The 288,358-nt window shown below is 38.0% G+C and overlaps 13 protein-coding genes and 2 long non-coding RNA genes across 26 annotated transcripts; 7 read left to right on the plus strand and 8 right to left on the minus strand.

The window, feature by feature from the left end:
- Positions 1–5,727: 5,727 nt before the first annotated feature.
- cyp27c1 (cytochrome P450, family 27, subfamily C, polypeptide 1) lies at positions 5,728–15,766 on the plus strand. Its single transcript, XM_079628012.1, has 9 exons — positions 5,728–6,136; positions 8,522–8,712; positions 9,889–10,088; positions 11,142–11,351; positions 11,463–11,626; positions 13,455–13,618; positions 13,767–13,845; positions 14,191–14,394; positions 14,579–15,766. Exons 1-9 carry the CDS (start codon positions 5,843–5,845, stop codon positions 14,693–14,695), a joined length of 1,623 nt encoding a protein of 540 aa, XP_079484138.1. The 5' UTR covers positions 5,728–5,842; the 3' UTR covers positions 14,696–15,766.
- Positions 15,767–16,224: 458 nt separating this feature from the next.
- Positions 16,225–34,604, plus strand: map3k2 (mitogen-activated protein kinase kinase kinase 2). Its single transcript, XM_079627277.1, has 17 exons — positions 16,225–16,791; positions 17,741–17,813; positions 18,166–18,281; positions 19,478–19,518; positions 20,524–20,623; positions 21,587–21,700; positions 21,816–21,912; positions 22,650–22,780; positions 22,891–22,970; positions 24,229–24,296; positions 24,394–24,486; positions 24,599–24,817; positions 25,976–26,124; positions 26,214–26,345; positions 26,752–26,881; positions 29,916–30,093; positions 30,401–34,604. Exons 2-17 carry the CDS (start codon positions 17,810–17,812, stop codon positions 30,618–30,620), a joined length of 1,872 nt encoding a protein of 623 aa, XP_079483403.1. The 5' UTR covers positions 16,225–16,791; positions 17,741–17,809; the 3' UTR covers positions 30,621–34,604.
- A 1,381-nt stretch (positions 34,605–35,985) lies between these two features.
- Positions 35,986–52,662, plus strand: cyp27a2 (cytochrome P450 family 27 subfamily A member 2). Its single transcript, XM_079627278.1, has 9 exons — positions 35,986–36,308; positions 39,825–40,015; positions 40,517–40,716; positions 40,815–41,012; positions 42,815–42,978; positions 45,173–45,339; positions 50,280–50,361; positions 50,478–50,684; positions 51,808–52,662. The coding sequence occupies exons 1-9, from the start codon at positions 36,009–36,011 to the stop codon at positions 51,922–51,924; spliced, it is 1,626 nt and encodes a 541-aa protein (XP_079483404.1). The 5' UTR covers positions 35,986–36,008; the 3' UTR covers positions 51,925–52,662.
- A 2,496-nt stretch (positions 52,663–55,158) lies between these two features.
- On the minus strand, positions 55,159–148,546 carry kalrnb (kalirin RhoGEF kinase b). 6 transcript variants are annotated; one of them, XM_079629275.1, is made up of 48 exons: positions 148,411–148,546; positions 129,019–129,111; positions 128,686–128,800; positions 127,730–127,922; positions 125,597–126,097; positions 124,216–124,338; positions 123,896–124,087; positions 121,787–121,918; positions 120,068–120,298; positions 118,517–118,639; positions 118,118–118,309; positions 116,761–116,933; positions 115,899–116,073; positions 114,484–114,679; positions 108,756–108,922; positions 107,063–107,182; positions 104,002–104,220; positions 102,619–102,768; positions 101,718–101,832; positions 101,486–101,601; positions 100,531–100,653; positions 100,216–100,398; positions 99,462–99,586; positions 99,143–99,209; positions 98,872–98,978; positions 97,385–97,454; positions 97,007–97,096; positions 94,260–94,352; positions 94,038–94,149; positions 93,616–93,806; positions 93,393–93,494; positions 92,629–92,771; positions 92,327–92,429; positions 86,973–87,219; positions 71,456–71,733; positions 71,046–71,159; positions 68,594–68,700; positions 67,091–67,157; positions 66,634–66,737; positions 65,599–65,668; positions 65,434–65,520; positions 65,260–65,352; positions 61,920–61,970; positions 61,725–61,802; positions 60,431–60,616; positions 59,766–59,937; positions 59,435–59,598; positions 55,159–56,520 (listed from the first exon to the last, which is right to left on the minus strand). In XM_079629275.1, the coding sequence occupies exons 1-48, from the start codon at positions 148,478–148,480 to the stop codon at positions 56,302–56,304; spliced, it is 6,942 nt and encodes a 2,313-aa protein (XP_079485401.1). In that variant the 5' UTR covers positions 148,481–148,546; the 3' UTR covers positions 55,159–56,301. The 6 variants fall into 6 exon arrangements, with proteins under 6 accessions (XP_079485401.1, XP_079485402.1, XP_079485403.1 ...); XM_079629276.1 differs by lacking the exon at positions 148,411–148,546 and adding an exon at positions 144,361–144,380; XM_079629277.1 differs by lacking the exons at positions 120,068–120,298; positions 121,787–121,918; positions 123,896–124,087; ... (4 more) ...; positions 129,019–129,111; positions 148,411–148,546 and adding an exon at positions 115,620–115,704.
- A 1,076-nt stretch (positions 148,547–149,622) lies between these two features.
- On the plus strand, positions 149,623–150,902 carry LOC307006569. Its single transcript, XR_013799492.1, has 3 exons — positions 149,623–149,866; positions 150,317–150,469; positions 150,566–150,902. It is a non-coding gene; the product is annotated as an uncharacterized lncRNA (long non-coding RNA).
- Positions 150,903–152,196: 1,294 nt separating this feature from the next.
- On the plus strand, positions 152,197–163,957 carry ccdc14 (coiled-coil domain containing 14). Of its 2 annotated transcripts, XM_079629032.1 has the most exons (14): positions 152,242–152,568; positions 152,671–152,726; positions 152,824–152,893; positions 152,988–153,060; positions 153,140–153,277; positions 153,824–154,042; positions 155,075–155,169; positions 156,194–156,318; positions 156,448–156,776; positions 158,887–159,025; positions 159,868–159,950; positions 160,144–160,320; positions 161,465–161,597; positions 162,332–163,665. In XM_079629032.1, exons 1-14 carry the CDS (start codon positions 152,539–152,541, stop codon positions 163,230–163,232), a joined length of 2,568 nt encoding a protein of 855 aa, XP_079485158.1. In that variant the 5' UTR covers positions 152,242–152,538; the 3' UTR covers positions 163,233–163,665. The 2 variants fall into 2 exon arrangements, with proteins under 2 accessions (XP_079485157.1, XP_079485158.1); XM_079629031.1 differs by having other exon boundaries at positions 152,197–152,568; positions 156,194–156,776; positions 162,332–163,957.
- Positions 163,958–164,485: 528 nt separating this feature from the next.
- On the minus strand, positions 164,486–165,208 carry LOC307007244 (cilia- and flagella-associated protein 144-like). Its single transcript, XM_079629033.1, has one exon. It carries the CDS (start codon positions 165,009–165,011, stop codon positions 164,607–164,609), a length of 405 nt encoding a protein of 134 aa, XP_079485159.1. The 5' UTR covers positions 165,012–165,208; the 3' UTR covers positions 164,486–164,606.
- A 1,533-nt stretch (positions 165,209–166,741) lies between these two features.
- iqcb1 (IQ motif containing B1) lies at positions 166,742–174,892 on the plus strand. Of its 2 annotated transcripts, XM_079629034.1 has the most exons (14): positions 166,742–166,847; positions 166,937–167,029; positions 167,336–167,501; positions 167,598–167,718; positions 168,354–168,447; positions 168,540–168,639; positions 168,728–168,900; positions 169,387–169,493; positions 170,226–170,347; positions 170,950–171,092; positions 171,787–171,935; positions 172,431–172,562; positions 172,664–172,820; positions 173,171–174,892. In XM_079629034.1, the coding sequence occupies exons 1-14, from the start codon at positions 166,811–166,813 to the stop codon at positions 173,389–173,391; spliced, it is 1,815 nt and encodes a 604-aa protein (XP_079485160.1). In that variant the 5' UTR covers positions 166,742–166,810; the 3' UTR covers positions 173,392–174,892. The 2 variants fall into 2 exon arrangements, with proteins under 2 accessions (XP_079485160.1, XP_079485161.1); XM_079629035.1 differs by lacking the exon at positions 166,742–166,847 and having other exon boundaries at positions 166,856–167,029.
- A 2,039-nt stretch (positions 174,893–176,931) lies between these two features.
- tbx19 (T-box transcription factor 19) lies at positions 176,932–190,396 on the minus strand. Its single transcript, XM_079629551.1, has 8 exons — positions 190,013–190,396; positions 188,034–188,298; positions 184,171–184,305; positions 182,530–182,591; positions 179,381–179,442; positions 179,060–179,254; positions 178,118–178,253; positions 176,932–177,995 (listed from the first exon to the last, which is right to left on the minus strand). The coding sequence occupies exons 1-8, from the start codon at positions 190,237–190,239 to the stop codon at positions 177,758–177,760; spliced, it is 1,320 nt and encodes a 439-aa protein (XP_079485677.1). The 5' UTR covers positions 190,240–190,396; the 3' UTR covers positions 176,932–177,757.
- A 641-nt stretch (positions 190,397–191,037) lies between these two features.
- sft2d2b (SFT2 domain containing 2b) lies at positions 191,038–197,027 on the minus strand. The gene is made up of 8 exons (XM_079629558.1): positions 196,755–197,027; positions 196,418–196,507; positions 196,241–196,326; positions 195,915–195,996; positions 195,757–195,792; positions 195,543–195,601; positions 193,630–193,659; positions 191,038–193,187 (listed from the first exon to the last, which is right to left on the minus strand). The coding sequence occupies exons 1-8, from the start codon at positions 196,815–196,817 to the stop codon at positions 193,148–193,150; spliced, it is 486 nt and encodes a 161-aa protein (XP_079485684.1). The 5' UTR covers positions 196,818–197,027; the 3' UTR covers positions 191,038–193,147.
- Positions 196,920–201,617, minus strand: LOC307007487 (uncharacterized protein). 3 transcript variants are annotated; one of them, XM_079629556.1, is made up of 4 exons: positions 199,958–200,281; positions 199,432–199,689; positions 198,608–198,706; positions 196,920–198,253 (listed from the first exon to the last, which is right to left on the minus strand). In XM_079629556.1, exons 1-4 carry the CDS (start codon positions 200,132–200,134, stop codon positions 198,146–198,148), a joined length of 642 nt encoding a protein of 213 aa, XP_079485682.1. In that variant the 5' UTR covers positions 200,135–200,281; the 3' UTR covers positions 196,920–198,145. The 3 variants fall into 3 exon arrangements, with proteins under 3 accessions (XP_079485682.1, XP_079485681.1, XP_079485683.1); XM_079629555.1 differs by lacking the exon at positions 199,958–200,281 and adding an exon at positions 201,242–201,617 and having other exon boundaries at positions 196,946–198,253; XM_079629557.1 differs by lacking the exon at positions 199,958–200,281 and adding an exon at positions 200,843–200,925 and having other exon boundaries at positions 197,156–198,253.
- A 5,050-nt stretch (positions 201,618–206,667) lies between these two features.
- On the plus strand, positions 206,668–209,942 carry LOC307007489. Its single transcript, XR_013799630.1, has 3 exons — positions 206,668–206,850; positions 206,973–207,065; positions 209,050–209,942. It is a non-coding gene; the product is annotated as an uncharacterized lncRNA (long non-coding RNA).
- LOC307007485 (PI-PLC X domain-containing protein 1) lies at positions 207,619–210,911 on the minus strand. 2 transcript variants are annotated; one of them, XM_079629552.1, is made up of 6 exons: positions 210,486–210,911; positions 210,222–210,358; positions 209,808–209,936; positions 209,572–209,727; positions 209,019–209,199; positions 207,619–208,902 (listed from the first exon to the last, which is right to left on the minus strand). In XM_079629552.1, the coding sequence occupies exons 1-6, from the start codon at positions 210,586–210,588 to the stop codon at positions 208,655–208,657; spliced, it is 954 nt and encodes a 317-aa protein (XP_079485678.1). In that variant the 5' UTR covers positions 210,589–210,911; the 3' UTR covers positions 207,619–208,654. The 2 variants fall into 2 exon arrangements, with proteins under 2 accessions (XP_079485678.1, XP_079485679.1); XM_079629553.1 differs by having other exon boundaries at positions 210,222–210,354; positions 210,486–210,715.
- A 1,926-nt stretch (positions 210,912–212,837) lies between these two features.
- On the minus strand, positions 212,838–221,463 carry rgn (regucalcin). 2 transcript variants are annotated; one of them, XR_013799629.1, is made up of 8 exons: positions 221,238–221,463; positions 220,013–220,178; positions 219,601–219,786; positions 218,493–218,699; positions 218,267–218,398; positions 216,486–216,640; positions 215,826–216,402; positions 212,838–213,708 (listed from the first exon to the last, which is right to left on the minus strand). XR_013799629.1 is itself a non-coding variant. In XM_079629554.1 (7 exons), exons 2-7 carry the CDS (start codon positions 220,173–220,175, stop codon positions 216,352–216,354), a joined length of 894 nt encoding a protein of 297 aa, XP_079485680.1. In that variant the 5' UTR covers positions 220,176–220,178; positions 221,238–221,413; the 3' UTR covers positions 214,877–216,351. The 2 variants fall into 2 exon arrangements, 1 of the variants encoding a protein (XP_079485680.1); XM_079629554.1 differs by lacking the exon at positions 212,838–213,708 and having other exon boundaries at positions 214,877–216,402; positions 221,238–221,413.
- Positions 221,464–221,898: 435 nt separating this feature from the next.
- Positions 221,899–233,825, minus strand: vps16 (VPS16 core subunit of CORVET and HOPS complexes). The gene is made up of 23 exons (XM_079628255.1): positions 233,589–233,825; positions 233,106–233,166; positions 232,119–232,207; positions 231,910–232,001; positions 231,352–231,480; positions 231,093–231,237; positions 230,878–230,993; positions 229,741–229,863; positions 229,469–229,524; positions 229,180–229,364; positions 228,633–228,709; positions 228,301–228,432; positions 228,022–228,185; positions 227,768–227,876; positions 226,663–226,797; positions 226,457–226,565; positions 226,242–226,339; positions 224,606–224,710; positions 224,276–224,353; positions 224,004–224,173; positions 223,350–223,446; positions 223,170–223,273; positions 221,899–222,698 (listed from the first exon to the last, which is right to left on the minus strand). The coding sequence occupies exons 1-23, from the start codon at positions 233,626–233,628 to the stop codon at positions 222,554–222,556; spliced, it is 2,559 nt and encodes an 852-aa protein (XP_079484381.1). The 5' UTR covers positions 233,629–233,825; the 3' UTR covers positions 221,899–222,553.
- Between the last annotated feature and the right edge of the window lie 54,533 nt (positions 233,826–288,358).

Genomic DNA, 288,358 nt, shown 5'->3' on the forward strand with positions numbered 1-288,358 from the left:
GTAAAATGGTCCACTTTTTGTTAAATGTGTAATTTAGATTCCTAGATGTCTATTTCTTTTCTTTCTTTTGTTAACTTTAAGGTCAAGCTATTTTACTTTGAATACACTTGATATAATGTGTTATTTTTTGCAAGGTAACATTTTGAGTTTTGTGCACTCCAGACATCTTTTCAGCCCAATTTATCAACAATTATCCTGTATCTTAATTACCACATATTATCAAACAAACATATTCAACAACATATTTAACAAAACCAAAAGGATATTGAGTAAAAATCAATCAATATGTGTGTAAAATTCAAAACAACTGAACATGTTGTGTTGACATTAAATTGAATGAAATCTGAATATCAGAATATTCAGAAATCAGAATATAGATGAAAACTCCACAACATATTGAAAATTGGACTATAACACATGCAACAACAAATAGACAAAAAATGTTTACAAAAGGAACATTTAAAAACCAATATTGTATTTTTTTTTTCTGTTTTCTGCTCTTTCTTTCCTTTGGTCCATTTCTAACTTCAATTTCCTAATGGCACACTTATTTCTGTTTTCTAAAAGAGTAGATTTTACATGTCAACTATAAAATGACCAGTGAATGTCAGTTTATTTAATGAATTTGAGGATAATTACTGAAGGTTAAAGATCGCCCACTTTATGAATTCTCCTTGTTTGCATTATTTTCACTGCAGCAGATGTGTCATTGGAAGATATTACGTTGGTTTTAAAATATAATAATAATAATTATAAAGTATTTGTGTAAAAAAATAGGTTCTTATCCCCAGGTGGCCCCAAACAACACAGTTGTTTCACTGTGCCTGGACTGACATGAACTCAAAAGCCAAAAAACACACAAGCTCTAATACCATCAAAGGAATGAGAGCTGGCCAAGGAATTATGATATGATGTTAAAATAACAAACACACATCTAATTAGAAAGGTTTATGAAATACAAAAGCTTATTTTACCATATTGCATACGTACGTCTCCAAGATGTCTTTTAAAGAGCACTTGATCTGGAAAACATCTGTTGTGTAAAAAACATTTTAAAAAGCAGTTTTGCATACATTCTAAATCATAAACATCTTAAAGATTTATTTTCATATATACATAGGCCTTTATATATAATTATTATATAACATCTGACAGAAAACGTCTTAGAGACATATTGCAGAGAAATCAAAACGGCCCAAGCATTCATATTGGTGAAACTCGAAAAATTTGAATCTCTTGCAAAAGTTCATTTATTTCAGTAATTCAACTTAAAAGGTGAAACTAATATATTATATAGACTCATTACATGCAAAGTGAGATATTTCAAGCCTTTATTTGTTATAATTTTGATGATTACAGCTTACAGCTATGAAAACCTTTTCACAATATTCTAATTTTGAATTTGGGATTAAGCTGTAAACCGTAATCATCAAAATTATAACAAATAAAGGCTTGAAATATCTCACTTTGCATGTAATGAGTCTATATAATATATTAGTTTCACCTTTTAAGTTGAATTACTGAAATAAATTAACTTTTGCACAATATTCTAATTCTTCGAGTTTCACTATATAATTTTGTATGCTATATGGTGTAAAATAAGCTTTTGTTTTTTATAAACCTTTGTACGTGTGTGTGTGTATCATGTTTAATACTCCTATTTATTTCACATGTGTGTGTGTGTGTTGGTTGTTTGGACATTGTATCATAATTTATGTGGGCCAAGTCTCCTTCTTCAGATGGTATTAGAACAAATGTTTGGTTTTTTTGGCTTTTGAGTGCATGTCAGTCCAGGCACAGTGAAACAACTCTGTTGTTTGGGGCCACCTGGGGATAAGAACATCTATTTTACACAAATACAAATCTCATTGGAACATTCCTCAGCTCTGGGTAGGACACTGTTGGCCACTTTCCCAAAGGCTTGCTTTTGAAATCCTTGAATAAAAGGGGGTTCATCCCCTTGGAACTGCTTTGGGTTGTACTGAGGAATACAACAGAATACCAAAGAATATTCCCCCTAAATGTTCCTTCTCTCACCCATCTATACACCGATCCCCATCCATCTATTCTAAGACATTTTACATAACCGTGTATTGTTCCTTTTCTGCATAATCTAAATACCCTACTACTTATAATTATTAAGTGTTCCCAACGTACATTAAAGTATGCAACTTAAAACTGCAAGAGAAGACTGTATGTTTAAGGCCTTTCATTCTAGACCCCCTGTTTGATCCTCTTTGAAAGAAAAGAGAGAATCAAGCACAAGTGCACAAAATGTTTATGCCAGATTCTCATCTTAAAAAGAATTAAACCTGAACCACCGATTCAAATTTTGTTTACTCTTTCAGAAAAGAACTTTTGCGTTGCATTACCTGCCTTCATTTAAATCTTTTTCATCCTTCATTTTAGACTATTGCGCCTACACACGCGAACACGCAGAAGGAAAGCCCGCTGCTAATATTTTCTAATAAATTCACATGGTTTCTGGGTGAAAACCGACGACTCTGAGCCAAGTGGATAGTCACTTATAAGGGAAAAGCCTCAAACAACACCATCTCAGCAGACTCAATTTTTGCCAACACAATAGTTCTCTGAAAGATTGTTTTGCCTCTGTGTTCTAATACCACCAGTGTTTGGCAACCATATGCATGAGGCTTCTGACCACACTTAACCATAATCATATTAATAATCATAATCCTTTAATCTCCCTTCATTGTTTTAACATGTAGCGTTTTCATTGTTAGGTGCGCGTGCATGGAGCGGAATTGGCTCAGGTGCAGCGTTTCAACAATCTGGCACAGGACACTAAACAGGGAAGGAAATGTGGAGGTAATGAAGTGGAGCAGGTAAGATTAATAACAAGATAATGAGGGGGCAGTGCCATGAGACCAACAGAACAGCACATGGCAAACGGCAACAAACAAAAGTGTTCCACGAACACAAGTCAAGAGAGCACATGGCACATGCAATCCATCATCATGTGCTCAAACTGAAAACACATGACAAGTAGGACCAGCAGAACCAAGAGAAGTGTACGCAGCTCGGATGTCAGGATCCCCATATTGACACTGAAGTGGCAATGTACGTTTGATATTGTATTTACAAAACGCACCACACAATTATATTTTAAAACCAACTTAATCTCAATGTCATAGCTGCTGCAGTGGAAATGTATATGTATTTAATATCAGTTCCCTCATGAGGGGAACAAGATAATTTGTGAATATGAGTTCACCAATTACAACACATTCCAGGCAACCAATCAGATTTGAGGGACAAGTTTATGGTTTAGTTTATTCTAAGTTTATAGGCTTAAAAACACCTAATTTGTGAACATGAGATCACCAAGTACAAAACTTTCCAAGCAACCAATCAGATTTGAGGGACAAGTTTAGTTTAGTTTATTGTAAGTTTAGTCTTAAAAACACCTAATTTGTCATTTGTGAACATGAGTTCACCAAGTACAACACATTCCAAGCAACCAATCGGATTTGAGGGACAAGTTTAGTTTAGTTTATTGTAAGTTTAGGCTTAAAACCACCTTGTAATTTGTGAACATGAGTTCACCAAGTACAAAACTTTCCAAGCAACCAATCGGATTTGAGGGACAAGTTTAGTTTAGTTTATTGTAAGTTTAGGCTTGAAACCACCTTGTCATTTGTGAACATGAGTTCACCAAGTACAACACTTTCCAAGCAACCAATCAGTTTTGAGGGACAAGTTTAGTTAGTTTATTGTAAGTTTAGGCTTAAAACCACCTAATTTGTGAACATGCAGTTCACCAAGTACAACACATTCCAAGCAACCAATCAGATTTGAGGGACAAGTTTAGTTAGTTTATATTGTAAGTTTAGGCTTAAAAACTCCTAATTTGTGAACATGAGTTCACCAAGTACAACACTTTCCAAGCAACCAATCAGATTTGAGGGACAAGTGTCAGTGTTGTTCACCTAGACTTTCTCTCTGGTTTTAGGGATAAGTTATGTTAGGGTTAGTTTAGGGGTATGGTTAGGACTAGATTTTCAGAATGCTGTTCCATGTCTTGGCAAAATCACGGCGACCAGCTATAATTGATTATCCTAATCAACCACTAACCCTATAGCCTATATAACTGGTAGCTTCTTTGACATATTTAACCTGATTTGTTTCAATATATGACATGAGCCCCTATATTCTGTTTTTAAACACATATTTCTTGGAAAGAAATACTCTATTTTTGAAAGCGGAAGTAAGCTATTTTCTGTGTGTGTGCCCGAGACTTCCGTTTCATTTGCCACGTTTCTCGTCTGGTGTGCAACCAACCAGTTTAACAAAGTGCAGTAAACGGTGAAACTGTTTGTGTTACAAATTATTACAACATTAACAAATATCAGTTTGTAACATAATGCAGCATGATGAACTGTTTTTGCACAGCTAAAATAACTGAAAGCAAGTGACTTTAAAATGGCCACGCCTGTCTTATGTTAAAAATAAGGTGGAAATATAATTGTAATTTTTTTTTACAAATAATTTCCATCCCAGTCAGATTTCTTTTTGACACAGATTTTGCCCAAATAAAAAGTTGAGCTGTGGCCCAGATTAGATTGTATTGGTTCAGTTCTGGCAAAGAAGAACAAAAGCAGTGCCATAACTCCACCAAGCATGAGCCAAATGATACAATTTTATGTGGCAATGTGAGCCTTGTATGCAATTTTAGTATGGTTGCAATTTGTTAAAATCTAAATCCATGTGGCCCACACACATATGCAATGACAGTAGAAGTCTTGGGTCTAGTCTTTGGACATGTTTGTTTCAGGTTTTGAATCAGGTCGTATCAGAATTTGCTAGGTGGTGGTGCATGGCGCTGTGGACTAATTGAAATAGTCCATTTGATATTTGCTAATATCTTATAATATTGTACAATCTTAATATCTGCTGAAATCCACACACCTCTCTGTTTGCTATATGAGAACAAAAATTTTAAGTTAGGCTACATTTTAACGGCACTCTGAAATGGCATATCAGATCAAAGAAAGCAGGTTTTACTGTTTACAGTGCATTCAAGTCATATCGGAAAGATCATATTTTACGAGTTGAATGCACCTATAAACAAAGTCGTAAATACGAGTGGGAAGCTCGGGATTTTCTTCAAGCCCTGAGTTTACGAACTTGGGGGCATGTCAGTGAGAATGCCATAAAGGAGTGACATTATTGTCAGCCTTTTTAATTTACAACAAAATAAGCTAATTGCCTGCACTAAATATTATATATTAGGCAACATAAATTAATTAAAAACATAAAAAGCAAAACACACCAGATGCACATTCTTTGTTCATTAGAAGGGCTACAGTTTAAAAACCGAACTTGCTGTATTTTTGTGTGGTTAAGTAACATAAACTAATATTCACTACATAACTGCCCCCCTTAAAGGCCTATATTTTAATAACGACTTCATTGCAAGTCTTAAAACTAACATTTGTAATAAGTGTCAATTGTAATACAATTTCTGACTAATTTCACTTTGGGTTTAAACAAGGCTAGTCTGGCTACTAATGCGGTCAGCTTAAGTGCTTCCAGCCACAATCGATTTATGTAATCCCCAATTTATTTTGCAACAATAGAAATTCCTTCACTTCAGCTTTTCATCGCACACGTCCAATGCCTCGTGGGGGATGCGTGAGGACCGCTGTTCATCCCAGTGCCAAAATCCAGTGTCCAATCCCCTTCTCTGATCCCGCAGATCTCCCGTGAACCCTTTAAAAGCCGCTGCGTCCCACTCATCATTGCGCACTCACTCCAGTCTGCGAGCACTTCCACACCTACAAGAACCTCCTGACTTCAACTTGTTGGCACATTCTTTGAGATGGCTCTTCAAAGCTCTATTCTACACTTGGCCCGCAAGAATCTGCTCCAGGAGTCATGCAAGCAGTTTCTCCTCCAAGCCCACGGGCTGCACAAGTCCACGGCGAGCGGCTCTCTGGAGATCGCGGCGCACAGTCAGGCGGACCTGAAGGAAGAGAACTTGGTGAGCCCGGCCGTGGAGGGGCTGAAGGAGACCACAGTGAAGACCCTCCAGGAGATGCCCGGACCCAGCACTTTCTCCAACCTCGTTGAGTTCTTCTACCGGGATGGATTCAGCCGCATCCACGAGATCCAGGTGAGTGGAGACGGTAGATGTCAGATGGGACACGTTGTAGTTGAAATGAGCATTTTGTGTATTTGCATTTACACCTTCAATACACGTTCAGTGGAACATACCCAGACGCAAGCATATGTTGTCATTTACTAACAGGCTATTTCATTCTCTTCGTGTGCTCTGTATTCACTGTAACTTTCCCTCCTGCAACGTTATATTTTACGAGCTGGCAGAAATAGCATGCAGTGTCAGCAATTTATGTTGTGGCGCCACCAGGGGGTGGCCAGGGGTGGCCGTGGCCACCCTTGGCCGACTCCTGGCCACCCCACTGGCCACCCCACTGGCCAGTATAAATTTTAGTAGCATCAGTAATGCATTTTATCCCTAATGCACAGCCAGGCAGGCAAGCCGCTCTAGACCTTCGATCGCACACAGTAGCCCGCCCTTCCGTACATGCCGCTGTTGCGCGCTCAGACAGCAACAGCTCAGCGCGTGCCCGTCGGTCAACAATTTTAAAAGAAGTTAAGAAAGAAGACGAAGACTACCAGTAAGTAAATAAGTAAAAAATATTCTTTAGTAAAAGAAGACGGGGAATATGTGTCGTGACGTGCTTTTTAAGTGCCAAATGGTTACAGTATACTGTTACAACAGCTTTTTGATGCGTCTTTGACACGTTTTGACAAGAGTTACCTAGCTAACGTCGTTAGCTGGTGCATGTATATGTGTAACGGAGTTTAAATAATGCTGTTAAATTCATGCATTAATTGGGAAAACTCGACATTGGCTGTTGCATCACTCGCAATTTGTGTGCGTGATATTGCGGGCGGAGCTACATCACCACCAGCAGATCTCTCGCTGCTGGGAAGTCGCATCAATAAGAGCTGCGTCATAAAAACAGAGTTTAGATTGTTTTCAAGTGCAAGGTTGGACTTTATAAACTACACACAAGTTTACTTCATGTGTCTGTTAGTTCCTAGTTCAGTCGAGTCATATGTGTTATTTGCAATGATGAAATGGAGTGTGTGTATGTATTAAACTGCTTGTGAACTCTGTTTATTTAATTTAAGAAATTCATGCAACGTGATGCACTGTCCGTTAAATATAACACAATAAACCAAAGTATATCAGTAGGAGTTTCCTTAAGTCTTTCTGATAGTTTTCTTCAGGCCCATTTACTACAACAGTAGAATAAAATTCTGAAATTATGGTTTATTGTTTTGGTGTGCCACCCCAAGTTTTTAAGTGGCCCCATCTGGCCACCCCTATGAAACATTTCTGGAGGCGCCACTAAGAATGATAAATAAACTTTGATTTGATTGGAACATAGCCAAAATTCGGCTACGTAACCTAATGTGCAGCGCGGACACGTGAGGTGTTGAATTACTTTTGGAGTTGCATAAAACGGCGAGTTGAGTCTCCACCCCACCATGAGGGACAGTTACAAAACTGATTTTATCCCAGACCCAGTCGCAGCATGCATGCAGGATCAAGTTTGAATTATTTAGCATGCACGTCCTCAAGTATGCAGCTATAAACACGGCCAGCTGTCCCGACACGGGTTTGCGCAATTCAGATTGAGTGCACAGAAAAATTAAATTACTGAATGTGAAATAAATAGGAGTATTAAACATGATACAGGACTGCATTTAAAGAAGTATAATTTAAAACACACACACACACACACACACACACACACACACACACACACACACACACACACACACACACACACACACACACACAATGAATGAAACAGAGCATATGCTGTTTAGTAAATTTAATGACTGGCATTAGTTTACATGTACATGAGGGATCAGCTATATTGTACTTCAAAGTCGTCTTTGGACAGTGAGAAAAATCAGATCGCTGAGGAGACACAGAGGTGCCTTTGTGCTGTCTCAGTAGGAATAACACAGGCGACTTGAGAAGGGGGATGAAATTGGGCAAGCTCACATTGAAGGCTGTATGCAAACAGCTTCAAGTATTTGCAAATGGGCCATCTATACCAGGAAATGTCTTCCCATGCATACTGAACAGTTGACCAATAGCCATATGGTCTTTGTTGAGATATTGTCAGTCAGGAAATGACTAATGTTTTATGTTGTATCACGGTCGTGTTGTTTCCCATAGCTGTTCTTATTTCACTAATGCATTTACAGTTAAAGGAAAGCCAGCATTACAGTACATAAAGTACATCAGTATACTACTGATCGAAACAAATGACCGTTAGGAACCAATTACAACTCTGTATATTTCTGAGGTTTATATGCATGATGACTCTAATGTAGATTAGCCTAAACTCAGCTTAAAAAAGTAATCCATTGAAAGTAAATATCATTTAAATGACAAGTGCAAGCTATAAATGACTCAGATCCATGTTAATCAAGTTTACAAATCTTCTTGTAGACGGAGCATTCGCAGAAGTATGGGAAGATCTTTAAATCTCGATTTGGACCTCAGCTGGTGGTGTCCATCGCTGACAGAGACTTGGTGGCACATGTTCTCAGGTCTGAAGGTGCGACTCCTCAGAGAGGCAACATGGAGTCCTGGAAGGAGTACAGAGATATGAGGGGAAGATCCACTGGACTCATCTCTGCGTAAGTACCGACTGCTTTCTCAACGCTCATTTCAATCTTTTGACAATTGTCACTCTGGATTAAAAGTACGAAAACGAACAAACGTTATTTCAGTAATATAAAAAAAAAAATTTGTTCAAAGTTATCTGGTCTTTAATAATGTCCTCAAAAAGGTATCACACAAAAAAAATTCACACTTTAGATTAGGGTCCAATTCTCACTATTAACTATGACTTTTGCCTCCTAATTACTGCTTATTAATAGTTCGTAAGGTAGTTGTTACATTTAGGTATTAGGATTAACTAAGGGATGTAGAATGTGCTCATGCAGAATAAGGCATTAATATGTGCTTTATAAATAAGAATAAACAACCAAGATCTAGTAATGAGAATTAACTAAGACCAAGACTAAAGTGTTACCCTAAGTGAACCGTGGTTATTCCAAGTTTAGGCTTACAACCACCTAATTTGTGAACATGAGTTCACCAAGTATACAACACATTCCAAGCAAACAATCAGATTTGAGGGACAAGTTTATAGTTTAGTTTATTCCAAGTTTAGGCTTAAAACCAGGGTTATAAATAGTCCATTTGATATTTGCTAATATCTTATATCTTAACATCTGCTGAAATTCACTACACACCTCACTGTTTGCAAGGAGAACAAAAAGTTTTAAGTTAGGCTACGTTTTAACAGCACTCTGATATAGCACACTGCTTCTTTTTCTTTTTTACATTGTACATGAATTGTTTTTACCTGAAACATTAGGTTGGGTGAATGTTTTTTAAATGTTACTAGTTTCTGAATGTTCAGAGAACACAACAAATGGAATGTTCCCTTAACGTTGGCATAACCAAGAATAAAAGTTTTTAAAATGTTTTAAAATAAATGGATATTTTAAAGAAATAACATTTATATAATTTAACGTTAGCAAAACATTCTTAGAAATATTTTTGTTAGCTGTGTAGATTTTAAATTACATTAAAATACAAAATAGTTATGTTAAATGGTGATAATATGTCACAATATCACTGTTTTTACTGTATTTTTAATCAAATAAATGCAGGAGATTTCTTTTAAAAACATGTATCATTCTTACAGACCCCAAACTTTTGAATGGTAGTATAGGTAAATGACTCAAATGTGTTTATTTTGATTCCTGTCTGTGCTAACAAACATCTGATGATTTCTCTCTCAGCGAGGGTGATGAGTGGCTGAAGATGCGCAGTGTTTTGCGACAGCTGATTATGCGGCCCAAAGATGTGTCCGCTTTCTCCCCTGACGTTAATGATGTGGTGGTCGACCTGGTGAAGAGGGTGAAGACACTGCGCAGCCAGCAGGACGATGGCCAGACTGTCCTTAACATCAATGATCTGTTCTTCAATTATGCCATGGAAGGTGAGCTTGAGGGCATTGTGTGTGTGTTTTGTGTGGAAAAATCTAGTTGTTATGTACTAAAGGTGCCCTGATCTGATTTATTGCGTTGTACACTCATGATTTGATTAGAGGACAGGATTTGGAATTCAGTCAACATGACGCAGGGTTTTCCTTTCATAGGGGTTTGATTTCCGCTACCCTTAACTTGGGGATTTTTTTTTTTAATCAAGAGGAGAGTCAGGTATCATAGTGGCCTTTCTAGAAAGGAATATAAATGAAATTAAATCCAGCTAGAGTCTTGGTGTTAATCCGATGTTCCACAGACAGAAGAGGTTTTTTTTCTATTTATAATTTATAATACTGTATTTTTTTTTGTCACATTTTCACATTTATTTAAATTATTACATTTAAATGATACAATAAACAGTGTAACATAACTGTCTGTGTTGCAAAGTTAATAAATCATGGAAAACTTGTATTTTAACAATAAAGTAGCTTTACAAAAGACAATAGTGTTATTGATCAGCTCAATTCAGTTCATTATTGATTCGGTTTAGTTCAATAATGGTGTCAATGTTGCAAAGTTCATCAAGAAATAACTCCGATTTCGTTATTGCAACATTGACACTATTAGTGAACAAAATGGAGTCACATTGAATCATTAAATGAATCAATGCTGCAAAGTTCATTAATGATGAAACAACTTCAATTTAAGAAGCTCTACAGAAGACAATAGTGTCATTAATGAGCTCAACTCAGATTTGTGTTCCCATCCGATTGTGTCTGTACAGTTAGATTAATAATATTTTCTGAATATTAATGGTCGTTTATTAGTCTTTTGTTGCTGTTAAAGAAAACCGCCAACTAAATTCTTACATAGCCCTCTGATCAGCCCTAGATTTCACCTTAATCTAAATAGAACAGTGGACTGAATATTCAGGTCGGATTCAGATTAATGAATGAAAACTTTGCTTTTAATTGTATAATTTTCAATAGGCAAAGTACATAAATGTGAAGCAATATAATACAAAAATCCCATAGTTAATAAATAATAAATGTTTAACTCTTTCCTAGGTGTTGCAACCATTTTGTACGAGACTCGCCTGGGCTGCTTGGAGAATGAAATTCCCAAGATGAGTCAAGAGTACATTGCTGCACTGCACCTCATGTTCAGCTCTTTTAAGACCACCATGTACGCCGGTGCCATTCCTAAATGGCTGCGTCCCATGATTCCCAAACCCTGGGAGGAATTCTGCAGCTCGTGGGATGGACTCTTTAAATTCAGTAAGAGCAGAGGGAACCGTGGTGGGGTTCAGTGTCACTGTGACAAAGTTGGTCTTCTACAACTCTGTTCGCTACATTTTTAAAAAACTTTTGTACAAATGTGTGTTTTAGGCCAGATCCACGTGGACAAGAAGCTTTCAGATATCAAAAAGAAGATGAATAAAGGCGAAGAGGTTAAAGGAGGGTTGCTGACTCACATGCTGGTCACCAGAGAGATGAATCTAGAGGAGATCTACGCAAACATGACTGAAATGCTTCTGGCTGGAGTGGACACGGTAAGAACCAGTCCCAGGGCTGCTGGGAAATGGATAAGACGTCAGCGCTTCTCAGCTTGTTGTTCATGACTCATATTTTGGAGCATGCGGCCGTAGTGTAGTTAATTTATAGTTTAACTTTTTACTTCTGGCTTTTTAAAATCAAAAACGTTTGTTAGCAACAGAGCTTTTTTTGTTGTTGTTGCAATAATCCAAAAGCCAGTGGCAAAAACCTATTGGGTTTTTGTTGAGGGAACAACAAAACACTTGGTAGACACTTACTGCCCATGTTGGCTAGCCAAATTAATCAAATTATACACTGTTTCTTATGCCTTCACTAAAGTGATGCTGCAATATCTCCAAGCAGTGAATGTGTGTGTGGTGATTCAAGAATCCAGAACACATTGTGGATTGAGACAGCTGGAAAAACGGTTGCATTTAATGGTGATGATAAACAAACCTTCGCATTGGCGCCTCTTCCTCTTCCCGTGAACTCTTTTCAAATGGTCAGATCGTAACGGGTGTCCAAGGTCTCCATGGAAACCTCACTGTTCACCTGACCTCACGCTGACCTCTCCTCATACGTCTGGCCCACAATAAACAAGACCCGCCAAGACTCTCCCGTTTCGCTGACGTGTCTGTTGGCGTCCTCTTCCCTTTCATCTTTCCCTCTCTTTTTCTTTCAGCCGTAGGATCACATTAGCAATCGTGAGCCAAATCCTGTCATGTAATCGTTCCCTTTATGCCAGTCTGTCTCTCTGTCTTGCTTTTCCCTTACCTCTATGAGGCAAGGTGCCTGTTTTGGGTTAATGCTTAAAAGGGAATCAGTCACCCAAAAAGAAAAGGGTGATCTTTGTGATCACTGGAGCCGAACACACATGCCAGCAGCATTTTTAAGCCCGGATTTATCTGAGTTAAAAGTAATGATGAATGGAGGGAAGCATGGCAGGTGTTTCATTACAGGATGAAGGAGCGAAGTGTGTGTGTGTGTGTGTGTGGAGCAGGGGGGTGTTTGGGGTGGTGTGGTATCAGTGGTTAATTTCCAGAGTCCTTTAAAAAAAACATTTTTAACAGTGTCACAATGTCTTATTATCGTAATTGAATGTTACCAATGAAATGAAACCAGCACCAAGAAATTCCATCTTTGCACTGCCAGATGTGAAGTGGCACAGAACCTGCATCTGAATTGGCATTTAGATGAATTTGTATGAATGCATTTTTCTCTCTCCAATTGCAATTTAATAATAAGTAATGTTATGAGGTTAGTGTATCAAATTGTGAATGAATAAATATGAAATTATGGGAAATAATTTATGGGGAAATAAAAACTAAAACTGCCCATAAATGGTGGCAAGTCACTGTCTTAAACATTGAGTCACTGAATCATTCATTCAACCAATTTGTTCAAATTGGCTGATTCATTCTATCAGGAACAATGCAAGTGTGAGACATTAAATCAGCCATTAAACTGATTTGGTGAAAAAAAGAAACAAAAAAAATCATAATAATAAGTTAATAAAGCAAAAACAGACAATATTGTGTCTAAAATGTGACTTCTTGTTTATTTAACTCGTGTATAAATCAATATCACATATGCATCGTGTTGATACTCAGGAAAAAGAACAAGCTTATCATTATAAATAAATCAATAACTAAATACAGGGGCATTTTCTCCATATCTTGAATTTTGGGGGCATTTTTATTCATTTTAATGGCATTTTGCACCAAGCCCCTGTTATTTTCCGACCCTGTAGTAGAGACATTCTTCAGCAGACAGAGGAATTACATATAGTTGATATTACTAATCTCTAATAAGTCTTGAATTATTGTACTCTCTTACCCTCTGCAGACCTCTTTCACACTGTCATGGAGCACATACCTTCTGGCAAGACATCCCACAATACAGCAGGAGATTTTCGAGGAAGTGGACAGAGTACTGGGTGGGCGCGCCCCAACCGGAGAGGATGTTGCTTATCTGCCCCTTATTAGAGGGCTTGTCAAAGAGACGCTCAGGTAAGATATGCCCACCGCTGTCAAAAAGGCCCATAAACAAAAAATCCTGGTTATTTACAATCAAGAAATAAACCCTATCAGACCAAGAGATCTGCAGAATGCATGGTGTTGTTACATAAACACTTCCCTCCGTCTCTCTAACACACAGGCTTTTCCCTGTTCTCCCTGGAAACGGACGCGTTACACAGGATGATCTGATCGTCGGAGGTTATTTCATCCCTAAAGGGGTAAGAGCATATATCATTTGACTGTATTGTGTATGCATATTTTTATATGCGTGTGCCATAAACATGTCAAAACTTTCCCCTGTAAAGTAGAGAATTGCTTCATGTCTTTCCTGCAGTTCTAGACTTATAAATTACCTTGACCTAGATAGGATGTGCCTAGAAAAAAACACACACTTGACTTGTATTTCACTGTGTTAATCATGTTAAAAAGATGACACGGTTGTTCTGCAATAACTGAATGACCTAAATCAGTGGGTGGGCCCTCAGTAAAATCATAAAAACACAAACTATCAATAGCCATTAAATCATTAAATAAAGATAACCAACAACTTCCTTTGTTTGCAGACTCAGCTGGCTCTGTGTCATTACTCCACCTCAATGGATGAGGAGAACTTTCTCCGTCCCGGAGAATTCCGTCCAGATCGCTGGATCCGCAAGGATGCCTCTGACCGCGTCGACAACTTCGGCTCCATCCCGTTTGGCTACGGCATCCGCAGCTGCATCGGGAGGAGAATAGCTGAGCTCGAGATGCATCTGGCTCTCACACAGGTGTGTGTTCGTATATATGTCTCAAAAGTCAGCATCAAGCAAGATCCTGCCCGCTTCCGTGATCCATGCTATTGTTTTTCAGATTGTTGCAAAATACACATTTGTTGTTAATTATTACTGCTGTCATATATGTGAATTAAAATTCTCTTGTGTAGTGTTGTACTGATGTTCTTCTCTATCACAGCTCCTGCAGAAGTTTCACATTGAGGTGTCTTCCCAGACCACTGATGTGCATGCTAAGACTCATGGCCTGCTCTGTCCAGGTGCGCCCATCAACCTTAGATTTGTGGACCGAAAGTAATCTGTCATTATACTATGTATTCATGTAAACCATCATCCACACTGTACTTCTTTAAGTCCAAAGATGGCATTGTGTATAATAGTGCCTCTTCTAGCTTTTATCTAACAAACAATGCTGTTTTTATTAGATTATTGTTAGGTTTCATGTTTGAATATTTATAGCCAATCAGCTGACCAAATATTTTTTAAATGTTTAAACAGGCACTATTTTATGCAGTCGGATCGATATGAATTACTTGGAAAATTGTGTTTGAAAATTCTCAATTTTTTCAAATGCATTTACATCATCCTAGCAGTGTAACTTTTTCTTGTAGTTTTTTTGTTTGTTTCACTCTGCCTTAAAAATCACTGTGAAATATGGTCAAAAAGACCTTGTATATAGATATTTTACTATTAAATTAGCTTTAGTGCTAAGCTCATTATTTATTTAACATTGTACGCTTATATACAGTCAAAGACTTCTAGCTTACAAGCAGGAAATTCCTAAAGCAAACACGAGTGAGTAAATCCTATTACAACTACAAAGCTACTTTAGAAGATCATGCTAATATCCTGTCCTGTGGACATTAATATTAAATATTGTTTAAAGAAAACACATCTAATCACTACAATGCCCATCTTTATTTCAGTGTGGCTATCTAATTTGATATTCAAGAGTGATGATTTTGTGTTGGTTCCACTTAAACTGTAATGGAAAAGATTTTAATGCGAAATGCAAAATTGTGCCTTTTTTGTGCACTAGCCTTATAGGAAACAGATGGATAATGGAATATGCTAAAAAATGAACTGCTTTTGGATAACATGAATGTTGGTTTTGAGGGTTGTGAAGTACTACATTGTGTGAAATTTGGAAGTTTTTGATATGTGGAAACAGGCTTTTGAATAAGTTTGGATTTTGTATGAATAAATTACACTTTGAATTCACTAATTCATATGCTGTTTCTGTTCAAAACACTAATTAAGAAAAAAATCATGATAGTTTGTCACAACTTACCTGAACTACACAAAGTGCCTCTCATAAAATGCTGTATGGAATTTTGAGTCAATAAAGATGATCTTTTTTTTACCTTCTAATTGAGAATGAATTTATTTACTTAAACTAGTGATATACTATTTGATATACTGGTGATGACACGTGACTCTTCAAAGTCAAACATAAAAAGTAAAAAAAAAATGTATCCATCTCTAAGTAATCCTCATATTTATCCACCAGATGGCGTAATGGTTTGATTTACATGAAAACGAATGAGAAGGTTAAATAATTTGCATTATATATATAGGCTTAAAGTCATTCAAAATGCGACGCTTGTCTTTTAGTATAGACTGAATTATTAATATTACAAATTATCAAATTAAATATATGTCAAAGGCTAGAGAGTAGGTGCACTCGCGCACGCAGCAAACATGTGCCTGACTGCAAATCAAATGGGAGTTAGTCTTTGAGCATTCATTATTCTGATTGGTCGAGAACAAGCGAACTACGTTCACTGATTGGCTAGGCTACAACTTGACACTGGCGAGTCTCTGGCCATGCGAAGCATTAGATGACAGTCGGTAGATGGCGCTGTTGAGACACATGAGTTGATTGAGTCAAAGGTCCGCGGTGCTGTTCCAAAGTAGTGTGTGTCTGCGTGTGCACTGTGTAGTGTTTTTAAGTGTACTTAAACATATTTAGCTGAATGTGTCGTCACGCTCTTTTGGATTAATTTTCTGAACAGACCTTCTCAATTTGTGCATTGTTATCGTCCTAGTTCGTGAATCTCAAAATTGTTATCGTCCTAGTTCGTGAATCTCAAAATTCTTCTCAGTCTAATTGACAACAGTTGATCTTAGTCAGGTCCAGCGCGTTGCACCCAATGTAAACAAACCCCGGTCCGCGGTCGAAGATTCGCTGTTTTTATACACAAATTCGCCTGGAGTCATCGTCAGCGGCTTTCACTAGTATTTAAAGTGTGTTGGAGTCCGCGCAAGATGATTTGGCCGCTTAGCCAGGCCTTGGACTGAAGTTAAAGCCATTTATTTGACTGTCAGAGTGTCAGATTCGTCTCGAGGCCTCATATCTGTGGATGAGGAAGTGAACGGACCGAGCTCACCCAGGTGATTAAATGCTCTTTATTTATAACGTTATCTGTTTTATTTGGTGACTGCATAACAAATACATTTTAATCAGATACGTCTGTAAGCTGTAACGCTAGCTGTTAAAGCACGAAGCGGTTCGTTAGCATCCTGGCGCAATGCTAATTTTGGCCTAGAGAGCTAAGCGGCTAACTGTGTGTTTATAAATATCATTTAAGGCTGTAGTTCTTGTTAACATTGTGTCGTGGTCCAGACAAGACTAAATCCAAAGTCTAAATGCTATTGTGATTTTAATTATTTATCAGTGTGTAATCGCATTTGGTTACTTTGACCTGTCATAGTTTTGACAGGTATGCTATGCTATCTAACGTTAGTTAGCTTGGTTATTAGCTTTTGCGTGCCGTTAGACTTTTACTGACATTTCCTTTTACTGTTTGTCATATTCTGCATATCATTTTTTTAGTGTTCGTATTATGTACCAAACTATCATACATGGTCATAAATGTTTTAAGACAAGACAGTGTCTTGACTTATGACATGCACTGATAAGCTATTTATCTAAGCTATTTATGTTTACTTGTACTTTAGATGTCTTGAATTTGGGAGTTTAATGTATATATTTATGTGTGTGTAAACAACTCAGTGTCAGACAAGCTGCCATCCTGCCCCATTCAGTTCAGATTTCGACAGCTGTCTGCTGAAGGACACTTGCTGGGTCTTTTAATGAGAGGTTTTGCATATTGCAAAACTGCACAAGTTTCCCCATTGTAATCTCTTGTCCAAGACTAGAACATTGGTTTCTAATGTGCTGCTATATAAATATTTTTTGTTGTTCTGTGGGAACAAAGAACAATGTAGTGCCAGTGGTTTCACAAGTCTTAATATATCGTCAATGTTTTAATGTCGCTTAGCACAAATATTGGATTTTTTTTTTTTTTAAATGTAATATAAGGATTGTTCTTTTGTACAGGAGAAAGGATCCCATTTCATGGGAGAATCCTCTTTCCTTTACTCCTGGGTGAACCGGTGATCTGTCAAAATGGGTATGTACTCCGTTTGTAAAAATGAGACAAAATACAGATTTTTTTTATTTGTTAGTAGTACAAATAATGTCTTTAATTACTATATACTTGCATCTAAAAAAAAAAAGTGTTAATGTTCATATTTGACTGCAAAACAGGTTATGGACATGTTTAAGGGTGGGTCAACAGTGTAATTAATTACAAGTAGGCATTTTTAAATATAAATGCAATGTAAAACATGTATGTACTCAAGTGCATTGCATCAAATGATTAATTTAAATATTAGTACAAAGTAGTTAAAGACACTTACTATAAAGTGGGACCATAAATAATAATTATAATGAGAATTTGTAATACTAATAATATTTTGCAGATGAACAGGAGGCCTTGAATTCCATCATGCAAGACCTGGTGGTGCTGCATCGGTCCAGTCGACCATCTGGTCTGTCTGACCTGAGCAAACCCAAGGCCTCTTCTCCAAAGAACCAGGTTTGCATTGCCTTTTTTGTAATTCACATCAGCACCAGCTGCTTACAGTGTTTTCCCCCCCAGAGAAATGAGTTAGAGCTAAACTTATACTAAATATTGCCTAATAAAGCATTACTACTCTCTTATCTGTCACTTGCACACATGCAAACAGAGCATGTACTGTAAATGTGACCACAGCTGAATAAGGGTGATGATGACATCAGTCAGTGTACACAGGCCAAGCACTTACACATACTATAGCATAGGGTAAAGCCTGGTTTATATACGTGCCACGTCCGCACAAGCGTATGGTGTGTACTGCAAAAATGTGTGTACTGCACTCTTACCTTTGGACAAGTACCTTTTACTCTACTCGCACTACATTTTTTAGAAGGTAATGGTACTTTTACTTGAGTATATTTTTTTCAGTACTCTTTCCAGCCCTGAATAGCCTTCACAACTAACTGCAAAGTGGCATTCAGATCCTCCTCCAGTTAGTTAGCAACAACTACGATACAATGATCCTGAAGTCCCACCCTACGTTTCTCTCATTCCAGAAGCTGAGATATTCCAGATACCTCACAATAGGGAAGAAAAGACTATCCCAATTTCCATTTCATGCTGGCTTTAAAATTGCTCAGTAACTTTCAGCTTTTTAAAAATATGCAATATTTTTCTCAACATTTATGTACTTTTTTTTCCATTATATTCAACATTATATATAGTAGTTTAATGTAGAGGGACATAAATCGATACATATCGTTGCATTTTTATATCGCAATATCTTGATATAACAATGTATCATTACACGCTACACGGCTATTCTGTTTCAATCATAATGTACAATATATATATTCACCAATATGAAGTGGTAAATTATCTGATTATTTTTTTCAAAAACATTTTAATATATATATTTTTTTACAAAAACAAACATTTTAATCAAATTAATATACCACATAGACAATTCGAACTGATTCGTGGAAGTTACCTACTTTAATCCCCTTTTTATACTGAGTTTCAATAAGAGGCGTCATTAAACCATCTTTGTATTTACAGAATTATGGAGTTAGTTGTGAAACTAATCTAATGTAGTCACAGGCAAATAAAAAGTGCACAAAAATCAATGCAGTGGGTTTCCCAGTTCTATTCAGACGGTTGTGAATCTGATATATGTGCATTGAGATGCGTGTAAAACTGTGTTTGCTTCTTCACAGAATGACGTGCGGGTGAAGTTTGAGTACAGAGGAGAGAAGAGGTAATAACCACAAGTTCTTCTTCTGCTCTCCACTTCCTATTTTTATCACTTCCCTCTTGAGGTTTCTCTTAATTAAACCTGTCCGACCATGCCCTGTAGTCACTGTGTAATGGATGTTGTTTTAGTTTGTCCAAACCTGCATTTTTATTCCCAGTCCTTGAGGATCACTTCACACAAGATGTTTTGCCTTAAAGGAACACTCCACTTTTTTTGGAAATAGGCTCATTTTCCAACTCCCCTAGAGTTAAACAGTCGAGTTTTACCGTTTCCAAAACCATTCAGCCGATCTCCGGCTGTTCCTTGATTATTACGCAGGAATGAGAGTATAGTTCCTAGTCATATTGGCCTAGAAAATCGCAACTTTTCATTTTCTGTCGGTCTTAGTAAACGATATAACTACAGAAGAGTCAAGTTTTAAATAGGAAAAATATCAAAAATGTTTGGTAATTTTTTTGAGAGAGATGCTAACGGTCTAATCAGATTCAATGATCTATGCTAAGCTATGCTAAAAGTGCTACCGCCAGATCCAGAGATCGGCTGAATGGATTCGAAAACAGTAAAACTCTAACTCTAGGGGAGTTGGAAAATGAGCCTATTTCCAAAAAAAGTGGAGTGTCCCTTTAAGCCAAATGAACTAAGGAAATTAGTGATGTAGTTTGAGTTGCCATGTGGTTGTGTGCATCTGGGTTGATGTATACAAAGGCTAAGAGCCAGAAAAGACTCCTATTGGGTCCCGAAAGCCAAAGCAGTGGTATCTGAGAATAATAAAAATAAAAAATAAACACTATTTCATCAATGAACACAAATCAGTCATTAGGTCTACGGAATATGAATTAATAATGTTCTTTTATATTTTATTTTATTTTCATGTAATCACTAACTTTAATGCAATGCTAATGGTGTAATTATTATAATTACAGAATGCATTTAAAGGAACGTTTTGATTGATTCTGTTAAAGTAGCATATGATGGTGTGATTTTATAATGTATTATCTATTACTTAAGGATCCTGCAGTTCCCTCGACCTGTCAGTCTGGAAGATCTGAGCGTCAAAGCTAAAGTAGCGTTTGGGCAGAGCATGGACCTGCATTACACCAATAATGAGGTAACAGAATCCACAGCTGTATCACATTTAAGATATGTTGTATTTGTTTGAATGTTTTGATATGTGGCTGCCAGGGATGGAAATTAAAAATTTTGTCCACCGGCCACTGTGGCTGGTGGATTTCAAAATCTACCAGCCACTCAATGTTTTTACCAGCCACTTTTTTGTTTTTAAATCGACAATGTGTAACTGCATGTGAAAATTGATACTAGAAGATCTACAATACTTAAGCAGTTTATTTAATCACAAGTTTCAATGAAACACTGACACTTTTTCTTTCTATCTTATACATACACAAACCAATATAGATTTTTTTTTTCGCGATTGTGTGGGCGTTTCTAAACAGTATTTTCATTTTATCCAGCTGGGCCGTCTTTAGGCTGGTAAGTGCCTTCATGGCAGCTGTATTCTCCAGTTCTGCTTTTCCTTGAGCTTTTTTTATTACATGGATGTGGCATTTTGACGATTCATGGTCTTTTATTGCTTCAAGTTTGAGATTTTTTTGTCCCAAAAATGAAACTATTAGTTTTGGCCTCTTCTGAAGCGTGACGACGACATAACGAGCAGTGCATTGTTAGATTGGTCTCGTCATAAACTAACCAATCGAGGGACTCTCCGTTGTCTGCTTTCCTCCATCGTTCTTTAAAAAAAAGTTTTTTTATTTTTGCCTCTTTGTCCACGGGCTCCTCCTGAGATGTTTTCTCTGCGGACCTCTTAACACCTGCGATGTAGCGCCACATTATTTTTGAAGGTGCGCCGCCTCTAAAGTGTCCGGATGACACAGTATGCTATTTTTATCTACCCGCCACGGTGGCCGGTAGGTGAAGCGAGTTTACCCGCCACAACACAAAATCACCCGCATTTGGCTGGTGGCGGGTGCTAATTTCCATCCCTGGTGGCTGCCCTAGTTCTTGTTTTCCTGCCGATTTACCTTTTTTTTTTTTTTTTTTTTTTTTTCTGTAGCTTGTGATTCCATTGCGTACTCAGGATGATCTGGATAAAGCTGTGGAGCTGTTGGATCGTTCAGTGCATATGAAGAGCCTAAAAATCTTGCTGGTGCTCCCCTCTTGCACTCAGGTCAGTGATCATCATTATAAACCATGCTCAGAGAGAAAGTGTTAGTCTGAGATGATCTAATATAAAAGCTAAATGCCTTAAATGTAATATAGATGTTTACTACTTGCGCTTTCAGAATTCCTTCTCCAGTAAGGACATGTTGCCTGCTCATGAGAACTTGGACAACACAGACTTCAGTGCTGCAGATAAAAAGAGCATGCTGGCACTCATAGGTGGGTTGCATTCACTGTTTCTGAATTACACACTTGTCATGAAGTCAACATAAAATCTAAAATTTCTTCCTTCATTTTATTTTCTTGCCTTTATTGTGCACAATTCACTGAAGGAAAAAATTCTCCTTCTCTCAGTCAACATAAAATCACAATTGACAATAAAAAAAGAAAGTCATGTGATCTCGTAATCGGTGATCAAAATAGTTTCCCGTCCCACTTGCAGCGACCTTCTCTTCTCTTCTCTTCTCTTCTCTTCTCTTCTCTTCTCTTCTCTTCTCTTCTCTTCTCTTCTCTTCTCTTCTCTTCTCTTCTCTTCTCTTCTCTTCTCTTCTCTTCTGACATGTTGTCTGGCTTGAGGGCGGGACAAGCTGTCACTCATTTGAGATTGCTGCGGTAGCAAACCACACCAATCCATGAATGATCCAATCATATCCTGATGGGCAAATCACGTACTACATTTTTTTTCTTGCTCGATAAGCGGTTTCACTTGTACATATGTCACAATAGGAAAGTAAAGACTACTGCAACATGCATTTAATGATGACTTAAAAAATCTTTAATCAAAATATAATGACTTGCTCTACCTTTCAAATGACTGGACTGATACTTTTTCAACCCCACTGGTCCAAATAACTGAAACTACTCTGTTCAGATTGTTAAAGTGCATATGTTTCTTCAAATAAAACCACAACATAAATTACATTTTAAACGGCTTTCTGTGTCCTCTCTCTCTTCAGGTTCTCAGTCAAACGATCGTAGTTCTCCTCCTCCAGGCTATATTCCTGATGCTCTGCAGCAGGTGGCCAGAAACGGCTCTTTCACCAGCATCAACAGTGAGGGCGAGTTCATACCAGAGAGCATGGACCAGGTACATGGTCTGATAACACGTCTGGTTTGGTTTGATGTGGGTGTACTAAAGCAAGAGCATGATCAGTGTCCTGATGGCTTGTTTATCGTTCTCTGTCTTTCTCTCTTTAGATGCTGGACCCTCTGTCTATGAGCAGTCCTGAGAATTCAGCATCAGGCAGCTGTCCTTCCCTGGATAGTCCACTTGATAGGTAAACAACTAACTGATATGTGTCTGCAACCATAATCAAATTGTTGCAGAAATCAGTAGTGATGGGAATAACGGCGTTACTTTTTTCAGTAACGAGTAATCTAATTGATTACTCTTCCCATCTTAATAACGCCGTTACCGTTACTGGCAAAAAATGTTGCGCGTTATTATAATTGAAGCTGTTGTTTTTATCAGACCAACTAGATTTCTGACGTCTGTTTCACACTGCACGCGTTAGCGTTTGTTCTATTTATGATCATGGAGGCAAAAATCGACTCTGCTCCTGCTACGTGCTGCCACGCCGCCTCTGAGGGGTGGAGGTGGGGTCACATTTGAGCATTAAAAAATGTACTTGAAATTAACGCAATAGTTACTTTCTGAAGTAACTAATTACTTTTATAATTTGTAACTGAGTAACTTATTTAGTTAATTTTTTCAAGAAGTAACTGTAATTACTTTTTAAACGTACCGTAACTTGCCCAACACTGGAAATCAGTGCCTTGTCTATAGGTTTCTTTTATAGATGCATTCCTGAAAATGCAATTCGTGCTTGTTTGATGAGTGATGGGAATGATGAGTTAATGTGTTTTCGGTGAAATTTGACAGCATTTCACAGATTTTGTTGGTAGATCTGAACTTGTATTAACAGCATTCTTTTAACCTGTGTCAGGATGCCACATGACATGACCAGGCATCCAGTGACAATCACAGAAACTTTTGATCTCACAGACATACCCTACCGTTCAAAAGTTTGTGGTCAGTAAGATTTTCTTTTAAAGAAATGTATGTTTTTATTCAGCATAGGTGCATTCAATTGTTCAAATGTGATAGTTCTACTTATAATGTTACAAAAGATTTCTTGCTGTTATTTTGAAATGTATCGTGGTTTCCAAAAAAAAAAAAAAAAAAGTTAGCTGCACAACGGATTTTAAAATTTGATAACAATAAGAAATGTTTCTTAAGCACCAAACCATCATATTAGAATGATTTCTGAAGGATCGTGTGACACTGCAGTAATGGCTGCTGAAAATTCAGCTTTGCCATTGCAAGAATATATAACATTTTGATATATATTAAAATAGAAAAGTTATTTTAAATAGTAATATTTCACAATACAACTGTTTTACTGTATTTTTAATTAAATTCAGCCCAAAATCTCACTGACCCCAAATTTTTGAACGGTATTGTGCAGTTCACGTTTGTACTTGGATTAATAATACTGAGAACACTGAGTGACTCTTTCACTGCATCTCTTACAGTGAAACCTATCCCAAATCTCGTATGCCTCGAGCCCTGAGCTACCCAGATAACCACCAAGAGTTTCCTGGTAAGCTCTTGCTGACCATTCTGCTTTGATGTCACATGAGAGCTTACGTTAGTTTAAATTTCTCAATCTATCATGTTTCTGCGCTGCTGTTTCACAGAGTACGATATACCAGTGTTTGAAAAAACAGGGAAGGGAGGAACCTATCCTAGGCGATATCACATCTCGTTTGGTTTGCAGGACTACAGCGATGGTGAGGTTATATTGCATAAATTGATGCTTTTGTCATTTTTCCAAAAAGCAAAACCATGCATCCTTGAACATGCATGGACTGTTTCTAAATTGGATCTTCTTTCTCCACTCAGGACGGAAGACCTTTCCAAGGGCGCGGCGGACGCAGGCTCATGGTTTCCGTTCTCCGGTGAGCTTCAGTCCTACAGAGCAGCAGAGCCCCAGCACTAGCAGTGGAAGCAGCATCTTCACTCCTGAGCTAGAGGAACCAGGGCGCAGACGGCGCGGCAGCGATATAGAGCCCAGCTCTAACCCTACTCTATCAGTCATGGACATCAGCCCTCCCAGCCGCTGTGAGTGGATTTAGTGCTGAAAGGATTTTGGGCAGTTTGCTTTGTACTAACATTGTTCCCATTGTGGGTGATCTTGATTTACATGCTTGAACTTGTCGGCCTGTGATCACAGAGTGATGGTTTTCTATGCATAAGCAGATTAAACTTATTCTAGTTCTGATTTGTCAAATGTGACATTACTAAATGTCCTTGAGTTTGAGAATAACACATTTTGCATTTATAATTTGCTCAGGTGCAAATTTATTTTGCTATCCAATAACCGAATAATTTAAAGGTCTTATTGTGCACAATGAATGTATACACTCCTATTGAAAAATTTGGGGTCAGTAAGATTTTTTTCCAAATATTTCTATTTCAAATTAATGCTGTTCTTTTGAGATTACTATGAATCGGAATCTTGGAAGAAAATATAATGTTAGAAAAATCGATCAAAGTATCATGGGTTTCCACAAATGTACAACTCTTTGAAATGTAGCAAAACAGTTATTTTAGATAATCAAACCATTGACCTTGGTGGTGTTAGAGCCACGCTGTAGCAGGAATGAACAGATTTGCTGGAGAGATTTTGTCTGCTGATAATACATCTCTGAAGTCCTATCGATAAGTACTGAGTTGCAGAAAAGATGAGCCACTAAGTTTTCAGTTCAATGGGCATATTGAGAACTCCCTCTTTAATTTATTTGAGGCCTTGTAGAAGTTGTTCATTTTATAACAACATGCGGAGTGGACAGTCATTGGACAGGGAAAAAAAAGAAAGAAAGAGATTATATCTAAAATGTTCCAGTGTTATAATAACACAATATTATGGGGGTTTTTTTTTGCTGTATTTTTATATCAAACAAACACAGCCTTGGTGAGCATAAGAGCGACTTCTTCCAAAAACATTAAATATATCTTACCAACCCCAAACGTTTTAAATGTAGTGCACATGTGCAACCAACCAGTAATATCTTAGCCTACTTTTTTTCCGTCCAATCAAAGTCCTGTCCTACAAAATGTCTTAACCTACTGTAGTCAGCTATAAATTGCTTTTTGAAAATGGATAGGCTTTTATAAATTACATATCCAGTAAGCATGAAGAGCTAGAAAAGTCATTTAAATTAGTTGGTAATATAGTGTGTTGTTCTTGGTTTAATCTTCTCTCTTCTCTGTGTTTAGCTCCTCGGGCTCCAACAAACTGGCGTCTAGGGAAGCTTTTGGGGCAAGGAGCGTTTGGGCGAGTGTTTCTATGCTACGATGCGGACACAGGCAGAGAACTGGCTGTTAAACAGGTTCAGTTTGACCCGGATAGTCCAGAAACCAGCAAGGTGAACAGTTTTTTTCAGGCTTTGTAAGGTAGACACCTTTTAATTTGGTGTCTAGTGAACTTTTGCACTTTGTTTATGTGTGTGTTCAGGAGGTGAGTGCTCTGGAGTGTGAGATTCAGCTGCTGAAAAATCTTTTCCATGAGCGCATTGTTCAGTACTATGGCTGCTTGCGGGACACGCATGAAAGAACGCTTTCTATCTTTATGGAGTACATGCCTGGGGTAAGTGCATGTTAATTCACAGACTTGGAACACACATTCTTGAGCGCTGATTGTTTCCCCTAGAGTTTTTGCCGTGTGGAAGCTCCTAAACGAAGTTAAATTTTTTAAATGAAAATATAATTTTGAATTGTTTATGTGTAACTATATTGTTGTGCCTAGTTACAATGTTGTTAATCTCAAAAACAGTAAATATACATAACACACTGACAGCTCTTGGTTCTTCACAAGTCGGACATGACTGAAAAGATCAGTCAATGATAAGTTAATTTAACTGCCTTAATAGTGCATTTAGTGAAGGATTTGTGCAGTCAGCCTGTCAAAAAATGTTTTTGTGAGAAAGTTTGACAAGTTACAGTCAGGATGCTAGTAGATACTTATTCATGGAATGTTGAATATTTGTCCGTAGGGCTCCATTAAAGACCAGCTGAAGTCGTACGGTGCTCTGACGGAGAATGTCACACGTAAATATACACGGCAGATACTAGAAGGCGTGTGCTACCTGCACAGTAACATGATTGTACATAGAGACATTAAAGGTGAGCCAACTGCATGCCCTGATGTTGTCAGGTATGACCAGCTGAATTGCATATTCTGCAATAATGAAAATGGTTTCTGCAATAATGAAAGTATAGCACTAACTAACTAAACTTTCTTTTAATGTCTCAATCTTCCAGTGCTTCTGCATTGTACATTAGCAGAATATTAAAAATTATTTTAAAGGAGACTTTATGCTAAATTCATTTTTATATTGTGTGTACACACTACCACCCTATTGTAAAAATCCATCCACTCAGTTTGTTATTTTCCCCATAAATCTGAAACAAAAATACGACGCTTAAAGTTCAAAGCAAAAGAGACATTTTCTTTTAAAGAATTGGCTTTTTAAGGACTAAAACAAACGGCTGGTATGGACTACAACGAGTTTCTTCACGAGTTAGGGACATCACTAACCCTAAAATGTACATAATCAATGACTAGAGGATAGTTAGCTCCTCATCAACTACATAAATTCATCAACTAACCATTCAGAAATGTCCTGTTGCATTCTACATGTTGTCACTTCTTGAGTGTCTCCAACATTGTCCGATTCCGGTTTGAATATAAAAGGCAAAAAGTTTCAGAAATTTTCAGTGCGTGTCTGTGTGAGGTAATCGGAGCTGCTAACACACAAGCTTTTGAAGCTCCGCCCTCTGTGTCGGGAGCAGCAGATCATTGGCATTTAAAGGGACGCACACAAAAACGGCACGTTTTTGCTCACCCTCAAAAAGTGGGTTTTTAACATGCTATAATTTTAACATGCTATAACTAATCTGCGGGGTATTTTGAGCTAAAACTTCAAATACACACTCTGGGGACATCAGAGACTTATTTTACATCTTGTAAAAAGGGGCATTGTAGAACCGTTTAAAACTACTTAAGTTATTCAATCAAGAGCAGTGAGTGATTTGATTTCCTGTTTTTCTTATGTTGTTTGAGTCATATTAACAGCACAGCTAGGGGTGGGCGATATGGCAAAAATATATCACGATTTTTTTCAGGAAAATCACGATTCACGATTTTATCACGATTCCTTTTCATGTTGGTTTTACTATTTTGCTAGTGACTGAGCATCACAGCCAAACTAATGTCCCTATTTTAAAAACAAAGCCTTAGGTAACAAAATATAAAATAAAAAAGAATGGCAGACATTTAGGCCAAAGTGGCGAAGATAAAAAATCTTTGTCATTTTCTTTGTTATTAAAAGTTAAGAACAAAGATACACATACACAACTTAATATACAAATTAAATAAACAGTGCTTTATTTTTTTAGCTACAGGTGTATTTAACAGCATTGAAGAAAGTAATTAAATGAACAAATATGAAAATAAAACACAACATAGACTTCACTGTATAAATTTTACATTGATTCTTATTAAAGCTACTATTAAAGTTCTCAGTCAAGAGTGAGTGAGATGCTCTTTGTATTTTGTTGTTTTATTAACAAGGATAGTTCTCCCAAAATTTTTAATTCTCTCAAGCCGTTTTAAACCCGAATAAGTCTCCCTCTTCTGTTGAAAATAAAAGTTATTTGGAGGAATGTGGGTAACCAAACAGTTGATGTACCCCAGTGACTTCCATAATAGTTTTTTTCTACTATAGTATTCAATGGGGACCAGCAACCGCCCGGTTAGCCACACTCCTCAAAATATCTTCTTTTGTGTTCAGCACAAGAAAGAAATTAATACAGGTTTGGAACAACATTAGAGAGAGTAAATAATGAGAGAAGTTTTATTTTTGGGTAACTGTCCCTTTAAGGACAAGCAGCAGCATGTTTACTATTAGGGCTACTGTCACTTTAAGATCTGCGCGCAACGAGTCTACACGCATTTGACAAGCAGATTTTTTTCTTAATTTTTTCTATTGTTCTTTCACTTTAGACATAACCAACTTTGTTTATGTAAACCTTGTGTGTATTTGACAGTATTAGCGCAATAAGACTCGAAAGATATAACCAGGCGCTGTTAGACAGGCGTTTAGTGCATGTGCGCGTCGGGGGTTTGCGCTCAGAAAAGCGCCCGTTAGAACAGCGCATCAGCAGTGAATGACATGTTTAACCGGGAAGGCTTTAAAGCACATGCAAATAATTTATTTTTATGAACTACAGTGTCCCGTTCCTCTGCATTTCATGTGGATATACGTTGCGCTATACAGTATGTTGAGACAGAGGCGCCAGAACTGCAAACTGATAAAATGCACGATCCTACGATATTTCTTCAAAAGCAGATCGTGGAGACATTTTAATCGTCCACGATCAAAAATCGTAATATCGCACACCCCTAAGCACAGCCTATATAGCAGTAGGTACTGTATATTCGACTGCTGCCACTTTAATACACAGATTTAATTTACACATGCAATTTATTTCCCTGCTGTTTACGTTCACATACATGACCAACTGTGTTTGTGAACTTTGTGTGTTTTTGACATAGCCTTGTGTGTATTTGACAATTTAAGCACAATAAGATGTAAAAGAGAAATGAGTTTAATACTCACGGGATACGCCTTCTGACAGCCAGCTTTCTGTGCGCTCAGAAAACCATATATCAGAAGTTTAAAATGAAATGGCTTTAAAACGCATAAACTTTCATGATGATGAAGAACTGCAAAGTCAAAGGCTGCCATAGAGATTGTAATCAAAACCAAACAGATGTTTTGTTACTATTTGGCAGAGTATCCAGGCACGATGTGTAAACGCACAGGGGGTGGAGCAGCAGCTCATTTGCATTTATAGATAAACGCTCGAAAACAGCATATTTTTGCTTTCACTGAAAAAGGTGCATTTTACAGCATGGTTTAATAAATGATCTGTGGGTTATTTTGAGCTGAAACTTCAGTCACATTCTGGGGACACCTGAGACTTAGCCCTATATTACATCTTGCAACGGTACTTTTGACATTCTTATAAATATTATATATATATACATCTTATATTTAATTTATTATCTTAAAAGGTTTTTTTTTTCAGGTCAAGATACCCCCACCCCCCATAATAAATTTTATTTAAAATCTCTGTTCTTTTATTCATGTAGGTGCCAATATCCTTCGGGACTCTGCAGGTAATGTGAAGCTGGGTGACTTTGGAGCGAGTCGGCGGCTTCAGACCATCTGCCTGTCCGGTACGGGCATCAAGTCAGTGACAGGTACACCGTACTGGATGAGCCCTGAGGTCATCAGTGGAGAGGGATATGGCAGGAAAGCTGATATCTGGTAAGCCCTTAAAGTGCATGAAAATTCCTCCACATTGTGTTTTCTTTTTTTATGTTATTGTAAACAATTCATCCATACACGTTTCATCTTTTGTGTGTCTTACGCAGAGGTGGAAAGTCCAGGGGTCAGAAAGTAAAAGTCCTGCCATATGTTTATTCCACCCATGAACTCAGTCAGGCTGAAAAACTGTGCTAATTTGCAAATCTAGGTGATTGGAACAAAATACTGAGGAGGACTTTTACTTTCTGAACCTGGACTTTCCACCTCTGGTCTTACGTTAATAATGGTAATTCCGCCCTGATTCCAGGAGCATCGGCTGCACCGTGGTGGAGATGTTGACTCAGCGGCCGCCCTGGGCGGAGTACGAAGCAATGGCAGCCATTTTTAAAATCGCCACACAGCCCACCAACCCCACTCTGCCGCCTCACGTGTCGGACCACTGCCGCGATTTCCTTAAACGGATTTTTGTGGAGTCTAAACAGCGTCCCGCTGCTGAGGACCTATTGCGGCACACTTTTGTCTACTAGCCACTCCACCTTCCATCTCTGAGCAATCAGAGACTTCCATATAAGTGTCTGTAGGACCCTTTTGAGACTCCTCTCAGCAGGCCTAAGAGCCCCCACTGGACCAGAACGCATAGCGAAGAGGGCAATGGCCTAATCTCACACCTCTGCTGGGGCAGGACGGTGATTTGGAGCAGCTTGATTCCGTACGAAAACATTGCACCTTAATTTCACTCTGGGGTAAGTACCCCTAAAGACTAATGGATATCGGTACCCCAACAGACTAAAGGATGTTGTCTTTTAAAGACTTTAATTTCTTTGTTTTTAATGTTTTAAAATCCCCCATGATTGTGAGCCTTGGCTCTGGGGAGTCCGGTTTGGGTTCTGGATGCACTGGGTTAATGCAGGAAGATCTCGGAATGTCAACCCCAGAACAGGTACGCCAATACGCTGCTAAAGGGTAAAAGAAAAAAAAAAAAAAAGGAAATGAAACAGAATAGATGACAGGATGTATGGGACTCTCCTGCTCAGCTGTCACGGCTCCTAAAAGTTCTCATTTTCTTGCACAGTCCTCCTAGAACACACACACACGTACATGAACTGATCGAAGATCTTACTGTAGAATATTTACTCACTATGCTGTAAAAACATTTACATTTGCTGAACTCTCTCACCTTCCGATCGCAACCACATATACCGGAGTGTATTCACTCTCTCCAGCTCTAGAATTCGTCAGGATCTCTTGTACCCGTTCCTTTCTACCTTCTGCTTCGTTTCTGTTTTTACTGTGTGCCTTTTTTACAAACATCCCCTTCCTCTTTTTTTATTTTTTATTCTGCTCTTAAGTGTCCAATAATTTGTCTAGAATTTTCTAGGTTTAATGCACAGCTACTCACAAGTCTTTCAGACTTTTGGTCCGTACAGGAATTATTTCGAACAGCTCGGCTCTTCATACTGTTTCTAGATCAGCATAAGCAGCTCCGCTCTGCCTTTTTCCCATTTTGGTCCCTCTGCTGGCAAACTGATCTCGGGTCAGATTCACCTGTGCATTCTTTTAACACAGTGCCGTACACTTCAATCTGATCAGGTAGGCAGGTTGAACACACACTCACTCACCAAAGCGAAACACCTGAACCACACAGGCAGGGTTTAGTGCCTGGACATTAGTTCACCAACATTTTACAGTATGAATCGCTCCGATTCCACTATAAATCTCAAGAAAATAGAGCGTTAGATTGGAATAGAGAAACGGACTGCTCTCAACAAGAAAGTTGAAACTGTAAGTGCACTTCCAGTCAACACAACACAACCTGGATCCTTTCTGCTGATATTTTCCATGCCAGAAGTCTGTTGTAATTCATCAGCAGTGTTGTTCTCTCACAGAATGTGCAGAATTTCACAGATCATAACAATCCTCAGCACTTGACAGTACTTAACAGTTTGCCTGTAAATGAACCTCGCTATCCCACGATGCCTTGGGACTTGTGAAGCACTTGGTTACACACTCTCTGCTAGTGCATTTAAGTGAGCAGTCACGTTGCTGTTCAAGATCTCTCCTTCACGTAGTGCTGTAGTGCCTGCCTTCATGTAGGTGAATACATGCATTTTTGGGGTTACTCCTGCTCCTCCCATAATCCATTGGGTTTGTTTTCTTTATTCCTCGTCACAAACTGCCGTTCATAATTCAAAGGTTATAGATTTCCTCTCTCTCATAAATATGAGAGTATGGTACTTGTAATTTAACATTAATTTAATAGTCGTATAATGGAAACGAACATTTAAAATCCAAGAAGTGATTGCTTGCTTGTAGTGACCCGAGTATAAGAATAAAAATAAGCTCCGTACTTACAGAACACGTTCAAACAGGACACGCTCTCGTGTGTAAATCATTGGTCAAATTTACACATTTGGTTCAATTACATACGCAATATATTACAATAGCACATACTGTGATGAGAATATTTTTAACTTCTGAATGAAAATGATTTTGATATATATTTTTTGGAGAATACTATCAAATATCAACTATCCTGATATCATAATGATGAAAAAAGCCACATTAAAATAAATGCTTCACTGCTTTTTTAAATATTTGAACGGTTGTTCAACAGCTAAATCAAAGTCGTGCGGAAATCAACGTGCCGAAAATAAGGAAAGGATATCATATAGAGGGCCTTTGCACAATCATGACTGCGTGCCAAGGTCAAGTCTCTTAAAATATGATAGCATTTATGACAATACCTATTTTTATGACCGGTTAGTTCAGGTAGTAAAATGTTTAATACAAGCTGAATACAAAAAATATTGAAATGTAATAAAAATCTTTTTTAACTTGAAAAGATTACTCAAATGTACACTCACATACTCAAGGAATGTTATTGGCTAGACTCTGTTTAGAGTCATTCAACTCTTAGACATATGAAACCAACAAAAAGTTAATTTTTAAGAATCATGGGATGCTATTATTTGCCATTGACCCATGTGTCCTTTTAAAACAATGGACCAATGAGCATGTCTTAAAACACATTCTGGTCGAATGGGATCTGTTGTGTTGTTTTAACACACGAGCGTGTCCTGTATGAACGCCAGGCCAAAAGATTGTGATGACATGAGAGAAACTGGCTTTGCTGTCTGTAGGTACAGTAGGTACAGCTATAGTAACGGGACTCAGATGGGATGATTACACTCCAAGCAAACGTTTACAGTTTTGTTTTCTGTTGGTGAGTAAGAGAGTCTACCTCCATTGTGTTGAGTTAATTTGAAATGATTTCATGCGACTGTTCTAGATCGGGATATCTGGGAACGAAAAACATGGAAGACCCGCTCGCACAATAGACCAGCTGTATTAGCAGTTTTCTATCCGAGTCCAAACTAGGCCTACAGCCATTTAAAAAGGGGCAGGCCCAATTTGTTAGCCCCGTGCAGCTCTCTCTCTTTCTTATGGTTTTCTTTTATGATGCCATGTGTTGCCAACCTTGGGTTGCTGTGGCAGTATTTGAAGGAATTTCTCCGCACCCAGTATAATGAGCAACATTTCTGCTCTGTATAGGTATAAAGTGCCAGTTCGTAGAACTAAATCCACATTTATTTTCCTTTAAGCATTACTATTTCAGATGGTGTACAGACATACTACAAGAAAAGTAGGCAGTGTATGTTTGTAATGTATGTACTGTTCATTTTCTTTTGATGCTGAAATGTTTGCACATTTTGAGACCATGATTTTTACACTGATTTTAATACTTTTGCCAGTGTTCGTCAGTCATTTTGCGTGTGTGTTTTTGAGCGGTCTTGTGTGAAGTCTGAATGCTTGTTTTCTGATCAAGAGAATCTGAGAAAACGGTTGCCCTGGTTACCAGCTTTGTTGGCTAAGTTGGTCACATGGTCACTCTCTGACGCTCGTGTTTGGCACTTGTCTGTAGCTATGCCATTACCAGTTCCTTGTGAAATGAACACACTGGTTCTTTTATGAATTCAGAATTAATTAATGAGAGCCAAATGTCTAAATGCTGACCAGTGCCAAAGAAACTGACTTAGACCAACATGACTGGTACCCTGGCTAGAGGATGGTTTAATGCAAATCGGGAATCTTCCTACTGGAATGTAATGTCAGATTTTTTCCACCACTAGGTGGCATCATATAACTATTTGCCTGTATATAAAATGTTGGAATTTTTTTTTTCTCTTCAAAATGTCTCGACTTAACAATAGAGTTCCGTAGCTGCAGAATGCATTCTGTTTAATTTATGATAATAAGTAATTACGGGAAGTTCTCCGTCAACTCAAACACGCCACTGCTGCCACTCCAGGGTCATGAATGCACTTTGTATTTGTTTGTGTGGGTGTTATATTGTCTGAGTGTGTCTGTGTGTGTTTGTCTGTGTTTCAAAGAGACTCCTTTTCTGTGTGCCGATTGAGTGAGATTATTGCCAGCGCACTCAATGCCTTGCGCCTTGTACAACTGATGACAGAAAAGTTATTAAAAAAAAGAAAAAAAAAGGAAATACAAAAGAAGATAAGAACTCTGAAATGTACGTTTTTGTAGACGGTACACTTATCTGGTACAGAACTTGTATCTGTTGTTTGTTCTCTTTGTCTATTGTATGAGAAAAGCCATGTTTATAATTCAATTTGGTTTGTGACCAATAAGCCTGTTTATATCAAATCTGTATATCAGTGGTACGCATATTTTTTTTATATATATATTTTTATTTTCTCTCTTTTTTTAACTCAAATTCTACGCATGATTGGCATCTCTGTGGTCTGCTGATGGCAGCACTGATCGGGCTATTTGCAGGATGACATTATGAGATTGTCTATGACGGCTGGCACTTTGTAAAGTGTTGCTAATGATGATGAAAATAAATAAAAGATATTTATTTCACATTTCATGGTGCTATAATTCATGTTGGTCTTAAGATTATACAGTGGACTGTCTCAATACAATTATTAGTTACGTTTAGTTCTCAATGAACGTTTACTTTTTCAGGGAAAAGGAAAGAAAAAGTCTTGGAAATTTGGTGCATGTTTCAGCTGTGAAGTATTTTTATTTTTACAGCTAGAATATCTATAAATTGTATTTTAACATCCTTATCGCATCATTTAAATATATATATAATTAACATGTATACGTGTGTGTGTGTGTTCAGAACAGAGATATATTTTAAATGTTTTTGAAAAGTCTGCTCACACAGGGTGCATTTATTTGATCAGAGATACAAAAACAGTAACATTGTCAAATATTACAATTTATATATTTTAAGATGTAATTATTTTTCTGTGATGCAAAGCTGAATTTTCAGCATCATTACTCTCAGATGTCAGATTAGTCACATGATTCTTCAGAAATCAATGTGCTGATTTGCGGTTCTGAGCCTGTACTGCATAATATATTTTTTTGTGGAAGCCTTGATGCATTCTTTCAGGATTCTTTGATGAATAGAAAAAAGTTTCAAAGAACAGCATTTGCTTGAAATGTATATATGTATTTTTGTAACACTATAAATGTCTTTCATCTAATTTTTGACCACATTAATACGTCATTGATTAAATAAATGTGTTAATTTCTTAAAAAAAAAAAAAAAACTTACTAGCCATAAGAAAATATACCTTAATAGGGTAAATGGTAAGCCGCTAAAACACTACCACTCAAAGTAGGCCTAATACACCTTCAAAAAGTTACGCCTCCAGGTTTTTCATTTATGACAGTTACTTACATTGTGTCAAACTCTGTGTTTAATCTGGGGCTGTATCAAAAACCCAGTGAAAAACAACTACCTAATGTTTCCTAGTCCTAGATAACGCGCCTATGATGCCCTGCCGCGTTTCAAGATGTTGACTAGGTAGGCAGCTCACTAGGTTTTGAGCCACAGCTGGAAAAAAATAATAATCCCGCCCAGTATTTTGACATGAACTATGTGCTGGTATGCGTTCGCCCACAGTTTCAGATCTACTTTGCGACACACGTCAAACATGTTGTCTTCTGCGCTAGTGAAAGCGGATCGTATCACAGCTCATGTTGGTAGAAAATATGCGCCATTTCAGGAATTGATCGGACGAACCCTAAAGTCTCAAACAGGAGATGTAGACTTGCAGAGCGCAACAGCTGTGACGGGAAAATACAAAACCATCGATGATCTACCGGGACCCAGTCTGGCCACAACCGCCTACTGGCTCTTCGTTAAAGGTTACGCTGATAAAAGTCATGCAATGCAGGTAAAACACTTTTTTTTGTGTGTGTGTGTAAAATTGTCATGCATTTGTTTTGAATTTGCAAGAAAGTTAACAGTTGAACAGATTTTTCTTTGGGGGGTGTTTTTAAGATTATTAGATGAACAGTTTTAAGATAAAATTTAAGAAAAACAGTTTTCGAATGTTCATTCAATTATAACCTATTAGCCTAAACTAGCCTATATCAAAATGTTGAGACATTGATAACCATTTGTGCAGGTAAGGAACTAATGATTAAAGGAATACATTTTTATTATGTTAACGAGTCATTAACAAGTCCTGGCAATTCTGTCCACATGCACGCAGCACGATCGATAAAAGCATTTCTTTCTTAATTCGTTTATTAATTATTTGGACGTGTATTGTTGTAGCCTATAGCCTATGAGACTCGGGAAATCCTGTCTGATGCTGACAGCTGATATCCGTGGAACAAGACGACATTATGGAAAGCCCCTTTAACATGTATTCCTTAAAACAAACTAATAGCCCCTAGTAAGCGCTTTATATTTTACCACTAAGTAATCTAAAAGTGATTAATTATTTTCCAGTTTCACTTACTTGTAATTATTTAGACAGTCCTGGTATTTAATCATGTCATGGGCTTCTGTACTTTAGATCACTTAAGATTGTTGGGTAGAAACGGATTAATCTGGATTACATAATCAGATTCCAAAAATAGGTGCTTGTAATAAGATTATATTACATTTTAAAATAGGCTACTCATAATCAGACTACAGTTACTTTTTATTCACCAAATGCCAAGTCAGAATTAATTGATTCTCTCCAATTCTTAATTTTTTATCTTTAAAATTTGTTTTTCTAAAAAAAGTCTGTACTATTTGAATAGTTACTGCATAAAGGCATAAACAAAGGTACTTGTATATCATATAATTAAATGAAATAGGCACTATTGAATTAGTGTCTAGTTGCAAAGAAATAAGTACCAGTGTAGTCTGGATTACTTGCTAGGAATTTAAAAGGTAGTAGTAATGTAAAATGAGTAGTTAGTTTTAAGGAATAAAGGTTAAAACAGCTTGCCATAAAGATTACAGTTCTATACGTCAGATGTTTTCAGGCTTGTTGTTTCAAAGGTTGATTAATCTCTGAATTACTATTGTGTCAAACTACAGAGCACTCAAAGTTTCTTTAACGGTTGTTTTTTGAATGCCACGAATAGAATGTCCCTTCTTCAGATAAAAATCACTGTACCAGAATTCCTGTGAAATGTCGCTTATCTCTGTGTGTCAGCCGCTGTAAACCGTAAAAATGGTCTCTGAGTGCGACCCACAGGATGTAGCCAATCAGAAAACTGTTCTGTCAAAACATTGCTTTCTTTGTGGCGCTCAACATGTTAACTTGTGGTTTGTTTAATGGTGTTCAGGGCAAATATGGTTAGTAATTTCAACATTCCCACTTGAAATCTTAGTAAAGACGATCAACAACTGGATGTTGGATGAAAAAAAATAGGAGAAACAGAAGTTACATAATATTAGTGAAACATATAAGGAAGAAAAAAAGGACAGGAAAGACATCTATTGTGGTAACAATACAATATGTTGCAAAATAATGTTAGCTATTACAGTAATACCCTGATGTCATTCTAAAGCCATAGTCCTGTTTAATATTCAAACCTGAGCAGTTTCTGTCCCTCCATTGAAAGTACAGGTAATACAAACTTAAAAGATCCAAAAATGCCATAAAGGCATCTTAAAATTAATTTTAAAGTAAATAAAAATCCATATTATTTGAGTGGTTTTGTCCAAGTCTCTTGAAGAGATATAATCGATTTTATATGAAGATGATCTAATTTATCACTTTTATTTACATCTAAACAATGATTGACATGCATGCATAAAAATAAAGATTCCAAATCAATGGAGGTTTCCACAGCGATGCCATAAAAGAAACCTTTTTGGTTCCCCAAAGAATATTATTATTTTGTCTTAAACCAAACATTAGAAGTAATTTTTAAGGGGTGGTTGATTATGATTTCACTTTTTTAACTTTAGTTAGTGTGTAATGTTGCTGTTTGAGCATTGTAACTTTGCAGATTTTGTTTATGCTCAAAGTTCAAAGCAAAGGGAGATATTTGCTTTTAAAGAAATCGTTTTTTAAGGACTACAACAAACGGCTGATAGGAACTACACGACATTCCTCCCGGGTTAGTGACATCACCAACCCTAAAATTTACATAAACTCTGCCCCCAGAACACAATTTATAAATTATCAAGACAGAATATGCTAATCAATGACTAGAAGATAACTACACGAGTGTGTATGTGAACTTGAAGTTTTAGCTCAAAATACCCCACAGATAATAAATCGTCACTTTTTGGGGCTCAGAAAAACTCACCGTTTTAGTGTGTCTCCTTTAAATGCTAATGAGCTGCTGGTTCACGGCTCAGGGGGCGGAGCCTAACCAGCTCGAGCTCAGTGAACAATCTCAACTCACGGAAAGATGATAATATCAAAACAGAAACTCCCAGTAACGGTGTTCATTTCGACTCGGACAATAATGGCTAGTCAGAGAATATATATGCTGTATGGAGTTGGAACAGGTATAGTTTAGTTTAATTACGGTTATAACCTATGTGTCATTGTAGCCACTATTAATACAAGCCTGCTGTAGGACCACGTCTGAATGATGACACAAAATATACTGATGAGTTTAATAAAGTTTATTGTACGTCTCAAAAGATGAAGCGTCAGTTTTACTCCAGAAAATCACTGTAGAGCGGAGTAAACACAGTATAAGAAGTGGCGGGTCTAAGTTAAAACGGCAGTGTCTATCAACACTCGTGGGCGGGGCCTGTGGCTGTAGTGACGTCACTAAAGCCGCGTTCCGAAAACAGGTCGTTGGGAGACACTGCTTATGATTTATGGGGATTTAAAAAAAAAAAAGGAGTGAGTGGATTTTTATCACTGTAGCACACTGCCAACGCACATTTATGTCCAAACACCTTACAAAAGTGAATTTTGCATAGGTCCCCTTTAAGAAATGTTCAGTGCATGTCTGTGTGAGTGTAAGCTTTTGAAGCTCCGCCCTCTGTGGCGAGAGCAGCAGCTCATTTGCATTTAAAGGGACAGACAAAACTGCGCGTTTTTTTTGCTCACCCTCAAAAAGTGACAATTTTAACATGCTATGTAAAAATTTCTGTGGGGTATTTTGAGCTAAAACTTCACATACACACTCTGGGGACATCAAATATGGGGACATCAAATAATTATTTTACCTCTTGTGAAAAGGGCTTTATACCACCTCTTTAAGTCATCTTGAAGCCCCCTTGGGCTTTTGCTGAGTTGGGAACCACTGCATTAAATGAAAATGGCTATTTAAAATTTTTACAGAATGACACACCTCATACAGTATTTAATCTTAGATTACTTCAGGGGGATTGTCCCTGTATTACTTGTAGCTAAATATATATGATAAACATTTGCTGGTATACATACACAATGACCACCCCCCCCCCCCCCCCCCCCATCACATCTATTATGCAGGTGGAGCATAAGTGCCTGTATGGTCCGATCTGGCGCTCACGCTTTGGGCCGTTTGATGTGGTTAATGTGGCGACGGCAGAGCTGCTTGCACAGGTGATCCGACAGGAGGGACGATACCCAGTGCGTACTGATCTGCCTCACTGGAAAGAATACAGAGACATGAGAGGACAAGCATATGGAATTCATGTAGAGTAAGCTCTTCTCCCCTTAACACATTGTCTTTCTCTAAACTTTCCCTCATGGAACACATAAGGAGAATGGAGCTTTCAAGCTAAAAATAAATAAATGCAAAAACACCATAAAGTGCCACATTAGCACCACATCTCCCAAGCGATGCAATACCTCTGTGTGCCAAATAGTACAACAAATGATTAATCACTGATGAGACCTGGATCAGTTCTATTCATGAACAAATCATTCAGTAGTGTTGTGAACCATCAGATGATTCATTGAAAAGATTTGACTCCAAACTGTTTCTGTCATGACTCATAAACTGGCTCTCAATAATAACAAAATACATGTTGGTTTGTTCCTTACACAAAGCTCTCTTATGACTTTAGAAGATTTTTGTCATTTTGGAGTTTGACAGCTTCAGTCTTCAAAAAGTTAAATTTTTGGGGTGAAGTACACTACCGTTCAAAAGTTTGGGGTGAGTAAAGGTTTATTTAAAATATATATTTTTTGTATTTCAGCACAGGCCCTGAATGGTATCGTATTCGTAGTGCCCTGAACCCTAAGATGCTTAAACTGAAGGAAGTAACGGCATACGCACCCATCATCCACGAGGTTGTGTCTGATCTCCTGGCGCGCGTGGAACTCCTGCGTCTGCGCAGTCAAGACCAGGCCACCGTCACTGACCTCGCCTCTGAGCTCTACAAATTTGGCTTTGAGGGTTTGTATGGATGTAGATGTGTTACAATATCCTGGAGCTGTTCACAGTGACACGTGAGCAAACAGTAGCATAGTGATTTTGTTTTTCTCACTATTCAGGAATCTCCTCTATCCTGTTCGAAACAAGGCTAGGCTGTTTACAGGAGGAAATTCCCAAAGAAACTCTGAAGTTCATATCTGCCGTTAATGACATGCTGGCACTCTCAGAGACGGTTCTTTTTTTCCCTCGCTGGACCCGTCACATCTTCCCGTTCTGGAAACGGTTTGTCCAGGCTTGGGATGACTTGTATGACGTAGGTATGCTAAAGTTCAATGTCTGCATTTGGGATGCACAATATACAGTGGATATGAAAAGTCTACGCACCCCTGTTAAAACTGCTGTTTTTTATGTAAAACATTGATAAATCATATAATAATTTTCAAAAACAAATCACAACCTTATTATATACCTTCTAATCAAAATGATTAAAACCCCTATTGCAAATCAGGTTTATTGGCAAAATGTACAGACTTTCAGCAATTGAAGTAATTGAAAGAGCTCAACACAACAAAGGTTTCAAATGGTTTCCCCAAATTCAACTTTGAATGACTTCTGCAGTCTCAAAATGATTCAGCCCCCTGAGTAGAATCTCTCACAAAAGCACAAATCTGCAAAACAGGTGTTGTCTCAAGCACTATTGATGCAACTAATCAAGGTCTTCATTAGTTGCACCAGGTGTGCTTGAGCTAGAAGACATGGTACATGTTCCTAGACACACTGTTGGAAACATAGTTTGCAAGTTCAAAGTTAAACGAACAGTGGTTACACTACCTTGGCGGGGCAGAAAAAGGAAGCTATCAACGGCTGAAACCAGATTTCTGAGAGGGCGGGTTCAGAAAAATCCTCGAGTGACTGTAAAAGTCCTGCAGCAAGACTTGGTGGCAACAGGCACTGATGTTTCAGCTGCACAGTAAGGCATGTACTTAACGCATACCAGAACTTCGATACGTACACCACTACTGAGCCAAAAGCACAAGAAAAGTCGGCTCCAATTTGCTCAAAATCATATAAATAAGCCACAGAAGTTTTGGGATTCTGTTTTGTGGAGCGATGAAACAAAACTGGAACTTTTCGGCTCTATGGATCAGTGGTATCTCTGGAGGAAGAAGAATAAAGCATATGCTGAAAAGAACACTCTGCCTATCATTTAAGCATGGTAGGGCTCTGTGATGCTCTGGGGCTGCTTTGCATCCTCTGGCACTGGAAATCTGCAGCATGTGGAAGGGGCTAGAGGGATTCATTTTTATATATCAGGAAATCCTAGGAGAAAATGTCATGCCGTCAAGCGAGGAAGCTGAAACTTGGGCATCATTGGACCTTCCAACAGGACAATGATCTCAAGCATACCTCAAATTCCACTGAGGCTTGTTTGCTGAAGAAGTTCTGGAAGGTTCTACAGTGGCCATCACGGTCACCTGACTTGAACCCCAAAGAAAATCTCTGGTGGAATTTGAAGAAGGCGGTTGCAGCACGCAAACCTAAGAGTATTACTAAGCTGGAAGCCATTGCTCATGAGGAATGGCCTCAGATTCCTCAGAAACGCTGCCAGAAGCTGGTGTCTGGTTATACATCTCGTTTGCAGCAGGTCATAACAGCAAAAGTGTATTCTACTAAGTACTAAAGATGCTTGCCATGAAGGGGTTGGACATTTTTAGACTGCAGAAGTCATTAAAAGATGCATTTTCCGTTGAATTTGTGGAAACCACTTGAAACATTTGTTGTGTTGAGCTATTTCAATAACTTTTGTTTGATTTTGTTCATTGCAAACAGCTGATAGTCAATAAAATGTTGCCAATAAAGCTGATTTGCAATGAGGGGTTGAATCATTTTAATTACAACTGTGTATACAAAATAAATAAATATATATATATACATACATACATGCATAGAATCGATTCATAATTTTATATATATGAATTATTATTACACATGTCGGTGCACCTGTAGTCTCTGTCTGACATATATCTGATATGGTGGAGTTTCTGGACATAAATAATTGTTTGAAACAACAGTGTAACTGATTGCCCTTTCTGTCTGTGTCTGTTGTATTTTTGTCCAGCCCGAAATCTGATTGATAAGAAGGTGAAGCAGATACATGATCAGGTTGAGCGTGGAGAGGAAGTGGAGGGCATGTATCTCACCTACCTGTTGTCCAGCGATAAACTCAGTTTAGGAGAGGTGTACATCAGCCTCACTGAACTTCTGCTGGGAGGCGTGGACACAGTAAGAATTTTTTTTTTTGGAACCTGTCAGACAGGAAGTAGATTAAACAATATGATTTGCTATTAGTCAAAAGTTTTATTCAGAAGAGGATTTATTATTCAGAAGTTAATTATGTTACAGAAACAATGTCCTGCACCACTGGTTCAGTTGTTGTGATAAGGGAGTGTTTTCTATATCTATCTGTCGAAAACAAGAGAGAAATTAAGTTCCTGGGAAATGAAGAAACAAGAGACAAAACACACAGGCACAAACTTATAAGCAAATATTAACCAACCAGACCAGCATTTTAATATTGGTGCATCCCTAGGTGATATTTCCCTAGTGAAAAAGTAGTACACTTTAGCATGCTTTTATCAGACACTTAAATTAAAATGTATTATAGTTTAAAATTTACTCCATTAAGTAGGACCTAAGTACATCTTTATGTCATTTCACAATTATTTCTGTTGTTTTTGAAATATGGTTAAAGTGCTAAATGTACTGACAAGCATTTATGGTAAACTTAAATATATTTGGTTACTTTATTTTAAGGTGATGTAGTTACATTGTACTTACTCAATTAATAGAGTTACGGTTAGGGTTTGGTTTAAGGTTAGTTACTTGTAATTATGCATAATTTACTATTATTACTATAGTGAGTACATGTAGTAATGCATAATAACTTAGTACATTTAAAATGTTAACTGTTGTAATATCAAATGAAGCATACAGTTAAAAAGATAATAAAGCACTTAACATGTGTTAGTATGTTAGTCAACACATCAAAACAAGTGTAATTTTTTTAAAGTCTGACAAAAGACTATTAAAACATAATCATTTAAAATGTACTTTAAAGCAAAACTTTTAATTTTACATTATTACAAAGTGCACTTTTTAAACCAGTCCAGGGTGCTCAAGGAGTTCAACATATGGAAGTTTTTTTGAAGGTGCTCTTTGGGGTTGGGAATTCAACAAAATGTAATAGAAGGAAATCCAAGGCACTCTTCTTTGGAAATATATAAAAAGCCTTTATTAGATTGGCTATTTCTTAGTAGAAAATTAAAAAAAACATGGGGAAAAAAACAACCCACGCGTAGCGGCACAATCAGCCTTCTTCAGCCTTCTGTACTTAAGCGTGTTGAGAAACATAGTCATGAAAGTGTAACCTCTTCAAGACCCTTAAGTGGCCTTTTATTTATTTCAAATTATATTGTCTGTAAGTACAGTTCTTCTAATCTTAACAGTATATTTTTAAGCACGCTAAAAGTGTACAATAAGGTGGTTTGTCTGAGTAACTAGTCGTTCTTAAGTAAGTCCTCCAGGCTCAGACCCAATTTCTTAGTGGCGTTCACGCATTTGGAAACGTGTACTTCGCTTTTGTGATTCGTCTTTGTAGTTACTTTTAATCAGTTGGGGTCAAGGTGAGTTCACACAGGTGTCCTTGCTGAGTAACCCCAGGTGTAATTCACATTAATCACATAAACTATGAACTTACAACAAGAACGTGTTGACCATCCTGCCCATCCCTAACTGATACAATATTGACCTTTAACATGCTGTGCTATGCTCCTAATCTCTGTGTAAATGTCTGTCAAGGTCGGTCAAGGCTACCGTTTATCGGATTTCCAGAGCTATCTGCTAAATTGTGTCCCACTTTTTGCAACAGACAGGGCTGATAACCTCTTAAGCAGCATTCTTTGCTGATGTCTTGACCTGTTTCAGCGACACATAGCCGAGGATTTAGGGTACATTTACACGGCAACGATTTACTAAAAAGTTTTTCACGTACAGACGACAATGTTGGTCAAAACGATCCCCGGTCACATGGATTCGCAAAAAGGATTGAGAATGCGGTATTATTCATGCCAGGCCAGTAGTTGGCGATGTAACTTTGTAAAGAAACACTATGCACCTATAGACAGAACTCGTGAGACGTTTGTTTTCATCGTTTTCACAAATTAGCATTTTTGTAGTTTACACGTAGACTATAACGGTATAATTGTCAAAAAAAAAAAAAAAATGCCGTTGTCGTGTAAATGACCGGCCAAAATGCATACGTTTTCTGTTTTTAAGAGAGCGCTCTAGCCCCGCCCCCTCACCCTCTGGACATAATTAACTTAGCTGATGTTATAATAGAGACACCTGATTGGCTGAGATCTATGACTGCATTATTGGATAAGATAGTCAATCTTTCTTTTTTCTTTGTCCTTGACAGACGTCTAACACACTATCATGGACCTTGTACCACCTTGCACATGATGCAGAGGCACAGAGCCGCCTCTATAACGAGATCGCATCTGTTTGTCCTAATAAAGAGCAGCCGAACGCTGAACACCTGACCAGGATGCCCTACATGAAGGCTGTCATCAAAGAAACGCTCAGGTACGGGAAATGCGCATTAGGCCAGCCCCAAACACTTTTTGTGGGGGAAACAGTACTAATTTATTGTTCATGAATCTTGAAAAGGGTGAAAGAGACCAGCTGTTTTCTCCATTATGCAGGAGTGGCCAAACATTATTCAGTGTCTGCTGAGCACAATAACCTTTGCACAGCCCTTATTTAAACAGTCCAACTCACATCAATAATCTCCTCCACAGTGATTAAACACAGAGACTCCTTCTAGAGAAACAATGAACTTGATACTCAGTCTTTTAGCTTTAGTTAACTCTTTCCCCGCCATTGATGGAAATTTCCTGTTTTCCGTGTTTTCACTATTATACGGTAAGGCCAGGGACAGATTTACCTCATATTGTGACATAGGCAAAAGCTCATTTTTGCTTTTTACCCCCCACACCCCAAACTGTATGACTTTTATAGGAAAGTCTGCTACTTTTAAAGGAAATAAAAACATTTTTTTTATAATTTAAAACCGTGATGTCAAATCTGATATTGTGGCTTTATACGTGATCATACACTTGCATGTGTCATTATATTATTAACACTTTACCTAAATTAATTTAGGAAGTTTTTGTCCAGGGAATGTCATGGTTTTCTTCATTAGAACGGCTACATCTCAGGGCAGTCGATCATCACATCTCGTTTTCATCATCTTAAAGGTTATGAAGATTATTGAAGCTATGTGGGCGCTCGTTTTTTTTTCTTTCTTTTCTGTCATTTGGCCAAAATCTCACATTATAATGAAGCGCTAAGCAAAGGTTGTTTTTGCTGGGACTCGTCGACAAATGCAAGACGCTCTTCACCACTCCTCAAATACTTTTATATATAAAGTGAATAAGTACAGCACTTTCTTTACTTAAGAAACAAAAGAACAGTTCTTTATTTACCCTGGCCTTGCATCGTAAATAAGCAGAGATGCTCTAAACTGCTTGTGGCACTTCATTCATGATAGAGATGTGGCGGAGTTATGAGATTTGACGGACCGTTTGAGGAGGCAATGGAGTTACAAGATTTGGTCACAAGCTCTTTTTAATACATCTCATTGGTTAAATATTACAGACAGATGTAAAGAGTGACCATAGTACCGGTAATGATTTATGTTAATATTACGATATTTTAAAATGCTATTAGGCATCTTCAAAAAGATTACTGAATCTCCTGTTCAAAACACAGGCGAAGAAGAAGCAGAAACAAGGGATATCATATGTAAACAGATGCATATATGTAAAATAACACGATCATTATCATTAAACGGCATTTCAATCAAAACCGCCTAATGTTACTGAATGAAATGTTGACTCAGGATGAGCTACATGACTGTGAAGCTTTGGGGGTGTTGATGGACTCGATCTCTGTGTTTTGATCATCGTTCTGAATGGTCTTTGAGTAAAAAGCTGAGGAAAACACGTTTTGTCAAAGTTGCTTTTTTATGAAACTCCCACATTCCAGTGTTGTTAAAGGGGTGGTTATGATTTCACTTTTCTAACTTTAGTTAGTGTGTAATGTTGCTGTTTGAGCATAAACAACATCTGCAAAGTTACAACGCTCAAAGTTCAAAGCAAAGGGAAATGTTTGCTTTTAAAGAAAAGTACTACAACAAACGGCTGGTAGGGACTACACGACATTCCTTCCGGGTTAGTGACATCACCAACCCTAAAATTTACATAAACCCCGCCCCCGGGAATGCGATTTATAGATTAGGCTTGTTTGAGATGAGCAAAATCTGCGCAGAACCGATCACCGGTGATCAGCGCGAGATGCATGCCGGTTTGAAAAGTGTCCGAGTGCGGTCCGCCTGGCTCTGATATCATGCTGACGTATGTCAAAAAAATCTCGCGATCGCAAGGCGCACGTGTCGGATTCTGCAGTTGCGCGCAGTTGCTCTCCACCGACTGTGCTGATCAAAAGCATGATGGGAAACGACTTGCTGACGACACAGCTTAATGCTCATTGGTTTAAACAACCATGATGTATTGTTCTCTTTTAAAATGTTTGAATTTAAAACTCTGATTTCGTGTTTTCATGTATAAATTATGTCTGAGTATTCCCAAACTCTCTGACAGTGCGATCTCTATGGATTATGTGGTTATGTAATTTTTATCAAAAATATATTTAAAAAAACATGTCTGTATTAAAGAAAAAAATGATTGATAAACACGTATTTGGAATTTGATTAAATAACAAGTGCTTTGGGTGTCTTGTTCATTATATTTATTTTCATATAAAAGCAACAGAACTTAAATTACATCCAGTTTATTAGCAACACCGTGCACGAGCGTGAATCCCGCGATATCCATCTTTGATCTCACAGGTGTCAGATCCACTACGAGAAGAGAGATCTGTCCGGCTTGTCTGCGCTTTTTTCACTCCTCCCCTCACTGCAGCCGCCTACTCTCGCATACAATTCAGGCGAGGCAAGGCGCATCTCAAACAAGCCTAACATCAAGACATATGATGCTAATCAATGACTAGAAGATAACTACACATAAGCTACATAAATTCACCAACTAACCATTCAGAAATGTCCTGTTGCTTCTACATGTTGTCACTTCTTCTTGAGTCTCTCCATCGGTGTCTGACATGGTTTGAACATAAAAGGCTAAAAGTTTAGAAATTTTCAGTGCATGTCTGTGTGCTTGTAAGCTGTTGAAGCTCCGCCCTCTGTGCTGAGAGCAGCAGCTCATTTGCATTTAAAGGGACAGACACAAAACTGTGCGTTTTTGCTCACCCTCAAAAAGTGACAACTTTAACATGCTATATAAAGACGAAAGAGTTAACAATCAGTCTACTAAATGCCAGCACTGAAAAACAGCCCTAAAGCAGAGTTGAAATGAGAACTGTTTTGACTGTGATACAGGGAACATTTATCTTGGAAAGATGCCTTACATTTCTAGAGGAATTCTGTTCTGGGTTCGTTTTGGTTTGTAGCTGCAGTTGTAAGCTTAGTATTGTAACAGCAGTCTGTCTTGGTAAAAATAGTGATCCATGTTATCACTGTACTTGAATCTATGATGAATGTAAAATATATGATATCACACTAGTTCATTTAAAAGATAATGAATAACATGTTGCAAAGTAAAGGCAGTGTTAACTAGTTCTCTGTGTTTCATTCCCTTGGCATAAAAATGACAAAGTATAACGTTATAGACTACATTACAGTGTGACAAAGATTTTTAGATGTAACATTTTTTTTTTGTAATGTAGTGTAGATCCAAAGCGAAACGCAAAGGGTGAAATCCAAAGAAACCTTTATTTGAATTCACCAACTGAAATACAGGAATTCGCATGAGAAAACTCCAGAGGTGGACAGTAACAAAGTACATTTACTTGAGTACTGTACTTAAGTACACTTTTTGAGTATCTGTACTTTACTTGAGTATAATTTTTTCTGGAAACTTTTACTTTAACTTCACTACATTTGAAAGACAAATATCGTACTTTTTACTCCACTACATTTCTGTCAAGGGCCTTGAGTAGACAGTAGTAACGTCAGGGATGATTTGGGTTGTAAATGAAAGGCTGGTTGACGTCAGAACTCGAATGATGTTGGTTTCTGACGTCAAACGATTTTCAACCACAATACAACGTCTGTCCAACGTTGGAGATTAACGTCAATCTGACATTGGATTCTGACATCGACATGATTTTAATTTTCAACGTTGGGTTTGGTCTTCTAAATGCGAATTTTGTCATTGTTTTGGAACACACTAGCTTATAGATAACAAGGCTAACATATACTTAAAGCCAAGAAACTGGGAACAGCCATTTGTGTGTCCGAAACCATTGTGGACGTTATTGAGTGACTTATTCAATCCCACGACTGGAACTGTGTTATAGAAATAAATGTGATATTGATATGAGGGTAGGCAGGCATAGATTCAGAGGCATACGGTACTGTAAATTGGTTATTACATGCAACAATGCAACAATAATAAAACAATGAATTGACATTTACTTTTATACTTAAGTACTTTTAAAAATGAGTACTTCTGTACTTTTACTCAAGTAAAAATCTGTCTTTACAACTTTTACTTGTAACGGAGTAATATTTGACCAGTAGTATCTGTACTTTTACTCAAGTAAGGAAGTTGTGTACTTTGTCCACCCCTGGAAAACTCCAACACAACAACTAAACGGCTTAAACGGGACTAAAACCGGACAAGGAGCTAACTGACACTGAGAGCTTATATACACAGAAAACAAAGATGCTAATTAACAAGACACCTGAACAGAATACTCAAATCATTCAGAAACCATGGTGATAAACAGGGAGGGAACAGATATGATATGACAGAACTAATAAACAACCTAGAAAGCTGATCTAGAAACCGACATGAACAGAACAGAAACACAGATTAAAGGCCATCTTGCAGGTTTTTTTTTTCTTCTTGTTTACTTTGACCGCTCTGCCTCATGTTACGTCACTTCCGGTTTGGCGGTTTTCAAACGCGGAAGTAAAATTTTCTCACAAAAACGACTCCAGAAGCCTAAATAGCGTTTTAGAAGTATATGTTCATATTTATATATAGTTCCTACATTATTTTTCTATACATTGGCTCACTGGGTACTCTAACCTGCAACATAGCCTTTAAAGACAAACTCAAAATGTGACGCGTTGCCAGATTTACAATGTTAATAACTGTGGAACCGCATCACTGTCTAATTTGAAAAAGGGTCCATTAAAAATGCCAAATATTGGTCTATATTTCGGTCGACCACTACTGAGCTGTGGGTTCCAGTCCAGTCCAGTTCTGTTGGTGCTGGCCTGTTTTTACATAAAAGTCCCGATTTAAAGTCTGCATCATGTGGTGGGTTTACAATGCAGTCTGCCTTGAAATGTGCCACTAAAACTTTTCAGGCTGGAATGTTCAGTGATGCTCAGTTACACATTTAATTTCTCACAATATGATGCATTTTAATCCTAGAATGTATCCTGTTGTCCCTGGTAATGGACGTCTGACTGTGGATTCGGAAGTAATTGTGGATAATTATTGGTTCCCTAAGAAGGTACACACACACACACACACAGCTCAAAATATTTAATCTCTCATTAAATATCTCCATTTAATTAAACATCTAATAGCCTAATTCCAGTCTTTGTGTGTTTTCTCTCTTCCTCACAGACACAGTTCCATCTCTGTCATTACGCTGTTAGTCACGATGAGAATAATTTCCCTGACCCGGAGCGTTTTGTTCCAGAGCGCTGGATGAGGGCCAGCCCGTCTCGCTCTCAGCACCACCCCTACAGTTCAATCCCGTTCGGGGTTGGAGTGCGAGCCTGTGTGGGGAAGAGGGTAGCAGAGCTGGAGATGTACTTTGCTCTGAGTAGAGTGAGTATGATGCTTTCACACCCATTAGTCAAAATAATATTCTGTTGGACCAAGAACACTTGCTTTATAGGGCTGGGTTGAAAATATCGATTAATCGATTTTAATCAATCTTCATTTTGATGAACTGATATTGATTCTTAACTGTTCTAAATTCTTACGTTTTTTTTTTATTTAAAAGCAGAGGTTCTGTTCTTTCATTTGATATATATATATATATATATATATATATATATATATATATATATATATATATATACATATACATCAACCCATCCTTTTAAAAAAATGATCATTTAGGTTTGTAATTCACATATTGGCACAATTTAGATTTGTCTCTAAAACGGATTTTAAGCATAAACCTATGGATTAAATCAAGGTTTTTAGTGGTTCTGTCAAAATGATTAATCACATCTAACATAAAAGTTTGTAAATGTGTATTATGTATACACGTGTGTAAATATATATATATATATATATATAAATTAACTTTATATATTAATATATATATAGGGCTGTGAAACGATTAATCGCATCCAAAATAAAAGTTTGTGTTTAAAAACATTAAAAATGAGTGTTGTCAAATCGATTAATTAATCGTGATTAATCGCATCCAAAATAAAAGTTAATTTTTACATAATAAATGTGCGTGTACTGTGTATAATTATTTTTTATATAAATACACACACATGCTTGTATATATTTAAGAAATATTTGCATGTATATACTGTATATAGATTTATATATAATTTATATTATATATAAATATTTTATATATAAATAAATAAAAAATCTTAAATATATTCATGCACGTGTGTGTATTTATATATACAAAATAATTATACACAGTACACACACATTTATGTAAAAATAAACTTTTATTTTGGATGCGATTAATCACGATGAATTAATCGATTTGACCACAAATTTTTTATGTTTTTATATAAATTGCCACGTGTCCCAACTTTTCACTTAATATCGAATTTGAAGTTGATGTTTAATCTTCAGCCTACATTTACATATAGTACTATACTATACTATATATACATTTATATATGTATACTACATTTAACGATCGCTATCACTCTTTCTCATTAATTTAACCCTTGACCCTTTTGCCCCACAGCTGATGCAGCATTATGAGGTCCGAACGGAGGAGGGGTCCCCATCGATACAGCCCAAAACCCGAACACTGCTCATTCCCTCCCAACCCATCAACCTACAGTTCATCCCTCGAGCCTGACACCAGCCATCTCCCGTCAATCTCTTTTTATAATCAAAATGAGGACTCCTAATTCAAATCGTTTTGCCTTAAATGCCCGAGGGCCCCTACCCACAAACCTGTTTCTGTGAAATACCGTGTGAGGTCATCTAGGGTATAAGGTGGAAGAGGGTCATCATTCCAGATAAATATCAACTGAGCTGAAATATTATAACAGATATTTACAGCTGAGATGTTTGCATCGTCTGGGTCGCACTGTTAAATAAGAACTATCTAAAAAGTCCAACAGAGCGCTATGTGCACTGGATCTCTGCTTTCCCTTCTAACTCTTAAAGAGCACCAGTATTTATGGCAGAGAGAGATGGAGAGAGAGATGGAAACAAAGATCCTCTGTTCATGAACTGGTGGTTGACTCATAACTCTGCTATTGTAATCCAGTGTCGCATCGAGCAGAAAGAGTGTCCTTTAAAAACATGTTTTCCGACGGTATTCATATTTTTTAATGTGCAACCTTCTGCTGTTTTTTTTTAAAAAAAAAATTAATTTAATGTTGATGTCAGGGCATTTGTCCAAACCTGGATCCAACATTTTTTTTGGGGGAAATCTACTCCATTTTTATATATTTGTTAATTAACAGATATAAATTGAGTGTATTTACATGGCCTTTTTGGGCCAGGCTGAAAGCAAATGACAGAATTAACCAGATATGCTAATTTATGTAAATAAACTTGTTGCCAAACCACTCACGTATTGACTTACATCAGTGTTCTTTCTTTCTTTGTTGAAAATCATAAATATTTTTACACTGTATATACCATTGTAATAGACCTGAAGTTATTATAGATAACTATAACCAAAAATAAAACTTAAAATAAAACAAAAGATAACTGACAGAAAGAAACATGTATTTCAGCTAGCAAGGCAATATTTCTCATTTGCATTTAGTTTACCTTGATGTACTAACTAAAACTGGGGAAAAAAGGAATAAAATCTATATAGAAATTTAAAAAACATAAAATTACAAAAAACACAGAAGAATTATTAAAACCTTAACTAAAATGAAAATGTAAAATAAAAACAAAAGCTATAATAGTTTGTCAATGATACTAATACAACACTACAGTAAATAACCAAGTGTAGATAAAGAGCAATTTTAGTGTGTCATTTTAGTGGCAGTGCACTATCTATTACAGCAGTAATTCTAGTCTAGCATGTGGTTCTGTTGCTCAACAGTTCATGTCCTCTTCTGAAGCCACTTGGATGAGTGCAAAAGTCTTGAGCAACAGTACTCTTGTCACGTAGTACATGTGGTACATTCAATTTCACATGTACAAACTTGTGTTGTAAAGGAAGTATTTCTATTGAAGTGTACTAGACTTTGATCTGACTTTTTCAAGGTCTGGCACTTTATTAATTATTTACATCATCATTATTATTGTTTTCAATGACAACTAAATTGACAGGCAGGAGGGAAGTAAAATGCTAAAACCATTGCTGAGTAAGGGATTGAGGGCTAGCTTACATGAGGATAACAACTCAGAGGTGTCTTTTTCACATATTAAAAAATAAAATCTTGATATTTTATTATTTATGTGTGTAATATTGTATCCAATAAACCCAGAAATATTACAACAAATAAAATAAAGCGATACATAATGTTTAGAGCATTTTTATATAATAATTTTACACTGCGTGCTAAAAAATGTGAAATAAATGCGGCTTCCGTTAAAACTTGCTTAATCTTGACTCTTTTTAGATATATTCTACATTCTTAAAGTCCCACTCCGATCATATTTTAGCCGGCATTTTAGCGTCTGCTACTGATTCACAGCCATTTGAATGTAGAAATACTCAGAAATAGAAAAATGCCACAAGAACATGTTAACACCTAGAAAAACATGATTTTCATCGGAGTGGGTCTTTAAGCATTAAAGTGTTGCTGCCCCCTCATGGTCATTTTATTTACTACAGATATAAGTTAGTTAAAGGTGAAGTATTTCTACTACGTCACCTTAAAATAAAGTAACCCATGGTAGCATTAGTAAATGGAGAGAGAGAGAGAGAGAGAGAGAGAGAGAGAGAGACATGGGTTATGCTTTATTTTAGGGTGCTCCTGCTACAGTGTGATTATATACAAATAATTCTTAGTAGGCTATTAATTAATAGTATTAGCATTAATTAACAGCATGTATTATTGGGGTTTAGGCTTTTGTTTGTGCATTAGTGGTTACCTGCTATAGTAAAATAAGATGTGTAACAGGGACAATTAGTGTTACTAATAAAATAAAGTGTTACAACATTTGTAACTTTCATCAATGTCCAATATCCTTAACGAGAGATCCTGTAGCAGATCCTGTGGATTTGATCATATCCACAGACATTACCTCAATGGATAGAAGTGGACACACATCTTTGTTCTCTGTTGAGGTAGGCTATCAGTAAATATTTCATAGTTTTGTCTTGTAGCCTATTTAACTTTATGCATGAATTATCCCAAAGGATAAAGAAATGCTGTTTCTTTTTACTTAAAATAAATAACCCCCAATTTTTATGTATTTTTGATATCATCATAAAGAACATGTGGCATGTTGTTCTATAATTGTATTATCGTGTATAGGTGCTGTATATGTAACAATCACGCCTGGTAGTTAGGACAGAGATTGTCTTATGATGATTATTAAAGCGACTTGGTTTGGATGAATGGCAGCCATCTTGGACTTAAACTGACACCTGGTTTGGATGCCGCATCACAAAAACGGGAAAGTGTGTGGCTGATATCAATCTTCATCTCATGTCAGTATTATTTCAAACACGTTTCTTAGCACAATCCCTTTCTCTACATGTAGCAGTTACTATTATAACTTTGGCCTACAATGCATAATGCAACTAACGCTAAATCAAACCCTAACCAGTCATTAAAATACTACCGTGATTGACAGCAGTAGCCCAATGTTTGTGTTGTTCATATTTCATATTGTTCCATTGTTCTGCTTTCAGACTGATTCTTCAGAAACACAGTTCAGTCAGTCATACTTCGTTATACTGTTCATGTGTAGCTACTCATAGTGCATGCAATTGCATCATTGGGAGAACTAACTGTACATACAATACTGTAAAATTGAAACGATTTGTATGCTATGTTGATGAAATATTGTTTTTAAATATTTATTTTTTATATTTACATTTTAAACACAATAGCCTACTGTTTAAAAATGACATATGCACAGATGAACAAATTATACAAAACACAGTATGTCCAAGATGAAAAATTGCCAGCTTTATTATGAACAACATTCCAGAGTTTAACAAGTGAAATACCTGCTAGAATTAGTTTTTTTTGTATGTTTATTTACACGTATTTCTGAGATCTGAACGCTGACAGCAGAAACTACTCATCAGAAATCAACAACATCCATTTTTAATTGACTAATTTGAGTAAACATCTGGTCTGATATGATTCAGATGATAACTTATTACATACTAAATCTGATGATGTCAAATGTAAAAATCAGAGGGTCAGGTTTTGGAGGCAGTGCTGACTACCAGGATTTTGTTTTTTAGTTGTTGTTTTTTAGCCTGACAGGAATAGAGGGACCGTTTTCCTCTGCTGTGTATCTATTATGGCAATGTCAAAAATATTATGTACAAATTTAAAATGATACAGAATAATACATTTAAATCTTTAGTTACAAGTACAGTTATGAGCATTGTTGACGATTGTGATATTGCACAACTTGCCGTCATTGCGATACTATTTGTTGGAAAAGTGCAGAATACTTTGTACAGAACACTGAACTGGTTGACAGAACTGAAAGAAAATAATAAATCTGCCACGCCTAACAGCTGTAAAAATAAGACACTTGGGGGAAAAAAACCTTTCCAAAAATAAAAATCTCAGTAAAAGAAAATATACACAGTGTGCAAATGACTTGGCATAGACAGACAGGGGAAACAGGGGGAGCCCCATTTGAAAACAGTCCGTTGTGCGTAATGGAGCGTGTTGATGAGAAAGGATGACGTTAAGATCCATACACATCCACACGTAATTCACTGACAAATTCACCTCAGTTTCCTCTCTATACAACACAATCTTTTTTTTTTAAATTATTAGCAATATAATATATTTTCTTGAACTTCCTTTTTTCTATTGTTTTCTTTTTTTTGTTGCCCATATCGACTATGGGAGGTGATGTCGCATCATTTTTCGTAGCGTGCATCTGTAGTCCTCGACTGTACGGCAGAAGGGAAAGGGGCGGGACTTCCTGTTCTGTCCAACCAACGGTAGCTTAACAGGAGGTTGAGTGACATGTATCGGCAAGCTTTCCCAGAGTAGGCTGGTGAAACTGAAGGGTGAATGCGAGTAGTGGTTTTATTCCGAGGCGTTGAGGGGGCGTGGCTTTACCGAGTCGAGGATAGCACGTGACCCGGTACCCAGCCCTCTGCAGCAGGTGATTGGCTGTTTGCAGGTCGGTAAACCAGGCACATGTTCTGCTGATTGGACGCCAGGATCTGCACCGTCTCACCAACCACCACGCAGATCTCGTCCTCCTTCACGGCATTGTAATCCTGCAGCACTAGCACCGAAGACAGGCCGTTACACTCCCCCTCGTCCAGCTCCTGGAGGACAAAACCACACGCACACAAATTAAACATTAGTCTAAACATTCTCATATACAACTGGTCAAAAGTTTGGAATATTTTTGGAATATTTTTGTCATGTTGGTGAAAAAAGTCTGCATTTATTTGGTTAAAAAATGTAGTACAAAACAGTATTGCTAAATATTAGTACAATTTAAAAGAACTGTTTTTTTTGTCTTCAATGTCACATGATCCTTCAGAAATCATACAATATGCTGATTTGCTGCTCAAGAAACATTTATTATTATTATTATCAATGTAAAAAAAATGTTGTGCTGATTAATATTTTTGTGGAAACCGTGATACACTACCATTCAAAAGTTTGGGTATAGTAAGATAAAACATAATAATAATAAAATAAAAGAATACTTTTATTCAGCAATGATGCATTAAATTGACCAAAAGTGACAATGTTATATAATGTAATTTCAATGTTTCACAAAAATATTAAGCTGTTTTCAAGAACCGTTATTAATAATTAAGTACCAATAACAATTGATAAGTACCAAATCAGCATATTACATCATTATATTTCTGAAGGATCATGTGACACTGAAGACCGCATCACATGAATACATTTTAATATATATTAAAAAGTTATTTTAAATTGTATTATTTAATATTTTACACTACTTTTAATCAAATAAATGCAGCTTTGGTGAACATTAGAAAAAAAACATTATACAATTTTGACTAATGTATGCAAATTAAATATGTGGACTTCAAACGCATGTTCTTTCTCCATACGGCCGAGCGCTTCAGGACAAATCAGAACAAAAGTCTGTTCCTCACTGTCTCTGCCAGTGCCAACCTTGACCTTCTACTGGCATGAGAAATAAATAGCTGGGTGAAAAGCTTAGCTTCGAGACACTTCAAAATAAAAAGTAGCAAGTGGCTCCTCCAGTCTGGTATTCAGTGACAGCGTGATTTATTAGGGACACAGAATGCAGGGTGTGCCAAGGCCAAGTTACAAGCTCACCAGAGAGAGAGAGACTGCGGCGAGAAGAAAAGACTGAAAGAGAGAAAGTAGAACGGAAGAAAGAGACCCTGCAGAGAGAAGAGAAACAGGTACGGAACACGGGCAGAGCTGGAAAACTAGGCCATTCTCCCCACTAAGAATAACTAGCAGGAACCTCTCCTCCCCTCGAAGACAATTAGACTGGAACTTCACAGCACTGCAGCACGGACACATTCAGTTCAGCGAGGAGACGCATACACACTGCAGAGACTAGTGTACTGTCATCTAATTATGTTTAATTACATCTATCTGGCCTAGATGAGACGCTAATTAAAAAGGTCTGGGAAACTAATTGAATTTGTTAGATAATAAACAATCCTATTTAAGCACAGAATGCAATTGAGATAATTGGTCTCCCTTCACACGGGCTGTTAGGGGTGCGTTCACACTAGAGCTTTTGGCGTGGAAGTCAGTTTGACGTCAGAGTCCAGAACGTTTGGTAGGTGTGAGAGTGGTGAGAACCCAGACAGCAACATAGCGTCGGCCCAGATCCGGCCCACATCCGGGCCGACGCTATGAAATTAATTGTCAAAAAAATGCTGTTCTTTTGAACTTCCTATTCATCAAAGAATCCTGGAAAAAAAATTATCACGTTTTTCACTCAAATATAAGGCAGCACAACTGTTTGCAACATTGATAATGATAAATGTTTCTTGAGCAGCAAATCAGCATATTAGAATGATTTCTGAAGGATCATGTGACACTGAATACTGGAGTAATGATGCTGAAAATTCAGCTTTGTATTACAGGAATAAATTAAGAGGCTTCTTTCAAAAACATAAAAAAATCTAATCGACCCTCAACCTTTTGAACAGCAGCGTACATATTTTTCAGAAATAAAAACCAATTAATACTTGGATTAAAAAAAAAATAAACATATGAAACAGGTGTCCAGGTGTTTACTGAGTTTGATAATATAATTTATTTATTTTAATACCAGTCTAATGCATTAAGCCATGTTAGCGTTTCAGAGCTTTTCTCTTCATCAAGCCAACGCACTGAAGACCAATCCTGTGTGTAGCAAACAATGTAAAACATAACATTAAAAATGAATGACATCTGAGTTGAAAGCCTTATGATGTATTTCTACATTTAAACTACATTAATATATCCTTTCAATACGTCTTTCAGAGTGTCGCCGAGGACACGGGTTTCGTGACATCATCGCGTACAATAGAAGTCCAATTTCATTGGCTAGACACCAACCAATAAAACGGCTCCTTTGAACACCCGCTCCCGCTCCCCCTTCTCTCTCGCCGCCACTGAGTTGCAAGTGAACAAGTCAGTTTTGCACCAAATATATCGCGAAAAGAGAAGCAAAAGTCAAGGTGCAAAATTTGAAGTTGCAATGACAGATTTGGGAAGTTGCAAGTGCCTAATTGAGGTTATACTGCGAATGTGAATGTAAGATCAAATGCAAATATATATTACAAGTTTGTGTCTGTCATTGTATTTCTGTGAATGGCATTTTACACATTTGTGACTATTGTCTGCAAGTGCAAATTTCAACATTCAACTTCAGATTTTTATTTTACAGGTTTTCACTTTGGAGCTGTGAGTGTTAATGTTCTCGTACAAGTACGAATATTTATTGTACAAGTTCTCAAATTTACATCTACGTGCTCTCGAGTTTTGCTCCTAATTTACCTTCATACTTATGTTTAATGATATGGACATAAAGCAATATAAAAATAACAATAAGCCTATCTAAAGCCACTTTTTGTCATCTGCCACAATAATATGTCTTTGAAAATCTTCATTTGGGTGCTTTTCTTCAGCAAACATTGATATGTTATCAATTTGATTAATTAATTGCCATATTAATTAAATAATTTGCTTTAAAACTATAAAAACTATAAAAAAAAACATGCTCACCTCTGCATGCTTATTGGGCTTGTGGGCGGGGCTTCCATTGGGGGCGGTGTTGGGTTTGAGGGGGGTGGAGGGGTGAGAGGAAGAGGAACGGCTGCTATTGGACAGCTGCCTGGTCAAAGATCCTCCAGTCTCTTTCTTGTGGTATTCCTGTGGGTTCTGAAGAGCTGATCAGAAAAACATAAGCAGCAGGTTATGAACGATCCCGGAAATAAAAAAAGAAATGAAAAAGGAAATAAACAGCACTGAGATCTGTTTGTTTTTTGGTCATAAACCAGCAACTACCAAAGATACCAAAATCCACCGCCCTGAACCCTTTTAATAATGTGCTCACCGGTGAGGAAATTGATCTGCATGTCCAATAGTTTTTGGATGCTTTGGACCCACTCTTTCTTGATGTCGACGTTAGCGGCCTGTAGCGCCAGTCGTTCAGATGAGCCACGAGATAACAGCACAAACTTACAGGGGTCGCTGTCCGCATTTTCCTCCAAGCTCAAGAAGTTCACCTGCAAAGGTCAACACACACACACACACACACACACACACACACACACACACACACACACACACACACACACACACACACACACACACACACACAGAAAAAAAAGACTTAAAACCAGTCAAGTCGCATGGGTCTATTTATGGGAATATTGTATGGGTCAAAATTATTGCTTTTTCTTTTATGTCAAAAATCATTAGGATATTAAGTAAAGGTCATGTTCCATGAAGATATTTTGTAGATTTCCTACCTTAAATATATATATATATATATATATAAAAAAAAAATTGTGAGTGGATGCAACACAATCGTGAACATAAATGGACAACTTTAAAGGTGATTTTCTCAGTGTTTCGATTTTTTGCACCCTCAGATTTCAGATTTTTAAATAGTTGTATCTCGGCCAAATATTGTCCTATCCTAACAAACCACACATCAATGGAAAGCTTATTTATTCAGCTTGTATAAATGATATATAAATCATGTGCTGAATGTACCTTGATGCTCTTTTTAAACTGGTACCCTGGTGTAGACGAGCCTTTCCGAAGCAGCTCGCTGAAGATGACGATCTGTTCGAAGAGGAACACTCTGCGCTCTTTACTGCGGGACAGAACGCCAGAGTCCTGCTCTGTCACAAAGAACGTGTCCTGCTGCAATAACTTTCCCTGAGCTGTCAACTTCCCCTGTGCAAAGAAACACAAGCAATCCTAAGCAATCATCCGAGCACGCACTTCTGTTGCTGTGATCTTCTAGATCAAGTCAAGGTACCTGCATTTTTTGGGAGCGCTTGTAGACTGCATTTAGCTGCCAGTGTGTACATGGGCTGTGTGTCTTTGTGACTTTATACTGTATGCCATCTTTAGGTAGCAGTTTACTCTTTTTGGATGCAATTTTTCAGAAAATTCCCCCTCGCTATAAAATAACAGCAGTTTTCTGCACCAATTATTTGGAACTTCATTCGTTTGTTAGTCTATTACATCATCATGTGCTGCACAGCGCAAAGTTCAAAACAGTTCAAAGTCAGTTTAGTTGACGGACGCCACATTTTATCATTGCTTTGTTTCTAAACATATGTATACACTTTTATCATTGCTTTGTTTCTAAACATATGTATACACTTTTGTAGCAATATTTACATGTGTAAAAGTATTTATTCTAAACTCACTAGAGTTTTGCTAATGGATTTCTGTTGTAAATAAAGTTTGCTAAAGGGATAGTTCACCCACAAATGAAAATTCTGTCATTTATTTCTTGTCATTTACATAATTTCTTTCTTCTATTGAACACAAAAGAAGATATTTTGAAGAATGTTGGTATAACCACACCGTTCATGGTAGCCATTGAAGCCATTCTTCAAAATATCTTCTTTCGTGTACAACAGAAGAAAGAAACTCATACATGTAAGGAACAACTAGCGAATTTTCATTTTAGCGTGAACTATCCCTTTAATGTTACCATTACTACCGTATGTGACTGAAGTCTAGCCTCAAAGCTTACAGCTGATTGGTCCGTTGTTAGTGAATATTCTAGGGTGACGTGGTGCTTTAGCGCTTCCAGTTTATATAGATTCAAGTTTTCACTATGCTTCCAATATAAACCTGATGTTCGCATTATAATAGTACTATATAATTATACTATTAGATGCATCATGCTGGTTTGCGAAATAATAACTGTCAGTGTAAAGTTGAAGCATTTATTACTTCCGCCAGTCAAGCAAATGTAATTCACCTTTGTAATTATAATAATTACAGTATAATAATTCAATTTTCATGAAGTGTTTCTGTGTTTTACCTCGTAGCCCTGCAATCGTCCAAGATTCATCATGTCGTTACATTGTTTGGGCACCAGGGACATCAGCTCAACTGCTTTCTTCAGGACAGAAGTTACAGACCAGCCATGTCAATACAACACTGGACACTTCCAACAGAAGTGTATGAGATGTGTAGGATTTATTTATGTTCATAAAGAATTGCTTAAGTCACCTACCTCTAACTCTTTACAGTCCAGACCTGCTTTAGTGCTGTACTTCAAAAAGTCCTTCAAGTCACAAATAAAGCAAAGACAAGAAACTTACAATAGGATAATCATTTGACCATACAGCAATGGCGTTATTGTTAACTAAAACTAAAAATATATTTAAAAAATACACATTAATTTAAATAAAATAAACGTTAACTCAAATAAAATATTAAAAACTATACTTCAGTTAGCAACATTCATAATTTCGGTTTAGCACCGAAATTACTCAAACTAAAACTGAAATAAAGACATAAAAAAACTAAAAACTAAATTAAAATGTTTATATTAATAGACAAAGTATTAATAAATGGTATATTAATGATACTAAAATGGTATATTATAATGGCATATTAATGATACAAAATAACGCTGCCACTATCAATAATAATAATAATACGAGTAGTAATACATGTATTAAAAAAAGTACTATTGTAGACATAATTTTGCTTGGGCATTGTGTGTGTCTGTTTTTGCTAAAATCTCTTTTGCTATCTCTCACACTCTTGAGAATGAAAGATTTTGATAGACAAAACTGACTTTTTTTTTTTTTCTCAAATCACCCATCAAAAATAGAAAACCAGGAACACAGTGCAAACTGTAATAGACTGAATTAGGACACAATTCAGAGTGAATTACGAATGCGTAATTGTTCCTTCAGGGCTTGCCGTAGAGAGTATGTTTATGCGCAACTTTAGTGAGAAAGGGATTTACATTCAATAAACACACACTGTTCTTACTCTGCCTCTTATTTTATTAGTCACTTAAGTGAATAAGAACCTGAAAAAATCCCTCGATAAACCATCTGCTAACGCCCACCCGCTGCGCTGAGAGACGTGTGTGTGGGTACAGTCTCCCTGATTCTACAACAATGTAAATGAGGCTTGAAAGTAAAAGTGTGATGCTGACATAAGGTTTTCTGGGAGTTTTTTAGTGTGCTGCTATGTTGTGGCTAGGCTAGGGTATTCTCTATTCTGCATTGTTGCTGAGTCAAATGTCTGTATTATTATGGTTCCTAAACACACAGGCATTTAAGTCTGAGGTCAGTAAGATTTTTTCCCCCCAAAGAAATTAATACTTTTATTTAGCAAAGACTCAATAAACTAATCAAAAGTGACAGACATTAAAATTGTTATCATTTTTTTCCTTTTTTTTCTGTGCACCAAAGAAATATTAGCATATTAGAACAATTTCTGAAGGATCAGACTGGAGTGAAGATGCTGAAAATTCAGCTTCGCCATCACGAAAATAAATTAAATTAAAAAAAATTATTAAAATAAAAAAGTTTATTATAAAAAACTAATTTCAAATTGTAATAATTTTACATACTATTAATGTTTTTACTGTATTTTTGATCAAATAAACGCAGCCTTGGTGAGCAGAAGAGACATTAACGCAACAACATAAAAAAAAAAAAACATACTGACCCCAGATTTTTGAACGGTAGTATATGGCTCAGTTTTAATGCAAGTCTAAGCTGTTTTGGAGAAAACTATAGCTTTTCACACTGAGTTTAAGCCCAGGTTATTGTCAAGGGGTCTGAACCTTTTTTGGCCGAAAAGCCAAAAAAAAAAATGTTCTGGTTAATGGATTTTTCCAAAAGAGCCACAGCAAACAAATAATATAATAGTATATATATATAAAGAAAAAACTAAACAACTAAAACTAAAACAACTAAAAACAAACAAATATGCAACAAACAATAAATAAGTTGCAATATGGAATTAATTGTGGAGGGCTTCCACTGTGAGGTTGAGTTACATAAATGAGGCTGAGTTTCAAAAAAAGTAGCATAAATCCTGTTCTTGTGTGAGTGAGTGAGTGAGTGAGTGAGTGAGTGAGTGAGTGAGTGAGTGAGTGAGTGAGTGAGTGAGTGAAGAACAATGCACAGTACTTACGTCGAATGTGTTTACATGAATACTCACCAAGGCAGGCATTTTGACATATTCTGTGGCTACTATGCTTGTCTGTGTTCCGCTCCCCAGACAGATGTGTGCCCAGATCCGGCCCACATCTGGGCCGTGTGGAATCCATGTGTACCAGATGTGGGCCGGATCTGAGCCGACACTCTGTTGCTGTCTGGGTCGGAGTGTGCGCACAGAAAGTAGCCTGTCAGTAGCAGATTCAGTTTTCTTTCATAGCTTTTTTATATTTCTTTTTAATATCAATCGTATCCCATTTACTATCTCATTCATCCATGTTTCGTTATTAATAACTTCAATTAATAACAGTATCGTCCACTGAAAGATGCGCAAATTATCATACATTCTATGTCACATTTATAGGACATAAAAGGTCTCTGCGGCAAAATGAATGTAACCGGTAAAATATTTCAAAATGTCTCTTGGGACAGCGTTAGCATAGTTTTTGCGCTGTTAACCCCGCATTGCGGTGCCACACTTGGTCGAACTGTGGTCTCCGGCATGGGATGCGCGCGCGCTAATAAGGACGCTAAAGACCGCAGTCTCTAGCATCAGTCACTAGCGCGCATCTTGAGACCAGTGTAAAGAGGTTTACACACACAGCTCTTACTGGCCTACGTCTGTTACACTCACGCCCCTAAACCTTAATCCCATGCGGGTCACGGCACCAAATGTAACCAGCCCTACTTGACCTGCTCCGAGCAGGATTTGAACCGGGGTCACTGGCGTGGGGGGCGGGCGCGCTAACAAGGACACCAAAGACCGCAGCCGCTAGCGTCAGTCACAAGCGTGCCTCTTGAGGCGAGTGGAGTGAGGTTTACACGCACAGCTCATACTGGCCTACGTCCAATACACTTAGCAACGTTCAACCAATAGCGTGCCTCATTCACATGTTTTGGACAGTCGTAAAAAAATGCACGTAGAATAAACAGTAGCTTCAGCGTTTGAGGGGAAAAATGTGAAACAGCGACAGAAAACCTGACAATTGGAGTGAAGAGGAGACTGTTTTATTCTTGCCTTTATAGTCCAAAAAGTCCATTCAGGACAAACTTGATAGTACAGATGTCAGTATATAATGAGGATGCGCAAAGTTAGAGCCTTTGTGTAAACATATTGTGTACAGCGTTTGTCCAATCAGTGACACTGACACCGCAAATATGCAAATAAGGACATTAACCTAAGGTTTATGAATGTACAGTGTGAAACGTCAGTTTATGAATACCAAGGATTAATTGTTAACCTCAGGTCAATTATGAGGATTTCGTTTACCCGGGGTTTAGAATGACCCAGGTCTAACTATTTCAAGTGTGAAAAGCCCTTATGTTTAGCATGGTATGTATTGTAAGGGTATAAGTCTCATCATGATTGCGTAATTCAGTGGCTAATACCTTGAGCAGGAGCTGGTATTTGGTGATCCTCTGGATGGGTTTGATCAGGTAATCACTGATGGACAGTCTGGAGTTTATCTCCTGCTGCACCTCCTGACAGAAACTCCAAGAACATCAGCAAACGAGCACTTTACTTCAGAGGAGACAGAACTGAGCTGCTCAAATCACACTCACCTCGAAGAATCCGTCATATTCAGCCACAACAAACTCTGAGCGGGGCTTGTTCTGACAGTAGATGACATACATGTGTAACCTTCTCTCCTGCATAGTAGAGGATGCCATTTAGAATGAAGTTTACTACAACACACAGACACACAGGGTTTATTCTGTCGAACTCACATGTTTGATAAACAGCTCGGCCAGTCTGTCGTGGTCCTGCAGACATTTCTCCAGTTCACCGAGGAAGAACCTTTAAAAATAAGAACAGAAAACATTTTGTGATGTGTACTGTATAAACTTCCCTCATTCAAACGGAATAAAATTCCCATCAGAAATTCAGTCCGTTTCCTTCTTCAGTGTGCGTTATTGTTGATATATCAACACGGAAATTTAATGCATACGTTTTGCATGCTGATTATTTTTATTATTTTTATCTAGAAAAAGACACCATATTATGAAAATAGTGTGAAAGACTGTGACAACATTGTAGAGTGAATACACATTACAGTTTAAAAGTTTGGGGTCGGTAAGATTTTTTTACTGAGCAAAAAAACTGTCTAACAGTAATATTGTGAAATAGTATTACAATTTAAAAGAACTGTATTCCATTTTTATATATTTTTAAAGAATGTAATTTATGCCTATGACGGTAAAGCTGAATTTTCAGCATCATTACTCCAGTCTTTAGTGTCACATGATCCTTCAGAAATTATTCTAATATGCTGATTTGCTGCTCAAGAAACATTTATTATTATCAATGTTGAAAACAGTTGCGCTGCTTAATAGTTGAGAAAGTTATGAATCTTTTCAGGGTTCTTTGATGAATAGAAAGATCAAAAGAACAGCATTTAATTAATTAATATTTTGTTACATTATAGATGAATTTATTTATATATAAAAAAAGTATTAATTTCTATCCTAAAAAAATCTACTGAAATCTTACCAACCTCAAACTTTTGAACGGTAGTATACCAAATATATCAAATTCTATATATTATATAAATCAACACTCCACAAAAAAAGCTTTTTTGGACTTTTTAGTTCTTATTTAATAAGGATATTATTATGTTCCCCCTGTTAGTTACTTTAAATAAAGTAAAAAACGTCACTGAGTATTTAAGTGCCTTTATTAAATTAAGTTATTCGTTTTTGACCAGCTGCAAAAAAAATCATTTCTAGCCTAGCATTAGGTTTTGTTAAATAGCTGTGGTTTACTCTTTATGCCAGTCAAAGATTTGATGAATGTTCCCGAATACGATCTTATCCTTCCCCGTCATGTCCTCCGGAATACCTTTTTCCCCAATCCTTTTCATAAAGTCCTGTGGATAATGAGAAAAGCAGACATTTGGAAACTCTACTTAATAATACATTTTCCTCTGTGGTTCAGTGCGGCACTTTAGGAAAAGTCTTATCAATAACCCCTTTGCACTGTATATGGCTCTCTGGAGAAAAAACTGTTCTTGATGTCACATTATACTCTATGTTTTTCAGATCACTGTACTCATTTTTGTCCTGCAACTAATATATAAGGTGACTAATGCAAATCAGCTGTTATGATTGTGAACAAAAGTATCACAGAGGTTTAACCAAATGTTGAAATGTGCTGTGTCATGACAGGACAGATAATATATGTGCACCTTTCTGAATGATTTTGTTGTTATCTGTCACATACCTCAACTATGACACCCAGATCCTTCACATAGTCTCTCTCTGTCTGCACCATTTCATTTAACACAAACCTGTAGATCGTAGATATGAAGAGATTACACCATAACATCAACAGGTTTTAACTAGTATACTAAGATGTGCATTTTTATTTGTTGTTTAAAGGGCCCCTATTATGTTTTTTTGAAAATGACCTTTCATGTAGTGTGTAACATAGCTCTAAGTGAATGAAAACATCCTGGAAATTTTTAAATCTAAAAGTGCACCGTATATAAAGTTATTGTCTTTAAAAAGTAAAAGTCGACTCTTGAGCCAATGAAATGAATCGTTTTTCAAACGAGTCATAAGCCGTTTCGTTGTGACGTCAGGGCGAAACATTAGCATATTGCCCGCCCACTTATTACGCGCGCAGACACCAGGGAAAACTTGAACCCCTAGGCAGCTGATTCCTGTGCATACTGGACAGCATCATGTCGAGAAGACGCTGTGCTCTACAATGTGAAGGTAAAGCCCGTTTTTTTTTCACTGCCCAAGGACGAGCGTGTGAAGAATCAGTGGTTAAAACAGCTTGCTCTTGAAAGATGGTGTTCAAAAATACTTAGTTTTGAGTTTTATATTGTGTAGGCCTCCTGCTAACTGGCTAACTCACATTATTACTGTCTAACTGAAATACGTCTTCTAATCAGTGGTGGGCCACTATTACCTAAAACTGTGTCTATTAATGCAGATTGTCGTTCTCACTACTTTGAGGAAAGATCAAGTATGGAGCAAGATTTGTTTTACCAACGTTTATGTTACATCAGTCATTCACACTAGAGCTCGGCTAATGTATGCACAGTTATTGATACAGTTTCCTCATGTTCACCGTAATAAATTAGAAAAATACTCGGTAGATAAATAAGTACAAGTGAAATAATCGGTTTGTTGATGGACATGCACTTGTTAATGCTGAGGCTGAGGCATTACAGTTGCAACATCTCATAATGCACCTCAAACTGAGTAGTGTATAACTGAGAAACGTCCTGCTCGAGTCGTCCTTGCGATGGAGGTTCGGGTTGAATAACTAGTCCTTCCAATGTTTCATCATCGGACTCGCCCTCGCATTGATATGGTAAAATCGGCGTCATTGTTCGTCACTGTGTTTAGTTTACGGTGAAGGAAGCCTCAGGACATGCAGAGCTGACGTTGTTATGGCAATGGGCATTTTTGTTTTCGACACGCGCGCTGTACGTTGTGAAACCAATCACAACAAACTGAGCTGTCTGGCCAATCAGAGCAGAGTAGCTCGCGGAAAGGAGGGATTTAGAGAGACTGATTCTTCTGACGAGTCGTTTGAGAATCATTGAAAATGTGGTTATGCGCAAATGTATATTATAAGAAAATTAAACCTCTGATGCATGTAAACCCGTTGTAGGAGACTCCAAAACAACGTTAGGAAACTTCAAAATAGCATAATAGGGGTACTTTAATTCATTTGTTCAGGCTCTGAGCAGGTCAGATAAGTACTTACATTCGCCCTCTCATGGCCTTGTTCTTCTGCTCTGTTTCTGGGTCTCTGGGCGTCTGATCAGACGGGGACACGCTACCCAACACTGGGAAAGAGCCAGGCTCTGGAGTCTGAAAGAGAGAAAGTGAAAAGTGGGTGAGAGAGATAAGAATCAAAACTGAAAAGGAACGCCCAAAAAAAGGAAAAGCTAAACATTTTGTTATTTGCAAACCCAAATGAATTCTTTCTTCTATGAACAAAATGTTCAAACTGGTTTGGTGAACTGAATTAAATTATTAATTTAAAAGATCTGAAAAAAGTCGTGGGTTGACTGAATAAAGTGAAGGAACATCAGATGGTTTGTGAATTTATGAAGAGCTAACAATGAATTAAATCATAAAAATGTTAAATTAAAATTAATAAATAATTTTTAAAGTGTTGATGATATAGTTATTGTTATAGCTATCTTTATATTTATAATTTTTGGTGTGAACAGGCTTTAACAGATGGGCTTCTTTTGTAATTTTGTCTGGCTCATATCCATAAAAATATCGATATCCATCGAAATAAAACATTTACGAAAAATAGGTCATTTTATTTGTTTACCTGCAAGTCATATGACTGTGAACATGTGAAAGTGTTGCTGAATTATTGAAATGGACCCTTTTCATAGACTGATGATGTGTTTTAACGGTCATCAGCATCGTAAATGCTGTATATAAGTTTTATATATGTGACCTGATCCAGCAAAATGAGTCACAGTGACCCAAATTTCAAAATTGAGGTTTTGATATCAATGGAAAGAGGAGATCATAAGCTTTCAAATGATATCCTAGTCAAAGTCATACCTTGAATGGTTTTAAAGATATACACATTTGAATTATGGTCGTCTGCCCTCTTTTTCCAACTGGAAACCTGAGAAAATAGCTTTTAAAGTTTTTTGCCCGTATTTTTGTAGATATCTTTCAAAATCCATTGCATTTAAAAGGGATAAACTATATTTTTTACAGCTTAATTTGACCAAAGATATTAATATATATAAATGCTATTACAGTAAACCAGGCTGAAGTTCAAATTATTGTAAAGTATTTATTTGAATAAATATTTTAAAAGGCACTTTTATAAAGATTTACAAAAATCAGAAAGATTGAACAGAAGTGCTACATTTTAGCTAGAGAGAGAAAGAGTGTGTGTGTGTGTGTGTGTGTGCGTGTGTGTGCGCGCGTGTGTGTGTGTGTGCGTTTGTGCGTGTGCGTGTGTGTGTGTGTGCGTGCGCGTGCGTGTGTGCGCGCGCGCGCGTGTGTGTGTGTGTGTGTGTGTGTGTGTGTGTGTGTGTGTGAGTGTGTGAGTGTGTGAGTGTGTGAGTGTGTGTGTGTGTGTGTGTGTGTGTAGGCTAGTTGACAATAACAGTGTAACAAAATAATAACGTAGATACCAACAGGTAAATATTGGGTTTACACAGAGCGCTGCGAGTCTGACAGGAGGATGGCTGGACCAATCGCGTGCCGCGGGGCTTCCCATTGACAAATGATCAGCGTTTGTGTACATTTCTAAACTTTTTGATTGGCTCAATACAACGTGTAACACCATTTGGAGAGCAGAGATAGTGACGTTTCAGGGGATACCCGGGAAATGCTCAGAGGTGACGAGAGGATTTGAGAAAAGCAATGTTCATTTCCAACGAATTTAGTAAAACTTTGTCAAGTTTAATAGTAATTTAAATACATTTGCTCAATTATCTGGACCACGAAACTTTGGAAGATTATTTTTGAATGTCTTTTCTTTGAAATTAGCAAAAAAAAATTGTTTTTATTTTTTTTATTTTTTTTTCACATTATCGGCCCGTATCTTAAAATGGAACGTTGCGACTTCCGACTCATTTCGCCAGATCGGGTCACATATATATATATATAATTTTTTATATTGTATATATATATGTGTATGTATAATTGCATCAAATGACAAAAAAACGAGTTAATGCTGTTGTGAGAGTGTTTCTAATACAGCGGCTGTGGGAGTGACTGTAAAGTTGACATCTCTTTCTTTTTAAATCGTTCTCTCTTCTGACTGCCGTTTTCAATCTCTCTCGATTTTCCCCTCTTTTTTAAGTTGTGAAAACACTATTGTGGAGTTTTTCTTTTGCTATTTAAGCCAATGGGAACACACAAAAATATATTTAATGTATTCTTTCATTTACTACTATATAAGTTTACCCAACTATGACGACTTCCGCTTCTGAGAAACCTGGAAATGTGAAAAGGGTCCATATTAACATAAATAATTTATGTTAAAGGGGTTTCGCTGAATTTTTTATTTATTTAGAACAAAATGAGGCTGAGTTAACAAAGTTTTCATTTTTGGGTGACCTGCTCCTTTATCAAAAAGGATGAAGGATGCAGAGTTAAAAAAAGAAAAGAAGAAAAAACAAGAAAAGGAAAAAACAACAATAAAAAATTAACGAAAGTCTGTGTTTCACCTTCTCCTCCTGAGCGGAGGAGTCCTTGATGATCTCCATGGGGGGAGGGAGGGGTGTGTGGGGCTCGTCTTCAGCCTCTTCTTCTCCTCCGCTGTTCACTCCTCGTCTTCCTCTCTTTGGAGAAAGAGTCATTTCCATTTAAATGGATAAAATAAAACCACCACCCTTGAGCCAACAGGAATCTATCATTCATGACTTCTAACAGCAGGCACGCTCCTCATAAAACATGCACCTATACAGGAAGCCCTTTGACATAGATTTGTAGATTACTACACTAAAATATGTTAGGTGTGGTACCAGATAAAAGCAGAATGCATTTCTACACTAATTGGTATTAGTACAATGCTGGAATGTTGAAACACTGCAGTCTAATGTAAGAACATTTTCTAAATAGTTAATGGTTGTCGTACCTCTTCTGTGCTGTCCTGGTGTGACGGCCCCAGTTCTACACTTTTGCGGCCGTCTCGTTTACGTTGCTTATTGTTGGGTTTTTTAGCGTTAGTGTTGTCGCCCTTGCCGTGGCTGAGACGCCGTACGGGGCTGGTGAGCCATTTTTTTAATGTGTTTCCAGTAGTTCCAGAGCGTTTGGGTCCCGGAGAACCGGTTGGCAAAGAGGTCACCGATGTCTGTGGCTGCAGTGATGCGGAGGACTCCGATTTGACCTCTGAACTTCCCACAGGATAGTTTTCTGTTGAATAAAAATGACAGAGAAATCGTAAAGTGATATTGACCATGCGGAAATCCTACAATGGAATTAATAGACAACCAATAAAAAGTAAGCAATTCTGACAAACACACTTCTGATTGGTGTCAGTAAAGATTTTTTAAAAATAAATTAATATTTTTATTCAGCAAGGATACATTAAGTTGATAAAAGTGGCATCAGTGTAATTTTAGTTTAATATATACTACAGGTTATTTATATATACTCTATTTCAAAGACTTTGGAACATTATCTTCATCAAAGAATCCTGAAAAAATTTATTACAGTTTCCACAGAAATATGAAACAAATATTTTAGCGGCTTTCGCCATGTAGCCTAATAGCCTATCAATTCTACAATGGATGTAACAGACAACCAATAAAGGCAATCACAATTTTGACATTATATATAACCTAAGAAATCGGCATGTAATATACAACCTCAGAACATTTAGAACATGCCATTTAACCCCTGAAAATTTTGCATAATATATAGAACATTAAAAAAAGTCCTTATACCAGCTTAGAGATGTTCACTGCAGCCGTAACATCAAAAACCCACAGAACCAAATCCAACAGCTGAGAGCCAAGAAACCTGAGCACAATGTTGGACATCAGCCTCTCTGAGGTGAAAGGAAAAGTAATTGTCTAGTCTATAGGCCACTAGGCTGACGAGTGTAGAGTGAAAAAACCAGCTTGACCTGATCTGAGCCTTCTGTGACTCCACATAGCACACATCACAACAATGGCAAACTGCACGTCCCAGTGGAAGGTACTGAGGACTTTACAGCACATGGAATTTAACACAGAAAAATTTACTTGTCCTTCAAATTGTAAAATCGAATATTATTAATTTGAACTATTAAACTAACATACTGAAGTGCATAACAGTTAAACATTTCGTGTTAGCATAAAACTGGTGTAACAGATCTGCTTATCAGACTTTCAGTCTGTGTAAATCCCCAATCTTTCAACTCATGTTCTGACTGGCAAAAGAAGTAAAGCCAGTTGCTTTCTTTCACAAAGGCACAGGAAGGGATGTTAGATTACTACTAGGTGTTTTATTCAGAAAGGACAGTTTAAATTGATCAAAACTGACAATAAAGAATTTTACATTGTTACAAAAAAAATCCTACTTGAAATCAATGCTGTTTTCAACATTTCAATAATAGTAAATGTTTCTTAAACACCAAATCAGCACTTGATTTCTGAAGGATCATGTGACACTGAAGACTGGAGTAATGATGCTGAAAATTCAGCTTAGCCATAACAGGAAAAAATTACATTTTTAATATATTAAAATTGCAGACAGTTCTTTTAAATTGCAATTATATTCCGTTTTTACTGTATTTGTAGGTTTTCAGGTTTGGTGAGCACAAGAGACTTCTTTCAAAAAATAAAAAAGAGGTAGTGTCAATTTTACAGCGTTGCGTGCTGCATCTTACAGATTAATGCTTGCAAAATGTGGTAAGAAAAAGCAATTGGATGTCATTTAAATATCCTGGCTATCCATACCATCCTCAAATTATCCTTTAACATTCTGAGCTCCAAAGCTGCTACAAACTGCCGAGTTGACTGCGGAGCTGCAAACTAAAACCAGGAATTACATCAGAAACACAAAACAGAACAGAAGTTTATCCTCCTGGACATCAATTCCCTCCTCATAGAGACAATGTAGACAACTTTACAGCTCAAAAAACATAACCCGCCGCCCTTGGAGGAATTCATGTAAGTGCTTTAACTAAATTATGAGCTTTATGTTTGTGCTGTTTTTTAAAACCAACCAGTACCACCGCTAGGCTTCCACTGTAAGTGTATTACTGTAAATGCATTTGATCTGTTTTTAGGATCTAAGGAATGAGTCAAAATGATTTTCTGTGCTAATTAACAGCGTCCATAGATATTTCTGTAAGTAGCAAATAACCAGGAATCCTTAGAGGATGGGCTGAGATAACCAACCTGATGCCTCATGCCCACTACTGTCTGCTTCAGTGCAGATCATTAACAGACACTGCAATGCACCGTAGACATTGCGTAAGTGACTTCCCATGGGGTGAGAATGGGACAAAGGTCACTTCCTTATTACGAGTTTCTTCAAAGAGCCATTAACCCCCATCCACCCCTTGAAACTTCCCCGCCAAAACCCCCTCCCAGGTATCGACCAATCAGATCTCGCCCTGCCAGCCTCAGGGAGGATCCACGCTGATCACGTGCGGGGATAATGCTCCTTTGTTAGAGTTATGCATAATTTCCTTAAGTTTCACTGCTGTCATTACAACAGGCGCCTGTTGGTTAAACATTCCAAAATTAGCAACAGACAAACTGAATCTTCATACTGCTACCTTTTTATCTAAATTTCTCTCTCAATATCAGATGAGACACCCACCTGAAATAACCAGTCACCCACACATTAATGCGCAGAAGTTGCTGATGTTACATTCTATCCAGAACAAAAACACAAAAAGAAGGACTTAAAGTCCTGTAGAAAATGCAGGAACAAATGTATTGTGTTCACACTATGTAGGGTGAGCAGCACTACTCCAATTATTGCTGAATCTCAAACTAAAAACAAAAACAGGAAAAAATGCATTTTATCCAAATGCAATATTAATCTATTAAAATGTTAACATCGACTAATGCTAAAGAATATTAATTAATGTGACACTGTACATAAATAATGACTATTTTAATATAGTAAGGTTACCTAACAGTGAACAATTCAGTTGTTACTGTATTGATAAATCTTGGTTAACATTTGTGAATTAAAATACAACTGTTCACTGTTAGTTCATGTTAGCTCAAGTCCATGAAATAATATTAACAGATACAACGTCGGGGTCCTGATCACCCTGTCGGGGTTTATTCTGCGATAACAACCAGTTGGATGTACATTATCCATTCCATATATCTATGCAATATCTATGCAATATGTAATTACATTAATATGGCATTATTCACATTATAACCCAGGCATAAAATCTGATACAAAAGTCAGTCAAGAAGTGTACAGTGCCATCAATCTGTCCACTAAGAGGTTCAGGTTCTTGTTTAAAAAAAGTTCGAAGACCCCTGATCCTAATTCACACAGCCAACTGATAAGAGCCAAAATGTGCAGAATCTTCAAAGAGCATGTTATTCTTCAAGAAAAAAAGGGTACGAAATGATCAAACAGAGCAGAGAACTTGATTTGAGCTTCAAAGCTGAGGGAACAGCAGACACATTGGTTTGTTGATGGAGAAATTAGGTTACAGGAAAACAGAGAAGCTTGAGGGGGCAGTATCGCTCTCTCTCTCTCTCTCTCTCTCTCACACACTCACGCACACACTCACACACAAAACACACACACACACACACACACACACACACACACACACACACACACACACACACACACACACACACACACACACACACACACACACACACACACACACACACACACACACACACACACACACACACACACACACACACACACACACACACACACACACACAGCTTTGCTATTTTTTTCCACTAATTATGGTTTCAAAAATAAAAAAAACACAGTAGACATGAAAGAGGGAAAAAAGAAAAAGGGATACAATTTCAATTATATATTTATGAATAACAAGTCACCCTATAACGTAAAAAATAGGTAACCGCTAAATTATCTATTTTTATTCATGTCAAAAATCCTATTTTCGATAATACAACTGCAAGCTGACTAAATGAGGTTAAACCAGGAGAAAGTCATTTCGAAGGGTAAGATGGGTAAAAAAAGCTCTTGAGGTGTTCTTGTAGCGCAATCCTTAATACATGGTACGATCAACACCAAGGACATGGGTTACATTTTTAGGCAAAACATGGACTTGTAAAATATATACACTAATTGCACTGTCAGTTGCTTCAGATTAAAGTATGTAACAACTGCACATTTTCACTTTTGACAATGTAAATGCTTGTCGATCTCCAAAAAGACACGATTGCTGAAAGAAAAATCATCAATGCTTTTGCATTTAACACGAAACCCTGTTATCTGTAAATAATTGTAAGTTGAATCACTCAACACCCTTGAGCTCGTCTGAGATCTCCAGGATTCAGATCAGTGAACCGTTACATTAAATACCAGAGTTCAGATGCACATACACCAACAACAAATTCCATTAAACACACAAAACTCAATCATAATCATTAACCCAGACACACAACACCCAACTCCCACAGAGCATGAACAGACACACTGCGAAAAGAAATTCAACTGAATGCATCTGCATACATTCCACAAGCAAACAGACTGTGTTGAGTTACGCACCTGCACCATCACAACAGCAAATCTTTCCCAAAATCCAACTGAGACAAACTCCACAAGAGCAACACGACCTCCCACTCCGCATGCTCACCGTCTCATATGTGCGTCCAGAGACAGGTGAGAGACAGAGAGGAGGAGAAAGGGAGAAGGGCTGTATGGGAGGTGGAGGACGCTTTGACTCAGTCCGCTTTAATACTGAAGCTAAGCTGGAAGTTCAGCGCTACTCTTTTTCACAATAAAGAGGAGGGGCCAGGGGGCGGGACCAGGGGCCACTGACACACACACACACACACACACACACACACATTCAAAGGGATACAGGAAGGTTCCACTGAATTCATTGAGGTCTGCAAAATCCAATATGCAAAAATAGTTTTTTTTTTCTCCTCAAACTAGACTGGAGGGAAAAAAAGCAGAAGTCACAGTGTTTCAGTTGCTCCATGGAAAGACAAAGTAGTATTGCAAGTGTAGTTCATCTGTGTGTCTGTGTGTGCGTGTGAATCCTTACATGAGCTACGTCTGCATGCTGCAGTGGCCCATTTTTGAAAGGGTGTGTCTATATCACAAGATCTCCATCCCCACTTCAGCAGTTTCAGGAACACAAACATACATATGACTAAATGGTCATATTATACACATAAATATCTTAAGCATCAAATAACAGACACATTTAAGACATGCAAACATTCACGATAATAACCTGCGTTTACACTCTTAAAGGTAGGGTAGGCAATTTGCTTTAAAAACACTTTATCTATCCTGATAGCAATCAATAATATAAGTGGTCTAAATATAAAAACATGTACATATATCTTCTGTGGAAGTCTCTGGAACAGAAAATGTTTGTCCGAATGCAATGATAGGATACCTGCCTGTCAACGTATGTATTTCCATACCTCTGTGCACCCTGCTCGCGTGATATATGTGTTTATTGTAATGTTATGTGCTGTGAGACATGAGGTAATTCAACACCGTCTCTTGTGATGCTTGGCAGACTCTGGCTGTGCGCGTTCATGTGTTTTGAAAGAGGTGTGGCTTTGGAGACGCTCTGAAGGGAGGGTGGGATCTTATGCTTTCAAAGCTAACTTGCTATTGCTAGCCTCTCCGCAATTTCATACCCTACCTTTAAAAATAAATGAGATGCCACTGAAGAACCATTTTTGTTGAGCTGTTCAGTGAGCAGTTCTTAAAATAAACGTTTTCTTCTTACGGTTAAGAACATTTTAATAATCTAAAGAACCTTCTTTTTCACTATAAAAAGCCTTTTGTGTAATGGAAAGGTTCCATGGTTCTTCATTGAACCATCAATGGCAATAAAGAATCTTTATTTTTAAGAAAATAGTAGAAAAAATATAACAATATAAAAATATAAATAAGAAAAAAATAAACTGAAGTACTTTTAATTTGCAAGGTTATTCAGTTGATGTTCGGAAAAATAGACATTACCTCATGGTTGTTTATTATATAAAAAAATTATGATTTTTTAAAAACTTTTTTTTCTTTTTAAATATTCATTGTTTGGTGTTTTTTTACCTCTATTTTTTTTCCTTAACTGTCTTTATTGTTTCAATAGCAACCGATGACTTTAACAATTAGCGATTGGCTCTTTTATACAGAAGGCGGGATTTATTTTGCCATAATTCACGGTGCACCTTCTCCCATTCATGAGTAATATGAGTGCACCTTCTTTATATATATGTAAAGTCTTTGTGAGGACACAAGCCAAAACTCAAACTCGGGGTACCTGGAGTGCAACCTTGTGTGTCATAGCATGATTTATGATTTATATACCGTTACAGTGATAATATAATATGTGAAATAAGAATTTGGTCATATACCGCCCACCATCTAAGAACCTCAAATATGATGCAAATGAACAATATTACCAAAACTCAAACGCTACACTGTAAATATATATTTTTGAATATTGGAGTAAAGTTTTTATAAGAAAATATTTTAGTCTTTCTTCTTAAAAATGTCACATTTAATTCAGTGTGTTACTTGCCATTTCTTTGTAATCTTACATTGTACATGTTAACGTCTCGGTTACGTATGTAACCCTCGTTCCCTGAGTACAGGGAACGGAGACGTACGTCGGGTTCCCCTGACGAATTGGGATCACGCTAGGGAGCCTATTACCTTCGAGAACTAAACAAAAAGCCAATGAACATTGGCATGCAACATTTGCATTCCGCGGACCCGCCCGTCAGCGCGGGTATAAAAGCCGGAAGTAAACATTGCATCATCGCTTTTCGCTGAGGAGCCGAAGTAACGGACCCCTGCGAAGGTGCAGCCACATGGCAAAGGGACGTACGTCTCCGTTCCCTGTACTCAGGGAACGAGGGTTACATACGTAACCGAGACGTTCCCTTTCGTCCAGGGAACTCCGACGTACGTCGGGTTCCCCTGACGAATTGGGATCCCTAATAAAACGCCATGGTGCTGGCCCCTTCCAGTGCCCAGCTAAGCCGCCCTACAGCAGTTTTTTCAATAAATTTCGGGGGCTGCTAGGAATCCACTGCTGTTCCGCAAGACCCACACAGAGGACATTGGATAACACTGGGAAGCGTGCCTCAACCCCCGGGGGGGGAGGCACACTACGGAAAACCAGGATGCCTGATCTGGCCTGGAATACTCATATGAATTCACATAGTGAACATATGGAGTCCCTGAGATGGTCCCAACCATTGGAATTGGGAGCGCATACAACAAGAACGACGGCGCGAGTCCGTCGGGGAAGACACGGCTGGACTGCACGTGGCAAAAACCGGTACACAAGACCACTGAACACCCAGTCTGCTACGACTCTAGCTAGAGGAGCAAACCTGGCGCCGGGCGGTCCGCTACGCCGGGCGCCGGGGGGGTGATGGAGGAGCTCAACGAGGTTACCACTTAGGGGCCAGCGGAGCGGAAGAGACGCACTTATCTGATTACAGAGTGGCGCAGCAAGCCGACACAACCTATTCCCTCGACCCACTGGACGAAGCCAGAACCCGGGAGGAAACCGGTTCCACACGGAGGTTATAGAACCTAGCAAACGTGTTAGGTGTCGCCCAGCCCCCAGCTCTACAAATGTCTGTCAGCGAGGCGCCTTGAGCCAACGCCCAGGAAGCGGCAACCCCTCTAGTTGAGTGAGCGCGCAACCTGGGGGGACAAGGCTCACCCTGAGCCTCATAGGCTCGGGTGATGGCATCCACTATCCAGTGGGCTAACCTCTGCTTGGAGACGGCCTTCCCCTTCTGCCGGCCTCCGTAACAGACAAGGAGCTGGTCTGAGGTCCTGAAGCTTTGCGTTCTGTCAACGTAACACCGCAAGGAGCGGACGGGACAGAGAAAAGCTAGGGCTGGGTCTGCCTCCTCCTGGGGCAGCGCTTGCAGGTTCACTACCTGATCTCTAAACGGAGTGGTAGGAACCTTGGGCACATATCCGGGGCGGGGTCTCAGTGTTACATGGGACAGGCCCGGCCCGAACTCTAGGCACGATTCGTCGACCGAAAATGCTTGCAGATCCCCGACCCTTTTAAAAGAAGCCAATGCTAACAGGAGCGCTGTCTTAATAGACAGGATATCAAGCTCTACTGTCAGCAAAGGCTCAAAGGGAGGACTCTGGAGAGCTCTCAGTACCAGAGTCAAGTCCCAAGGGGGTACAGAGTGTACAGGGCGAGGAGGGTTCAACCTCCTAGCACCCTTCAGGAATCTGATGACCAGGTCGTGCTTTCCCACCGACTTATCGTCAACTGCATCGTGATGCGCCGCAATGGCAGCGACATACACTTTGAGGGTTGAAGGGGACAGCCTACGCTCCAACCCATCTTGCAGGAAAGAAAGCACAACGCCGATCGGGCAAGTTCGGGGGTCCTCCTGACGGGAGGAGCACCAAGCGACGAACAGGTTCCACTTCAACGCATAGAGGCGCCTCGTAGAGGGGGCTCTAGCGGAAGCGATAGTGTCTACCACTGCCTGTGGCAGACCACTCAGAACCTCCGCGTCCCGTCCAGGGACCAGACATGGAGTTTCCAGAGGTCTGGACGCGGGTGCCGTAGAGTGCCCCGTCTCTGAGAAAGTAGATCCTTCCTCAGAGGAATCGGCCAAGGAGGGGCTGTCGAGAGGAGCATAAGTTCTGGGAACCAAGTCCTGGTGGGCCAGTACGGCGCCACTAGCAAGACCTGCTGCTCTTCCTCCCTGACCTTGCACAGTCTGCGCAAGAAGGCTCACTGGGGGGAACGCATATTTGCGTAGGCCCCGGGGCCAGCTGAGAGCCAGGGCGTCCGTGCCGAGGGTCCCCTCGGACAGGGAGTAAAACCACTGGCAATGGGTCGTGTCCGGAGAGGCGAACAGGTCGACCTGCGCCGCTCCGAAGACACTCCAAATCAGCTGGACCGCCTGGGGATGGAGTCGCCATTCTCCGGGCAGGGGGGTGAACCGTGAAAGCTCGTCGGCCACACGGTTGAGAGCCCCCGGCACGTAAGCGGCATGAAGCGACCTCAGATGCTTCTGACTCCATAGGAGGAGGTGGGAGGCGAGTCGCGACATACGACGGGAGCGTAGACCACCTTGACGGTTGATGTACGCAACGGTCGCAGTGTTGTCCGTACGGACCAGTACGTGCTTGTGTCTGAGAACCCCTACGAGGCGACACAAAGCTAGACGTACTGCTTGCAACTCCAGGCAGTTGATGTGCCAATGCAGCTGGGGCCCCGTCCACAGACCCGAGACTGCATGCCCTTTGTACGTGGCCCCCCACCCCGTGGCAGAGGCATCTGTGAAAACCACAGCATGCCTGGAAACCTGGATCAGGGGCACTCCAGCCCGAAGGAACGCAGGGTCCGACCACGGGGAGAAGGTTTGGCGGCAGTGCGGGGTCACTTGGACCCGGAACGTGCCACTCTGCCACGCCCACCTGGGGACTCGATCGTGAAGCCAGCGCTGTAGCGGTCTCATATGTAATAGGCCGAGCGGTGTAATCGCCGCTGCGGCCGCCATATGCCCCAGGAGCCTCTGAAATTGTTTCAGTGGAACCGCTGTCCTGCCTCGAAAAGACCTGAGGCAGGTGAGCACTGACTGGACGCGCTCCTCTGTGAGGCGCGCAGTCTGGGCGACCGAGTCCAGCTCCATACCGAGATAAGAGATCCTCTGCGTGGGGCAGAGTTTGCTCTTGTCCCAGTTGACCTGAAGACCCAACTGACTGAGATGCCGGAGCACCATGTCCCTGTGTTCGCACAGAACATCCCGAGAGTGAGCTATAATAAGCCAGTCGTCGAGGTAATTGAGGATGCGAACGCCTCGCTCTCTCATGGGAGCAATGGCCGCCTCCGCGACTTTCGTGAAGACACGGGGGGACAGGGCCAGCCCGAAGGGTAGGACTCTGTACTGATACGCTCGACCCTCGAACGCAAACCGCAGGAACGGTCTGTGTCGAGGAAGTATCGAGACGTGAAAGTAAGCGTCCTTCAGGTCGATTGCCGCAAACCAATCCCGGGGACGGATGCATTCGAAAATGCGCTTCTGCGTGAGCATCTTGAAGGGGAGTTTGTGCAGGGCCCGATTCAAGGAACGCAGGTCCAGGATCGGTCGTAACCCACCGCTTTTCTTGGGTACAATGAAGTAGGGGCTGTAAAACCCGGACCTCATCTCGGCAGGAGGGACCGGCTCGATCGCGTCCTTCGCCAGCAGGACATCGATCTCTTTCCGCAGGACAGGGGCATCCTCTGACCGCACACGGGTGAAGAAAATGCCCCTGTACCTGGGAGGCCGGCGAGCAAACTGAATTGCGTAGCCGAGCCGAATGGTGCGGAGGATCCACCGGGACGGAGCTGGAAGCGCTAGCCAGGCCTCCAGGAACCGAGCGAGTAGACCCACCCGAACCACCGGCGTACCCGCGGAGGGGCAGCAGGGCGGGGGACAGGGACCCGGCTCCAGCGACGACATGGCGACCGCGAGCGGGGTCTGGGCGCAGGTACTGACACCTACCTGTCCACACCGGGGGGCAGACGGCAGAGAGGGTTCTTCGTGTACCCTCTGCTGCGGGCCGCCCCGTGGCGAGGGGAGGGGGAGAGACGAGGAACGAGGCCCTGACTCCTCGTAACCCCGTCTCTGCGCCTCCGTGGCCAGCCGCAGGCCGGGGCGACGCGGAGGGTTCCGCGAGGCCGCTACCCGCAGGCTGGGGAGAGGGGAGCGGGGGCCGTGTCGCACTGAAACGACACGCGCCGCCGCTGCGACCCTCTCGCACGGGGGAGACTGCGTGCCCGACAGTCTCGGCCGTGGATGACCTGGAAAAGGATGTTTCGGAAACTGCTCTTTTATTGAGAAAGTGGGTACCACTGACTGTGTCAGTGGCGGAACAAAAACAAAACAAGGATTCTCCACCCGGCCCTCCCCCGGGGGAAGGAGGCGAATAGGGACCGCCTCCCGCAGAGCAGCAACATCCTGATCCAGGTCGCCCGCATCAGGAACGACGCCCACCTCTCTTCTTCCTGGAAGGTGCAGGTGGCGTCGGAGCGGGCTGGGCCGCCCTCTTACGGCCCGACCTCCGTCCCCCAGGCTGAGGCTGCTGGCCTGGAGGGGGAGCGGCCGCAGGAGGACGACCTCGGCGACGAGCGGCCGGAGGCTGTGCAGCAACAGGAGTCGGGCCAGCAGCGGCCTTCCTCCTGTGCAGGACATGCCGCATAGCTTCCGACTGCTTCTGGGCGGCGGAAAACTCTTGGGCCAAGTTATCCACCGCCTCGCCGAAGAGGCCCCCTTGGGACACGGGGAAGTCGAGAAGTTTGTTCCTCTCGGCTTCCCGCATATCCGCAAGGGTGAGCCATAGGTGGCGCTCCTGGACCACAAGTGTGGACATCGCCCGACCCAGCGAACGTGCGGTAACCTTCGTCGCCCGTAGAGCGAAGTTAGTCGCCGCACGCAGCTCCTGCAGCAAAGCTGGGTCGGGACCACCCCCCTGCAGGTCATGGAGTGCTTTGGCCTGGTGGACCTGAAGCAGAGCCATGGCATGCAGGGCGGAGGCGGCGTCTCCACACGCCTTATAGGCCTCCCCGGTTAGACCCGAGGAGAACCTACAGGCGCGGGAGGGGAGTGAAGGGGCACCCCGCCAGGTGGAAGCGGTCTTCGGACACAGTTGCATCGCGATAGACCGCTCCACTGGGGGGATTCCCTCGTACCCGTGCGCCGCCCCGCCGTCAAGGGTGGTGAAGAGGGAGGGGCGAGGAGGCCCCCGCCGGTACGCCAGAGGCGCCGACCAGGACTTCCTCAACTCCTCATGCACTTCAGGGAAGAAGGGCACTGGAGCGGTGCGCGGGGCATCCGCACGCACCGCAGCAGGCCAATCATCAAGCCGCGAATGCGAGGGCCCGGGCGGAGGGTTCCACTCGAGTCCCACATTCGCGGCCGCCCTTTCGAGCATGGCAACCACTTCGGGATCAGCGTCAGCCGCAGCCACCGCACCCGAAGGGGGTGGAGCCGCTGACTCCTCACCCGAAGATGATTGCGCCTCTTCCGATGCCGCGATAGACATCTGATCCTCCGGGGGCGCTCCAAAGGAAACAACCGGAACCGTGCGGGACGGCCCCGGAAGTTCCCCCGGAAGCGCCGCTGGCAGCGAGCTGCTAGAGGAGTGGGAAGCTCGCGAGGATGTTTCACCACACGAGACATTCCGCACTGTAACCCTCATACGCTCACCAACGGGAATGACCGAAGTAGCCGCCTGTCGAACTGAACCGACAGACGAACTAGATCGAGCATTCTCCGAAGGGACTCCCCCATATTTCAGGGATCTTAGTCTCGAGCGGAGCGTCGCGATGGCCATGCTCCCACAGAGAGAGCATGACTCATCCAACAACGCTGCCTCAGCATGCCTTAAGCCCAAACATGCGAGACAGTGTTGATGGCCATCATCCGGAGGGAGAAGTCTACCACATCCAGAAACGCACGGGTGAGTCGACATCCTGAAAAGGACGCGAAACACCCGCCAGCTCTTTTAGATAGAAAAAGAGAGAGAGAAAAACAAGAGAGAGAGAGAGAGAGAGAGAGAAAACGCCGAAGCGCCGAGGGACCACCGCAGCAGACAATCGGGGGAAAACTGCAACCCTTTGCTGCCGAGGGCGAAGATCGCTGCACCGCGCCGTCACACCAGCGATTCTGCTCTCCAGGTAATCGATCTGTTTGTTCTCCAGAAGGCTTAGCTTGAAGTCAGGAATACTGAGGCTCCGAAGCGAAAGGCGATGATGCAATGTTTACTTCCGGCTTTTATACCCGCGCTGACGGGCGGGTCCGCGGAATGCAAATGTTGCATGCCAATGTTCATTGGCTTTTTGTTTAGTTCTCGAAGGTAATAGGCTCCCTAGCGTGATCCCAATTCGTCAGGGGAACCCGACGTACGTCGGAGTTCCCTGGACGAAAGGGAACTATGTGACAACCGGCAGGGCAACAATTTGGAAACAAAGTTCCAAGAACATCAACATGACGGTCCAATAATAGGGCTGAAGTTCCAATAACAGAACTGAAAAAAGCCCAGTCAACAGAATGAGGTGTAACATAGCGGACAGTTAACTGTCTGAAAGGAATCCTTCATGCCTGACTAAAGATTTTCCATGTTTCTATGCATTACTTTCTGTTTACTATAACCCTGTTGCATCAGATATAGCACACACATACAGAGCACACACACACATACACACTCCACATACCCACATCAATGTCACCTACAAACAACAAACAGGCAGAAATGTGAACAGGCATCGATAAAATCCATTATATTCCATTAAATATTCCAGATTCAACTTTTTGACTGCACAGTTATCAAAATTTTCAAGGTGCATGATCTTCTGGTTATGTGTTACATATATTAATTCCTGTCGATGAAGTTTACACCATGTAAATATTCATATTCACAGGGCAGTGGACAATTTACAGTTGAGTTGTAGAAAGAGTTAAAAGTTCAAGACAAACACAGCTTGTCATAGTTCAGCAGTCATCTTGACCAGTCAGTTCTTCAGTTGATTTCTATTCATTTATTTTTCTTGAAACCTACCTGGAAAAGGTCAACTCCCCCTTTCCTCTGACTATTCTTAGATCCAGGCCTGAACAGTCATGAGGTCAGGGGGTTCTGGTTGGGATGTTTAGAAATGTGCTCTTCTAAACACAGGAAGTGCAGTGCAGGGAGACAACAGGAAGTAAAGGGACTATACAATACAGAGTGTTCCGCTTCAGACAGTATGGGGCCTTAAAGACACACTTTAACACCACCCTGACCCAAAAACCAAAGCTAGGTGCTTACTTGAAGTATATGGACCCTCTAAAGACCCCAATATACTCACGACAAAGTTCTTTTTAGGGGTAAAAAGAAATTCAAAATACCTTTGTAGCGGTATACTGCAAGCGAACATCCAGATGCCGCCCACACTGCTGGGATGCAGCAGAAAGCAAGCAGCTTTACAATATTAAAGTATAACTTTAATTTATACTATGAAGCAGCTCTCCGGTGTGTTCTTGTTTACTCGCCTCTGACCTCAACGGGCTGAACGGAAGAACTGAACCGGAGAACATTTCCACGTAAAAGAAGGCGGAGCCCTAGAGCCACAACTAACTATTAAAAGTAAAAAGAAACCTCTTATAGAGAGATGAAACATTCAAATGAGGACAACTGAAAGCTAAAATGGTTCTGCATGGTTTCAGTGTGGATCTATTGTGTGAAACATCTCAAGAGTCCCAGGATTGAAGCCCCACCAAACACATACACCAATCCCCTGAGTCGGATCAAAGCAGGACGCAAGCCTTTCGTATCATCACTAGTACCCTACTAATTTATGATCAAACCCTATTTGTTCCTCACCCACCGAGAGCAGGCTCCCCTGGAAGAAGCCAGAGCTCATGCTGTTCAGAGAGCCGTGGGCACGTGTACAACAGCTTAAAGGTACAGATCATCACAAAATATAAATTCTTATACTAATTATACTTTATTTGAAACTTGTATGGCGTTTTCCCTGCAGAACACAAAAGTAGCTATTGAACAGAATGTCCAAGTTCTTCTTTTGCATGCGAAGAAAGTACATAGTAACCGAGGCTGTCAAAACTACTGTAAATCATGTGGTTCTCAACCGTTTGACTCAAACTTCCCAACACAATTTTCGAAGGTCCCTATATAATATAATATTAACATTACTATAACAACAATATATTATTAACATAAACTGGGAGTGTTGATATAGATACAATTATTTTACGTTCCAAGAACTGCATGTTTTAAAAAAAAAAGTTACTGAAGAGGAAAAATCTGTCATTATTGTATATTTTTTATTACTGTAGGTTTTAATATTTTAATAATAGTAATTTAAATCATTTTTAGCCATCCTGCATCCCCCCCTCGTAAGCTTGCTGAGGAGAGCCTCTGGTTGAGAACCACTGCTATAAATGTAAGATGAATTTTCATTTTTGGATGAGCTATCCATTATTATTTCTGACAAAATCATTATTTTTGCATTTTTATGTTATAATAAATGTTTTGAGAAACATTAAGATTTTTTAGAAGGGATCTTATAAGCGTAAAATGTATTTTTGTAAATGTATCAAGCATTCCTATTTCTCAAATAGTAGAATATGGCACTAGCAACGCTGAAGTCATGGGTTCGAAACCCAGGGAATGCATGATCTGATGAAATTTATATCTTGAATGCAATGTAAGTCGCTTTGGATAAAAGCATGTCAAAGTTGGGCACAAATATACAGAAATTATCTTGTTACAAATTACAAATATTTGATCAACAAATGAATCAACATATTAATTTGTTAATAAATTGAAATTCCATATTACTTCACCAAGTGGTGCTTACTGTTGAACTAGTAGTGGCGGCTTTGGCTGTTTCTAAGCAGAATGTGGAATGTAAGGATAAGAAATATGACCTGTGTTTGTGGGCGGTGGATATTTATGTGTGTGTGACTCACCTTTCCCAGGTGGGAAAAAGCAATCCATGTCGACACTACTGCGGGAGTGAGACACAGACAGGGTACTGCTGGGAACCAGACCCTCCTGAGGGGGCGAGTGTTCGGTGGTCCGCACTAGACACCAGCCGGGCCGCTCTCCAGACCTCTCCAACAGCTCGACGGTCTGACCCGACTGAATGCTCAACTCACCCACTGAGCCCGCAACAAAGTCCTGCAGAACCACAGTCTGCTCACAGCCACCCGACAACTACAGAGAGAGAGAGAGAGAGAGAGAGAGAGAGAGAGAGAGAGAGAGAGAGAGATGCAGATTTTTAAAGAAGGCTCTACTATTAACTAGGAAGAAAGTACTTCAGTGTCACATGATCCTTCAGAATTAATTCTAATATGCTGATTTTCTGCTCAAGAAACATTTCATATTATTATTATTGTTTAAAACAGTTTTTGCTGCTACCATTTCAAAGTTTGGGAAAAGTAAGATTGAAAAAAAACCCTTTTATTCAGCAAGGACACATAAAATTGATCGAAAGCAAAAAGATTTTCTAAGTCATTCATGCAAAATTTCATACAGGAAAAGTTCTCATGAATTTCTCCAGAACTTTACGAAACCGTCCCAGATGAAAAGAAAAACAGGGCAGGCTGAGAGAAATGAAGGATGGTCAGCCTGCAGAGAGCAACCAGCTCACTGAACAAATACACACATCACCACCTGAGTCAAACGCACACACTACAGTGACAGATAATCAATCTCCTCACACACATTTACAGACACACAGAAACATGTTCTAATCTCCATCAAACACACCCACTGAAACAGAAACTCAGCTAGATTATGAGAAACAGGATGAATAAGAGAGGAAAAGGCAGGTCTAAACAGCTGTTCTCTCTCCATCCATGACCTCCTTCCTGACTGCATCAAACTTTTAGCCTGAGCTTTTGGGTGTCGACACAGGTTCTGTTCTGACCCAGCGTCCCACCCTAGACTGTGACGTTCCCTGAATGTAGTTATGTCTGAACTCCCCCTGTTCTGAGGGTCAAAACACACATTCATCTGAAAGATCAACTTAAACAAAACTCACAGTCTTCCATATTAAACACTGGTTCATGTCGGTTTTTGCTATCATAGAGCGTGAAACCTCAAAACAGAAAAAGTACAAAAAAAATTCTGTGAGGCTTTTTGGACATTTACTGTGGTACTATTAGGATTTCCTCAAAAAAACAATACCTTAGTACTGTACACTCTAAAAAATGCTGGGTTGTTTTAACACAATTTTGGGTCAAATATGGACAAACACAGCTATTGGGTTAATTTTTTTAATTGCATTTTTGATCCAACGTTTGGGTTTGTCCATATTTGACCCAAAATTGGGTTAAAACAACCCAGCATTTTTTAGAGTGTATACAATACATATGAGTACATCAAAGTTCAAAAATCAACATGTTAAATGAACAGATCTGTACATATAAAAACACCCAAATATATTTTTTAGGGTTAGTAATAATTATAATTATTTTAATGTATAAGCTACTGAAGCATCATGATATAAGAATCATTATCTATGTGCTTCCTTTACTGTCTAAATGGTTGTATGTTTATGCATGTACGCAATGTCTTGCAATTTTTTGTGTTAATTGATGCATCTGTGAGAGTTATTCTTCTGAGCCTGAGTGTGTATGCAATTGCAATTAATTCTGTTCTCAAAGCTACAATAGAAATATAATATAATATAATTCTACATGTCCAACTCTAGAGTCCCTGTAGAGCGAGGCAGAGATGGAGGAGTGTGTGATTGGGTGGAGGAGAGAGATACGCCCTCCTCAGGGGAAATGCAGGGTGTTTTCCCTCTCTGATTCTTTACAGCTGGCCAGGAATTCCCACCATATGGAACAGAGTATTCCATACTGACAGAATTCCCAGCCATGAGGAAAGCATAATCCCCCACAGAGAATGAGACAGGGTGTTACATGTGCCATGCTGACACTTTTCCTTTATTCACAACAGACGCCATACAGACTGGATTCCAGATGTACTAGTAACATATAAACGTGCAATTCTAGTAAAATTAATAACTTGTAGTAGATGACACACAGATATGTTGTAACTACTGATGAACTACTTTATCATATTTTGCACTAGTCACTATAACATAATAATAATAATAGGTATCAATTTGATAACTTTGACTATTATAAAGTAATTTAAAATCATGAATACATTATATAATCTGTAAATAAGTAATATCCATTCAAATAATTAGAAATATTAATTAACATTTTTACACGTTAATTGAGTATATTAACTGCTGGTTTATAAATATATTTAAAATTTTACTAAAAAAATAAAAATATTGTACACTATTATAATACATTTTCTAATTGTTTGGTTTTAAAAATCAGGAGTCTTTTTATTTCTGATACTAATTATAAGATATTAGGTAGATTTCAACTTTAAAAATCTGACACACACAAACACATGGAGTAAAATATGAACAGCCACTCCCTCCTGAGCAACCCAAAAAACACAGTCCAAATGTGAGCTCATGCTTATGGGACAGAAAACACACACACACACACAAACGCAGACAGATGTGTAAGTACACTCCTACATTTAAAGTGCAAACTTCAGCAGAGACACATGAAATCATTTGAGAATGATTATGGGGAAAACACAGAGTACTATCGCAGTTAAATCAAAAGGGCGATCTTAATAATATGGCTGAAACCTGGCTAGAGCCTGATTAAACAGCCACTGATGTCTAAAATAGCATTATTAAATATACTTTCTTATACTAAAGCAGTTTTTTTTTCAATTGCAAAACGAGAAGCAATTTAAATGGATCTTGGTACTAACACACTGTTCTGGTAACACACATATGAGAGTCAATATACAAACAAATTGCTTTATAAATCATAAAAAACATAAATAAACCGTTAAAATTATGCTTTAATCTCGAAGTATATACCAAGTCAAGTCACATTTATTTATATATGGTGCTTTTAACAATACAGATTGTTTCAAAGCAGCTTTATAGTGATAACAGGAAAATAATCTAACAAAGTTTGTTTCGGCAATTCCCAAACAATATAGAAAATGACATACTGTCAAATTTCCCTTTTAAAAATCCCCATTAAATCCATCAGAATCATGTGTACTCACAGGTCTGGTTCTCTTGGGTAGTCTGAAACTCCTCCACCTGGGCATGACTCTATCTGTACCGCCAATACAACCAACCAGAAGTTAGACTGCCAACCAAATTTGCCTTCTGATTGGCTGACACTCAGGTAGAAAATTGTCTAACCCAAGTGCTCGTTCCCAGAGCCTCGCATAGAGCTAGTGACTGCACTCATGCTCAACAATATTCTTAAGAGTACGGAGAATAGATATTGAGCTGTCATATAGATGTGCACAGCTGAGGAGTGTTTAGAGGGTTCTGCCCATATGGGAGAGACTGAGAGAAGGGGAGGAAAACAAGCAGAGACAGACAGAAGTGAGAGAGGAAAAAATGAAATGAAAGGTCGCAACACTCCAAACTAAGCAAGGAAAGAGTGAGGTGTGTGTGTGTTTGTGTGCACACGTTTGCGAGCTGAAGACAGAGAGCAAATAATACTACAACACACACACACACACGCACACACACACACACTGGGTTTTCATGTTTTATGGGGACATTCCATAGACTAAAGTTTAAGGCAACTCCTATTGTAACCTTTGAGAATGACGTCAAAATTGAGGTTTTGTCAGATTTAGCTAACTTCTGGGGACAAATGTCAACATGCCAAACCAGACTACACGGAGACACAAACAAGTCAAGAAATGTCAAGTCTGTAAAAAATAAGCAATATGAGAAGCCTATATATAGTTCTATATTTGAATGTCCATTGAGCCGCCCACACACGCACAGTCATACATGCACACAGACTAACAAACCTCAAACCACAATGACATAAGAAGGCCTAGCTGTACAATAACTCCAAAGAGAAAGAAAAGAGAGAGAAAAAAGACTAGACAGGCAGAGAAATGAAAACTGTATGTGTGTAATTATGACTAATCGCGTGATTTGCAAGTTGCTTTGTTAATTGACAGAAGCTTAATAGAATGTACAACTCTTTTGAATATACATACAATATAAATGTACAACTCTATTTTATGTATTGCCGCAAATTCTGACAAAAAAATATACAGAAAGACTGACATATAAAGTGACTGTGATCCGTCAGACTTACTTCTCAAGCACTTGTCTAAGCAATACATGCAGTTGTGCTAAAAATGTCATTTTTATTTATACAAAGTATCTCAAAACTTTTTTCTTTAAAAAAAGATGGATGCCATTAACGTCGCAAACTATTGTTACTATACAATTGTTGCAAATAAACCCACCCCTAAGCAACCAATCAGATTGGAGCTAGCAGTTACCGCCAACACTTGCCTTTCTGTGTGTAACATGCAGTGTCAGACAGTCAGTGAACGGTCAGGGTGTGCCATCTAAGATGGAGACAAGTCTGTGTCATGATGTAAACCACACAAACCACTGCAAAACAACCAATGGCAGGAGTGCATGCTTGAAAGAGTGTTTCTAGGGAACAAGCGCTGCTGTTGACTGAGCTTTTCTGTCTGTAATTAGATGGATGAATGTAACAAGAGCGGAGAGACTGGCCTGAGGTTAAGCGCAGGCGCAAGTAATCATAAAATTACAGAGAAATAACAGAGGGAGAGACGAAGAGCTGTGGTACAGTTTGTGCCACACTGGCATGGAAGGAATAACAGCGAATCAGAATCAAATTTAGTTGGACAGGGATAAAAATTATATAACAAAAACAAGTCAACAAGAAAGGCGGTAAAAGAAAGCGAGCAAATGAATCATCCTACAGACAAAAATAACTTGGGCAATATTGTAAGTTTCAGTAATGAACTCATACACACACAGACGAGAGACAAATTGAAGGAAGATCTAGGGGAGATTTTGGACCATTTTCCTGAAATTTTAGACAGTGCCCTGCACCATCATCATCAAAACACCAAGGCTGTATTAAATTAATCAAAAGTCACAAAGACATTTACAATGTGAAAAAAAAAAACTATTTCAAATAAATGCTGTCTTTTTGAACTTTTCTATTCAACAAAAAATCCTGAAAAAAATGTGTAACGCACACACACACACACGCTCTGCAGAGGAAGCTGCTGTCAGACGTACTGTATGTGTCCACGAGAGAACCAGATTTTCCATAGGGGAAGTCACTACCATGGGACAGAAATAATTTTTCACACAAACATATTTGAAACCTAATCCTCACACAAACTTGTTGACATGATTACATTTCAATTAAACTTGATTTGTGTTTTTGTAGTGTAGTTCTACCTTGTCACTGTCTACAGTGTTCTGGGAGGTGCGGGAGGCGATGGAGATTGTGTCCGGCTGACTGCTGGCATCACCCTGACTGTCCGCATCCTCAGTAGTTTCCCTGAAAGACAAAATAAATACTTTAAACATAATTTCCAGAGTAATACACTCTGTACTACAAGATAATACTACAAGACACCAAGCAGAAACGGGATTAGAGCTGTGCATTTTGGGAGTACAGATGTATTGATTCTCTTGACACAGATTAGAGAAGAATTTGAGCAGGGAATAAAAGAGAGCAGGTGGACGAGGTGAAATACCTCTTGCTGATGCTGCGCTGCCTGGCTGGAGTTTTAGGAGGGTGTATGGGCTCCTTTAGCGCCCCCTTCAGGTGGACCGTTCTCTCCTGAATCACCTCCCTGATGTTTCGGATCCACTCCTGTTTCACTTCTATACTGGAGGCCTTCAGGTGGATGAGATGATGTGTTAGAGGCAGAAGAGGAGACAGAGAAGAGAAAATGCATGATTTCAGAAGCGAGATTTGAACTTGCATCACCCAATGGCTCAAAGCATATTGCACCAGGGTCAGGAATAAGTGTGACAAAAAACTGCAGATATTTGCAATATGGGTGCAAAAAATGCTCAGGTTTTATTCTGAAATTTCTAAAACATTTGATAAATTCTAAACAGGGCTGGCAATTGATTCAAATATTTAATTGTGATTAATCTCAATTGTGAGTCTTTTTTTGCAGTACTCTCAGACGGTTCAGGATTGATGACTAAATAATAAGCCTTTGGGTAAATCACATAGGATGAAACAGTTTAGAAATATTATACTTAATTGAATTAACTGCATACATTAAGCATTCATTTTGACAGAGCTAATTATCATAATATCGTGTTTCAGGTGTCATGTCTATTTACGATACAGTGTTATACTAAAGTGTACTGAAAAAAAGTACACTCATAAAGGTAGAAATATTAATTTACTTAGTATGACGTGCACTAGCCACTAGGGTGTCGGTCTGACATCTTTGTAGGTTTATCTGACACTGATACACACAGACATACACATACATCTTACCTTAAGAACTGTTTTGTTGTCAGATGTGGGAGTCCGACCGCCCCATAGAGCAAACTTGCACGGATCACCTTCAATGTGTTCGGTGACTCCTAATTCTGATGTCTGTCAAAACACATTTAAATTCACACTACCACTAGCGACTTACTAATAAAGTGGGAAAAAGTCACTAAAGACCTAATTTTGCTGATGGTCTTTACACTTCTTGACAATGTGTCATCCTTACCAACAGCTTGTTCTTGTAAACATATTTGGTGCGTCCAGACGAGTCTTTCATCTCTTTACTGAAAACGAGGGAGATCTCAAAGAGGAAGAGATGTCGGTCCCGGCCCTTGCGGATCAGAGATTTGGGGTCCCACACCTGGAAGGTGTCCTGTAGGATCAGCTCACCCTGTACGGCCAGGTTCTCATCAAAACCTGAAACCACAACAACAATCACACAGATAAACAGATGCATAACTACATCGCAAAATGATTCTGCCACCGATCTGAAATTCAGATTCTGGCTTTTTGGTCATTCAAGCAAGAAAATATTTCAAATTTTTCAAATCGTATTTTCAAATCTCATTCTACAGTCTAATTGTACAAGAAAAAACCCTTCTGCACACAGTTGCGTTTTTCAGCACAGCTGCCGTACATATCGCTCACCCTCCAGCATGCTGACGTGCATGGCATCATTAGCGCGTTTAGGCACACTAAGCATCACCTCCAAACCCTCCTTTATTTCTCCTTTCCCTTCCTCACAACATGTCAGCAACTCCTGTTCACAAACACACCCATTTAGAGCTGCAAACTGATTCAAAATGTATTTAAAAGGACACAATTATTACATCACATGAAAAAGCCTGAACAAAAACACTGAGTCTCCACCTTCAGCAACAGCTGGTATTTGGTGATTCTCTGAACGGGCTTGATCAGGTACGATGAGATTGAATTGGCCAGCCCATGTCTCCGCTGTATTTCCTGTGAGAAACAGCATACAAATACAATAATCCTGTGGCTTTAAAACTGTGGTAATTAATTGCTAAACAAAGATGGTAAGATGGTAAGTCTAAGATGGTATGCAGCTGGTCTAGCTGGTCTTCCAGAACTCTACGCTGCATCATGATGACTACACTATGAAGAACGCCTCAGCTTGACTGCGTCTGAAGCATGTGAGCAACTATTCCCATTCACCCCGTGACACGTGACGGCGGACCGCGGAAGCTATAAAGGATACCCGGAACAAAGCAACATCAGCTTCTGTGTCTTCAGCAAGCGCTCTGTGTAACATTGTCTGTCTAATTTGGTGTGTGTTTGTCCTGCAGGAAAACAAAGTAGTTAGTATATTATACAATATAAGAATCGTGGTGCTCAGATCTTTATCTTTACCAGTAGATTACGGGTCCACAACGATATAATACTGGTGGAAACTTTGAGCAGACAGGAGTTCCCTGTCTCTCAGACTGGCAGCATGGCAATTTCTGCCAAATTTGTTTCTGTGGATTTTTGCAATTTAAAAAGGTCCTGACGTCAGGGTGTTCAGGCCTCTGAGGGTAAGCCACTCCATAGTGTATTCCTCCTCCCGAGAGGGACTTTGGGTTTTACAGCTGGTACTTTATAGGTCTTTATAGATCTTCTTCATCTAAACCATACTCTGAGGATGTACAGGGTCAAAATGCTAACAATTCAACTTATCGTGACTCAAATCAGGTCAAAAGACTGGTTTGTCATGGTAGATCTAAAGGATGCGCACTTCTATAAATCAATCCTTCCTAAACACAGGTAGTTCCTCAGGTTTGCTTTCCAAACCTATTGGAAGATTACCAATATCGGGTTCTTCCTTTGGCCTAGGGTAGTCCCATCCTAGGGTAGTCCCATCTTCTGTACATGAGGCCATTGCAGTGGAGGCTCAAGATCAAGGGGTTTTCCCAGAGGGGCAACCCATACTGCCTGATCAAGGTAACGTGCAGATGCCTTCGTACCTTGGTGATGTGGAAGAAACCTTGTTTTTTGTCCCAGGCTGGGGGCCTCTTGTCGTCGAAGGACACTTACGACAGATGCTTCCCTCACAGGCTAGGGTGCAGTCATGGACGGCCGCTCAACTAAGGATCTGTGGAGAGGCCATCATCTTTCTTGGCACATAAACTGCCTGGAGATGATGGCTGTACTTTTAACACTGAGGTACTTCTTCCCAGAACTCAGAGGCTGTCATGTTCTTGTCCGGTCAGACAACACAATGGTAGTGTCTCATACATAAGTCATCAGGGGGGTCTGTGGTTTACAGACTGGCAAACCAGATCCTCCTGTGTGCTCTCCCTGAAAGCAGTCTACATCCCTGGGTCTCTAAGGCAAGGAGCAGACAACCTGTCGAGGCAGGGGCTGAGGCCCTGGGAATTGAAAATGCACCCCGAAATAGTGGCGTTGATTTGAAAGAAGTTTGGGTGAGCAGAAGTGAACTTTTTCGCATTCAAGGAAACGGCAGACTGTCCGCTCGGTTTTTTCCTCACACATCCAGCTCCACTGGGGCTGGATTCCATGGTACAGACATGGCCAAGGCTTCGTCTGTACACCTTTCCCCTGATCGCTCTGCTCGTGGAAGTTCCAAAGAGGATTTGCCAGGATGGGATTCATCCTGGCCAGCACGAGTATGGTTCATGAACCTAATATATCTCCTGGACGGCTTTCCTTGTGAGATTCCCGTCAGAAGGGAGCTTATATCGCAGGCAGGGGGCACAATCTATCACCCACAGCCGGCGAAGTGGAAGTTGTAGATTTGGCCCCTGAGGGGGATCAACCCCTAAACTCTTGTCTCTCAGCCGAGGTTGTTGAGAGAGTTGACCCCATGAAGAAACTGTACAATTTAAAGTGGAGAGTCTTCACTTCATGGTGCAGAGGACACCAGTTGGACCCAGTTAACTGCCCGATGGCATAGTGCTGGAGTTCCTTCAGGATCGTTTTTCTATCCGCCTCAAGTCAAGTCATCTTTATTTATATTGTGCTTTTTTACCGATACATATTTTTTCAAAGCAGCTTTACAGTGATAACAGGAAAATAATGCAACAAAGTTTGTGGCTTCGGCCATATGCCCTCACACGCCACGTGGTGATGTTACGCCAAACAGAAGTGGAATAGTTGCAAACGGGCTACAGATGCAGTCCCGCTAAGGCGTTTCCCATACCGTCGGCATCATGACGCAGCGTCTTGTTCCACGGGCTACAGTCGTAACCCGAGACGTTTTTAAATGTCTTAAAAATGTGGATATGCAAACGTTAAGACATTACAACATTACATTTTTATCATTCTTCAAACCGTATGGGAACATTACTTTTGAATTTTCCATGAACATTCTGAACAAAATGTTTTTGTGCTAACATTTTGAGAACATTATTAAAGAACAGATAACTTTGAACGAACATTCTATTAACATTACAGGAAGAACGTTTGTTCATAAGAACCTTGCCAGAACATTAGCTAAAGTTCTGAAAGCATTCCCTGTGAGCTGGGAGAGAAGTCCGGGTGGGTGACAGCAGCTCTCTAGCACCCCCTGTCTGTTCTTTGAGTCATCTCTAGCTTCTCACCTCACATGCCACACAAACCTCCAAAATGAACTGAGAGAAAAAAGAGAGCCGACTCACATCGAAGAACCTTCCGGCCTGGCCCTGTATGAGCTGACTCGAGTCAGGCTTGTTTTTGCAGTAGGTGACGTACATGTGAAATTTATCAGCCTTCAGAACAAGGAAAAAAATAAACACATTCACTATTTATGTTGCAAACAACCTCACCGGATTTTGAAAGTACCAGAAACAACTGCTTATGAACATTAATACTTCACAGCTGAATTGATATTTTAGACCTTTCATGCTTTAAACAATGATCAACATTTTTACAGCATCTTAGCACACACTGGTTTTTAAATATTGAGTAAAATGATGACGACTTGGCCATACTGAAATCACAATATGTTCTCCTAACAAAGAAAATGTTGAGGAGACAATGATTCATCTGTATCTCACCCATGTGACAAAACAATGGCCCACATCTTCTGGAAGCTGCTCATAATTTTCCAGCTCTTTAAGAAAAATGCTGCAAAAACAAAAAATGATGGTAAAACACAACTCGTTTTTTACACTTTCTGAAAAAATATGAATGTGCGTGTCGTCGTAAAATAGTGTGTAGTAACTGGTTTCCATGCAGTTGATAGGGTGGTTGTTCCTATTGAATGACCAATATTTGGTCATTTTGAGAATATCAGCATTAGCCAATGAACAATACTGATGAACATGATCATGCCTTTAACCAGGCATTCATATAAATGTTTTAATCTTACAGTTAAATCCGGCCTCTAGTTCATAACCGCCAGAGGAGAACTGGCCCCCGACTGAGCCTGGGTTCTCCCAAGGTTTTTTTTTTCTCCATTAGGTCACCTGATGGAGTTTTAGGTCACCATTAGGTCACCTGATGGAGTTTTTCGTTTCCTTGCCACTGTTGCCTTTGGCTTGCTCAGTTGGGGATATTCAATTTAATGAATCAATCAATATTACTATTGATTAGCATTACCAAACATGGACGTTTTATTATTATTTTAATTTAATACTGTGAAGCTGCTTTGATACAATCTGTATTGTGAAAAGCGCTATACAAATATTCTTGACTTGACTTGACTTGACATTATGCCAGAGTTATTTTGAAAGGATGAAATATTAGATATTAATATTTATAGAAATTAAATATTAGATTAGAAATTAATATCTATTAAATATAGTTTGGCACTTTGCATCAGCTAACCTGCTCTTGAGAGTGTTATTATAGTAATATTATATACTATTAAAGATTGTATTCATATTTTGAATTATTATTTTGAATTTATTTTTATTTTTCAGTTTAATTTAAGAATATTGTTTTTCTAGTTTTGTTAAAATTTTTTAGCTTTACATTTTTTTAATTTAATTTCAGTTCAGTTTTACTAATTTTAGTGGTTTAACTTCAACTTATTTGTTAGTTGCCAAGGTACCACCACTTCCAATTTTCATTTATGTTTTTGAAGATTAAGTTTTTCATCTAATATTTATAATATTTAATATAATACTTTATATTAAATAACAAATATTTATTATATTTTATTAATATTATGTATTTTTTTTATTATATAATATTTTTTTTATTTCAGCATTGTATCAATTAACAAAAACAATTTTTACATGCTTTTGTTTGAGTTAAGAATAGCAATATTTTTAAGGTAAAAACTGAGTCTCATGTGCAAAGATGGTAGTAAGTAAGTGCCGTACTTTAGGGTGGAAATGCACCAGCTAAGCAACTGCCATTGAGAAGAATGGGATTGCTAGATCTCCGTGGCAAGCACTACTAATTACTCACATACTTACACAGACCATCAAAGTTACAGATTTACGAGCCATCATAATGACAGCTTTACTGCTAAGCTATAGCGCCTATGCAAATCAATGTACATAAACCTGGATGTAAAGCCTGTTTGAAAACATACTTGTTGTGGAATTCATAAATCTCCTGAATATTCCCAAAGATCACATGTTCCTTATTCGCAATTCCAGATGGGATCTCTGCACCGCTCGTCATTTCCCAGTGAAAAGTCTGCGCATAAAAGCACAAGGAAGGTTAGTTCATCCTTAGTTCACAATTCGTGTACAGTATATAACTATGCAGCCTTGGATTATTGTTGCAATGAAAAGCCATGGCTGTCTGAGATCACTGAGAAAACCTCTAAAGCTTCTCTTTGGCAGAAGAAACACTCTCACCTCCAAACATTCCTGTAGGTCTCGTACATAAGCTCTTTCTGTCTGGAGCAGTTCAGCCATAATATACCTACAGAGAGAGCAAAACGCCCCACTGAAAGCCCAGCAAATTACAGACATTCAAATGCAAAGAACGTCTGAGACAGCACTTCATAACACAAAGGTAATTCCTCAGGAAATGGTTTAGATTAAAAAGGATTTTGTGTGAAGAAGAAGCTATTGATGCTGTGATTTAGTTTGGGACTATCGGCTTAACCTGCGCACAGGAAGCTGGCACGTACCATAAGGATTCTGAGTCATATTTAAAATCTTCATCACTCACTCTTTCTTTCTGGCAGATTTCTTCTTTTCCTCATTAACTTCATGGTCAGGGTCGTTGAGGTTGACCTCTGGGTCAGGGTGGGTCAGGCTGGCTGGAATAATGTCCAGCTCCAGATCTTTATTGTCCTGTTGGGGAGGTCAGAGGGAATGACAAAGATGTTGATCCAGGAATACAGTTGACACTCGAAAAATTAGAACATCGTGCAAAAGTTCATTTATTTCAGTAATTCAACTTAAAAGGTGAAACTAATATATTATATATAGACTCAATACATGCAAAGTGAGATATTTCAAGCCTTTATTTGTTATAATTTTTATGATTATGGCTTACAGCTTATGAAAACCTTTTCACAATATTCTAATTTAGAATTTGGAGTTTTCATAAGCTGTAAGTCATAATCATTAAAATAATAACAAATAAAGGCTTGAAATATCTCACTTTGCATGTATTGAGTCTATATAATATATTAGTTTCACCTTTTAAGTTGAATTACTGAAATAAATGAACTTTTGCACAATATTCTTATTAGTATATTCTATAGTTTAACCTGTATGTTGCACTTGGTGAAATCACATTCTGTTACATAAACCAAAAATGTAAAAAAATATATTTTTATATGTTTATATGTATGTTTTTTATGTCATATTATATGTTTTTTAAGCTTTTTTTATCTGATCTAAACTTTTGATTCCTCATGATATAAAATTATGATTTATAAATAGGATGCATAAACTGGCTTTACTTGGCATCTCACCTCAGAACACACTCCCAGCGTTCGATCCAAGGTGCAGCGGTACTGACCCATCCGCATGGAGAAGTCTCGGTACCGTCTGTCCACCGTGGACACCCACCTCTTGAGCTCGGTCACATGGACATGCCCTTTCTCCACTAAACTACCAGCTAGCTGGATCAACAGCTTCACCTTCTCCTGCGTTTGCTGAAAGTGATGAAGGATATTCTTCATAAAAATTCTGATTTTGTGTTCCAAAAAAGCATTCAAGTTTGAAACAACATGACAGTAAATGCATTTTCAATAATCGTCATCATTGACTGTTGTCAATCTTTTTACCTTAGCGGACACACGGAAATCTTCGTACTCTTTTAGTAGTTCCTGAGCTTTTTCGCTGGTATCACCAGGCGATGTGTGTGTGGATAGAAAATATTCTCCTGACTCCTGTAACCAGTCAATGGCCTGCGTAGAGGACAGAGTTTTAAAACGTTAAAAGTCATTTCATGTGTTTATTCACAATCTCTCCTCTCATTGGACAAGCATAGGCTATTTCCATTTTGTACTAGATGTGCATTTGTACAGTACTTCAAGTACAGTATAATGATTTTTTAAAACTGTATTACATTTTTTTAATGAAATAAATGGCACTTAAGTGTACTTAAAAAGAATACACCTTTTTAATGACTAAGTTTCTTAACACACTTAAGTTCACTTAAAAAGTGCGCTTTGTAATAATGTCAAATTCAAATTTTATATTTATATATTTATACTTTAAAAACATTTGAAATCATTGTGTTTTAAATATCTTTTGTTGTGCTTTAAAGAACCACTTTTATGTGTTGACTAACAAACTAAAGCACATGTAAAGTACTTGATTATAATCAAGTAGTGGTTTATTCGAAATTACATTTACATTTAATACATTGTAAATGTGCCAAATTGCAACCATCATACAAATGTACAATTACCAATATATTTAAATTCATGACATACAAGTTTCAACATTAAATACTTTCCCATAAATTCTTGTCAGTACATTTGGCAGCACACTATAACCATATTACAAGGACAGTAAAAGTAATTATGAAATTACAAACTTAAGGGGGTTAAAAACACTACATTAAGTTTGCATTTAAGTATATTCTTTTATAGTCTTAAATATATTATTTCCGTAACAAATACTATTTTTAAAAGTATGCTAAAGTGTAATTATTTTTCTTCAAAGACAAAACCAAAACCACCAATGTTATCGAATGCTTCAAAACATTTGCCTGTATAAAACTCTCTCCCTCACCTGTTTAGCGTGTCGTTCAAACAGAACGTACTGTTGGCACTGGTCTAAACGTCTTTTTTTCATAGTCCAGAAATGAAGGACACGGTTTTCCCTCTGTAGCAGCTCACTCAGAATGGCTAAACATAAAAAAACACACAAGACAACATCAATGCACAATAACAAACATTCAGGCACAATCGCATACAGACCAACTGTATATTTTGCAGGTATAATGCCTTTAAGTAGTCCTGACCTTTGACTTGGGACTCAGTGGCTCGATTGTGGGTGGCGACCCCAGGCATGCTCACATTGTTTCGATGGATGTATTTGAGAAAGACCTCTGCGTTACGACGTGCTAAAGTACATGCCTAGAACCAGAGAAATAAAACATTCTGTAGAGTCCCGTGACTTCTTCATTTACCATGTTGATACAGGGTATATGCAGGGATCCTGAAGTTAATTTCAATACCTTTTTAAGACTTTTTGAAGACCTTGTCAAAATATTTTAAGACCTCATCGCCACTTCAAGTTCTAATCAGCAACAAACCTTTAACTTAAGGAACAGTTGTAGTTTGTGCCATGTAGAGGACGAAGACACATCACCTAATAGTTTTAGTTTTTTTATTTAACATCACCTAACCGCGCATTTCGCAAAATACTTGACATCACCTGTATGCGGCGATCTGATCTCACTGACCGACTACGCCGTTGTTTTTTTATTAGTAATGGGGAGGAAAATAAATATATTCATGCATACTTTTTGGAGTCATACTCTTTGGACAAAGCTTGAACAAAATGTAATACCTCATAAAATCGAGATTAAGACTTTTTAATACCTTTTAAGGGCCTTCATTTTCCCAAAATGGATTTATCAACTTTTAATACTTTTTAAGACCCCGCGGACACCCTGTGATACCAAGTGAAGTTTTAGGAGTGTTGAGGAAATATTTTAGTCAAGGTTTCTTTATTACAAATGAAAATATGTGTTACATGCTGTGACCTATTTTAACTGACACATATGTGGTCACATATGGTGAAATTTTGCTGCAGATGCAGTTTTTAAAAATATAAAAAGGACAAATTGATGAGAGAGCTGATGAGCTTCTGTTGTTGCAGGTGTTTTGAGTCTGTGTATGTGTGGGTGTGAGGTGTACCTTGAGAAAGGCTTCTTTCTGCTCCAGGTGTTTGTTGATGAGAGGGCTGACGTGGTCAGTCTCTGCCATTGAGCCCAATTTATCATGACCTCCGCACCAGTCCTCCTCTCTCCTGTACTCCAGTTCCAGACTCTCCAACACATTACATACCTGCGGTAGACATACACTATGTTACACACATACAAAGTAGCATTACAAACCTTAATTTAAGTCTCTGTATGGTTTACAGTGGTCAGTCAGAGAGCAGGGTGGCCAATCACAGATATAATGGTAATATATTTAATACAATACACTGTAATGACAGTAAAGAGACATATATACAATTGCCACCATTAAATGAAAAAGAAAACATTTGGCAAATATTTACTGCATTCATTAGAGAAAAAAATCTGATAATAGTGTGTATTTTCAGAAGATGTTGGAACTGACACTAGGGGGAGCTAACATTTCTGTTTAGGTACAACTGATCATGATTATTGGGCGATAATATCAAAATTCATATGCATGCATATGGGCTCTATCTATGAACTGTGTTTTTTAGATTTTTAAAAGCATACTTTATTACCACAGGTTAGACTAATGTACACTACCATTCAAAAGTTTGGGGACAGTAAGATGTTATTTATTGATTGATTGATTGAAATTAATACTTTTATTCAGCAAGAATGCATTAAACTGACCAAAAGTGTTCTATTCATCAAAGAATCATGGACAAAATGCATCACAGTTTCCACAAAGAAATTAAGCAGCACAACCGTTTTCAACATAATTTTCAAGAAATTTTACTTAGGCACAAATTTAACATATTAAATTGTAATAATAATTCACAATATTACTGTTTTACTGTATTTTTGATCAAATAAATGCAGCCACGGTGAGCTTAAGAGACTTATTTCAAAACATTAAAAAAAATAGTACTGACCCCAAAATTTGTGAACGGTAGTGTCTAAAATATACAGCTTCTTATATGTACACAATAAGTCCATTGTATCAAATTATTAATTTCAATGTTAGTACATAGTAGTTAAAGCCACTTAATATAAAGTGGGACCAAATATTACTTTAAATGAAGGCTACAACTCAAAGGTGAACTCAACGTTTACTGCAAAAGGAGTCTTGAAGTTTTCAAATGAGCTGCTAAAAGCATCACAAGGCATCTTAAAAATCAGGTGCTCATGGTATGAGGCTAAAAAAACATGACATTTACTGCAATGGTCAAAGACATCCATCTGGTTCACATGTACATATAATTTTTTAATCTAAAAAAGGCTGATAACCCATTTCAATTGAAATGTACAGGTTTATCACTAGTTCAACCACAATCTCAGCCACTAACACTTGTTGGCATTGATGGTAACCATGACATACTCCATTACAACCCACCTGTTCAGATGTCTTGTAGAAGGCCACAGAGGCATTAACCAGCTTTAATCTGTCCTCCATCTTCAGCATGAGGGTTTGCCAGTGCAAGGCCACGGTCTCGGCGCAGGCCCGGACGGCGTCTGGGTCATAGTGACCCGCCTGCAACAGCAGCTCCGCTCTCTGCTGGAGCTGCAGGGCGCTCTGGTGGGTGCGCTGGAGGGAGTCGGCGTGGAGCAGAGACTGTGGGCAAAGAGAGGGACTTTCAAGTAGGGCTAATAATTAACCATATTTAAGAATGTGGAAGCTGACATTAAACATGTCACTCACTTTGCAAAAAAATGTAACTAAAAAAGCTAAAACATGTCTTGCGTTCACACTTTCACTTATTGATGTAGCCTAGTAGAATGTAATTAGAATGAAAACCAATATATGGGGGTCTTATCTTTCTGTAGTTAAGCAATATCACACAAACAAGCATGCTATTGTTCCAGAATATCAACACAATTGCAAATTAGATATTGATTTTTTTTTAAACAGTTAAATAAACAAGAGTTACATTTTAGACACACATTTTAGGTTTTTGCTCAATTTAAAATACCTGTAGTACCAAACTGAGGGTGCTTTCACATCTGTAGTTCAGTTCATTTGGTCCGGACCAAGGGCGAAAAATTATATTTTCTAGCATTTTTCATGCGTTTTGGTTCCATTTCACAACACACTGATTGCTCTGGTCTGAATCAGTTGATGAGTGGATGAAACGAACCAAAATACAGTCACGTGACAACATCCACATCACTCGTTGGCCAGATGTGTCTTGAACGTATTTACATAACTGCACTTCTATTGGTTAGAATTAATGTGCGGAAAAAGGTGAGCTGTTTGCTAAACAAAGCGAGTTTTGAAAAGTTGCGACCTAATATGGTCATCAGACCAAATTTCTGAGGAACCGGACCTCCTCACAACTCCAAGTTTGTCTGCGAGCTGCCATGCTAAAAGTGCAAACTGTCAACAAACATTAGTCCTCATCCCATAATGCACAGGGCAGCTGACTACGGCAGCTGGTTAAGTCCAAAAATGTGCAGTTCTTTGGCAGTTGGGTCTGTTCAAGGTCAGATCACGTTCTCACCACAAACGAACTGTTCCATAGTTCGTTTGAAAGCGTACCGAGACCACCTCGATGCTAGTTTGGTCCGCTTTTGGTGCGCACCTGCCCAAACGAACCACACTAAGGGGGACAACAAACTCTAGTGCGATTAAACCGAACTAAATGAGGCAGGTGTGAAAGCACCCTGAGTTTCACAGCGAAACAGTTGTGCGTCTCCAAGCAACACACAGTAGCGCTTTGTTGCTGAATGAGTCAGCGTATTTGAAGGAATCATTGATTCAATGATCCACTTATGATGATCCAACAGGCTGTCTGAAATCATAGCTCCCTTCAATGGGGCACTATTTGAGGGGGCAGCCATTGGTAGTGGTTTCCGAAACCATAGTGGACGTTATCGAGTGCACTCTTTCAATCTCATAATGCACCGCAATAAGATACAACCGGTGTATGCTCAACGGCTAGAGAATACCCATAATGCACAGTGAGGGTCATGCTGAATGAATTCTTGGTCTCGCCAGAAGATTGCGTTCGCGACTGAATCATCCATCCATCTATTTTCCAAACCGCTGGTGTAATGTGGGTACAGCGTAATAGCATACAGGTATATATTCCTTTTCAATTGATTTTTTTTTTTTAAATTAAGGTTTATACATGCTAGTTTCCATGACAGAGCTCAAGATAAATCTTATCATTACTATTGGAGCTGCCAGTTTGCTAAGGTTAAATGGTTATTAAACGACAAATACAAACAATGCAAAAGTGGCAGTCAGTGTCCCAATTCACTCACTTGTTTTCATTCACTCCTTAAAGTGGACTATATTAGTGGAGTAATGTAGGGAATATGGGTATTAGGGTGCGATTTTGAACACAGCCACAGTCCCTTGCTGAATGAATCAGCCATTTGAGCAAATTGATTGAGTAAATGACTCACTCATTAAGACTGTGACCTTAGAATTAGATTTCTGCAGTGTATTATTATAATAATTGAATTAATTGATTAAATGTAAGAATTTGACATAAGATGACGCATGCATACATCTAATAAGCAAATAAATAAATAAAATTGGCAGAAAATATAGAAATATATATATTTTTTCAATATCGCACACCCTTACTTTCAAGGCTCGTTTTAATTCTTGAGGTGTACTTAAATTAATTTTGTTAACTGCCAGGACCGCAGAAGAGGCGGGTAAGGTCACGGAGGGGCTCCTTAGGAGGGCAATTAAGACACAATCAGTTAGACGTCCTGCCGTTCAAAGCCAAAACAATCAGCGGTGAAGCACAGTCTCATGCTTTCACAAGAGCACATGCTGGATGAATAAAACTAGCAGCCTAAATTCGCCTTCTAAATTGGTTTGGCATCGCAAATATTAGTTGATGAAAAGTGGTACTTGGCCTGAAAAGTTTGAGAACCACTGCTGTAGATGATTAAAACATATATTTGGCGGAAGGGAAAATTTGGCCAATACTCAGCACTGACTTCCTTTGATTTAGAGAGGCTGTCGTTAGTGGAGAATTATACGCAGCAATTTGCTGAATTAAAACTCGGTCTTCATTTTGGACTAATGTGCTTCTTACTGCTCATACATTTGCTGAGTAATTGTTGTTTTTTTCTAAACTCAGGAAAAAAATCAACTCAGCTGTTTGGTATTCAATGCCTTTGATGAATATAACGAAGGGAGGCATTATAATTTATAGATCAATTTATCTTCTGTTTATGATAGATTACAACAACAATGAGAACCCATACTAACATTCCCCAAAATGTGGGGTGTTTATTACCACCTGCAGGGTTAAATAAATAATCTGTTTTATATTAGCAGAAAAAATGATTTCCTAATTGCAGGTAATGGTGTACACAAGGTTTAATATTAATTATTAATGTTCATATTACAGCATATTATAGCAGATTCAGCTGCCCCCTGCTGAATCTATTAAGCAAAATGTGTGTGTATGTGTGTGTGTGTGTGCGCGCACCTCGATGGCGAGCTGAAACTGTTCATGCTCTCTCTGAAGTTGTTCCGCCTCAGACAGGGAACCAGCATTCGTTGTGCTCGCCGTCAGCATGGATTCACCATTACGGATCCAACCCAGCACCTGCACAGATCATCACACGCATGTAAATGATCATGCACGTGTATGCAAATGCACACACACACACGGCCATGTGACAAAACAGGCTACAGAAGTGAAACATGAAAGGCAATGAATTATTTCGGATTAATCTGTTAACATATTCAGAAGGTATTCATTTAGGGCTTGGTGCAACCTCCTGCTTTTTCCATTTTCTTGACGACATTTTTGAAATGTGTTTTCCTTGCTGTACCTCAATGTCTCAACACTGTCAGATACAGAAATAATGTACCATGTCAAATAATAAATATTAGCATTCAACTATAAATTTACACTATAGGATGGCTCCCAACCGATTTTCAGCTCCATCTATTGGATTGGTGCCACTGTCAGCAGCTATTTTATTTTACTGGTGTTGTTAGCTATTAATTAGACATATTTAAAATAAATACACAGTATATATAAAAATAATAATATATATTGAAAAAATTAAGTTGTGTGGAATTGTCAAGTTCACATAACTTAATTGGTTCAATAACGCATGGAATTTATTTAATTGTAAGGCAACGGGTTTCCTCACTTTTTTTAAGTTAAGTCAACTGATCACATTTTACAGTGTGTATGTATATGTGTGTGTGTGTGTGTGTGTGTGGTGTTACACTGAAGACTGGAATATTTTGAACAGATTTATGATATGACTTTATGCAAAATAAATACATGGTGGTTTAAATAAAATGCTAATTCTATTCCAAATCTAATCAAAAACTATTGCTGGTTTTACAATTTTTATTTTTTTTAATTACCCTTTTTCTTCTCTCTGGAAGTTTTTAGTACGTCTACTTTTGTTCATTTTATCGTAATTTTTATTTATTTTAAAATATTAATTGATGGTCTGAGGTCAGTGAATAAGATGATTTGTTTGAAGAACATTGTAGTTAACATCTCTGATTCATATCAAAGTGGAAATGCTGCCCTTTTTTTCAAAACTAATGGCAAACTGTTCAACGTTTCGTTCCATATCTCAAGAATCAGTGAAATGTGCAGAAACATTAAGGGTGCAGAAACATTAAAGCTGAGCTGGAGGGAGTTCCCACTCCCACATTATGTAACACCCTGCCTACATTTACATTCATGTTCAAACTAAACTGATGTGCAAGAAAGTACATATAGAAATAAGATACAATATAATGAATTAAAGAGCAAAGATAAAGCTGAGAGGTCCCGAGATGACAGCACTGCCAATAAGAAAGCAATCCTGTCTATGAAATACTGCAAGTGAATTGACTGATTCATTTTTCTGAAATGCAGGGCTGCAGTCTGCACCCACGCACTGCCAGAGTCTGGATATGAGCGACAGTGTGTGTGTGTGTGTGTGTGTGTGTGTATGCGCTCAAAGATAAGTGTCAAAGATAAAGGCAATTAGCTGGGCACTCAGTACTCAGGGCTAATGGCATCAGTCAGAATCTTGGACATTAGCACAGCACAGGCTTTTGTCCTGAAATCAGGCGTTCCTCATGACATTACGATGAGTGTGACTTTAAAGGGTCCCAAAATCTGAGCATGAGCTGGGATGTATCAATTGGTTTTAAACACACACCTGTTTGACCTCCGCCTGAAGGTGTCGTAGCTGCAAGCACTGCTCCAGACGTTTGTGTGTGTGTTCTGCGCTCACTTCCAGCTCATGCTGCTTTTCATTCAAGAACTCCAGCAGCTCTTGAATTTTTGCCGCCAAATCAACATCTTTTTCTCCGGTGAGTTCCATACCTGATAAATACACATACATATTTATATTTGCTCTAGTATATGAGTTTCACTGCATATATAATAGTCAAGTCAAGTCACCTTTATTTATATAGTGCTTTATACAATACAGATTGTTTCAAAGCGGCTTTACAGTGATAACAGAAAAATTACGCATTTCGGCTGGTGTTTCAGTTGTAAAGATAATCAATTATTAAATTATTTAATTTCATCTATAAAGCAGTTCTGCAAGAAATGATGTCATTGTCCAGCTCAGTTCAGATCTCACACAGCAGTGTCAGTACAGTCAGAATTAATATTAAGTGTCCCCGACTAAGCATTTCAGAGACAACAGTGACAAGGAATCCAAACTCCATCAGGTGACAGAATGGAGAAAAAAAACATAGTCAGGGGCTAGTTCTCCTCTGGCCAACGAACGAACGCGGTGTGAATATGATTAAATAATAATCAATAATAAAATATCAATCTCAGTAGCATTGTAAACAAATGATGCTGTTTTTTTTTTGTTTTTTTTAATATATATCATGTTCCACAAACATATGACAACAAGAAAGTCTCCAAATACTGTTTGTGTTCTTTATGAGCAGTATATTTGTACTATCATTTCATCTTTATCATCACCAAACAAACTTTTTTTGTAAAATGTTTTGCTTGAAAAGTGCTTTACTTGTTCAGTGTTATAGTCCGGTCTTGTTCAGACTCAACTATTGTAAGTATTTAGAAGCCGGGACTTATTCCGCCAAAGAAAGCGTTGCACTATTTCCCATTCAAAAGAATACGAGTGTGTCTTGTGTTATGATATACTCTTTGGCTGTAGTCACATGGGTGTCATTCGGAAGTGCATTTTCAGAAGTGCTTGGTACAATGACGCATTTTTTTTTTTTTCCTCTTTCGCGCAGGTCATGTTTTGAAAGACGATGTAGCTTATGTAAGCTCTCCAAGCTATTCTCTCCACAGAACATAAAATATAAATTTTATTGAATTTTTCGTGTTCGCATTTATGAGGAAAAATTATGTTACGGACGTGACAGTTCTCGGTTACGGAGGTGACCGCTCTGAAATCGGCACTAAATGACTGCTTTAAAACTTTCACAGAGACCTCAAATAGAAAGCACAAAGCCTTTCTTTAAAGTGAATTTCATTTTGTATTAATTGTATCTTAATTTTAATCAATGTTTCATCAACCAATTGCCAGGATTTAATAAATAATAAGTAAAGCAGATAATAGATATCACAACGACACGGGCGCCGGCGCATGAACTGGAGCTCGTCTCATAAATTAACCGAAACTGAGCATAGCCTACTTGCCTCACAGACCTGAGAAATATATCTATTATCTACAGAACGCTTGAAATCATACTTTTAAACAGAACAATTCAAAACTAAAGAAAACTATGTAATCCGTATGAAATATGCATTTCTCTCTGCCGCGTTCACTAGCCTACTGCGAAGATCGCGAGTCAGCATCGTCAACTTCATCTTTGCAGCCGACACAGAAAACACTTGTTTATTAATAAATAATTAAAATGTCTCCTTGCTATATTTGACATAGGCCTATTCATAATCATTACTTTTGCCGGTTCTTTGTGACAGCTTTTAGGTGCTTTATTGGCAGCGCCACCCTTACATGTTACATGAACGGTTCACGCATCAGCACCGAAAACATGGAGATTAAAAAATAAAAAATAAAAACGTGATACGAACCGAAATTACCGAATTGTGGGTCAAAAATCATGAGACAAACCGAATCGTGGGTTTGGTGTATCGTTACAGCCCAACTAGCAACCCTAAAAACCCTACAAAATTACTCATGACGAAATCGACGCCTATGTGTAGTCACCTAGTTGACTAAATGGCAGTGTCAGCAAGAAGATTTAAAAATATGGACATTTTCAGAGACAAGTATTTCAGAAACTCAACAGATATGAAATATGATAATTAAGAGAAAAACGCTGTTAATGAAAAGACGAGGACTGGACTGCTGCAGGTTAGCGGGGAAATATATTTATTTATTATTCAGAATGCACAGTTGGAATGAAAATATATTTATAGGAATATTTCAGCAGGTTCAAGACAATTCATGTGAACGCAGAGAACCTGATTCATTGTTTTAATCAATTGACAACCATAGCAATAATCATGTATGTATGTGCGCTGAACGCTATTACCGGAAACTCCCGAGTTGTAATAAGTATAATGTGGAAGCAGTTGTGCAAGTAGTTAATTTTCCTTCCTCTGTCCAGCAGGGGGTGCCGTGCTGTGAACAACTATGTCTCAGGCCTCCTCTGAAGGTCTCCATCTCAGCGAGGAGTTATTATGGCATGCGAGCGGGGAACGTGTCAGACAGGTGAGCTGTGTGATGGAATGTCCCAGCTGCCCAGCAGAGCGTCAAATGCATGGCATCGATCATATGCGCGTGTCTGTAACTGCATTAGTGCGTGACAGACAACCAGCGTCTGTGTAAGTGCTTGTGAGACAGACTCCTCTCTGCAGATACAACACAGGGCGTTTTAACCTCCTTCTACTAACCCTTACATCACCCCACTTATCCTCAGCTACCTGCCCGTGGGCTGTCTCCATGACAACCTCACAGCGGGCCACAGGAGTCGGTTCCCATGGGAACGCGATGTGTGAGTGACAGGACGGCCTCTGCAGTATCCCGAGCATCCTCGCGGCAACCCAACAATGAGCGATAGAGTGTGTCCGAGGAACCCCAAAGTGACGAGCGAAGGCCCCTGTCACCATGGAAACCTTGGTATAGGGGATGTAAAGGGGGGTTTCCATAGCAACCTCACCCCTGCATACAGAGTTAATAGTATGAGAGATCCCAGAGCTGTCTGGAGCTCCGTCTCCCTCCACTTCTTCCAATCCATTTCATCTTCTCTTGCTGCCATACACACATTTTCCATCCTTATCTTTCCACCCAATCCTCCGCTTCTCTCTCTTCTTCTTTCATCACACGTATCTAAGACAGCCCATAATGTGGGTAGCAGCTTTCTGCTGTTGTGTCCGTGGTAACTGTCAATAAAATACAACAGAGCACGGAGGAGTGAAGCGATGACTGATTCACACTCTTTTATCTCTCCACTGAACACTAACTCATCATCACTCCTGCGTTCTTCTCATCTCTCACTGGCCCCTACAGCAGATATTAGCCAACTGTCTTACTGCCATAAAGGCTGGTTCACACTGACTCAACAAACAGCACAATTTTAAACATTGTAAAGTCGGCTGTTGGATGTAGTGTTCACGTTACTCCAACAAGATTTGTTTTAAAAGGTTATTATTACTGGTGAAACATAAATTATGTTTTCATCACATGTAATGTATAATGTATATACATCACATGTAAATATATATATATCCTTATACTGTATATACTATATATATATATATATATATATATATATATATATATATATATATATATATATATATATATATATATATATATGAATAAGAGCATGGACATATAATTTAAATGGATGACGAAAAGAAACGGATGCTTTGTTTATTTTTGCTTATTTAGTATTTTTAACGCGTAAAACTGAAAAAAAAGATATGCTAAAACAGCCCTAATATATACAGTATACCGGTATATATATATATATATTTATAATAAATGGGTTAGTGCTGTCAATTTAAAATAATTTGGTAAATGTAATACATAATTAATGCGATTATTGTTAACTATAAATTAAACTATTAAACAAGTTTTTGGTTAAAGGTAGGGTATGGGATTTGCAAAACGGCCGGCAGATTTTGAAAATACACAACTCAAATGGTCCTACCTTCTTCCCTCAACGCTGGCCCTGACTCCACCCATTCGAAGAACATGGACGCGTAATCATGCACGAGCGAAAGCGCAGATGCGCACCTACTGTACTGGGGCGACTTGCACTTACTGTGACTGGGTCACGAGCTTTGAGTATGCACACGAAGGGGTCACGCGCGCGAGGGGGGTGGGGGAGGGGGGTATGGTACGACCGTTTGATTGACAAACTTACTGTCCAATGATTCTAGGTGGTCTTGGAAATGATTGGCTGGAGTTTTTCGAGTCCTGCCCGTTCCACAGATGATTAAATTGCTTAATTTTCATTTCAGTGCTTCTAACTCAGTGGCTGTAAGTGGGTTAGGAATAGGATTTCAAGTGATTTTTAAAAAAAATTACAAAAAAGAGAATCACATACCCCACCTTTAAGTTAAATAAATCTGAATATATCGAGCAGGCTGATAGGTCTCAACTCCAACTGCTTGCAATCGCATCGTTATCTATAGGACACAGCTGATTGGTTCCTGCTGTATCAGTAGCCAATGAGCTGGCATGCTCAACCTTCAAATACTTGGTTAGCATTTGCTGTAGCAGTGTAGCGCTTTCAGAAACTCCCCACCTTCCCCAGCTCCACCTGTATAGATCTGCTACGGGTAATTCATGTACGCTACTGTATATTGTACAGCAGCAGCATGTCTTGCTTGCTCACAGCAGCGTGTCGTGTTTGTATTGGCAGTAGCAAGTCCTGCACTTGCTCTGTAGCAGGAGCAGATCTATTCCGCCAACACCAAATATATCAACATTTTTGTCATACCCATTACCATGCCAAACACTCAGAGAGTTGTCATGAAAGAAATATATATACTATATTAGATGAAAATGTAGCCTTGGCAATAAGTAACCTTGTTAAACTACAAAAATGTGAAATAAATGTCAATTAAAAGCTAAAAGGAAATATTTAAAAAAGTAATACAAATTACAAAAACTAAAATTAAAATGAAGACAAAATATAAAAATAAAAGCTAAAATTCAAATTATTAATAAATACTATGATAGTATATAAATAATACTAAAACAACATTGCACCAGACCCATATACAGATCCAAGTATAAGGGGTCTTTTTACCACCAAAGCAAATAAAGCTTGAAGTACCAACTTCATGTTTTTCTCCACACGCAACGCGCCTCACAAACCACACTTACAGACAGCACAAAATGAAACCGAACGCGGGGTGTTGAGAAGGGATGCAAGAACATGTTCTGTGTGAAGGGCCTTTTGTCTACCGCAGACAGATATGGATTGCTGTGGACTGTACACTAGCGATAGGCTTATGCTCAATTACATGGAAATAAAACAAACAATGCATTGACTTCTAAAGTCGTTTTTGTGATGTCTTTTCAATGATTTTGCACAATCTGCCACAGTAATGTCTTTAGATCATTTATGAACATCTTCAATATCCATAAATATTGATTTGAGTGATTAATTCCTAATAATTTGAGTAATTAATCAGGATATTACGTAATCAATTTAATTCAAATTTTCCTGATAATTTCAGATTAAGTTAAAGATTATGTCAAAGATTCCATGACCCAAAAAACGCAAAGTGAACATCGGTAAACCAAGTGTGTAACCAATGGTGACACCAACACAGCAACAACTGCCAACAAACACCAAAAGTGTTGAAACGCTGATTCAACAGAACCCTGCAACTGTAGTGTTAATCTATTACTCTCGCTCGCACCCTTCACTCTGTCTCTACATCTCTAGTATCCCTGAGCAGCTCCTCACCTGAAGCCTGGACCTCCATGATGTACTGGTGGAGATCCTGTCCCTGCTGTATGACCTCATAGGTCATGTTGTTCATGGCGAGCTTGCGCTCTGTGTGTCTGTGTAGTCTTTGTTCAGCCAGCGTGAGTTCCTCCGTGTTGAAATCAGAAGCCTGTCGCATCAAATCTTGTTTCCATGCGTCCAGCTCACCCATCACCTACGAAACAGACGCCATTTATTACCAGTTTACACTCATATTCATGAAATAATAAACAACATCTATTCAATATAATGAAAAAAGTGTGTGAAAAGCTCAATTAAATTACCATTAAAGTCCAATATGATTCATGTTGTGTGAGAAACAGACCAGAATTTAATTGCTACATTTAATGTAATTAAATTATATTTAATTGAGACATTGCTAATTTTTTTACATGCATTCTAATTTCTAACTCGTATTATTTGGCACATTCAATTATTTGCTCACAAATCAGACAGATCCAGTTCAACGCTTTAAAAAATGTGTTCACAGTGGTTAACAGTTTACTGACGCAACAGAGTAAAACTAAAGTGAATGTGAACTAAAACTAAATGCTGTATAAAACTAAACTTTCGGTAATTTGTAATAAAGCAGAATTTTATTTATATATATATATATATATATATATATATATATATATATATATATATATATATATATATATATATATATATATATATACACACACACACACACACGGTAAAGTGTAAACGGTAAAATAATTTAAAAAATCTTAAAACTAAAGTCCCCAAAGTTTAAGATCCCCAAATCTTAAACTACAAACCATATATAGTATAAAGATGAAATAAAACCCTATTAAAATATTAATAAATACTGTAAAACTATACTGTATACAATACTAAAATAACATTGCACATAAGGCAAAGATTATCAGTAGATAAAAACTTTTGTCTGTCACACAAAGCATGCATGGCTTCAGAAGACTAAAGTGAAGACATTGTATTAGTCAGATGGACCACTGCTGTGATACTGTAATTGTGCATTTGTTTCTTTCTTTTCTTTTTTTCTTTCTTTTTTTGAAGCTTGACAGCCCTAGTATTCATTTGCTTTCATCATATTGAAAAGAGTAGGCAGGATATTTCCAAAAAAAAATCACCTTTGGTGTTCCACAGAAGAAAGTAAGCCAATCAAGTATGGAACAACATGCGGGTGAGTAAATGATGGCAGAATTTTGGGGTGAACTATGAGATAAAGTATATAGAGTAAGACAAACAACACTCCTAAATCCAAAAACTGATTTACAGATTGAAACAAATTTTACATAATACACAAATATATACAGACGTGCAAATACAAATGGCACAGAAGCATATCTATTGAAATAAAGTTGCATTAATAAGGAATGGCCATCAAACACACACACACATTGACACACCTCCAGGGCGTACTGTTCAAAGATACGGAGCTGCAGGAAGATGTCCAGTTTGATCCTGCGCTCATGAAAAAGCTCCTCCATATGAGCCTGAGCCTCATCCAACTGCTGTAGAACACCCTCGATATGAGCCACGGAGCTGGCATGAGGCAGCTTATTACAGGCCAACGCTGAGTCTCTGTTTGAGCACACACAAACCCACGCCAAAACATCCAAGAGCAAATCAATATCAGTAGAGGGCATGTTAATCCAGAACCAGTATATACCAGCATGCAATCACATGTAAAGACATGTTCAGAAGTAATCTAAAAAAATAACTTTATATAGTTTACACTTTATTTCAATGGTCCACAACTAAAAGTAACTTTGCAACTACAGGTCAACTAACTCTCATTAGAGAATTGGTTGACTGTAGTAGACTGCTAGGTTAGTAGAATAAGTTGACATGTAGTTGCAAAGTTACTTATACTCAGTAGAATGTCTGTTTGGGAGCATCAAAATAGCAGATATAAAGCAGACAGTCCACTAATACTTTAATGAGAGTTAGTAGACATGTAGTAACTATAAGTTACTTATAGTTAGTAGAATGTCTAAAGTGGACCATCAAAATAAAGTGTTACCGAATATTATTAAAATTGATCTGCAAACCGAATAATGTTGGGGCTGTAGCCTAGTGGTAACCAGATGTGGTCCTGAGACTTTTGTGCTAAACCCTGTACTTTGTTACAACTTTGTTACTTTTTCAAGGCTGTTGCAAGTACCATGTTAGGAATAATTTTGGTAACTTCTGGAATGGACAATGTGGAAAGACAAGAGTTGGGTTATGATGAAATGCTGTACAATAGGAGCGTGTTGTCAAACTCACCGCAGATGCTGAATAAGCTCCTCCCCCTCTTTGATGACATTGATTGTGGCATCCAGAGTGCTGCTCTGCTGCTGCTGAAACAGTCTGATCAGCTCCTGAACAGCATCCACAGACTCAGAGTTCAGCACCGGCTCCACAAGAGTCTTCTGAAAGTCCTCCATCCATGACCACAGCTAGAAACAGACAGGACAGATAGATAGACAGACACATATAGTTCAACTGTATGTTCTGGGAATTTTTTTTTGTCTTTCTATATTGATAGCTGATTGTCAGTTTTGCTAGGCAGTTGTTTGGTTACTAGTTTACTAGGGTGCATTCTGGGTAGTTTCTATGGCATTGTTGCAAGGGTGTTGCTAGGCAGTTGCTAAGGTGTTCTGGATATTTTGTCAAGCAACCACCCACAATACCATAACAACTGCCTAGAAACACCCTCGCAACCAACTAGAACACTCTAGAAACAGAGTGACTAGGGTGTTGCTAGAGTGTTCTAGGTGGATGCAGGGGTGTTGCTAGGCAGTTGTAACAGTGTTGTGGGTTGTTGCAAGGCGGTTAGTATAGGTGTTCTGGATATTTTGTCTAGCAACCACCCACAATACCTTAACAACTGCCAAGAAACACCCTTGCAACCACCTAGAACACTCTAGAAACAGAGTGACTAGGGTGTTGCTAGAGTGTTCTAGGTGGATGCAGGGGTGTTGCTAAGCAGTTGTTACAGTGTTGTGGGTTGTTGCTAGTCAGTTGCTAAGGTGTTTTGGGTTTCGGATAGTGTTGCAAGGTAGTTGTTCTAGGTAGTTACTAGGGCGGTTGGGGGATTGTTGGGCTGTTGCTAAGGTGTTCTAGGTCGTTTTTAGGTCATTGTTAGGTGGTTGCAATGATGTTGCTAGGCAGTTGCTTAGGTGTTTTAGGTATTTGGTAGAGCACTGATAGGTGGTTGCTAGGTAGTTGCTAAGATGTTCTATGTATTTGCTAGGTGGTTGCATTGGTGGTAGCCTCCCTGTGCTAGGCAGGTGGTTGGTAGACAATTGTTCTAAGTGTTTATCAGGTCACTTTGGGGGTTGTTAAGGTGTTGCTAGGTGATTGCAGGTGGCTGTTGCTAAGGTGTTTTGGGTGGTTTTTGGAATGTTTCTAGAGCATTGTAAGGTGGTTTCTCTATTCCTTTATAGTCAGAAATACTGCTCTCATAAGAAGTTGTTAAATAGCATCTCATTATGTTGACTTTGTGTATTTAGTTTAGTATTTAATTAGTGGAGTCAGTAAGTGGAGTTGAGAGCTACTAACAAAATCTCTCACGCATGAACAGAGATCAGTCACAACTAGCTTTTTGGAAAGCACTGTTTAGTGTGTTTGGGTGCACTACCTCTTTAGTGTGGGTGTGAAAAGACACTGAGATATCCAGCAGCAGTTTCCTCTGCTCCACCCTCCGTACAAACTCCTGAACTCTGACCTCCAGGTGATGGGCGGCAGCGTAAATCTCTTCTGGATCACACTCTCCCGTCTGAGCCAGCTGCTCAGCTGCTTCCAAGAGCTTATCCGCATTAGTATAAGTGTTCTGGAGCGAGAGAGAGAGGGAGAGATAGAGAGAGAGAGAGAGAGAGAGAGAGAGAGAGGTCCATTAAGTACATTAAAAACATCTTCCATGAATATTAACAGGAAACTCAATAGCATGAAGAAACGATATAACTGCTAATGCTCATTTGCTCCTCTCTCATCAGGAAAAAAAATATATACGCACAACATAAACAGAGTGGGTTCTAACCTGTGCCACCTCCTGAAAGTCATCGTGCCGTTTTTGTAGTGCTCGCGCTCTGTGTACAGACTTCCCAACTCCTGTATGTTTACTGAGGAATGCCTCTCCATGGTTTTCAATCCAGTCCAAGACCTAAGCACACACACACACACACACACACACACACACCAACATTGGATTGTCTATTCCAAATTTAAAGGAACGTTCCAGATTAAGATATCTCCCTTGTGAAAAAGAAGTATGCTTATTTGCATTGAATGTGCACTTGTAGCGTACAGTACTTCAAATCTTCTTGACACAAAAAAACAAAAAAAAAAAACTGGACATCCAGATAACATAACATTAATGAAATAAAATGCCACTTAAATGTACTTAAAGAGAATAAAACTTTAATGACTGTTTCTTAACACACTTAAGAACACTTTTAAAGTGCACTTTGTAATCATGTTAAATTAAAAGTTGAAGTACAGTTTATATCATTTTTAATAATAATAATCGTTTGTTGTACTTAAAAGAAATACACTTATTTTGATATGTTGACTATCATACTAAAGCATATGTAGTACTTGATTAGAATTTTAACTGTAGAGTGTTATTTGATTTTATATTTAAATGTAATATTTTAAATGTAATAAATAGTATCGTCATCATTATAAATGTGTAATTACAAATATATTTAAATAAAAGTTTCAATAAAAATTACATTCGGCAGTACTATTTAAAAGTAATTATGAAATGACATAAAAATAAGTTTTAAGTTCTAATTAAGTCAAAAAAATTTTTTTGCATTTAATATAAACTTCATATAATATAAACGTTCATTTAATTTTCAAATAATATGCAATTAAGTTGTCAAAAAACATTACATTCAGTTAGCACTTGAATATTTTCACTTAAGTATATTTTTTCTGTAATGAGTATGCAAAAGTTTACTTCTTTTTCACATGAGTTGCCTAATTTGTAATGTTTCTTTCCCATAGGAACATTTTACCCATCCTAAAAGCAAGTCAGAGCTTAAATAATTTGTTGTAAAGAGGCTCAGTTGATTTTGAAAAGGTTCAACACACTTCATCAGTAAGAAGTCAAGGTTCTTTAGTTCACTGCACAAGCTCAATGCTCGAGTAGGCCTCATTTCTGTCTAAAGAGTCCCTGGAAAGGATCCAGTCACATCAAAGAAACAACACAGTCCTGACAGAGAACCGGTGAAGGTACAACAAAAAGCCCCTGAAGGCGACGGCCACAGGAAGTGGAGTGTATTGTTGGAGGAACTGACTATAGGCCAAGCACAATACTGCCGTCCCTCGAGGATGCTGAGGCAATCTCAGTCGACTCTATGAGTCAGAGTCCGTGTCACTTCCTTGTCACTTCCTCTAATACTCTGTGCAGTTGATATTTGTTCTGCCGCAGGAGAAACATCGTTACATGCAAAGATCTAAAAACAGCTACTGAAAGGTCGAGAGTTTAGGTCAAATTTGTCAGATGTTGAATTATGTGGGTATAGTGTATGTGTGTGTGTTGAATGCATGCATGTGCGCATATGAGTGCATGCATATGATATACCTGCTGCACGTCTTGTTGAAACACACACAGCTGAAGTCTCTGGTGCAGCCGAAGCTTGCGATGTTGCAGGAGACCCTCCAGTCTGCGATACTGAATAACTACCTCATGGACCATCTCCAGAACCACCCTCACCGCCTGACTATAATCGGCCCCCGCCGTCAGAGACCCTGAGTCAGCCGGGGGTTGAGGCCTCTGCAACACATCCAGTAGAGTCTTTCCTGTCTGACTGACCTGCAATCAGAAATATCAATTTCACTACTTTGTATTTCATTACTTTGTGTTTTAAAGTTCTGATTACTACATTACAAAGCATAATATCTTACTTTTTTAATCCATTACATTTCATAAAATCATAGTTTCTCATTATTTCAAACCTGATGTAGTCGTGTCTCCTCGTGTCATGAACAAATCATTCTTTTGATTCTTTTCAATGAATCTGTAAAATCGCTTCAATTCATTTGCGAATGACTGATCAAGTTGCAGCTGTTCTCAAATCAAATCACTAATTCAATGATTCGTTCGGAGCAAGTTTGTGGTTAACAACCAGGGCTTGACATTAACATCCACCAACATGCCAAATGCGGGTGGATTTCAGCAGAGGCGTGTAACGCAGTCACTTTACCACCCACTTTTGAGGGTTGAATTTTATATATAATATATAGATTTTTTAACTGTAGTCGTGTAAAAAGGCATCTGAAATAATAAATTCAGTGCAATGTACTGTTATCAAAATATAGATTTTTCGATACTGAAATATCTGAAATGTTTCCGATACTCATTTTTCCCAGAATAGATGCACAATACCAGCTGCACTTTGACGCTCTCTCATCTCTCCGACAGCGAGTTGACACACAAACCCGCCTCCCCTCACTCACTCGTTTCATTTGCTCTGGATTAATTTTGTTGGTGTTATCAATGTTAAAATTGTGGCCAGTGAAAATGCTGAGTGGCAAGCAACTTTGGAAAACCACTAGCCACAGTTAATGTAAAAAAAAAGTTAATGTCAAGCCCTGTTAACAAATCACTGAATTGGTCCTGTCAGACTCAAAATTAATCAAGAACCAGAATTAATATGATCCTCGAGCTCGAGTGTGAAGAGGATTTGAGATATGGCACGAAGAGTAAGTTGCTAATGCCAAATTTTAGTATTGTTTATCGTGAATAAAAATCCTATTTAGGCTATACAGTACACTACTAAAAGTTGTTTGTGAACTAAATCTGCTCTACAAGGGCAATCGGTTTAAGCTTATTGTACAGTATGAAATGCATCATATGAAACTATTTTCACTCAGAAATTGTTAGTAAATTTTACAAATAATTAAAGAAACTGCAAGTAACACTGAAATTGTAAAGGAGAAAGACTGAAATAGTATATTATTGCAAAACATGGTAATAACTTCGAATATGATTTAACTTAATATGGTTTAACTTCGAAAAATACATTTGTTTACAATGTATCTATATGTCCACTTGTATCACTGTCTATATGGGTGGCTACTTTATGTAACACATCTAAATAATGTAAAAATATAGCAAATAATTGCCTAATGCATCTTCTCCACTGTATTAGCCATTTCAAAACTACCACAGCCAGATCCACAACATTGCACCAACCAACTCTGAAATGCATTGGCCACAAACATAGTACATAGACTACATCTCATATTTAAAAAGTGTACATTTTTATATTTTAAAAAGAGCAGCTTGTGAAATGGTCACCTCTGTATATGCTGTGGTGACCTGCTCGTACAGATTCTGATGGTTGTGAATGGCCATCTCAAGTTCTTGTGTCGCTGTTGGCAATCCGCCCTCACCGCATGACTTCACCCATCCCTCCATGCTGGACAGAAACTAAGAACAGCACAGAGAGAAAACACGCTCTCAAACTTTACAGTGTAAAAGGTCCATGTAATAAAACCAGAGGACAGAGGTGCACAGTCGCGCAAACTCATTAAAAACAAGCTCAGACATTATTAAACAGAGTTGCTGAAGATCATACATATTGGGGTCATAAATCAAAAAGGCACGAAGAAGCTACGTATGTGTGCACATTTACACAAATGAGTTATTAATGAAGAATCAGACTGAAGCTGATAGAGGAGCCTTAAGTATTTGCACATAGAGGAAATCAGGAATTACGTAGGAAATAACATCAACTAAATAAGCATTAGTTGGATTTTAAAAAGTAGCAACAGTGGTGGTTACTTAGCCTAATGCAATCAGTGATATTAAATCATATTTTTGACTTAAATAAATCCAGTTCATTTAATCTTACTGTACCACATTTTAGGTTACCTTTCAAAACAGTTTTACAGTTTAGAAACACACAGGGTAAATCATTACACTAATGGTGTAAAATGTAAATGATGCATCACAATGCATCAATCTGGAAATAAAAATGTAATGCATTCATAACAATCGTAGCCTACACATCAAAATATCACTCAAAATACAATACTTGGTTTTAGTTGAAAAATTGTTATGAAACAACAAAATAACCAAATTGACCTGAATCAAATCAAATTGAGGCCATACTTCAGATTTCACAATGCATAACATTGTTTAAAACAAAAGATTTTAAGAATATTTTTGATCTACACATTTTGATTGCTCTTTTAAAATAATAGAGTTTGACGATGCTCACAATGCAAAGTTCGGTCCCTAGTCCACCAAATATAGAAAATAATCAGCAAAAATGTCTGATTCATTAAGGTGCATTATTACTCATTTCAAAAGCAAAGAGTATAGTGTATCATTACTGATCATTTACATAAAGTGTAAAATGTCACTTGTGACACAGACTCCAACTAATCACAGGAGCTGCAACAGATTTTAAACTGAACTTCAAGAATTTTAATGGTAATGAAAAAGGTAATATAAAACAAAAATCATTACTATTTCGCTGTAAGAAACAATACATAGAATTTTAGTGATGACCCTACTCAGGGAAAATCCCAGAAGTACAAAATATGGTCCTTTTTATAAACAATCACCACCTGACATTACATTTTTTTTATTAAAGTGCCCCTATTGTGCTTTTTCAAATATGAACTTTCATGCTGTATATACATATTCTGAATTACTGAAACGACTCAATTCCAGTCTCACTTCTTTTTACATGCCCATTGCCCATGTAACTAAATTTACACAGGCATGAACATAGGCAAAAACTAAATCACTAAAATTCAACACATTTGCATAATGCCAACCTATGGTCTTCATTGGCTGCCGACGAATGACGTCAACTTTGACCCGCTCTCAAACAACTGTAGTTGTAGCTGAGGCCTGGAAGAGTTCGGGTCGTGTTATCGACATGTTTTCTGTGTAGCAAATCCACTTTGCATACACTACTAAAGGACGAGGAATTGCGCTGGAATTGATATGTAGAAATACCATCAATACCAATTGCCATAATTCGTATCACTGTGTATACAAGAGCTGAGGAAGCCTTCAGAGATGAAATTCAGATATAGTAATCGGCATTGAGTTTCTGACACGCGCTGTAAGTGGTAGACCAATCACAACAGACTGGGCCGTCTGACCAATCAGAGCAGATTAGGCACGCGGAAAGGAGGGATTTAGAGAGTCTAAATCTTTAAACTCACTTTGACAAATGAGGTGATGTGCAATGTATATTATTAGAAAGTTAAAGTGTTTTTGACCTTGAATGCATGTAAACCTGTTGTAAGAGAGCAGCAAAACAAAATTTAAAAAAGCATAATAGGGGGAAATTGGATAAGCTTCAAAAAATAATTTCTAAAATCACAAATCTAATTTTGATAAATGTGTTCTTAAAAACAATAAGCAACCAAACAGCCCAGTTATTACCTGTTCGGTTTTTTGGTGGAAAACAGAGGACATGGCCAAGATGGCGCTGCGCTCCTCCAGTGCCGAGGCAAAGCTCTTCCAGTCCTGATCCAACTGACCAGAGATCTGCTGTATCTGAGCGGAGGCGTAATGACCCGCCTCACAGAGCCGCGTCGCCACCGAGACGATTCGCGAGATATTCACATATGCATTCTGAAAAGAGAGACAGGATGCCAGAGGACGACACCATTAAATGAGTAACAAGAAGACACAAAGGCTGTCTCATTTTGTCTAGTGAGAGTGTATCAAGGCTGTTTTCCTGTACAATTTCCCCATCGTACCATTGAGTTCATGGCAAAGTGGTCATGCTGGGTCTGTAGATCTGCTGCATGCTGGTAGCTCACTCCGATGTCTGTGTGTGTCTGCAGGAACAGCTCTTTATTGTGTCCGATCCATTCAAACATCTACGAACAGCGAAAAAGAGAGAGAGAAATGCTGCATTCACAGACGGTTTGGAAAAAAAACTCTTAGACACACACATAAAGTAGCAAACTATGACCACAGGCTGAAGATTACCATACTGGACCAATCAAGATGGATATTTCTGCATAAATATTTACAAAGGCCCAGGCAAATTTGCTTAACAGTCATTCTAGGGGTTTGAGTGATTTGACTCCCTGCTAGTGTTCTTGTGATCTACACGTGAACCTTAATATACACAGATTTTCTCTTTGGCTGCTGTACAAGCAATAGCCCTTAGTGTTCTGGCTCTTGTGGAGCACAGATGGGCTCAGTCAGCAGGACCGGGGAGTGTGAGACTGTCTCTCCGTTTGGGTTTAAACGGAACACAAGGCCTCCCGTGGACATCAGGCCACAGAAGGGAGCACAGTGAACATTCCATTATCATTACGATCATTTATTATTTACACTTTCATATGACCTTCAACTCTATTACTCTACTACCGTTAGCTAATTGTTTGTTGAAACATGCTATTAAAAATGTGAGTGGTGTTTACCTCTGCAATATATATATGAGAGAGTATGTACCTGAGGGAACAAATTAGTGCAAAATGGCTACGACGTCGTGGAAATTAATTCTATTTTTTTCCACAATATTAATTTTTTCTTCCACATGTTATGAGGGGGGTCCGTATTTATAAATCTGTTGTCAACAAAAGCTCTTTTATGCACTGCATTTTTCCATCTATGGTTTATTGTCTGGAAGCAAAAAAATCCAGACATAAATGTTAGCATTGCAATTTTATCACTCCTAATAATAATAATAATATTAATAATTATTATGCTTTTTTTAAATGCACAGTTCAATATTATTATTACTATGGTAAATTATTCTTTATTAATTTAAATGTTTAATTTAGTAAAATTGAAATAAAATATAAATAATAATTAAATGATTACTAATTAAATATTTATTTATTGTTTTTTATAATTGCATATTTTTGTAATAATTTATTGCATACATTAAATATTATAAAACACATGATTTAAAACACATTAAAAAATGTATAATAATAAATGATTATAAATAATAATTACTATTGTTGTTGTTGTTGTATAGTCATTATCACATCATGGTTACACATTTACAATTTTTGTTTTATGATTGTCATTGTATATCATTATTTCTCCTTGTTTGTTCATCCCTGACAGTTCTTCCCAATTTTCCCTTCAACATGTGTCATACTGATCCTATCCTCTAACCTTTTCTGCATCCTGCTCGTACAGCCGTAACTGAAAACACTGGTCCAGCTGTTGTTTGCGGTTGAGCCAGGCCTGCAGAAGGTGCTGCCGTGTAACTTGAAGTTTATCCAGCAGGGCGGAAATCTTAGGCACCAAACTCTGGAAGTCGGCCCCACCAGACAGCCTTCCGTCTCCTCCGTCCCTGATCTTCTGAAGGAGTCGCTGTCCTTCATGGTCTAACTCATCCACTGGTGCTTTCGTCATAGTCTTCCTCAGTCGAGCGTGCTCCTCCAAGAGTTTCCGCGCTTCCTCTGCGTTAGTGGCCAGCTCTTGGCAGGAAAGCACCTCCTGAAGCTCCTCCAGCCGGGAAAGGAGGTGAAGAGCGCCTCCGGTGAACTCCTCAAGAGACACGCGGAGCTCAGTCCATTCCACGTGGTCGTACTCCAGGGTCCCCTCAAGATCTGCCGTCAGCTGAGATGGGTCCACCAACTTAGTCAGACCTTCCACTGAAACCATACTGGTCTAAGAGAAAAAAAGAGCACAAGAGAGTGACCGACTGCACATTGTAAAACTAATTTACAAATAAACATGCGGTTATTATAGTAATAACTATAAATTAGGCATAATTACATGCAACTAACCCTAAAACCAAACCAAACCAAACCCTAATCTTAACCCTATAGTAAGTGCATGTAGTTAATTAATATTACTCAGTGCTTAAATGTATAATTACACTATAACAAAGAAACCTAAAATAAAGTGTAACCAAAATGTATATTTCAGATAAATGCTGTTCTTTTCATGCTTTGTTCTATCTATTCATCAAAGAAAAAATTATTAAGCAGCGTAACCATTTTCAACTTTGATATTAATGTGAAATGTTTCTTGAGCAGCAAATCAGCATATTAGAATGATTTCTGAAGGATCATGTGACACTGAATACTGGAGTAATGATGCTGACAATTCAGCTTTGCATCAGGAATAAACTACATTTTGAAACAAATTAAAATAACAAACTGGGTAACACTTTATTTTGATGGTCCCTTTTGAACATTCTGTTGACTATAAGTAACTTTGCAACTATATGTCAACAAACTCTCTTTAGAGTATTAGTAGACTCTCTGCTTCTCTAGGTACACTGTGTAGGAATTTCTCCCATCTAGCGGTGAAATTGTATTTTGCATTCAAACGAATAGTGCTCTCTAGCACGTCGCTTTTTCAAATGTGTTGCAACTACGGTAGCCGTTATGTACCAACAAGCTATGACAACATGTCTTCCAATAGCACTTCATCTAATTTTCTTTCGGGTGATGAGGTTCGTTATTTCAAACAAACTGCAACTTTACACACAACATTATGAAGTACCATGCAGTCCAGCCTTTTAAATTTGCCGGGACAGTGACAAGTGTCTCTCACTGATCTCCTTGTCCGTTTCAGCTGGTTTCAGTCACGTGACGCTGGCTCTGAAGGAAAACGCGTTGTGGAAACGCGTTGAGGTAGGCTAGTGTATTTTGTCCCTCTCATAGTTTTTCAAAATGGCGGAACGACATGGAAGCCTCCTTGGACTTGGACAATGTAAATAAAGATAAGAAATTCTTTGCTTACGAGGATGTGTCATATCATTGGCAGAGGTAATTTTACACTAATGAGGACATATTTATGAGGGCATTAATTTTAGCTAATAAAATACTTAAAAAACTACACAGTGTACCTTTAAGATCTGCTGACACTTTATTGTGATGGTCCTCCAACAGACTACTGACTATAAGTAACTTTTCAACTACATGTCAATTTATTCTTACCCCTACTCTACCAGTCTACTAAAACTCTACTAACACTCTATGAGAGGTAGTAGAAATGTAGGTGCAATGTATATTTATAGTCAACTTATAGTCAACAGAATGTGTTGAAGGGACCATCAAAATAAAGTGAAACCAAAAAATGACTGACCCCATCTTTTGGACAATAGTGCAATAAAAATAAAAAAATCTGAAAAGTACAAAACAGACACAATGGAGGCTCTGTACTGGCAGATCAATACATTTTGTCAGTCTTTGGACCTTAACAATTTAAAAAAATCTATATGAAAGTAAATCAAAAAAGCAGATGTATTTTTCTATGGGTTCCTTATTTGACAAAATTCCATTCCTATACCTCAAAGGTGAATTTGGCACTGCCAAAGTTGGTCTTCTGCTTCTGCCAGAAGTTGTCTGGTTTGATAATGAGAGCGACACAGATCTCAGCTGGAAATGACTCCTGTAGCGTCTTCAGCAACGGCTTGATTAGATCCCATTTAGACCCACGCATGTCTACGATCACTGTAAATCCTCGCTTACTTACATCCTCACTGCACAGGAAACAGGGATTGACAATGTCAGAGGAAGGCCAACAACTTAAGGCCATCCAGGAAAATGTGGATACAAATCTGTGCATATCTTTTGCACAACTGCTTAAGTTTGCAGAGTTATACATCAATGAACCTAGCAAACAGAAATATGTTCTAAGAACATTTTGCTAACGTTGTGTGAACGTTAAAGGGAACATTCCATTTCATTATTCTTTAAAGATTATGGTAATGTTACTTTTGAATGTTCTCTGACTATTCTGAATCAAGTACTGTAGTAACATTTAAAAACTAACTAAAATAAAAATGGAATAAATAACATTTTTGTGAACATTTTGAGAACATTAGAAGACCAGATAACTTAGAACGAACATTCGATTAACGTTAATGGATTCATGTTTGTTCATAACTTAGCGAGAACCTTGCCAGAACGTTCTGTCTGTTAGCTGGGGAGCTATATGATTTTAGAGTTGGATCACATTGCATCAGAATGCCCTAAAGATCAAATAGATGCTCTAATCAAACGCTTTAAACGCATCCATGTCATCCTTTATGTCACAAACTGTCTAATATAAAACTATTATATTATGATAAAGTGTAGATGTGCTGAAAGCAATTTGAGCTGTTTTGATAAGGTTTTTGAAGCCTAAACAAGCACAAGCAAGCCTTTTTTGCTGTTCACAGAGACGCTTTCTCAGGACACTTTTCTTCAGGGATATCTTTCAGGGACATTTTAAGTAACAAATAAATGTTGGAATTTTATAACCTGGGCACAGTAGAGAGGTAGGTCACCAGTTTGCGCAAGTCTTCTTGCTTTATTCTGTCGTGATTACTTCGTGAAGGAAAGGTAAGGATGGGTCCCCCTCTCTTATCTCTTCCTCCTGAAAAGAAGAGGATCATTTTATTACTAAATTTACTACTCAAAGCACTTCAATGGCCCTAATTATGGTAATACCCATGAGTCTGTGTGTGTGCATGCTTAAGAGGTGGTGGTGAGACAAAGCTGTTCCACAGTGAATTAATGTGTGAGTGTGTGTGTGTGTGTGTGTGTGTGTGTGTGTGTGTGTGTGTGTTTACAATGCAATTATACATTTCCCACCTGAGACAAAGGCAACCTTCTCTCTTAAAACTGTTAGAACATCAGCCGCCTTTATTCCATCATTCCTAAGAGATCCTGATGAGAAGGACGGAACTGAGAGGAAGAAAAAAGAAGAAGAGAGAAAGAAAGGGATATAAAAGTTATGTATAGACTTAGGACTGTAACCTAGACAAAGAAGGAAACTGGAAACACACCAATTTAAAGAAGAGGAATTGACTGAGGACTGTTTTTCAAATGAATCTCATAATTTACTCAACCATGATATGTCCTTCCATCTAAACCCATAAGATTTAATTCCATCTGTTTACAGAGATGTTAGACATCATGTTCATGTTGCTCTTTTCCATTCCATACAATGAAAATGAATGGCGGACCAGATTCCTGTCAAAACTCCAAAAATAAGAAAATAAGAAAATAAATGATACATTAATGCATCATAAAAGTAGTAACATAATATAGATGTCACGATGGCTGTAATGAAGCATATGAGGAAAGAGAACAAAAATAGTCTTTAGAATAAAATGATAAAAAATAGCCACTAAGCTACAAAAGGTAATTGCAATTTTTTTATTGCACAATTTCTCGCAATTGCAAGTTCATATCCCCGCAATTCAGACATTTTACTCAGAATTGTGAGAAATAAACTTGCAATTGCGTGTTATAAAGTCCATTTCTGAAAAAAGTCAGCTCACATTTCTGACATTTTCTTGCAATTGTGAGTTTTTTTCTTGCAATTCTGAGAAAAACGTCAGCATTGTGAGATATAAACTCGTAATTGCGATGAAAAAAGTCAGAACTATGAGATAAAAAGTCTTAATTATCTTTTTTATTTTTTATTCAGTGGTGGAAACAAGCTTCCATATCATAAAGTATTAAAAACATTGGTGACACTTTACTTCGATAGTCCACTTTCGACATTCTAATACCTATCTAAGACAAGTAACTTTGCAACTACATGTCAACTACCAGTCATTAGAGTATTAGTAGACTATCTGCTTAAGATCTGCTTATTTTTTCTGCTTACCGGTATCTTTATTTTGATACTCCCCCAGTAACCCCAAGTAAACTATCGAAATTAAGTGTAACCAAAACATTTGAATGTTAGATTTGTGTGAGGACCATTCATTGAAAATATTTCCCTCCATTACAGTTCTCATATTATATTCCCTCAATTTCAATATGCACATATTCAAACTTGGCAATCACAATACATATGAGACAAACTATTTAAGTTCAACATCATTCTTGATGTTAAACATGGCATGAGATATCTTGATGCATTGCGTCATACTTGATATGACACAAATGTGAGCGCTTGTGAATACTGACTTAAATAACAGACTTTTTCTCACTCAAAGCTATGATAACTTTGTAGTCTTAGGCTATATCGTATGAATGCTATTACAACAACTATTGCATTTTTATGGTTCTTTTAATTGTTTTTTAGACTGACAGCCCCTGGTCACCAATTACTTTCATTGCATGGAAAAGAGCAGAATGAACATTCAGCTAAACTTCTCAATTTGTGCTCCACAAAAAGAAAACAAACCATTTAGCTTTGGAACGACATGAGGGTGAGCAACCATGTCAGAACTTTCAGTTTTAGGTGAACTATCCCTTTAATTTTATTATGATCAGTCCCTACAAATACTGAAAACCTGTTATTTTATGGCATGTAAATAGTGTAAAAGATGATAGTGTAAAAAGCAAAATACATAATAAAATAATATAAAAATTTTATTTATTAAAATAAATGATGCCTTAGGCTTATAGGGACCTTTCTTGTCCCTACCCTACCCTACCCTACACACCCCTAATCATATAAGCCTGCTGATCAGTCAAGGTGTCCTGAAAGATGCAGGAACGATGAGCTGCATGCACACGTCCGATCAATGCAAGGACACCACATACAATTTAAATTATAGGCCTATTAAATAGTTAAACACTTTATTTCCCACTTTTCTAATAATTTCTTTACATGACATGAAATGGCTTTACATTACATGAAATGGCTTTCCTGAGGTAACTTAAATGTAACGTTATGTGACATATTGTTATCCAGCTGTTTTATTGTTTCATTCCGCGGTTGAAAAACACTGATTGGTCGATATTATGTAGGCTATGACGAGGCATACACATTCCGATAAGTTGTACATTCTCTGGTTTTACTGCATCTTTCAACATAGCCTACCTATTGTTCATTCGTGTTTATATTAACTAGTACAGAGTAAGAATGATTCATGTGTGAACTGTGGCGCTACAGCGATCTGTCCCGTCACATTTACAAGCGCCAAAAAACGGTATTTATTGTTTGAATTTCATAATAAAATTGACAGAATCTGAAAGCGGAGAATATCAAAAGTAACCTGCTCTGTCTTGTCTGTCGGTGTCAGTGTTCTCTTTGCTTCGCGATCTTTGCGTGAGAAAATGGATGTGTTGTGTGGCGTGAGAGCGTGTGAAAGTCATTTGACCCAGTTCGCAGGGAGCTTGATTGACAGGTGATCTGACCAATCATACTTCGCCATCCGCCATTTTGTCCGACAAAGCAGTCGAGTTAGTAGATTAACATGGGAGGATTTAAACTTGAAAAACGGAGTGTACTGACGACTTTCCACGGTTAAAACAACATTCCTTCTTATGTTCATTCATGTTTATTTGATGCTGTAAATGAACTAGAAGGAAGAGATGATCGGTTCACGAGCAGCTTTAACTGAGGCTCAACAGCGATCTGTCAGGTACATTAAAGAGCCACAAAACGGTATTTATTGTTTAAATTTCTTTTTAAAAAATGACCAAATTTGAAAGGTGAGACTTTGCTAAATGTTTAATATCAAAAGTAACCGAAAAGTAACCTGGTCTGTCAGTCAGCACGTTGTCAGGATCCTCTATGCTCCGCAATGTATTTTTTACTGCGTGAGAACATGGTGTGGCATGAGAGCGGCGTAGCTTGTCGGACATAGCGACAGTAACTAAGGGGGGCGGGTCTTTGCGAACGGGCCCCAGTCTCTGAATGTGTGAGAGTTGGCAGCCTTAGTGATAGAAAGAACTACAATCCTATGAAGCATTAGCCTATTTAGGGTGCTTCATGGGAGTGGGCGGAGTTAACCCTTTTGGTGCATTATTTTGCTCTCTAATTGGTGGAGTTTTCTGTACAGCATCATGGGTGATGTAGTGTTTCACCACACATTTGGCTGTTAAACACAATTATTTTAAATTCCCCCTGAGGTGAAAATCAAGCTTTTAATGTTGTTTATGTCTATGTGGTGTTTTTAATTAGCCTATGCTTTAAAGGAACTCTCCACTTTTTTTGGAAATAGGCTCATTTTCCAACTCCCCTTGAGTTAAACAGTTGAGTTTTACCGTTTTCGAATCCATTCAGCCAACCTCCGGGTCTGGCGGTAGCACTTTTAGCATAGCTTAGCATAGATAATTGAATCTGATTAGCCCGTTAGCATCTTTCTCAAAAAAATGACCAAAGAGTTTCGATATTTTTCCTATTTAAAACTTGACTCTTCTGTAGTTACATTGTGTACTAAGACCGACAGAAAATGAAAAGTTGCGATTTTCTAGGCCAATATGACTAGGAACTATACTCTCATTCCTGCGTAATAATAGTAATAGGAACTGTGCTGCTGTACCAGCAGGCACAATGATATTACAAACTTAGTGCCTGTCACGTTGGAAGATACGAAGTTAACTAGCTGGGGACTATTTTCAGGCGCTGCGTAATATCATTGCACCTGCTGCACCCATGTTACGGCAGCACAGTTCCTTGATTATTACGCAGGAATGAGAGTATAGTTCCTACCCACACAGCAAAGGAGTCCGTGGCGGACCCGCCCTCAAGCCGCCAGATCCGCCTGACTGTCAGATTCGTTTTCGCTGCGCTAACAGGATCAGCCCCGCCTCCCGGATCGGCCCCGTCTGCGCTTTTAATCGGCGGACCCAGAACGGGTCACATACGGATCCGCACTTCGGACGCGCCTAGATAATAACTGCCGCCGTGGGAATTAGTCGATCTCTTTTGCGTGAAGTTCGGCTGCCAAGTAAGTGTAACGTTAAGATATATTTTATTAATGTTATATCTGTCATTGAAATATAATCTATCCGTGCAACCTGCTTTGTCGAAGGTTTTGGTAAAATGTTCGTGGATTTTGGTTGCCATTGTATAAGGCGTTGCAGTATCAGAATAGCAGCTAGCCTGTGTAGCATAAGTAAGTTAACGTTAGACCAGTGCCTGCTTTTAATTCCCATTCCCCATATTCGAGCTCTATCCCGGACGTCCTGTATGTTAAGTTTTAATTTGGGAAAATTATAGCCTAAATTCATTGCAGTAACTTGTACGTACGGATACGGAAAGGGACCGCAGCAATGTCGGACCGGATCCGCGAGCCGCCACCGTGGCGTATCCGCGGTGTGCAAGTGGACACAGTTTCGGATCCGCTTTCTTGATCCGTTCCGGAGTTCACTGTACCTCCGCGGCAGATGCGTTTCGTAGTCAGTTTGCTGTCTGGGTAGTCATATTGGCCTAGAAAACTCCACTGCTTAACTCTAGGCGAGTTGGAAAATGAGCCTATTTCCAAAAAAAGTGGAGTGTTCCTTTAAGACAAACCATGTACAAATGCAGAGTATTTTCTACTTAAAACTGCAGTGTACCAAAGACAGTCTCAAAAACGCGGTTTGAAATCTCAGGTGTTTCTGACATAACAAACTACCTTGTAAGTTAACCAATCAGGTCAAGATGTGATCGTCAAGGAGTGGATCTCTGAGCTGGTGTGAATGAGTGGAGGAGGGGCTAATTTGCATATTCATAGACCTGCATTTACTAAATGAGGCAAGTGTGTAGAATTACATTCAAGCTATTTTAAGGCATGTAGATAATTTTTTTGGTCATTTTGGTGATCAAAGATGAGTTTTAAGGGATACAATTACAGGGGGGCTTTAAAGGGGTGGTAAAGTATGATTTAACTTTTCTAACTTTAGTTAGTGTTTGAGCATAAACAACATCTGTAAAGTTACAACGCTCAAAGTTCAAAGCAAAGGAAGATATTTGCTTTTAAAGTAAAGGACTACAACAAATGGCTAGTAGGAACTAAACGACATTCCTCCGGGGTTAGTGACATCAGCAACCCTACAATTTACATAAACCCGCCCCTGGGAACACGCAGTGCATGTTGAGAAGAGGAAAAGTTGTTGTAGTCGAGTACATTTGTGAGTCAGCTCAAACTTTAGCATCCATCTTTTCACATGCAATAGAAAGTCTCTCTGTGTGCATCTCACAACAGTTCCTATACGAGCGATTTATAGATTACCATGACAGAATATCCTAATTGAAGATAGTTAACTCCACATCAGCAACATAAATTCATCAACTAACCATTCAGACACGTCCTGTTGCATTCTACGTGTTGTCACTTCTTCTTGAGTCTCTCCATCTTTGTCTGACTGCAGCAGCTCATTTGCATTTAAAGGGCCAGGCACAAAACGGTGCGTTTTTGCAAACCCTCAAAAAGTGACAACTTTAAAGGTATAGCGGAGGATTTTCTTTTTTCGGGTGGGTAGCCTATACCAGAGCATGTGAGCGAAGCGGAGCAGTGTGACGCTCAGCTCAAGATTCCACTCTATGCGCGTGCGCTCCACTCAGTCGCTCGCGTCCCAAGCGAACGCTCCACTGATAAATCACTCACGCTCCACTGATGAATCGCTCACGCTCACCGTTAAAACAAATCCCGCTCAGACATAAAATGTCTCTACTTGCTTTCTGTTTGTACTTTGTCATGAATATCTTGAATAAATGTATAAATTACAGTAGCTAGGATTGTAAATAGAAGTTATTTCGGGGTGATTCTGAATAAAAGTCTGTTCTTTTTATTCATTAAAATGCATTAAATTAACTTAATTAAAAAAACATGTCTAGTCCTTTGGCAAACTTGCCTATTAAATGCAATAACTGAAAAGGTATATTTGGTTTTCGTTATTTTATTTCCGTGAACATAACTGCAGTTGCAAAACAGGCATATTAAAACGCGCGCACACACACACACACACAAACAAGATGAAATGCATGTAGAACTTCACAAAACACATCTGGACTATCTCATAAAAGTAAACACAGGTGAAATGCACTTAACAACATCTTATCAAAGCACAGCTGGATGATTTACTGGCATTAGTAAAATAAACGCGCGTTCTAACGTTTAAATAGACCAAAACTGCGGGTAATGCGGTCTATTTAAAAACGTCTCAATCTTTACATCACTTTTAGAATTTACTTTTAGAAACATTAGCTTGGACAAAGTAGCCTATTATTTTCAAAGAAATATTTTCGACTGCACTTGATCCAGTAACACTAACTCTTTCTCCACTATTCTATCTTTATAAAAAAAAAAAAAAAACATGCGTTAGATTGAACTGCGAACACGTGCTCAGCACTGTGATGTGTTTAAACTTGAGTCAGCACTCAACTCCATAACCAACCCACTATTACTTTAGCTAATTCACCGATTCTCGAACTAGCAAATCACAATAGGGCATTCTGGGTTGAGCGAGCGGCGCTGAGCGGACGGAGCGAGCGGAGCGGAATCTTCAGAAAGGCGCTCTCCGCTCAGGAGGAAGTATTAACCGCTCCGCTCCCCGCTCCGCTCGCGCTCCGCTCCGCTCACATGCTCTGGCCTATACTATTGGTCCACCTAAGTGTCAATCATTCTGGTGATATGTTTACGTAAGGCCGTCGTACGTGCTCGTCCCTATGTAGTTTTCGCTTTCTGGTGTATTATGTGTGATGAGTTACGGTTTCATAGCCTAGGAAAACCCAGACCACTCTCAGTTGTAACTGAGTTAGGGTCTGGCAAAGCTCCATAGACAATTCATTTCCACAGGGGCGTCACCAACGGACGTCGCTCAAATGGCTCTGGGCGCAATTGGATAGATCTAAAACCAATCAGAGCGACGGAGAAACATCTGAGACTCTCAGCTATTCTCTGTTTGTGTTTTTCAGGAAGATGTAGCAATGGCTTCTGACGACTTTTGCCGTTTTTGTAAATGACAATTTTAAATCGCTTGAAACAGACGCGATAGCTGATTCGAACGAGTGATGTTCCACGGTGGCATCCATCTCTGTAATGTACAAAATCTGCGTCACCGTCGCTGCTCTGTCGTCATCGTGTAAAGCCCGCCCCAACGTTTCTGATTGGTGCCGCGATTTCGACGGATTGGAAATGGGTTTCAATGGGCTCTTTGCAGACCCACTTGCAGAGCAAATCTAAATTTGCCGGAAGTGGTCTGGGTTTTCCCAGGCTAACGGTTTCAGCCATTCCTTTGAAAATGGCTGAGTGTCGAAAGAGAAAAAATTTATACGAAGTGTATGATAAGAATAGAAAGGCTGCAGAATATAGAAACAAGACCAGAGTGATTTTGGGAGAATATTTCACACGCTGGCGTGCGCTAAAAGCACAGGTTGGGCTTCCCACTGATGCCGCAGTCGTGAAGATTCTATTAGACAGGTAAAGTTTGTCATGCTATTTGGAGAAATCCATTTAAAATCACTGCTAGTAAAAGTTAATGTAAGCGTTCCCTCTCGGGAGCAAATAGAGTGTTGCGCATGTGCATTTTTAAAAAAATTGGAGAGGGCGGGTCTTTTCTAAAATTGGGAAAGATCCTCCGCTATACCTTTAACATGCTATATAAAAATATCTGTGGGGTATTTTGTGCTAAAACTTCACACACACACTCTGGGGACATCAGAGATGTATTTTACATCTTGTGAAAATGGCATTTTACCACCCCTTTAAAACTAGTTGAAATAATGCAGGCTTACGTCTTCAACTCAAGCAAATATCATCGATTAACAACCTCGTAGCTTACAGTAAGGTTGTCTTTAAAAGTTATCGTTAAAAAGTTTTTTTCCTATGGAGTTTTTACTTGACTGTAGTACTATACTATGTGTGGCTCAACCAGACATTGGCTGGCGGAATTAATCATTGTATTCACTACAGGTCCAGGACCTTCGAATTCAAATATAACATAATTTACAACAACAGTGTAGTTCTTGATCAATATGAATAAACATGATGTTGTGTGGGCGTGCTACTACCATTGCTGCTCTGTACATTTTGTATAAGGATCACAAGGGACACATGCATTCTGTAAACATTGAATGACAGACAACATATTAAGCATAATACTGACTGCATGGAAAATATAGTAGGTCATCGAGCAGGGGGCAGGGATACCCAGCTGTTGGCACGTCTCCTTCTGTTTAGATTCATTAGTGGTGTAATCTGCCTGCTCTGTAATCCCATAGCCGACAGCTGGGCACCGGGGCAGCCGGTGGAGAAAAGTTCACACTTAAACACACATAGACAGCAGAAACATATACAGTATACACACAAGCTGCATGCTCACAGATGTGGCACATGCACTTGATCACACAAACAAATGCACACACACCCTGATACTAAGGTAAATCTGTTGAGTGAGTCTGCCTAAAAAGATCTTTACACTGCTTATGTCTGCATTTCATCTCTCTTGCTCACTCTCGTCTGCAGGCCGCATAAACTATTAAACCTGAGTGGAAGAGTATGATGCTGAACATGGCATGTTAAATTTACTGTGAGAACTGACTTTCCCCAGCCCCTGCTAGAGTGGAGACACACACACACACACACACACACGCTCCTTAAACACTCTTGAACACAGTCATTTCCCATTTACAACTTGATCTAGGCTATTGTGCGCTGACAACGTCTAAAGCTAAACAAGTCCACCAACAGCTCACAACAAAATATGATTTACACTACAGTTCAGAAGATTGGGGATGGTAACATTATTAATTGTCTCTTATGCTCTCCAAGGCTGCATTTATTTGATCAAAAATACAATAAAAAATGATATTGTAATATTATAACAATTTAAAATAGCTGCTTTCTTTTTTGATATGATTTAAAATGTAGTTTATTTCTGTTATGGCCAGTGTTGGGTGAAGTTACTTTTACTGTAAGTAATGCATTAGATATTGCATTACTCTTTCTCACCTGGGCTGGGCTTGCTTGTTTTATTTTATTTTATAACAAATAACAATTTACATGTTTTTGCCAAATGTAAAGGCCATTTCAAACCAAAAGTGAAAAGACACAGTAAGAAAGTTTTTACTTCAGGAATAATACAAAAAACTGAAACTTTAATGTTTATCTTACAGTAAGTCATTTTTGCTTATGTGGTTTAAATGGATCAACAAAGGACAGGAGCAAAGACATTGAGACAGTGAGATTAATTACATAAAGTATATTTGTCTAATTTAACATGTTTAATTACTGCAGGTTTGTGTTATATCCTGAGTTTGCATTTCACTGGTTTTATTCATTTTGAGGAATACTGAATCTGTTTTTGTGCATGTGAGATGAGAAAATGCATGCTCACATTTAGTCTAGAACTACAATTAGCATCTTTTCACACAGCGCACACAACGCCTCTGCACCTTACACACTATTTCTCTCAACATGGGGACAGGAGAGGTGTCAGTCTATGGGGAAGCAAAGTAGCTTTTGTTAGTTATTTGAAAAAAGTAACTCAGATATTTTGTTTTAAATTTAAAAGTAATGTGTTACATGTACATGTTACTTGAAAAAGTAATCTGATTACGTAACTCACATTGCGTTACCCACAACATTGATTATGGAAAGCTGAATTTTTAGCATCATTACTCCAGTCTTCAGTGTCACATGATCCTTCAGAAATAATTCTAATATGCTGATTTGATACTCAAGAAACATTCCTTAAGTAAAAGAAATATAAATATTTTGTAACATTATGTCTTTACAGTCAGTTTTGGTTAATTTATTGCATCCTGCTGAAAAAAAAATATTAACTTATTTCTTAAAAACTATATATATATATATATATATATATATATATATATATATATATATATATATATATATATATATATATATATATATTACTGACCCCGAACTTTTAAACCAGTGTATTTGATCATAAACATAAATTTGTGATTTTAAAGAAATATTGCACCCAAAAAATCTAAATTCTGTCATTATTCAACCTTATGTTGTTCCTGACTTCCTTTTATGGAACTCAAACATTTTTGATTAATGTTTTGGCCAATATAATGAAAGTTAATGAGGACTTAGGCTAACAAGCTCCCAAAAGATAATGTGTGGGGAAAAAAATGCCTTTGATCACGAAAATATCCAAAAAATGTAAAAACAAACAAAGTATTGCAAAAAAAGTGGTCCATGCAACTACCGTATAAGTCTCCTAAAGCCATCGAGTTTATTGATCAGTTCACAGATCAGGACATTTGTGTTCCACAGAAAAAAAAGAAAGCCATACTGGTTTGGAAAATCCTGAAAGTGAGAAAATTATTCACATTTTTGGGTGAACTAATACATGAAACTGACATAGAATAACACCAAATAAATATAAGTTTTTTTCTAATACAGAATAATTGTATTTTTAAATCTATTCTCTAGTAGGGGGAAAAAAAATTGGTTGTTCTCTGTATTTAGGAAAGATGTGTTTGCATCTGCAAAGATGTGTTTGAAAGGGTCTTGACCAAAAAAATTTATTTGCAGCCCCATATGAGTAATACCTTGCTAGGCTAATTGTTTAATTAAAAAAACAAAATGCAACGCTGCATCTTGACTCGATTCAAATACTACTGTGTATATAGGCCTAGCCTACATATCCTTAATAGCATGTCAGACTATTAAATGATGTCTCAAATTTGGTTAATGACATACATTAACATCAAATGTGCCCAGAATCAGATTATATAATATTTTTGGATTTTAAAGTGTGCATATAGTACGTGAATGTTTTTTGGCCTAGTATTGCCCACAACATCTTGCACAACAAAAGAGGCTCTGTTCCAAAACCTACAGAGCTGCCTCGCTGCCTACTGTGAGACTGTTTCTAAAGCAGCATCCAAGCTGAGATGTGACTGATTTGATGCTCTGCATAGGTAGGAACACCGTACAACACACAAAAAAGCAAAGTAGACTCTGCTCACAACTGATTTCAATGGAGTTTGACATTAGCATATTGCTAAGCTAAAATGTTAGAGCATTTTTTTTGCCACTGAACTATTCAGTAAATATTTTTTCACATGTATTATTCAGTTTTTCAGAATGCATTGCAATTCATTGTGTTCTTGTTCAACCTTTTCAATTGCAGAAAAATGGCATTTTTAAAAACCAGTTACAGAGTGCATGAATCTAAAAGTTATGCAATAATGAATTTAGCTAAGATAGATAGCTAGATAGTCCATAGAAACATTTTATTGCACGGATGTCTGTCATACATACTCAGCAGTACTTTTCCATCATCAGCAAAGTGCTTGTCGTGCATAATATAACTATGCAAATTGGGATGCAGCTAATTATTAAACTTGATCGACCATGTTGTTTCAAAATTAAACTCTGAAGCACCTAAACACATGCAAAACATGCATTATGTATTCCTAGCATTTGAGACGGTTTCTTTGTTTTGCACACAACAAAAAACAGACTATTGTTCATAAGATAGAAAATGCTGGATCGCTGTCTTAGCCAGCACTACCAGAGACCGTTGCAAGCATTGTGGATACTGACGCTTTGTAACATCTAAGACGTCAGATGAAAGGACATGAAATTATCCACTGCATACAAAGTCCTGTATCCATATTTCATAAGGATGCCATGCATGCATTGTTTCCTGCATGTTTTATGAGTGAGTACACTGGGGTACATATTGTATAGGTTTAAGCATGCATGCGATGCAGACTTCAACAGAAGAAGAATTACGACTAAAACAAAGAGCAGGAAACGTCACCCATAAAACCTGACGAGAGGGTTGTGATCTGAAGCTTGTGAATTTCCCATATTACAGGACCAGGGTGTATCCACATAAATAGTGACACAACGCTCATAGAAGAACCAGGAAATAGCCAGCTCTTTGCAATTACTAAATGAAACCAATCCTGCTAAAAAGTTGCCAAATGGCCCCACAGGATCGAATCCTGCCAAGGGCGCCAAGAACAGTGACAAGGCCAGTAAAGCTGCGTTTATGGCCCTTACAGTCCTGGGAAGTCAGAAAACAATGGCTGGCTCTGGCTGAGGTTTGGTGTTAGTATGAACTATTGTGTAAGTCAAAGCTGTGAGATCAGAAACTGGTCCCAGTCCAATAACACTGGCCCGTGATCTCTTATAACCCAATTTTATAGGTGCCCGGCTATTCAGGGGAATGTGGGTTTGAATGAGGCAAGGGGGCTATTTTCAGAAGAGTTGCTTTGTTCTTAGAAATATCACCACAAATGGACTACAAGAAAAAAATACTACTTGTAACATCTCATCAGATATCAAATAAATGAAAATCAACTACAAAAAAAAAAAAAACTTGGTGAGCAGAAGAGATGAACAGCCTTAATATTTTAAGATGAATCGCATTCCAACAAATATCTAAAAATAATCTCTAAAACACTTGTGTAAATCACACTCTCGCTAAAGCCTGTGATTCAAAGCAGAAATGTGTATGTGATCAGACAGTCTGCTAGCATCTGATAATATCTTTTAATGGCTTTGAAATATTACATAGATATACAACAATGGTATGTGGTGGGCCTCTGAAATAAAGTCCCATGGGTTTTTTTTTTTTTAGTCCAATGTACATTCATGTTCCATTTCATACTTTTCCATTTTCACAAACAGTTTTTGGGTTAACGGCGTGTGGAATAGAATCTACCTTACATTATCAACAGTCAACCAATTCTATAATATTTGTATATTTAGTATATTTATATTAAGGGATAGTTTACCCAAAAATTAAAATGTTGTCATAATTTACTGCCCTCATATCGTTCCAAACCCAAAAGACTTTGTTTAATCTTTGAAACACAAATTAAGATATTTTAATGAAACCTGGGAGGTTTCTACCCCTCCATTGAAAGTTCATCACCAAAACTTAGAAGACCCAAAAAGGTCATGGTGTCATAAAACAAATCCATCAATCGAGCAGTTTAATCCAAGACTTGTGAAGAGATACGGTCACTTTATATGATGAACAGATATAATTTAGGATTTTATTTACTTCTATTAACACACATACATAGTACACATCACTCATTCGCTCCCTCTTGCAGCGACATCTCTTCTCTGATGATGCGCTTACTGGCACAAAGGCATGACAACCTGTCACTCACATGAGATTGACCAATAGCAAACCACAACCATCTAATTCCAAAGCCAAATTAATTATAATTCCCCATGGACAGAAACAAGTCCCACCCTACATTTTTTCTTGTTCGAAAAGTCATTTCCCTTTTACATACGTCAATAGGAGAGAAAACGTCTGTTTCAATGCGACTTTAAATCTTTATTCAAACCAAGTCACCTGAAGTATTTTGGGATTATACCCATCAGGGCAAACTCCTGTCATTTGTCATCACTGCACCGATTGGGACGTTTTCTGTAGAAAATCTTGATGGGAATTCAAGAATGAGACTCCCATCAAGATTTCCTACAGAAAACGTTTCAATTGGTGCAGTGATGACAAATGACAGGAAGTAAAAGTATTCTAATAAAAAAGTGCCACTGAGTTTGCTCTGATGGATATAATCCAAAAATACTTCTGAAATTGATTTCACTGTGTCCTGGCCAACATAATCACTGAATGTACCTATTCTGCTCAGAGAACTCCAGTCCTGAGCAGGAATCTTGGCAACAGTTGCTACAGCAACCCCTCTGGCCCTCATTCAGGAGAATGGCCTGCTGAGGATGAAGTGTGTGGCGGTAAGTTTGCCTCTCTGAAGACCAAATTTTAAGCACAGTCATCTTCTGAGTGGAACGGGTGTTGAGAGCAACTCTTGCATCTTGTAAAATCCATATGTTCAGGGATTACAGTAAGCTAAATCATAACAACACAAGATAGGTTGTGGTTTTGATCTAGTTGCACTTTTTCAAATCAGTGCTCAGTGAAATATGTTCAGTAAGCAGCTAATGTCTTTCCTTTTATCTTATAACTCTAGTAATTATATACTGTGCGCTGTTCATTTTCCCGTTGTTCAATTTATTTTCAACGAATTATGTTCAATGTCCAACATTGTTATATGACCCCAAGGTCATGTCATTATCAAGTTCCAACAGATTTCCCGGAAGACGACATCTTATCTCCACTAATTTTCATACTTGTGTACTATTGCACTCTTGGAAGAGGAGACACGCTTTCTAGTTCAATGTGTGATGACACATCCAGAGGAAGCTGCATGACAAGTTTTCAAGTTCAAGTTCCCAAGTTTTTTTCTGGTTGACTGGCCACAACCTCAACAATGTGTCTCCACAGAACACATTCACAAGCAAAACATCCTGGATTTCATTCCAAAATAAAAGAAAACTTTTAAAATGACTAATTTACTGAGGTCACTTAGTCAACAAGATTAGACATGGTGTGATTAGTGGATATTTCTATGTAAACAGACAAAATTTTCACCCTAACTGAAACACCCTAGCTACGACCAACTCCCTATGCCTGCTAAAGACTGTGAGATTTCGGCAATCTTATAAGATCATTACAAATCACACTGTACAACATGGATCAAATAAACTTGGGTACGACATGCATGTAGACTGTACGATGATGACACCTATTGAACCGACACAAGTTAGGTATAGAAGAATAAAACATGCGCAAGTGGTAAACAAATAGACCAAGATAAATCGCACTTTGGCAATTGTGGTTTTTATGAGCGCTGAAAAAAAGAGGAGGAAGCGAAAGAGGAGAATATGGATGCGGTCATGGCTAGGGAAAAGACGCCAACTTGGCATACCAATCTTACTAATGGAGCTTGAGGTGAGCAGGTTTGTTTTAGAGCCATTTCATGTTGCCTTTTTATTGGCTAGTCAGTAGATGTAGCAGCAAACACACTGTGAGATGATCATGCTAAATTTCTGACACTGTCAGAAAATGATCACAGGCTATCTTTGGTTGCAAGAACGTGACAACGGAAAAATGTTTCAGATATTGCAGGATAGAATAAATATTGAACTTATAACCATAGTCATGTAGGCTATAAATGTTAATTTACCAATGTTCTACCTTAAAATGTACTGATCACCAAAATGATAATACAGTTGGTGCAACAGTAAGCCACATAATGAATCAGAGTTCAGCGTAAGTGGTCGGTCTACAAAACGTGGCCAATACTCGCACATGGTCAAATACCGTCAGGGTAACACACAACACTAAAATAACGCAATAAACATAGGCTAACGTAAAATATTACACAAAACATTCTAATGAACATTACTGATAACAAAAATTAGACAAATAGCTTAGTGTCATGATCCCAACCTGTGCTCGCCTGTCTTGTGTGGACTTTTATGTAATTTCAACCTTTTGTTGATTGGTTCCCCATTCATTAGACTTGATTGTTCTCAGGTGTGTCTTGTTGTTAGCCTTTGTGTATTTAAACCCCTGCGTTTCCTGTGTTCTTTGTCAGGTCTTGTCCTACTTGGGTGCATGTTGGTGCGACTCAGTTTTGTTCCTGAGGATTTATTCTGCTCGGTTCCTGGTTCTTGACTGTGTTTTTATTAATAAAAGTGACTGCATTTGGGTCCCTCTTTTCTGAGGTCTCCATCATTACAGGTGGCTTGCAAATCAACCAATCAACGGATTTTTACTGTATCATTTTTACAGGGTTTTCTCCTGTAAAAAAATTACAAAAACGTTTTCAAGTGCAGCTATTACATTTTCACAGTTTTTAAACTGAATGGTGCCCACCAGGAAATAGAAATACTCTTTATCTATGAACTTTGAATGTATGAACATACATATAAGAGCAGTCATAAATTCAACAGCTGTTTGCTTCACAGTACAAAATATGTTTCTTTAAAATCTGTGTTGGAGCTAAGAATTTATTTCACAACGATCTGTGAACATTTGGCAAATCTCAAACTTTAAATGTCAAAAAACTCTATGGGTTGGTTACTTTCTGCAAAAAGCAAGTTATGCACAGCATAAAGCATAATAGCCATTTAAAGGATTAGGAATCATTACGTAATCATTGCATTGAGAGATAAATATCGTCCTCGGACATGACCACACATACACATCTAGGCTTACGAGTCCTATGATACTTTCTAAAAATATATTTTTGACTATGATTTCATTGGCCTATATTATCAGACTGTGGTTTTACCACATTACAGACAAGCGTAACATTTTGGCCATAGCCTAAGCAAGAGAAACCCACAAGCTAAGCAGCTTAAAATGATTCCAGCTATAATACACAAGGGACCCTCTTGGTTTTTAGGCCAACTCTCTGTCAACCCCGGTTACTCTGGGCATTGACCATATTCAATTACTTTGAAATAAATCAACTTATTTGCTTACTTACATAATTACAAATAGCACCTATTTTTTCTATCTATCTATCTATCTATCTATCTATCTATCTATCTATCTATCTATCTATCTATCTATCTATCTATCTATCTATCTATCTATCTATCTATCTATATATAATCTATCTTCAACCCAATCTCACGGAAAAAGAAGTGGCGATTTCGTATAAAACCGTACAATATTATTAATATAAAAACAAATGATTTTTAGAAAAAAGTAACCATGAAGGACCCCTAACCCTATCCGTAAAAACATACCTGTCACTCGGGTGTAAACAGATCCTTACAAAAAAACATAAAATGAGGTTGTATACGGATTCATAAAAAAAGTGCCAATTTGCCAAAATATAAAATTGTTACGAATTGTGTTGAGATCTATCTATCTATCTATCCATCTATCTATCTATCTATCTATCTATCTATCTATCTATCTATCTATCTATCTATCTATCTATCTATCTATCTATCTATCTATCTATCTATCTATCTATCTATCTATCTATCTATGTATCTATCTATCTATCTATCTATCTATCTATCTATCTCTCTTTTTCTCTCTGTCTCTCTCTCTATATATATATATATCTTAATTCGACTCATGTAAGAGGTAATGAGGTTATTAATGTTCATAAACCAACATCAAGTCTCTGTTTCATTCTGCCTCCCTCTTACACCTCAAACAAGATGAGCATCTGCAGGGATGCTGTGCATGAACGAGACGCTCGTCCCCACACAGTGATTGTGATCTCCCACATTGGCACAGCGGTGTCTGTCTCTGCTGCCCTCTCACAGTGTCTGACATCCTTGCGGACAAGGGACAACCTGATTCCCAGACGACCAATCCTGTGCATGATTATCCCACCCAGTGTGATCATGCTAATCCGATGAAGAGACCAGAAATACAGGCACTATTAGACTATGAATATGTTGGATAACAGCACAGGGGGTGCGGGAGGGACGTGCCGGAGAATCTCCATCATAGGAGGAATCACAGGGTGAAGACAAACAGAATTTGCTCTGTGCACACACCTCCTGCTAAATGAGATATCAGAGAGACAGACTGACAGTAGTAGTCTCGAGGGCTACACTGAGAAACTTAAGGCTTTTGAGTCAAAAGTTACACGAATATTATTACACGAATGCCTGATTCTAGCAGTGGTTTTGTATGTTGCTCTGAAACCGAAATTGTCTTCAATTAAAATGAGTTTCTTACTCAGCATTTTTGTCTTGTTTTCCAGGACAAACATCTACAGTAAGCATTCTTAAATTGAGATACATTTACTTACATAATAAGCACAACGACATAAGATAAAATGTATTTTTCTGAAAAGTATATCAGAATTAAGTGAGTTTATGCTTAAAACAAGAAAACAATTCTTTTGAAGTGTCTGAATTAAGTTTATTTTTCTTAATCAATGACAGATATGTTTTTCTTGTTTTAAGTATAAACTCTTTTCTATATTTATTTATCAAAAAAGCTTAATATCTCAAGTCATTTTGCTTCTCAAGAAAATGTGTATGGTGAAAATCACCATTCATACATGAAATTAAAATTACTTAAAATATTTGTAAAGCAAAACAAGACAAGAATACTAAGACATGAACATTTTTGTGAATTCTATCTTTTCAACAAAAATTCCAATATTCTTTAGCTTAATAATTGTTTTACAGTTTAAAATGTGCTGAAAAGCCTATTTAAAAGCAGGTTCTCATTGTAACAATTTTGCTCAAATAATTTAAACTGCAACAGGGGCATATAATCACAAATGTGGGTTAAATTAACTGTATATCCAACAATGATGGAAATTATCAACATGAAGACTTGAGGCATATAATAAGTCCACTCTGAGAAATATTCACAGGGGTGAAAAGTGTGACAACTAGCCCCAGAGTCCCCTATATTCTACACAAACACTCATCCACATATGGTCACCCATCCCTGATCATATAATAATTATCTAAATTGTAAAATGAAAAAAGTATTGGCATGATGTGCAGACACTTGTAATACAGTGTGGGGTTCACATAAACACCGTCCATAGCACATAAGGTTAGATGTGAACAACACATAACATATGTATTCAGAAAACAGCATATGCACACCATATATGAGGGCATACGCACACATGACATACATAGATGCATGTTCACATTCCAACACAGAGCTGTGCACTAGAGAACATACAATATAGCTGTGCATTATTGGCTTACGTTGTCAGACAAACCAGAAGTGGGTCAGTTTTAAGGGTTATAGTTCATGCTCTGGTAAGTGTCTAGTAAATAAAAGTGAATAAAATCACTGAACCACAACTGGTGGAGGTGTCAGGGTTGACATTTAAGGGGTTGGCTGGATGCAGAAGAGTATAGATGCCCTTTTTACTCTCTCCAAGCCAGAAAACACTTCCCATTGCCACATTAGCTTTTCTGTTTCTCGTCTAAAGGAAGTACAGTACTGAGACTATATACTGTTTGTGTGAATCAACAGGCTTCAGGCTCTGAAACATGAATCAATGTCACGACCGACAAAAGGCTGAGCCACTCCCGCGCCCGCCGCGGCGCCGCGTTGCGCGATCCCCGGCGCGTCCGGAGGTGATAGTAACGTAATTAGAGAATGTGTTGAAGGTGTGAGAAAAAGTGACAGGTGAAGAAGTATCCTATTTACAGGGGGATTCCTTGCTCTTGTGCACAATAACCCAGACACAATATAAGGGCGTTGAACGTGCCAATGAAAAGCACTGCTATATGAACATCACACTCTGGCTTTTGAGGAATATGGCAGTTTTATCAAACATATGAATTGCAGACCCTACAATGTATGCAATGTGATATATGTAAAGCGTGTGATGCATATCCAAACCTCTAAATGATTCCATTCAGACAGCTTCTATCCTGTTTAACTCAGTAATGCAACATCAAGGTGTATGCACGGATGGATGCACCTAGTGAGTAAAATAAACTCATTGACACCCATTGTAACAAAAGCATATAATAAAACTACCTGTTTTGAAAAAAGGCTCCGTATCTGCATCGTTCGGTCCTTCCTCAGCCGCCTCAGCAGAATTCATCATTGCAGAATATGTTTCCACGGGTGATGATTATGATGATGGTCAGATTTTACACCTACGGATCTTTGTAATCTATGTGTGGAGAACACTAGAGCGCGTGGCCGTCTCCATTGGTGAACGCTCGTAGTAGTGAATGATGATGGTGATGATGATGATGATGCCGGAGGTTCTGCGCTCAGCGATACTTTATCCAGCGCTCCACCGGGCGCTATTGTTTAAAGCCTCCCCGCCTCTGCAAGACAACTGCTGGCTGGGGGAACCCCGATAGAGAGAGAGAGAAAGAGAAAGAGAGAGAGAGATAGTCGTAAAAAACGCGCGTGCAATGTTAATGCAGGTCTTTTAAAATCCCTTATTCATTCGTTCCTCCTCCACCCGTAGTATATTCCTCCATTCGTTCGATGTCTCGCACAACCCAGTGGATATAATGGCAGCGCTATCCCCTCCACTGTCCGAACGAACCGCAATTTGCCTCCCACTATTACAGATGAAACAATGCAGCTAATGCAACGACTGTTGTAACGTTAGATATATAGCCCATACAATCGTTCGCGCGAGTGAGGTTCTTTATTGTGGTGCAGCCTGTCTGGAGAACTGGACCAATCTGTCCTCCTGATGCGCTCAAGCGCTTCCTAATAATGGGGTGTGTGTATTTTTCAAGAGGCCGGAGAACCCCTACCATCACCATACGGTCCTTTTTAAGGGATGCTTACTAATTAGAAACAATGAATCGCTGTCTGTTAGGACGCTTTTATCATTGGAACCTCCTTTATATTAAAACTTATTTGCAGTTCTTTTATTTCTTCGCTGAATATCAATATTATTTTTTAAAAGAATAGTGGTCATATTATTATTATCAGTACAACAGTAGCCTATGCTTTTGATTTATATATAATATTTAGCATAATATTGGATATTTTAAATAATACTTTAAAAATAATTCCTATAAAATTTTGTATTTTAGAAAAAACGCCAGCTTATCTGTACTTTTAGGAAACAAACGATACAAAAACTGGTCCGGAGTTCATATATGAGTGGAACGGAGCCACATGTCCCCTCTCAGATCAAAGCGAGCGCGTTCTGAAATCACTCTCCAGCTCTAACGCCACTCCAGGTTTTCCACTTCCCACTCTCTGCTGGCTGCTGTGCTGAGAGAAACGCTACTCTAAACCATGCTCTAAACTCGCGTAGCCTTCGTGAAGTTCGTGCTATAACTTTTAGAAACCAAAGAGAGGTAAAACCGCACAACTTAAAATTCGCAATCACAACGCTATAAAAAGCTTCCAACTTCACAAACAAACACGCAATTAAACGTCCGAGTGATGTTAGCGTTCTTGGAAAGACAGCCAGCCAATCAAATTAGAGAGGACCGAACTAACCTGTCTGCCTATGGTAAAAAATAAATAAATACAAATATTAGTAATGATAGCAAAGTAGTGCATTATTGTATTTAGTTAGAGATTCTCAGTATGGTCTAAGTATATTTGTAACAATATAATTTTATTTGTGTGTGAGAATTTGCCATCAGCACTAGTCTACTGTCAATCACCACAACCCCTTATGAATGAGAATGTTTATTAGAAAGCAAAAGTATGCTTGAACGTGGGCACAATTGTGTTGTTTCTGGAAGTTAAATAGCCCTGTCGACTCTCACCAGGAAATTTAGTCCTTCCTGTGATTCAGGTTTTGCACATGGGTGAATTTAACATCTGCGAAAACAAAAGATTGTATACTTAATGATTGTGTTACCACAGTATGACTTGCAGATTTGTACGATAACATTGAAATGATTGAGCATTCTAGTGCATAACTTAATCCAATGACTGAGAAATGTTTTCTTAGAGAGATTGAGGCTAGAAAAAGGATGGTGAAATGCCGCCCTCTTGAGGAAATGTGGTGTCATAGAGGCCTCAGCTTCTTGGATACAAAAATACTAGTTATTCAGTATTTTGTCTGAAACAGCAATTGAATTCAACAAAGCACGCAGTGAAAAAAGTAAATTCTATAATTCTTCTGCTTATTTAAATGAACCTGATTGTTGATTGTTTATTCTTGTTGGTCTTAACTTCCATAATGTCTCTTGTACCAAAGCAGGTGATCATCCCTCCGGAAGGATGTTATCAAATCCTAGCTGGAGAACATCATTGAGTGGGCAGCGCTGCCTGTGAGGATCAAAACGAACAGCTTCACATCACTTTATGTAGATTTATTTAACCTGCTGAGAAAGCAGAATACAAATCTATACAAGTCATCAAACATTCATAAGGGATAATTAAAATTCTTGAGGTGCTTTTTAGAGCACTGGTCCAGGGAAACCATTTCTGATTGTGTGAATCTCCAACCTGAACATTTCACTGCTGTGCATGCACAGGTGATCATATTCTTGAGAGAATGTATGGTTTACATAAAGTTCAATAATTTGGTTGAGGTGATGATTGTCTGCAAAATGCTATTGTTGTTAATTGCTTTTGTTTTTATAAAGACATTCAGAAACGCCATGGCTCATGTGTGCTTTATACTGAACGACGATCAGATCACCTGCATGTTTGCCATTTGAGATGTTCTGTGACCTCTGACCTGTACATCTCTCTGCCAGAAGTGGACAGAGAGGTTTTACAGACTTGGGAATCGGGATGACATGGCACTCTTTACCTGGATGCATAAATGCGAATAAAATAATTTTTCATTTCCGATATCTGATATCAGTAGCCTACCTGAACCCTGACTCAATATTTTTGTCCACATACATCGATTTATCTCTAATTTCTTTCATCACCGGAAGGCATATGGCATGATGAGGTGTCTGATTTCATCAGTAGTCCTAAGTGTGTTTGGGATGAGCATTTAATGGGATAACGAGGGGAAGAGAACAGACTGAAACCTCATCTACCCATTTCCCAGGAGCCTTTAAACACCCCAGTCAAAAATAGCATTCAGGGTTTTCATCTTTCTTGCTCTGACTCAAGACTGGATGTAATGTAGGGTATTCAGCACTCGATCTGCTCTGATATGTGGTCAGCAGTATCAGTGACTGATTTAATTTCAGTAGAATTGATGAAAATTACTTGAGATAATAATATGTACTATTGACAAAGAAAATCATTATACATGATACATAGCAGCAAATTCAAAATAAAAAGTAAGTTACTGTAATTCACTTAGACAGAGATGGAAAGATGGAGGCAGAGTCTGTGATTTGGACTCGAGTCGCACTTAAAAGGCATAGTTCACCCAAAATGTAAAATTGTGTCATTGTTGTACCCTTAAGTTGTTCTAAACCTGTATGGATTTCTTTCTGCTGAACACAAAGAAATATATTTTGAAGAATGTTTGTAACAGTTGTGACTTCCATAGTATTTTTTCCCATAGGCCCATGGGAGTCAATAGTGCCCCACAAATGTTTGGTTATAAACATGTTCAAATCAAATGATTAATTTTTGGGTGAACTATCCCTTTAAGTCGCAAAATATTTTGGACCCGAATATTTGAGACTTGACTGGTCTTTTTTGGGACTTCTACCTCCAGCACTGCCACAGACACGCGCGGTTATCATTTTACAAAACCGCGAAGTATCAGTTTTTATTATTCTGCTACTCCATCTCCATAGAAACACCTTTTTGGCGTCTGAACTGAAGTCTTAATGGGCGTTAGCCAAGTCTGAGGAAACGATTGGCTAGTGTTCATACCACTGACATAGTCTGAGACCAATAGACGAAAGGTTTGTAATGGTTTTTACCGTAATTCACCAATCAAATCCAGAGATTAAAACGAACTGTTTTTCTATTGGACTACGGCACTCGGCTTCCGTTTTGAACGCAACGATTGCGTAGCGGTGATTGTAACAGAGGCAGTTTGTTTTGCTTTTCATCCATTAGCTTTTAGATTAACGTTAACAGTTTGATATGTAATTTGGTCTTTAGGTTTTTGAAATTAATGCGCGCAATAAATACAAGAAGCAATGGTAAACCATTATTAGACCTATATGATCATGATAAATACATATTTGCTGCATGTACTGTAGGTGAACGGTTCATTCTGAAGGTTTTATCGAATATACATCACGCATGGCAAGACAGGGAGTATCAAGACCAAAGGTAGCGGTTGTAAACGATTATATACGTTTTAATTATTGTACATGATAATATGTAAGTTATGCTGTGTTTTGTTTTAGCATTAAAGCCAATTGTCCTTTGCAGGTGGTCTCATCAGGCAGACTGACGGGGTCCGGACGGGGACAAATACTCAAAAAACGGTAACTAACCGGATAAAATAAATCCTGTCCATACTGAATGAATTTTAGATGCTATTTGTTTCACACATTTAACAAACTTAAATGTTGTCTTGTTTAGTTTTGCTGGAAGATGTGTGCCTCCTCTTGAACCAGCGTATTCTCTATATTCTACCGACTCTGAAGATCAGGTAAAGAATTAGCCACATGAGGTTGTGTATAAAGAATCAGTTTCATGATTTTTAAACTCATGTGACATTCTTTCACATTGAAAATGGCTTCCAGGTGACAACAATACACAAGGGACTGGACCGATGTGCTGCTTTACTCGATGGAATACTACAAGCCGAACAAGCAGGTATTGTATGTACAAAATCACTAATTTTCTGTGTTTAGTAATTAAGTAGTGATTTGGATTTATAATCTTCACACAACAGAATCAAAGCCCAAACAACAGGGAACAAAAGCCTGCACCTTCAAATCCAAAGTCAAGAATTTATCAAGAAAAATTGAGACTGACAAAAAAAAGCATGGGAAGAAGACAACCACGGCAATACATGTAAAAAAAAGGGCAGGTAATGTACTCTAATATAGTGTACTTAATTTTTGTTCATTTTAGAGATACTTGTGGAATATATATTTATGGAAGCTGGTTTCCACCATGGAACAAAAAAGGTAAATGCCACTTTATATATCACAAATCTTTTTGTGATATATAAAGTGGCATTTCCCTTTTTTGTTGACTATATCTAAACTCACAATTGCAAGGATAAAGTCAGAATTGCGAGTTTACAGTATGTATCACCATTCTGACTTTTTCTCAGAATTGTAAGATATAAACTCGCAATTGTGAGCGAGTTATAAAGTCTGAATCGTGAATTGCAAGAAAAAAAGTCAGACACTTGTGAGATAAAAAGTTACAATTACTTGTTTTTTTTTCTTAATAAGCTTCCATTGTTTTTGAAATGACATCTTTGTCAATCTTTTCGTTTCATTTTCCTCCTTTGTTGTAAAATCCTTATTGGATATGTGTGAATGCCACAGCAGGTGATTCCTTTTAACAACCATTTGCAGAAGCACAAAATATGTCTTCTCAGCCTATTGTATTTTTCTTACTGTAGCTGCAGTGCAGAAGACGATTCCATCCTCCAGTTGTCACCTGAGTTCAGCCGGGCAGCCGAGTTGTCGTGGTGATCAAAACCCTGGGGTCGGACGGGCGCAAGTATCACAGTATCAGCCTTCAGCACTGACCCGTGTAACGCAAGCAGAACATGCCCAGCAAGTCTCAGTTCCACTGGCCTACTCTCAGCCTGCTGCTAGCTGTAATCTGCCGACTTCTGGTAAACAGACACACTCACTAACACTTTATATAACAACTGTTACTTTTAAATATATTAATAAATGAAATATCTAAAGTTTTTAATTCTATAGGTTCTGTAAAGGGCCTGTTCAAATGATGATAATTTATAAGAATGTCTTACTGTAATCAGTATTCTTCCTGCACTGACATCCAGGGCTTGACATTAACTTTTTTGCTCACCAGCTGCTGTGGCTAGTGGTTTAACAAGATACTAGCCATTCAGCATTTTCACTGGCCACAATTTTGACATCGATACCATGTGGAAAAACTGCCATATAGATATTTGTAATCTCATAATTTGGCAGCAGGTATATTAAGCTGCTGTCACTTAAAGACCTGACACAAGGATCCATTATACTGTTACACATGCGTTTTCTTTCTCAACTGTTTGTTCATTTTAAAATATAACTGACTGTTTACATGAATTGTCGCCAAGACCGGCATTTTGACATAGTTTTTTTTATATGTGTTTGACTTTAAGTGCAATAAGCAGCAAAAAATAACTCAATATAGTACTGGGAGGTGGCTTTATGGGCGCTCACTTTGGGTGTGAGCACAAAATGAAGTAAAATACGCTCAATGTCACGTCGAAATTCAAGCCCTGTAACGCTAACAATATTCATCCGGAGCAAATGAAACGAGTGTTTGAGGGGAGGCAGGTTTGTGTGTCAACTCGCTGTCGAAGAGATGGGAGAGCTGGAAAGCGCAGCTGAATTTTTCTTATCGGAAATCGTGCATCTATTCTGGGGAAAATGTGTATTGGAAGAGTTTAAGATATTTCAGAATCAATATGTATCGAAAAATCTATATTTTTAGACAACGCTAGTTTATTATTTAAGATTCCTTTAAAGACTTAAAAAATTTATGTATTATAAATAAAATTTAACCCGCCAATATGGCTAGTAGTAGTGACAGCGTTACACGCCAGTGCTGAAATCCACCCACATTTGGCGGGTGTAAATGTCGAGCCCTGCTGATATCATATCTGAATGGTTTCTCCCTCTGTTTGCAGGTCAGGTTCACACGTCCACTGTATTTAACTGTCGGCTGACTACATCCACTCCTGCACTGAGCCCTCAGAGACCTGGATCAGCTCACAGTGAACCTGTAAATTCACTGCACTACTTTGCAAACTAAAATAGAACAGTGAGGGTTGTCAATCAATTAAAAAATAATCAATTGCATAAAATGGATGATATGGTGATTAATCAAATTATTTGCAATATATATCAGTTGTTGATGATAAAATCAACCAAATTTAGATAATTCGTCAACATTACTTTGGCAGACAAGTAAAGCGTTTAGTAGAAAGGACAAAAGTCAATCTATTTGTTTTATTATTGTAACTAAACATAAGCCTATCACTTTAACACTTTTGCATAATGTATAGTCTATGTAAATAATTAACTTTTTGTACATGTGTGTCGGAGTTACACTTTTGGGATTGTTGAGAATTTATTAATGATTTTGAAAGTAATTTCTTATGCTTACCAAGGCTGCATTTGTTTAATTAAAAAGTACAGTAAAAACAGTAATATTGTGAAATATTATTACAATTTAAAGCGACTCTTTTTCTATTTAAATATATTTAGAAATGTAATTTATTTCTGTGATGTCATAGCTGAATTTTATCAGCCATTAATCCAGTCTTCAGTGTCACGTTATCAAGTTATCAAACACTTAATGTTTAAAATAATTTCTTAAAACAAAGGAATTTAAATACCGGTAGTTATTTTAAATTATTATTTTTTGTTGTTGTTGTAATAATGTGTGAAAGTCTTTACGGGTATGTTTTATCAATTAAATGCATACTTGCTGGATAAAAGTCTTAATTTAACTGATTGACCTCAAACTTTTAAATGGTTTTGATGACTTCGTTGAAATGCTGCGATGGTGGGATGATTCTTATTATTCTTAATATGCACACTGGATGTGTTAAATTAAACAATGAATTGCTCTAAATTAAAACGTCAAAATGATGGCTGTAATAATAGAGGTGCTTTTCCTTCCTTTCTCTCTGTCTTCCTGTCTATTTTCTGGTTACCTTTACATTCTGAGACAAGTAAGGAAACAGATCTAATGAGTAAAAGTGTCATTTCACCTTGCTTTCATCTTTCTCTGTTGTTTTTAGTGTACTTCAAAGTGTGTACTGAGCAGTGGTGGCTCATCTGGGGAGTTTCATCAGCTGAGGGCCATGAGTGCTGCCATCCCCTCCTGCTCTCATGCTTCTGAAGAAATGTCTGCCACTCCAAATCAGTATGCGGCTTCTTTCTCAATGCCACCTGCAGTCCAACGACTGTCTCCAGTTACTGTATCTTCTGTCCAAAATGGATCCTGCACTCCAGTAGGGCATGGGCTACCTCTAATCACCAGCCATATCTGCAGTGCTCCTCAGGTTAAATTGACATCATCCACTGGGTCCTTGACCTGCCCCTCAGCAACAGAGACGCCCAACCAGCTCCGGGTCAGCCAGACTCAGCCTGATCCAAATGGACCAGTACAGGAGATCTGCTCTGAGGAGAGTGCAGAGGATGAAGATGAAAAAGATGGGATGGACAATACACCTGTCAGAGACATCAGCTGTCAGACCAGCTATGAGAAATTAACAGTTCTGAGTCACAAAGTCAAACCCACCAGTCCAGAGAAAACCGCACAGAACGTGGTGACTGTTAAATATCTGCTGGGAGAGCTGAAGACTTTAGTTGCTAATCAGGGTGAGAATATTTTATTTATTTTAAATACAAATGTATTTTTTTTTTCCCTCCCTTTGACTTTTAATCTATCTTAAAAGAACACGCCGACTTTTTGGGACTTAAGCTTATTCACTGTATCCCCCAGAGTTAGATAAGTCTATACATACCCTTTTCATCTCCGTGTGTGCCGTAACTCTGTCTGACGCACCCACCGCTAGCCTAGCTTAGCACAGACTGGAGGTAAATGGCTCCAGCTAGCATACTGCTCCCAATAAGTGACAAAATAACGCCAACATTTTCCTATTTACATGTTGTGATTTCTCAGCGTGTACAAATAACTAGGTCCAAATCACATGAGACACAGCCTTCTTATAACATCTTCTGCTAAGCTAGGCTAGCGGTGGGTGTGTCAGACAGAGTTATGGCACGCACGGAGATGAAAAGGGTTTGTATGGACTTCTCTAACTCTGGGGGGTATGGTGTATAAGCTTAAAGTCCCACTCCGATCATATTTTTAAACATTCCCAGTGGTCTTTAAATTATGATTATGCCATTTTTAGCCAAAATCTCAAAACCTGTGCTGTTTTCTGGGACTTCACTTCAGCAGAGCGGCAGTAGCTCATTAGCAATTCGCCTCTGCGTTGTGGGCGGAGCCGTTGGCACGGAGACGACCCTCCCTCTCCCCGTTGCTGAGAGCTCTGATCACTGATCATTATTTCACTCCGAGACGTCGCGGTAAAAAACAGCTCGACTTCGCCTCGATATTTCATCCCTCCCACAGTGATCAATAAGGACATATTTAGTATCAGTGGATTGCTCGGAATTTTAGGATTATTATGATGCTAATGTCACCGCTCTATCTGAAAAACTGACTGACTCTCTCACGAGTGATGGGCTTGACACACGAGGGGAGAAACGACTGCGACAGGCGAAACTCGACGGTGAAAGTGACTTATTGTTACAGTATGTGTTCCAATTTCAGCGCCACTATCGGAGCTCTGTTCACAATGACATGCAATGGCTTGTGTGTGTGTATCTGACCCTGCTGCTGAGTAAAATTAAACACAAAACACAACTTCAAAAAAGCCCCTGTAAAACGCATTACATTATAATCTACATTGCTTTAACACAGATGAAGTTAAGTTAACAGAGAGTTAACTTTTTTAACTAACTAGCCCCGCCCAGTGGAGTTACTACGTCACAACTCCAGTCTATTTTAGCCGGCATTTTAGCGTCTGCTACTGATACACAGTCATTTTAATGTAGAAATACTCAGAAATACAACTTTGAGCTTATTTTTCTCAAGATATGTTCTCTAACATCAGAAAAATGCCACAAGAACATGTTAACACCTAGAAAAACATGATTTTCATCGGAGTGGGTCTTTAAGTCCCAAATTGTCGGCGTGTTCCTTTAAGTGAGGTTTTTGAGATTTCCCAAATCCAAGTAAAGTCAGCATGAAACATTGCAATAGTCTTTTCTTCCCTGTTGTGACGTAGAGTGAAACAAGAAAAAATTTAGGGTGGGACTGGATTTTGCCTGGCACATGAATTCAAATAAATGAACAACGATGTGCACGGATAAATCGTTTATAATAAATACTGCAATATTCCACAAAAAATAAGAATCGTCAATTTTGATTTCATGGTGACTTTAAAGTGGTATTTCACCTGAAAATGAAAAGTCCTTGTTGTTTCAAACCTGTATAACGTTCTTTCTTCTGTGAAACTCAATTTAAAATATATTTTGAAGAAAGTTTTTGCCCAAAATGGGGTTCAAAACAACATTGGATGTCACTGACTTTAATTTTATAGACAAAAACAAAGACATTTGTCAACATTTAATTTTTAAAAAAAATCTTTTTCTCTCTATGTTGTTGTCAGGGTCTTATTACAGGGCGGTCTTTCAATCATCTGGAAGTCATCATTTTTTTAAGTTGATATCCTATTTCAAATTTGAGATGATTATCTAGTCAATTTCTATAACATTCATAAAATTGGACCTTGAGATGTCAAGACACCTAATGATCGAGTTGCTGGATTTGCAGATTCTCAAAACTTGGCATTTAAGCAGATTTTCCCTCTCTGTGTGTTATTTTCACGACTTATTACACGTCTTCTCTTCTGTGCAGACAGTGATGCTGTGCGCCTGATCTCTGAGGTGGAGCAGAGTATCTCACTGCTTCCTGTCATGGTGGGCAGCACCAACATCCAGGCTGAGATTGCGCTCGCTTTACAGCCACTCAGGAGTGAGAATGTACAGCTGCGAAGGTCAGTGTAAAGAATCCTAAATCTTAACCACTGCTACATAATAGAATATAACAATTAGCCTACAGACATGCTTTGTCAGTGTGTTGCAAGGATGTGTGTGAATTTGTATTAAGGCTATTAACTGATTAAAGACTAATTGAATGAATTTAATCGAGTTTAAAATCAAGTTAAGTCAATTACATTATGAATATAGATTGAATATAGATAGTTTGAGTGTTTGTAAAGAGTGATGTGTTTTGTGGGCGGAGCCTTCCTGGTGGCAGAAAGTAACAGTTCTGCACTAGTAGTCCGAATATGTTACAACATGACGCCTTCTCCAGTTATTTGAATGGTTTGCCAGCTAAAGACATGTTGTCATACACTAATTACTCTTACTCACTAATTACGCTTACCCTTAGCAATGGGATAAGTTTTCCTGACCTGTACTTGGTCATATTTGGATCAAGAAACCAACTAAATGACCAAATTTATAGTGGCCAGACATCTTCGTATACCTTGTGGAAAAACCCAGCGTCAAAAAGCTTAAGGCATACAAATCTCTTTACGCATATAATTTTGTACTTTTCCATTATTCCGTGGATCTCGCCCATTTTTCTCCATTTGTTTCCTCTGTTTTTCTGCCACCATAATGCGCACACAACTGCAGTGACGTGATTGTGACGTTTACTACCAAATGAGATGGCATACAAAAAGCGGCTTTATAAGTCAATGTATTGTTTGTTTTATTTGCATGGCATAAGCCTGATCATGCAGAATGTGTTCATTTTCTATCGTTATTTTTTTCTTAATTAATCACACTTAAATTGACAACCCTAATTTGTATTTATTTGCTTGTCTCCCAGGCGTTTGCGAATACTCAATCAGCAGTTATTGGAGCGCGAGAGAGCAGAACGGCGAGCCAGACCGGAGGCCTGTGACATGGAGGGTGAGTGAAGCCATGCTGTCGTCTCTCTGTTCTGTCTGTAAAGGGCTTGACTTAAGAAGGAATGCATCATATGGAAGAGTAAATGTGCAAATATGTAAATATATATTTTTTAGAATTTCGCTTTTTATTTTCTGTCTAGCCGAGCGGATGCATGAAAACAAGCTTTGTGTTCATTGGCATGGTTGTGTTACAGTGGTTACGTTGCAGTCTCTAAACTTCACTCTACAAACTCAGTTAAATGAGAGCCGTAGAGAGCTTGATGATCTGCAAAAGGAGAACATGAGACTACGGAAAGCCGAGGAGGACAAAGACAGTGACCTGAAGCAGCACAAAGAGTTGTGCGAGTTAGAGAACAGTCGCCTAAGGCTGGGTAAAGTATTCTCGTAGACTGTTGTATTTTAGCTTTAAATCATGTTTGCATTTGGAAAGGAAATTCATATTATTATTATTATTATTATTAGTTTGGTTATTTTTTTATATTTCAATAAATGTTATCCTTCTGTTTTGTTTTATATTATCCCATAATCCTTTCTGAAAAATCTTAAAATTGACATGGTAACACTACCATAAGGTTTCAGATAACTAACAATAAATAATACTTGTACAGCATTTATTAATCTTAATTTAATTTTTTAAGATCAAATGTTGTATCTGTTAACATTAGTTAACTCTTTCCCCGGCAGCATTTTATTCTAGCTTCATGCATTCTTTTTTATCAACACTTGATGGTGGGTAAGTTTCATTAAAAAAAAGCAACATTTTGAGGAAAAAGCTGAGAAAATCACGTTTTTGTCAAAGACTACATCTGGATGGGATTCAGACCGATAATCAAAACACAGATATCGAGTCCATCAACACTCCCAAAGCTTCACAGTCCTGTAGCTCGTCCTGAGTCATTATTTCATTCAGTAACATTAGGCGGTTTTGATTTATATGCCGTTTAATGATAATGATCGCGTTATTTTGCATATGCATATAATTACATATGATATCGCTTTTTTCTGCATCTTCTTCGCATTTGTTTTGATCAGGAGATTCAGTAATCTTTTTGAAGATGCGTTACAGAGCCCCCTACTGTGTAACATGGAAAACATGGAAAGCTGTCTGTCAATGTCGGGGAAAGAGTTAATGCACTGTGAACTAACGTGAATATTTTTATTAACTAACATTAAATAAAAAGTTAATAAATGCTGTAAAAACATATTGCTCGGTTAAGTTAATGCACTAATGTCAATGGAATAATCTGTTAACTAATGAAAGTGAAAAAAAGTGATGAAGGCCAGCTATGTTAACCCATACTTGGAATTTGTCCTCTGCATTCAAGCCATCCAAGTTAGTGCACACACATTAGATGCAGAGAGTAGGACAGGAGTATATGGACAGGTGTGACTGCATTATAACATTTGTTACACATCTCACAAATATAAAAAAACATGACATTTGACATTTCAAGCCCTTTTCTTTTTGCTGTAAGTGATTGTCATGCTTTTTTACCCATGCTTTTTCCCACGCAGAGAAGAATGAAGCATTAGCTGAAATGCAGAGCTACCAGAGTAAACTCAAAGAGCATGAGATGGAGAAGACCGTACTGTCTCTGAGTCTCCAGCAGAGAGAGGCAGAGATCAGCAGACTGCAGGAAGTCATCAGGTAATTAATAAGTGGTTCTTATCTGATGAGTTGGCAACTGTATGTTCTGATAGAGTCATGGATAACAGTGCAAAACGATGCTAAATGCAAATGATCATATAATTGTTTGTACTTAAGATGGCAAAATAAATATCCTTATCAACTTTGAAAAATAGGAGAAAACGCGTCTGAGACACATCAAAGGCTGTGCATCCAGTCAATCAAACACTATTTTGATGCACGTTCATTTGTCACGTAAAGGGATAGTTCACCGAAATGTTATCTTTTTTTTAAAATTCTATCATTTACTGACCCTCATGTTGTTCCAAACCTGTATGTGGTTCTTTCTTCTGTTCAACTTAAAAGAAGAAATTTTGAAGATTGTTGGTAACCAGACATTTGACGATAGCCATTGACTTCCATAGTACTTTTTTCCTTCTATGGACATCAATGGTTGACCGTCAACTGTTTGGTTACCAACATTCTTCAAAATATCTTCTTTTGTGTTCAGCAGAACAACATGAGGGTGAATAAATTATGACAGAATTAAATTTTAAGCTAAGTTTATGCCAACATGAACAAGCCATTTTGATACAATAATGTTGCCTCTTGAGGTTTACGCATGAATCACTCATCTAAACTATAATGAAATTAAGTCTTCAAATGAATTCTTGAGAATCTAGCTGCTAGCATGTAACTGATCATGTAGGTGAGATGCTGGCCATTGTAACCTCTGTTTTTTTTCATGCACACAGAAACCTGGAGAGAAGTCAAACAAAAGACACTAACAAACATTCTCCTCAGCCGGACTTGTGCCAACCAAACTCTCAGCTTACTAAGAGCGTTCTGGAATTCCATGAAAATGCACAGAGAGAGTCAACTCTGTCGGATCAACTTTCAAACTCTGTAAAGACCTACCTTCAGACCCTGGAGGGCATCGGGCATGCCTCTCCTCTCCACCGAGTTCACTGTAAGTCCCAGACATTACAACCAGTCTCCCCTGGTCAGATTAATGGTGGAAAAGACAACTTTATGCCATCAGATGCTAAAGTCTGCTTACCATCGGATAGGGATATACACAAACCAACCCTGGAAACCATAGCTGAGAACATTCCTCAGTCAAAAGAGCAGAAAAAAACAATGTTTGCTCCTTTAAAAGAGACTCCAGTGGTGCAACTTTCCTCAGAAGTTGCTCATAGTAAACCGCTCACTCACTGTAATGAGCTAGCCAAGAATCAAAGGGAAGAAGTGGATGCGCATGTAGGGCTGAGATATATGGGCCATGCTTTTGAAAAGATCGACATCTCAGATGGGCTCCGCATTCAGGATGCAAAGAATGATAACAGAGATTTGCTTTCAGATCATCAGGGTGTGGCCTTACAGTTAATTCAGAAAATGAAGGGCCTGAATAATCAATCGGTGCAATCTCTGCGTGCCCGAAGGATGGCCGTTCAGTCGGCATACTTTGGACGCCCTTCAGTGATAGAGAACACCTTTTCCTCTTGTGATATTAAATCTTTAGCCTCTGACTGGAGCATAAACTCCTGGTCCACGTTTAACACACAAGATGAACAGAATTTTAGGGATGGGCTCGCAGCGCTAGACGCCAGCATAGAAAGTCTGCAGAAGACGCTGAGAGTTGATCGAAACAAATAATTTAGTGTTTTAAATGTGTGTTGTGTTTTTAATTTGATTACATGTAATCAATGCATATTTTTACATGTCTCTTTATTTGTATTAAATTATTATGTGAAACATCAATGAATTTAGCAAAAAGATGGCAGAGTCTGATTACTGGAGAAATTCCACCATCTTTTATCAAATCACTTTGACAACCATTTTTACTTTTCCTGCATTTTTCTTTCTTCTGTTTAGTATGATTCAGAATAACAATTGGCAAAAAAATATAAATTTTAAGTTCGTAAGTTTAATTCTCAAATATTTTCTTAAGAACGCCTTTTTGTCTCAAAAAGTAAATGAAAGGTGTTATTTGATTGAAAGGCGGGTATAGAGCTTATTCACACATCTTTGTACTTTTATTTCATGTGTTTTCTGCTGTCGAAACAGTGCAAATATATCTTTCAAAGACAATTTGGCATTCACTAGATTTACTTATCCTCACAGTATTACTTAACACTGCTTGAAATGATCCAGAAACATATAAAAATGTAGAGCAACTATTTTTTGCAGTATTACAGGAATGGGAGAGGACCTTTTTGTTGTTTGCTGCAAACTTTCTCTCAAAATATTTGTCAAATACATGATTGTGTTTCTGGGAAGCCTATAGGCCCACCGCACTAACAGAACATGGTCAGGAAGGGCAAGAGGATCTCCTTTCCACCTGGAACACAAACATCCAATATAAGCCAAGTTTTCTAGTTTATATAAGTAAAATATTGTAATATACTATACAGTATTTATTATGTTACAAGTTTTTTAATTTTGTAATGTTTAAAATGTGATATAATCCAATAAATTCATTAACAATATTACTCTTTTGAGATATATGACAAGTTGGCAGTTCTGAACATTCTCTTCAGGAATATGCATACTTCTTTTTTTTTTCTTTTTTTTTGTGATCAACTTTTTGTCTTTAGCTATAATAAAACAACATCCATTCAAACAAACAAACAAACAAACAGGGAAGGAGGAGTAACATACTTATTATCAATAATTTAACTATCTGAAAGAAAAAGGGACATAAAGGTTACTTTATATGTGCATCTCTTTATATAATCCAGTATTTTGGAAGAAAACATTGTCATGCATCAATGGTCCTAGGTTTAGCTTTATTCATAGTGCCTGGTGGTGCACAGTTTGATCGAAGTTGAACACCAAATCGCAATCACTCTCAGCTTTTGCGCAGCGAGAGCAACTTCTTTTTCTCTTCTGTCCCATGATCACAATGTGCGCTTGCGTAGCCTATCTATCAGATTTAGGATCAGCAGAGAAAGCAATGAAAGAATTCACGAATCTGTTTTACGTCTTGTACATTTAGTATTTATTGTGATAACAAAGCCCAAACTGTCATCACAATTTTTTGGTCTGCTCCTTCAGCCGCCAGGCAGCATCCATGTATTTAGTGATCTCAGAGTTCCGCCGTGGAAAATGTAATCTTCTGTCACTGCGATCTGAGACAAGCAGAGGAGTGGATATCCATCCTATCTCTTGTGCTTCAGTCTGAGGGTGAGAGTACTTCTTTGCTGGCTCCAGACGGGCCCCGTGTATGGCCTGGAGGAAAGCAGGGTCTTCCTCTTCCTTTCTGTAGGTGATGTTGGACATGGGTTTGTCAGTCAAAGCGTGCAGTTTCTTGAAGGGGTTGATGTTAAACTCCGTGTAAAGCTTCTGGGTTCTCCGCTCCTTCATTATTGTCTCGACATGAATAGCATTCTGCTTAACTATGTCCACGGGCTCTTTTTCTTTGGGTTTTGCCATATTTGACTGTTACCAAATATTTTTCAGTTGCCAAATGTTTGCTGGTATGATCACCGAATCACTTCTAGCAGCTTCACTCTTCTACCTCTCGCGCGCAACGTTCTAAAGGCGTCACACAAGTCTATGACGTAATTAAACAAGTCTATGACGTCATAATGCTCTCTCACCGCCACATGACATGACCAGACATGATTGTTCTGATATTGTCTAATAATGAAATGGTAGCATGTATATCTGAAGAGATTTGTGGTCATTATACAGATTGGAAAATATTTATTATATAAGACCTATATAACCTTATCATTTCAAAATAAACTATTGTTTTATTGCAATAACTAAGATATATATTTCCTACAATAGGCTATTTATATAATTTGATTTAAAATATACAGACATTTCAAAGTACGTATGTGGAAAAATAAATGCAAATATGTTCAAAGAATGTTTCTACCTGTCTATTTAGTTTTTCTAAATGGTTCGAAATAGAAATTTTGATAAACTCTTAAAATAAAAGATTATGAAAGTAGGGCTTTTTTAAAGGTTGTTTTGGGGTCCTAACCCTAACACATTCAGTGCACAATAATAGCTAGGCTAAAATATTGACTGAACAAAATATATTAAAATATGACAAATGCAAGCTTAAAATAAATATTTGTTCGGCCTTTTTAAAATAGGCCTATACCTTGTTAAAGCCTTCAAGTTTTAAAATATATTACTGTTCTCCATTTAAAAGATGTCTAGCTATCAATATTATATCATAGCTATCAATTTAAAAAATAGATTAGGCCTAATTTAAATGCATTTTTCAATAACCTTCTTTCTCACAGGCTACTTAACTTAACTGTCAGGATATTTTAATAACCACACACACACAGCAACCTATTCCGTGAACCTAAAATAAGCTTCAGTTCCTTCAGTTAATCAGGATTAAATGTGTAGTGGCCTATCCCCTTGTGAAAAAAGAAATGGGCTGAATTGTAGGCTATTGAATGGGTCTAGTGTTCAAATTTTAAGATTATTATATGATCTGCCACTGTTTTAATATAGGCCACACACACACACACACACACACACACACACACACACACACACACACACACACACACACACACACACACACACACACACACACACACACACACACACACACACACACACACACACACACACACACACACACACACACACACACACACACACACACACACACACACACACACACACACACACACACACACACACACACACACACACACACACACACACACACACACACACACACACACACACAAGTTTTAGCCTATAAAGAAGCACTTTTCCCGCTGACTAATATACTGTAACAAACTAATAACATTTTAACATAATAACTTATTTGCTAGCTACAACTATATCTAGACCATCCTCGACTCAGCCAGGTGGGGGCGCTGTTGTCAAGGAAACAACGACAGACACAGATGTCATCATAGATTATATAGGTCTATGGATGTCATCCTACCTACAGAAAGATGTTTGGCTTTGCATCATACTTATCCGTATCTAGTGTTAAAAGGCTATAGATTTAAGAGGACATTTAATTGCTAAAAATTTGTTACCAGATGAGTTGGCCAAAATATACAAAAATATTCCCTCTTTTCAAATAATAGACAATAAGATTGAAATAAAAAATGTTCAGGAATCCAGACACCTTACACTTTAGCATGACATGAAATTAGTTTATGTGAACGGCATGCACCGAAAGGAGGGAGGTCGCAGGGAGATGACGTAAGGTCGCCGTAGAAACCAAACAGGCTCTTGTCCATATGTTGCTTTGCCTGTGCAGACAGAAAATCATGCAAGGTAAATCTTCGTTGGTTTGCCAACGCATATTATTTGAAATCTGAAACGTTTTCCGAGCCAGTAAATTATGACCGCAATGGTTCTATCAGGAGACGAAATAAACCCAGAACTAAAGAGTCTGGTCGCAAACACCAGAGAAAAATCTGAAAACAAGTTTAACGACGTGCTTTCTGCATTAAAAGGTAAAGTCCTGTCCTTTCTAATGTTTATCACAGTAACGTTATGCTTTCGTTTAGTACAATTAAAGTTTTTCTGCAGCTCACCCAAAGTGTGACAATTTGACAAATACTCTTTAAAAGTGCCAAATGTAATATGTTATTATGAGCTCGTAACACTGCACGTTTAACGTTAGTAATTCTACTCTAATTATAATATGTTGTTTAAATAAATTTTAGATGAAGTAGGCCTACATGTTGCATGTCAGCTATCATAGAACACAAGCATGTATCTCCTATGTGAATGAGCTTAAACAGCTTCCACATTCACAGATCTTCTGGACAGAAAGTCTTCAGGAGATCAGAGGGATCTGGAGGCGTGTAAACAGAGGCTTTACTCTTATGGTGTGCTGCAGTACTGCTCATCTTCACTGACATTCAGTCCAGTCAAGATTCAGGGGGGCTATGCAGTCCTCACACAGATGGCAGACCTCCTCAGGTACTCAAATGAAAGATGATTTGTTTTAAATACACAGTGAATGCTGCTTTCATTCGCGGCCTCACATAGTTTTAACGCGAGTTTCCGTCCGTCCAGCACATGCTGTGTGGGTCTGGGTGATTTCAGACACATGGAGGCGTTCAGTCATGAATTTCTGCCATCGGCGGTGGAAAGTCTTCTTTTTCTGGCAGACCGTCTAATGAACAGAGCTTTGCGGGTAAGATATTACAGTTCCCTGAATCACATAGATTGGGTTTTAAAACTGGGGTCCCAGGGACTTGCAGAGGCCACAATGAAGTGCTATGGGGGTCTGTAGAAAATTTTCAAGAAAAAAAAGTGTAAAAATGTCATCTATGAGTATAAAATAAAGATAATATATTAATTTGTTACATTTATATAGCCTAGTGCTTTTCTGGGTACTAATATTTTCTGGGTAGCTATTATTTACATATGTAAGGCACCACCAATGAAAATAGATTAAAATAATTATACAACAAATATTAGATTAAAATAAAAAAATATATATTAATAAATGATTACATTTTTTATTTTATTTTTTAAGGTATTACATTACATAATATCTTTTTACAGTATAAGATTAGGCCTTTACCGCCTTTTACATTTTAGGATGGGAGTCTCTCGCATTAGAATGATCATATATGGGGGTCTGTGGCATCTAAATGATTGAAAACATCTGACATAGAGAACCAAGTAACAGGGTTTGGGTTATTTCTTGTACAGTCAGCTGGTTAAAATAGCAAAATACACCCTTTGTAAGTAGTTCAATCACCTCTGACTTTTATTTTAAAAAATGGTAGAGACTGCATATCATTTAATTTCTCTCTGCAACAGGACAAGGCACATAATGAGCTGATTCGTCTGTTTAGAAGAGTCTTTGATTCCATTGGCTGGCTCCTCAGGGCTCACGGACATCTCATTCATCATGGTAAACGACGTCTATACATTTAGCAGCGTTTGACCATCACAAGATGTTTAGAGATGATGAACTGAAATGAAACTGTTGTTTTCCCTTTGCAGTATTGAGATCTAAACATTATGAAAGTGTCCAGATCTGTGAAGACGATGACGTCTCCATTGTTACTGTCACCATGTGGAACAATATCTTCAGGGCAAACGGGTACAACGGAAAGCTACTTGGTTCACGTTACAGTCTTTATCCACATGACTGCTCATACTGCAAAATCTTTTCCCTTGTTTTTCTGAAGTGCTGTAGTGGCTGAGATGGGAAACCGGGCTCTGACTGACATCATGGATGACATTGTGTATAAAATGTCCAGTAGCTCGAATCCTGTGATTGGCAGAGCAGCTGTAAAGACTCTTGTTCTGATTATGGACCACAGCAGCTCAACACACCAGCTCATTCACAGACGATACAGAGGTACAGTCGGCTCAGATCTCAGAACGTCTTTGAGCTTTAAGGCCCGTTCATATCAAAGACAATACCTATAACAATAAAAATATAGTTTAAAAAATCAATCTAAAGTCCACACTACAACTATAAGAATAGACTAGAGTGCAACAGTTGGGTTTCATAAGTACACAGTCTTGTAGTTGTTATTTTTCAACGCCGCTAAAAAAGTGGGCAGTCACTGTTGCACTCTATAACGGCACAGAGGAATAATATCATTGGAATCACTTTCAGAGCTATTTTTTTCTAGTTGATGATTGATAAAAACATTGAGAGCCAATCAGAACCCATCCTGCATTTAAAGCAGCAGACGACAGAACTGCAGCGCATGCTTATAATGAACAGGACGTTATCATGCGTTGGTTTAGACAGGGATTTAGTTATCGTTGTAGTTATTGTTCTTGGTGTAAATTAGCCTTTAGTCTCTGAGTGTGTTTCCATTGTTTGGTCCTGCAGGTTTGGCTGATTTAGCTGTAAAAGACTGGCGTGGTAAAGGCTTTGACTCTGCTCTGGATCAGCTTATTGATCACCTGCGGTCAGACGTCTCATGGAGAGACACTAAGGTCAGCAGCCACCAGCGTAAAGCATCCTTTACCTTAATGCAGACAACTTTTACATTTGGTAGCATTTAATTTCCCCCCCCCCCCCCCCCCCTAAAAGTCCACCTATAATTATAAAGTCAACGTTAATGATTACAAAAAATTATTCTATTTTTTATGACACATTGCAGTATTTATTATAAATGATTTATCCATGTACATCATTATTATTATTATTTTTAAATTCACGTACTCGTAATCTTTAATCAAAATGACTTCCCCTCCCTCTTGCAACGACATCTTCTCTGATGATGTTAACTGGCACGAGGGTGGCACAACCTGTCACTCACATGACATCACAGTTATAGCAAACCATAATACAATGATCCAATCAATTCCCAATGGACAAAATCAACTCAGAAACTGCTTCACTCATTTATACGTCACGATAGGGAAGAAAAGCCTATCGCAACTTCTGTTTCATGCCATCAAAACTCATAATATAGTTTTTTTACGTGATAATTTTATGCCGTCTCTCTGACCCCTTTGAATTAAACTGGCTGTTTCTACTGTACCTTTAATATTTCTATCTATAAATGATCTCTGTTTTAATTGTCTACTTTTCTGTAGAAATGACAACATTGATCGAGACCATGAGGATTTCTGAATTTTGCATCATAGTTAATGATGAACTGTAGAGGAAGTTTTCTCATATTCTGATTCATTATGTAACTCTTCACTCTGCATTATATTAAGGAGTCATCTGAGGAGTGTGTGAGAGCAGCTTGTATTATCCAGGCAGCCTGGAAAGCCCATCAGACCAGAAAAAGACTGAGGAAACTCCCCAGAGCGGTCAGCACATTACAGCGCAGCTTCAGGTAAGGAAATAATACAGTAAAGTGAATAAAAGAGATGAACACAACTATGCAATAAAGAAAAGGCAGTTTGGAGTTTCTGTGCGAGGGCGCCCTCTGGCTTTCAGATGGAGCAGCGTTTACTACTGATAACAGAGCCGTGCTTCACTGACAAACTGCGCAGAAAATAATCGCAGCCTTTGCTGAAACGTGTGCGGTTTAATTTGGAATAATCCTGCCGCCCTAGAGCAGATCATTTAAATGAATCATGCAAGTTTTGCGCTAGTCAATTTACTGGTATTTGCGCCATTATTTATAAAAAAGCATGTCTTAAACCAGACAGTAATCTGCGCTGCTCTTGGTAGATTGCGTTGGTCATTATGGAAATGATCCGGCTGCGTCTGTGTTCTCTAGTTTGCGCGTCGTCAGTAGATTATGCGCTTTTTTTGGAATTGCGTTCTCACGCTAATTTTCCCTGCTTAGTAAACCTGGCCCTTACTCTCCAGTGCAAACAGCCTCTGCTGACAAGGCGGGCTATTTGCACTTGGTGTAAAATTAGACACTCCTTAAAGTAAATTCCACTTTAGTGACATTTATGGTAAATTAGATTTATTTATGTGCTTTAGGGAAAAGCGCAGACAGCGACAGGAACACATCGAAAGTCAACGCGCAGAAGAGGAATTACGTCATCAAGTGTGTCTGCGTAGACAGAGAGCCATGAGACAGTTCCGCCAACACCAGCTTCATCTGATGGAGATACTACCAGCCGGTAACAACACAAAATGAAACCTAATCAATGAGTAAAATTGGAATGAGTATGGTAACCATTGTTGTGTGTATAAGGCACACGCGTGCGTGTGTGTGGCAGCACAATAATATAGAACAATGATTAAACTGACTGGAACTACCTACGCATTACACGGTTTGAGCTCATACATTTCAGCCAATTAGAATCACGTATTCTGACAGACCATGGTATTAAGCTAAAATAAAATGTACATATTAGATGAAAAATGTGAACTAAACAAAAATTAGAAATGATGCCCCGGCAACTAACTGAAATAAGTATATTTAGTAACATTTAGTTCAAACTAATAAAAATGACAAAAGCAAAATTAAGATGAAAACTGAAAATATAAATGTAATATAAGCTATAATAGTATATAAATAATACTAAAACAACATTTGTGTATTGAGTCTAAGGTTGTGTGTGCGTATAATCAGCATTATCTGTCAATAAACACAGAAAAAACGTTTTTATTCCCTCAGTTTGTAAAAATGAACAAAAGTAGAAAATTGTAGTTGATGGCTGTGACGTAAACTAAAGCCCATAGACTATAAAAAACCCTTTGAAATGTCCTGCCTCAACTCACCGTTTCAGTTGAAAGAATAACACTTGAAAGAAAACTGCGTCAAACCATTTCATGAGGTCTTTAATTGCTATGATTATCCACCTCTCTCAGCCCAGCTGGAGAAATACCTGGGGGAGCTGGAGAACAAGGCAGCCGTGCGGATTCAGAGTGTGTGGAGAGGACACCGAGAGAGACGCAACTTCCAGCAGCACAGATACATTCTCAGACAGCACAGAGCTGCCGTCACTCTACAGAGAGCCGTGAGTGGACAGACACACGTTACAGTCTTTTTTAGTATCATTGAGATACTATTATACTTTTATTCAATTGTTTATTTATTAAACTATTTCAATTTGAAAGTTTGTCATTTTGTTGTGCGTTTTTGTCAATCTATACATGCCTAAATAGTTTTTCATTTTGGTACATTAAGTTAAACTAAATGAAAATGAGAAATGTTACTGTCTAATGTAACTATCTATATTTATGTTATTCCATTTAAGGTTTATTTAATTTCAAGTAACGAAAATTATTTTTATGGTTTTAGTTAACTATGGTAACCCTGGACACTTAATCTTAAAATGATTTTAGTCACTTGTCATTTATCATATAAACTTAATTTATCATATACACTACCGTTCAAAAGTTTGGAGTCAGTAAGACCGCAAACTTTTGAACAGTAGTGTGTGTATTAATACATTAAAGTGTTTTTTCCCTGATAATCTGGATCATTTATGAGCCCATGGTCTTTTTGTCAGATTCTGCTGTTTTTAAAACGTCGTAAAGCACAAAGGACTATTCTCATGCCATTGAAAGGACCCAAAGGACTGACTGACGGTAGAAGAGCAGAGCTCAGGCAACAGATACAGGAGCACATCTCTCTACATCCTGTAAGTCACCATGAAGAAATGAAATCTGGTGTTCTCTTGGTGTTAAATGTGTTTGAAAGTGAAAAAATCAGGTTAAGTTCTTCTGTTTTTCTGATGTGCAGTCGTCTGTGATGTCAGCAGAGGACAGTGTGGATCTCCATCAGAGAGCTCAGAGTCTCCTCCACCAGCATCTGCTCAGCAGAGCATCAGACCGGGCACAGGAGCAGCACAGACAGGCTCTACTTGTGCAGATCAACACAGACTTGGAGCTTTTATTAAGTACGTACCTAAATCAAAATATGACATCATGAAGTCTGCAAAGCGAGAAAAATTAGTAAAAACGCTGTATTATTTATGCCAGGCGATGTTACTTTGTAAAGAAACACTAGGGGCTATAGACTGAACATGTAATAAGCATGGTCACTTTTCTCAAATTCACATTTTTGTAGTTTACATGGATACGATAACGGTATCGTTTTTAAAAACTTGCACTTTGAAACTCATTTTCAAAAGTTTACATTTTCAGGCCCTAATGCCATTGTTGTGTTAATGGCCAAAATGCATAAAAGGTCTCAGTTTTTGTTGTAAACGCCCCTTTTTTTAAACCACTCATTTGTTTTTGATTTTAGATGCGCCGTCCCTGAAGGATACCACAGCGGATGATGCTAGTCTGTTCCTGAGCCGTTCCTGCCCTGTGGCCACACGCGCCCGTCAATCCCACAATGCCTTGATGCAGAGCATGCGTCTGCCGTGGTGGAGGATGCTGGGAGAGGAGTTCTCCAGTCCAGAGGAGCCTCCCAGGAAGGGCTATGACATGGACATTGAGTCACTGTATCTAGGTGGCAACTAAAAGATGATGAACTCTTTATTTATTTGCAGTATATCTTTCATATCAGTATATTTGAAAGAATGGTAGTTTGAACAGGTTTTATAGCACACTAGGGTTTCTAATATGATTACATGTGTTTTAAAAATACAATGCAGTAACAGGACAAATACAGTGAAGCTGGAATCCTTTAGCTACAGAATTACAAAAACAGAATTGTTCATATTTTAAATGTTTCTTGTTAAAGGGATAGTTCACACAAAACCGAATATTCTGTCATTATTTGCGCCTCATTTTTTTCCAAACCTATATGACTTCTGTGGACAAAAAAAACAAACATTTAAAATAAAACTGGTAACCAAACAGTTTGTTACCAATGACTTCCAAAAGCACTGAGACATTTCTCAAAATGTTGAATTATATGAGGGTGAGTAAATTTTCATTTGTAGGTGAACAATCCCTTTAAGGAACAGCAGAATAATACAAGCACTGTCTTGTACACAAGTTTGTATAAAAAAGAAAAAACACACATCTCAGGTACATAGTACACTAGCAGTCAGGTTACTACTGACTATAGTCACTATTTTTCTCATAAGTGCTAGTTGTTGTTTTTTTAGGTCTTTGGGGTTTAGATATCAGCTGGCGACTAAATGTTTTTTTTTTTACACATTTTCATCCTTTTTAAAAGCCTAAATGTACATTGTAACTTTATTGTTCAAAATTAACACAATTTAGTCAATACATCATCAATCCTTCTTCCAAAACGTGTTTTGTCTTACCCTGATTCACTTTGGTAAGCCTATTGTAGGTGTTTATATTTTAGACCTGTCGGGATGATTTTTGTGGGAAATTCTGTACATAGGTCACTCGCCCGTGCGTGTCTTATATCTGGTAAATAGAGAAAAGTTGCTCTGACTACTTTGATGTGTGTATGGTCTGGGTGTGGCATAGTTGTCTCAACAAGCAAGAAGGGTTCACATGGAGCTGCTAAATCTTGAACCTCCGGGCAATTTCATGAAAAAAAAAAGCCAAACGGAGGAGAGTCTACTGGCAAAAAGAACGCAAACGAGAAATCAACTTGGCTATTTGGAGATAGCGAGAACTGAGGGATTTGAAATATTGTAAAAGCGACGCGTAGTTCATTTTTAAAGCATTATTTATTGTTAAGGGTAATTTCATTCTGGTTGTAGTGCTGTGCTGGAATTTATTTTCAAGGAAGTACCGCATCTATTAATGGGTAAAGCTACAGCAACGTCTTCAGCCAATCAGCTTGAGATCCTTTCCATCTAAACTGGTTATATCTCTTAAGCCTAGCAGTGAATGTTTATGAACAGATAACCATATTCAAGCAGAGCCGAAGCACAATCAAAACAATGTTCTTCTGCAAAATGCAGTTTTTTTAGCTGCTAGAGGGCCAAAAGTTACATAGTGTACCTTCAAAATAAGATTTGCCATTACAGACCATATATAAGATCTAATATGAAACAAGTCAGTGTTGTAAAATAAAAATATAGATCGAGGGACCAAGAAAAATAACTTTTTCTTAGTCTTTTCTGAAGCTGAGAGAGAGAGAGAGAGAGAGAGAGAGAGAGAGTCTACTGCATACCCATAGTGGTCTAAACTCATGCCAAGGCCCCATTCACTGGACAGCCGTCATTATTTTTTACACTCGTGTGAAAACAACAGAGTGGTCCACTCCACCGGCACAATTAAAATAACATTTTCAAGAGTGGAAAAATATGATGGGGGAATAATTTCCTTCTCTTTATGCAACGTTTTAAAACTACGGGTAATTGAGGCCTGCTTTTGGAGGAAGCAGAACTGTGTGTGTGTGTGTGTGTGTAGTGGTGTGAATGCAACTGTAATGTGTTTGTGTTTCTGCCTGTGAAAGTGTGAATGCAATGAATGTGTGTGTTTGAGAGAGAGAGAAAAAAAGAGATTGTGAATGAATGTGTTTGCAGTTGTGTTCTCAATCGGAGGTAAAAAAAAAAGTCCAGGTAAGAGCGAAAGCACTGTGCCTGCCAAAAACTGCCTTGTTCCACATGCCAAAGTGTTTTAATTGATTAACTAGAGTAACCATTTATGCTGGGGCCTAATTGTCGAGTTTTTACCTCAGTTGTGGTTGTATTAAGCTCTCTCTTCTGTGTTCAGATAACAACTTTGAACTTTTGACCAGACTGTTGTACAAATGTACAAATACTGTGAAGAGAAATGAAATATAGAGATTTGGGTTCAATAAGATTTTTTTTATTTATTATATTAAATCTTCAGCAATGACGCATTAAATTAATCAAAAGTGAAAGTAACATTTATAATGTTACAAAATATTTCTATTTAAAATTATGCTTTTGACTTTGAAAAAAATAAATGATATTGGTGTTTTTGATCAAACAAATGCAGCTGAGCATAAGAGACTTCTTTCAAAACATAAAAAAAATCTTACCGACCCCAAACTTTTGAACGGAGGTGTACATTTACAGTTAAGCAGTTATATGACAGATGTTTTTTTCCAGACGTATGTGTGTTCTCTGGGTATTGAACCCACAACATTGGTGTTATTAGATGATCACTGACTTGATGACAACATTCACACTAAAGCTTTGCTCAGATCTATTGTATTGACTCGCAACAAACCAAATTACGATATTGTGACAGAAGACTGCCAAGCACAAATACTGAAAGCACAAAAAGTTCCCCCTTTTCTATTGCAATAGATCATTTAGGGGCATCATTTGGGACAGGGCAATAGAGTGCAACAGTTGGGTTCCGGAAGTAGAAACATTCATTATCTCCATAGGAAAATAGATTTTTAATGATAACTTATAAACCTTTAAAGACAGCCCAACTGTGAGCTTCAGAGTTTGTTAATAGATGATAATTGCTTCTGTTGAAGCTTCAGCCTGCATTATTTCAACTTGTTTATTAAAATAATTATGTTTAACAGTGGAATTTGTGGTGAATAACTAAGTGCTGGGAGGTATAATAATATCGTGATGGCGGTATATCATTAGAGGTTTTGCTATATAGAGTGTATCACGGTATGTAAATATTAAAGCGTAGCACAGCACTATTGACACTTAGAGTGATAAAATGCATAACAGACAATATAGAGTATGACGTGCTTGATGTTAAAAAGAGTTAAGGGCGGTGCTGGCGTGGAAAACAGCCTTTTTCAGAAGGCGATCGCAAATTTGAGACATCCTTAAATGTAATATAAATATAAAGACTTATTAAGGGCAATAAGCTGTGAAAAAGAAGTCAATGCGGTGCACGCGCTGACAGCGTAATCACGTGCACAGAAAGCCACGTCACTCAGTTCTCTTTCACGTCTTATTTACTTAAATCGTCGAATACACACAAAATTATGTCAAAATGCCCAACGTGTGGAGTATTCATGTAAATGCAGTCGGTATGTCTCAAGTAAAATTAAACAGTTGGGTGAAAACCTGATGTGTATCAGTATAATGGATCCGTGCGTTCAGTCTTAAAGTGACAGCAGCCTAATATTCCTGCTGCTCTCTGTATCAATGTTAATCAAACAAAAGACAAATAGAAAATAACTTACTGCTGTTGACTGGATAACGTTTGTAGCTTTAATACGAATAAATTAATACATACAGTGAAGACTATGTAATTTTTTATTTTTTCATTTGGTTATTTAATTTTTGTACCGTCTAACTACATAAATAAACAAATAAACCTATAGTACCTGAAAAACTTAAATTTATATTTTTGTTATTGTATTTGTCCTATTGTTTAGTAATTTGCTTTTTATTTTTAATAACAAAAATAAAAAAGATAAAAACATCTATATTATGATATCGTTATTGTAAAATAAAATGTCTCATATCATGAAGAAAGATTTGTCATATCGCCCGCCCCTATTACCCATGATGCTGTACATACAATTCCACCAATCAGAGTCACGACAAGCAAAACGTGCCAAAATAGCTCCGCCCACTCCCACTAAGCACTGCGAATGACAATCGAGTCGGTCTCCTGACACTCAAAATATATATACCGTATATAAAATCAAATTTTAAATGAGTAATTTTGTTCGCAATGCTTAATGGTATTGTAGTTTTTTCCCTTAATAAATCCGTTAAGTACACGGTCTTGTACCTTTGTAATTTTGTCAGATTTTCAAATAATGTTTGCTTCAAATCAAGGTTTGTAATATTATGATTCACCTCATAGCTGGTTAGCTTGGTTCGTGGCTTATAACCCTTTAACAAAGACTTTTTAAAAAATCCTTATGGGAGAAATTAATGGAAAAATTACTTCCGGAACCAACACCGCTGAAAAAGTGGTGCACTTTTGCACTCTATTAACACTTCAAAACCAGCTGTACACTCATATTCATCAAATATCATGTACGTACACCTGGTCCTCAAAATGAGTGAGTGGTGACAGAAGACCAGCTCATCCCGCCTACCCTACTGTGATTGGCTTGATCTACACCACTCTCGGAGCTGGTTGGTCCGTGTCCCTGCAGTAAGGAGCAGGGTGATGTAGAAGTGGAGCCACCACCTGCAGGCTCCTCCTGGCTGTGTGTGGCGCTCACAATGCCCCCTGGAGGACTGGAGGATACAGTGCAACTGCTCACAGTCCACAGGCATGGATACTGACTGAAAAATCACAGATGAGCAAACGTTACTTCAGGTTTGTATGTAAAACTGCTTTACCTTATTGTTTGACATATTGTCATATTAATAAGGCTCATCTGTATAAAGTCAGTTCTCTTTCTGACCTGCTGGCTCCGGGTGAGCTTGGAGCAGGAGGCATAGACAGCATCGCAGCAGGGCCAGGAGGAGACACACCTGTCCAGCTCTCGTGACCAGAGAACATCTGCATAGCACCTGGACTCAGATTCTCAGATAGAGACACTTCAAAGAAAAACAAAACAAATAGGGAGTTAGTAAAGAAAAACTGACATGTTTAGTTTAGTTTTTTTTTTTTTTTTGCATGTGGATACAAATATAATAGTAGTTTTATATCTATATACAATAATAATATAATACAATGTAATCTAGCTAATCTAATAAATATAATAAAATGAAATATAATATAATATAGGGTTAGACCCTTTTTCTCTTCACCAGAGCCCAAAATCTCATCTCAACACCTGATGAATAGCTGTTATTTTTAATTTAACTATTTTACCTGAATATCAACATTTGTGAGATTTAGTTAGTCAAAAAAAAAAAAGTTTCTGTGCCTCTGTAAAATAGTGATCAATGACAATATTTTATGTTGAATATCAACGTTTTCTGTGTCTGTTTGTTAATGAGGGATATGCGATTGCGGACACATTTTTAGACTTGAGTAAAAATTATAGTTTTTATTTTGAAGTAGTAAAAAAAAAAAAAAATTAGACCCTTGGGGTAAGATATCTTACACTACAATTTTTACAATATATATTTTGTGTTATTTCTTTTGTGTTATAACACATTCCCTGATGCATCGTCATCCCGCACATGCTAAACTTATCTAAATTTGCTACAATTTATGAGTAAATGCACATTGTTCTTAAGGGGGTCATCTTCCCCTAATATACATACTATAGAATACATAGAAAACCTGGAACTATAGTGGAGTAATAATAAATGAGTAAATCATTACACACGTTCAGTTTTAGATTAATTTGTTCTCTTAATGCAAAAAGCACAGTGGTCTGTAGATGACGTGTCACCTGAGTTATGGCCACGGTGGTGATGATGATGATGATGGCGGGGCAGGTAGGGCGATGGGTACGGGGCTGCCCGGTGCCCGTGCAGACTTGGGTAGTGTTTGTACCCATGGTGGGGAGTAAGTGGTAAACCTCCTGGGTACGGAAAGTTGCCACCACTAGAACACAGAGTGTCTGGGTTTGATATGAACCATCCGCCTGCAAACCAACAAATGGACACCAATATTGCTTCACATAACACTGTTAGCATAATGCTTTAAATATTTCCTAAACGTCAAAAAAAAGTTTTGCCAACATTAAGAAAGTGGAAAATAAGTCACTAACAGTGTGGTATGCCCACATGCTGGTTTTCAGCTGGAGGTTCTAGATGATTCTTAGGATGGCTCCTATGGAGAGAAAAAAATGAATGAGACAAACCTCAAATGAAGAACTAACCTATCAAAACAGTTCATATCCATAAATAAGCATATACACCGCCATTGTTTAAATGTTTGGGGGCAGTACGAAGTCTCTTATGCTGCATTTATTGGATAAAAAATACAGTAAAACAATATTTTACAATTTAAAATAACTGTTTTTTTATTTCAATTTATTCCTGTGATGCAAAGCTGAATTTACAGCATCATTCCTCAAGTCTTCAGCGTCACATGATCCTACAAAAATAAATCTAATATGTTCAAGCGAGATTTCCTAATATTATTATTAGTTGAACTTGAAAAAGGTTGTGCTGCTTAATGTTTTGGTGTCATTTTTGTCGTAACATTATAAATAGTGTTACTGTCACTATAGATCAATTTAATTCATGTTTGTTCAAAGTTTTAAAGTATAAAAAAATATTACTTAAATCTGAAAAACTTTTAGTTTAGCTGTAAACCATGTACTATGTCATAAACCTCTCATATACTTTAGCTCTCTCTTTTCATTTGTTCCTGACACTTTTGATTTTACTTCATCACTTAAACTTTCTTAAAATCTTGTAATTAATTCAGTATTTATATTTTACTAGTTTATGGTCTGTCTGTGGTGGATTTCTTTTGTATCATGAACTCTACTGTAATGTAAAATATATAAATAAATACAATATATTATTTAAATGGACAAGTTTTATATTTCAAAGTAGTATTTGTTGTATTGCCTTTTATAATAGCCTAAAATCATTAGTTGTGTCCCAAATGATGCACTATACACTCTGCACTTATACACTATTGTGCACTATGTACTCAAACCTACAGTAACGTGTAGTGTATGAATTTCATAAGGTTATTTTGTCATGTATTTATTCATTCATAATACCCATATTCATAGAGCGTACTTTTTTAATGGTCATGGTCAAATCAAATTCAAATATACATGTAAAACTAAAAAAAAAATTATATCGTGCAAAAGTTTAATTTATTTCAGTAATTCAACTTAAAAGGTGAGACTAATATATGATATAGACTCAATACATGCAAAGTGAGATATTTCAAGCCTTTATTTGTTATAATTTTGATGATTATGGCTTACAGATATGAAAACCTTTTCACAATATTCTATTTTTGAATTTGGGGTTTTCATAAGCTGGCATAATCATCAAAATTATAACAAATAAAGGCTTGAAATATCTCACTTTGCATGTAATGAGTCTATATAATATATTAGTTTCACCTTTTAAGTTGAATTACTGAAATAAATTAACTTTTGCACGATATTCTAACTTTTCGAGTTTCACCTGTAGTATCTACTCGGACAGTACGTGATTTCGGATGAAGAGTTTGTTTTTTCGGTTAATTAAGTGCATCACTTCATACTACAAATGACATATAATAGTGCATAAGTATGCGAAATGGGACACACCTATTGCATTATAGGAATGAAAATCACCAATGCAATGAGAATAAGAATTACACATTTTAATAATTTGGAGCTGGAATTTTTCCTTTAGAGTTGTGATGAATGTAATGCAATGCAAAATATTAAAATGGTCCTAAAATATGCATTCATTATATTTTCATATACGTGTACATTTTTTTATGCAAAATATTACTTTTACTTTCTTTTCTTTTCGATCTTTAACCAAAATAACTTTTTTTTAACCTTTTAATGAGATTCAATTGTTCAGATTTACACAGTACAGAGTGAGTCTCGTTTAAGTAGTTTTTTTTAGACGAGTGTTGTACCTAGGGTTGCCACCTTCAGTGTGGCAAAATAAGGGACACCCATTCACCCCCCCCCCCCCCCCCCAATGCTCAACTTTGACAAAGTCATTTTTATTGTTATAATTGTGATTTCATAATATGTAGATATGAATCCAACTAAAAGCTATTGAAAATATGTATTTTAGTCAAATCATAAATGGTGTAGCTCTGCAGCCATCTACTAAAGTGATAATTTCATTACTTTTAAAACAGCATTTTCCAAAAGATGGGCAAAAATCTTACACTAAACCATGTCAAATTATCTATATCCATGAACGTTAGAAATGTGGGTCTTTTATAGTGAATTTAACTTTTTTTTTTTTACTGTTTTTGTTTAAAAAATATTTATTTATATAGCCTAAAGTAAAAAAATATATAATAAATCCTCCTAAAACTATAAATCCAAAAAAAAAAAAAAAACCTATTATGTTTCAAAATGACATTTTGTTGAAACAACACAAGTGTGACTTTTCCCCCCCACACTAACATAAAAAACAGATATTATTCAAAAAAAAAATTTTTTTTTTGTAGATGTAGAAAGTGTTGTCAACCGTGCAAAGTCTCACGCCATTTGGACAAAGATAATTTTTTATTTATTTCAGCAAACGTCATTTGGGGTCGAAAAGACCCGAACAGCGCACAAGGGGTTAAAACGTGCAGGTTTACAGCGCATGTTCACGAGACTCAGTCGCTATAGAAACAAAGACGCTAAAATGCAATCACGCAATGAGCTTCTCTACTACGAAATTGATTTCTTTATATTTGCTATTAGTATTATCCATACTGCAAAATCCATATGTTTTTATTCAACTATATGTGGGCCTAATGTAAAATACGGGACAAATCGCGTCCCTTATTGATTCGATACGGGACGCATCATCTTACTTGTAAATACGGGACGATTCCGTATTTTAAGGGACGGGTGGCAACCCTAGTTGTACCTCCGCTTCAGTGAAGTTATGACTACATTTACTGGAGTACAATTATTCAGCGCTCATTCCACCAACATTGTTGTGTAATATCTCACACGTTCTTCACCGTAACCGCTCAAAATCTCTCACTCTCACTTCACACTGCCTCTCCAACAAGCTCCTTTACTCACACACTCACTCGATACAAAGCATAAACGTTTAATAATTGGTCGCTAATCACGGCTGATTTCGCACAGTCATGCTAGCTTGACTAGCGCTAATGCCTGCTATGATATTATTATGAGTTGAAATACGCATTGTTAAATTGGTGAAAGAACTTCTGATACTGACAATGTTTGTTCGGTGTAATTGAAATACGCTGTACCTTTCCTTTGCATCGAGGAAAGCTTTGGCAAACGGATTGTGTTTTATCTTCAGTGCAGTTATCTGCGAAGGGAAGGAAACCAGAAGGATTGTGAGGATCAAATATTTCTACACCAGAGGTCACGTACTTTCATCTCCTAATATTATATTTTTCAACAATTTTACAAACTATCATATTTTGCATTCAGCAAAACACAAACAAGTAGCTTCTTTTTAAAGGTACAGTTCACCCAGCAAGATTTCCCGCTGAAAAACAATTTTATACGTTTACACGACACTGTTTTCAACTAAAAATGAAAAACTTGTGTGAGTTTTGGCCGTTCATTTACACGACAACAGCGTTTTGGGTGCCTGAAAATGCTAACTTTTTAAAACGGGTTTCAAAGTGCAAGTTTCTGAAAACAATTCTGTTATTGTCTTCATGTAAACTACAGAAATAAAAATTTGTGAAAACAGTGACGTCGTGCATATTCCAAGGGGGTAATCCATCCGCCGGAAACTGAAGCCTCCGCGGGCGCCGCCATTGTAGCAGAACTTCACCTGCTGTTAGCATTCCATTGACTCCCATTCATTTTTGCGTCACTTTGACAGCGAATAACTTTACATCTGAGGCGTCCAAAGACTCCTGCTCTTGCTCCTGCTGCTAGCTCATGGACAGCTAATGCTAACGCTCTCCGTCTCTGCGAGATTCGGAAGTGAATGATTCAGATTTCTCTCCGCACAGCTACTAGAAGACTGACAGCTGTCAGGCACGTTGCTCACGTGTTCAAGCTCAGTTTGAGCCTGCGCAGTTCGCCTGGCGATCAGGAAGTGAGTGCTTCAAATGGGCTTCACTTTTCTCCGTTGAAGTCTATGGGGTCGCTGTGTCCATCTTATATACTGTCTATGTGCATATTACGTGTTCAGTCTATAGGCGTCTTTCTTTACAAAGTGACATCGCCAACTACTGGCCTGGCAGCAAAATACTGTGCAAAAAAAAAAAAGTTTTGTGGATCCATGTAAATGGGGGATCGTTTTTACAATGTTGTCGTCTGTACACTAAAAACTTTTCCGTTTTTAGTGCATCGTTGTCGTGTAAATGCGCCTTTAAAGGGGACTTATGCCCTCTTTTCAAAGTCTTGATTTTGTTTTTGGAGTCAACTAGGATATGTTTTTTTTTTGCGCTGGAATGCTCAAAAACATTTTCTTACATTGCAGAACCTTTCTTTCAAAGTGCTCTGATGGTCAGCTGTACCAGTGTGTTGTGATTGGTCAACCACTCAGGAACATTTTGGGAAATGTCATGCCCCTTTACCATAACTGCGAATTTCAACACACTATTAAAGCACCTCAACCAGGCCTCGTCCCCTTTTTTATGTATGGCTTTGTAGGGAATAATTCAAATGAGGAACTTTGTGACGTGTATTTTCCCAGAAGAAAACTTTCAGGGAGTTCAGAAACACTGATATAGAGAATAACTCCTGTTGGAGTGACTTTGTGCATTTGGAGAGCTTGTCATAATTTACTTTCACTTTTTGTTAAAGAGTAGCATAAACATCCTGCCTAACCGTACTTTTCAACACAGAACAAATACATTTGTCTTTTGGAACAACATGAGAGTGAATAAACTCTCTTTAAGCATGTTTAGTGAAGATGCTCTAACCTCCTCGTTCTGGTAGGCTGTTACAGCGATGAACTGAGTGTCTGTGAAAGAGATGTTGGTCACCATCCTGTGGCTTCCTCCTACACGAACAATGTGAATTTGAGGTTCGTACTTATGGAGAGAATTCAGCATGATCTGGATCAGGTGATCAGAACAGAAGACAAAAGAAAAGTAAGAAAGAGATCGGCTCTTTACAGGACATTATTTTACAACATGTGTAAGGTGGCGTACATATCGACTTCAGCTAAAAACTTAGGTCCGTACTGCAACGCTATATATTTTTAGACTGAATTTAAAACAAAGGATATAGAACTGCAAATACCTGTAAATTTTGAATGTAAAGAAGAATTAAAACAGACTGAAGTCCAAAGAAATCGAAAGGTAACTGTATTTTTGATGGTCTGCTTTAGACATTCTACTAACTATTAAGTAACTTTCCAAATACATGTCAAGCAGTTATTAGAGAATTACTAGACTGTTTGCTTTATATCTGCAAACACTTGATTTTGATGCTTCCCAACAGACATTCTACTGACTAGAAGTAACTTTGCAATTATGTCAACTTATTCTACTAACCTGAACACCTAACCCTAACCTAGTACTAATCGACTACAGTCTACTAATACTCAAATGAGAGTTAGTTGACAAGTTACTAAAGTGGACCATCGAAAATAAAGTGAAACCAAGCAAAAAAAAAAAGATAATTTTGTGAAATATTAACCCTCTAATGCATGAATTATGTTTTTGCATAAAAATAAATTTTTTAATCTTATTTTCTTGAAGATTTAAGATAACAGATTAACAAAAAAAAAAAAAAAAAATTAAAAACCCACCCCCTGAGCAGATTTTATTTTGTTGCCTCAGGGCAACGCTATGCAGTATAGGTAGTAAATCATAGAGAAAAATGTAATATTGTCTCAACGTTTATTAGGAAAATCAAGAGATTTGAAAATGCCTTTTGTTTAGAATTTACTAAATATAAGAAAAGGGCTTTAAACATGTATTTTTCTGCCTCTCAAACCTCTTTCTGGGGTCCATTCTTCATCACTGTCACTTTCCTCAAGCTCACTGTACTCACTAATAAATCCATTGTTGGGTATGATTCTGACTGATCGCTCCTTTCTACCATAAAATGTCCCTGCATCCATTTTCCTGTAAAACATCAGTGCAGAAAAAGCAAAAACACTGATTTTGGCCTTCAAGAAAGACACATCTACCATTAGCATTGCTATTGCACTGAACACTAGCCTGTAAAAGTACAATTTAATTATTATTATTATTATTTTACCATATTGTGCACAAATAACATGTAATGATGTGTGATAACATCCAAACACATTGTCAGCAAAGACCTCATAAAAAGTACCCCTTATCGCATAGCGTTGCCCTGAGGCAACAAGAAGAAAAACTGAATTTCTAAACATGCTAAATTAAAAAAAAGTTAATAAAACTTGACAAACGGCTTCTCTACACCTTCATGCACATACATATATTTTTTATTTACAGTTCATGTCATTGTAAATAAGATTACTGGAGCAAATAATCTTACATTCTTCTCACACCATGTGCTCCTGTGACCACATGTCAGAAAAGGAAGTCCCGCCTTCAAATGATGCTTGATAGTGACTCCCACACCTTATTGGACCATTCTATAGCAATCATTTGACCATTTTGATTGGTTGCAATTATTTAAACAAACATGTACTGGAAATTAAACTTAAAAACACTTTCCGTTGCCTGAGAGCAACGCTATGCAGTAGAGGGTTAATAGCAATTTAATTATTTTTTTGGGTGCTATTTATACATAAAATAAATAAATAAATGTATTCCTGATGTAATGGCTGAATAGTCAGCATCATTACTCCAGTCTTCAGTGTCACACGATCCTTCAGAAATCATTTTAATATGCTGATTTCTTATTTCTTATTGTTATCAATGTTGAAAACAGTTTTTGCCCTAATATTTATGTGGAAAGCATACAAAGCCATTCAAAAATTTGGGATAAGATAAAAAAAGAAATAAAAAAAGAAATAAAAAAAGAAAAGAAAAATACATTTATTTTATTCAGCAAGGGTGCATGATTAGAAGTGACTGTCACACATGGACGTTAAAGGGTACCCTTTTTGTCGTATGTTGCCGTATGGTCAAGACCCGTCAGTATGTGATGTTTTGGGTTGAGACTGTGTTAAAAAGACATGTGTAATGTTACAAAATATTTCTATTTCAAATAAATGCTTTCTATTCATCAAAGACTCCTGAAAAAAAGCACGATTTCCACCAAAAATATTAAGCAGCATAAACAACATTTCAACATTGATGATGATAAGAACCATTATTAATAATTGAGCACCAATTATAATAGAGCAGCGAATCAGCATATTAGAATGATTTCTGAAGGATCGTGTGACACTGAAGACTGGAGTAATGATGCTGAAAATAGTTCTGAAGCCTATTATTAAAGCCACTTACAGAAACTATATAGAATTGCATTCCATTTATTTTCTTATTTGTATAAAATGACCTGAAATTATACAATACAAACAGTGGCTATTTTGAAAGAGCTGTATGGCAAAATTAAAACGAGTTTGATGTCCGTTTATTAATTGTTTTTTTTTGATATGTCTAATCAGATGAGAAATAAAATAGGCCATTTCCTATATCAAGATGTAATTATTCACGTCATGGCACTGTGGGACGTGGCCAATGTCATTCAAATTGACTCATGAGTTAAAAGGGAGCCAGTTCTTAAATTATCACAGTATCACTACATATTGGTAGGTTTTTATATTTCCACACACTACATTGTCTATATAAAAAATTCTTGGAATGACTGCGGTGACCACGTCAAGCATGAATAAATATCGAGTGAATTCTGAGAAAGAGACAGGCTCAGGAACGAGAGAGAAAAGCTGATTTTTTTTTCTCTATATATAATTGGTAGATTACAATGACTGATGAGGGGCAGGTACTCATCTGCATGGCTACAGGGGACATAAAGGGCTTTGTGTGCCTTTCTCTCCCATTTGCCTTTTTTTTTTTAATATGTTGCCTTTTTGAACATCTAAGGACTGATGGCTAAATTAATTTTGCATAGAAAAAAACAGAGGTAATTACCATAATGTACAACTAACCACAGCAATTATTTCATTTAGAGCTGGTTCTCTCTCATCGTCCTCTCCGCTGCCAGCTCCGCGTTTAAAACCCCCGGTAAATAGGGACCAGGCAGGAATACAGGAGAAGAGGATGGGGTGGCGGGGAGGGCGCAGGGGAGGGGTCATGTAAATACCAATAATAATTTGGTGGCGGAGTCATACTCGAATGGAGCGGGCTGGAGCACCTCGCAGCGGCCTCGCTGAAAGCCAGGATGGCTGGCTGAAGTAGACCACTCTCTGTCTGAACGGCAGGAAGTGCATTAAACGAGAAAAGTGCCAATTAAGAGCTGTTTATTCCTGTTTACATGCAGTCCCTGCTGAACAAAGGGGCTCCATAGGTGAAGTGGATGCCGAGGAGAGCACTAATTGTATAAATGCACACTTGAAATTTCCCCGTGGCAGCGCACAGGGTGATTAAAGGCAGGCCAAGACTCCTAAAAGCTACCGAGAGGCCTGTTTGGACACACAAGAGACCTGAGAGGCTACTCAAGATTACAGAGCAGGCCACGTACGGCATCACACACCTGCACAACACGAGCGTTACATGTGTGTAATGGCTTTGTTTTCGGGGATTTTAATGCTGGGGACAAATGTCAATCTGTCAGATTGATCAATCTACAGACACAAACTGAGAGATAATAAAGGAGGACTTACGCCGTAAAGCTATTTCATGTGTTACAAATGTGTGTGTGCGTGTCGGCGTTTCTGCACCTGGCCTCCTCCGTTGAGTTTGTTGGTCAGTTTGACTTTGTTGAAGGACACTGGAGCTTTCATCCAGTGGGCACCGAAGTTGGGGGAGTCGGGGTGGATGTAGACACAGCTGTGACTGTGAGGCTCGGGTTTGCCCGCGGGGACCCACTCGCCGTTCACGTACTTCCAGCGGTGCCCGTCCGCAGGGCTGAAGTCCAACAGGAACGAATACATGGCGTTGGGATCCAGACCCGTCACGCAGACCTTCAGAACTGGAAACATCCTCCTGCAGAGGAGGAATTATGACAGGGGAATTGCTTAAAAATGGTTACTGGATCTCCAGCGCACTCTTACAAAATAAAGGTTATTTATTGGCATTGATAGTTCCATGAAGAACATTAACTTCTAGGTTAAATAACATCTATGTTAAAACCAGCGCCTGGTTCTTTATAGTGGAAAAGGTTCTAAAGATGAAAAAAAAGAGAAAATAAGTTATTTTAGGAACTGAACACACCTTTCAAGAGTGTATGTTCTATGGTACATAAAAGATGTTTTCATGTTTTTCGTGTCCATACAATGAAAGTTAAAGGGTTCCAATGTTGTTTAGGATCCAACTGGCTTTCCCTACATGGACAAAAACACTTCAAAACATCGGTTGTGTTCCACATGCAGAAGAAAGAAAGCCATACATTTTTAGGGGAACTATCCCTTTAAGACAAAAATCTTAATTGTCCAAAAGCTGTCACACACTCACATACGTGATTAAAAAGTTATTCCCCAACAATGACTCACACCGCCTGCCAAAACTCTCCGGGCAGTTACAAGCACAAACTTCATGAGAGGTTGGACGCTAGTCATTTTCCACTTTTTCCCCCCCATGATTATTTTTTGTGGATGAGAACAAGTTTAAGAGGGGCTGCAAATGGAAGGACACCCACCTGCAGAGCTGACCTGTAACTACTGAATGAGTTGGTCAAGTCACCCTTCAGCTTGACAATACCATCCACAACAAGCCTTTTTCAATTCAATTAATCTGCCTGATCCAAAAAAAACATCAAAAACACCGCCATGTGCCAATAGCAACTTAAAATTATAAACCTGCTTAGAGATGACAAGGCATTTTGATAGAAAGACAGATGGATAACTGAAAGCAGATAACTAGAGAGACATGGTTTGATCATTTTAGTAATTCAAAATGTAATGAGAATCCTTATGAAAAAGCACCAAAAATATTGACACTATCAAAAGGATTACGGGCAACAAATTTGCTTTTAAAGTTCTAGGTTCAAACTATGACATTGACTATTAAATTCTTCATCTTCATTTTTTCCTATTCTCTCTGTTATTCAAGAAAAATATTGCAGTAGATTTTATATGTGGTGCACAGAAATTTGGACATTTAAGTCACAATTAAAACTATCCTAATGTCATTGTATTAAATGCACTGTAAAAATGATATGATCAATAAGTAAATTTAAATGTTTTTACATTTATTTTAACTCATCAAAATAATTTAAGCAACTTAAAATTATATATGAGATTCACCTCCAGTAAGTTTAATAAGTCAGTTCTCACGGGTGTCCTCACTGAGTGACAACCAGATAGTGTCTATTTTTTTCTTCTAAACAGTATAAATATTATCACGTAAAACATAATAAATGTCTTTTGTGATTTTTTTCTTGTCTTTCTTTAAAATGTTTTAAAAACACATGAAAGCACACATATATAATTATAATATTTTGTTAAATACTGCAGAAACATTAGAATGCATCATTACATTTATGTGACTTCATATTATTAAAAAAACAAGATTGGAAATTAGAAGTAAATTTACTAATTAATTAAGTATAAGCAATTAGAACGTATTAACTTATCATTTTCTTCATAAGTTCAAGTAAACGTCACAAAACAATTTTCCAACATATTTTGTGCAAAACAAATGTGTTAAATAATATAAAGAAACGCCACTGCTTTATCAAAGACTTTGATACGCGGCTCACCTGCCGTTCTTCGTCACGATCATCTCATTGGTGACTTCTTTGAATTTCCTCCAGAGTTCAGCATCTTCCAGGGTGACTTTGAGCTGTTTCTCGGTGGGGTCCCCCTTCTCTCGGCCGGCCTGTAACTCGCTCTCCACGACGCTCAGCAGTCTGGTGATACAGCAGTCACTGCTGGCCCGAGCACCGGTCACCGCTCCACCGCTCCGCAACTCTTCCTCCACCTTCATGATCTCACACGCGCGCGCCAAGTGGAAAACAAACTGGACTTTAACTTTAGCTCACTTTCATTTATGAGAAGATTTCTGTGCCTAACAACTTGTGGACCGCATCAATCATAAAAGAAAAAGAACTCTCTTTAGCAGTGTGTGTGTATTTGATCTGTACTTCAGCTCACTGCGACCACCTGTTCTTATGACCGGAGGACTAACCTGCAGTCACGTGGGCTCGCCCTAATTAAGCGATTCATTCACAAGCATTTTTTTCATTTCAATACCAATTCTAATATTCTGTGTTCAAGTTTATTTATTCAAGTTAAATATACCATTTATATGTAGGCAGTGTTATTCTGTTTAGATACTGCAGAAAGTTCAAACGAAACTTCTGACAGGAAGAACGTAGAGAAAAATAAACGTAGGCTACATTTAAATAATTTACGAAAAACAAAGAAAACCGTGATGTCTAAAACAAATCGTAAATCACGCTCTGTTAGCCTAGGCGTATTGCAAATATATAAATGACTTCCCGCCCAAAAAACAACAACTCGATGTTTCTTTTCAGAACCACGGACAGCTCGTAAAGGATGTGTGTGTGTGTGTGTGTGTGTGTGTGTGCGCGCGCGCGCACTAGAGATAAACTTCATCGTAATCTTAAATTCACAATTTATAGACTCATCAGGTCTATTAAATAAACTTTACTTTGAATTGTAAGGCTATTAATGACGTGATGTAGCCTCGAGTTATTTAGGATAATAGTTTAAAAAAAATGACTTGTTATTAATCATCTGGATTTTAGTTTTTTTTTTGGTGGGTGGGCTTGGTGGGCTTAACACTTTCAGATTAAAAAAAGTCTCATTGCTGAAATTTTTACTTTTTTATTAGCCTATTATTAAAAGTTTTGATTAGGTCAAATGAAATACCAAGAAATAAGATATATCCATAACCTCTACATATAAAATTTCTGTAAAAAAAAAAAAAAAAAAAGGTATTCAATTTCTTCCCCCAGAAAATTAAAGCAAAGATAGATGATCTAATCACATGGATTTTAAACTAAAATATTGAACCATATGCTAATATACAATTTGTCTATTGAGCTCTCAGTGAGGATTCGAATGGTCTCTAAAATAGCCTAGCCATGTTATGACCTGATACGCTATTTTTTTTTTCTTTGACATTGTAAATGTACAAAAAGGCTAAACCAGCATATTTCCTTTAAAAAAAAAAAAGTTAAACGAACGATATATACACGTGATACTTTAAAACCTCGTTTTGCTTACTGCAGTCGACCGGGCATGAAGCATCAGAGCATCTATACCGTGATTCACAGGATGGACTCATCATATGTGACGGCGTAGATAAGGGCATATACTGTCGAAGAGCTTAGTATTGTACGAGCCATGTGGAGCATAAATAAAATACTGGATGTTCTCTGCAGCGAACGGGAATGAACGGAAACTCGATCCAGCGACCGGCGCTCTAATCACACAGCCGCGCGCATGGAGATTAGAGGATTCAAAGAGTTTAAATCCGAAAAATAGAGTCTCATTAGCGGAGAATCCTCCTGCATATCAAACATCAGAAAATCAGCTCCCTGACCTTTCACTATAGAGATGACTTACGCACTTCAGTGAACTTTAACTTATAAAAGTCTAATTGAGACTCAAAGCATTATGTGGAAGAGGGCTTCTTAAATGACAGCACATTAAAGAAAGAAATTAAAGAGATGCAGGCATTGAGAACAAGATGTAAATAAAACTAGATTTAAAGAAGGGGAAATAGATTAATGTAGACTAAATAAATCTGAACAACTTTTAATAGCAACGATTGTTAATATATAGTAGCAATAATTATTAAACACCTCACTTAAAAAAACACCAATATTTTTCAGTATTGCACTCATTATGAAACAAATATGGGCAATTAATTCTGATGAGGGGAAATCCACATTTTCAGCCATGATAAAATAATTCTGGAATGCATTTTTTTCATAGTATAAGGATAATACTTCTATACCTATAAAAAAGTAACATCTTCAGTAAATCAAAACTATTTAAAACTATTTTAAAAAGACAAGGAGGAACAACTACAGTTGCCATTCTTGAAATCAAAAAAATTGAATTGAACAAAAAGGGAAATGTGCTTGACATGATTTGAAAACAACAACAAAAGAAACAAGGACACATTCATAGGAAAAAGCCAGGATTTTTCTCCTAAATGCAAAGCTAACTAAAAGCATTTTGATGATGAAAGAACCTTGGAGATACATTGGCACCGAAATGAGTGCTTAACATTTTACTTATCTAATAGATAATATAGCAATATACCATTACATAAGTAATAAGACATTTCTGTCATCTATTACAGGTAATGTCTGAAGTAAAAATTGAAATGCAAATATAGAAAACCCTTGGTAGCAAAAAACGATTTTGTCTTGAAAAGAAAAAGAAACTAAACTAAATAAACAAAAACAGCAACACGGGTTACAGACAGTTCTACCCAATGTAGTTCTCAGGTAATCCTTGGATGAAGGCACATAGGAAGGAATTATTGAGCAATTAGCCAGCAGTTAAATGTAAAATATGCAATTCCATCTTGTTCACCAAGCATGTCACTACAGTTACAGGGCAGAGTCCGAAACCAAACCATTTACCTAATTACATATTTTATCCTTCATAGTTTCCCACTTGAATGTAAAGCACAGCTGTGTGTGTGTGTGAGAGAGAGAGAGTACTTGTCTGTGTGTGCTTGTTCACACAGATTGAGTGTCCATCCGTTACGGAGAGCAAGGGGAGCGCCTGTAGTGTGGTGTGGTGTCTGTGCCAGGTAGCAGAGTGGGTACATGAGTGGCATTGAACGCAGAGCCAATGCTGAAGCCAGAGCAGCACACAGAGAAACAGCCAAGGCCAAATGTAGAGGCATCTCACTTGAAGCACGCCGAGAACAACTTAATAATTGCATCCCTACATAAAAAAAATAGCAAACAGCCAAAGGTAAACAAACGGCAAAGCCAAAAACAGAAATTACTAAAAGTGTCTTTTTTTTGGCTTCGACAGAATGACAGCTTTGATCTGAAGACCTTATTTTAGTCTAATAGGCACTTTGGTGAATTGCAACACTGATATTTTAAAATGGAATTTTCACAATTTTACATTTATATATACCATATAATGCATAATACTACTAGAATAATACTTAAAAACACTACTAAATAGATGGAACTACTAGAATAAGTTCAGATAAATTAGGCCACTGACAGTCTTTGCCTTTTGTAATAACTTTTTATCGGTTGCTGCTATATCTCTGAACTAGTTTATTTGCATCTTTATAAATGACTGTTGATTTTCATTTGTGTCAATAATATATTTTTTTAATGTATGGTTTAGAAAATATAAAGTAACCAACCTTGCAAATGGAATGTAGGATAAGCTATACCTGCAAAATAAAAGAGAGTAAAATTTGTGAACTATTGCACACACACCACACACCCCCACCACACACACCCCCCACACACACCACACCCCCCACACCCCCCACACACCACACACCCCACACCCCACACCCCACACACCACACACCACACACACACACACCACACACACACACACACGGCTGTTTGCACTGCCAGCGATTTGCAGAGACAAAGTGACTGGAAGTAATTTATTTCCAATAAGAATTGGCAATTATTCAGCCAACAAGCATGTCACATTAAACAATTCAAAACGTAGCCCATTAATAAGATGTCATTACAATTTAATATGGATTAATAACAGCATTCACTGCATTACTTTCATTCCTTACTTTGCAAAAATCAGGCTGCCAGAGCAGGGCCCTTATTGCATTATTTTACAAGCTTCTTGAAAGTAGCTTATGATGAGTGTCTGTTAAACTTCTTCAATGTAGATACACTATACAAACATTGTCCTTGTGTCAATATACCAACTGTGGCTGAAAAAATTCCTCCAAGCTTAGTTTTTATGAGAAAATTCTAGTTCTGCAATTTAATGGTCAGGAAATCCGATAAAAATAACTCATATTAACATTAGATTTGTTTTAATATTTATATGTACGTAAAGGTACTGTAAGCAACGTTAGCAACTGGAACTTCTGCCAGACTTAGTGACTGAATTACACACACTGCCTCTTTCAAAACCCCACCCATTGAGACCACTGTAACCGGAGATAGAGCAAGAAAGAGGGCAGCATTATTTCAGTGTTGCCAAAATCAATGCAGGATAGTGCTAACTTCTAGTGCTTAGTATCAATTATACACTTCACATATCACACTCTCAGATTCCTGAGAATAGAGTAAGTGGGCTGCCCACCAAAAGCACAAAACAGCCATAATAATGAAAAAGTAAAAAAAAAAAAATGGGTTTAAAGGTTTACAAAGGTTTACAAAGCCTAAGGCTGTCACAAGGACTGTGATATCTGTGAAATCTAATACAGTGATATTTGTCAGGTAATACCAGTCCATTGAAAAGGAAATACATTGCTTACAGCAATGTGGTGTTTAAAGGTGCTATGTGCAGTTTTTCTACTAAAATTAACATTTTTTTTATTGCCTGTGTGTGAAGGGGTTGTAATCTCACAATAAAACGATCCACTTGGCGGGTTTTGCTATTACCTCTGAAAGCAAGTATTCCTATTTCTATGTGAAGTCTCTCGCCTCATCTACTGACTTTGCACTCAACAGCGAGCGACGACACTGCAACTTTATAACATGGAGTCTGCTAATACTAAGAAACGACCAGCACAACACAGACTCCAACACAAACTCCACATAATATTTTTTTTTAAAGCACGCACACGAGCACTCGCTTGTAAACGTATTGGTTGCAATCTGAAACATCACCGCTAGATGCCGCTGAAAACTCCACATACTGTAGTCCCTTTAAGGGGCAATGTGTTTTATTGCATGCATGCACTCTCACTCACTCACTCACTCACTCACTCACTCACTCACTCACTCACTCACTCACTCACTCACTCACTCACTCACTCACTCACTCACTCACTCACTCACTCAAATTTGAATATTGTGCAAAAGTTAATTTATTCCAGTAATTCAACTTAAAAGGTGAAACTAACATAGTATATAGACTCATTACATGCAAAGTGAGATATTTCAAGCCTTTATTTTTTATAATTTTGATAATTATGGCTTACAGTTTATGAAACCCCAAATTCAAAATTCAAATATTGTGAAAAGGTATCTGTGTGTTTACATAAATATAAATAAACAGTTGTAGTATAAATAGTAAAATATTTAAGAAAGTAATATAAAAGAAAGTAACTACAACTAACTGGTATCTTACCATGTAAAAGCCAAAAACTGGAGGATACAGAACAGCAGAGCAAGGCCTCTGTTCTTCCACTAAAACAAAAGGAAAAAATGAAAAAGATAAGGAAAGCAAAGGATCACTGATCATAATAAACATGCAAATTGAAACAAACATTTTATTACATATTATGACACCAACTTTATAAGGCGAACAAATCATAATCATGTTAAATAAGAAACCAACTTACCCAAAAGGCAGCACAAAATGTAAGCACCAGGCATGTCTTTAAAAACACAAATGTTCAGTTAACAAACAAAGGCCACACATAATAAAACAAGATAAGAAATACTGAATCTCTCTGACTGCATTACAGTCTTCTATGTGTGTATGTGCGTGTAATCTTACAATCATAATGCCAGTTGCCAGAGCTCTCGACTTGTCACACATCCTCTTGAGTTGCTTTAATGGACCCATTAAGAACACAGTGCTGAAAAGAATCCACACCCAAAGAACCTCAGCACTGACTTATAGATTCTTATAGATGCTATCAATGCGTTCGATTTCTTCATACTCAGTTTTCATAAGATTAGATAAAAGTGTAAACCTTTTAGGATTTGTTTTTAGCTATTAAAAGGTCTTACATGCCAGTGCAAGCATTGTCTATTATAAACAGTGACACGCCTGGGTTGAGATACAAATCAAAGGTGGGGAGATAAAGATGCATGACTCACCTCAAAAGAGAAGCAATATTACCTAAACTGTAAAAGACTGCAAAGAGTGTCAGTCCGGTTTTCGGAACCCAGAGCAAGCAGGTCCCCTGAAAGTAAGGAAAGAGAATACGTTCGAGTATATACTAACACAATTAAAACATTTTTTAAAGACTAACGTTATTTGTGCTCTTGTCTTACCAAAAGTGAACACAAGACGCCCGACACAAAGCACGCGAGGAATCCCTTGACGCGCGTGCCCCATCCCAGTGTTGACGCTTCATTCGCAGACTGAAACAACGTTGTTGTCGTTATATTCAGAAAATGATTTAAATCAACTTGATATTCATAAATAGACAGATTTTAAGTCTTTGCGAATGACAGTCGGGTAAACACGCAGTCAACAAAACACGAAGCAAAATTCTAGATTCGTAATCAAAACGAAACCACAACTGTGTATTTTGAGTAAACACAAACTTAATAGCGAATAAAACCGAGTTCTAACGTTAACTCAGACTGTCAAACGCAACTAAGTTACCTGCAGTACGTTGAGGTCGTCATTGCCATCTTGGCCACTCAGAACTTTCTTTAATTTGTCCATTAACGTTGAGATTGACTGGTTTAAAAAAACAATCCAAAAAAGATGTGTCAAGTTGAAACAAAAAACTGTCTCGAAGCTAAGTTACTTTGTTCAAGTAAATTTGTATTGATTCGTTCCTTTTCCTGTTTGGTAGTGTGACAGGTGCACAATATAACTTCCGTGTGTAGCCACGGTAACGATTGCGTGACGTCATGACGTTCGACGTAATGAATCGACACACACCGTACTGAAACTGTTTTGTTTGCACTTATTGTTTGTTTAGCCATACATATGCACGCATTGTGCATTACGTTCAACACCGATGGGATAAAGTGGACATTAGTATGTTTGTAGACAATACAGACAAGTGAAGAAGAGAGGTGTAAAAAGTTTTAAGAATTAAGACTTGTTGAGTATGAAATACTGATGAAATCCACAAAAACAGTCACATTACAGTAACTTAACAAAAACAGCAAAATAACCCATTTAACCACTATTTTCTCAATGTCATGTTCTATGTAAGGCTCTAAGACACATATCAGATGGGAAATTGTTATAGTGTAATAATGCACACTAAATAGTTCTTTAAACCCTGATCACAGACAGCGTTTGAGTCAACAGTCAAGGTCTTCTTCAATGATAAATACAACTTACTTGCTTTGGGCCAAAATGCATGATGAATACAGAACCAATTACAATCCCATTGAAATCCCATTTAGTTTTCAACTAAATTGTAAACTTCACAGGAACGTTATTTTAGTTTAATAAGACTCATTGTGCATATTTTCAATAAAATAATAAATCCATGAAAGGATAACCAGTGAAATACAGTGAACTCAAAGTGCAAATTCCCCAAATATATATACTTCCTTAAGTAGGCTATAGTAAAGAAGCACAATTACTCAAGTACACACAAAGACAATACAAGCCTATACTTTTTGGTTGAAAGCATATAGATACACGTTTTGTAAAACATAGCTTTTTGATTTACATATGCCTACTCCAAACTACTTACAAATATAGTGAGGTGCATTTTACAATTTTACATTTTCATGCAACTTGTTCAGTTTGCTTAGATGTATGCAGAAAAAGATAACCATGATAGAAAATAACATTCATTTTCTTAATATGTAAATACAATTACAAAAACAAACAATTTTACGTAGTGGTGGCAAAATCAATTAGCCTATGTCCAGAGAGATGTTCTGCCCATCTGTTTCTCCTGGATAAAGCTTTTTTTAAAAATAGAAAATAGGTGTTTCTTTCATATCCATCGTCAGTTGTCCGCATCATGTAACCATCCTGTAAAAGCTGATGTCCAAGGTAGTTTGAATGGGTGCTGGAAGAGCTCAGGGCACTATTACTCTGGTAGATGTCCAGTACAGTGGCTCTGGCATGGCAACATGCTTTTGACATGTGGGACAGGTCTGCTTGCTCCACAGCCACTCCTCTATGCACTAAACCAGCAAAAGGGGCACAACATTCAATTACATGCAGAAGTTCTGTACAGTGCTTTCAACAACATATAGCCAACTAAAGCAGCTTTACAAAGGACATAATCTCAATACCAAAGAGAACAAGCCACACGGGACAATGGCACGTCTGATGGTTAGGGAGAATGAGGAGGAACTCTTAGGAGAAAACAATGGCTCACTAGTTACAGGAAGTTAAAATGTAGAATAGGTAGTAGCTAATCTGAAATGTCCTGATTTCTGAACCATTTGTGTTTGGGAATAATACATTTCTGACATTAAATTGGACCATTTATAATACCTAAGCTGGCTACTAGTTTATAAAGTCTGAACCTTTACCTCAATGTGGAAGCTGTGGGAACAGTGAAGCTCTCGGATACCTCCTCCTCCTTTGCGTAGGTTGTCATGACAGATCAGACACAAACTGTCCGCATCACTCTACAAAACAAACACCAGATTATATCAACCAACTGAATTTGTTTCACCCCACATTATATTTGAACAGCAATACAAAAATGAAATTCCATTTTACATTTTTTGTGACCGGTCCATTTAAACAAAATGATAGTTCTCCCAAAAATAAAACTACTTTGGTCCCCATTGACTTTTATTGGATGGACTAAAAACACGGAAACATTATCTAAATATCGTCTTTTGTGTAAAAAATTATACATTTTCATCCAAGTTTGTTTTAGATAAAATAAATCAACAGGATGTGAATGTGCATAAGAGAGGTGTAAAAAGTATTTGTATATGAACATCATGTACAGAGGAAAAAAAGACTAAAATATTTTTTTTATGTCGACTTTAAAATTCAATAACACAAAATATTAAAACATGCTTAAGTGAAAACAAAAACAAAAAAACCAACCCTGTGTAAAAAAAGAAGAAAAAAAAACTGCTGAAAATTAGACTTAAGATTAGCTCAACAGGTTGCTTGCGGTTTGTTTTTAGCTTTATTTCGTTTAGTTTGTAGCTGTGTGTTAGTACGCATTGTACATGCACTGATACAGCCTCAGATTTCTCTAACCTGCCAAAGCACTGCCAGAATAAAATTCTTACCGCATGTTCGTTTATCTAAATGCCCCTGAGATTGAATAACCTATAGGCAATCATTCACATCTTTACCAATTATAAAGCAAAATCATATAAATCACACCTACCAGAGACATGACATTGCGGCTCCTAAATCTGGCTTTTCTCTCCAGAGGCTCGTGCACCTCAGGGATGGTAGGGATGGCATGTGGGCGTCTTTCACAGGCGCTGCCCTTGGTTTGTGTTCCCGCCTCACTATTGCCAACATGGCTGGAGCGAGAGCATGGCCTGGCCTCACCGCTCTGAAGCAAGTGGCTCAGGTGAGCTGGGCTTGGGGCCACGGTGGCAGAGTGCAGGCGGCTCAGATGCATCGCGTTCAGCTGAGCCTGAAAAATATGCATGCATAAAATAAAGGCACATAAAGATTGTTTCGCATTGCAATTGAAATGATAACAATAACAGTATAACAATCATGACAACTCTCTGAATAGTTTTAGCATGTCATTGAAAATGGCAATGTTAATGTATAAGATCTTGGTGGACTAGATCTGCTACGCTGCTGCTGCAGAGCGAGTATGGACTTGCTACTGCTAATAGATACACAGACACGCTGCTGTGAACATGTAAGATATGCTCCTGCATAAATAGACATACATAAATTCCTGTCGCAGATCTAGGCAGGTGGAGCTGGGGGAGGTGGAGGGTTTCAGAGGAAATCTGAGAGCGCGCTGCAGTACTAGCTGAAAGCAAATAATGAACCGGACTATTTAAATGCTGAGCAAGCAATCTCATTGGCTGCAGGATCAGCTTGTGCCAATCAGCTTGTGCCATGCTGTAATGATGTGACTACTTGCAGATTGCATGTTAAAGACCTTTCAGCCTGCGCCCTCTAGAGTTTTATGACTGAACTAGATATTAGTGAAAATTGTCATTGAAAATTTGATTTGTCCCTCTTTTCATTTCCAAAACATGACTTGTTTCTTTTGTGGAACACATAATGGAAGTCAGTGGGGTTCAATGGTGTTTGGTTCCCAATGTTCTTCAAAATATGTTTTTGTTTCCGTTGAAGAAATATATGCATACAGGTTTGCAACCACACGAGGGTAAGGAATTTATGATGTAATTTCCATTTTGGGGTGAACTATCCCTTTAATGGCAGCAGCATTGAGCTACAGAACTCCACAAGTTTGTGTAAAACCAGATGATCCATGTTATCCAGTGTGTGAGAATGATCCAAAGATCATTTTGTACAACGAGTTCACATGGAAGATAAGTGGAGAATTCCACATATTTCTTATTCATTTGAACTCATGTTTTGATGCAGATGCAGAGCAAAAAGAAAAACTAATGTCCGCCTGTCTGAAATATCGGACTCTTTACTACTGACTACTACTTTAATCAGTTTTGTCCAAACACTGGAAGGTAATTTCAGGATAAACTCTTCTTAGAGTTTAGATTATGCAAAAGTTGTCCTACTTTGATCTCTGATGTGACTAACCTGTAAATCAAAATTAAAATGTTCACAGCTGTGAGATGCACCTTTTGATTTGCAGCCTGAATTGTTTTTCTGAACAAAATGTAACATTTTAATGATGATTCATAAATGTATTGGGTCTTCATTCCTGTAAGGCAAATTGTGTAGATTTATGCAAACATGATGATTGTAAACTTTTATATAAATACATAAAGTAAGAATAAAAATGAGAGAATAAACAGAAAAAAAGATGAACGTAAAATGCCAAATTTACTAAGGAGGGAAGATAAATAAATTGTTTGTGGAAAAGCCCCTAACAAGCATGTGTGGCTTTGAGTTACTATTTAAAAGTGTTAACTGAATCAACTGCTCGTGGGCTGCCTGTAAGACAAATCCACAGCTTGGCCCCATAGCTACTGGGGTCTTTCTACACACACACACACAAACTTGAATTGTGTACTGACCGGGCATGGAAGTGAAGCTCTGCGACTGGCCATTGATCGACTTGGAATTGGGATATCCCAACTGCTCTTCCTCTCAGCCTCTGTCTCCTCTTCCTCTTGTTCTTCTTCTTCCTCCTCCTTCTCCTCTACATGTTCCTGCCCTTCATATCCTCCCTGCAATGTTGTAAAGATTTCATCCTCCTCTTCCTCGTTCTCCATGTTAAACGGCTGTGTTTATCTCCAGTCCCTGAGACGGATACCTCTGAAAGAGAAACCGTGAGGGGCCGGAGCTGTGCGACTGGGTTCTGGACAGGCCTTGGATTAAGCCTCTGTAATAAGATCCCCTGGTTTTCTTATCCCATCTGTTTCCTCTGTGGCTCTAAGCCTCACAGAGACTACACAGCAACCGAATGCAGGCTCCTTTAACTCCTGAGTAATCTGTTTAGGAGGAAGGTGGGGACTTGAAAGAGGAGGGAGGGGATTCTCAAAGCTCTCTGGAAGCATCTTGCTCCAGATCTGTTTAGTGTTCTAAATACTTTGTAGGACTGTACAATATATAGAAATGACCGAAATATAGCAAATTTACACATCACAACTTGCAATATCTGAATAAGTGTGCGCACAGAAAGCTGCCTCTCGGACAGCGTGCGAACCCAAATTGAGTTATGTTTAGCGGCTTGAACGGTCAAATACACACACAGTTATGTCAAAATGCCTGTCTTAGTGAGTATTCTTGTAAACATACTCTGTCTGAAGTGAATGCAAACAATTATCGGATACAAAGATATTGGTAGGTCTTAAAGTGACAGCCTAATACAGTAAACCTGCGGCTGTGTGTCAAACAACAAAAGAAAACCACTCACTGCTCTGGACTGAATCACTTTTGTAACTTTAATGTAAATCAATGTAATTTATTTCATGTGTGTCACAAAGCAAAAGGAGACGAACAGGTAACGTAAATAGAGTTTTATTCAACAGTAAACTCAATGGTAAAGGTAGCAGGTGAGTAACCGGAAGTAAACAGTTTCTGATGTGTAGATGATGAAAGTGAACCAGTCTCTTATCTGCTGCAGGTTTGGAGATTGGTGAAGGATCCAGATGGCTGAAGGCGGACAGAAGAAGCCGGGTGGCTGACTGAAGACGGAAGAAGACCCAGGTCGAAGTATGATGAAGGTAAGTAGTCCGTTCGGAATCAGGTGGGTGTTTAGCGATCTCAGTAATGGAGTCAGGTTTGTCGATAGTACAACGACGAGACCAGACAACTGGCAGAGTGAAGGCGTGTGGTTTATGAAGGGATCTGGTGATGCGGGATGATGACGTGCAGGTGGTGAGGACAGGTGATGGTGATTAGTACTCAGGGGATTGAGAACGAGGGGGCAGAGTGATGATGTCTGGTGTTGATGACGGTGTCTCCGTTACAGTACCCCCCCCTCCACGGCCAGCTCCTGATGGCGGGAAAGACCGACGACGGGGACGACCACGACCTCGAGGTGCTGGACGGTTGGGATGAGCAGCATGGAAGTCCTGAAGAAGAGATGGGTCTAGGATGTCATCACGAGGTACCCAACACCTTTCCTCAGGACCACAGCCCTCCCAATCCACGAGGTACTCAAGGTGGCCGCCCCGACGTCGGGAGTCGAGAATGCCTTGAACTTGATAGATATTGTCGTCTGCAGGGTCCACAGGAGGAGGAGGAGGTACGTCATCAACACCAGATTCTGCAGAGATAGGGATCAGAGGGTTAGTGTATGGCTTTAACAGAGATACGTGGAATGAAGGTAAGATACGGTAGTGTGAGGGTAGTGACAAACGGTAGGTGACATCGTTGATCTGCCTCTGTATGGCGAACGGACCTATGTACCGGGGACTCAGCTTACGGCAGGGCAGTCGTAGACAGATGTCCCGGGTGGAGAGCCAGACCTTCTGTCCTGGTTGGTACACCGGAGTAGTGCGCCTCCTGGTATCGGCCTGGCTCTTGTATCTACGAACTGCCCTTTGGAGATGGATATGAGCTGAGTCCCAGACCCTCTCGCTCTCCTGGAACCAATGATGAACTGCTGGAACGTCAGATGGTTCGCCTGACCAGGGAAACAGAGGAGGTTGGTAGCCGAGTAAGCACTGGAATGGAGTCAAACCCGTGGTGGACTGTTGGAGGGAGTTCTGTGCATGCTCGGCCCAGGGCAGGTAACGACTCCAGCAGTCCTGGTGATCGTGGCAATATGACCGCAGGTATCTCCCGATCTCCTGTATCTTCCTCTCAGATTGTCCATTCGATTGAGGATGATATCCAGATGTTAGGCTTACAGAAACTCCCAGCAGGTTGAAGGCGGCTTTCCAAACACGGGAGATGAACTGAGGTCCTCGGTCAGAGATGTCTTCGGGGATGCCAAAGTGTCTGAACACCTGGCTGAAGAGGGTTTCGGCTGTTTCAAGCGCGGTGGGTAGACCAGGTAGAGGGATCAACTTGCAGCCTTTGGAGAAGCGGTCTAATACCACCAAAACGCAGGTGTGAGAGTCAGAATATGGAAGATCAGTTATGAAGTCCACTCCGAGATGGGACCAGGGCCTGGTGGGTAATGGCAGAGGAACAAGTTTACCCTCAGGGAGGCGACGAGGGACCTTAGCCATAGCGCAGACTGCACATCCCTTGACGTATCGGGAGACATCCTGGGTCATATTGGGCCACCAGTAGCGTTGAAGGAGCGAGAGGGTCAGCTGGCTGCCTGGGTGTCTAGAGCCCGGAGAGGTGTGCACGGAGTCCATGAGGGACGGACGTAAACGGGACAGGACGCAAGTCCGACCCTCAGGACCTCCCGGCGGAGCAGGTTCGGTGAGAGTGGCTTCGGCGATGGTCATCCAGTTTCCACTGAATGGGACTGACAAGCATGGCTGGAGGGAGGATAGGTTCAGGATTGGAGTTTACAGAATCCGGTTGGAACTGACGAGAGAGTGAGTCAGCTTTCATGTTCTTGTACCCTGGTCGATAGGTTACCTTGAAGTTAAACCGGGTGAAGAATAATGAACAGCGGGCTTGACGGGAGTTGAGTCTTTTAGCGTCTCGAAGATACTCTAAGTTACGGTGATCTGTGATGACTTCAAATGGATATTTTGCTCCCTCCAGCCAGTGTCTCCACTCTTCCAACGCCAGTTTGATGGCCAGCAGTTCTGTTTCCGACGTCGTAGTTCTGCTCCGCCGGGGACAGTTTCTTGGAATAGAATGCACATGGATGGAGTTTAAGAGGCTTCCCCTGCCGCTGGGAGAGAACCGCTCCTACCCCGGTGGTTGAGGCGTCTACCTCGACGAGGAACGGAAGATCTGGGTTCGGATGAAGGAGGGTAGGAGCGGAACTGAAGGGCGCTTTAAGCTTCTCGAAGGCATTGGTGGCTTCAGCGGTCCAGGACAGAGACTTGGCCCCTTTCTTGAGCATGGATGTAATGGGAGCACTGATCTTACTGAAGTTCTGGATGAATCTACGGTAAAAGTTGGCGAATCCGAGGAAGCGTTGAAGTTCCTTGATGTTGGTAGGTAACGGCCAGTTGGATATGGCCTCCACCTTCCTCTGGTCCATAGTAATTCGCTGTTGATTGATGACATATCCAAGGAAATGGACTGTGTCCAGATGGAACTCACACTTCTCAAGTTTGAGGAAAAGCTGGTTATCACGGAGGCGTTGTAAGACTTGTTTCACATGAAGAATGTGTTCGGACAGGTTGGCAGAATATATGAGTATGTCATCAATGTATACGACAACAAGCCGTTGAAGGAAGTCTCTGAGGATCTCATTCATGAAGCCCTGGAATACTGCGGGAGAGTTGGACAGTCCGAAGGGCATGACCCGGTACTCATAGTGGCCAGCAGGGGTAATGAAGGCTGTCTTCCACTCGTCCCCTTTTCGAATACGGATCAGATTGTAAGCACTTCGGAGGTCCAGTTTCGAGAAGATGTTGGCTCCACGCAGTTGTTCCAGGGCGGCGGGGACCAGAGGAAGAGGATATCTGAACTTGACAGTAGAGTTATTGAGGGTTCGATAGTCAATACAGGGGCGCAAGCCTCCGTCCTTTTTCCCCACAAAGAAGAAACTGGAAGCGGCAGGGGAGGTAGATGGCTGAATGTATCCTTGCTGCAGAGCCTCTTTGATGTACTCCTCCATGGCCTTCTGCTCCGGGATGGACAACGGATAGATCTTACCCCAGGGTGCCGTAGCCCCAGGCAGCAGGTCGATCGCACAGTCCCATGGCCGATGAGGAGGAAGTTTGGTGGCCAGCTGCTTGCTGAAGACATCCTGGAACGCCCGGTAGACGCTGGGAATCTCGAGATGTTCACCAGTGGGAGGACTTTCCACCGAAGTGGAGTTAATGGAGATCTTGGAAAACTCTGCAGGACCAGCAGATGGTGGGTTCATGATACTCGAGCCACGGGCGTCCCAGGATGATGTCAGCGGTCGAGCCCTCCAGTACCAGAAAGGAAAGATTCTCTTCGTGCAGGCATCCAATACGAACAGTGATTTCCGGACTGCAGTGACGAATCTGTCCGCGACCTAGCGGTTTTCCCAGGATTGTTTGAACTTGAAGAATCTGAGGGTTGTTCCGGCGTCGAGCATGCAATTTCTGTAAGGTGGTTAAGGAGATGAAGTTGCCTGCGGCACCGGAATCGATCAACGCTTTCGCTGAAACAGATTGTTTGGCATGAGTGAGTATTACAGGGGTGTACTTCATTGATGAAATGGGTGATGGAAAGCGAACTGAACTCACCGCCGGTCGTGGAGGGCGAACAGGACAGGAGATGAGAAGATGACCCGCCGCTCCACAATACAGACATAAATTATTAAGGAAGCGGCGCTGACGTTCAATTGAAGACAGATGATTAGAATCCACTTCCATAGGCTCTGGTACTGGAGGACTGACTGAACTAACCACGGTTGCTGGGCGAGGAGGAGGAGGCAGTACAGGGTTATTCAGGAAGCAGGCCGAGCGACGTTGAGCCACTCGAATGGAACGCTGAATGAGACCTTCAACTCCGATATGATCATCGTAGATCGCCAGCTGTAAACAGATATCCGGGTTCAAACCCTGTCGATAGGCGGTGATCAAGGCTGTTTCATTCCATCCGCTGCTGGCGGCTAGTGTGGGGAATTGAAGGGCATAATCAGCTACAGAAGATTTACCTTGCCGTAGACGGAAGAGTTGATCGTGGATTGACAGTTCATTAGAAGCTTGAGAGAAAACCTCCCGGAAATGTGTGATGAAATGGGAGAATGACTGAATCTTTCGCATTCCAAAGAGCCCGGGCCCAGAGAAGTGCACGTCCAGCGAGAAGTGAGATAACGAACGCGATTTTCGCTCTATCCGAGGTGAACTGTGGCGCTTGCAACTCCATAAACAATTCACATTGAAGCAAAAACCCGCTGCACTCCCCCTCCTCGCCAGAGTAGGTCGCTGGTCGGGCCATGGGACATAGAGAGGCAGATGAAGAAGCTGAAGAAGAACTGACGGCTGGCGAAATGACAGGTGGAAACTGTGGAATTATGTTCGCGGCTCCAGCAGACGCTGAAGCTTCCACTCCGCCATCACCTGTTGGATCTTGCATTTGCAGTCTGGTCTTCTGTCACAAAGCAGAAGGAGACGAACAGGTAACGTAAATAGAGTTTTATTCAACAGTAAACTCATGGTAAAGGTAGCAGGTGAGTAACCGGAAGTAAACAGTTTCTGATGTGTAGATGATGAAAGTGAACCAGTCTCTTATCTGCTGCAGGTTTGGAGATTGGTGAAGGATCCAGATGGCTGAAGGCAGACAGAAGAAGCCGGGTGGCTGACTGAAGAAGACCCAGGTCGAAGTATGATGAAGGTAAGTAGTCCGTTCGGAATCAGGTGGGTGTTTAGCGATCTCAGTAATGGAGTCAGGTTTGTCAATAGTACAACAACGAGACAAGACAACTGGCAGAGTGAAGGTGTGTGGTTTATGAAGGGATCTGGTGATGCGGGATGATGACGTGCAGGTGGTGAGGACAGGTGATGGTGATTAGTACTCAGGGGATTGAGAACGAGGGGGCGGAGTGATGATGTCTGGTGTTGATGACGGTGTCTCCGTTACAATGTGAAGACTATGCAGTGTTTGAATTTTTTACATTTGATTATTCAGTTTCTGTACGGTTTCTTAATTTCTACTGTTAAATAGATCTAATGTACTATAAAACTAAAAACTTAAAGCACTTTTAATCTGTTTTATTATACCGTTCCTACTGTTTGTAATTTGCTATTTGTTCTTATTTTTAATTACGAAGATAAATTAAGATAACTAATCGTCCACCCCTTAGTTTTAGGTGTAAGTTTTCAAGTTAATTTAACTATATATCACCAAGTTGAGCAAAGAGTTGGTGATATTGAATTATTATTTTTTACATTGATGTTAAAATGACATTGACATATTTGTGACATTCATTTTTATGTAATGCTAAAACACTGCTGTTCACTTTCATAAGTTGTAGTAATGCTTTCTTTTCCCAGAAAGAATGTGAATGTCAGATTTTCAACATATGTAAATATAATTTAAATTGTTTTGACGCACTTTTAACACATTTTTGTACCTATTTAACAATATATCACATTTTCCCCTCATACTTTGGATACTGCATGTAGTGCACACTATACTATAATGCAATTGTGGAATACTATTTTTTATTAAAATGACCCACAGGTCTGTCTCTGCATGGTATAAAAATGTTGACTTGAAACAGGGGAGACATTAATTCACAATACATTTGGAAAGACTTTCTGAAAAGTTTCTCTGTGATAATTTTCAGATAAAAAAAAACCCCCATGTGTTTATTTACCTCATACACCCTACACAAACAAACTGAGTGTGAAAGGCATCAGTGAACGGGATTATCACTTAAGATACTATAAATGTTAAGCACCTTAGAAAGTGCAATCACAGGCGCCATCTAAAATTAGACCCCACAGATACATAGATGTAACCCACGTGGACTAAAAGCCAAACAGAGTGTCACCAATAGATGAAGTCATGACAAGGCATCGGATGTTACTCAAATGAAGCGTGACTCATTTGACAGGTAATGCTATATAATCAATTGAGCCACTTAGTCTTTGATTATGGAAATATGCCTTTTCCATTCGATCAAACATCCAAGAAAAAGCAGGAAAGACATTTAGTACTTTGACATTTTTAAAGATTAATGTAACAATGTAATTGCAAGTAACATTATTTTGAGGCATGTATCTCCTAAATAAACAAGAACCTAAATATTGCCTCTAGATGGCAGCAATGCACAATTTTTTTACACTTCACAGTTTAGGGGCCGTCATAAAAGACTGGAAAATTATTCATATGTACATACAACACTATAACGTGCATAAAGATGATACATTTTATGTAATACACTGTTTTTATGTAACGTCATTTGTGGCAGTTAAGGATCAAGTCTCTTTTAAGAGTGTTTGATTGAGCCCAATAATCAGCTGGGAGAACTCATTGCTGAGAGCCCCCACAAAATCTGCACAGATGATGTTGAAACATGTTTTGCCTGGGCCTGGACACTGGTGCTTGACCCAGTTCAAAAGCAGACTATAGGAGCTCATGGTCATGCTTTGCAATGACTGGCATGGATGAGAAACTATATAACTGGCATCCTCAGTTAGGTTCAGACCAGCAGCAAAAAACTTTTCTGAAAAAAAATATTGGGGGCAATTATTTAAGAAAAAACAACATTTAACGAAAGATATTATCTTTCTTTTCTAATCATTTGGTGCAATTTGAGCCCAGTTTCTTATTGTGACTGACCTGGTCTCCCTTCCTCTTTTTTCTCCTCCAGATAGGATACGACACGATTTGGATCTGATGTGTTTGCCCACCAATATTCACAGCCGGGCCACAGTTCCTCCTGTCCATAAGCAGCGGGGTCATCATATGACAGAATCACCTGATAACTGTGATCCCAACACTCCTTTAGTGAGGGTGTGACCTGAAATAACACAAATAACAAGGGGAATAACAAGGGGAATAACAGCGAATAAATCTGTTCATCATATAAAGTGATCAAGCCCTTATCAGAAAATCTGGACTAAACCGCTCAATTCATATGAATTAGTTTTACAATATCTTTATGAACTTTTTGAAGCGTCAAAGTGGTAGTTGCGTAACTGTCTATGGAGGGACAGAAAGCTCTCAATTTTCATCAGATGTTCTGAAGATGAACGAAAGTCTTACGGGTTTGGAACGACATGAGGGTGAGTAATTACTGACAGAATTTCCATTTTTGGGTGAACTATCCCTTTAAGGTTCAAGTTATTTACTGGTATTAAAGTTGCAAATGTTGTACGGTAAACATACTTACATGATTGGGACACATTTTATTGTTAAAAGTGCTTATGAGGAATTGAATGAGGTCTCTGTGTTGATCCAGGTCCATTCCATCAAAGGCAGAAAGGGCAATGATGACCACTTCCTTGGTGTGCTGGTCTAACCAGTAAGCAGTATCCGACAGCGCTTCCTGCAAATAATACAGCCAGAACACAACAGTTATTCTCGATTGAAATGAGGATTTAACATTCTTTTAAAATGAGGATGTACCTTTACTGTGAGAAGAGAGTAGATCCCATGTGCAAAGTAGAAAACTTTATCAGGGTCTTGTTTCTTATGAGCTATTCTTAGATCAAGAAACCGAATGCCTAAATCCAGCTGGTTAAAGATGCTGTTCTCCTGGATAAAAAAAAAAAAAAAAAGCCACAAAAAATGCTGTATTATCATCAAAACCTGTAATAATTTACCCAAATGTGCAATGTTCCAATCCTGCCATGACATTTTCTTCTTCTGTGGAACACAAATGGAGCCAGAATGACAGTCTCTCAGTCACCATTGTTGTTGCAACGAAAGTGCAATAAAGGTGACTGAGACTGTTAGTCATGATAACGTTCTGCCTTTTGTGTTCCACTATAGAAATAAATGCATCAAATGTTGCACCATCATGTCTGTTAGTGTTACTACCTGTGTGGTTGCCCATTTGATTATACAGGGCCGAACGAAACATGGAAATAATGTGTCTAACACTTGCAACACCTTCGGCTCAGACTTTAGTACTGAGGACTGCCGATCTAAACAGTAAGTCATGGTGTCATGACTTCCTGGAAAAAGAGTAAACAGATGTTGGTCATTGTTAAATAGTCAATCGCAATGTAAATAATCAATCAAAAAGGCCATCAATTAATTGTAAAAAAACCAACAACATTGAAATAATTAGACGTAGCCTACCGGGTATAGCGATATTCCACAGTGGGGTGTCGCAGAAACTCGAGGGCATCCCGGACATCCAGTCCGAACAGCTGCTGGAGATGCATCTTTCTTCATTCTCCATTTATTACGTTTTTGAAGTATGAACAGTAATCCCTTAAAACATGGGTATTACTGTACATTCACAGTATCGACCAACCTTTTAGGCTATGCAGCACAGCGGACGCTGAAAAAAAACAATGTTTCCGCGTTTTTCCTGTCATGTGAAAGTCAGACAGAAAAACCTTGATAGAATGCACGGAATTCCATTTAGTTTTTGACGTGATTATTTGTGAGATATGAATTTGTGTTGGGACTTAAGAGGAAGTGTAAAGAGTTTCCATAGTCATCTCGTGACAGCCTAGTTTCTCGAATCTGATTGTGAATGACAACAATGTTAGGGGCCATCTGAAAGTGTGATTGTTTTTCGTTTTGTTGAAGAGAACCAACACAACACTGGCAAACACATGTAGATTATTTATTTTGTTTTATTTTTTGAGGATTTTAATTGGGTTATTTGTTTAAAAGATGTTTGTCATTCAAAAGTTTACAAAGATTTACATGGTAACCAACAGGGGCGATTTGATTTACATTTTAGAGGGGCTCAGCCCCCAATGAGAGTAGGCTATATATATATATATTTTTTAAAAGTAACACTTTAGTTTAGGGTCTAATACTTACTATAACTAGTTTCATTAACATGCAAATGGCAGGGTTTTATCACTGCGGTCCCGAATGTGAGGTAGGTGGGTTCGGGGGCTCCCCCGAGAAAATTTAGATTTCTCTGATCTACATATGTGCAATTTAAGATGTTTTGAAGGCCAAAAAAATTGGATAACAACAGGTTTAAAACCATGTCAGTGGGCAGCTGATTATATTTGGTTCCTCATCAGCATCACACTCTTTTTCTCTTTGTTTTTTATCTTGCCCTGCTCTTCCCCTCCTAAAGCAGATCTTTGACTGATAGGCTTTTCATTTTTGTCTGTCAGTGAAGAAAGTAAACATAGGGTCAACTGATTTCTGAATAATTTTCTTAGACACATTCATTTACTGAAAGCGACTAGGAAAGCTAGGTATCTAACTTTATTAAATTCATATATAGGCTACACATTCATTATTGATCTTATGCGTAACACAGGGCTGAAGCCCCCCTAAAAAGGGCCTAGTGACGCCTCTGTTTCCATATAAGCTGTAGCCTACCATTTTCATCAAAAACGCATGAAGCAATAACGGACATAAACCCAGCTAACAGGGAACATTCTCCGAGTTCTGGTTTGTTTCTCTGAAATTTATGAACATGTTCTTCCAGTAATTTTAATTGAATGTTTGTTATCTGGTCTTTAATAATGTACAAAATCGCACAAAAATACATTGTTCATGGAACTTTTATTTTTGAATGAAACATTTTAGTTGAGTGTTTAAGGTTTTTAAAATACTAGCCTACTTGTTTCAGAATGTTAGTAGAACAGTAACGTTCCCATAAGGTTTTCAAACTGATAAAATGTTTCCTTAACGTTTGTATAACCAAGAAAAAACGTTTTTAAAACATCGAATTAACTGGACATTTTGAATGTTCAGAGAACATTCAGAAATAATGTTTTCATAACGTAATGGGAAGAGGAAACGTTCTTAAAACCTATTCTGATTCTTATCCTGTTTGAAGGAGATACCATGTTGACTCCAAAGACCCTCTCATGACCCATTGTTGAGCTGAATGATATCCTGAGCAATGCTATTCTTCACCCCAACAAAACATCCAGCAATGATGTCAATGCTTTCCTTGTCAGAGCCCTGATGTTGCTCTTTCACCCTGTCAAGCAACAGAGGGTAGGCTGTCGTGGTCTTCTCCTTCAAAGACTTTGAGAAGTACAGGAGCATGTCATTCCCATTCAAAATCAGGTTGAGACCAGAAACAAACAGTCCTTCAATGGACCAAATGGACACATTATGAGTAACACTCAAAAAGAGCTAAATTCACATTTCTTGGTGCATTTTGTTGCAACGAAACATACTTTTTTAGTAAACGTAAGACATTTTAAGCCATTACATTTTAAGCATTTCCTCCCATTTCAGGGCTTCCATAGAATACATCCCCAATATAAATGCTTCCAGAAATTATTTTCGGGGGTGCTTTGGTCTTTCTTGGCGGTGCTGAAGCACCTGTTAGCCCCTCTCAAGCGTAGCCCATGTCTGGCTACAGGGAGAGTTGGTGGTGAGTAAAACATGTTTATAATGGTGGTGGTTGAGGAAAGACCCCTACATGACTGTAAAGCGCTTTGGGTGTAGCCTAGGCCTACAGTACATATGAAAAGTGCTATATAAATGCCTCATTCATTAATTCATTCATTCATGCATAATGCAAAAGCTCAATTTCTTGGGTCCAAACTCTGGTGCTGCTGCTGTTTTTCTTTCGGTGACCTCAATCTATGTCTTGCTCTCTCATTGGCTGTTGCTCGTCGCGACGTACGTGACACCACAGGCTATCGAGTCGGCCGACAGCACCAGATATTTAGCATGCTAGATATATTTGTCTGGCGTCGGCGAGGTGTCAGCGAGCGTTTTTGATGCATCGTTTAGTATTTCACACATAAAGATTGGCGAGCATAAAAGAAGATATTTTGGAGAATTTGTGTAACCAAGGAGTTAATGGACCCCATTGACATCCATAGTATTTTTTTCCAAGCTATACAAGTCAATGGAACCCATCAACTGTTTTTCCATCAACATTCTTCAAAATATCTTATTTTATGTTCAACAGAAGTAAGAAACACATACAGGTTTGGAACATTGAGGGTGAGAAAATGATGACAGAATTTTCATTTTTGGGTGAACTATCCCTTTAATGCATGGACTGACTTTTCAGCTGACATCATGAATCTCTCTTCCTTTTCAGCCTTTCCCCTCCAACCACCGATCTAACAGCTACTTTTTCCAATTCAACCAATTCCCAGTGGATAAAAAAGTCCTGCCCTATGTTTTCCCTCCACTGAATACAGTTGTACTCTGAAATACAGATTATGGACATAAAATAGGTTGTGAATGGTGTGTCATTGTGAGATTTAAGATCATTTAAAAATGTTAATTATGTTATCACAATTACATAATTTTTAAATTCATGCTTGTTTGGCTTAATTCAATAACTCCCTTCAGCAGCACAAGCATTCTTTTTATAGTTAATATACATTACAAGCATCAAGTGAAATTACTAGTGTTGGGTCCGAGTCCACCTTTGCCGAGTCCGAGTCGAGTCCAAGTCCTTAACAACCGAGTACAAGTCCAAGTCCGAGTCCAAAGAGGGTCGAGTCGGACTTGAGTCCGAGTCCTTAACATCCGAGTCCGAGTCGAGTCCGGCCGAGTCCACAAAGATTTAAATGATTTGAAATTGACCTTTCTCAAAGACCCGCCCCTCTTGGTTACTGTTGCTACGTCCGACAAGCCATTCCTCTCTCACTCCACATGTTCTCGGTCGGAGCAAAGAGGACACTAACAATGTGCCAACAGACAGAGCAGGGTACTTTTGGTTTGAAATAAAGTCTCAGCTTTCAATTTTTTTAATTTTTATGAAATTCAATCGATAAATACTGTTTTGTGGTGCTTTAATGTGTAGGCCTCAGTTCAAGCAGCATGTGAACTGATAATCTCTTCTAGTTATAGCACAAATTTCTAAAAAGAAATCAATACACACTATTTTTCAAGTTCAAGTCCACTGCCTTTAATCTACTAACTGATTTGGTTTGTTTGTCGAACAAAAATGGCGTGTATCTGCATTATAATTGGTCAGATCACCTGTCAATCAAATCCCGGCGAAAGGTCTCAACACTGAGCTCTTAAATTAATATTTTAAACCTTACAAAATGATTGCAATGTATAGTTACAGTCATACGTTTACCTATTGTACATCTTTTAGAATCTGCAAGGTAATGCTTAATAATGCAACACGATGCATTAAGAGCCAGGGGTAAACTTTTGAGCAAGATGATGATGTTTACATTTTTCTTATTGTGTTGTACATGCTAATATCTTATTTAGCCTCTGAAGGGTTGGACTAAATTAATGAATGCATTTTTAAACAAATAAGACCAATTTACACCAATGATCCAGTTCAAAAGTTTACACCTCTTGACTCTTAACGGATGCTTCCTTCTTGTGCATCACTAAATGTTTGCAGGGTTTGTAATAGTTGTGTATGAGTCCCTCTGTTGTCACCAGTGTGAAAGTATGGATCTTACAAAGTCACTGCTAGTAAGGAGTCAAATATGCAGAAGATGCTGGTAAAGCAAAGAATGTGCAGGAGCTGGATGATTTTTCCTCAACCATTAAAAAAAAAAAAAAGAAAAAAAAGTTCTGGATCATTCAGGTAATGACACAATATTAAAATCGAGCCTATGTAATTTGTCTTTATTTTGTGTTTGTATTTTATTTAGGCTATTAAACATCTGTTATGTGAAAAAACTTTTTCAGGGCAGTAGGCTACTAAATAGAAACAATGTGTATGATCCGTCTTATTAAAAAACATATAAAAATAACATTTTGGAGATTCTGCAAGGAGTATGTAAACTTATGACTAAAGTATAAATGCAACAAAAATGATAACATTATTAGACGCCAAAATGTTGCTATGGTTATCACGTTCTTATGTAGCTATGTGTCAAATCATCGCAAATTTCATGACTCAAAGGACAAAAATGAAGTGCATTCAATCCCACATTTAAATGCAGTTATCACTATTTATAATTTACAGTGTGAACGTAACCACTGGTCCTCTAGAAGTATGAAAAACAAAACTATTTAGATTGTCAACAGCGCTCCCTTTAAGCCATCACTTACCGCGTTCGGCACTCTCCCTAAAACTCTCGTCATAAACACTGACTGAAGTTGTCCGCACTGCACAGTGAATATCTTATTTATATTGCGTCTAGAGAGACTTTGTTGTTTATGAGGGGATTTGCGAAAGGATAAAGCTCGTGCTGATTCTAAACATACATTTTGAGCGAATTATTCGCATGCGGACTCTAAAACGCCTCTGATTTGCCACTGATTTTATGCACTTAACTGTGATTGGCTACAATGCTCAACGCTGAAACAACGTTGTTTCGTTTCGTTTTTAAATAAAAAAAATTCACAAAATTTCGTTTTGTGTCATCCAGTGCCCGGACTCGACTGGACTCGGACATTTTTCCGAGTCTAAAATGTCCCGAGTCCGTGTCAAGTCCGAGTACAAATTCATTCGAGTGCGTGACAAGTCCGAGTCCATTCAAAATTGGACTCGAGACCGGACTCGAGTCCGAGTCCGAGTTCGAGTACCCCAACTCTAGAAATTACCTAAAAAATTCATTACTTGCAATAATTTCCTAAACCTTGCACAAAGTCACAGATTGCTCTTGTTGTAGTTAATGTAAACAAGATTAAAACAATATATCATTTGACATAAACTTATCCATGCAATTTCATCTTCATATTACGGTAGTCATTTAGAAAAACTGCTTTGAATGTTTAAAGGGCCATTCACACAGAACATGTTTTTGCAGTTGAAAAAAATGTTTTTATACAGATTTTTTTTACTAGTTTTTAGAACGCGGTGTCATACGCAAGAGACACTGCAAGAGACATGAACGCAATGGTTAAACGCGTCTGTCTATAACGCATGTTTGCATAGAAAAACAATGGAAAAGCAGTGCAGTTGAATGCAAAAACACATTCTGTGTGAATGGACCCTAAATCATCTGAAATGAGCTAAGATTGTCTAATATTATACAAAGTTATATCACTGATTGCACAATTAGAACATTGTTGTAGTATAGTGACCAAAATTATCATGTTTTCATTAACATCACTTTGTCCTTTGAATTCATCCAGTGTACGAATATGGTGGGATGCCCTTCACTCCTAAACCAGACACCTGGAGTAAGAATAAAGGATATAATGTGTCATCAACAGGTGATCTCATGCAACCTTAAGCATGATATGAAATGAGACGTCTACCTTAAAAATGCAGCCGGCCTCAGGTTGCTTGGCTAGTGAATCTGAATCCATGCCTGTATACGCTGAGGTGACGTATAGGTCACTATAGTCTTTCCCTCCAAAACAGCATGAGGTGGTTTTCTGTGCGGGTAGTTTCACTGTCTGCAGCCGTGTGCCTGAGAGAGGAAGTTCATTAACTACTGAAAGCCTAGACTTCCCCAGAACATTTGTTTTTCATTTAAATGTTCTATTTATATTGAATTGACTGTTAGTCATTTGCAAGATCTTGATAGTGTACAGTAGTCTTTAGTGAGTATCGAGATGTTCAGTCCTAAACACCAAGCTGACGTCAAAGAACTAGTGGCGATGACTGTTGTCACCTCTCGACCAAAGAGCTGCGCTTGAACACACCAAAAGGACTAAAGGCGACTATCAACTAGCACATGCGTCCTGCGCTTGGGTGTAAGTAAATATCTGTCTATATCTGCAGGTATCAATAGTCTATTTTCGTCATTTAAAAAAGGAAACGAAAACTAGGACTGCAGATTTACAAACCATAAACTAAGCAGCGGATTGCTTACCATTTTGAATATCAATCATGCTGATCACTATTATGAAAATATTTGTGCATTCGAATGCTCAGGTAGGATGACGTAAAATTATAACAGCCTTCTATCTGTAACGTCTTGACTTCTTTGCTCGCTTTTATCACTTTCTCTTTTATTCAGAACATTTTATTTCGTGCTCATTCTGAACAGCCAATCAGAGTTCTTTCTCTCACGACTCTTCTCTCTCTCAATAGGCCCAAGACACCCAGACAGCATCCGACTAGAGCCAACGGAGTGGAACACACTGGAAAAGCTAAACCAACTGATGCTCAAAAACAGCCGTACGTCCGACCTGTCAGCTTTGTGTGTCCCGGCCTTAAAACCCAGAAGAGAAGTTACATTTGTGAGTCTCTTTTTATTCATAATTCTAACTTGTATCGACTTTTTTCCATTATTTATAAGATGGCAAAATTATGGTATTTGCACCTGATGCTACGGCAATTCAATTTTTTAAAACAAAAACAATTATCTTATGCCTATCAGGGCTGCAGGTATTTGATCAAAAATACAGTAAAATTATAATATTGTGAGATATTATTACAATTTATAATAACTGCTTTCTATTTTATGATGTACCGTAATTTGTTCCTGGGAGGGTAAATCTGAATTCTCAGTAGCCCAATGCTCAAGTAACATTTATTATTTTTATCAGTGTTTTTTTAAATTATCAAATATTTTTGTGGAAACCATGATACATTTTTAAGGATTCTTTTATGAATAGAAAGTTCAAAAGAACTTTATTTGAAATAGAAATGTTAAAAAATGATAAATGTCTTTACTGTCACTTTTAATCAATTTAATGTGTACTTTCTGAATAAAATCACATTACACTCAAACCTTTGTACTGTAGTGTATATTTGTGATTTTGCCAGCTGTATTTTTTTGAATATGAGAATATTTCTGTCATGAACGTGAGTTTGATGGCAAATTATGGAAGCAGGCCTTTTGTGCTTCTTCCCTCAGGAATTTCCTATTGGGTTTATGGCTAAATTTAAGAATAAATTAAGGTTAGCATGCTTGAAGAGATTTTCACATTTTGATCTACAACAAATTAAACATAACAGTCATACCTCAAAAGTGAATTTTGAAAATTACAACAAATTACACATTTTACCATTTGTTTTTGAATGATTGTTTTGCCTATGATACTTATACCTGTAGAAGCATTTAATACACTTTTACAAACTCACACACCTGTTTGTGGGTCGATACGCAGCACTCTTCCTCCATCGAAGCAGGCAACCCACAGTTTGCCCTCGGTGTCTATACACATCCCGTCTGGTATGCCTTCATCTTTCTCCATCTTGTAAACCATCCTACGGTTAGCTTAACACAAATAAAAACAACACAGATTTTATAAAACCACAATTTTTTTTTTTTTTTTTACATAAAACCACCATCCAATGAAAAACAAACTCACACAGCCCTCCGGTCTGGATGTTGTAATCGAAGGCCTCCACCATGAACGCCAGACTGTCGATGTAATAGAAGATGCGGTGATCCAGTGACCAGTCCAAACCGTTGGAGATGTGCACTTGGTCAAAATGCTGGACAACAGAGTGGTCAGGATGGAGGGTGTACAGCGCCGCATCCATCACATCAAGCTTCATGTCCAAACACATGGTACCTGGACACATTAAAGGAGAAGTAGGAATGGCACAGTCCAAATGGGAGTAATTCAACTGGCTTATTTTCTGCACAGAATTAAAGAGATAGTTCAGCCAAAAAAGATAATTCAGTCATCATTTATTCATCCTCATGTTCTTCCAAACCTGTGTGCATTTCAAAATAAGATTTTATATCCTGTTGAATTCAAAAAAGTTTGGATTCCCATTGAATTCCATTACATACATCTAGCCATTGACTTCTGGAAACAAGAGCATAAACAAACAATGGTTGTACTAGCCTAATGCTAATTCCAGTATCCTCCATTGCATAATTCCACCTAGCAGCACCAATACCATCGCCTCTCTTTCGGTTCGCCATGTTTGAAAGCTGTGTGTGGAAAAGCTTCTGTACTCCTATTGGTCAATGTCACAGATGCGACGGAACTCGTGTGGAGGACCGGAAAAAAAAGTATTTCTGTCCTGATTTTGTGACACGTCAGTTGTCGTCCATTATGACACACCATACAATTTAAAACGACTTGCGACCCGAGACCCTTTGTCGTTTACGAATCACCACGACACCATATGTCAAACGGATCATGCCAAAACCGGTCTATCGTGTAGTCTGAAGTTGAACCTGGCATTAGTTAGCAACATTCTTCAAAATATTTCTTTCTTCTTCTGTGTTCAGCAGACGAAAGAAACGCATACAGGTTTGGAACGACATGAGAATAAGTAAATGATGACAATTTTCATTTTTGGTTAGACTATCCCTTTAAATTCTATCAGAAACTATTTAATTATTAGCTTATTTAAGTTACGCTGAAAACATACAATGGAGAACTACTTCTGTCGCAAAATAACACTCAGAAGTTTTAAATTTTCTTGTAGTTTACATATAAAATGTCATTTCTGCAATACCTGCAAAAAACCTGCCAGCTGGATCAACTTTTCCATCATTGAAGCGGGTGTTTGGTTTTTCCTTGTCGTTGACATGGGCCACTGCTGTAATTGAATGCTTTACCCAGTCAACAAAGGCAAACCGAGTTCCCTCCGCGATGACGTAACCACCCGACTGCCGTGGAACCACAGAGCCTACAGGTTTCTCTGTGCAGAGAGAAGATATGGCATTAGAGTATAAACTACAATAACATAAATACAAGCTAATCCCACTTGAACCAATGTCTAATGCATCTTTGAGTAAAATGCAAGCCGAAAACATTGAAAACATTACTTTTAAAGTGGCAACTGAGGTATAAATTTGGTTGCATATTCACCAAGTTCATTGAAAGTGAAAATGCAGCCCACACTAAACTTCTGTCTTCAGGCTTACCTGTGGCAATACTCTCAATTTGACTGGTCAGGGAGTTCCACCGGCTGACCCTTTGACCCGTAATATCAACATACAACAAAGAGGAGTCCTTCTCCTCCCAGACTGGGCTCTCACCGACTTCAGTCTTTTCTTTGATAACACATTCCACTTTTATGGACGACATGACCTAAAGCACACACGTATAGTTCATTTAAGTATACGATGTCCTGAAAAACCTTTACCTTAGGCACTGGTTAATTAAGCACACATCAAGAAAAACAAAGTTCAGTACAATAAGCCACATGCCAAATAATAAACTAAACTATTTTATGTAGATAACTCTCAATTTTAGCACACACTCCAGATGCCCATGTAAATATAACTTTATCAGCCATTATAACATTAAATGCTATGACATTATTTCAAGTCATTACTTAAAATACACAAAAAAAAAAAGATATTAATCAAACTCTCATATCAATATATTCATCTTGTGTTCATGAACTTCTGATCTGTAGAAGACGAATTGCAATAATGAACTTATCGAACTGTTGTCAAACCGGTTTCCCCAGAACACTGCCCTCGTCTGCCATTGGTCGAGCAAACATGTAGTCCCGCCCCAAACCCAAGCCATTGGTTGAGCCAAACAAGCTCTGATGAAACTGACAGCGCCATTCTACCACTAGCTATTATTATTTTGTTATTCACTTAATATAAATTCTGAACATTTAGTATTATAAAAATAGCCTACATTTAATATGGATCATCAATACAGAACCTCAATAAATTGAATCATGAGCTTTAAATAAATGTGTGTGACAATGTTGCAGTGTTTAAAGTCCATCGATCATTCATTTGACACTTATTAACGAAATAATTACTGTTAAATGAAAATATGGAAAGCAGCATTCATGCATTTATCATGCATATGCATGTTACAAATGAAATGCTATATCACAATTTGTCGTTGTGTAACACTAACGAACTATCAAAATACTGGAAACGCCATAGAAACTAATTATCTTATCATAAAACAAAATAAGACTGCGTGCAAGGTAAACATACGAAATTTGTAAGACAGACGCCGCCACAATGTTTCATTTGTAGATATAGTGAAGTGACACCAAAACAACCAGAACTGGAGAAATCATTTTGTGGAAGAGCTGAACTACAACCACGTGATAAAAGTAGTCATGCGACTCTGTCAAAACCTGGCCTGCAAACAAAGACTTTCGTGTTGTCGTACCTTTTTAACATATCCTCTCTTCCTCTCTGATCGGTGTTGTTGCAGTAGTTTCCTCTTATATACTGTCTATGGTAGTTTCGCACTTTGCAAGGTTTCCGCATGTATGTGATATGTGGCTGAGTGAAAGAGAGCGTCCTCTGCGGTCACACTTATAAATGCTTCCCAAAACACAATCTGGATAAAAGTGCAGGTAAGAGGAGTTTGACCCGTCTCTCAATCTTTGGGCATGAGAGGAAAGCGTGACTGTGGAAAAAACATCAGAGACCAGAACCAAAAGTCTATAGCCCAAAAGTGTATAGCATGCTTTTGACAAACTATAAGAAATTGAAATCTAAGACAAACTTTTTATGACACAAAAAGTAGAAATTGTGAAATACAAAGTCGAAAATATGACATAAAATTTCGAAATTATGACTTAAAAAGTAAACGATTACATAAAATCATAATTCTGACAGAAACCAACTATCCCTTATTTTTGGATTTTTAATCTGTTATGACTTAGTAACTGTCTTATAATGTCATCAATTTGACTTCGCATTTTGTATAGAAATTGTACAGTAATAAGTCATTTGTAGTAACTGACAAGACATAATTTTGACTTTTTAAATCGCATAACTTAGTGTCATAATTTTGATCCTAAATAAATGTAAATTTTTTATTTAAAAATATTTTTTTATTTCATAATTATAACATAGCATGTCAAAATGTAATCGTTTTATCTCATAATTTCCATTTAGCATGCCATATCAACTTTTTCATAATTATGACTTAATATGTCATTTTTAAGATGTACCAAAGCATGTTTTTTTTTTATTTCTTATGTGGCAGAAATGGGCTTCCCTAACTGTGTGATTTAGGTACACACATACCATCGAACACATTTTGGTAGCCAATCATGGTTTAATTAAAATAACAAATGTTTTGTTATATTCATAGAGTCAGATAATCTCTACAGAACACAGGCATATGATCAATGACAGTATGATTCTACGACAAACACAATGGTTCATAATGCAAGGTACAAAGGTTAAGGTTTACAGTGAAGTGCAAGATGGGAACTGCTTCTAGCTGCCTGACAGAGGCAGAACAACATAAAATGCTGACATGCGAGTTTTCTTGCTGTCTGTCTTTTTCCTCTGTGCGTCCAGCCAAGACATTTTCCTTCATTGTGCAGAATTCTCATGAAAATGTTCCATTACACCAGGAGTTGTTTACACAGCCGAAAGCAAATTCAGCTGCGTGTTCTTTGCCGTGCACAGGGGTTCACTGTTTGGCAGCAAATGCAGTTGAGTTGAGCGGGGCAGAAGTGGACAGGCTCACTTTTTGGCAGCAGTGGCTTTAGCACGGTTGAGGCGTTCCATCAGAAGATGATCAGTGGTGGACGAGCAGCGTGACAGAACAGTACTGATCTCGGATTCACTACGCCTCTCGATAGCAGCCTCTGCGGCACCTTCCACATCCCTGAGTGACAGACAATATTATACAGTGGCTCTTTGTCCTAATCATGAACAGTAATGTACACTCCTATTCTAAAGTTTGGGGTCAGTAAGAATTTTGTATTTTTGAAAGACGTCTCTTATGCTCACCACGGCTGGATTTACTTGATCAAAAATACAGTAAACAGGCTGTCAATGTTTTTATAGTTTCTCTGTGCTGTTATCATTATAGTTGTGTTGTGGACTCTTCTATTCTTTTATATTTAGAATGATTTGAACTACCATGTATATTTATCATTATAGCTGTTGTCCTTGAAGTAAACGGAGCTTAAAAGTATTCATTTACTGACTCCAAACTTTTGAAAAGTAGTGTATACTGCATAGAATTTTAAACCTAACAAATTAGTTTATTATTTTGTTATCTAACACAATGATAGGTAATACATTAACACAAAATGGTCTAACTGTTTAAATACTTTTCGTAATAGCTTCTTACCCCACTGCAAGGTGAGCTTTGACCTTCTGCTCTGGTGTGACTTTAGAGACATATTTCTTGGCTTCAAATTTGTTATGGCGTTTAATGCACACCTCGACAAACGGCTGTAATCCAAGAAAGACAGAAGTGAGATTAATTCACACACAACACGAATTCTAAGATCAATAGGACATTAGTTACCAGATATCCAATAGGAGACTTTTTGCTTTTGGCAAATTTCTCCAGCTCTTCCCAGTCCTCCTTCTCAGCCAAAGCCTTCAACTTCAGCCACCAGAACCTGAAAATAAGAAACACCTTCACTCGCATCATCATGACATTCACATTATATTATTCTTTATGTAGAGACAAGCATTTAAAAAACATTACAAGCATTGAACCCCCCCCCCCCCCCCCTCCCCCTCCCTCACCAGAGATGTGACACATTTATTACCACTTGCTGAATTTGAACTTGACATTTGAACCCGTTCATTTGGATTACACTAATATACCCAGGTTACCCTGACAGCTAATATTATTTTTATAGGTTGCATTACAACTGCAGTCTTTAAAGTCAACATTAAATCAAAACGGGATTACATAAGCGAACTGGTGAATCGTTTTTTGAACCGTCATTAAAACGAACCGTCCGAAATAACCAATTGAAAACCTGTTACTCACATGAGATCACAGCAATAGCAAACCACAACCATCCAATCAATTCCCCATGTACAAAATCAAGTCCCACCCTTCCTTTTTTCTTGTTTAAAAAGCAGCTATGTGTCAATGTTTTTAACACCGCCAGTGGGAAAGACAAACTATAAACCCTGTGAGTAAAACTATAGTTAGAAGGCACACCTCTTGTCAGGCACTCTGAAGTCTTTGTACAGTTGTTCGGCGTGTTTGTGCAGTCCCACAGACAGAAGCATGGTCATGGTCTCATGAAGAGGGAATCCCACGAGCGGCTCACCCTTCTCTTCCTCTAGCTTCCTCTGAAACCGCAGCAGACGCATCTCATCTTCTGTGGCCTGAGAGAGAGAAAGGCTAGTATCCCTTTTGATGCTACACAGACAATGAACTCTGACCCAGGCTGCTAATCTGCCTGTATCAGAAGAGTCTGAGGTCTTTACCTTGGCAGAAAATTCATTCTTGGCTTTGTAGTACTCGTCCACTGCACTTTGTAAAAGAGCGATCCGAGCTTCCAATCTCTGCAATTACACAAACACACACATTACATTTGTGTTCTTAGTAACAAAATAATAAATCCGCACAACATGCTAATACAATTACTATTAGAGTATGAAATAATTAAGGTGGAAAGCAAAGAAGACAAACCTCACCAATTTGTGGAAATGGAGCCATCATAATTTCTTTAAAGCACTTCTGTCATTCAAATCATGTAAGTGAGAAAAAAAATGAGGAAAACACAAATGCTGCTGTAAAGATTTGTAATCGCCTACCTTCTCTTTATAGCTGGCCTTTACGTAGAAATTGCCAAGTTCTTCATGATCATCATCTTGATTGAAAAGATCTTTTAGTGTATCCTGCTCCTGATGTTTACAGAACTAAAACAAAGACATAACAAACAATTGAGGTTTAAAAATTCAGAATACAAACAATGCATGAACATTACCTGAGTATAAACAGTGATCTCTGATGCTATAAAGTACTATTCAAGAATTATTAAAATAATATTATAGTGTTTATTAATATTTTGTATTAGTTTTTATTTGTATATTTTCAGCTTCATTATTCTTTGAAGTTTTAGAAATGTTGTATTGTCTTTTTGTAAATTAATTTCTTTTTTTAAATATTTCAAATTAACTTTGATTTGTATAGTTCCAGTAATTTTAGTACTTCAACTTCAGCTTATTTCAGTTATTTGTCAAGGCAACCTTTCAGGGCATCAAGTTTGTCCATATGGTATTTAAATAAAAAAAAATAAAAAAAAGAGTACTTTAACTAAACGTTTTAGTTAAAGGAACACTCAGACTTTTTGGGACTTTATCCTATTCAACTTATCCCCCAGAGTTAGATAAATCCATACATACCTTTTTCATCTCCGTGTGTGCTATGAGTCTGTTTGACGCACCCACCGCTATCCTAGCTTAGCACAAAGACTGGATGTAAATGGTTGCAGCTAGCATACTAATCCAAATAAGTGACAAAATAACGCAAACATTTTCCTATTTACATGTTGTGATTTGTATAGTCACAGAGTGTACAAAAAACAAAGTCAAATGAGAGACAGACATATTTTAACCGTATAAATACTGGGAACTATATTCTCTGAAGGCGAAGCACTGCTACTTGGGCGGAGTGATAACCGCAGCACCTGAGACGCGCCGTGGTGAGGAGCAGAGAGTTCGTTCAGAGCGCGTCTCAGGTGCGCTGCGGTTATCACTCCGCCCTATATTCAGGGAATATAGTTCCCAGTATTTATAGTTCCCAGTATTTATACGGTTAAAATATGTCTGTGTTTCATGTGACTTTGTTTTTTGCACACTCTGTGACTATATAAATCACAACATGTAAATAGGAAAATGTTTGCGTTATTTTGTCACTTATTTGGATTAGTATGCTAGCTGCAACCATTTACATCCAGTCTTTGTGCTAAGCTAGGCTAGCGGTGGGTGCGTCAAACAGACTTATAGCACGCACGGAGATGAAAAAGGTATGTATGGATTTATCTAACTCTGGGGGATAAGGTGAATAGGCTAAAGTCCCAAAAAGTCGGAGTGTTCCTTTAACAATAGCAGCACTGTGGCTATATAAGAGCTGACATGAATTGTCATGTTGAAAAATTGTCCTAAATAGGCAGCAGTAATGTTTCTGTCTCTGAAAGTGACATGTAAATAAAGTCACAAAATCATAGCCAATCAGAAGATTGGAGATACACAGCTATGAGCAGAGGGGTTTGGACCAATGAGATTTCATTGTAGGCATTTGTCACATTCACATCCTTAGCTTATAATTATTAATTAGGCTAGTTATGATCCTTGTCATACTGTATTAATAATGCCTATGGTTCTCAGGTCTGCAGCAGCAGGGTGTGTGTGTGTGTGTGTGTGTGTGTGTGTGTGTCATAGTTTGTACCTGTCTGTAAAGGCTCAGAGCCACAGGTTGGTTCCTCAACATCATGAAGAAGTCTCCTCTGTTCAGCTCATTCTTCAGGTACATGACCACTGTGTACACTAGCATACAAGAAAACATGTAGGTAGGTAAACCATCTCGATGTATCCAGTAAGTGTGTATCTGTAACAGGGTGTGTGTTTCTAAGTTTTGGAAGGTGGATGTGAATGTGTTTTTACCGAGGTCTGTGTCTCCACTCTCAATGGCTTTGCTCAAAGCCAGGGGACTCTTCTTCATTTTTAACAACAGTGGGACCTGTTCACCAGAGCGAGGCTCAAACTCCAACAACTGAAAGAAAGAGATCAACACAAACTGACTGACAACCCATAACATCAGTTAATAATAATTCTGTCTTTATTAGTACATGGTCTGTGCGTGCATGTACCTTAATGGCGAGCTCTGTGCGTCCACTCTCATATGCTTTAGTGGCGATTTCAGAATAGGAGATTCCTGCAGCATCAGCTAGCTTCACACTCACAGCTTTTGCTATGACTTCATCTGATTCCTCCTTCTGCTGGACCTACGTAAACACACACAAATTTAACAAACAATTGTAGGGCTTCACTTGATAGGCACGTCTCTAACAAGCTTCCTTATGTTGCATCGAAACCTCTCAGACTGGACGAAATGTCATATAAGTGTTAACAAGTGCAAAGAAAGCCGTCTGCATCTGAACATGCGCTCTGGTTCTGTAAACAACAGCTGTGAAAACCCTTGATGTCCATGGTTTTATAAAACGCATAAAATCAACGTTATAATGAATGGGGATTTCAAATAAGGATACAATCATGCTCACAAAGGCTATATTTATTTGGTTAAAAATACAGTAAAAACTGTAATATTGTAAAATATCACAATTTAAAATAGCCGTTTTCTATTTAAAATGTGATCGCAAAACTAAATTTTCAGCAGCCATTAATCCAGTCTTCAGTGTCACATGATCCTTCAGAAATCATAATAATAAGAAACATGTTGCCTTATCATAAATTTTGAAAACAGTTGTGCTGCTAAATATTTTTGTGTGATAGTTTTTTTTCAGTATTCTTTGATGAATAGAAAGTTTGAAAGAACAGCATTTATTTGAAGTACCGGTATATAATTGAATACAAATAAATACAATATGTAATATTATACCATTTTACGGTAATTGATTGTTGTTGTTATTCATATTAACATTGAATATTAAAATAACAAAATACATTATAATATTAACATTCAATTCATTAACTTGGAATAAAAACATGAAATCTGTTCTTCATAAATGGCATTTACTCAGTTGTCAATAGTAAATGAAAAAAATGTATGGTTCAAATTAACCCATAAAGCCAAACCGACCGCTTACAGGAATCTTCTGGCATTAGTAGCTTTTAATAAATGCATTATTTTTTTGCATACTCTAATATTAGCGAGGACATCACAACTGTGTTTTTCAACTTTTACAGGGATATTTTCAGAAATTCTTCAAAAGTATAATAAATAAGCACACGCACCTTGAAGCAGGCCCAGTGTTTGAGTACTCGGCTCACTCCCAGATATTCTGGAGTCTTTAGATAGCGACAAACCTCAATAGCCAGCGGATAGAGTTTACGATACACCAGTCTGAGACAGAGAAAGAGCATGAATGAAGATGAATAATCTGCTTTGTTACATTCATTTTAAAACTTTACTCATTTCAAAGGAAGTAATCACAAAAACAGATCCCGGCAATGGAAGCAGGCAGCTGTTCTGCATAAAATCGTCTCACCTGTCGATGAGCACCTGTAGGGTCATCTGTTTGAACTGAGTGTGGGTGAGAGGAATGCCCACGGTATAGTCTCGTACTGCATTTAACACCCGCAGGTCTCTACACATGCTGACAAACTGCTCAGGAGGAAAATTACTCAAGAAGCACTTCCCAAATGAAGCCGCCTGCAGGGAGAACAAGAGAGAGGGAGATACAGTACATCATAAACCCATGGTTAGTGTCATTCCTCCTGTAAATGAAAGGTCTCTCTTCCCGCAACATTCAGCCAGTGTGGCTCACCCTCAGGAGTGTTTTCTGAGTCTCGGGTTCATGTTCATGTCCAGCGGCCTCCACACACTGCCTCACTGCCTCGCTCAGTAGACTCTGTTCTTTAATCTCTCTCAGATACTCATCTGCCTTCTGACTCTCTTTCTGCAAAATATTTTCACACACGAAAGCCATTAGACATAACATACATAAAAAACATGTAATTAGCTTTCACCATTAAGACCTTTTTATGTTGGCAAAACTGAAACTTGTTGTCCTAATATGTATTAGGAAACTTTTAAAATTTTTCACTGTAAAGACACCATGTCAAGTTTTAATAATGTGTATCCAAAATAGTCACTTACCTCATATTCTTTGTGTGCCTCTAGCAGTAATGCTCCAGGAGCCATTGAGGCAATTTTAAAGATCTCCTCACATGCACCTGCAGAGAACCATGGGGAAATCAAATCACTTGTGGGCTTATGGGACGTAGAGCCGTGCATTATTCATTATTCAAATCCTTTCAAAAGTTTGAAGTCAGAAATAATTTTTTTTTGGTGAAAGAAAAGAAGACTTTTTTTTCCAGATGCATAAATGTGACAGTATTATAATGTTACAAAATATTTCTATTTCAAATAAAATGCTATTCTTTTGAACTTCCTATTCATCAAGGAACCCTTAAAAATGTAATGTGCTTTCCCCAAAAATAACAAAATATAACACTGATAATCATTTCTTGAGCAACCAGTCAGCATATCAGAATGATTTCTGAAGAATCATGTGACACTGAAAACTGGAGTAATGGCTACTTTGCCACCACAGGAATACATTACATATTAAAAACTTATAAAAATCGTCCCGACCCCAAACTTTTTAAACAGTATACATTTGTCTCTATATACATCTTCTAACCTGGGACCTCTTGCAGAAGCTCATGGTGTGTTCCACTGATGATCCGGACCCCGTCCAGCTCCGGCACCAGAATCGATTCATCGTCCAGGTGGTACTTAATTGTCTCTTTAGACTCTCCCACCACTAGGAGAAGCCCATCCCACATGACCACCGCTGATGGCTGCTGACTCTTGGGCCTGCGACACCTGCAAGAAAAAAACATTACAAACTTGTCCTTAAACTAAAGGGAAAAAAATATAGCATATACAAAATATACATAAATCATGCAAAATGTAAAATGATGTAATACCAGGCCATCTGTTTGGGGGGAGTTTTGATTTTGGTGTCCACCTCACTGAGTTTCTCCTGCACAAGACAACATTGATCACCTGATGCTGCTTTGTTGTGCAAAAGTATTAAGACTGTAATTAACACTTCAGACCAAGTAATTAACTTATCAATTAAAGCGGACAGAGAAATGAATGAATTGAAAAACATTTGCTTAGACAAGTTGCTAAAATTGTGACCAGCATATACAGGTCCATAAAATACATTGAGGTGATATTGCTGGATTTCACGTACCTTTAGGTTGGACGTGCCCATCCACACATGGCCAGAGTCAGTGATGAGTGCTAGATACTTATAACTGAATGAGACACATATGTGAACTATACTGGATGCTTCTGGAGAGAGACCTGGAGGAGTCTGACACACACACACACACACACACACACACACACACACACACACACACACACACACACACACACACACACACACACACACACACACACACACACACACACACACACACACACTATTTACTCAATTTAACATGGGCTGTTTTCACACTTGCTTGATTTGAACCAGAGTCCTATTCCAAATTGCACTTTTTTGATACGAACTATGGTACTTTTGTGTCATGCCACTGTGACTACTAGTTTCTCAAACCTTTGATCAGACTAACCAGGTCCAAAATAAATAATATTATACATTATTTTGATTTGGGACAAAAATAATAAAATTTTCTATGAGGTAATAAACTACCCATTCCATTAAGCATGTAATCAAATTTTTTTTTTCTTTTAATGTTTCGCATAGAAGCCTCTTATGCTCACCAAGTTTATTTATTCATTTATCGATTTATTTAATCAAAAATACAGTAAACACTGTAATGTTGTAAAATATTATTCCAAATATATATAATATTAAAAAAGCTGCTTTTATTCAAATATATTTAAACATTTTATTTATTCTTGTGATGTAAAGTAGAACTTCAGCATTATTACTAAAACATTTTAATATTTTGTGGAAATCGTGATACGTTTTTTCAGGATTCTTTGATGAATAGAAAGTTCAAAAGCAGCATTTATTTGAAGTAGAATTTTTTTTGTAACATTATTAATGTCTTTACTGTCACTTTTGATCAATTTAATGTATCTTTGTTGAATAACAAACCCCAAACTTTTGAACAGTATTATATATGAAACACAATACATTTGAAGTTTAATGCACAGTATTCCATGTCTGTTGAATGCTTTTGGACCTTGGCTATTTAACTATTATTTATTTATATAATATGAAACATGATCAGAAGACAAGCTGCCTATGATGCTCTCCTATATTTCTGTTACAGTGAGAGTCAGAAAGTGAGGATTCATTCTAGACTGATTAAAACTGAACATCTGTGTAGTCTGAGTGTGTGTGAGTGTTCTTTACCACAGGTGTGCAGGCTGTATTGTCTAAGATGAACAGTTGAGATTCATTAGCCACCAGCACTTTACATTGCCTGTCCTGAGTCAGGACTGCCCAGCATGAGGGCGCCCCCTGTAGACCTGAAATAAAATATCACCAAATTTAAAAAATGACCATTCAGGGTTAGAAACCTCCACCCACGTGGAATTATGTATTCTTATAAATAATGCATTATTTACCTGGAACTTCAGGTAACCGCCTCAGTTTTATGTCGTCAATATTCGTGGCTAAAGTGAATCGCAAGGCACCTGTCAATATGGCAACTCCTGTCCCATACGGCGAATGGAAAATCTTGGTGTCCAGCACTTGACTCTGAGAAACTTCCTGTGAGAGAATCAATGCTATGGCTCAGTCATAAATCAATACTGATTTAAAGTAGCAATGCTTTATAAGTATAGAATAACGTATGCATCCTTTTGAAACTGTGTGCATTCTCACATTGCCCATGCTGAAGTGTCTCTTAAAGCCACCAAAGAGATCATAGACAAGCACAGTGCCATCCTCCTGAACACACAGTAGGTCATCGGTCACAGTCCAACCCAACTGCTTCACCACTCCACTCTTCCACTGAGACACACAAAGAAAGAGAGAGAGAGAGGTTACTATACAGCAGTTCTGTTTATAAAAGCATTCAAACAGAGCCCGAAAACGGTAAAACTCAACTGTTTAACTCTAGGGGAGATGGAAAATGATCCTATTTCCCAAAAAAGTGGAGTGTTCCTTTAAAGTGACCAAAACTCAGAGCAGATGCAGAGATAGAGTTCATGTGGAGAAGCATTTAATGCAAACCGAGCTGCTCTGAGACGCTGGTGGAAAATTAGCTGCTCACATGCAAGAACACAGTGCCATGCTTCACTCCGAAACACACAGCGCATACACTGTACATTCAAATAAGTCGCAGCCTTTGCAATTTGATAAATCGCACACAGCCACATCATAATTTCTGTTTTATTTTGATTAATCATGCATCCCTGTTGTGCCACTGTGTGTTCTTACTGGAAAACTGGCCAGAGGCAGTCCTGAGGAAGAGTAGATCTCTAACTGAGGTCTGGCACTGGGAGAGCGTCGGATGCGCCCCTTTAGGAGAGCTGGTGGAGAAAAAAATGTCATTCTCTTTGAATTTCACAAAATAACTATGTACTAAGATACTTAGGCTATATCTTACTAAACAACATTTAGCTGGGCTGATCTCACCCAAAACTCACCGATTGGACCCCCATATGGAGCTGCAGCGACCAGACACTCTCTCAGACCATCTTTCAGATTCCAGCCCATCTCATACAGTTCAATCTTTCTGTTTCAGGAAAAAAATAACAAAGAAGGGGGAGGTGATCAGGGTTAAAAAATAAAGAGCATAATAGCACCTGCTATGACTGATTTGATGGGCAAATGGTGGGGGTCCTTGGGGTTTTGTCCTCAGTAGAGGACATTTGTTTTTAGTCAATTTCTCTGATATCAAACATGGCACATTTTTAATATACTTTAAAGCAGAAATCCTGCCGTCCACTAAACATATAATTTCATTGGTATGTTTAGGGGATAGAAATGACAAATGTTCAAAAACATATGATAAGTTAAAAAGCATGGACAATATTTTTTTAATCATCAACTGAATGTGATTTATTTTTTACATTGCATCTTATAAATAAATATATTTAGGAAATATCAGTGTTTTCAAAGCAGTGGATGGAAGGCTATTGAATGGAAACTTCAGGACTTCTTCCTATTAAGTTCACTGTCACTATTGCAGTAGCCTACATAACAAAGTTAATAAAAAGGGATATTATAATTAAGAACTAGTTTTGAACATGTTCACATGAATTGAGTAATAAATTAGTAAGTCAATAAACCATTACATTTTCGTGATGCCCATAAAATATGCATATATACTATGATCAGACCAATGTGATTACAGTTAGATTATATAAATTAAACTAAGTTAAGGTATTTGTTGAGAACAGTATAGCCTAAACATGAGGAAACAGGCAGTTGTGCTGCTAACTAATTCACTGCCACTCATGACAGCTGTCACATGACCCAAGTGACAACTCATAACAAACTACAAACGACCAGTTTAAAAGCTCCACTGTACCTAAATGAGCAGGTTGAGCATCTGTGCAGGGTAATGGTTTCATACACTCATATTCTGCACCCTTTAATAAGCAGAATGATTAAGCTGTTCTGTTATTTACCTGTAAAAAGCCTCGCCCAAAGGGTTCCAGTTCGCGGTGACAAACGCCATGACCTCCTCTCCTGAGGAAACGTTGCAGTCTTTAAGTTTATGATAATTGTCCCAGTTAGCGCTGCATTATGATTTATTTTTGTGTTGTTTATTTCATTCTTCCTCGCCCATCTCTGTTCCTATCATCTTCTTCTGTTTCTCTGACGACGTTGATCAGAGACTAGCATCTGTGTTTGGCGCCCTCCAGTGTTTTGGAAGAGGCACTTCGATGCGGTTTCTGACTTATATATTTTATTATTTTATTATACAATTTATAATTTATTAAAAAATAATAGTTTTAAATTAGGTGGCTATACGTTTCTCTGTGCAGTTATTTATGTAAACATTTTTGTGACTGCGTTGTCACGTGCTATGTTAGCCTACTTTTCTCAACGCTGGTAAGAACGGATCAAGTCGTTTGCGGTTATTACAAGGCGATTTGTAAGACAGTTACCACTTGCAAATGAATAAAAAGCGCTTCCTTGAAATCCCATGAACCTCTGGAGGAAGAAAACCTCATTCAACAGCAATTTGCCGCTTTACGGTTTACCACATGGTGTCGCTGCTCCTCCACACGTCACATCTCTCCAGCTGCACCACACCTGATATGAACACCTGTTGTGTCGTTTGATCCAGGAATGGACAGAAGAATGGCGCAGGTGTGTTGGCTTAAACGTACATAACATTAGGAACCAGTCTGGGCTTAGCTATTGTCTTTTTGTTTATGCATTGAATGGATCTCTTTGAAATGCAACCTCATTCAGCTAGAATGTAGCAGGCTGTAATCATTAGGACTTTTATGGTGGGAGATAACATGCCGCTGTTGAGCGTCTCAAAATCGCATCATTGTTAATATTACAAAAGCAGACTTGCTATAATTATGCTCTTGTCTTGTGAGGTTGGGGGTTGACTATTTAACTGTCAATCAAATGAGACCACTGGGAGTCATTTTTTCATCAAAGAGCACAAAACAAATTAACTAAAGGATAAAACGTTTATTGACAATAATACAACGACTACGTAATACGTTTTATTTATTGATGTTTATTTTAAAAATAGATTCTGCTGTCATTTTTATTATTTTGATTGAATAGGTAGACCTTATTGTTAATTCTATCTAGGACGTGTGTGGTTGGGGACTTATAAAACACATTATGTGAATCATTCTTTAAAATTATCCACATTACAAAAGATCATATACAATGAAACATATAAACATCGTTGCAAGCAAACTTTGTGTTGATTCTGAAGTTGAAACAACCATTAGTGCTCCTGAATGTGAGTCAGAGAGCGCAGAGAGGAACTGTGTCTCCAGTGCTGGTGCAGTAGATGGATGCTTCTATTTAAAACCCTGTGATTTTGCCAAGCAAGACATGTTCCTCAACATATTTTCTTGATCCTGGAACAATATTTATGTCTGAAAATTGAGACCTAACCCTACTCATAACTCATCCCTAAAATCAGAGGGAGATGATAGGTGAATAACACTGATGTAGAACCCTGTAAGCCTATAACTTGACATAAACTGTAAACTTGTCCCTCAAATCTGATTGGTTGATTGGAATGTTTTTTAAGGATCGACAAAGATGTTGATCCAGGAACACGTTGGACTTGGTGAATTCATGCTCACCACTTCTACGCCTCTGTGGCCCGTGATTTAGAGAGCGCAGCGGGCAGCTCTGGGGTTTTCTGAGGTAACTGCCACCTTTCTGATCAAGCTGATGAAGAGGAAAAACCAGACCATCCATCAGCGCCCGCACAGCGACCATTGTCACTCACACACTTACAGCCAGAGAGAGAGAGAGAGGGACTTAGAGCTTGTGCAAAAGTGCCTACTTTTCAAATGTCAGCTGACATGAGCCTTTCTTCTGCTGGAGTGGTTCTGTCTTTAAAAATAACCTCAATCTTCCTCTATAGCACAAAGCTTTTCCTTCAATGGAAAAGCTTATAGGGACAAACCTGAAAAGAAAGTTCCCAGTTCAGTACAAGTTAAGCTCAATGGACAGCATTTGTGGCATAATGTTGATTACCACAAAAATGAAGGACCACTTGTCTCTCTTTTTCTTTAAACAAAAGCCAAAATCTGGATTACTGTGAGGCACTTATGGAAGTGAATGAGGCCAACCTGTAAACATTGAAAACTGTTTAAAAAATATAGACGCATAGGACAATAAGTGTGTTTACATGATTTTAGTTCCATTAACCCTAAAAGTCTAAGATAACTGTAAAAAGTATTTTATACATGTAGTTTTTCAGGAGAATTCATGCATGGTTTAAAATCAAGAATGATATTTTAAGCTCAATTGACTGCAGTAATGTTTATATAGGCCTATATATTTAAATGTAATTTATTCCTGCGACGCAAAGCTGAATTTTCAGCATCATTGCTCCAGTCTTCAGTGTCACATGATCCTTCAGAAATCATTATTATATGCTGATTTGATGCTTTAGAAACATTTCACCTTATTAATATTAATGTTAAAAACAGTTGTGCTGCTTAATATTTTTGTGGAACCCGTTTTCCTCAGGATTCTTTAATGAATTGAAAGTATTTGTTTGAAATAGAAACCTTTTGTAACAATGTAAAAGTCTTTCCTATATTACTTTTGATCAATTAAATGCATCCTTGCTGTAAAAAATATATAATTTTCCTTTAAAATACAATATTACTGACCCAAAACTTAGCGGTGTATAGTAACAACATATTAAACCAAGTGGCATCTGCAAACAAATGATATTTTGTCAAATAGCTTTGACAAACTATTTGTGTCTTTTCATGCTGAGCAGCGTCGATAAATGATATGCTAGAGTGTGTTTAAATGAAGCGAAAGGTGATTTGCAACGCGCTGTCTCCATTTCCCAGCATGCATCAGACATTTGCCCAGACTGCTTTCATTTAATACCAATCGAGCACAGCCGGAGAAGAAGGTTTAAGTCATTTCCGCCATAAAATGCTTCCTCATTAAGCTGCATCTCATTGCATGTGTAATCATTAGTCCTTGATACAATGCGCTCAGATTCAGAGAGTGCTGGGGTCATTTTTAAGCAGCACTTAAGCAGCCGTTAGGAAGTCTGACATCATGATAGGGGCACTTCCCTCTCCATTCGTAACACTATCTCCCCCATTAGGCTGCAGGGCAGTGGATGGGCAGTATAGCATATGGGTAAGGGGCAAGAGGGGAGCGTGTGTGTTTATATGGTCTGTCAGAGCGGGACGGGGTGTGTGGGGGCTGTTGGCTTTTAAGGTGTCAGTGGTAAAATTTATAACACACCATAGAGAGGCTTTAGTAGCACTTGCTGGCCGCACTCACTCAATAGAAATCAGATTAGAGGGAAAAAGGCCCGTCAGTTATCGGAGTTTGGAGAAGCAACGCAGTTTGGCATCAGACCACCCGGACTGGAAGTGAGGGGCGGAGTCTTGGGAAAGATCTCCCTGCAGAGTCATTACTCAGAGAGCCATAAGGCTCAGGTGTCTGTGTTATGGACGTATGCGATGAGGCAGTGCATGGGCTTATGTGAAAACACACACACACAAATAGATTGAGCCAAAAACCTGCCTGGGACCTGCCATTTTAATACAAACTATATTGCCTATATAAGTAATTTTCATATGTTTTTTTTATACATATGGATAACATATTTCCTTTTTATTATGTCTATAGCCATTTAAAAATAATCAAGTGTCATTAACGTTGGTGGATAAAGAGATGAAACGCATGCACTGCATTAAATGAATTAATGTTTTGTATGCCTGGACGCATATAGTACTGTAGTGTATTTACTTTGATTAATTGCATTGCAAAGGCATTCAAATAATCATCATTGATGTACAGAATCACTTATTCATTACATTTTAATTCATCTTAACACATTTTAATGTGGGCGGAATAATGACTTTCAGCTGAACTTCGGCTTTTGAAAATTTACCGTAGGTTGAAGTTTACTTAATATCGTTTAACTACATTTATTGTCTCTGTGTATTTTTTTGCAATGCCATACACCAAGAATCAATGTAAAATGATACAGCTCAAATAAAAATGTATGTATTTATTTATTTACATTTATTTTAACATGAATTAGTTTTAAGATCAGTTTTTTTTTTTGTTATTACGATTATGCAATGCAATCATTGAGAACTTTGTTCAAATCCTGCATTAATTAAACATACATTTTCAACAATGCCTCCAACATGTTGCCTATTTCACCTACACTGTAAAAAAATAAAATAAAATAAGCCAGTAAAAATAGGGCACAATTTACTTTAAATATGAAGGATTTTTCCCTTTTTTTATTTAGGTGTTTTACTTGTATTTTGAATGCTGCATTGCATTGTGTTGTGCTTTAGGGTTAACGCTGTCCTGGCAGAAAATGACCTGTGCATTTCCCGTTTAACGGTGCACGGCAGGACCTGCCATTGTGACCTAAATTGGCAGGCCTGACGATGTGGGAATTTTCCTCCCTTTAAAAATCTGTCTGTTAACTGTCTGTGGATGACCTGTGGATGATACTCCACAAATAAAAGTGGAGTGGAATAAAGATACAATTGGATACAAATGTGTAACCTGTCAGAAGTGAGCTCATGTTTATTTAAAATGGGAAGAGCTGGGGGAGATGCCTTCATTCAAGTCTTTGAATTCTGCAGAAAGTTTTGCCACACTGTCTGAGAACATATAAAAAGATCAAAACTCGATTTGCTTTATAAATGCATGCTTAATAAACTCTACACCAGCAAGACATGATCTTGCCGAGAGGCTTTAAACTGAGTATCCTTTGTCTAAATAGTCTGAGCTCTGTAGATCGGACTGGGCGGAGAGAGAGGAGATGACGTTATAAGGGCTTACCTTTTCAGGTTTTATTACTTCGACAAATGCAAATAAATGTGATTGACTATTTTCATGCCCTTTGAAGATCTTCGCCTCATCAGTTAAAGTCTCACTACCACACTCGTCTTCCCTCCTCTTGCAGCTCATCTCTTTCTCATGCTTAATTCACAGGTTTCTCATTTGATATTCAAACATTTCAGGTCACTTAATCACCTAAATCATTTTCAGAGGGGCGTTCTAACCGAATTACATCCCTGTTTTCCATTCCAGGAGGATATACAGCAGAGACGGAGGAGCTTTGAAATGTAAATCTCAGCAGATCTCCTTTCGAAGGCTTTTTAATTAAACTGATGTACCTTATTTACCCTGGATCAAGAGGATATTCTCAGCTCTGCAAAGTAGAGCTCGTTCTTACACCCAAGAAAAGATTGGTATTATTTCTTTTCTGTAACGCATACCAAATGCTGTTTAGCTGAAGAGGTAAGAACACATCTTTGTGAGAAGATTTTTTTTTTTTTTTTTTTTTCTTTCTGGGGGTGGATTTTTATCTATAATTATGTCATGCTCTTCACACTTAATTAATGCATTTGAAGTGATTATTCAAACAGAAATTAACTTTTTATGAATTCTGATACCTTTTCAAAGAGTTAGTTTTGTTTAACTTCTCTTTCCAATGTTAAACAAAGAGAATATCAATATCTGGTCACACAAATGGATGTCCTTGAAAACATCCATTTGAAGACGGACAAGGATTTAAATAAAATAATAAAAAAAGAATCCTGCAAGAATCCATAGAAAGATGATTGACATAAAACAATGCCATTCATGTCATTCTGTATGATAATTTTTTGGGTTACACTTTAGTTTAGGGTCCAACTCTCACTATTAAAAGTAAGACTTTTGCCTCAATAAACTCCTAATTACTGCTTATTAATAGTTAGGGAGGTAGTTGTTAAGTTTAGATATTAGGAATTGGGTTGGATTAAGGGATGTAGAATATGGTCTTAATATGCGGAATAAGGCATTAATATGTGCTTTATAAGTATTAATAAACAGCCAATAAATAATATGCATGCTAATAGTAATAGTGAGTGAGAATTGGACCCTGAATTAAGGGTTACTTTATTTTTTTCTTGCATTGAAGATTTTAGCATGTATATTTAAGAATTAGCGTTCTATAAGTTCTTTAAGATGCTACAGTATAATAGTTTTTATTAATAATTCAAATCAGTTTATTGTTATACTTTGTTTTCATTCAAATTTTAGTAATTGTGTTGTTTATCATCTTTATATTTTTATATATAATTTATATAATTTATTTCAGTTTTAGTTATTTTACAAGTTAAACTAAATAAAAAGGAGAAATGTTGCCTTTGAAACTATAGTTGAATTAAAAACAATATATATATATATATATAATTTTATTACAGTTAAAGATTATTTTATTTCAAGTAAAACATTTTATGGGTTCAGTGTAGTTTTAGTTAACTATAATCACCCTGCTGAGAATGACACATCAACATGTGTTGCGCCAGTTTTGACATCAATATTGCTAAATTGAAGAGCAGCATGAACAACATCCTAACATCTTCTTTTGTATTCCACACAATAAAAAGGCTATGGGTTTGGATTAATGTGTGGGTGAATAACTGATGACAGAATGGTAATTTTGGGGGGAAATATATGGAGCCAGATCAGTCTTATATATAATTCACGCAAAAAACATGATTCACAACCAATGCGAAAAACGCAGAAAATGGAACCTGATCCGAATTTTTTCATGACGGACGAAAGTTTGTGCAAGCGTGATTGACATAACGTGAGGCCGTTTTTTTTTTTTACGTGGGAAAATTTCGGACGCAAATTTCGTACTTAGTGTGCAAGGACCTTTACTCTTTAGCCAATCAGATTTAAGCTTATCAATCGACCAATCATAATGAGGGCGTGCCTACCTGCAATGCATGTTATGTCATCTGCTTTCGACCACAGTAAGTTCATGGCTGGGCAGAGGTATTTGATCGGTTCATTTCTGTGTGTTTACTGAAGATCAGTTGAAGCAATACAATACAATACATATTAACGGCTGTTTAGTCCACGTGTAAACATAAACATTTATTTTAAGTCCTGTCCACCACACATTCAACTGATGATGATAATGTATGTAATGACGTGCATACAATGAAGACCATTTACGTTTCGTTTTGTTTTAAGCTGCATATATTATGTAGATTTATTGTTTAATTTTTCTGAAACAGATGATGTATGAAGTTGCAGACAACCAGAACTGTGACCTTACCATTCCAGACTTACCAGTAACACATCACAACTGAAGCAAAGTTGGTTGCAACTTCTGGTGCAGGGACTTTAACTGTACAGCCTTACCTCAAAATGCCCATTTTTATTCATTGCATGTTCATTGAAATGTGATCAGTCATATATTCAGTTGTTTTGAGACCACTTTGGTCAACCACTTCAGTATATAAATAACTGTTCTGGCTAATGGCAGTGTGATTTTCTCATATAATTACAGTTTAATGAGATTGTTGTTCAGTAAAGTCTAATAAATAATAGCCTTTGAGGTCAATCAACTCGCACCAAGTTGATAATGGGCTGAATTCTCTTACAGAAAAATTATTTAATGAAATAATAAAATAAAATAAAAAATTGTGCAAGATCAGCAAAGACATTGTGCTCCTGACAATGTGTCAGACCTGGTTATTATTTATGAGAAATCATAGCTGATTTTTAGCTATGATTTGCAACAATTTCATACATACTCTATCATATTATAAATTCATTAACCATTTCAGTCGTATCCGACTCTTGGTGATTCTATGCGCCATGTCTCTCCATAAGCGAGAGACTATCCATGAATTTTCTTTGGGAATTATATTTTTTCAGGGTAGGTTGCCAGGTCTTTCCCAAACCCAGGTCTTTCCCAAACCCACACACACACACAGCCAGTTTTTATTTTATGGTAATGAAACACATGACCTGCTTTATTGAGTCATGGCAAAGAGTAATTAATAATCAGTGAAATAACTCACCTACAGGATGCAGATGATTTCCATAAATATAAGAGTAAACTTTTTTTTGGGAGTGTAAAAAAAACAAAACTTTTCCTCCAAGTAATTTTGAGAGCAACTCTGAGCCTTAATCAACAGGCCACAGCACTAATTACTCCTCTGATCGAAGATGACACTTGCATCATAATATCGCTAATTTGTATGGGTGTTTATGGTGTTATAATGTAGTGGACCATGACTAACAACTCTGGTTAGAGCACTGATTCTCAAGAGGCTTTTGTTTTGCAACATGGAGGCATTAATAAACTCCCTTGAGTTCATAAACCACATGTCAACAATTCAAACAAAACCACAGCTCTTGAATCCTCAGTTCTATATAGTGATAATATGATAATCTAAAAAAACTGAAACGGTGACATTATTCACTAATGAATTCACTTTGTATGTAAAGCCTTTTGTACACTGACTCCCAAAACTACAAGCAACCAAAATGTCACTCTCCATTTCAACAATCTCATCTGACACCGAAGATCCTTTTCTGAGCATTTTACTACTTTTTTTTTCAGGGGAATATTCTTGCCATTAAAAGTTTGAGACTTTTAAAATAAACTTTACGTTTTTGTAAATTGAGGGACAAATGTGGGTTTGGCTCTTTAAGTGGAGGGAGGTATACTAGCTGTTTGTTTTTGGCATCTAAAGGAGCTTTTGGACTTGGAAACAGTGACGTCAGACTTAACAAGCGGACTGAAACACAAATGTTTTAAAGTTAAGTGAAGATGGACATTTTTAATTACCGTAGGTTAAAGTTAATTTTTTTTACATTGATTTATTCCATGCATTTTGTTGAGATGTCTTTTCTTGTATAGCCTATTGTATATACATGGTTGATTATTAATGTTTCTTATACAATTTGTTTGTCTATTCATTGATATTAATCTATTACTAGCTTTTTTTCCCAAGTGCATGGAAGTGTATGTATTAAAATGGATCTAAAATATGTATTTTTTTATTATTATTTTCTATTTGGTTCAGTTTGTTTATTATAATAGAAGTCAATGGTAACCATAGTAACAACATGAAATAAAAAATAAAATGTGGTTCCTGGAGGCACCCAAAGTGGTTCCACACAGTGCTTCATATAAGAGTACCTCAGGAAACCTGTGTGGTTCCTCAGAGAACCGGCCCTTTTTAAAGGGTGCCTAGAGGATCTACAGACGGTTCCGCCGGTGTGGCGAAGTGAAGAACCGCAAAAGGTTCCTCCAGGCACCTTTTATTTTTACAGTGTATACATGGAGGATGGTGTAGATTCTGACAAAGAGAGCAGATGTAGGCGCAGAAGGAAGCTTGGAGATACGGCAGGACTGCAGAAGTAAAGCCCCAGGCCTTCCCATCAGCTGTGTTTAGTGTTGTGGATGTGTGTGTGTGTGTTTGTGCCATGCTGTGTCTTTCTGTGGATGGACAAAATACAGACAAAATGTCAGGCAATTTATACCATATTTATTTACAGTGTGCATTTTATTGTCTCATAAAAAACAAAAAAGAGTTTTATTGCTGTTTAATGCCATTTTTATAAAGCAGGTTTAATTTAGCTGTTTAATATATTTTTTAAAGTGTTGTAAAAGCTTGACTGCAAACTAATGTTTCAAAAAATATTTGTAATATTGTTTTAAATGTAAGAAGCTTGGCTCATGAACTTTTTTTCTCTCTCTCAAATATTGTTGTCCATAATTTGAGTTCTAAAAGATAATACTAAATAAATGTGCTGGGGTATTTTTTGTTCATCCCCAATAAAATGGTTACTAGTTATAAAACGTAGAAACCAAACCAATATGCTGTTCTGAACATGTTAGTTAAGCTGGTTGGCATTGTCACATAAGCGGCCATTAGTAGATGCTAAAAAGTATAGATAGATGTTTTATGAGGGACAGGTGTTTTTGGAGGGCTCTTACAGTAATGCATGAAATAAACATATCTTTTTTCATATCTGTTGCTTTTACAGTCACAAGACAGTTTAGAAACAGGAATCGAGAAATTGAAGCACTGCTCCGCATGCTTCTCCCACCAACCACTAATTCCCGCTCCCCCGCTCAACAATAAATGGATCGTGGGGCTTTTAGACAGGGCATGACTGTGTCATAAGAAAAATTTAACAAGAAACATTTATTGACAGAGTTGCAAGGAATAAAATAACCATTTATTTTTAAGAATGAATACATGGACATCTTTGACTAAAGGCATTCAGCTTGCTGTAGATCCCTTTTAAGCTTTGAGAAAGAAAGAGGGAAAGAGTGAGAGAAACCCATAGAGGTTGACTCAATGGTCTTTTGCACTGACCCTTTTATGAGAATATGAATTATTCTCCTTTCCTCCCTTTCCACCTCTTAGTTGGACCTCTTTCTGGAACTGACCTTCACACAAGAAGTGAAACGATGAACCGAGAATAATAGGAACAATATTCCCTCTGTTCTTTCCACAGAGGTCATAAATGCTCGTACGCTTGCCTGGCCACTTTCATTGTTAATAGGACCCTGCGGCATGCTTTGGCTCGCTATCTGTTCTGCTGATCGGTGAGTGTGAATGTACAACCCCACAAAATTCCTTATCTTTTCTGGTCTGCTGAGTCGGGCTGCGGCATGCCTCAGGTGTCCGCTTTAGGACCACTTGGATTCCTCCCTAAAGATTCTGAAGTTTCTGCAATGATCAGCAATTTTGTAATAAATGAATTTCAAGCCTCAGCACGGACCAGATATTTAGTTAATATGACTCTATCATTAAATTTTTTTTATATAAAGAATTAGCATATTGCTAAATTACATTACAGCTATGCCAAAAACGTATTGTATTTGTTCCAGATTAGACATCTAAATACCGTATGGTACTTAATCAGTTAGTATCTTTTTCCATCTTGCAATACATCATTAAGGACAATTATTTTTCCTTCATAATTATATATTATTCATAAAGTAGGCCTATATTATTATCTAATTTTAGGTTTATTATTAAAGGGATCGTTCACCCCAAAATTCTTATTCTAAAATCATTTGCTAATTTTCCAAATCCCAAAATTTTAATTCTAATATCATTTACTCATTTTCCAAACCTAGGTGTATTACCTGTGCGGTACAAAATGATATATATTTTTATATATACTTTTCTTATGTCCATATAAATGAAAGTCATCGGGGTCCCATTGACTTTCATTTTATGGACAAAAACAGTTGAAACCTTTTTTCATAATAGCTTCTGTTGGGTTCATCTGAACAAAGAAACTCATACAGTTTTTAAAAGAAGTTCCTGCACATCTACAGGCAATTTTTTATTATTATTGGCTTATTTATAAAAATGTCAGTCATGCAGAAATGTAACTTGCAACATCTTGTACGTCCACAACGGTCAAATCAGTAACTCTCATTAAAAATTAACAACTTATTGTTGATTTGTTTCTGAATATAAATAGAGAAATTTTAGCTTGAAGTCGTTGTCAGTAACATGCAATATATTAGGTACTTAAACCATTTAAAGATGCAATGAACCAAGAATGAACTATTTCTATACAACTGCTTTCTTTCTGAAAATGTTCATATTTATCAGCAAGTAAATCGAATAAAATCTTACTTTTAATGGCAATACAAACAGTTTGCAATCCGATTTTCAACAGGTATATGGCCAGTTGCTTAGCACACCAAAAACGTTCATCCAACATACTAGCAACCTGGTAACCTGACAGACATCTGTCTGTATAAACATGGCTTTTCCCTGAGCCACAAAATCACATATCGGCGTAAGAGGACGTGTCCTATAAGGCTGACATCATATAAACCCTGCTACAGTGTGTATGTAGAGCTCTGAAAAGTAAGAAATGGTACAGCTTCCAGGGGATATAACATGGCTTTTCTCTCTGTGTGTGATGCTCTTTCCCAAAGGCCAGTATACAACCGAAAAACAGATGCTTCAATCACATTGAGTTCCCTATCCTCCCTTCAGCTCACCTATTCTTTCTCCTTTCCTCCCTGTCTATCTCTCTCTACCACACGCTTCTCTTTCTCCCATTCTTTAGAAAAGACGAGAACAGGTGGCCAGCCAGTAAAAGCTGCTTTTTCCCGTCTGTTCATCCAAAAAAAACGGAGTGGTTCTCTGAAATAAGAATGAGCTCATTTAAGTGCTCAGAGAAATGAGCCAAGCCCTGAAAGATACTTCTTTAACATAACTGCACGCAGAGGTGCTCTGAACAGCTCTAAAACACAATGGAACCAAAGCGGAGAGCTTTCAGTCGTTTCAAGAGAGAATCGAAGAAAGAAGCTGGTAAAGGAAAAAAGGCATTTAACATTTGGTGTTCAATGCGGTGTGAAAACCCCAACTGCAGAAAGCTTGTGAAACCAAGTAAAAGGTTTTTTTTTGTTTTTTTTGTTGTAGTGTTATCTGTGCTTTATGCCTGCCCACGCACAAAGCAGATAATTGTTCTGTGCGATCATCTAACAGCCTGTTAATTTTACTGCCAATTTCACAACACGTTTTCGCACCATCCATAAAAAACATGAGCAATAATTACGGCATATTAAACAACAAAGGGCTATAACACTGATGCAGTAACTTCAGTTTTTGGCGATGCTGTTGAAAGCAGTCGATCGATTTAAAGATGTTTTAAATGAGAAAAAGAGAATAAAAAGTCAATAAAGAGTTGTGCAAGTTAGGGAAGTCTTTAGTGGATTTTCAACCCAATTGATACACAGTGGACTTTTAGGCCTAGCTCCCTTTAAGAGTTTCATAAACTATGTTTTTAACAGAAATATCAACTTTCTGAGGCATTTCTTCTTTGCAATCACTCGTAACCAACTGGTGATTTTTGGTAGATGTATTCATTTTTGGTGGATGTTTATACCCCTCAAGTTCACACTGGCAAGCAAGTAAATCTAAGATGGACATTTCATCAGGTATATTATTAGGCCGAATCAAATTATATGAGAATCTTAAAACATTTGTGACCCTGGACCACAAAACCAGTCATAAGTGGCACGGGTATATTTGTGGCAATAGCCAATAAAACACTGTATGGGTCAAAATGATTGATTTTTCTTTTATGCCAAAAATCATTAAGATATTAAGTAAAGATCATGTTCCAAGAAGATATTTTGTAAATTTCCTACCTTAAATCAAAATTTTATTTTTGTGAGTGGATGCAGCACAATCGGAAACCTTTAAAAGCGATTTTTTTTCAATATTTAGATTTTTTTGCACCCTCAGATTCTCGATTTTCAAATAGTTGTATCTCGGCCAAATATTGTCCTAACAAACCACACATCATTGGAAGGCTTATTTATGATGTATACATCTCAATTTAAAAAAAAATTTGACCCATAAGACTGGTTTTGTGGTCCAGGGTCACATTTAATACATTTCAATATTCGGTAGCACTTTACTTTACAGTTCTGCTCTGCATGTACATTAGAATAACTGGGTTATAACTAGTATACTGAAGGGGTGGATTGGAATCCACTGCTGCTTCAATGTATATGTACTGAGTGATTATAATCAAGGTATTAATCAATATTATTCCTTCTAAATATCAGATGAGTTGAATGACTTCTCTGGAGATTTTACCTTGTTATAGAAGTTACCAGTGTGATTACTGAAATGTTCTTTTCACGTATTCTTTAATGTATGTATTTGATATATGAATGCAGTAACAGTGCTTGCTTATTTAGCACGGGTAAATCCCAGAAATGAAGTAGGGACTTGTTTTGTGTTTGAGAAAGGTCTTCAACGTGTTAAAACATATAGGGGTCATTGAGGCCAATAGTTTAAGGGACCATTTCTTTGTTAAAGCCTTACTTTCCAGTTAGACTAAAGTGTAGCTCTCCTTGAGAGAAAGAACGCATTATCTTGATGTTTTGAGAATACTCTCCTGTTTATATTTAGAGCCTGGCCAAATCCAACCTTGGAAAAGCTGTGTGTCGGTGTGTTTGTTAGTCTTCTTGGTTACAGGTTGAGGAACCACTGCATTATTGGAGATTGACTGAGTTGTTATTCAGGACATGCTGGCGCCCAGCAACCCAAATCTGCGACCTGAAAGGTCATGACGTGCCTAGCTTCAGGGTCCGAGTCACAGCTGCATAATCGATATGTTTCAGTCTATCTGTATATGTCTGGAAAATTACTGTTTATCAATTTCTTAGCCAATGAGAATCATTCAACCTGTAAGCAATGACATAGCTTAGACCTTGGAAATGGTGTAACTGCTGTGATCTTTGTAACTGTAAGCGGGGCGGCATACGAACTCCTGTGTGAGTCTTGAAGCTGACTTCTGCTGATGAAACGGCAAACTATCTTCAGTAAAACTTTTCTTCAATTTATTATAATTCTGACTCCGGGTCTTCTTTCAAACATCTGGTCCTCACTCTAAAAAATGCTGGGTTGTTTCAACACAATTTTGGGTCAAATATGGACAAACCCAAATGTTGGGTTAAAAATGTAATTTAAAAATGTAACCCAACGGCTGGGTTTGTCCATATTTAACCCAAAATTGGGTTGAAACAACCCAGCATTTTTATACTGCATACTAACCTTGAACCTACCCCTATATCTAACCTTAACCCATGTAGTTACAGTACCTTATATTATCAGTGCTTGCACTGTAAAATAAAGTGTAACCCAATATTCTTATGACCCATTCCGCTCCTCTTCTTTTCAGTATGATTTATGTTTAAAAATGTAGGGCAAGGGCAAGGAGCAACAGGCAACTGCAAGATTACTATGTAAAATGTAGCAGATAATGTTTATGCATCAGAGGTCCTCGTTCTTCATAGAGGAGACAGGAAGCGTGTGATCAGACGGGCTTCTTCCCTGAGAGGGCTGTTATGCTGCTGAACCATGCAGGATAGCATAAATATTTATTAAGTATATGTACTCATAAATACCATGTCAGCATGTCTTTATCCAAAGAAGCATTTATACCTCATAAAACACCCATTAAGTACTCTTAAATGCGATGTGGCTCTTTTCATGAATAGGGTCTGAAACTCATTTTTTGTTGTCTTTTTCAGCAAATGATAAATGAAAGATGGTACTTTATCCTCAGAATATGTTGATCATCAACCAGAAATCAAAATAAATATGATATAATGAAGTTTTATTTTGCATTTATTTGAGGTTTGAGACAAATTTCAGTTTTTAGTTTAGATGATTTACCATAAATGAAAGAAAAAATTTTTGTTTGATAATTTTTTTCTTATAACTTGAGTAACAGGGTTGAATGAGTCTGACTAATGTAACCAGTGCTACAATTTTCTTGAAATTATCTTTTAAGGAATAGACAAAAAACATGCATGAAAAAAAGAGAGTAATAAGCAGCTTCATGTTTTTGGGGAATAAAATGGATTTAAAAATGTGTTTAAAGCCACTACTACTTTTCATACTGGGTTAAAGGGATAATTCACCCAAAAATTTAAATCCTGTCATCATTTACTCACTTTCATATCATTCCAAACCCATACAATTTTTGTTCATCTTCGAAAAATACAGATGAAGATATTTCTTCATCTATTCATCTATAAGTCTATTCACCCAAAACTCTGACGCTTCAAAACCTTCATATATCATTTGATAAATAAATCCATATAGAGCGGTTTAAGTCTTCTGAAGAGACACCATCACTTTATGGACAGATTTAATTTGGGCTTTTATTCAAAAGATTGATCAGCGTATATACACTAGCAGTCAAATTTGGTAAAACGAAGCTCAACTGCATTTGCTTGACACGCGAGAATGAACCTTGTCAATGAAGCATGCTTGATCTTTTATTTACCAAATCTGAGTGCACTATGTACGTTCGCTGATCAATGTTTATATGTGAATAAATTAGTGTGTGAGCAAATCAGTAATCGCAGTCAAAAACCAAACAGCGCCCCTTCATCTTGAAATGTTTTAACAAATTAAGTCCCTGTTTTGGAACAAAGCAAATTATCTGAAAATGTCTGAAAATGCCCTCAGATTTCATTCAAATCAAAATCGTTGGAAGAAGAATGAAAGTCTTAAGGTGTCACACTTGGCATGTTAGGTTTGATTAAAACATACCCTGGTGCGATTGCTCTGTTAGTGCAGTTCATTTCAATAAGTGTGAACGCTGTGCCATCCGAACCCTGGTGCTCACCAAACAAGCGGGCCGTAATGCTGAAAAGATGGGTCTCGGCCCGCTTCCAAACCAACTCTGGTGCGGTTCGACTGAAATATGAACGCAACATGAACCAAAGACATGTAAACGAACCAAAAGTGGTTCGGTGTTAAAATGCCAATGTGAACGCTAAGCGGACCAGGACAAAATGTGTTTTTTTTTTGGTCCAGACCAAATGAACCAAGCGAACCAAACTACATGTGTGAACACACCCTTACACGTTTTGGAATGACATGAGGGTGCGTAATTGATGACAGAATCAGTTTGTGCTTTAAAAAAGTAATGGAACACCAAGGGTTAACCTATTCTTGAAAAGTGCAATACAAACCCCCTAAGTTCTTACTGTAACTCTAAATCATTGGTTTTCAGTCATGTGACTCTGACAGATATTATTTGTCAGCTATCAATAGTAGCAGCAGGTCATCTCCCGGGCTCGCTTTCCTATCTGAGCCAGGGCCAGATCAATGACAAGCGTAACCCCATCTCTGTGCTTTTCTATCATAAATCCCAATTTGAGTTGAAATCAGACACGGTTACTTCACTCCTCTAATCTGTGCCGGGGTGGGAGCATTAATCTCAATCAGGCGGAGGGACAGCCATTTTGAAGCTTTCTGCATCTGGCAGGCTCCATTTTGTTTATAAATGATCTGAGCCGAAAGTGGACATCAAGGAGAGAGAAAGAGCCATCAGCGAGGGCCTTGATGAGCCCTGCACACTAAACTGCATTCCCTTCTGGGATGCTTTAAAGAGACTTTCTTTAATGGTATAATCCATAATTGCTGATACACCCTGACTGCTGCACGAGTGGTCAGCTCTGAAGCAGAAAGAAAACACTGTTAGTAAAAAAAAAAAGTGAGCCAAAGTTGAAATTGTTATTGTTTGAACATGTTCATTATATAACTTCCACTAATGTACAGAATTTTTATTTATAGCCTTTTACAGTACATGTGACTTTTAGTTTTTCTTTGTAAAGTTTGAGCTTCTGTGACACTCTAGTGTGACTGCACTATATATAAAAAAAATCTGTGCACTTTACAATGAGCTTCCATTAATTAAAGTTAGTTAACTAACATTAACTAACAATAAGTAATACATTTGTTACAGTATTTATTAATTTTCATTACCATTATATAAAAATAGAACTGTTAGCTCGGGCCCATTAAACAATATTAAACAGACAACTTTAAATATTAATAATGTAGTAAATGTTATATCATTAATTAAGATTAATAAATGCTTTAAACGTGTTTTGGTTCTGTGTCGGGATTCAGAAATTCATGCTCCGCGTGTTTGTTTTCTGTTGTGAGTGCACAGGATGAGATTACTCTCGTTCTAGTCTAGCCCCTCCCACCTTGTTACCTGATTATTGATTGATTTGCTCCCTCGTTACCTGCCTTGTTTGCTCTTCCTATTTATTCTCCCTGTGTTTGCAGTCCTGTGCTGGATCGTTGTTGAATGCACCTTATGTGTCGTGCCTAGTCAAGTTAAGTCAAGTAAAGCCTCAAGTCTCTAGTTTTTCCCTCTCTGGGTAGTTTTTGTTCGTATTTGTTTTATTTTTTATACATAATAAAAACCCATTTTCCTGCAATTGAGTCCTCGCTTCATCTCCTCAACCGCAAACCCTGACACATTTGGTCACTCTTTAGATTAGGTTCAATTCTCACTATTAACTACTTTTGCCTTAATAAACTCCAAATTACTTAATAATAGTTAGTTGTTACATTTAGGCATTGGGGGTAGGTATTGGGTATAGGATTAAGGGATGTACAATATGGTCATGAATAATAAGGCATCAATATGTGCTTTATAAACATACATATTATAAACATCCTACTAATATGCTAATTCATAATTAACTGTTGAAATTAAACCTTATTGTAAAGTGTTACCAAAAAATCTTGTATTGCTTTCACTCAATTTCCAAAGTCACTTTTGAAACTTTTTGCTTCTGATGTTAAAATAGATCAGTTATTTTATTACTTTAAAATGGTTTTGTGAAGTTCTACAATAAGTGACAGTCATTTTAACTGAACAAGTTGCCAAACACATTTTGGATGATATGTGACCTATAAAAAAAGCCTGTTTTGTGTACAGTGTTCTGTCTTGTTTAAAAAAAAAGAAAAAAGATCATTCAGTGACACAATTTGTCTGTGATCTCAGTGTAAAATCAGGGCTAAAATCACAGGGTAAAAGCAGCATAACAATTTCTGTTGAATAATATTTAATTAATAACTGTTTTAAATGAACAAGATATAATAAGTAATCTCATGTTCACAATAGAGAGAATATGACATAAAAGTTACATTAATCCAACTGGGTTACAAACAAAGTTCAAGCAATATGTCACTTTTTGCGTGTCTTTTGGGTGTGGTATTTCTGTGTAAAAGTAATTCTGTGATTTGGTCTAATGGTACGGTGCCTCCCAAAACATAAATGAATGTGCGTGCTCTCACTTGGATCAAATCAGCTTAACAAATCTTTCAACCTACATTAATTGACCAATCGTTTAATAGAAGAAGGCACAGCCTTCAGAGCATGAAATAAGCATCTGTATCAGCTTCTGCCCCAGAACACCATGCCGCATCTCAGATGCTCCACTGCCTCCTTCACAGACTGCAGCTGAGCTTTACTTCTAAAAGAAAAAATAAATGAATGTCTGACTAGCACAAACAGCTTTGATTGAACTGTTTCACTGTTTGACATCTTGCTAAAGTAACAGCAGGTTTTGATTTATGTAAGTGTTTCGAGGCGTCTGACCCCTATAATTAAAGGAATAGGTTAACAAAAAACGAAAAATGATGTTATCATGTACTCACCCTCATGTCATTCCAAACCTCTATGACATCCTGAAGATATCCTGACATAGACATTTATTTTATTTTATACAAAATATATTTTACTAAATTATTTGGATTCTAAAATTGCTAGAAAATAAAAGCCAAGTTGTGTTCCAAATTTGAAGTTGGTATCACAAAAATGTAGGTTTTTGATTTTGTAAAGGTGCCATGCCAAAAATAATCACAGAGTGACACCCTCACTCCATTAAAACAAATTTTATGTGTTCTTCTGTTGAAAATGAATGCATTTCTGTCAGAATATCACTTCTTTTAAAAACAATGAATCTTGGTCTCAGCGCTGTAATATTTTGTCAAGATTAGAAAAGGTTTTGATGATAAATTTTGCAATATTTGAAACATGAGACTGCCCATTATGGGGAGGAGCCCACTAAAAGGCTGTATACTTCCAAAGTAATACAATGTCCAATATCAAAACGGTTTTTACAGTATGAATTTTGAATGTTTAAACTTTCAAATGATACTAAATATATGATGATTACTAAAATATGTAACAGGATATTAATATGTATCAAAAGTATAAATATGTAATTACTATAATATGTAAACGGCGACATGGACACTGACAGTTTACAGGATAAATGTTGCATTATGAATTGACACCAAAAAGTGTTTTCTTGGCAGAACTTCAAGTTAACCTTTTTTTAACTGTCACTTTAGTAAATTAATTGTGACTTTGCTCTAACTGTATTGTTTGCATCCTAATTCCGTTCATAATTACTCTGTCTATTCTGTGGGGACAACGAGTGACACCTCTTAAATTAGCATTCATAATCACTTTGTCCTTCGTCTGGAATTGAGGTGGGTTTTGTTTGAGGTCTTAGAGAAATGGGTGTTTGACTACCACTCATTAAGACATAGGAATTTCAGGGTATATTTATTGTACACAGTAAATAACAAGCACAAAAAAGAACTGCAGAACAATAATACATTGCGATTAAGGTAATTACAATTCAGACGCTCAAACCCGAGGCACATTCTCTTGTGTATACACAGATCATCTTCTACCAGAAAGGAAAGGCAACTCCGAGAGTGCAGCTGTTCAGCTGGAGATAAACGACTCTCCATAGTCATAATTAGTTTATATTTCTAAAAAAAAAAATCAAAACTAAAGTGTTATGATCATTATCCTGAACATGAGAGAATGGAGAATGATTGAATTTTGGGTCCTGAGTAGGCTTCATCATTCTGGTTTCCTTCTCAGATTAAAGTGTGATATAGCCGCTCTGATGGTTGGCATTAATCCGCCCATAATGACATTGCGAAACACATCAGGGTCATAATGGGCCGGTTGAGTCCAAGCCTCCGCTTCTTGTAATGACCCAGATGTCAGAGGAAACAAATGTTATCGTCGGAGTAATAAATACCCCAGTCAATTTGCTCCTGGCCAGTAAAGAGCTTTAGGCCATTCCGAGGAATTTCCATCAGGCCGAGAGAGGAATACAGACTGATGGTGTCATTATGACAGCACTATGTCATTACCAATCAACTGATCGCCGGCAAAACAGAAACAGCCATGTTTCTGAAAGTCTAGATCTTCCACTTGGAGATGCATTATATCCTTGCTCAGAGTCTCGGACAAGCTGAGAGGACCTTTCAAGAATAGTTCCTTCCATATCCAAGATTTACTCCACAGGCTGTGGGATACCCTTACAAAAAACAAGTACACTTCAAGTTAATTTGATTTAAGTAAAGTTCAAGTATATTTTTAAGCATACTTTATGTAGTATGTACACTAATATCAATGTGCTAGTATACTTATAAGTGTACTATTTCAATACTTGGGACTAAATTGGGTGTGGGTACAAAATCTGAGGGAAAGAGTAAAATGAAGTGCACTCGCAATCCCTCGCCGAAATTCAAGACCTGTAACAGCAGCGATATTCATCCAAAGCAATTGAAACAATTGAGTAATGGGACGCGGGTTTGTGTCTCAACTTGCTGTCGGAGAGATGAGAGCGCGAGAACGCGCAGTTGACATCGTATATCCTGCGGAAGAGTTACAGATATTTCAGTATCGATATGTATCGAAAAATCTATATTTTTGACAACACTATTGTACTTAGTTTATTATGTCAGATGCCTTTTTAAAAGACTGAAAAATGTATATCATATAAAATTCAACCCGCCAAAGTGGCTAGTATCAGTAGGAGTGACTGCGTTACACGCCACTGCTGAAATCCACCCGCATTTAGCGGGTTGGCGGGTGTTGATGTCAAGCCCTGCTCATATCCATTGAGAATAGGGCCAAGCGTGAACAGAGCTTCCTCATTGTGAATGACTCGCAATGAGCGCATTCAGCTCCCTCGAAAACTGAACACTCCCCACCCAAACACATAACACACAAGTCGTGTGTGTCTTTAGGTGTCAAAAATCTTGGATACAGAGACAAATAAACTGATGATGTATATTTCACGTGCTGTCTTATACTCACGGGCGCCCCAGTCGTCGTCCAATGAAATTGCTGTGTTGGCACACATGCTTCATACACCGGTCACGCTGATGGCATTCCTCATAGCGTCGAGCCAGATGCAGTGTTTAGTCACATTTTGAAAGGGAACAACTCAGTTACTGTTGTAACCTCCATTCCCGATTGGAGGGAACGAGATGTGGTGTCTGGTGTCCCTCCTGCCACAATGCCGAACTGCCTGCTGAAATGGCTGGGACATTGTCTTGCCTTGTCAGCACAAACCTGAAGGAGTGATGGATGCCGGCTCCCTTTTTATGGGGGAGTGGCATGTAAATGTTTTTGCTCACCCTCAAAAAGTGACAACTTTAACATGCTATATAAAAATATCCAACGCATTCTCATCCTAGGGCGTCATATACTGACACTTTTGACATTTCGTCTACATCCAACGCACATGGCACCCTTTAGCGTCAATATCACGCACATAGCTTTGTTCGGTTATGGTTGGGTTTAGGTCTGGGGTAGGGTTAGGGTTAGACCGCTCGGAGGTGCCTTCTGGCCCGTATCTATCTGCGTCTCATATTGACGCTAAAGGGTGCCATGCGCGTTGGATGTAGACGATATTTCAAAAGCGTCAGTATATGACGCCTTGGGCTGAGATCGGGCTGAAATATCTGTGGGGTATTTGAGCTAAAACTTCACATACACACTCGAACATTAGAGATTTATTTGACATCTTTTGAAAAGGGCATTAGACCACCCCTTTAATATTATAGACTAATTGTAAAAGCAGCTTTATGCCTCAGTAGAAAAGAACACACTCATAAATTGTTTCAGTCTATTACATGTGATCCTCTGTAAACCCTTCTCGTTCTCTTGGCTCAGTCTGTTCTGTTGTCTGTTTCTCTATTCCGGACTATTGGAAAGATACACAGAAGGCATGTTTAATATCTAAATGACCAGAGGGCTTCTTTAGTCTCTTAGTAGGCCTATCAGATAACTGGTGGAATGTCGAAATGCAGGTTTAATCTCCTAGTACCAGAAGCCCGGCTTACTTTCAATCTATTGAAAGTTTGGTCTCTAAGAATCACAAGGCTGGTTTCACATTGTCCACACTATCAGTTTTCATTTGAAAATGCATATTTTTTCTCTCGATCTTTTCGTTTCGGCCTTTCGGCCACACTGAGACGGCCTTTTTTTTGTCAATAAAGACGGAGCTTTCCCAAGTGGATAACTTTGAAAACAGTATTTTCACATTGTAATGTAGACTGTGAAAATGGAGGTACTCGAAAATGATGACGCATGCTTAGTCATGTGATGCACGTGATGCCAGAAAAAAATAGCATGATAACTTTATTATGTGTGCTCTCCTATCATCTTGTGAGCTTTTATTATGTTTTACGCGCAGTGAGGTGATTTAAGCTTTTTCAAACGTTGTGGATGAGCATCTGTGGGAAAACGCCAGTGTGGAAGGGGAACGTTTTGAAATGAAAAATGCTGTTTTCAAATGTATCCAGATTAGACAGCCTATAGTATGAATAATTTGGTCTCGGCACACGAGATGGCTTGTGTAATCTCTCAGTATATTCATCTGTTTCAGTCATGTGACCTTTTCATCACAGCCACCATATTTATGACCATCAGCAGGGAGATTCAGCATTAGAAGATTCAAACGCAAGAAGTGATATCAAGAAACGTCAATCATTGGTTTTGATCTATACCAAGTCATAAGAATAATTTATGGTATACTGATCTGTAGTCAGCAGACATAATCAAATCTGACACCGGCAGACATGTACAGTATATATTTAATCCATAATCCATCTCTATACACTGTGAGGACATTTAAGTGTACGGAAGCCTGGTTCTTGTAAATTATTGAGAATTTTTTTTCCCTCTCTTAATTTTTCATGTTGTTTATTGGTCTGATCGTGCACTGGTATAAAACATGTTCTGATGCTGTTGATATGATTGTAACAGTGGCTTTTAGAGCAGAATTGAGCAGTTCAACTCATGAAGAACACAGAAGGCAACCCAGCATCAATTTGCATAATGTTTATAATTAGTGTGTGGGTGAGTTTTTAAACTACTGTTGTATTTCACTGATGCCATCATGCATTTTTTAAAGCGTGTCTTTGGGGCTTCAACGTAATTTAAAACATCTCTGATGTTGTGAACAAACATGTGTGTATGAACCTGCTTTTATAATCTGCGTTTCATTAGTGTGAACACATTATTCACCTTTTCCCATAATAATCCTTTTCACTAGTTCGCACTTACACATGATCAAGGTGTGGAATATGCATATTTAGCGTGCTGTCCGGCGAGAGGGCTCTGAGCTCGGATTTTGGCCTGAACCCAGAGAACTCCCCTGATCCCTGGCTGGGATAGGAATAATTGAGAGTGAGGAGTTAGAGGAGGGATGCTGGAAAACTGTTGAGGGACCGAGGTGAGCCGGCTTTATATATATATATATGCCTTCTCATGCGCTGATTGGTTAGATAATCTGAAAGTGCTCCTCCCGAGCTTAATAAAAGTAATAAAACATTTGTTCATTTGTTTCATTTGCAATTATCTGCAAAACATTGAGTTACACATTGCCTTACTTACATATAGTGAGTGAATTAGAATCTAATGAGAATCAGATTGAACAGAATAATATCTATTTTTACTATAAAATTCTGTATTTATTTTAGAAGTAAAAGTCACCTTGTAATTTACAAAACAATTTGAGTGAAAAGAGGACGTTCCGAGAAGCCCCAACAAGACACATGAAATTGTATTATATTTTAAATGTTATATATTTTATAGTCATGTGTTCTCAAGCCATCCTGTAATATTGTCTCTGTAATGTTTTTAATATTCTTTTTTTTTGGTTTTTGCAGCTGCAAGTTTTTTTTACTGTAAACATAAAAAAATGTCAGTGCGCTTTCCTCCCCTATCACTGAGAGTGATTGCCGCCAAACAGGATTAACATAGGATTGTCTTGCGTTGTGAACTCTCATTCCACCTCACAGAATCAATTTCAACCTCCGATATAGAGTGAACAAATCCTGGCATTTGCTGCTTGCTACCTTTTTACATTCGAACTGTTCTTTTCTCCTTTGCTATCCATCACCAAGCCACACCCCCTTCTCCGCCCACATGAAAAATGTGTAAAGGCTACAGACACTTGGAGCTTATTTTCTGATTTACATGCATACACATCCTTTCTCTTTCTCCCTCCTTCTTTTCTCACTCTCTCAACAAGCTGTTTTAACACCACTTTTTTATGCTTTTTTTTCCCTCAAATAAAAAGGCTCAGCCGGCTAGCACATTTTTAACAAATTTGCGACCTGTCATTACTTGCACAGACTGCCAAAGCCTTAATAAATGCCTTAGCAGTATAAATTTCATGTGCATTACACAAACATGCTGTGTACAAAACAGGAGCAATAGATAACTGTCATTCAGAACCAAGTGTTGATCAAGACAAAGCATTTGAATATAACAGTTGTCTCAGAGTCTGTGTTCTTCATTAAGGGTGTTCTCTCGTGGTCAGGAATTCTAAAGCTGCCTGAATGCAAGAGTTTCTGAGATCTCCATGTTCTTGACCTCAATTACCAGTGTCAATCTCTGCAGTGGATCAAGATTAGAAACGTAAGATATTTCTGCTTGAATAAATTGTATTCATACACCATGCCAGTACATGAAGGAAAATTTATAATCTCAGACTTTTTGTGGTTTGTTGTTGTATAGATAGATAGATGCACTGATGCTAAACTGATAGACGATTATTCAGAATGGCTGATATAGATACAGATAGTTAGATTTTTCTTAAGGAAAAAAATCTCTCCCAAATAATGTCCAGTAAAGCATCCTCGACATTTGCAAAACAGTAAGTGCATTTCTCAAAACAATTCGTACAAATAGCAAAACACCATGGATTACCTGCAAAAGCCAGTCTCTTGCTCAAAATACTTAGTTCATCTCTCAAAAGTAAATATCTGTGTCAATGAACATGTCAGTGCTTGACTGACAAGTCCTTGTGTCATTGTGTATATGAATAATATACAGTCAAATTGCTTAGTCATGTTGTCAATATTACAGTGTACTCTGAAGGGATGTTCTGATGTAAACAATGGCTAAAGTTTTGATGACAGTTATTGAAATGTACAAAGCTACGCTTCTTCTGTATGCCATAAATCCATTTCAAAAGTTTACAAATTTACACACTATACTGTACGTGAGTTATTGATAGAAAGAGACTGGATAGGATTCACAGTTACACTTTTACTAGTGGTCTGACAAAAAAACAAAAAAAACATTACAATATTATTGTGATGTAGAAAAGAACAAGAAATAGGAGCACAAAGGCAAAAATACAACATTAGAAAGGCAAACACAGGAAAGACCCCTTAGGCAGAACTTTGCTTTTGCATGGAGCACTGTATGTTTGCCAATTGAAGGTTCATGAGATGCAACTTTGAGCTATTTCAGAGAACTGGTTTCTCATTGTTTGAACTACATTCTCTTCATTAGTGAAAGTCAAGATTCACCTGCACAATTCATCAATTCATGGTACGTTTACAAAAAGTCTAATAGTAGAAAATGCTTGACAGTTTATGACAACTAGATCAACAAGTTTGCATTTAATGACTTATACGATGAACTAATGACTAGATGTTTTGAGGGGTAAGACTATTGCACAGAGAACTAGTAATATATTTTGAGCAACATGGCATTAGCAACTGATAATGTAGGAAACCGCAGACAATTGTATAATCACTTGCACGGATGTACCAAAGCAATCGCAACTTGTTCAATAGAATTAGTTTTATGATGTGCACAAGTGACTAGATGATGTGGAGGTTGAACAAGTAGTTTTAAGAATTACATTTCTGATCTGAGAAATGTACCAAAGCGACTGAGAAAAACTGTAAAGTGGAAGAAAAGACTCGTGCTCCCCGCTGCCTCTACAGCGATGTGTCACGTCACATTTAAGAAACACCATTTATTGTTTGAATTTCGTAATAAAATGGACAGAATTCGAAAGCTGAGACTTTGTTTCTTATCAAGCAACAAAACACAAAGCTCTTTGTGATTATTGGATGGGAGGTGCGCTACAAATAATGTTTGATATAGGGAAATCTATCCATCCACCCATTCACCCGTCTGTCCATCGAGATGCACTAATGTATCGGCCAATTATTGGGACAGACAGACAGACAGACAGACAGACAGACAGACAGACAGACAGACAGACAGACAGACAGACAGATAGACAGACAGACAGACAGACAGACAGACAGACAGACAGATTGGCAGATAGATAGACGGACAGATAGACAGACAGACAGACAGACAGATTAGCAGATAGTTAGACAGACAGACAGACAGATTGGCAGATAGTTAGACAGACAGACAGACAGACAGATAGACAGACAGACAGACAGACAGACAGATTGGCAGATAGATAGACGGACAGACAGACAGACAGACAGACAGACAGACAGTTTGGCAGATAGACAGACAGACAGACAGACAGATTAGCAGATAGATAGACAGACAGACAGACAGACAGACAGCCAGCCAGCCAGCCAGACAGACAGACAGACAGACAGACAGACAGACAGACAGACAGACAGACAGATGTTTCCCCACAATGCATCACTCATTCAAACAAACATTCAATTCACAGGTAATTAAGATTTCTCCTGAAGTTCATTGCTTCAGTGTTATTACAGTGCCCCTGAGTTCATCCACTTTGAATGAGAACTGAATAGCACTTAGCTGTGAGTAGAATTGACTTTGATAGGTCATAACCAGAGGTGCACTGCCTCCTACCCGTCTCTGAACATGCTTTGATCTGTTCCCCAACAACCACTTGCTTTATCCCACAGACTTACACACATCAAAGTCAGATCACATCATCCAAAAAAAAAAAAAAAAAAAAACTTTGGTAACCTATAGGTCTCATCTGTATAATATAAGATAGAGGAAAGAGAGGAAAAGAAAAGAAGAGAAATTATTAGCATTTGGATATTTTTGCCTTGTTTTTTACTCTCAGTTAAGACCAGTAAAGATTACTAATGGCCTGTCTAATTGCTTTGCAGCACAAATATTATTTGTGCCATAGTTTGGTTTGCACACTGCAATATTTTTTTAGACCTCACTAAAAGTGGTATTATAGATGTAAGGTCTGTTTGTGTGTTTGTGAATGAGCTTTTCAGCTGAGTTGATTGCTTTTGCAGCGAGACGCTGTTTGCATTAGCGCGCGGGATAATCAGCGGTAATGGGGCTTTGACTGTAACAAGCTTACTTTAGGATTAGATGCTTTTTGGTAACTAATGTTTCATCTTTTGGGCTGATTTATATTAGTTCTGGGCCTCTTTAATATGGTTTTTAAGGAAGAATTCACTGAGACTGAATTTCACCTGCAGGTAGGTTATTTAATCGCAAGTGTTGATGTAGCACCAGATTCAATAAAATAATTATGGAAGTCAGGTAACAGCACACATACAAGTTGCTCAATGCAATATGCATGCAAGTTCCAATCTCGTGAGTTGGTTTTGATTGCTATGTTGTGAAGGATACTGCAAACTGCTATAATCCGGAGTACAATACTGGAACTGTTACACTTAAAAATAAAAACAAGATGCTTGAAGAAACCTGTAAAGCTACAGTACTGTTGTGTAAAAATGCTGTAAAGTGAGGATGCTTTCAAAAAATAATGTAATAAATAGATTTTATTTATCAATTAACTTTTATTAACTAAATCACCAATATTTGGTGTGACCACCCTTTGCGTTTAAAACAGCTTTTGCACAAAACAGCTTTTAGTTTTTCAGGTTACAGGAAGGTTTCCTCAAGTGTCTTGGAGACGTTGCTGTAGTGCTTCTGGATTTTGTCTCTCTCCGTTTTTTTCTGTTTCTTCATGTAATCACAGACAGACTCGATGATGGAGAGATCAGATCTCTGTGTGGATCATACCGGCTGTTATCAGACTCCTCGTGCATACAAAAATCTCACTGGATTATTACCGTACATTTAATTGCAAAATGAATATTTGGAAATGTAAACTGATATTTCTGAGTGGGTAAGTAGCATGTAGTCGCTACAAGGACAAATGGAAATTTCCCATCAATTCAAACCCAACAGTTCACAATATAAATCATAATTTTTTTTTTTGACTTATGTTATAGTGACTTGTGGGCACGGTAAAAAGGTTTCAACACTGTTTTTTTTTTAATGTGCTTGTTAATTTGCAAATTTCTAACCCCCAAAAAATCTGTATTCGGCTGCTTAACCTGTTTTATGAACATAGGTCTTCTAGAATTTATAATGATTGCCTTTGCATGCTTGGAATGCTTTAATTGGAACATCACACTTAGAAACTTAGAAAGAGAATTATTTTAACATGAGTGAGGAAAAAATAGATTTTTTACGAATAGTTAAACAGCCTTGCACATGGGGACGTGATTTCATTAAAATTCTCTGCAGGTGAAATAATGGACATGTCTCTTTTACGCTCTGCTGGTTGAAAACGGAAATTCAAACAGTCTGCTCCCATTGAAGATAACACACCTTTTTATTCATGGATTTATACGGTTTTATCTAAGTGCCAGTTATTCCCTACTTTCCTCTCCTTTTTCTGTGTAGTCACTGACTTTCTCTCTGCGTCAGTTAAACTTGTTTTCAGCAGGTTTTCAGTATATTCAGTTCCAGCCCATGTTAGTTATGCACCGGTATTGTTTTCAGGCGGCCAAGAGGATAAATAAAGTGACCTGTGGCTCCTATAACCCAAAAGTACAACAGACATACCTGGTGGCTTAAGTTAAATATATTCTTCGAGTTAGAGTTAGTATCCGTCCTTCGGATGAGACATAAAACTGAGGTCCTGATTCTCTGTGGTCATTAAAAATCCCATGGCATTTCTCGTAAAGAGGTGTAACCCCGGTGTCCTGGCCACATTCTATCCATTGGCCCTTGCCTTTCATGGCCTCCTAATAATTGAACTGGCTCTATCACTCTCTCTCCTCTCCACTATAACTGGTGTGTGTGTGAGCGCACTGGTGCTGTTGTACTGTGGCTGCCGTCGCATCATCCAAGTGGATGCTGAACACTGGTGGTGGTCCTCATTCATTCTCATTCTATGGTTAGAGTATGTAGGTGCAACGTTACTTTTAGTCAACAGAATGTGTTAAAGGGACTATTAAAATAAAGTGAAACCAAACTGGTAGATATCAATCTGCATATGGATATGGATATGCTCTATATTTAATGGAGCACTTCATTAAAGTCCGCGTGAACCGGAAGTTGCAAACGACTTTTCTCAAGTGTTGTGACGCATTTCCGAGTGAAACGGAACATTGAACAGAGGGCAGGGTTTTACTTCAGCGCTCCTCCTCTCCATCTCTCGCCCATAGCAGAGTAACGGTTTGAGTGGAGTGGTTAAGCGTTTAAGCAACCCAAGCCGTCAAGCCTATGTCATCAGAAAAAGAACCATTCCAGACCCGGAAGTAACTTTTCAGACTTTGATTAAAGATAACCACGGCAAACTATTTTTGTGTATTAACTTGCACGGATTAATTGTTCACCACAAGACTAGTAATATCCGCTAACAAAGTAAATAGGGTCAATTTTGATTTCATGCCGACTTTAAAGTTTTTTGCTCATATAACCCCCATTAACAGTTTCAAGTCCCACCTTTATATAAAGTATTTAAATGCTTGTACTTATTTAAATTAAAAAATGTTACACAATGCACTTGTTATGTACATGCATGTTTTTTTGTATATTGTACTTATATTTTGAAAATACCTGCATGTGTAATATTTTTTTTAAAAATTAGGCCTACATCTATAATTACACTTCCCTTACACCTTAACCCACTCTTAAACCCTTACAACCAAACCTGTTCCTAACCTCACCCGTATCTCACCTCAATAGCAGCACTAGTGATTTGCAATTCAACATGGACACAATAAATACATTGTACTTATTTTTTAATGTAAGCACATAGTCAAGGACACCTAATATAAAGTGACCCAGTTTCCTTATACCATGTCACAAAAACATTACTGAATTACTGAAAACATTACTCACTGAAGTTTACTATTTTTCTCTTGCCTATGATATGTTGCGACACTGCATAATTTTTTTTTCTCTTTGAGACCTTGAATAATAAAAAAGGGTATTTGAATTCTGAAGGCTCATTCCCAGGAAAGTGTGCCATTTACCAACACAATTTCCTACTGATATCATTAAAAGGAAAAGATGCTGTATATCAGCCAATTTTGAAATAGGATTTATGAGAAACAATTTCTACCTAAAAGTTGTCTTTAATGAAATTAAAATACCATACCATTCTCACGTTTCAGTGTGTGTGTGGACTTTTTGTTTGTATTTTTGATCAGTTCCTGTGTTCATTTGTTCTGTTTCCCGCCACTCCTTTGTTTCTATGGTTACTGTCATTATAAGTTAATTTGTCCCAGCTGTGTCTGATTAATTATCTCGTTTCTGTTTGCTATTTAAGATGCACCCTTGCTTTCAGTCTTGGTCTGGTCTCTGTTGCGTTGATGTGTTTTCCCAGAGGTGTCAGCTTGTTCAAGAGAGTTATTAAAGTTTGAGTTTGCATCTTTAATCGGAGTCTTCAGTCTGTTCCTGAGATAACCACAATGTGACAACCATGTTTTTACTTATTTACCATGTTTTTTTTCTTTAATTGCTACATTTTCTTAGAAAAGTAATTTGTTTATTCCTAACCCTTCTGTATCAACCCTGTTATGCGGTGATATTTCCTGTGTTTACTGAGGGAAACTGAGGCAGTGTTATTGTCAAAATCTCTGGTCCAAACAGAAAATTTGAAATGTAAGAGTAGAACTCACAAAATGCAAACTAACAAAAATGCAGTTGTCAAGGTGACAGGAATGACAGATAAATGCAGAGTGCGCTCAGGATGTCCCCCCCCCCCCCCCCCCAAACTGATATGTGCTATTATTCAGCCAGGAGTTGGTCACGAAACCCAACACTCTCCTCATCTTCGCACTGTCCCATATCATATATCTTATCATTGAGTCAAGGTTTTTCCATAAATAGTCAACTGGGAATTCGAATAAATAATTCATGAAGATTTTTGAGTGATCAATCCTCAGTGGATGGACAAACCAAGGCCGCCTCCCTGCTTGGCTGCTTGTTTTGAAGAAGTTGAGGCTGATCAGGTGGGATTGCCAGACGGTGACTGAAGAGTCTGCTGCGCTTTGAGAGATGAAACCTTGTCGCAGACGCAGGGTTGAGCGCTCTGTTGCCCTGCGCCCCTCGGAGCGCACGCCGGTGCCATCCTCTAAAGGCGTCATGGGTTTTGAATGGTGAGAAAAGAGATTAATGTGATATTGATCATAACATGAATTCAGTGGCAGGCTTTGGGTTGGCTGTAATAACTGAGTATTACTTTGTTCCCAAGCGTGTCCTGAAATTCACGTCCAGTCAATATCCCATTAGAGAAGTGTGTTAGTACTGCTGTGTGTGTATGTGTGAGAGACAAAGATTGTTGGTTAGAAGGATGCAGTAAAATCACATTATAAATCATTTATTAGGTAGACATACTGTATGGCTGCCTGTAAAAATCGATGGTGATTATTAGTGGCTCATCAACACCCTGTAACTTTACACTCGATATTCCTCTCGGCTACAGGCATTCATTTGTTAGTTTAAGGGAAACGGCTTACAAAAGTTTAACTTGAAAGACAGTTATAATGAGAACAAACTTATGAACTTGGTTAAACGATTAGTTCACTTCAGAATAGAAATTTCCTGATAAATCACGCCCACATCATCCAAGATATTCATGTTTTCTTCCGTCGAAAAGCAATTCAGGTTTTTGAGGAAAACTTTCCAGGATTTTTCTCCATAGTGGACTTCAACAGTTATCAACGGGGTTGAAGGTCCAAATTGCGGTTTCAATGCAGCTTCAATTAACTTCTAAATCTAATTATAAAGTTAATTTTCTACACCAATTCATATTTGAAATATAATCATATACACAGTGGCTGTCATAACTTGTTTTCTTCACAAATTTATTTAAACATACATTCAATAATCAAGACATTACCAACAGGATAAGTACATATAATGAATAGGCCAATATAGTCCATTTGTGTAATGCTCCTCTCTAAAGTTCATTTCTCTAGCGAACTGACCTTCTGTCGGCACTAAATGCCTGAGGCAAATGTAATGCTACGTGAGATGTTATTCTCAAGCTGTTTTATTGATATCTTTCCACAGTTGAAACACTAATTGAGAGATACAAACATATCGATCATGGTCTCTTCTTCTTCTGCGCAATTTACTGGTAGCAAACAGCGTTTGCATTACCACCCACCCCCCCTTCAAGATTGGAGTGTTGATCGTCGTGCGACTGCATTGCACCGAACCGTGACATCCGTACCGCATGGTTCGGGATGAATTCATGTCCATTACACCTGTGAGACTGGAAAAACTGGTTGAGGAACGACCACTGGAAATTACCATTTGAACACCATTTGAAACAAAAGTCAAATTTGAGACAGTGGCCCTCCAGGACCGAGTTTGGTGACCCCTGAATAACAGTGTTTGAGGGTCAAAGTAAATTGTGTTTTTCGGGCAGCCAATGAAGACCATAGGCTGGCATATGCAAATTTGTTAGACCCGTAGGTTTGAGTAGGAGTAAGACTGGAATTACTGAGGACTCGTTTCAGGCATTTCAGAATCGGTTCTTTCTTTAGGAGACAATAACTCCATTTATCGTGCACTTTGATCTTTGAATATTTGCAGTCCTTTTACATTCACAAACAGCTATATATTACTCACAGCATGAAAGGCAATGTCCGAAAAAGCATAATTGGGGCACTTTCAGGCACAACATGGCAACATCTGCTCAACAAGGTAGCGAAATAATTTAAATTAGTTTATATTTGTCCCCCCTCCCCTCTGCTTTTTCCTTTATCTTTTCCTCATATTGTCTCTCTTTTGTCTTCAACTTAACTTCTTATTTCTTCTAACTCTCCACACTTTTTCTTTAAGTCTTCACTTTCCTGTCCTAATTCTCTCTCTCTCTCTCTCTCTCTCTCTCTCTCTCTCTCTCTCTCTTCTCTCTCTCTCTCTCTCTCTCTCTCTCTCTCTCTCTCTCTCTCTCCTCTCTCTCTCTCTCTCTCTCTCTCTCTCTCTCTCTCTCTCTCTCTCTCTCTCTCTCTCTCTCTCTCTCTCTCTCTCTCTCTCTCTCTCTCTCTCTCTCTCTCTCTCTCTGTTCTCGCCTAGGGTTTAATTAGTATGAACTCAGCGTCTCACGCTATGGCATCTGGCTACTCGGCTGTTGTTTTTTACATGGACTTTTTTTTCCGTAGATGTCTCATATTTCCTCCTTGTCTCTCTCTTTCCAGAGTGCCTGGTGGCTTTTAGGGACACTATAGGGACATTATATTTTATAACATGTACTAACACTGCTGAGCAAAGTAGAGCTAATTTGAAAAAGAGCATAAATCACAGTAGGAAGAGAAATCTGTGTGAGACGTTAGCGTGGGGATGTTATAGAGATGGTGAGTGTGTCGAACAGATGGAAACTGAAGAATGATGGGCCCATATCATTCATATGTGCCACGGCTGTGTGTGTCCCGCTACAGGTGGTCACTAAATATGACATATTGTCACAGTTAATAAACGTAGAGATGATAGGACAGATGGTCCCGTGTGAAGACCGGTGGGTTGTCTGAAAGTGTAATGATGGCGGATGATGATGTCATCTAGCCAGAGCAAAGAGTGGGTTGTAGACGCACGCACGCACGCACATAAAAAAAAGATACAGTACATTATGAGGGACAATATTCTGCCAATTTCATACATAAGGAAATATAACATAAATTCATATTTCATAACACCAAGGTCATTGGTTCGATTTCCAGGAAAAGCAAGAACTGAGAACTGATAAGAATGTAAATGTACATGTAGGCTACCTTGAAATGCAATGCAAGTCGCTTTCGATAAAAGCGTCTGCCAAATGCATAAATGAAATGAAAAACAATGAAACATAATATATCTCATCTCATCAAGGCTGCAATTATTAATGTAAAGTACATTTTACAATTACAACTTATTTTAATACATTTTAAAATAAGATTTATTCCTATGGTGGCAAAGCAATATTTTCAGCATCATTACTCTAGTCGTCAGTGTCATGATACTTAAGATTTAGAAATCATTCTAATATGCTGATTGGTGCTAAAATAAAATTAAGTTTCTTATCAATGTTACAAAAAAGTTTTTTCCCGGATTCTTTGATGATAGAAAGTTTTTATTTATTCATTCATTTATTTAAAATAGATTTTTTTGTAACATTGTAAATGTTTTTTAATATTCACTTTTTGATCAATTTAATCCTGAATAAACATAAAAAACCCATAAAAAATTGCCCCAAAATGATTTAGTCTTCTTTGAATGGCCGTCAACAGAGAAATAAGTCTCTTGGAAACACTCAAACCACACATGTTATGAGCTCATGTATAATGAATTTAAAAGGAATTTAATAAGGAATAACAATTACAACCATGCACCTGAAAGATGATCATTCACAGCCACAGAAAATGACACATCTGCACACAGAATTCAGCCATGAGCCACTTTAAAATTGTCAAAACATTTAAAACTTGAGACATACATATTTTTGCCCACACCAAAAAACTGAGGTACAGTGAGAATCATTTTGGAAAGAGATTGTGACTCCCTGAATTGAAATCTAATTGAATTCTGAGGTGCGTAGTGGAGAGAATACAAAAAGGGGAAGATATTGATGGAGGGAGAGACAGAAAAAAAGGGTGACGGACAGAAACCATCTTAATCGGCGCGTCTCATTCCAATCGTCTGCAGTAGATTAGGCCTGAGATTGCTTTGGTGTATTGGGGATTAGAATTGGTGCCGTCATCACCCAAACGTCTGCCTCTCTCTCCTAAACTTCAATCAACAACTTTCACAGATAGCCTGCATGTCTGCAGATTGGCGTCAGGTGAAAATCTCATTATAAAGACAGAGATGCCATCTTTGGGCACTGTGTTCTCCATCCTTTTCTATTTAACTCCTCTTGAAGTCACCTGAGATTTAAAGGAGGTGATTTTGTCGGCCAAGGAAAAGACTACTTATAAAAGATTTGTAGATTTGGTGACAGCGGCAGAATGTGAGAAAGCATTGCTAGTGTATGAAGACTTTATTGCCAGGGAGATATACTCTCAACAGGCATTGAGGTTGAGTCATTCTTTGCAAAAACTTTGGCACGCTCTCCACACAAATGAGTGGGTGAAAGGAAGAGGGAGTTTGGCTAGAAAGAAAAAGAGAAAAACACTTGGGGTACCCAATTAAAGTCTAAAAGATGACACATCGGATATCGACATTGACAGTCTCACCATGGTAACCGGTTTCATCGAACCTCTTTCCCTCCCTCTCCGTCTCTTTTCCCGCCGTCTCTCCTTGTTCTCATGCATATGAAATTTTCATGAGACGTGCTGGAGCAGGTGTCCACCTGAAGCCCTGAGGCACAGGTGCGATGAGTCTAATGGGATCTACATGCAAAACAACTTGAGTTTGTGTGAGAGAAAGTAAAAAAAGGGCAAAATAAAGCCTAAACAAACAAGTTTGCAGACAAAATCTGTCTAGACAGTTGAAAGTGGGTTTTTCTTCATGTACACACTCCCTGTGGTTTCACAAATTCATGCTGGTGTTCTGAATCGAAGTGCACCCCTACATCAATAATTCAAATGCGTTCCTCGAGAGTGCCATAAATTATAGTGGGGACTAGAATAAAAACAAACAAACAATTTTTTTTAAATTATGTGCTAATTTTAATAGCAAATCTATTTTTCTGATTGAACATATATGTACTTCAAGGGGCAAGAAAAAAACATTTACTATCTGTTTACACCTATATTAAAATACACCTATATTTAATCCGTCTCTTTTGTCCACTTTCAACCACTTCTGTCCTTTTTGGGTGGGTAAAAGTATGAGCTTTTTCAGATAATTCGATCTAATGGACAAAATAAGCTTAAAGCTACACTGTGTAATTTTTTAAGTTGATTCTTAGCTAAAACCACTTTGTTCTTTCAAAATTATATGTGCTCAGTAATGTATAATTACTTCTACCAAATAAACAAGTATTCTCGTAAGGGTAAATCTGCCATTTATAATACATACGGGTGAGCTGCTTGAATGGCGGAAGCCATGTTGCGCCTCCATCTTGAAAATACATTAGCCAAAGAGAGACATACCTGGAAATTCAAGCTTCGCCTTTTGCGTTTTTACACTCGGTGGCACCGTGACGAATGCGAGGGGGAGATTACTCGCGACTGCCGGCAGATTTGAAATAATACGGCCACCGTAGGAGTTAAAACGCCCTCGGAATGGGAGGGGCTAGAAAGTTATATTCATTTTGTAGTCATATACAATTTCACCGCTTGATGAGAGTAATTCCTACACAGTGTAACTTTAACAATTAACAAAGAATGTGCCAGGAGACGATGGAAAAAGATAAGGAGAGCAGCAGCTTTTGTTTCTGTTCTGACAGCCGCAAGACAAGCCGAACGATGTGAGTGTGTGTTAGAAATCAGGAATGGTGAGAGAACATTGTGCTTGGTACGTTTTTCATCTTCCAACTAAATCTGGATCTTCAGCTGACAAAGTTTAAATCCCGTCTGACTAGCGCACTTCCCATAATGTTTACGCATTAGGTCAGTAGGTGGAGAGTAGACTGTCTTTTGTGGCTGTTCGAATGCATTCGAACACATGAACGTCCACACTATGAAAGCAATCCGGTTGAATGAGTTTTCGACTCTGGAAGTGGTCAAAAGTGGACAAACTCAAAACGTTTTAGACTCTATTTACACCTGTATTTAGCCTTGTGCATTTCGAATCGACCAAAATTCATCTTAACAAACAGGGCCTTAGCTACAGCTAGATTGATAAAATATATAGCCAAAAATGAGGAAATAGAAGTAATTAAAAACATATAAAAAATTATAATTGTAATATATATATATATATATATATATATATATATATATATATATATATATATATATATATATATATATATATATATATATATATATATATATACATGCTTTTAAAATGACTGCTGTATGCATATCCGGGAAGTTTTAGAACTGGGGGTCATCCAATCTTCAACACCCTTGGATTTATTTTTGGGAAAGCTTCTGTGGATTAAACTAGATATTCTCGGTCTCAAACCTAGTGGGAGTCTGGATGCAGAACAGCTACCCTATTTGCTATGCCACTAGCATCCTAGTATCAATGTTCTGTCAGTCCTGCAGTTTAAATCTTTCAAATTATATATTCAAAACACAAATATGCCTAAAATATGCTTCTCCCCGCACATAGCAGACTGCAACACGCATCAGTTTTCACAGCAAACAGGAGTGCTCTGGGCCCACGGCCAGCATGCCAGGATATGCATGAGTGTGTTTCATCATCAGATCCGTGAGCATCGCCGCATGTTGGATTTCACCTGCCGCCGCAGAGCTCGCCTGATGGGAACGGCAGAAATGTCCTGCTCATTCAGAGACAGATTTTCTTGGAGATGAAATGTTCACTCACACAGAACAGCACCCTTATTACAGGTCATAGAGATAAGATGGGGAGAGAGAGGGGGCGCAGGGGTTTAAGCAGCCACGGTATAACACACAGTGGAGAGATATGACAGTTTCAGCCGTGCTTTTAGGGTAAATGTTCCATTACAGCCGAGCTGGGGCTCAGATGTTGGAGAGAGTGTAGAAAATGAAAGTGAAAGAAAAAAAGAGAAAAGCACATGAGGATAGATGGCGAGTATGAGAAATTTTAAGGAGGCAAGTTATGGTAGATGAGCTGGAAACCCTTCTGTATGGTGACACTAATGCAAAAGACGTTTAAAGGGATAGTTCACCCAAAAAATGTTAATGCTCTCATAATTCACTCACTCATGCCATCTTTCTTTAGATAAACACAGATGAAGATTATCCATCTCTGCACTGTAAACCCGAATAAGTTGGCAGAACTCAAAACATTTAAGGCAATCAATTGCTTCAAATTTTTTAAGTTCTGAAATTCAAAGTTTAAGTAAGCAGAACTAGAAGATTTTTATTTTGTACTTAAACATTTTAAATTTCAATAACAGTTCAAGTTCAAGTTCAACAATAAAAATGTATGAGTAATTCATACAATTGACTTGAAGCTTTCATGTAATCTCAATGTGAACACTTTTATTAGTATAAACTTAGTTAGCTTTAACAAGCTAATCCGCTAACATACTAATTTGCTAACATATTATCAATAGTATGTTATACAGAAGCACTTGCTGTATGAATACGACAATAATAAAGTATTATTTGCTCTCAAATCAAGCGCATGCACCACTTGTCACCATGATGGTAACTATACAAAAACCAACATTAACAGAATATTCTTCTAAATTAGCATAACAAAACATTAATCACTACTAAATCTCCCACTTAACATTAGTCTGGCACAAAAAAGACATTACATTACACTTAATTTTAGCATTTACTCTCCCTTTCGAGTACGATCTGCAAAGCATGCTGGGAAATATACATCCCAGCCATTTCAGTTAAACTTAAGTTTGTCTAAATTAAAATAAATAATTTCATAAAACTCAAAACAATGAAACCGTTCAGTTTACTTAAAATATATCAGTTCTGTGAACTTGAAAGAAAAAGAAAGTGCTAAATACTCATAAAAGTTAATTTGACTGAACTAATTATTTTAATTTAAGTTTGTCCTACTCAAACCAATTAAGTATTTTGAGCGTTAGGGTTTACGTCCATATACAGTAATGTAGGTGAACGGGTGCCACTCATTTGACGCTTGAAAAACCACACACAGCAATCGTGACGTGCCCAATCCATACAACCCCAGAGGATGAATCAATATCTTCTGAAGTAAGATGATAGGTGTGTGTATAAAAAATACTAATATTTTGTAAATTTTTAGCTATAAATCTTTGCTTCCAACCAACTCAACTCAACGCATTCGTGAGAGGGACATTTTGGCACGTGACGTAAGTGCAATGTGAAGTTCGCATGATACTGTAAGTAACGCTTAAGAACTGTTGAACGCCAATTCTCCTGCGAACTTCACAGCGCACTTATGTCAAATGGGAAAATGTCCCTCTCGTGAATGTTCATATGACAGTTGGTTGGAAGCAAGTTTAAAATATCAGTAAAATGTTTAAAATATTAGTATTTTTCTTACACGTTTAACTCGGTCTTATACTCGACCTGCTCCGAGCGAGATTCGAACTGTCTGGGAGTGCTAACAAGAACACTAAAGACCGCAGCTGCTAGCGCGCCTCTTGAGGCCAGGGGAGTGAGGTTTAAGGTGCGTGCACACTACAAGCGACAAAGCGACACGTTACCATTAATTTCTATGGGGAGAGGGCGTTTTCCAGTGACACGCGCGATCTTGGCCGTTGGCGACCTGATGGGGCGTGTCTGGCGACGCGACAAAGTTGAGATCTGTTTAACTTTATGCAAATGAAGAGCGACTTTAGGGAGCGACAACCAATAGGAGTGAAGTCAGTGGAGCGCATGATCATCCGTCACTCTCTGACAGAGGCAAGTTGAAGAGAAGCTAAGTTTAGCCGTCAGAAACTGTCCTATAAGTTGTGATATATCTCCGTGTGCATACAGTGGTGTTCACAGTACTGACTCAGAGCCTGATTGGTTTTGTGGACCCATATAGACCGGTATTTGCCCGTTTGTTGCAATTAAATAGCCGCGATGGCAAAAAGCACTCACAGTTTCTCGTTCATCTTTAATATTATGCATGTTATGAACTGATTCCATTTATATTTCAAATTTTCCTTCTAAAATGTTTGTTTGTAGTGGCAAGAAAACGGATTTGTTGTCTACAACATGGAGAAACATCTGTGAATGTCACTCACAAACATTACTAGGCAACCAGTAGCGGGAACGCCCACTAGCGACCTAACCGCCAGCCACTGGCGACCTGCAGCGACAAAGCCGCTTGTAGTGTGCACGCACCTTTACACGTACAGCTCTTACTGGCCTACATCCGTTACACACACCAATCTCATGGATTACCGTCACGATCGCTGTGTGTGGTTTTTCAAGCATCAAACAAGCGGCACCCATTCACTTGCATTATATGGACTCACAGAGATGGATTATTTTCCTAAAAATCTTTATTTGTGTTTATCTGAAAATGAAGGTCATACATTAGGGATACATTAGAGAATTTAAATTTTTTGGGTGAACTTTTCCTTTAAGAAGACACACAATCTGACAATAATTAACAGTTATGCACATCTTTGACATACTGAGGCTCAAAGTTGGTGTATTTGTGTGGGTGTATGTGATCTATAACCAGACACCCCCATAAATGACCCGAAATCTCTGTACTAAACCAAGTTTCAGCAGCAGTCTGAAGCTAGGCAGGGTTGATGCTGATCAGTGGCCAGGCCAACAGGGGGTGCTCATCTTATGTAACACTCCAGTGTATTGTAGTAATGTAATTTTTTTTTTTTTCAGCTGAATCCCTAAATTGAGTTTCTAATTCTCTGTGGTCAATAAAAGTCACATGCAGGTAGGGGTGCAACTCTGGCCAAATTTGCTCAATAGCCTCTATCAATCATTCCTTCCTATAATCTAAACTCTGATAGCAGGGGAGGTGGGTGTTCTGGTGCTATATCTGCCGTCACATTATCCAGGTGTGTGCTACGCACTGCTGATGACAGAGAAGATTAAATAAATGTAACTAGTAATTAAGAGTGAGGACAAAAAGACCCGACTCGCAATTGAGTGTGTTTCAGGGATGATGTATTTTTGTAGGCCAAAACTCGGAAATGAGTTAGTATTTTAGCACTTTTGAAAGGCTTTTTAGTTGAATGCCTAAAAACAAGGTCTGTGGTGACCACAAGCTTAAAGAGTTAGTTCACCTTAAAATAATAAAAAAATAAGTAGTTTTTTACTCAACCTAGTATAGTTCTAATGACATTCTTTCTTTTATGGACCATTTTTGTGATTTAATGGCAGTGAGAGCGACCATGCAGCATCAAGCTTTTTAAAAAGTATCACAGAATGATCCCATGTGTCATACTGTAGTGTTCTTGGGGTATACAATTGCCGTCTATGTAAAAAGCTCAGCGAGTTTTCAAACAGAGGTAGCGTTTTTTGTCATTCACACAAATACTTCATTCCCAATTTTTCTCTCGGCAATCATTCATTTTCTTTATGCTCCTAACAGTCTCAAAAAACCTAAACAAACCATCAACAGAATGTATCTTACTTTTGATTTCCTGTATTGACTCACAAATCCATGGAGTTTTGAATAGAGAAAATTCTGGGTGACATTTTGATCGTAGGGCTGCATGGGCTTGACTAATCGATAAATAGTGTGAGAGACTTTCTTCTCAAGTCATTAATAATAGAATCTCATTTGAAGCTGTTGCTTAGGCAACTATATAGCAGTTTCTGTGGCAGAGAGCGAGGGAGGAAAAAACATTGAAGACAATGTCTGTGGTACAGTCACAAGAATAAGGTACAAGAAAGGTGACAAAGTCAAGCTTGGGGCATTTATAAGGTCACCCTGCCTTTACTGGGAAGATTTAAAAAAATGATATATTATATTTGAGTTCCTAGTGTTACAGCAAATGTCAGAGGAAAACGAGAGATAAGGACTGGAATCGATTCTAAACACCAGTTTGGCATTATTTCCTCATCAATAAGGGGTATGACATCACTGCAATAGTGCAATATGTCCATATCTCAAAGTGTGTGTGGGATGGATTACATTTCATTTCATTATAATGATTATTATGCAGGTGGAAAATGAGAATAGCTGTAAAATCTCTGTAATAAGAAAATTAAACCTGACATCACAATAAAAATAACAGAATTTATGTTGAATATATAATAAGCTCATATACTGTATGTTGTAAACCGCATAGCTTAATAATGGATTCGAAATTTTTTTTTTTGTAAATATGTATTTATTTTAGTTCTAGCACACATTTATATTTGGATATTTTTGTTTACTTTTTAAATACATTTAAAAATATATATATATCTTTATATATATATTTTTTTTTTTGTTGCAGTTTGGGTATAAGGCATATGTTCACCCCAAAATGGGGCCTGGGAACATTAGTGGTCAGTTCACGTTATATTTGCCTAGTGGCCTAGGAAAATAGTCGTCAGCTTGCACTGTAAATGTAGAGGACACTAATATTTAGGTTCTTTTGGCAGTCCTGGGTCATGTAGCCTGAGCCTTTGGAGACCCTTTTCAGTCTGAGAACCCAGGGCACTGGCCCAGTCTACAACACAGTATTGTTCAAAAGCATATTCCTTATGATCAAACCAGCAGGTAAACGGGCCCCTTACCAATGGTGACAGATCAGGCCTTTACATGCGCCGGGTGGTTTGCTCCGGAAAAGACACGGGTGTAAAAAGTCACAGCCGTCATTTGGAAAGGGGTTTGGAAGAGTGACTGGAAAAATTAAAAACCAGGTCAGGCCAAGAAATGCAAATGATGTAAAAGTATGGATGAGTGCACCTGGGCTCTTTTATCTGGGATAGATGGATGGAGAATCAGAGGGGAAAAGGCCTGTTAAAACCAAGTATATAAAACTCATCCAGTTTTGCATAGATTCCAAATTAAGAACGCAGAAACAGTTCATTCTATTTGTGAGATGTTCAGCTGTTCTTTTTAAAATAGTTATCTTATTTTGAATTATCAGTCCTGAAAGCTTGCTTAAACGCTGCAGGTGTCATGATGGTCACACACATGGAGATGTACCTTTAATTTGCAAGCTGATTGCTCACTAATAACTCATGTTTCCAAGTTATTTCAAGTTTGATTTTCATGTAACCAAGTAGTGATATCTAGCCCAGTAAGCAATTATGCATTTTAAAAGATGTCTAATAGCCGTCCAAACACAGGCCTGATGTCTAGGCTAAAACAGTTATAGACGTCTAACCATAGCCCAAGAATAGACACTGGCTACGCATAGAACATGTCAAAGAAATTAAACCAAACACCTTGTAATCACTGATGACTGCTTACATGATTGAATATCATACATCTCACAAGTTCTTTTGGCAAAAACGACATGTGACTACTAAATTCAAGGTTATTTTGGCTAGAAGTCATAGCCAGACTATATCAGGTCTATAGTTAACCTAGACAGTGAAATAATGGCTATTGCTTGCTGGGAAGTGGGTGAGTTATATATTTACTTTTTTATTATTCTTCCCATTAACACCATTATTCAGATATTCGTTCAGACTGAACAACTGAATAAGCTAACCATAGCGAGGCTCACATGTCACTAAAACAGTCTCTTCATAACTTTATTCCCAAAAGTAAAAGCCTGGCTATATATGCAAGACTAAAGATGTCGATGGCAGATATGATATGCTGTGTCTATAGGGATACACCCTACAGTGTTCTTAAGGATTTTAGTGCAAGTTCTGTAAAGCAAATATACAATATTTAGGGAAATCATTTTACAGGGAATGACAAAAAACACAATTGTCAATTATTAATTCCCTTGATATTGTTGATTTGATTAATATAACTTACACTAAAATACTTAAGAACACTTAGACACAGCATATAATGTTCTTAAGTATTTTAGTGTAAGTTCTATTAATCATCTAAAATATCAAGGGAAATAATTGACCAATTATGACTTTTGTCATACCCTGTACATACACTAACCAACACACACTTACTTGAAGCTGCTGACACAGGGCTGAGGACAACACCGAGACCTCACTTTTTCAACCCTTCTCTTCCTCTGTAGTCAGAAAACCAGAAGATCAAAAGCGCCATGACTTCAAAGTAGGAGGAGCAAGCTATCGGCAAGCCAGGGGGCTGAGCATCTGTCATAATGACTGCTGCGTTTTGTAGACTCGTCTTCAGTCCGGGGTTCTACATGAGTCCGTGAGGAGAAGGACATCAGCAGTTCTTCTGCTGTTGTGTCTCTTGTTTTCTTTCACACCATGTTTTTTTTTTTTGGTCTTAGTTTGCAAACTTTTTGTGAATTGCAAAGGAACTTCAAGACTTTGATGCCCAACAGCAATAGCCTTTTTTTTTTTTTTTACTTCACTGATTTTGGCAAGGCACATATGTCCTATAAAACATTCCTGATCAGCAAGTGAAAACCATCAATCATTGCATTGTTAATGTTTTAGTTTTTGTAGATTGGTTAATCAGATCTGCATTTGGAGAGACCTGCTGTTAAATTAGGAACATATTGGTAAAAGTTAATACTGTGTAAAAAAGTTTAGAAAGGATGTGTCACTTTCAGAACAGAACCTGTAATGAGCAACTTGGGGTGGCGTGTCTAGTGTTTAATGATCTTGGCTGGCAACTGGAAAGTTGTATATTCAAACCTCAGAAGGGTTGATCCATGAACCATCACAACACCGTTGTGCCCTTTAAAGACACTTGACCCATTTAAGCCTGCGGGTACCTAAAGTTGCCAAAGTCTCTACATTTCTTTTTCCATCTGTATTCTGTACAGCAGAAAACAACCAAACCTGTGACTGTCACAAATACGGAAAGCAGAATGCACGGAGAAGAAGATTCAAGTAGACAGACTTTATTATGATCCAAAATACTATGAGAAACACAGGAACTCATGCAGGGAAAAATCATAAACGAGAACCAAGGGACAAAACTGAACAGGGAGTATAAATATAAGGCGAACTTAATGAGATACAGATACAAATCATAAGTAGAAACAAATGAGGATATAATCAGTAACCAAGGAAACTGAAACTAAACAGATCAGGGAAACAACACCTAAAGGAAACAAAATAGAATATCAAGTCCATACCGTGATAGTGACTTTATTTTGAACATATAATGCAAGGATTTTGTTTTTGGACAAATGCAGTAGAAACATTCATCTAAATATGTTCTTTGGTGTTCCACAGTAAGGGGTGCAGGTTTGGTACAACATTATGGGTGAAAATCAAACTTTGCCTCGGAATTCATAGTGCAAACCAGTCATTAAAGTTGGCATAAATTACTGCCATTTATAACTTTGACATGAAAAAGTGCATTTAAAATAGCTAAATAACTGCATAGTGTGTTCATATAAAAGATTGTGCATATAATTCTATATAGCTATATATTTTTTATATTATATATATTTGTTTAGTATTTTGTAGTCTGATCCTTAGTCTTGGGGAATGTTACATTACAATATTGCATTACTCACTAAAAAGTAACTAATTGCGTTACTTGTTTAATTTTATGGAAACATTTGTTACTTTTGTGTTACTTTTTCTCATTTGTGCTGGCAAATGTAAAGGCCCTTTTACAAAAGTGAAATCAATAAGCCTGAAAGTTAACACTCTTACTTTAGCAATGAAAACAAAACAATTACACACAAATGTGATGTTTATCTAAAGTCCCTTTTGCTTAATATTATGGTTAAATTGGATCATCGTAGGCCAGTAGCAAAGATTTTGGTTAATAAAGTGAGATTAAATACATAAATATATATGTGTAATTTAACATTTAATCAGTGCAGGTTATGTCATTTGCAGCGTTTGCATTTCACTTTTTTTAGTGAGATGAGTAAACGTTCACATTTAGTGTAGAACTACATGTGGGCCAGGAATCAGTTTCAGGTGCAGGTGGCTAGTCATATGACCAAGCCAGCATAAATGGTTGTTGCAACTACAGATGGTGAGATTTCTGCAGTTCTGGCATGTTTCTGAAGTTGTGCTCAACGCACAGCCTCTGTTCCCTTCCCTTTCTAGAGGCATGTTGAGTTATTAGCTGTGTGGTTTGTTTGTGTTGAATGACTGTGCTTTGATAGCGCAATTCCATCTTTATGTGATCCTTTCTTTTTTTAGGCTGATTTATGAAGAGGTTTTACTCTCTGTCTGGGAAGCGGGGCAGACAAACATTTATTGCTGCGGTCCCTTCAATGGGCTGACAGCCTTGTTGGAATGCTGAATAACCGGTAAATGCAGTATATTTTATTGAGGCCGATTGTTTATGAGTTTGACGGAATTAATACACAGACATTTATTTGATGTGGTTAATATCTGTGGCTGCTCCTGTTTTATTGTACCTTTTTATATATCATGTTTGGGGATTGAGAGCTGAGATTGGGTAGCTGTGCAGTTGTTCTTTCGCTAAGTATATATTGTTTGTTCTCTTTTATTGCGGGTTATATGGATTATATGGATGCAAAAACGTGTTTTTGTTTTGTTTTTGTTTTCTTCTTAAAGGAGCTGACCAGCCACTGGTCAAGCACAAGTAACTTGTGCTACTTTTTTGAAAAATTAATTAAGATATTTTGTTGTAAATTGTAAAGTAATGCATTACTTTAGTTACTTGAAAAAGTAATCTGATTATGTAACTTGTGTTACTTGTTGTATTGTGTTACCTTAAAAACCAACAAATCCAAATTTTTCAGATTAGATTTTAAGTTTTTGTGAACCAGGATGTGACACATTTGTAAATTAAAGGGGTGGTATAATGCCCTTTTCACAAGATGTAAAATAAATCTCTGATGTCCCCAGAGTGTGTGAAGTTTTAGCTCAAAATACCCCTTAGATAGTTTTAAATAGCATGTTAAAGTTGTCACTTTTTGAGGGTGAGCAAAAACGCCTCGTTTTATGTCTGTCCCTTTAAATGCAAATGAGCTGCTGCTCCCGGCACAGGGGGCAGTAAGAGACTCAAGAAGTGACAACATGTGACAACATTCCTGAATGGTTAGTTGATAAATTTATAGCTTATGTGAAGTTATCTTCTAGTCATTGATTAGCATATTCTGTCTTGATAATCTATAAATCGTGTTCTTGGGGCGGGTTTATGTAAATTTAGGGTTTGTGATGTCACTAACCCGGGAGGAATGTAGTGTAGTCCCTACCAGCCGTTTGTTGTAGTCCTTAAAAAGCTATTTCTTTAAAAGAAAATATCTCCCTTTGATTTGATCTTTGAGCGTCGTAACTTTGCAGATGTTGTGTATGCCCAAACAGCAACATTACACACTAACTAAAGTTAGAAAAGTGAAATCATAATCAACCACACTTTTTTAATATAAAGTGTGCAATTTTGTCTTAAGCGGTGTCCGACTGCACTTCTGCTCTCTCAGCATGTATGAATGTGCTTGACTGAAAGAGTCTTTTAGACACTTCTAGTCCTTTACTCGTTACATTGTTTTCAAGTTCAGTGTGTCAAGACTTCACAATAAACATGAGCATGTAAATTTCCCATCCTTTCCTTCCACACTGAATTTCAATTGATGTATGACAACATCTCACTGAAAATATTAAACAAATAACGTCTTAAATGTCTTGTGATGAAAATTCGGTGGATATAGATCATTTCATCACTAAAACAGCGTGAAGAGTGAAGAGTAGTGTGTTATTCTGTATTAAAGCGGCAGATGAATAAAATGTAATTTAACCTGAGCAAGAATAGTTCAGTATAAAACAAGTCCTGTACATCTCAAGACTGTGATAGTTTACTGTGCTAAAACTAAAACACACAAACTGCTTCTGCAGCCATATTCAAATGATGCTCTTCTACATAGTCATTTTCTGCTATTTGTCACCAACTGCATTAGACATGTTGTGTCACAAGACTCAAGGGAACATTGCGCAACGTATATTGTTTCAAAAGCAAGTCCATCTCTCCCAGCTCCTCCTAATAGACTCTCCTGACTCCCTGTCTGTGTTTTTGGATCCAGGCGAATTATTTTGCTTTCATCCGGAGAGCTGATCTGTTGGCATGGAAATCAAAATGCAAATGGCTGTGAAAGGAGGATGCACTCGATAGAAATTCAAATCGCACAAGCAGCGGCTTGTAATCACGAGCAAATTCACAGTGCACTGTTGACATTATTAAATTTCGAGACAGATTAAGGCGTTATGGGAAGCTTTGTGTAATCCAGCGAATCAGCATATTGCTTTACTTTTGCAAACATGCTCATAAATTCCATTAGAGGTGGTATAAGAGTGATGTCAACCTGTGAGATTGAGTGTGATTTTTGCTTTCACATGTTTGTGTGTGGGTTGTAGGTTTAGTATTATGTGTTTTTAAGGAACATGAAGCCCAATGATCACTACTCTGGTTATATAAACTCACAGCTGAAAACATCCACTGAAAATAAAGCAATTCTTGTGCGCTTTCAACTTGTAGCTGGCTTCAACATCTAATGGGTTTGTCTGCTGTTCTCCAAAACGAACCGCTTCCGAGGTCAAATTAAAGGTCTCCTATCTTTTTCAAGAGTAAACTTTATTTTGTCCCACTTGTGTTCAGTTTTAGCTGTACTGGCCGGCAGGTCAGCAGTGCTGCAGCTTTGCTTGATTTTAGGTCTTTTCTCAGTACAACAGTTCATGCTGCATGTTTGACTCCATCTCTACGGAGCAAGTGAGGGGGTGGAGAAAGATAGAGGTATAGGAATCGCAATCTTTGGTTCTCTATGACCTTTGACCCCTGTGATCAGTACATTCCCACGTTCCTCCATCACACAGCTCCTTGAGTGACGGGGTCACTCAACAAGTCAATTTTATGTGGGAAATTGTTTGGATCGAGCGTTTGTATTATCTTCAATCCCCCAAACGCAGTTAACTTATGACAGCTCAAAGGCACAGATTGGCTCGACTTCTATTCTCCAGGAAGTTGTCAGAGCAAATGAGAAACCTATAAGCTATACGTCTGCAGAATTCAACGGAAAGCTCCACAGATTTCTGCAGAATTTAAATGGCTTCATTAGTGCGATCTGAATAGGATTAGTTTTTCAAACAATGTTTGAGTTACAATTATTTACAGGGCGTCTGCGATTTCACACTGTACACTGATCCGGGCAGGATTGGGATATCTAGGTCTTTTTTGAAAAGGAATATTTTTGGTTCAATCCAAGTTAAACTTATAACTGAACAGCATAATGTTGACTAAACCACACACACACAAAAAAGATTTCGACCATAGTTCACCTTGTTTAAAAAAAAACAAAGAATCAGTGTTACAATGAGACACTTGCAATGAAAGTGAACATTTTTGTAGAATTTAAAAGCAGAAATTTGCTTATAATGTAAAAAAAAGCACCTACAGTACATTAATTTCTCTGTTAATATTATTGTCATTACAATAGTTGTAGGGTTTATGGAATTGTGTTTTATTGTGTTATAAGTTGTAAAATCAGATGCACACAGAGTGACTTTCTATTGTGAAAAGATGGATGCTAAAGTTTGAGCTGACTCACAAATGTACTCTTATAAAACAACTCTCCTCTTCTCAACATGGACTGTGTGTTCCCGGGGCGGGGTTTATGTAAATTTTAGGGTTGCTGATGTCACTAACCCCGGAGGAATGTCGTGTAGTCCCTACCAGCCGTTTGTTGTAGTCCTTTTCTTTAAAAGCAAATATCTTCCTTTGCTTTGAACTTTGAGTGTTGTAACTTTGCAGATGTTGTTTATGCTCAAACAGCAACATTACACACTAACTAAAGTTAAAAAAGTGAAATCATACTCAACCACCCCTTTAAAGTAAAACAATTTTTTTCACATACTGTACGTCTCGTGGCTATACTATTGAAATTGAGTATTTTGTTTACAGGCTTTTTCACTTGCATTGTAAGCGCCTCACTGTAACCCAGATTTTTTGCTTGTTTTAATAAAAGGAAAGAACTGGAAATGCATTTTTGTGGTAATCAAATACAATTGCCACACATGCTGTTCATTGAGCTTAACTTGTACTGAACCTATAGTTTATAGTCAATAGTCTAGTAACTTGGGATGCATGGATTACGAAACTTATTACAGTAATACTATCAGTTTAGCACATGACAATGAATACAAATTCAGCACAATTAGCATAAAATATGAAATAAGTTTACAGTTTCCACATGAACTTAATTAGTCAGATCACAGTAGTAATATGGTCATACTAATGTCCATTGTAATGTAAGACGGCTTTAGTTCTTACATACTGTATGTGATATCTTCTTTTGCAGAAGTTGTGCAGAGATTGATGTTTTTTCAAATCAAACAAAACAAGAGCAAAAAGAGATCTCTATATCAGGGCCGCAAAAATGATTTCAAGAGCTGGAATCTATCAGAAATGATGCCTCATCATAGATGCATTGAAGCCGCAACTCTATCACAGTGTGCAGTTTCCATTTCCTTTCTGTTACACTTCTGAATCCAAAACTCAGGATATTGAGTCAGTCATTGGCAACAACAATAATGCAGAATGCACCGAGGCATTATATGAGTCCAGCATCATCCTGACAAGCATTATCAGCTCTCTGATTGCAGATGAGGGATTTTAAAATAGACGGCATAAAAACTGTTACCTGTAATGCATCAATATTCTATTGATACTTCTCAAGCTTTTCAAAATTGTATGTATAGGTACACTCTAAAAAATGTTGGGTTGTTTCAACCCAATTTTGGGTAAAATATGGACAAACCCAGACATTGGGTTAAATTTTTCAATTACATTTTTAACCCAACGTTTGGGTTTGTCCATATTTTACCCAAAATTGGGTTGAAAAAACCCCAGCATTTTTTAGAGTGTAGATTATATAAAACATTTAATCAATAAGGTGATGTAATTTGTTTTAATATCAGACCATTTGGATACAAATATGAATAAGGATCTCAATGGTAATAACACTAAAATGAACACAATTATAGGGTTAATAACATGACATTCATTTTTTTCTGAATATTAAGTTAATAAAAATGAATACAGTAAAAATTCATACAGTAATGAACATGTTTTAAACTTCTGAATAAAACATTATTTAATTTGTTTTGTGGGGCTTAAAGATTTACAAATGTGTAGGTGGAGTAATATCAAGAGATTATTATTAATTGAAGAAAAAAAAAACTCAAATTAACAGGTTGTGTGTATTGTGTATTTTGACACATTCCTCACATAATTATGTGTCATTTGTGCCACAGTAGACCTTTTGTTGGCTCGGACCAGATGGGATAGCCTTCGTTGCTCTTGTGCTTCGATGAGCCTTGGGCATCCAACACCCTGTCGCCGGTTTGTGGTTTGTCGCTCCTCTGACCTCTGTTGGTAAATTCTCACCTCTGCTGACCGGGAGCAACACACAAGCCTTGCCGTTTCAGAGATACTCTGACCCAGTCGCATTGCCACAACAATTTGACCCTGTCAAAGTCTCTCAGATCTTTGTTCCTGCCCATTTCTCCTGCATCCAACACATTGATTACAAGAACTGGTTGTTTACTTACTGTCTTTTCTACCCAGACCTTAATATGGCCTTGTTAGGAGATGATCAATGATATTTGCTTCACCTGATTGTTTATAATGTTTTGGCTCATTTGTTCGTGCAATGTAGCTAAAAGACAGTCCGCTCATCTTTCGAGTTGCCACCATAAGAAACATGTGAGGAAAAAAATGCAAAGCACAGACCCAGACAAACAAATAATTGTAGAATTCACTGGCAGATGCTTGGACTCACATGATCATGAAATGATAGATAATGTAAGGAGGGCGCAGTGGTTCAGATCAGCAGCCTCTGAGATGAAATGAACAGGACCAGCCTTAAATGATATAGAACAATGCTTTATAGACTCTTCTGGATGTCACAATGTGATTAACAAGAGGTTATTCTAATGTTCATGCCAGTTATCAAAAGCAATTTTAAAAATATTTTCATGAGTGTAAATTGTGAAAAAGTATTTGGTATAATTTGTTTCTTGAAAAAAAGCTGCAATCATTGTAAACATTGATAATATTAAGAAATATAAGCACCAAATCAGCATATCAAAAATGATTTCTGAAAGATCATGTGACACTGAAGATATTCACATTTAACTATAGCTATTTTAAAGGTACACTGTGTAGGAATTTCTCCCATCTAGCGGTGAAATTTTATTTTGCATTCAAACGAATAGTGCTCTCTAGCGCCTCACTTTTTCAAATGCGTGTTGCAACTACGGTGGCCGTTAAGTACCAAGAAGCTATGACAACATGTCTTCCAATAGCACTTCATCGAGTTTAACTATACATGTTCTACTGTTATGCTGCCTATATAATGAATTACACAACGAAGCAATACAAAAAGCTTGTAATTTAGACCGTAACATTGACTTACCTGTCGCGAAGAAAGCAGGCAACTTCAGCGTCCCTTTCAAAGTCTTTCTCCTTCATTAGCTCTTTCCACCTGGGAAAAGCTAACCCGATATTTACTCTTGTTTTTTTAATTCGCCGGTCACGTTTCCTTGTAAAAAATTTTTTTTTTGCTTTTTTGGCGACAAAGATTCCTTCTCCTGTGGCCCGGCATAAGTATGATCTTGCATTATGAAGTACCGTGCAGTGCAGCCTGTCAAATTTGCCGGGGCAGTGACAAGCGCCTCTCACTGATCTCCTTGTCCGCTTCAGTCACGTGACGCTGGCTCTGAACGAAAAAGCGTTGTGGAAACCTAGTGCTAGTGCCTACAGTGCCTAGTGCTTTTTGTTCCTCTCTGCTATTATAGTTTTTCAAGATGGCGGAACGACATGGAAGTATCCATGGACTTACCCATCCCATGTAAATAAAGATAAGCAATTCTTCGCTTATGAGGATAAGTCAGATCATTGGCACCAATGAGGACATATTTATGAATAAGGACATTGATTTTAGCTAAAAAAAAATACTTAAACTACACAGTGTACCTTTAAATTGTAATACGTAATATTTCACATTACCCCAAATGTATAATCTGTGTGTGTGTGTGTGTGTGTGTGTGTGTGTGTGTGTGTGTGTGTGTGTGTGTGTGTGTGTGTGTGTGTGTGTGTGTGTGTGTGTGTGTGTGTGTTTTGTGAAAAAAGAGATCTTGAAAAGAATCAGATTTGGGTTATAAATAGATCTAATAATTACACTCTCTTTGTCTGTCTCTATCTTGAAATGTCATCATTTATTACCTCTGGCAATGCTGAAGTTGGAACATTAATAGACTACAGATTAAACAAGCCATTTCTCACTCTGAAGAGTTTTGTAAGGAAAGCATCAGTATTACAATTGCACACACTTTGATTTATTAATTTGAACAAACACCTAACCGTAAGTATTATACTTCAGTACATAACACATCCTTGTGCTACAGACATTGATACTTCAACTCATTGGCTTTGCTGAAGAGAAATGCGTTTATTTTACTAAGCTATCAGACTCTAGTTCCTAGCAAAGATGAAAATTAATATGTATAAAAAAAATCATGTAGTTCGATAAAGGAACCTGAGCCATTAAAACAGATTATCATTAAGACATTTTGGCTATGTTGGGCCAGTAAGCAACCAAATAGAAACCAACAACACCCTAGTAACCATTCAGAATACCCTAACCACATATAGTGAAGCAGACACAGAGGTGTTGAACTGGAGAGCTGCTAAGTGTTCTCTGTATTATCATGATGGTTATTGTCTTTGCATTCCCATCATGCCTCCCTGATTCAGCCTCAGCATCCTAATCCTGTCGCATTGATGCGTCGGTGTGTCCGGATTAATAATGGGGTTTTGCCAGTGTGTGTGTGTGTGGTGGGGGGGACCACATATCCCCATAAAGAAAGTAATACCAGTAATTGTTGACCTTGTGTGGACAATGTTTTGGTCCCCACGAGGAAAACAGCTTATAAATCACATGATGTGTTGTTTTGAAAATGTAAAAATGCAGAACATTGTCTGTGATGTTTATAGTTTGGGGATAGAATATGCAGCTTACTTTGTAGTATAAAAATCAGTTTGTCTATGCATGGGAACCCATCATGTGTTTGTGTGCATGCATGTGCACATCATGCATTTGGGAAATTAAAGGGATATTTCTCCCCAAAAATGGGTAAATTCTGCCATTATTTACTATAGCCTTCATACTCCAAACATGTATGACTTCTTTCTTCCATAGAACACAAAAGGATCAATTCTGAATGTTAACGGTTAAGAAAAAAAGAAGTGTGAATCAGACTATAGCCTACATACAAATTAAACCTAAAAATATTTTGGAATTTTGAAAGAAAGCCCATCCCCCCCAAAGACATGTCAGCCAGCCTGATGTCAGCAGACCCAAACATGCACAATGATTGACAGGCAGAGAGTGTTTCAAGGTTCCTCTGACACTGTCCCAGAGACAGGTGTCATCTCTAAGCGCACCTATTTCAAGGACATCTGTCAGTAGCAACATTTTATGCTTGCTATTAAAAAATAGCTTTTAAAAATAGCTAAAATCAACTAATATTAATATTAACTGCGTAGGTCAAGCAATATGCATTATTATTAACAAGACTGAACGAGGAACTTGTTAAATGTTGAAATTCATATTAAAAAAAGAAATATTGAAACTGAATACACACTGATACACTGCCGTTCAAATGTTTGGGGTCAGTAAGATTTTTTTTTTTAACAGAAATTAATATTTTTTATTCAGCAAGAATGTATTAAATTGATCATACATTTAACGTTTATAATGTTACATTTATAATGTTTTATTTATATTTCAAATAAATGCTGTTCTTTTGAACTTTCTATTCATCAAAGAATCCTGAAAAAAAAAAACGTATCACAGTTTCCACAAAAATATTACGCAGCACAACTGTTTCAACATTGATAATTGTAAGAAATGTTTCTTTGAGCATCACATCAGCATATTAGATTGATTTCTGAAGGACCATGTGAAGGCTGGAGTAATTTCAGTTTGTACAGTCTCTGGAATGAATGAATGAATTTTAAAATATATATATATTAAGTTATAATAATATTTTACATTATTATACATTGTTTGATGCAGATGATCAGATGCAGCATCACTGGCCATCAGAAAAAGTCTAAAAGCATTTTGTTTGATTTTGAAACTTTTATATATATATATATATATATATATATATATATATATATATATATATATATAGAAAAAGTTTCAATATATATA

Source organism: Phoxinus phoxinus, assembly GCF_949152265.1.
Source record: "Phoxinus phoxinus genome assembly, chromosome: 11".
Lineage (NCBI taxonomy): Eukaryota > Metazoa > Chordata > Actinopteri > Cypriniformes > Leuciscidae > Phoxinus > Phoxinus phoxinus.

What these genes read in the sequence shown, in the direction of transcription:
- cyp27c1 (XM_079628012.1), top strand. Translation starts at nt 5,843, where the DNA reads ATGGCTCTTCAAAGCTCTATTCTACACTTGGCCCGCAAGAATCTGCTC. An exon ending in GCCGCATCCACGAGATCCAG is followed by an intron (nt 6,137 to 8,521) that starts GTGAGTGGAGAC and finishes ATCTTCTTGTAG; the next exon opens with ACGGAGCATTCGCAGAAGTA. An exon ending in CTTCAATTATGCCATGGAAG is followed by an intron (nt 10,089 to 11,141) that starts GTGAGCTTGAGG and finishes ACTCTTTCCTAG; the next exon opens with GTGTTGCAACCATTTTGTAC.
- map3k2 (XM_079627277.1), top strand. An exon ending in TGTACATAGAGACATTAAAG is followed by an intron (nt 26,882 to 29,915) that starts GTGAGCCAACTG and finishes TTATTCATGTAG; the next exon opens with GTGCCAATATCCTTCGGGAC. An exon ending in GGCAGGAAAGCTGATATCTG is followed by an intron (nt 30,094 to 30,400) that starts GTAAGCCCTTAA and finishes CCCTGATTCCAG; the next exon opens with GAGCATCGGCTGCACCGTGG.
- cyp27a2 (XM_079627278.1), top strand. Translation starts at nt 36,009, where the DNA reads ATGTGCTGGTATGCGTTCGCCCACAGTTTCAGATCTACTTTGCGACAC. An exon ending in GCATATGGAATTCATGTAGA is followed by an intron (nt 40,016 to 40,516) that starts GTAAGCTCTTCT and finishes TTTGTATTTCAG; the next exon opens with CACAGGCCCTGAATGGTATC. An exon ending in ATTATTGGTTCCCTAAGAAG is followed by an intron (nt 50,362 to 50,477) that starts GTACACACACAC and finishes TCTTCCTCACAG; the next exon opens with ACACAGTTCCATCTCTGTCA.
- kalrnb (XM_079629275.1), bottom strand. Translation starts at nt 148,480, where the DNA reads ATGATGAATTCTGCTGAGGCGGCTGAGGAAGGACCGAACGATGCAGAT. An exon ending in ATTTATGAATTCCACAACAA is followed by an intron (nt 97,455 to 98,871) that starts GTATGTTTTCAA and finishes TTGTTTTTGCAG; the next exon opens with CATTTTTCTTAAAGAGCTGG. An exon ending in AGTTTAAAAAGAGCATCAAG is followed by an intron (nt 59,938 to 60,430) that starts GTACATTCAGCA and finishes TGACCTTTGCAG; the next exon opens with GTGAACTTCTTGAGCTTGGA.
- ccdc14 (XM_079629031.1), top strand. Translation starts at nt 152,539, where the DNA reads ATGGCAAGACAGGGAGTATCAAGACCAAAG. An exon ending in CTACCGACTCTGAAGATCAG is followed by an intron (nt 152,894 to 152,987) that starts GTAAAGAATTAG and finishes AATGGCTTCCAG; the next exon opens with GTGACAACAATACACAAGGG. An exon ending in GGAGGCCTGTGACATGGAGG is followed by an intron (nt 159,951 to 160,143) that starts GTGAGTGAAGCC and finishes GTTGTGTTACAG; the next exon opens with TGGTTACGTTGCAGTCTCTA.
- LOC307007244 (XM_079629033.1), bottom strand. Translation starts at nt 165,011, where the DNA reads ATGGCAAAACCCAAAGAAAAAGAGCCCGTGGACATAGTTAAGCAGAAT.
- iqcb1 (XM_079629034.1), top strand. Translation starts at nt 166,811, where the DNA reads ATGTTGCTTTGCCTGTGCAGACAGAAAATCATGCAAG. An exon ending in ACATTACAGCGCAGCTTCAG is followed by an intron (nt 170,348 to 170,949) that starts GTAAGGAAATAA and finishes TATGTGCTTTAG; the next exon opens with GGAAAAGCGCAGACAGCGAC. An exon ending in GATGGAGATACTACCAGCCG is followed by an intron (nt 171,093 to 171,786) that starts GTAACAACACAA and finishes CACCTCTCTCAG; the next exon opens with CCCAGCTGGAGAAATACCTG.
- tbx19 (XM_079629551.1), bottom strand. Translation starts at nt 190,239, where the DNA reads ATGAAGGTGGAGGAAGAGTTGCGGAGCGGTGGAGCGGTGACCGGTGCT. An exon ending in CAGCCTACCAGAACGAGGAG is followed by an intron (nt 182,592 to 184,170) that starts GTTAGAGCATCT and finishes TTCCCTTCGCAG; the next exon opens with ATAACTGCACTGAAGATAAA. An exon ending in TTCCTCGATGCAAAGGAAAG is followed by an intron (nt 179,443 to 182,529) that starts GTACAGCGTATT and finishes TTCTCTCCATAG; the next exon opens with GAGCCATCCTAAGAATCATC.
- sft2d2b (XM_079629558.1), bottom strand. Translation starts at nt 196,817, where the DNA reads ATGGACAAATTAAAGAAAGTTCTGAGTGGCCAAGATGGCAATGACGAC. An exon ending in TGGCAACTGGCATTATGATT is followed by an intron (nt 195,793 to 195,914) that starts GTAAGATTACAC and finishes GTGTTTTTAAAG; the next exon opens with ACATGCCTGGTGCTTACATT. An exon ending in CATTTTGTGCTGCCTTTTGG is followed by an intron (nt 195,602 to 195,756) that starts GTAAGTTGGTTT and finishes CTTTTGTTTTAG; the next exon opens with TGGAAGAACAGAGGCCTTGC.
- LOC307007487 (XM_079629555.1), bottom strand. Translation starts at nt 201,439, where the DNA reads ATGGAGAACGAGGAAGAGGAGGATGAAATCTTTACAACATTGCAGGGA. An exon ending in GAGCTTCACTTCCATGCCCG is followed by an intron (nt 199,690 to 201,241) that starts GTCAGTACACAA and finishes CATATTTTTCAG; the next exon opens with GCTCAGCTGAACGCGATGCA. An exon ending in CCCACAGCTTCCACATTGAG is followed by an intron (nt 198,254 to 198,607) that starts GTAAAGGTTCAG and finishes TTGCTGGTTTAG; the next exon opens with TGCATAGAGGAGTGGCTGTG.
- LOC307007485 (XM_079629552.1), bottom strand. Translation starts at nt 210,588, where the DNA reads ATGGAGAATGAAGAAAGATGCATCTCCAGCAGCTGTTCGGACTGGATG. An exon ending in TCAAATGGGCAACCACACAG is followed by an intron (nt 209,937 to 210,221) that starts GTAGTAACACTA and finishes TTTTTTATCCAG; the next exon opens with GAGAACAGCATCTTTAACCA. An exon ending in ACTCTCTTCTCACAGTAAAG is followed by an intron (nt 209,728 to 209,807) that starts GTACATCCTCAT and finishes TATTATTTGCAG; the next exon opens with GAAGCGCTGTCGGATACTGC.
- rgn (XM_079629554.1), bottom strand. Translation starts at nt 220,175, where the DNA reads ATGTCGTCCATAAAAGTGGAATGTGTTATCAAAGAAAAGACTGAAGTC. An exon ending in AGCTGGCAGGTTTTTTGCAG is followed by an intron (nt 218,700 to 219,600) that starts GTATTGCAGAAA and finishes TAATGTGTCCAG; the next exon opens with GTACCATGTGTTTGGACATG. An exon ending in CATCCAGACCGGAGGGCTGT is followed by an intron (nt 218,399 to 218,492) that starts GTGAGTTTGTTT and finishes ATTTGTGTTAAG; the next exon opens with CTAACCGTAGGATGGTTTAC.
- vps16 (XM_079628255.1), bottom strand. Translation starts at nt 233,628, where the DNA reads ATGGGATTTCAAGGAAGCGCTTTTTATTCATTTGCAAGTG. An exon ending in CTACAGGTGCTCATCGACAG is followed by an intron (nt 227,877 to 228,021) that starts GTGAGACGATTT and finishes TCTCTGTCTCAG; the next exon opens with ACTGGTGTATCGTAAACTCT. An exon ending in GCACAGAGCTCGCCATTAAG is followed by an intron (nt 226,566 to 226,662) that starts GTACATGCACGC and finishes TCTTTCTTTCAG; the next exon opens with TTGTTGGAGTTTGAGCCTCG.